Below are 230,074 nucleotides of genomic sequence, written 5' to 3' on the forward strand. Positions count from 1 at the left end.
GTATTACAGACAGGATATATAAATTACATGTTATAGACAGGATATATAAATTACATGTATTACAGACAGGATATATAAATTACATGTGTTATAGACAGGATATATAAATTACATGTGATATAGACAGGATATATAAAGTACATGTGTTATAGACAGGATATATAAATTACATGTATTACAGACAGGATATATAAATTACATGTATTACAGACAGGATATATCAATTACATGTGTTATAGACAGGATATATAAATTACATGTATTACAGACAGGATATATAAATTACATGTTATAGACAGGATATATAAATTACATGTTATAGACAGGATATATAAATTACATGTGTTATAGACAGGATATATAAATTACATGTTACAGACAGGATATATAAATTACATGTGTTATAGACAGGATATATAAATTACATGTGTTATAGACAGGATATATAAATTACATGTTATAGACAGGATATATAAATTACATGTTATAGACAGGATATATAAATTACATGTATTACAGACAGGATATATAAATTACATGTTACAGACAGGATATATAAATTACATGTGTTACAGACAGGATATATAAATTACATGTTATAGACAGGATATATAAATTACATGTGTTACAGACAGGATATATAAATTACATGTTACAGACAGGATATATAAATTACATGTTACAGACAGGATATATAAATTACATGTGTTATAGACAGGATATATAAATTACATGTTATAGACAGGATATATAAATTACATGTGTTACAGACAGGATATATAAATTACATGTTACAGACAGGATATATAAATTACATGTTACAGACAGGATATATAAATTACATGTTACAGACAGGATATATAAATTACATGTATTACAGACAGGATATATAAATTACATGTGTTACAGACAGGATATATAAATTACATGTGTTACAGACAGGATATATAAATTACATGTGTTATAGACAGGATATATAAATTACATGTGTTATAGACAGGATATATAAATTACATGTTATAGACAGGATATATAAATTACATGTTATAGACAGGATATATAAATTACATGTGTTATAGACAGGATATATAAATTACATGTTACAGACAGGATATATAAATTACATGTATTACAGACAGGATATATAAATTACATGTTACAGACAGGATATATTAATTAGATGTGTTACAGACAGGATATATAAATTACATGTATTATAGACAGGATATATAAATTACATGTATTATAGACAGGATATATAAATTGCATGTGTTACAGACAGGATATATAAATTACATGTGTTATAGACAGGATATATAAAGTACATGTGTTATAGACAGGATATATAAAGTACATGTGTTATAGACAGGATATATAAATTACCTGTTATAGACAGGCTATATAAATTACATGTATTACAGACAGGATATATAAATTACATGTGTTACAGACAGGATATATAAATTACATGTGTTACAGACAGGATATATAAATTACATGTGTTATAGACAGGATATATATATTACATGTATTATAGACAGGATATATAAATTACATGTGTTACAGACAGGATATATAAATTACATGTGTTATAGACAGGATATATAAATTACATGTTATAGACAGGATATATAAATTACATGTATTATAGACAGGATATATAAATTACATGTGTTATAGACAGGATATATAAATTACATGTGTTATAGACAGGATATATAAATTACATGTTACAGACAGGATATATAAATTACATGTGTTACAGACAGGATATATAAATTACATGTATTACAGACAGGATATATAAATTACATGTTATAGACAGGATATATAAATTACATGTATTACAGACAGGATATATAAATTACATGTGTTATAGACAGGATATATAAATTACATGTGATATAGACAGGATATATAAAGTACATGTGTTATAGACAGGATATATAAATTACATGTATTACAGACAGGATATATAAATTACATGTATTACAGACAGGATATATCAATTACATGTGTTATAGACAGGATATATAAATTACATGTATTACAGACAGGATATATAAATTACATGTTATAGACAGGATATATAAATTACATGTTATAGACAGGATATATAAATTACATGTGTTATAGACAGGATATATAAATTACATGTTACAGACAGGATATATAAATTACATGTGTTATAGACAGGATATATAAATTACATGTGTTATAGACAGGATATATAAATTACATGTTATAGACAGGATATATAAATTACATGTTATAGACAGGATATATAAATTACATGTATTACAGACAGGATATATAAATTACATGTTACAGACAGGATATATAAATTACATGTGTTACAGACAGGATATATAAATTACATGTTATAGACAGGATATATAAATTACATGTGTTACAGACAGGATATATAAATTACATGTTACAGACAGGATATATAAATTACATGTTACAGACAGGATATATAAATTACATGTGTTATAGACAGGATATATAAATTACATGTTATAGACAGGATATATAAATTACATGTGTTACAGACAGGATATATAAATTACATGTTACAGACAGGATATATAAATTACATGTTACAGACAGGATATATAAATTACATGTTACAGACAGGATATATAAATTACATGTATTACAGACAGGATATATAAATTACATGTGTTACAGACAGGATATATAAATTACATGTGTTACAGACAGGATATATAAATTACATGTGTTATAGACAGGATATATAAATTACATGTGTTATAGACAGGATATATAAATTACATGTTATAGACAGGATATATAAATTACATGTTATAGACAGGATATATAAATTACATGTGTTATAGACAGGATATATAAATTACATGTTACAGACAGGATATATAAATTACATGTATTACAGACAGGATATATAAATTACATGTTACAGACAGGATATATTAATTAGATGTGTTACAGACAGGATATATAAATTACATGTATTATAGACAGGATATATAAATTACATGTATTATAGACAGGATATATAAATTGCATGTGTTACAGACAGGATATATAAATTACATGTGTTATAGACAGGATATATAAAGTACATGTGTTATAGACAGGATATATAAAGTACATGTGTTATAGACAGGATATATAAATTACCTGTTATAGACAGGCTATATAAATTACATGTATTACAGACAGGATATATAAATTACATGTGTTACAGACAGGATATATAAATTACATGTGTTACAGACAGGATATATAAATTACATGTGTTATAGACAGGATATATATATTACATGTATTATAGACAGGATATATAAATTACATGTGTTACAGACAGGATATATAAATTACATGTGTTATAGACAGGATATATAAATTACATGTTATAGACAGGATATATAAATTACATGTATTATAGACAGGATATATAAATTACATGTGTTATAGACAGGATATATAAATTACATGTGTTATAGACAGGATATATAAATTACATGTTACAGACAGGATATATAAATTACATGTGTTACAGACAGGATATATAAATTACATGTATTACAGACAGGATATATAAATTACATGTATTACAGACAGGATATATAAATTACATGTGTTACAGACAGGATATATAAATTACATGTATTATAGACAGGATATATAAATTACATGTATTACAGACAGGATATATAAATTACATGTATTACAGACAGGATATATAAATTACATGTATTACAGACAGGATATATAAATTACATGTGTTACAGACAGGATATATAAATTACATGTTATAGACAAGATATATAAATTACATGTTATAGACAGGATATATAAATTACATGTGTTACAGACAGGATATATAAATTACATGTGTTACAGACAGGATATATAAACTACATGTGATAGACAGGATATATAAATTACATGTGTTACAGACAGGATATATAAATTACATGTATTACAGACAGGATATATAAATTACATGTGTTACAGACAGGATATATAAATTACATGTGTTACAGACAGGATATATAAATTACATGTATTACAGACAGGATATATAAATTACATGTGTTACAGACAGGATATATCAATTACATGTATTATAGACAGGATATATAAATTACATGTATTACAGACAGGATATATAAATTACATGTATTACAGACAGGATATATAAATTACATGTTATAGACAGGATATATAAATTACATGTGATATAGACAGGATATATAAATTACATGTTACAGACAGGATATATAAATTACATGTGTTATAGACAGGATATATAAATTACATGTTATAGACAGGATATATAAATTACATGTATTACAGACAGGATATATAAATTACATGTATTACAGACAGGATATATAAATTACATGTTATAGACAGGATATATAAATTACATGTGATATAGACAGGATATATAAATTACATGTGATATAGACAGGATATATAAATTACATGTTACAGACAGGATATATAAATTACATGTATTACAGACAGGATATATAAATTACATGTTATAGACAGGATATATAAATTACATGTATTACAGACAGGATATATAAATTACATGTTACAGACAGGATATATAAATTACATGTATTACAGACAGGATATATAAATTACATGTTATAGACAGGATATATAAATTACATGTATTACAGACAGGATATATAAATTACATGTGTTATAGACAGGATATATAAATTACATGTGATATAGACAGGATATATAAATTACATGTGTTAGACAGGATATATAAATTACATGTTACAGACAGGATATATAAATTACATGTTACAGACAGGATATATAAATTACATGTTACAGACAGGATATATAAATTACATGTGTTACAGACAGGATATATAAATTACATGTTATAGACAGGATATATAAATTACATGTGTTAGACAGGATACATAAATTACAGGTGTTACAGACAGGATATATAAATTACATGTGTTACAGACAGGATATATAAATTACATGTGTTACAGACAGGATATATAAATTACATGTTATAGACAGGATATATAAATTACATGTTACAGACAGGATATATAAATTACATGTATTACAGACAAGATATATAAATTACATGTGTTACAGACAGGATATATAAATTACATGTTATAGACAGGATACATAAATTACATGTTATAGACAGGATATATAAATTACATGTTATAGACAGGATATATCAATTACATGTTATAGACAGGATATATCAATTACATGTTATAGACAGGATATATCAATTACATGTTATAGACAGGATATATCAATTACATGTTATAGACAGGATATATAAATTACATGTTACAGACAGGATATATAAATTACATGCATTACAGACAAGATATATAAATTACATGTATTATAGACAGGATATATAAATTACATGTGTTATAGACAGGATGTATAAATTACATGTGTTATAGACAGGATATATCAATTACATGTATTACAGACAGGATATATAAATTACATGTATTATAGACAGGATATATAAATTACCTGTATTATAGACAGGATAAATAAATTACATGTGTTACAGACAGGATATATAAATTACATGTATTATAGACAGGATATATAAATTACATGTATTACAGACAGGATATATAAATTACATGTTATAGACAGGATATATAAATTACATGTGATATAGACAGGATATATAAATTACATGTGATATAGACAGGATATATAAATTACATGTTACAGACAGGATATATAAATTACATGTGTTATAGACAGGATATATGAATTACATGTTATAGACAGGATATATAAATTACATGTATTACAGACAGGATATATAAATTACATGTATTACAGACAGGATATATAAATTACATGTTATAGACAGGATATTTAAATTACATGTGATATAGACAGGATATATCAATTACATGTGATATAGACAGGATATATAAATTACATGTTACAGACAGGATATATAAATTACATGTATTACAGACAGGATATATAAATTACATGTTATAGACAGGATATATAAATTACATGTATTACAGACAGGATATATAAATTACATGTGTTATAGACAGGATATATAAATTACATGTGATATAGACAGGATATATAAAGTACATGTGTTATAGACAGGATATATAAATTACATGTATTACAGACAGGATATATAAATTACATGTATTACAGACAGGATATATAAATTACATGTTACAGACAGGATATATAAATTACATGTTACAGACAGGATATATAAATTACATGTTACAGACAGGATATATAAATTACATGTATTATAGACAGGATATATAAATTACATGTGTTACAGACAGGATATATAAATTACATGTTATAGACAGGATATATAAATTACATGTGTTAGACAGGATATATAAATTACATGTTACAGACAGGATATATAAATTACATGTTACAGACAGGATATATAAATTACATGTTACAGACAGGATATATAAATTACATGTTACAGACAGGATATATAAATTACATGTGTTACAGACAGGATATATAAATTACATGTTATAGACAGGATATATAAATTACATGTGTTAGACAGGATATATAAATTACAGGTGTTACAGACAGGATATATAAATTACATGTGTTACAGACAGGATATATAAATTACATGTGTTACAGACAGGATATATAAATTACATGTTATAGACAGGATATATAAATTACATGTTACAGACAGGATATATAAATTACATGTATTACAGACAAGATATATAAATTACATGTGTTACAGACAGGATATATAAATTACATGTTATAGACAGGATACATAAATTACATGTTATAGACAGGATATATAAATTACATGTTATAGACAGGATATATCAATTACATGTTATAGACAGGATTATTCAATTACATGTTATAGACAGGATATATCAATTACATGTTATAGACAGGATATATCAATTACATGTTATAGACAGGATATATAAATTACATGTTACAGACAGGATATATAAATTACATGTATTACAGACAAGATATATAAATTACATGTATTATAGACAGGATATATAAATTACATGTGTTATAGACAGGATGTATAAATTACATGTGTTATAGACAGGATATATCAATTACATGTATTACAGACAGGATATATAAATTACATGTATTATAGACAGGATATATAAATTACCTGTATTATAGACAGGATAAATAAATTACATGTGTTACAGACAGGATATATAAATTACATGTATTATAGACAGGATATATAAATAACATGTTATAGACAGGATATATAAATTACATGTTACAGACAGGATATATAAATTACATGTTTCAGACAAGATATATAAATTACATGTGTGATAGACAGGATATATAAATTACATGTGTTACAGACAGGATATATAAATTACATGTGTTATAGACAGGATATATAAATTACATGTGTTATAGACAGGATATATAAATTACATGTGTTACAGACAGGATATATAAATTACATGTTACAGACAGGATAAATAAATTACATGTGTTACAGACAGGATATATAAATTACATGTGTTACAGACAGGATATATAAATTACATGTTATAGACAGGATATATAAATTACATGTGTTACAGACAGGATATATAAAGTACATGTTATAGACAGGATATATAAATTACATGTGTTACAGACAGGATATATAAAGTACATGTTATAGACAGGATATATAAATTACATGTGTTATAGACAGGATATATAAATTACATGTGTTATAGACAGGATATATAAATTACATGTTACAGACAGGATATATAAATTACATGTTACAGACAGGATATATAAATTACATGTTATAGACAGGATATATAAATTACATGTTACAGACAGGATATATAAATTACATGTGTTACAGACAGGATATATAAATTACATGTGTTACAGACAGGATATATAAATTACATGTATTATAGACAGGATATATAAAGTACATGTTATAGACAGGATATATAAATTACATGTGTTATAGACAGGATATATAAATTACATGTGTTACAGACAGGATATATAAATTACATGTGTTACAGAAAGGATATATAAATTACATGTATTATAGACAGGATATATAAATTACATGTTATAGACAGGATATATAAATTACATGTGTTACAGACAGGATATATAAAGTACATGTTATAGACAGGATATATAAATTACATATGTTATAGACAGGATATATAAATTACATGTTACAGACAGGATATATAAATTACATGTTACAGACAGGATATATAAATTACATGTGTTACAGACAGGATATATAAATTACATGTTATAGACAGGATATATAAATTACATGTTACAGACAGGATATATAAATTACATGTGTTACAGACAGGATATATAAATTACATGTGTTACAGACAGGATATATAAATTACATGTATTATAGACAGGATATATAAATTACATGTGTTATAAACAGGATATATAAATTACATGTGTTATAGACAGGATATATAAATTACATGTTACAGACAGGATATATAAATTACATGTGTTACAGACAGGATATATAAATTACATGTTATAGACAGGATATATAAATTACATGTTACAGACAGGATATATAAATTACATGTGTTACAGACAGGATATATAAATTACATGTGTTACAGACAGGATATATAAATTACATGTTACAGACAGGATATATAAATTACATGTATTATAGACAGGATATATAAATTACATGTGTTATAGACAGGATATATAAATTACATGTTACAGACAGGATATATAAATTACATGTGTTATAGACAGGATATATAAATTACATGTTACAGACAGGATATATAAATTACATGTATTATAGACAGGATATATAAATTACATGTGTTATAGACAGGATATATAAATTACATGTTACAGACAGGATATATAAATTACATGTATTATAGACAGGATATATAAATTACATGTGTTACAGACAAGATATATAAATTACATGTTACAGACAGGATATATAAATTACATGTATTATAGACAGGATATATAAATTACATGTGTTATAGACAGGATATATAAATTACATGTGTTACAGACAGGATATATAAATTACATGTGTTATAGACAGGATATATAAATTACATGTATTATAGACAGGATATATAAATTACATGTGTTACAGACAGGATATATAAATTACATGTGTTACAGACAGGATATATAAATTACATGTATTACAGACAGGATATATAAATTACATGTATTATAGACAGGATATATAAATTACATGTGTTATAGACAGGATATATAAATTGCATGTGTTACAGACAGGATATATAAATAACATGTGTTACAGACAGGATATATAAATTACACGTTATAGACAGGATATATAATTACATGTGTTATAGACAGGATATATAAATTACATGTGTTACAGACAGGATATGTAAATAGCATGTGTTATAGACAGGATACATAAATAACATGCAAAATTATGAAAAATGATATCATATTCCTATTGCAGAAAATATTCCGGTAAATCAATTTAACTACAACTTGAAAATAAAATATCTGTATTACAGAAAAAATGTAATTGTTAACTTTTCTTCGTCATGACCAAACGTTTTTTTTTTATTATTTATGTCTTTTTTTTATTTATATATTTTTATTTATTCATTTATTCATTGATTTAATTATCTATTTACTTTACGAAATACCACACGTTAAGCATTTTCATAATTCATCGACCTGTCTCCGAATAGTGAACTACTGTAAAACGCTATATTTTCATTACTTGAACAGATGAATCTTTCTGGAATTTAAGTTTTCCTCGGGTATTATATTCCAGATATAATTACTTGACATTAAAAAGCATTATCTCGTTTCTAAATCCATGATAATTTGTGTAAAAACACACGGACAGAATATCTTTAGTTCCTGCAGGAAATATATATCAGAAATGCCTTGGATGAGCGTTGACTTTTAATTTTTTGGCATCATTAAACCCTCAATGTTTAAAGAGTACAGAAATTATGTTTCAATGATCGATATTGTCTAGGCGAACTCATGTACTACATGTACTGTGTACCACATCTGCACGTAAAATATTGTATTTCTAAATACTCTAATTAAAATAAGAACACAAGACTCTAATTCTTTTATATACTATAATTAGAATTCCGGGATTGATACAAGAATGAAATAAGTCGACAAAGTATAACTGGAAATCGCTCTTATCGGTCCATATGGAAGCGCGCGAGAACTCTTACCCGGAGAAAACCCACGTGGTCGGGCAGGTGACTACACACCTTTCCATATCCGATCGGAGAATCGAACCCTAGCCGCCTAGGTTAAATGCGAGCGTGCTATCATTGTTGCACCCGACCAAACATAAAAAAAACCCCAAAAAACCAACAGATTAATAAATGCTAATAACAGCAGAATTACTTTTAACGTGGTGACTTAAGATGACCATCAATGTTTTTATTTTCAATCATTAAAACCAAGGCAAAAACAACAAACGTACTGCACATGACTATCAAAAAAAATATAAACAGGAATATGTTTTTAATTTTTTTTAAAGGTATAATTATAGTAAGACCAGGCGTTCCGGAAAGACAAGCAACGTTCCATACATCCGCCATTCACCTCCAGGTCCAAGTCAGAATGAGTGACAACTAAACACTAGACATGCTATTGAGCATGTAGGAGTCCATATCACACAGGGAAATATAATGTCTCCTAAAAAGTTATAAGTTCCCAGTCTTCATCAACCTTCAACTCTTGAAAGTTTTAATCTTGTCAGTCATCAGAAATTGTGATTTTGGGAATAAGCCTTTGTATATTGAATTAATTACATTTTATGTTTCGTAGGTTGGTGAATCAACGATGTTACTATCTAGAAATGGAAAATGCATGATAGTGGACATGATGTCATCATAATTATGCAAAGAAACAGGGGTATGGGAAATAAGCATGGTGTAATTTAACATATCTTTATATTCCTTGCTATGTCCGTTTTTATCTATAGATGTTAAGATACTATCATTATGACCTAAAATAGATCCATATAAGTTTTACAAAACTGTATCTACTCTTTGTTATACTTATATAAAAATGGAATGAAATAAAGTTTACATTAAGTCATAAAACACCGTACAAGTATGATATCCGTAATGTTAAGTTGACTTGTATTTACTGTAAAGAGGGGTAATTATAGTTTTCAGTTCAATTTTGACCCAATTCTCAAATCCCTGTGGTATTATAGCACTAGTATCTAAACAACTTATAAAAAGCTACGTTGTCTAGTTCGTTTGGTAGTGAAACACCAGGATCCATCGGAAACAGAAGTCTGCTAGTTCAAATTAGATTGTTCAGTTAAATCAGTACTTATGTAATCAAAATGTTATTCATTCAAATCCAATCGCCTTTTTGAATTAAGTACACTGAAGATCCAAATTGAATCTTGAACTTAGCTCTTACTTGGAATGTTTAATTAGAGCGCTGTATCGATTTTATCCATGCAATCTATGGTTTACGATCTCTCGTGAGCGGAAAGGTAATAGAAAAGTCAATCAAAGACGCTTAGCCAGAAATCTAATTTCAAGGGAAGTACTAGAGCCCCGTTTAATTAAAAATACCACGATATCTTGTTAGTGGCTTTACTTGATGACTGGGATATTTAGCAAACAAAACGTTACTTTTAAAACTAGGAGTTTTATTTAAGTCAAATAGTGTGTCTTTAAGGATTGACTTAGTATGAAGGGTTTTATATATTGTTACGTTCCCTTAGCCAGTTGATGATGTTGTAAATATACCGTAACTGTTATCTACCTAGCGACATTCGCTGTTTGGAATTGAGTAACCGTGTATTATCTGGAATGGGGTCATTTTCCTCCTCCCACTTTCACTAAGTTACCGTGTCATCATCCCCATTTTATATATATATATCTTTTTATTATTTCTTTTTTTTTATCTTGCCCATTTCCGTATGATATATTATTTGTATTTAAACAACGTTTTCTCAGGGGAACAAAACCTATTTTGTCCACCAAATACTAAATTGTTTCCCTTACCGGTGGCATTTCACTTTTCAGAATGTTTCAGAACTTTAAGAAGTTTGTTGATCACCAGGTAGAAAACCCTGGCTGAGTAGTTTATTGGTTAACAGGTAGAAAACCCTGACTGAGTAGTTTATTGTTCAACAGGTAGAACCCCTGGCTCCATAGTTTGCTGGCCCACAAGTAGAAAATCGTGGCTACATAGTTTGCTGGCCTACAAGTAGAAAACCCTGGCTACATAATTTGTTGGCCCACAAGTAGACAATCCTGACTACGTAGTTTGCTGACCCACAGGTAGAAAACCCTGGCTACGTAGTTTGCTGGCCCACAAGTAGAAAACCCTGGCTGAGTAGTTTATTGGTTGACAGGTAGAAAACCCTGGCTACGTAGTGTGCTGGCCCACAAGTAGAAAACCCTGGCTACGTAGTGTGCTGGCCCACAAGTAGAAAACCCTGGCTACATAGTGTGCTGGCCCACAAGTAGAAACCCTGGCTACGTAGTGTGCTGGCCCACAAGTAGAAAACCCTTGCTACATAGTGTGCTGGCCCACAAGTAGAAAACCCTGGCTACGTAGTTTGCTGGCCCACAAGTAGGAAACCCTGGCTACATAGTGTGCTGGCCCACAAGAAGAAAACCCTGGCTACATAGTGTGCTGGCCCACAAGTAGGAAACCCTGGCTACGTAGTTTGCTGGCCCACAAGTAGGAAACCTTGGCTACGTAGTTTGCTGGCCCACAAGTAGAAAACCCTGGCTACATAGTGTGCTGGTCCACAAGTAGAAAACCCTGGCTACGTAGTTTGCTGGCCCACAAGTAGGAAACCCTGGCTACGTATTTTGCTGGCCCACAAGTAGAAAACCCTGGCTACATAGTGTGCTGGCCCACAAGTAGAAAACCCTGGCTACGTAGTTTGCTGGCCCACAAGTAGAAAACCCTGGCTACGTAGTTTGCTGGCCCACAAGTAGAAAACCCTGGCTACATAGTGTGCTGGCCCACAAGTAGAAAACCCTGGCTACGTAGTTTGCTGGCCCACAAGTAGGAAACCCTGGCTACATAGTGTGCTGGCCCACAAGTAGGAAACCCTGGCTACGTAGTTTAGAAAAAAAAATGTTGAAAGTCATCTAAATGGCTACACTGTATCGATAAGAAATGTAGGCTTACTTTGGTATGTTACACTTATAATTGTAATCAATAGTTCATCATGCCCAAGCTCGCTTGTCTGATATCAATGAAAGAAGCTCTGATAAACTATAAAGGTACATCATAACTGATTATTTAGTATCAACTTTATTTCCTTTCGTACAGACAAGGTAACAAATATGGCTGCAAGACTGAACAGGATATGGAAACAAGCTGTAAAACTGATGTTAAACCACTTCCCTTACTAAGTATTTAAGTATGTATTATTAAAAATACAAAGAAAAGGTAAGAAAAAGTGACTATATATCAAGCCTTTAACAAAGGTTGTGAGTTAATTTTGCTCATTTAAATGTGTACAGGTTCAAATTAGTTATAGATAGTAGCATATTCTAAAATAAAAAAAAAAACCTGGTGCTATGGAAACGCCCTTTCCTTTCACCTTACTGACCAGGGTTTGACTCTACGAATGGACATGAAAAGGTATGGGTAATTGTACCTGCTCGACCACGGAGGGTTAAATTGGTTTCCTTTGGGTACTCCGATTTCCTCTCGGAGTAAGATTCCTCGTGGGCTATATCCGGGCCAACAAAGTGATTGACACCATGTTTTACAACTGGTGTAAAATAAAAAAAGTTTATGCTAGTGTATAATTAATAGATATAAAAATCTTTCTTCGGCTTTTATTTAAATGATTATGGAGAAGATCTGTTGTAACAAATCTGATTTAATTTCACACCCTGTTAAATCATTACATAGCTATACAATTGCCTCTGATGGTTTCTGTAATTAATAGAAGAAAGTGATATGTGTATTTTAATTAAGTTTCTCTTCTGTGAGAGCGTTTGGTAGGCATTCGATATGTGACAGAACTGCTGTGGACATAAATCCTCAAATGTGATCAATCATGGCTGCACACTTCCTATACTTAATTATCTCCAATAAAAACCCAATATTTCTAAATACAATTTACAAGAAACCTTGAACTTCTCATTAAAATTCGATCTTTTTAATTTTCCTTTGATAATTACTTGCTGGTATTGATTTCCATGACAAAGTACAAAATATAAGGTATTGTATATTGTCCATATTTTTTCGGAATTGATGCATCCAAATGTGAAGGAAACATTTTGTCTGGGTATTACTAAAACAAAACATAAATGGATTCAGTGTTTTCGTTTAAAATTAATCAGGAATCACTTGAAGTATAGGATAGATACAAGATCTCCAACTAAGAGGCATTGTAAAACAAAAACTTAAAAAGGGAAATTGTGTTCGACCAGTTTACTAAAACAAGAGGCCTATGGGCCTAAACGGTCACCTGAGTTTTGATATACAAAATGTATTTTGGCAAATTTGATTCCTGTGACTTGAATTTGAGGCCAATGCCTCAGCATGCTAAAGGGCCAATATCAAGTCCCTGGGCCTCTTGCTTAGAGAGATTTTGTTTACGATGTTAACATATTTGACCCATGTGGCTTAGATTGAAGGTCAAGGTCATTTATTTGAACAATATTGATAGTTCTTCACTCTAGTATGTTACAGGTCCAATATCAGATCTCTGGACCTATTGCTTAGTTAAAAGAAGTTGTCTGAAGATTTTAGCCTGTTTGACCCCTGTGACCTTGATTGAAGGTCAAGGTCATTCATTCATCTTGATAGCCCTTTGCCCAAGCATGCTATATGCCTAATATCAGGTATTTAGGCCTTTCGGTTAGGGACAGGAAGTTGTTTATAAAGACTTTTGCATATTTGACCTCTGTGACCTTGAATGAAGGTCATTCATTTGAAAAATATTTTCATAGCCCTTCAACCCAGCATGCTACAGGCCCAATATCAGGTCTCTTGGTTAGTGAGTAGGGGTTGTTTACAGATTTTATCATATTTGACCCCTGTGACCTTGATATCAGGCCTCTAGGCCTCTTGGGTATTGAGAAGATGTTGAAAATGGTTCATGAACGTTTACCTTTTAGTACAACCAGCTGATTTCTGACAACAAAATCTCTCTTAACTTTTTTGTAACATAATTTACCAACTATTGGGTTCCTCATTATAAAATAAAATAACATAACACTTATAATAAAAATGTATCAGCATAAATGAATAGTATATCATATATAGTGGGAGTTACATTGCCTTTCTATGATGTTCATAGTCGTTATAAATGACAAGAGCTTTGAAGGCAAATGCACATTACATTCTACCCTGTAGTGCTGATCATTCTGTCATCCTTCTAGTTAGTCAAGACTGTAGTTAGATAGCTTGATAAAACAAGGTCTTATTTTATAATGATTTCATTTCAAATCAGCAGGCTTAGTGACAGTGTCAAGATTCCCATGTGATACTCATGTAAAAGGAAGGGTCGGTGTGTCTTGTACATAGTGTTAAATACGATCTGTCACTCAGCTGACGGACTGGGTCGGTGTGGCTTGTATATAGCGTTAAATACGATCTTTGTTACTCAGCAAACGGAGTGGGTTGGTGTGTCTTGTACATAGCATTAAATACGATCTTTGTTACTCAGCTGACGGAGTGGGTTGGTGTGTCTTGTATATAGTGTTAAATACGATCTTTGTTATTCAGCTGATGGAGTGTGTCAGTGTGACTTGTACATAGTGTTAAATACGATCTGTCACTCAGCTGACGGAGTGGGTTGGTGTGTCTTGTACATAGTGTTAAATACGATCTGTCACTCAGCTGACGGACTGGGTTGGTGTGTCTTGTACATAGTGTTAAATACGATCTGTCACTCAGCTGACGGAGTGGGTTGGTGTGTCTTGTACATAGTGTTAAATACGATCTGTCACTCAGCTGACGGAGTGGGTTGGTGTGTCTTGTACATAGCGTTAAATACGATCTTTGTTACTCAGCTGACGGAGTGGGTTGGTGTGTCTTGTACATAGCATTAAATACGATCTTTGTTACTCAGAAGACGGAGTGGGTTGGTGTGTCTTGTACATAGTGTTAAATACGATCTTTGTTATTCAGCTGATGGAGTGTGTCAGTGTGACTTGTACATAGTGTTAAATACGATCTGTCACTCAGCTGACGGAGTGGGTTGGTGTGTCTTGTACATAATGTTAAATACGATCTGTCACTCAGCTGACGGAGTGGGTTGGTGTGTCTTGTACATAGCGTTAAATACGATCTGTCACTCAGCTGATGGACTGGGTTGGTTTGTCTTGTACATAGCGTTAAATACGATCTTTGTCACCCAGCTGACGGAGTGGGTTGGTGCGTCTTGTACATAGCGTTAAATACGATCTGTCACTCAGCTGATGGACTGGGTTGGTGTGTCTTGTACATAGCGTTATATACGATCTTTGTTACTCAGCTGATGGACTGGGTTGGTGCGTCTTGTACATAGCGTTAAATACGATCTGTCACTCAGCTGATGGACTGGGTTGGTGTGTCTTGTACATAGCGTTAAATACGATCTTTGTCACTCAGCTGACGGAGTGGGTTGGTGTGTCTTGTACATAGCGTTAAATACGATCTTTGTTACTCAGCTGATGGAGTGGGTTGGTGTGTCTTGTACATAGCGTTAAATACGATCTTTGTTACTCAGCTGATGGAGTGGGTTGGTGTGTCTTGTACATAGCGTTAAATACGATCTTTGTTACTCAGCTGATGGAGTGGGTTGGTGTGTCTTGTACATAGCGTTAAATACGATCTTTGTCACTCAGCTGATGGAGTGGGTTGGTGTGTCTTGTACATTGTTAAATACGATATTTGTTACTCAGCTGATGGAGCAGGCTTCTTCGGTTCTTATCACGTCGGAGATCTGGGTTAAATTCCTGTCAGGCACTCAGCAGGAATGTGTTTTCCCCTGTTCTATCACACACATAAACAAGTGCAATCAATGATTGCGAAAGCTCACCGGCGGCAGCAATCACACTATGCATTCATTTTTTATGTATGTATAAGCATTTAATTTTGAAATTGTACGTCACATAATATCGCTCCTGGACCTCAAATGGATGTATAAACCAAATAAGAAGGGTATGGACTTACAAACTTTCCAAAACTTACCCCCAAAATCTTTAAAGTGGGTTTTGGTGCCAAAAAAATTAAGTCCACTAGACTCTAAATGGTAAAATGCGAAAAAATCACATATTTTTTCTACACGATTTTGCCATAACATCACTCCTAGACCTCTAATGAATGTATAACCCAAATTAGAAGGATGTAAGGTGTATGCTTTAGGACTTAAAAGCTTTCCAAAAACTGATCCCAAAAACTTTAACGTGGGGTGGGACGCGGACACAGACGCCAGGGGTACACCACTAGCTCAGGGTTACTTGTAACAGGTGAGCTAAAAATGAAATAAAACACAATTTCAATTATCTTGTTTCTTTTATTTTTCTGATGTTTATAAATCAATATTACACTGTCATTTTCGCCATTTTGTATATACATATGTATTCCATCAATAATGACTGATTTCAGCTAAATTAGGACAAATGACAATTATGTAATAAAAGATATAGCACTAAGCATCAAAGAGCTACCAAAAGGAGATAACTCTAATAGGATAATGTAAAACACTGATAATTTGGAAATTGGAAAATTGTGGTGAAAGGGAGGAAACTTAACAAATGCATGTTTCAGTAAAAATATGCCAAGAATTTTAGTGGAAATAAGACACAGCACAATTTAATCACATTTCGTTTTAAAGGAGAGAGCCTCACCATCGTCTAAATTAGTAAAGACTTGGAAAGTATTTTTTATGAATTTGTCTTTTTTGCTTTTAATTAAAAGTTAATTATAGTTTGTGGGTCTTTTTAAAGAAATCAAATATTTGAACATATAACCGATATCATTACCAGCAGTGCAGTTGATAAATTCACTGTTATTGTAATAAAGTGGTTTGGGGATTGAAAAACCCTTTTGATGGTGATACAACTTTAAAAAAAGAAACTTACACCAAAAATTCTTTGCTATAAATCATTCCAAGTCAGAAAATAAAAAAGAGATCCCATATGACATGATGGAATTCTCTACCTATTTATATTATACATTGTATAATGTGTTAATACCATATTAATATTTTTATCCACTTAACACATATTTATATTCAGAATATATACATAGTATATATTTACGTGTCAAAATAAATAAAAATGTATTTCCTCAGGGACAAACACAAGCACATAATAATACTCCATTTAATATGTACATGGTTACCAGAACTCATTTACAATTATCTAACAATATCAATATCATATCTTTTTTCCAACAAAAATGTTCTCGATATAGATATTAAATAATTATCTTTTTTAAACCAAATGCCCTTTTAGTATTTCATATAAATTTCTGTCAGTTTAATCAGTAAAGACAAGATTTCCCTGACGAAATGATAGTACTCCTAGTAGATACTTGTGACAGTAAATATGTGTAATCTCTCCGTTATCTTGGGGACAGCTGATTTTATTGTTGTTGGAAATGTTGGACTAATGACAGGATATCACAGAGAAAATATGTCATAAAGAAAAGTAATTTACATTTGTGTAAAAACACAGAGGCAATCTGATCAATTACTGCCCAAAAAGGAGTTTTCATGGATGTAGGATGTCTAGGACACCAAAAGTGTTAAAAAAAAAAAGAAAAAAAAGGACAGATACGTCTAAGACACATAAAATACAGACAATGAGAAAAGAATAAGAAATATTGACCTATGGTCAAGAAGAGTATGTCAGTGTTACAAAACTGAAGAGATCAAATATATACTCAAATAAATTAGAACCCGACACCCTAATCTGAAACCAAGGATGAAAAGGGTGTTTTAAAGGATCACCAAGTAAAAAGGCATCACATTGGCACACATTTCTGTGTTACTCTATACAATCTTCACATTTCAAACTTTTTCATTTCTGCCCAAATATGATGAAATTAGTGTTTTCTATGACTTGAAGTCACAATAAGGCCAATATTAAACTGACCGGTCAAAATCAGCCACGAACACTGCAGTGTGTGGACATAAGAAATATGGAGAAAGAGAAAGTTGTCAGTTTTTCCCTATAAAGACAATAATAAAGTATAAAGACAATTTGGTTGGGTTGGGGGTTGGGGTGCATGCATTCCTTTCACATTAAAAAAAAAATTATTTAATATTCAGACTTTCAAATATCTGAATCTTTGACTTATTACCTGGCAGCTTGTCAAAAAGACTTAATCGTGCAGTCTCCCTGAGGAGGAAAATTCAAAACAGTTGGAACATGTAACACAGCAAAATGTTAAAAAGGGAAAGCCAACAGTTTCAATTCATTCCTACAGCTTTCACTTATTAATACAAGACTAAGCGTAAAAAAAGGCATGAATTCCCAACCCATGGTCCATATACATGTATGACTCATATACGTATTTATGAACCATGGGTTAGGAATTCATGCCAAGTCCCTGTGAGTGTATACACTTCATGGTATCCCCTCCCATTCTTTAGAAGAAGGAAATACAAAATTGGTGTAACCCTATCATAATCAATTGTGAGCAGACAAGCGGTCATAGATTACTACCAAATACTCAAGATTGAGGTATAAAGTGTTCATTTTGTGTACTCGTGTTCTTTATGAGGTTTTCCTTGTTATTTACACAATCTTATTAACATGTATCAACCTTTTAATGGTAGACAACACTCAATAATTATAAACCACCCGAGAACGGAGACAACATGAAATCATGTTTTCTTTATTTCATGTTTTCTAAGTAAAGCTTCCAGTGTAAAGTTTAGCAGAGTTTTAACCCTGTATTATAGTAATAAGTTGTATCTAAGTAGCGGTTTATGATAAATGTTCAAATTAAGCTCTCAGAAACTAAAATTTTGACTCCTTTAAGCGTATCTCTTTTCAAATGTGATGGAAAGAAAAAACTTCACTTCAGATACTATCAATTAAAAATAAACCTTGACTCCAAGTAGAAAAAATACATAAAACCACCATAACTTTTATAAGCTGTTTATCACACAGGCTTTTTTCAAATTTAAGTAGAATTGAGGCTTACAAAGCTCTCCAGTAAGATCAATATCAAAATATTTCTATTTCAATGTATCTGAATGTAATTTCCAAAATATCTTGAGAAATTGATATATGTGACATGCAAATTAGGATGGCATACACCTAGCCTCTTAATCAATTACATTTGAGGCTTCAATGTGTCGGCCGAGCCCACAAAGTCAACAAGATCACAGCAGGACAATATAAGCCCCTCCCAGAAAGAAATGCATTCTTTTTTCAAGTGTCAAATACAAATATTGAAATTCAAAAAAGATTAATTATCTAATCAAAATGCCACTGAGAATGTACAATTTAATCTTATGACAAAGTCTACAAAGTTTGAAAGCAATTGGTTGAAAAATTCAGGTTTCAGATTGGTTGAAAAATGTAGATTTCAAGAAAAAAAACCTTAAATTAACTAAGGGGGATAACTCTTGCAATAACCATTTACATAGAATAACATACCGTATTTGAATTTTTTTCGTTCCGAGTACACTTCAACTTACTGGTCATTATATCACCCATGAACCCCAAACAGATACCAAGCAGAAAGTGTAGATACCAAGCAGAAAGTGTGTGGAAGCACATTTATAGAGATAGAAGCAGTTCAGGAACTTAACAAGTCAAAGCGGGACACAAACAAGGACATTTAGAAGTAAACAATACCAGGTAAAGTCTACATATAAGAATCTCTAGACATTTCAGTCTATACTGTCATTGTAATATCAATACTCTGTTTACAAATATTTTAACTCTTACCAGAAACATAATACACGAGGCACAAAGTACTGCAATTTATGGATTTTATCACATGTGAAGCATTTCAGGATAAAACGTCTTTGTGACGTTTAACCTTTGACATTAAACTTTCTGTGTATTTAAGCATAGGTCCTATTTCTTACACAAAATTATCACAATCTTTATATATATAGCTTAATAAGAAAGAAACTTCAACATATTTCCTTCAATAAATGCACCACGCCATTTGATAAGCATGTAAATGTATATCTGAACACTATAACAAGCTAGCATGACATAACATTTCTTTCAAATCATTCTTCAGATTATGAGATACATGTCCATTTGATGATTTTAATGAATTTCCCATCACATATTTTGATGGTTCTAGTGAATTCAGATTCTTATTCTACATATAGCACAAAACTAGATACAGGGTACATGTATCTAAACATGCTCAGACTTTCAAGAGATTTTTCAAGAATATTTCTTGAGGAAACTACGACTTTACAATCACTAATTTTTTTTCCATTTTTTTGCAAAAATTACTGAGAAATTTCACTGGAGATAACTCGAGAATTCTTGGTAAAGAATGATTACATGGATTGTTTATTTGTGTATATACTTTTTACCTAAAATATACCAAAACATTAATCTAACTACACTTAGCTTGGGATATAAAAACACTGCTTAAAATCATGAAAAAGCAAACCCTGTTATGATGGAATTTCAGATTATTTTGTCACCTGAAGTCTATACAGATGAATGCTGATGCTTGTTTCAAAGTTACCTAAACCTGAATTTTGTGTCAGTGTATTGAATATTCACCTTAAGCTGATACAATGCATTGTTGATGTTTGTAAACTACGCCAAAAAGCTACACAGAACAATTACACTAAATTTTAAGCACACTCATATGCTAATGGTATCAACGCATTCCATGAACTTTTCTTATAACATTAAACTTAACACATTTGCTTGGCTTGCTATATAACTATAAATGCTAATTACAATTTGAATGCTGAAAAGGACCTGACCAATTGATAATCTTCTCCGTGAAAACTTCAGATTTCATCTTAGATCCTTAGATATGACACCTTTTTTTTGTCTTGAATCTTGACAAAAGAATTTTTGTCTTGAAATCTGATCTCAGATTTTACATTTGCTTTTTTATTGTCGAAACTTGACCTCAGATTTATATTATGCTTTGAAACTTGATCGTAAATCTTGCATTTGATTTTTGAGATTTTCTCCCAGATTTTATTTTTTTGACTTGAAACTTAATCACAACTCTTAAGCTTACTAATAGCTGAAATGAAAAAATAAGACTGATATTTTACTTCAGGTAATATTTCCTGAAACGATCTTCCTTTCTAAACAAGCACAAGCCATTCTTGGCCATGCAGAAGTTCATACAGAACACATAGTTAACACTGGTTATTATAGTTTCAGATTCTTAGTGAAAAGCACTACCACATGTCTATTGCTAAATCAAGCACATCTGTCAATTTACCTTTCTTACCACACAAATACACATGTACATGTATATAATGTTCTATACTTCAGACTTACACTTTATATATATATTCTTTTGAAATATATTTCTATAATTTTCAATTTCAACATGAATAATATCTGACATGATGGATGTATTGATATAAATAGTAAAATCTTGAAAAAAAATCCCTGTTATAGAAATATTTGTACTTAACGTTACAAACATGAGATCCATACTATATATATATCTCTTGACTTAACATATTATACAAAATTATACACAGCTGAACAAAGATAATGACTTAGTATCGAGTTATCCAAGACCTGGTACATGTACCCAGAGTAATTCTGACCATACATCCTCACAGGCTTCTTGTTTCCCTGTATATACGGTATGTTTAAATTATTGTGATGGATAGCTCTCATATTCTTCATGCTTTTTTCATGATAGATAAGATGTCCGTTATCTTCAATGGTTTGATTGGCTGCCTGCCTCTGGACTTGCCATTGTCATTTTTGCATGCTTTAAGATTAGCTGTCTTCAGTCTTCCTTTTGATTGGCTGTATCCATGGCCTTCACCTTCATGCACTATCCTGAGGTCTTTGTTGATTGGCTGACTGTAAGACAAACTATCTTACAGGCAGCAGTGAGACGCGTCTACATATTTACCAGCCAGGACTAAAATCAAAAAGAACATATTTTATTTTTATATAAAATGATTCTGGTTTCCAGTAATTTTTCTATAATGAAATTTGGAGGTCCATTGAGATAATATTATTAACCTAGAACATGTATGTGGCAAGCCAATGAGGAAACAGTCCATAATTAAGGATATCAATAATTCACTAAATGACATCATTCTGAGTAATTCATCTGTTAATACTTTCAATTTGCTTTTTTCAGATGTAAAAAAAATTAAAAAAACTCAACAAAACCAAAGAATTTATAGCTTAGTCAATATGAAGAGAGTTTGTAATTTTTATCCAAGACGTGAACACTTGCCTCAACCACTGGCTTCCTGTTGTTTACAGACTTCTTCGTCTTGTTGTTTCTTTTGTTTCTCCTGTTTTTCCTTTGCTTTCTCTTCCTCCTCAATCATAGATTCCTTCTTGAGCAGGTCAATGACATCGGTCACCTGGGTGGGACTCAGTTTAACATTCTCTCTGGCCAGCAGTTCTATCACCTGTAGTTGGTTTTATGACAAAGAATGAAAATGTTGACAGAATACACTGTAGTTTTTGAAATTTTTATGTGAAAGAATGTAGATGTTTTGTGTGTTTCTACATAACTTTTTTCATACATTTCATGCCAAAACTTTTTTTTATATGACATCATACATAAGAGTTTTTCTATCCTTTTACAGTTGAAGTATTTTATCAACATATTTTTTATCGTGATATACAAGATAATAAATTGTCTATCCATACCACCACTGAAAATATCCCTCAAGGAATTATGCCGATAGAAGGCTGACAAACTTTGTACATACGTACAAGATGGACGGAGAGAAAACCTAAACCCAAACACAGTAATTAAATTGCAACAGAAAAAAATAAACCAATGAAAATTGAATTATCCAAAAAATATTTTATGAATATTTGAAGCTTTTGAAGTTTTGAAGTTGGCTTTGAAGTCGGCACTAGTTTAAACACTTACATATGGCTATCCTGAAATAAAGGGTATTTATGACGTTAAATCATGCATCCGACATGAATATTTGGCAGGTTTAGAGCAGGTCAAGTCTAGAAAAGTGATCCAATTTGACTGTTCAGAATCTAGAGAAAACTGATCACAGAGGATGTATAGTATTGTACATTACAATATTATCACCTGGTTTACTGGTCTGACAAAAATTGCTCTCCAGCATCATCAGCCAAAAAAATACTGATCATCGCGCTGAGATTTTAACAAATTTCATTATGAGATAAACTGACTGTACATAAATGTAACATACTGCTTCTAGTTTATGATTCTGTATACTGAACAGGTAAAACAATACTGACCTTGAGCACATGTCCAACATCAATATTTCCATCCTTGTCCTCGTCTAGAACTTCTGCGATCCTCTGGAGCCTCGTCTCATTTGGCACCTTCTGCAGTCTCTTCAGGGCAAGTAACAGTTCGTTGATGCTGATTAAATTCCTCCTGCAAGGTAAACAATTTGTTTTTTTACGTTCTGTTTATAAGGAATTTCTAAATACTTCAATTTTGACAATTAATTAAAACTTAAATAACACAGTATTCAAAAATAACCATTTTGAGGAAAACTTTCCTTATCAGAGTCGATAAACAAATTTAAATACACATCAAAATCTGTGATGTTTAATTGTCAGAATGGTTTTATTTAAAGGTAATTATTTGTTTTTAATAAAACTAAACACTATCTTATCATCAACTTAAATCTGTAAGAACTTTGATAACTTACGTTTCCTCTGCCATTTTCTGCAAAAATTCGTCCCTCTTTTTCTCGTCCTCTTTGAACTCGGCACTGCGGCGGATCTTGACTTCTCCCATTTCTAAGGCTTCCTGGATTTCTTCCTTCTTTGAATGGAGCTTAGAGAACTCTGTGTCCATGGTATCAATCAGTTTGTTGACCTGTTTGGCCAGACGCTTAGCACCCTTGGATTCAACGAGATCTTCCTCTAGACCTTTATCCAGTATTACAGCCTTCAAGTCCTCCAAGTCCTAGGTAACAAAAAGTACCGTTATCAGTATATCGCCTCACATTGTAGATCACTATACCTAACAATAGCATTAGGAGGTAAGTTAACTCAAATCTTTATTGCAATATACTAATATTTCAACAAACTAGAAAAAGTCTGTAAGACGTATATGCCCATGCTGCCACTTAACACCCAGAAACGCAGTTTGGTGAAGATAGCAGCAGCAGTTCCTGTGATTAACTAGCAACATTACATTGGGATGGGACAGGATAGAAATAGAGCTGTGTATCGCAAGGTGGGTAGCGATAAGATTCTTATCGTGATACAGGGGATGGGACGGGATAGGACACGGCGGTGCTGACGTGACAGGATGGGAGGGGATGGAACACGACGGTGCTGACGTGACAGGATGGAAGGGGATGGAACACGACGGTGCTGACATGACGGGATGGGAGGGGATGGAACACGACGGTGCTGACGTGACAGGATGGGAGGGGATGGAACACGGCGGTGCTGACGTGACAGGATGGAAGGGGATGGATGAGGGAAACACTATATGCCTCTCCATTTATTGGGAGGGGAATAAAAATAGTGCAATATTTAAAGGTAAAATAGACATAGTATAAAATTAGTTTTCCATTACAGTAAGCATTGAAATTATCATTATTATGAAAATGTTACACCTCCTGTAGATAATAGTTAACTCCAACAGCAACCCTCAAACTAAATATTAGAACTCTTTTACAATTATAAAGGAGCCTACTGATGCTTTCAACACTTGAACCAAACATTTAATATTTAGAAAAATCCTCGCAATGGCTGATGGTTAACTCATATTACTTTATGGTGTAAGAAAACTCGGAAGGATTGTTATTTCAGAAATGACATGGATTGAATGTCAGAAGATATCACAGCAGTGGAGTACACACCAACATGTGTTTGTCCTTTATACAAGAGAAATCAACATGTCCTTTATACAAGAGAAATCAGACAAACCACCCAACCCTCCAGGACATATTCTTTCCTAGAACAATCAGGATCTCATTTGCATGTCAAGTATCCCCTCTCTTAGTCTTTCTGAGCACAGACAACATTATCCTGATGGTATCCCATCACTCTCTCCCTAGTCTCATAATCACAACAGTCTTTCTTAAAGTTATAATAAAATTTAAATTTACTTAACATGTGCTTTACCTAACTGATGTTCCTATTGGTCATCTACATGGGTGGGACTTACCTTCAGGAAATTGACAGCCATCATGTAATCAATTGTCCATTACTCACAAAAGCTATTCCATAATCATTAACCATTCATTGACATATATTAAAGTTGTTCTAGGAACCAATGTGACCTTTGACCTTACCTCTTTGTATTCCTCTACATCCTCCTTCAGGTCCTTGATTTTCTCCTCATCAATGTTAATTGCCTTCTCATTGGCGATCTCTCCGAGAGCAGCCTCAATATCCTCCAGTTCTTTGGGAGTTATCTCCTCCTCTTTCACTTCCTCTTCAGTTAAAGAGGGTGCTGAATCCACAATAGCTTGAAACAGAAATTCATAACACTTATATTTTCTGCAGGCTGTTTCCCAGGGACAAAGACAGATACAATTCACAATTTTTAAAAGGCCCCTTATTAAGGCCCTTTCATATCTATAAATCAAAGATATCTAGGTCTGAAAAATAAGATTGTTAAAATTACGGCCAATTTGACCACTTCTGACCCTACCCCTCAGGTCCCATGGGGATGGAGACCATAACATTATCTTTCCCAAGAAAAGTTTCTCAAAATTTTAATCACATTAAGGGCAGTTGATTAATTTTCTGTCACATCAGCCTATCATTCAGGTTCAACATTATTTCTTTAAATATGTAAATGAAACCAGACATCAGACTAGGCCTATTGACATCAGGTTAGGCATATTGACATCAGGTTAGGCCTATTGACATCAGGCTAGGCCTATTGACATCAGGTTAGGCCTATTGATATCAGGCTAGGCCTATTGACATCAGTATAGGCCTATTGACATCAGGTTAGACCTATTGACATCAGGCTTGGCCTATTGACACCAGGTTAGACCTATTGACATCAGGCTAGGCCTATTGACATCAGGTTAGGCCTATTGACATTATCAGGTTAGACCTATTGACATCAGGCTAGGCCTATTGACATCAGGTTAGGCCTATTGACATCAGGTTAGGACTATTGACATCAGGTTAGGCCTATTGACATCAGGTTAGACCTATTGACATCAGGTTAGGCCTATTGACATCAGGTTAGACCTATTGACATCAGGTTAGGACTATTGACATCAGGCTAGGCCTATTGACATCAGTATAGGCCTATTGACATCAGGTTAGACCTATTGACATCAGACTAGGCCTATTGACATCAGGTTAGGCCTATTGACATCAGGTTAGGCCTATTGACATCAAGCTAGACCTAATTAAATACTTTCTTAATCAATAACAAACATATAGCGTCCATTACAATACACATAATACATAAATTCTGCAGTATCTAACAGACTTTTCCTGTCAGAGACAGCAAGATGTAATAGTGAACTTAGACTGGCCACCAGCCCCTAAGTTTTTTGTTAGAACTGCTCTAAATTTTAATACTAGATTATCTCCCCCTAGTTTGAAACTAGAATCAGACATATCCTAGTGACCAAAATCATAAAGGTCAATTTTATTTATGATTTTAATATTCTAGAGACAGGGAGCCAGTCTATAGTGAACTATATATGTCACACTCTCACTGATAGAGTATGGACCACGACATAAAATTAATGATGTTTTTGATTGTACTAGATTTGTGATGCTTTAATGATAACCTCATCAAAATGTGATTTTTTAGAATGAAAGTACATTTACCTGGTAAATCGTCTTTTGTCTAGGTAGACAGAGTTATAGACTGCATTGTTCCGTGTCGAAATGGGAAATTTACTTATAAAGAGTGGTAGAAACCCCCGATTCAAATATTGCATCTGATCTTTGTTGTGTGTTATACCTAACTCTTTCTATCCTTCTGGTTCTTTCCAGATTCCATACCTGATGTAGCCATATGGTTTGCCCCAAAAAGTTTTAACAAAATGTTGGACTACATGTGCATTTTTGGAATGTTATGTTTTGATATGGAAAATGACGGTTAGTGTAATCATCTAGTGTTAATGTGAAATAATTTATTGAATTATTTTTAAACATAGCACTTAATACAATGCAGTGTTGTAGACAGTGTTATCAAAATGGGAAGTGGAGTAGGCCGCTTTATTGTTAACACTAGCAAACTTTGTTCAGAATATCACCTATTACTCTGATGGAAAATAGACCACATGGCCAAAACAAAAAACAAAACAAAATTTGTAATCAAAATTGTATCGTAAATCTTGAGTATCTCTTATGAATGATTGTACGTGTCGTCAGCTGTTTCCCCTAAATCAATAATTAACATCAACATAGATTGTTGTCTATAGTTGACAACGGGGAAGAGACAGCATAGAATTTTGTCAACTTTTGTCAACAATTGTACTGAAGGAGTTCAAGTATTTATTACAGAGAGTTTTGGATACATAATCTGTGGACTAAAACTATCTTACTTTCTGCAGGCTTGGCCTCCACAATAGGTGCTTTGTCTTCCATCACTGGTTCCACAACTTCTTCCTTTTCTTTCGGATCTGTTTCTAACTCCTCTTCTTTCGCCTGCTATCATAAATGAACGAAAACTTACTTCATGTATTTTTTGTTGAGATTTAGTTTTATTTTAGTAACTGTAACTGGTTGATTTGCTTGATGATTTGTTTGTTTGTTTAGTTTATTGCCCCATGAACAGCCAGGGTCAATTTGAGGTGGGTTTCCTTGTAGTAGTTGGTGGCTACTTCACTGAACAACATACAGAAGGCCCATCGCATGCTATCAAGAATAATTAGGGTCAAAGTGTCCTGCCCATGGACACAACTATGAAAGCACAGACCAATCTGTTTCTCAGATATGGGTAAGGAGAGTCACACAGCGGATCCTCATCTGAGGTTACGTGGCGGGCCCTCTAACGGACGGAACTATCACGGCCTACGGCCCCCAGTTTAATGATGGACAGATAGTACATTGTTTAGTTTCGACATTGATTTACAGTTGTTATGGTCCCTCCATTGAGCTGAAATGCAGTTTATTTTTTTAACAATATCATTCATTAGGCCACAGGTTTAGAAACTAAGAATTTCAATTTTAAGTTATCTTGATTCTGAATAAATTAAGTACAAACTTAAGTAATGGGTCTTGAAAAAGTTATTTCAATTTAATTTCAAAACTAATTTCTAGATTAGTTAATATCTTGTTTCTGGAGAGTTCTTACAGCACATTCATATGGTAATCACTTTTTTCAAGCCTCCACACTTACCCAATAAGGAAATTTTTATTGATAAATCAAAATTGACATTTCATAGTAAAAGCTAATTTAGTCAAGTCTAGGTACAAACAGTGACCACCAACAGGAGTCTAGGTACAAACAGTGACCACTAACAGGAGGACTCTAGGTACAAACAGTGACCACCAACAGGAGGAGTCTAGGTACAAACAGTGACCACCAACAGGAGGACTCTAGGTACAAACAGTGACCACCAACAGGAGTCTAGGTACAAACAGTGACCACCAACAGGAGGACTCTAGGTACAAAAAGTGACCACCAACAGGAGGAGTCTAGGTACAAACAGTGACCACTAACAGGAGGAGTCTAGGTACAAACAGTGACCACTAACAGGAGGAGTCTAGGTACAAACAGTGACCACTAACAGGAGTCTAGGTACAAACAGTGACCACCAACAGAAGGAGTCTAGGTACAAACAGTGACCACCAACAGGAGTCTAGGTACAAACAGTGACCACTAACAGGAGGAGTCTAGGTACAAACCGTGACCACCAACAGGAGTCTAGGTACAAACAGTGACCACCAACAGGAGGAGTCTAGGTACAAACAGTGACCACCAACAGGAGGACTCTAGGTACAAACAGTGACCACTAACAGGAGGAGTCTAGGTACAAACAGTGACCACCAACAGGAGGAGTCTAGGTACAAACAGTGACCACCAACAGGAGGACTCTAGGTACAAACAGTGACCAGCAACAGGAGTCTAGGTACAAACAGTGACCACCAACAGGAGGACTATAGGTACAAACAGTGACCACCAACAGGAGGAGTCTAGGTACAAACAGTGACCACCAACAGGAGTCTAGGTACACACAGTGACCACTAACAGGAGTCTAGGTACAAACAGTGACCACCAACAGAAGGAGTCTAGGTACAAACAGTGACCACCAACAGGAGTCTAGGTTCAAATACAGACAATCAAACAGGGACTACCAAATATAAAGCAGTACCATATAATAGACATGTAGAATTTCTTTTATCTGGAGTCATCCTAAAGGAAATATAACTCATTGAGATATCCTCAAGTAATGACTGTACTTCCAACTAAATACATTTTAAACACTGACCTCCTGCTTCGTTTTCTCGAGTTCCTCTTTCTTTGCCTTGCGCTCTGTCTCGATGACTTCTTCCTGTTGTTTGATCAGCTCCAACTTAGCCTTGTTGTCCACCTTTTCTCCATGGATCTCAGCCACCTTGATCTTAGCTTCTGTTGTCTACAAACAGATATGTCGAGAAATCAGAGTGAAATATATACAAATATATTATGTGTACATTTTGCTCAACTTCAAACTCAGACTAAGCATTAGGTTTTTACACATGCTTATCACATGTTTATCAAGAGTGATTGGCTGTCACAATGGAAAATATTCATATCAGGAGAGTGTCATCAAAATTTTGATAGCCAAATAAAAATTTACCTGAAAATATTTCAGACATATAAATTTGCAATCAAGAGATGTATTTGAAATGATATATTGTACTCATTTAATTTTGAAACAAAATAAAGAACTGTTCAGTACCTACAGGCTAATTTATGTTAATCTGTCATAAATTCTCAATACTTATTCAACATATGGCATCTGTTAACATATGTTGTAATTTTTTATATCACGAAAATCTACATGTGTAGTACACACGCTGCAGTTGACAATTATTTACACCCATTTATAAGCTCCTTAGCCTGCTAGCTATCTAGACATATATACCGTAGACTCTGGCAGGGCAGAGATGGTGGCCTTCAGCTGCTCAGATGTAGAAAGAGTTTCAGGGAGGTACAATGCCCTCGAGAGAAGGAGGAGAGATGTGGGAATCTTCTGTGTCAGATGCAGATCTAGCCACTGTTGTAATTGTAGCTTCAGTCGTTCCTCTGACACACCTAAAGCTCTCATTCCTCGGGCACGCACGGCTGACTGCAGCTCCCAGGTTGTCAGACTGTCTATGCCTTCCTTTTCTATCATCTATCAGAGCAAAAATATTTCTATTGCTGGTAGCCACTACATGATATGTTATATCTATAATATTATACAATTATTGACTTTTGATGAGGTTTATTGCAGGATTTATCAACCCAAATGTAATTATCAGTATATTATACAATTATTCACTTAGGATGATGTTTACTCCAGGATTTATCAACCTAAATTTGATTATCAGATTTCTCGAGTTGATAAATCCTTGTGTTAACTTATATATGCAAAGTCAACATTGTTTTATTAGATGAATTTTCTTATATGACTAATGAAGAAATAGCAGTGAATATGTCGTTTTATCTTGATTTTTCACAACAGGATGTTTTACCCCGGTTTCTATTCAAAGAAATGAGGCAACTGAATTAAAAAGACATGTTAACCTTACACTTATTATTGTCAGCATTGCATTTGAACAATACCTGTAGGGCAGATCTCAACCAATAAGAGAACACAAAAATCAGTCATATAACATATTGAAATTTAAACATATCTAAAACATCACTGAAGGTTTCCTCCAATACAGGTGCAAAACGTTCAATTGTTTCTTGTTCTGTATTAGGGGAGACAACTCCTCATTATTCTATCTTTAGATGAGATTCCTTATTTTGCATCATCACTGCTGAATTTTCACTTATATCTTGCATTTTCCTTAGATTCAATTAGCTTACTATCAGAAAAGCTCATAATTTTTCTTACTGGTATTTTTTTTACTGGTAAAAAGTGGTAGTTTTAAACTTTGTCATTTCGATTCTTCTCTTTGAAAAATTTTGAAGTGTCAGTATATTTTCGATTTAATAAAAAACTTCATCTTAATGAAATATTACATCAATTTCCAATTTTTAATCTTAGACATATATTTGATTGAAAAGAAAGTACCTTATCATCTGTGAGCAGTTGTCGCAGTTTCATTCTCAGTTGAAATCGTAACATGTTGTCGGGGGCATATGAGTTAGGGATATTCAACACATGGTTTAGGGCCTGAAGTTGTGCTCTAGTCAAGTTCTCTAGAGTGATTTCATCCTCAAACAATTTACTGTACCGCAGAATCTCCTCATTCTCTGGTACGTATCCTTTCTCGCGAACCTGCTCAGAGAAATTTAGTACAGGAGTCAATTAATCCACATTTTCTACTACCAGGTAATTTTGTTGATTTTTTTTCCTGTTTTGAATGTAAACTCTCAAATCAAATATTATTAATAACTACATACAGAATGCATTACATGCACAAAGCTTAAGTAAGTTTCCAAAAACAGATTCTTTTTTTTCTCAGTCTGAGTCAATAGCATGTTATGATCATGTTCATACAGTTTATTAAGAAATCCTATCATCAGCTTACTTCAAGAAAGGATAACCTTGGTTTTCTTTTTATAATGACTACAACTTACTGTAGACACTGGCCCCAAAAAGATATAATGTGATTATTGCTGGACCAATGTAAATCGGTACCGACAGTACCATAAACAGAACATTAACAAATATTACCTTTTGTATGAATTCTGAGAACTCCCCAACCATCTTGCTTTCCTTTTTGCCTTTCTTTGACTGTAGGGAGCTTTCTTCAATGGTGTCCTGTAGGAACTTGGCCATCTCCAGTTTAACTTTCAGCTTCTTTTTACTCATTTCAAGCTGCAAACAAATGCCTTGGGTTAAATAGTGTCACAAATGCAAAGAATAATTTCTCCTTTAAAGACTGTCCTTCAGTTTCAATACAGCATGTTTTGTCTATAGCAACTTTGGTGAGTTATAGTTTAATTTAAACAGGATATCAATATGAACTACTGTACAGCCTGCTATATAGATCAACCAAGAGTTCAGATTTCCTACACTTAAAATGTACCGTTGTTATTGAGCTGACAATGTTTGATGTTTTAGGCTTATATATCTCTTAACCTTATAACATTTAATAAATTCTTGAATTCAATACAAAGTTACAAAGTGAAACAATAATGTTAGTAACATATAAAACTAATCAGGGAAATCAAAACAGATTTACAGCAAACTTCATACCTCCTTCTTACTGCCAGGTTTGTCATCTTGGAAAGTACTTGGTAACATGTTGGGAAAGAGTTTCAGGGCCACGGGCAGAAGAAACTCCATGAACGGGATTACAAGAAAAACCATGAAAGGCACCAGTCGGAACAGGTCAGCAGATGTTCTTACCAGCTGAAATAAAAAAAATTAACTTCCATAAATATCATAAAGGCAAACCTTATTTTTCTAACTGTGTAATTTCCTACATATTGAGTATTTTGTATCACATAGACACGTATTAGTTGATTTTGTCCCCTACATGCTTTTATTGTGTTTCCTTCATATTGAATATCTTGTCCCATACATGTTGGGTATTTTGTCCCTACATGTTAAATATTTTGTCCTCTGTATGTTGGGTATTTTGTCTTCCTACATGTTGAATATCATGTCCCTGAAATGCTTAGTATTTGTCCCCTACATGTTGTGTATTTTGTCCCCTACATGTTGGGTATTTTGTCCCTAAATGTTGGGTATTTTGTCCCCTACATGTTGGGTATTTTGTCCTCTACATGTTGGGTATTTTGTCGCTACATGTTCAGAATTTTGTCCTCTACATGTTGGGTATTTTGTCCCTAAATGTTGAATATTTTGTCCCCTACATGTTGGGTATTTTGTCCCTACATGTTGAATATTTTGTCCTCTACATGTTGGGTATTTTGTCTTCATTTAAGTTGAATATCATGTCCCTGAAATGCTTAGTATTTGTCCCCTACATGTTGAATATTTTGTCCTCTACATGTTGGGTATTTTGTCCTCTACATGTATGTTATTTTGTCTTCCTACATGTATGTTATTTTGTCCCCTTCATGTTGGTTATTTTGTCCCCATTCATGTTGGTTATTTTGTCCCCTTCATGTTATTTATTTTGTCTCCTATATATACCTACATGTTGAATATTTCCCCCCTACATGCTGGTTATTCTGTCTTCCTAAATGTTGAATTTTTGTCCTCTACATGTATGCTATTTTGTCCCCTACATGTTGTTCCAAACATCGATAAGTTATTACTATAAGTTTAATATTGAGAGTTTGAACAGTAATTTTACCTGTTTGTTTTCCCTCCTTGTCAGCTGTTTGCCCATCAGCAGTGCCCACACAAGCCTTCTGCACACCTTGACATCCAGCCACAGCAGTCGAAATCCATGATAGTAGTGCTTCAACTCGTCTACAAAACGTTGCCATAATGTCTTTTTCACAGCTACCTGAGTTTCAGGTGCACTTACAGGTGCTGCTTTAGTTCCCGCATCAGGAGACTTTTCTTGTAAAGCTTTCACAGTTTTTTCAACAGTTGATTCCTCTTTTCGAAATAATGTGGAATTATGAAAATGACGATTGACTGATAGCACGGGTTGATATAATATTCTGGAGTTTACAGATTTACTTACACTAGAACTACCCAAACATATATGTTTAGGCTGGTTATCTCTGAACCAGTCATCAACTGTTTGTGATAGATTATTTGACGAGGAGGTAAGATATTTGACAGGTGTGAAGCCTTTGTGTGGTGAGGAATACCTGCTTTTTAAAATTGTGGATCCTGAACTCCTTGAATACCTGTAAATAGAAAATAAAGAAACATAGCATGGAAACTAGTCACTAAGAAATGTTTGTAAAATTTCTTCATTAACATATATATGACAAATAATTATGAAATATGTTTTACTTACCATTGCTGACCTGTTCCCACACAACCTCTACAGGGGCCTAGAACTCCTTGGAGAGGTGCTATCAAAACAAAAATAGCACTGAGTGTGAAACCTTACCATGTTTGTACAATTCAAGTGTATATCAGATTTTGATCTTTGGAGATCATCAACATTTTTTGAACAGATCTGGATATTGCATTTGTATCTTGTCATGATCATGAAGCTCATGACAGGGAAACTTTCTATGTGTGCTTCATCTTGAAGAAATATTCAATACTTTTGTTGATGTCTGGTACTCTATTAACCAGGTTAAATTTTTGAAGCTCATAACCTTGTAGTTCAATTCCTTTCTCTGTTCTATGTGCTTATACATATAGTTTATTGTTACAAACATACTGAAATGACATGCACTTTTCTTAAAGGTAATGAAGATGTGAATTGATTAGCAAACACATATTGTAATTATTTAAGCACTGCTTTCAGTTGGAAGTTATGGGCTGATGAATGCCAACTGGACAAAGTCAAATTTATAAATGAAGTGCACTAGCACTTAAGTTGAATTTGCCTCTGTCCAGTTGGCATTCATCAGCCTATAACTTTCAACTGAAAGCAGTTCAATGCTTATATTTACATTTGACAACGATTTCTAAAGACTATATCCAGGAATTTTGCTTCTGCGATGAATCAACAAATTATTATCGTCAAAGGCGGAAAGGCATTTTCAACAGTCATCGATCTCTTGTTATCCCTGATGACATGACAATTATGATGTCACAATTGTAATGATGTCATAATAAAGATTTTGAAGGATGTAAATATGAGTTGAAAATCACACTAGCTTACAAAATGTATACAACCAAAATACCCATTGTACATATGTTAACTGCCAGTAAGAGCCCAAAAAAGAAACTAATCTATTGCTTATAATTACAAATTGAAATATCTATATTTGAGTTGCTGCTAAAAGAAAAAAAACATCAGAGAAAACCAACCTACCATCTAAGTGATGAAACAACTTTAACAGTGACATTATCTCGTTAATTATTCCCCTACCACCAGAGCATAAACTCATGTTTTAGGGCAGTGATCTGACACTACCACTTGACGTATCATTAATAGCCAACCTTAGTTATTAATTTGGCTAACATCTTTTTTCACTCTATCAGTCCATCATGTTTAAAATTCAGTCTGTGCAGTACCTTGGCATGACTCGTTTCTGATTTTCCCTTTCCTTTATCACTGGTCAGTGTGTGTCAAGTCGTCACTGTCGTAATGTGCTGTCCTGCAGCAGGAGACTGTCCAGTCCCAATTGTATTTTAATATTACTTTACGTGACATGTACTTTTATTCATTTATTTTACTTTAATTTTGTTTGCATTATGAGCAGATGTAGATATTGACTTAGAATTACAGGAATTGAATCTCAAAGTTTTTTCCAACATTGGTTAAAGTATGAATGGCCGACAGGGAAAATTTGCAAGTACTATTGTAAGCAATTTACACTTTCATTATCAGCTGATTATTAGTCTAGTCAGAAAAGTTCAGATTCATTCCTGGTTTTACAATGGTGTTTATCAGGTCGGGGAGAAGTCCTGATTTCACTATTATAGTGGTATTCCACTATAATAGCGATATATAGCTATATAAACGGTAGCAAATTGAAGCATTTCCGCCAGAAAATGCATACCTGACAAAAGCGAGAGTTATGGTCGGTAGGTACATAATCCATGTCCTTGGTTGCTACGATAACTGTGTTAAAATTGAAATTTCATCTGTGCATTTTTTTCTGTAAAATCTTCTTTTTTGTAACGGGAAATTGCAATTTCTGTTTCATTTGCTTATTTCTTGATATACAATTCATCTGAACGTCACAACAATCTGTATATACTTCCCCGTGATTTTCCCAATCCAAACAGAGCCGCTGCAACCGGAAGTGGAGTAACGCAACATTTTTTCTTGTTTTTTTACCGACTCTGGAGATGACAACCATCATTCTGATCTATTAGAGTTACTTCCCTTCTCCCATTCGGTTAGTATAGAGTATAGAGATTGAAAAACGGCGATTTCACATAAAAATGCACATGTGAAATTTTAATTTTATTGCCGTTATTGTAACAACCAAGCACATGGATCATGCACGTACAAACCATAACTCTCGCTTTTTGTCAGATATGCCTTTTCTGGCGGAAATGCTTCAATTTGCTACTGTTTATATAGCTTAGTCAGTGGAATACCACTATAATGAAATCAGGACTTCTCCCCGACCTGTTTATATCAAAATAAGAAATCATTAGTTGTCTCTTGTCAATAGTCCATCGTCTATGTGTGCATTTAAATAAAAACAGTTTGTGTATAAAAACAAGTTTGTTTACATATGATAGTAATTTTCATGTTTTGAAGGTCAGTATCATGCTTCGATCAGCTGGGTATTTATTCGGTCGGTGTTTTGTAACCTCCTGTGCCGGTGGCAGGTCAGGAATATTACGAAACATAAATATGCGCAACGCGTATTTTACCCACCTCTAGTTGGAAGGCAAATCAAATATCGATGAGCCATGTTGAAGTGGAATCAATATAAGACAGAAACCGGTCGCAGAATGTAAATAATCACACATCACCGGTTAGTCAGTTTTCATCTGAGGCGAAGTACGAAGAACAATGTTAGTTAAGCGCTTCGTAATTTAGACGTTTGCTCGTCTACGTAAAACATTCAATTGATCGGGATCGTACAGGGTTCAGGGCCAAACAATATTAAGGTGAATAGCCTCAACGCTGTGTTAATTATCCAGAAAGAAGAGATCCGCCCTGGAAAAAGTTCACGAGATAAAAAAAAAATCTATTCTTAACCAGGGACGTACATAATCTGATTTAATGGAAAAGATTAAATTCCACTTATGAATTTCTTGGGAAACTAAAACTTAAATAAAGAATTCAACTTTTTTTTCAACATCCCGATCCTTTGTCGCCTCGTCGCTAGATGAGTCCATGTTTGAATCTTTACAATTGACATCCAGCTCCACTAAGATGATCTACAACGAGGCATGTGTCAGCCTACGCACAAAAGGAAAAGTAAATAGCCATAAGATGACAACATGATTGAATCTAGAAAGTGTAACTATTCAGTATTTGATTTTTAGCCGGAGGTCTCCTCCATTTTTTCTTTGAAACTTGAAAGATATTTTAACCATGATATGAAGTTGTGATTCCTCAATAGAATTTTGATTCGACTATGTTTGAAAAAAGTGATTTCCCTGAGTAGTTTGTTTCAGCATTTTTTTTTCAGGAGATCTCCTAGATAGCTCCTGCATTTTGGCGACCGATTTCTCTGAAACTTGATATGTTGTTGTGCCACGATTTGACATATATGATTATATGTTGTTGTGTTTACATCAAAAGAATTTTGATTTGATAAATTTTGCAGAAATATTGCCGTTTTTGTTCATTTTGGTATTTGGTTTTTGTCTGGCATCCAAAGGGTGTATATTGTTCCACACCGCAGTACTCTAGTTAAAAATTGGACCAGTCGGAATGATTTCAATTAATACACTATATTACCTTAAAGCTATATGATCTACGTACATAATAAGTCTACAGCGACTTAAAAAAAATCAGTTTATCAATAAAATACAACAATAATGTTACAATGTCAATGTATATTACAGCAGATGTTTATATCCATATCTCCCCTTAGTTTGAAACTTAGAATCAAAGGAGCCAAAATCACAAAGCTCAATTTTATTTATAATTTTATTATTCTAGAGACAGGGGGCCAGTCTATGTATCCCTGTACATATGATAAATTACTTATATCTATAGGTTGTTAACTCTAGATTCCCCGATGATATCATCGTAGTTTAGATACAATTGTTATGCAAGTTCCTTCGGTGAAGCATCGGATATAGGGGATTTATTTATTTATTTATTTATTTATTTATTTATTTATTTATTTATTTTCATTTATGTATTCCTTTATTTATTTATTTCCTGTGAAAATTACTGATGGGTGAACATAAAAGTGGTACGTGTATACATATGTTCCCTGAGTGAATCACTGCACATGTACATTTAGATTTTAGATGTAAGGTACATACTTCCCTCAGAGAATCTATCTACACATATTCTACATTCAGAGATTCCTTAGAAACATACACATTACTACTTATTCGATGATTCATTCAGGAAACCTACACTTATGCAATATTTTTTTTCTCTGGTGAAATTAGTTCGTCACATAGCCCTCTGTTATTAATGAGTCCGCGTAGCTTGAATTGACGCGTGTTTACTCTTATTTATTTACTTTATATTTAAAAGATAAAAAGATAAGCGCACACTTTTGGAGGGCGGTAATATGAAGTTTGTAACGTTTGGAGGGCGGTAATATGAAGTTTGTAACGTTTTGAGGGCGGTAATATTAAGTATGTAACCTTTGGAGGGCGGTAATATTAAGTATGGAACCTTTGGAGGGCGGTAATATCACTAAGTATGTAACTTTTGGAGGGCGGTAATATGAAGTTTGTAACGTTTGGAGGGCGGTAATATTAAGTTTGTAACGTTTTGAGGGCGGTAATATGAAGTTTGTAACGTTTGGAGGGCGGTAATATCACTAAGTATGTAACCTTTGGAGGGCGGTAATATTAAGTATGTAACCTTTGGAGGGCGGTAATATTAAGTATGTAACCTTTGGAGGGCGGTAATATTAAGTATGTAACCTTTGGAGGGCGGTAATATTAAGTACATTTTTTATGTAACCTTTGGAGAGCGGTAATATTAAGTATGGAACCTTTGGAGGGCGGTAATATCACTAAGTATGTAACTTTTGGAGGGCGGTAATATTAAGTATGTAACCTTTGGAGGGCGGTAATATTAAGTATGTAACCTTTGGAGGGCGGTAATATTAAGTATGTAACCTTTGGAGAGCGGTAATATCACTAAGTATGTAACCTTTGGAGGGCGGTAATATTAAGTATGTAACCTTTGGAGGGCGGTAATATCACTAAGTATGGAACCTTTGGAGAGCGGTAATATCACTAAGTATGGAACCTTTGGAGGGCGGTAATATCACTAAGTATGGAACCTTTGGAGGGCGGTAATATTAAGTATGTAACCTATGGAGAGCGGTAATATTAAGTATGTACCCTTTGGAGGGCGTTAATATTAAGTATGGAACCTTTGGAGGGCGGTAATATCACTAAGTATGTAACTTTTGGAGGGTGGTAATATTAAGTATGGAACCTTTGGAGGGCGGTAATATTAAGTATGTAACCTTTGGAGGGCGGTAATATTAAGTATGTACCCTTTGGAGGGCGTTAATATTAAGTATGGAACCTTTGGAGGGCGGTAATATCACTAAGTATGGAACCTTTGGAGGGCGGTAATATTAAGTATGTAACCTTTGGAGGGCGGTAATATTAAGTACATTTTTTATGTAACCTTTGGAGATCGGTAATATTAAGTATGGAACCTTTGGAGGGCGGTAATATTAAGTATGGAACCTTTGGAGTTATTGTATATATGGAGCTATTGTACATGGCCAGTTTTTATTTTCAGTTGATGATAATTACTATTTTTTGTCGGTGATATTTACCTGCCTACTATTTCATATGTACTTATTCTGTACCGAATGTTTTGTTTCTGTATTAGCGTGATCCTGTTGTCTATCATATCTTATCCCAAACTCAGACAGCGGTGTGTCGCCTGACTGAACGGAGACAATGATCCACTACAGTGTGTATTTAATTACTATTAAAAGAACCGACAAACACACGCGGTATTGTCAAATGTTTCACAGGTAATACACAAGCCTGGACTGGACTTCAATGCATTTGTCTAATATTGAGATCCAAAATCCTAGGACGTTTCAAATTATCCCGCTGGTAAGAGTGTCTGGTTGACACAACGGTATGTACTGTATCCTGTACTTGATCATTTACGTCGGCTCCCCGGATGATTTCTTGGACATGCTTACGCCGGAATGAATATTAACGATAGATCACATTGATACGTGTGGATTGTCAGCAACACAGTTCAACAAACAGAAAGGAATCTACTGATCACTGGCGCCAAGTTCGAACTTTTTGCTGAGCAAACCGTTGATCTCCTTTTATGTTTGGACTATTACTGCATTAAATGGGGACAATCTGACTGTTGACATTATCCAGGACAATCTGACTGTTGACATTATCCAGGACAATCCGACTGTTGACATTATCCAGGACAATCTGACTGTTGACATTATCCAGGACAATCTGACTGTTGACATTATCCAGGACAATCCGACTGTTGACATTATCCAGGACAATCTGACTGTTGACATTATCCAGTATGATGCCGAAGGAGATGTTGGAATCACTACTGAAAGGATGCTTCCGTCTTTCGAAATTCTGTCAAACGACAGTCCTGCCACACAGTCGGATGAACAGACTTGGCCCATGGCTGTTTCTCTTGGAGATGTTCTGTCTGTGTTATATTGGAAGTGTGGAGATTATCCCCAAATTGTGGACGAGGTACGGACCTAACCTGGTCCTCATGAACCAGGCGTTTACATGGTTCCTTGGCATGGAGATTCTGATGAACTGGCTGTGTGTGAGGTTTGTGACGTCATCGTATCAGCCCGACCTAGCCCAGATACAGCTGCTGAAGCTGGATGACAGATCCCAGCAGGTAAGGCCGATCGAGGGCGAAGTAGAATGCATTTCCAGATGAAGCACCGAGTTAGTTATCCATCACGAAATGTATTCTTTGTGTGTAAATTATAGTAACTAATGCAGGTATTCTGTCTGCTTGTTGAAACCCGTTTCCAACCTTTTCGTCAGAAACATTTTATACATTGTCAATTAGTGAATCTCGGGTACTCGTGACATGATGTACATTGTAGTGAGATACATGAAATGGTTAATAGAAAAATACAGCCGGATCAACGCGAATCTAACTCATCACAAGACACAGATATCCATTTAATGTGTGTAATTTTCGTCTCTTTCACAGTACACTGATTACACGAAGTCCTTTGTCGAAGAAAACTTGAGACACAGGAAGCCTGCAGAAAACAACCGGAGTGCGTCCAGAGGTTATTTCACTTGGAGCACATGCAAATCCTGCAAGAAAGTGCGACCCGCTAGGTGTCACCACTGTAGCATTTGTAAGACATGCGTTCTTGCAAGAGACCATCATTGCTTCTTTTCAGGGAATTGCGTCGGATACAAAAACCTCCGCCACTTCTTTGTATTTCTGTTTTACAGTATGTATGCTACTGTGTATGCATTTATCCACGCGACGGCGTTCTACTATTTAGAGCTATGGCCCCGGACAATTGTCCTGGAGATCATACCGTTTGTTACATTCCTGAGAAACTTGTTTGGCCAAGGTGAGTACCATACAGGAGTACTCATCTTAGTCTGGTGGGCGCTTGGCATATTCTTGATAATTGGCGCCTTCCAGTTTATTGACCTTTTGCTAGAGATCCCGGAAGGTGTGACGTCATACGAATTCAACTGTGGAATAGAGTTGGAAGACTCGCGTTCGTTGACGGAGAAGATTAGAGCAGTGTTTGGAAAGTACTGGCTTCTGAACTTTTTAGTTCCAGTTCACTTTATATTTCCGCCTATTGTTGATCCAGTCAATTGGCCTACTATTTCCGGAATAAAACGAGCACCTGACGAGTTTTTGTAGAGTGAATGCTGGAATTTTACGAATAGGTTTTATTTGATATAAAGACAATACAAGGAGTACAAAGCTGTCTTTTTGTCTTTTGATTTAAATAATTGTACCGAGATTGTCAAGGGACAGATACATAGATTTAATTTGACAGTTAGCTCTATATAATAAAACATTAATTTGTGATGAAGTCGACATGAAAACATTGACGTTTTTTTAGATAAATAATCAAAGATCGCGGAGGGCAAAAGTCGTGTTTAAGTCATATACTTAACAGAATTGCGGACTGGACGGGCGGACATCTGTCGGTCCTGCAACTACGACAGCGATCCGTTTTCAACGTTGAAAAATAGACATGCGTGGAAAACTTACTCTCTCTCGTCGGAAACGAAGGAGGTTCCATTGCCCACATCTAGCTCGTTGGAAATTGAAATTTGAAAAGGGACCCTTTCTTCCGTTTAGATGCCGAATTATAAACCTAAGTATAATCCTTTAGTATTGAAGTTCCACTCCACACATCGCCATCCCAACCCCCATCGGAGTATGGGGAATATGCCAGGGTGTATATGCAGTTGAATTATATACCTTTGCTGAGAATAAGAATATCAATGCCCATATTACGATTACCGTCGAGGGGTGCTATATCGCCACTTCTGCAAATACATTCTAATCACAGAATAACAGTTGAGACATCCTCTTAAGGTATATAATAATGCTCAATTTAGCGATGAATTCACATGTTGTCAATAATGACCCTGGTGTCCAACGGTTGACTTCCCGACAATATATTTATATACAATTGCTGGATGTAATGCTTTCATGATGCAATGTAATAATAGCCTGTGGGTCTGGTCCTCCCCTTGGGATTTTGGGACTCAATCTAAAATATCTTAAACTATTCTGAAGTTCGTCCCCAAAGAGAAAATTTTACGCAGCCGGAACGCATTACGATACATTAAGGTTTAATTTCACCAGTCAACAATAATATAATTGTACAATTATACAAATAATATCTCTCATAACGTACATCTATAACGTAATGTGGTGATATGTCCATAACGTAGTAATGAAATATCTAAAACGTGGTGTAATGATAACGTAATGTAATGAGATATATAACGTAGTGTCATGAGAGATATATAACGTAATATTTACCATTGTATGGCACTGCAACTATATAACCCTACCAATTCAGTTGCGAGTTCACCAGCTTATGAACTGCCAACTGAAATTTGAATTTGAAAATTTCAACAAAAAAATCGCACGACAAATAAAAAATCGCAGATGGTAAATATAAGCATTGAACGGCTTTAACTTAGCATTCATAGTCAAGATGAATGCCAACTGGAGAGAAGCAAATTCAACATGAAGCGCTAGTGCGCTTCATGGAATTTGCCTCTGTCCAGTTGGCATTCACATTGACTATGAATGCCAACTGAAAGCCGTTCAATGCTTAAATGTAATGAGAGATATATAACGTAGTGTCATGAGAGATCTATAACGTAATGTAATGAGAGATCTATAACGTAATGTAATAAGAGATATATAACGTAATGTAATGAGAGATATATAACGTAGTGTCATGAGAGATCTATAACGTAATGTAATGAGAGAGATATAACGTAATGTAATGAGAGATCTATAACGTAGTGTCATGAGAGATCTATAACGTAATGTAATGAGAGATATATAACGTAATGTAATGAGAGATCTATTACGTAGTGTAATGAGAGATCTATAACGTAATAATATAATGGGAGATCTATAATGTAGTGCAATGAGAGATCTACACCGTGGTGTAATGAGAGATCTATACCGTGGTGTAATGAGAGATCTATAACGTAATAATATAATGGGAGATCTATAATGTAGTGTAATGAGAGATCTATACCGTGGTGTAATGAGAGATCTATACCGTGGTGTAATGAGAGATCTATAACGTAGTGTAATGAGATATCTATAATGTAGTGTAATGAGGGATCTATAACGTGGTGTAATGATAACGTAATATAATGAGAGATCTATAATGTAGTGTAATGAGAGATCTATAATGTAGTGTAATGAGGGATCTATAACGTGGTGTAATGATAACGTAATATAATGAGAGATCTATAACGTAGTGTAGTGAGTGATCTATTACGTAGTGTAATGAGAGATCTATAACGTAATATAATGAGAGATCTATAACGTAATGTAATGAGAGATCTATAATGCAGTGTAATGAGGGATATATAACGTAATGTAATAAGAGATCTATTACGTAATGTAATGAGAGATCTATAACGTAATGTAATGAGAGATCTATAACGTAGTGTAATGAGAGATTTATAATTTGGTGTAATGATTATGAGAGATCTATAACGTAGTGTAATGAGAGAGCTATAACGTAATGTAATGAGAGATCTATAACGTAATGTAATGAGATATATATATAGCGTAGTGTAATGAAAGATATATTACGTAGTGAAATGAGAGTTCTATAATTTGGTGTAATGAGAGATCTATAACGTGGTGTAATGAGAGATCTATAACGTAATGTAATGATAGTTCTATAACGTGGTGTAATGATAACGTAATATAATGAGAGATCTATAACTTAGTGTAAAGAGAGATCTATAACTTAGTGTAAAGAGAGATCTATAACTTAGTGTAAAGAGAGATCTATAACTTAGTGTAATGAGTGATATATTACGTAGTGAAATGAGAGATCTATAACGTAATATAATGAGAGATCTATAACGTAATATAATGAGAGATCTATAACGTAATATAATGAGAGATCTATAACGTGGTGTAATGATAACGTAATATAATGAGAGATCTATAACGTAGTGTAGTGAGTGATCTATTACGTAGTGTAATGAGAGATCTATAACGTAATATAATGAGAGATCTATAACGTAATGTAATGAGAGATCTATAATGCAGTGTAATGAGGGATATATAACGTAATGTAATAAGAGATCTATTACGTAATGTAATGAGAGATCTATAACGTAATGTAATGAGAGATCTATAACGTAGTGTAATGAGAGATTTATAATTTGGTGTAATGATTATGAGAGATCTATAACGTAGTGTAATGAGAGAGCTATAACGTAATGTAATGAGAGATCTATAACGTAATGTAATGAGATATATATAGCGTAGTGTAATGAAAGATATATTACGTAGTGAAGTGAGAGTTCTATAATTTGGTGTAATGAGAGATCTATAACGTAATATAATGAGAGATCTATAACGTGGTGTAATGATAACGTAATATAATGAGAGATCTATAACGTAGTGTAGTGAGTGATCTATTACGTAGTGTAATGAGAGATCTATAACGTAATATAATGAGAGATCTATAACGTAATGTAATGAGAGATCTATAATGCAGTGTAATGAGGGATATATAACGTAATGTAATAAGAGATCTATTACGCAATGTAATGAGAGATCTATAACGTAATGTAATGAGAGATCTATAACGTAGTGTAATGAGAGATTTATAATTTGGTGTAATGATTATGAGAGATCTATAACGTAGTGTAATGAGAGAGCTATAACGTAATGTAATGAGAGATCTATAACGTAATGTAATGAGATATATATATAGCGTAGTGTAATGAAAGATATATTACGTAGTGAAATGAGAGTTCTATAATTTGGTGTAATGAGAGATCTATAATGTAGTGTAATGAGGGATCTATAACGTGGTGTAATGATAACGTAATATAATGAGAGATCTATAACTTAGTGTAAAGAGAGATCTATAACTTAGTGTAAAGAGAGATCTATAACTTAGTGTAAAGAGAGATCTATAACTTAGTGTAATGAGTGATATATTACGTAGTGAAATGAGAGATCTATAACGTAATATAATGAGAGATCTATAACGTGGTGTAATGAGAGATCTATAACGTAATGTAATGATAGTTCTATAACGTGGTGTAATGATAACGTAATATAATGAGAGATCTATAACTTAGTGTAAAGAGAGATCTATAACTTAGTGTAAAGAGAGATCTATAACTTAGTGTAAAGAGAGATCTATAACTTAGTGTAATGAGTGATATATTACGTAGTGAAATGAGAGATCTATAACGTAATATAATGAGAGATCTATAACGTAATATAATGAGAGATCTATAACGTAATATAATGAGAGATCTATAACGTGGTGTAATGATAACGTAATATAATGAGAGATCTATAACGTAGTGTAGTGAGTGATCTATTACGTAGTGTAATGAGAGATCTATAACGTAATATAATGAGAGATCTATAACGTAATGTAATGAGAGATCTATAATGCAGTGTAATGAGGGATATATAACGTAATGTAATAAGAGATCTATTACGTAATGTAATGAGAGATCTATAACGTAATGTAATGAGAGATCTATAACGTAGTGTAATGAGAGATTTATAATTTGGTGTAATGATTATGAGAGATCTATAACGTAGTGTAATGAGAGAGCTATAACGTAATGTAATGAGAGATCTATAACGTAATGTAATGAGATATATATATAGCGTAGTGTAATGAAAGATATATTACGTAGTGAAATGAGAGTTCTATAATTTGGTGTAATGAGAGATCTATAACGTAATATAATGAGAGATCTATAACGTGGTGTAATGATAACGTAATATAATGAGAGATCTATAACGTAGTGTAGTGAGTGATCTATTACGTAGTGTAATGAGAGATCTATAACGTAATATAATGAGAGATCTATAACGTAATGTAATGAGAGATCTATAATGCAGTGTAATGAGGGATATATAACGTAATGTAATAAGAGATCTATTACGTAATGTAATGAGAGATCTATAACGTAATGTAATGAGAGATCTATAACGTAGTGTAATGAGAGATTTATAATTTGGTGTAATGATTATGAGAGATCTATAACGTAGTGTAATGAGAGAGCTATAACGTAATGTAATGAGAGATCTATAACGTAATGTAATGAGATATATATATAGCGTAGTGTAATGAAAGATATATTACGTAGTGAAATGAGAGTTCTATAATTTGGTGTAATGAGAGATCTATAATGTAGTGTAATGAGGGATCTATAACGTGGTGTAATGATAACGTAATATAATGAGAGATCTATAACTTAGTGTAAAGAGAGATCTATAACTTAGTGTAAAGAGAGATCTATAACTTAGTGTAATGAGTGATATATTACGTAGTGAAATGAGAGATCTATAACGTAATATAATGAGAGATCTATAACGTAATATAATGAGAGATCTATAACGTAATATAATGAGAGATCTATAACGTAATGTAATGAGAGATATATAATGTAGTGTAATGAGGGATCTATAACGTAGTGTAATGAGTGATCTATTACGTAGTGTAATGAGAGATCTATAACGTAATATAATGAGAGATCTATAACGTAATGTAATGAGAGATCTATAATGTAGTGTAATGAGGGATATATAACGTAATGTAATGAGAGATCTATTACGTAGTGTAATGAGAGATCTATAACGTAATATAATGAGAGATCTATAACGCAATATAATGAGATATCTATAACGTAATGTAATGAGAGATATGTAGCGTAGTGAAACGAGAGAGATATAACGTGATGTAATGATAACGTAATATAATGTGAGATCTATAACCTAGTGTAATGAGAGATATATAACGTAATGTTATGAGAGATCTCATTTTAATTAGACTGTTGACTAATAAGATACGAGATAAGTTTGACTAACTTTTATTCTTAGATATACTTACATCCTCCAAAAGTATTTTTGGGGTCATTTTCAGCGTTGAATATCAAACGGAGTATAATATGAATAATTGGGAGGAAACGTTGAATAATGAAGCGAAATAATGAGTAACATATAGGGTTTCATAACATATCTGGCGTTCATTTTTTTCATATACATGCATATATATATTTTTCAAATCATATTAAACATATATAAATGCATGTACAGAAAATGGACATTATTGCAAAGTAATGTTAATTATTTTTCTGTTTATTCGCCCTGTGTGCAAATTTATCAAATGAATATAGAAAGAAAAGTTGTACATTATCATAAAGTAAACGTATATTTTCTCGTCTGATAAGTAGCGATTATTCCGTGTATATACATTCTTTTTTTGTATATAAGAAATACGGGTGTATAGACACACTATATAAGTCCAAATACACCCTGAACTGTAATAGATTATCTTGTCCGGTGGTAAAATTGTTCAATGTTGAATAAGGAGCAGAGACCGATACAATTTCCCCCTGTACAGCATTCTGATTTATCTTAGTATATAACTATGATATTTATCAAAACATAAAGGTCACGTTATAAATGTGATGAATGCTTGACGTCAATTTTCAACGGTTAGTAGCATTTAGAAGTCCATTGGTATCGTTCTGTGTGGAAAACGAGAGATCTTAATATGTTGAGAATCTAAATTAGTGTTCTGAGTTTTTAAAATAAAATGTCATCAGCAACGAAGGGAAGTAACTCTGATAAATCATAGTGTGTGGGAAATATAATGGAGAGTTACCTCCCGTGTATGCGCTCTTTATGGTCGTCACTGATTGGCTAACTTCAAATGAGAGGTGGCAGGTTTGAAAACATTCAGACAAGGCAAGGCAAGGTTCAGCTAGCGTGCACAATATAAACATGAAGCCGAAGACAGTAGATAAAAATCAAAACATTAAGGTCTCGCTAAGATGCAGGTATGTAAGGTCTATCTTATAATAGAAACCATACTTTGTATCTATGAAATCAATAATGCGATTCATGGACGGAATATATACAATAACGTTACCGTCCGTCATCTAAAGACAGCTGACAGGCTGATAGATGAAAATCGGTAACCTAATACATGTTTAAAAACATACAATTACAAGAAATGATTAGTAATTTAGCATAGATTATATATATACAGAGACATATATGTCTCTGATATATACGATAACTTGTAAGATTCCTGCTATTTTGAGATATTGTCAATTTGATAGGAAATGTTTATTTTCAATACATAAAACCAGAGACATATGATAGACATATATATATGTCTCTGATAAAACCCCCAAAAAAGGTCCCGTCAGATAGCCTACTGTATACAACGACTTTTTCAAGTTCTAATTCTATTTCATGCTTTGACCATAGTGGACTGGAAAACTTACCCTTCTTGCTGAGAAACTCTTTAAATCACTGGTTTAAAACATAATATTTCAGGTCTAGAATCTATTTATTTAATTATAAATATATAATATAACTTCTATTTCAGGTCTATTTATATAATTATTAATATATAATATAACTTCTATCTGTATGTATTTTGATTTTCATTTTAGGCCCATTAATTCAATAGAAAAGAAACAAGGCTCATTTTCTGTGCTGGAGTGCAATGGTGAGAAAAAGGAGGTCATTGTCAAAGAACGTCTTGGTATCAACCCTAACACTAAAACATTCTTCTTTGATAATGTTTTCCCACCATCATCCAAACAGATGGATGTCTATCAGTCTGTTGTCACTCCGATCATTGATGAGGTTCTCTCCGGATATAACTGTACTATTTTTGCGTAAGTATGATTTATTTATTAAGAACAAAACTACAGAAGAAATTGGTATATCAATGTATAGACCAAAAATCAAAGTGCACTAAGACTAAGCTGCAAAGTAGCTTGTGTAAAAAATGTACTTTTATTTTTCTGACTACACATCGATAGATCAATTTATTTTGTATATTGATCCTTATGATTAAACTAAAATAATAAGCAAATTAAACTTTCAAAGGTAAAATAATGACTTCGGAACATTAGTGTCTTTTATGTTTGATATATTCAACATCAGATGACATGTTAAATTGGTTAATGGTCAACAATTCATTATATCATAAGATAGCAGGGCTCAAAGAGGATGTTTTTACCAGGTGGCCTATTTGACTACCAATTTATAAAATCTAGGCACCATTTGGAAAAGTTAGTCACCTGGTCTAGTTGTCTTGAATTTATAAAAAAAAAAAACTTTTCATTCTTTTGATCAGTATTTAACATCTCTGTATTACTGTAACATTTTCTTATGTGAACGTCATTTTAGCATTGACTTCAGCTTTTGAAAGATTACCCAAATCACAATTTTTTTAGTGACCATGCAGCCGCCTCATCGGTCAATTACAGGTTTCCAATGGTGAATATAAGGCACCATGGCCACTAAAATAGGCACCACTTTGAGCCCTGGATAGTGGTTGACAATCCTCAGAAAAGTGATCACCAAAAGCATAGATTTCTGTTAGAAACTATAGATATAACATTAGCCAAACATCTGCTAGTTTTTGTTATCATTTTATAGAATGGAAAAGAATAAATAAACAAATTAAAAAATACAGGCCTGTACATGAATGTAGCACATGAAAATCAGTTAGCCCAGGAGCCATACAGCAATACTATGTTGTTATAAATTACTTTTCTTACCGTGTCGGTGCACGTGGCAACAATGTCTGAGACGTCATTGTCAGAGTTTAACTTTTAAGTTGTGTGTTTAGATCCTTTACTTAAAAGTTGTTAGTCAGAACCAAACTTCATATATATTGTTATATCACATAGTCGACATATCTCAGAACCAAACTTCATATATATTGTTATATCACATAGTCGACATATCTCAACACAGCCTTCATTTATGAAATATCACCAGGAATTTATGTCCAGTGACTTTGGAAATTAGGGATGCTGGGAATCAAGACTTTTAAAGTTTGGTGTTTAGTTCAGTTTCTCAAGAAATGTCAGTGTTATTTTCAACAAATCTGGCTGCATTGTATTCATGGACATCTTAACACACCCTACAGATTACATGAATTTTATTTATACTTTTGCAGTGTTTTTCGATTACAAATTAAACTTGATGAAATTGATGTAAAATACATGTTTCTCCAATTGATTTACAAATAAGTTTGATTTCATAGCCAAATTGGAATGAATTCTATAATAAATCAAATGTATTTTCTTCTCACTTAGGAAGAGCGATTTTTGGAGAAAATGACATATTTAATTAATTTTGAGAATTATTAACTGTTTTTTTACGAAATTTGATTTTTGTTTTACAATTTTGATTTTGGTTTTATTTGTTTAACATCCTATCAAGAGCTAAGGTCATTAAGGATGGCCTCTCGTGCGTGTGATATATGCATGCATGTGGTGGGTGTGTATGTGTGTTTTGGGAGGCTGCAGTATTTTTGTGTTAAGTCTCCTTGTGATAGGCCGGAACTTTTGCCGATTTATAGTGCTACCTCACTGAACTTGAAGCATAGTGCCGTAGACACCCAGCAGGACACCCCACCTGGTCACATTATACTGACAACGGGTGAACCAGTCGTCCCACTCCTAATATGCTGAGCGCTAAGCAGGAGTAGCAACTACCATTTTTAAAGACTCTGATATGTCTCTGCCAGGGAATAGAACCCAAAGCCTTCCTCACAGGGGTGAAAGCTCAACTGAAAATGAGGCATTGTCAAGCGAGACATTAGGAAATTTGTTAAGAAAGAGAAAAGAGAATATCCCAAATTTAGTCGCCTCTTACGATCATGAAATGGGGGACAGCAGGTACGATTCTTACTCCCTACCTGCAGGGCAGTGTTTTGCAATGCATCAATATTTACACATGCCTTTAATGTATAAATTAATTAAAACTTACTATTCTGACAAAGAGGGACAGACAAGAGGCCTAGGTATAAGTACCTGTAACTCTCTGATTTAAATATGATTAATGACATAAATGTTACATTGTAGAAACTGGTTATGGTAGTTTGATGATCAGACAATACATGTACAGTACATTAGAATTTACAGAATTCGACGTAACTAATAGTGCAATTCAATGATGATTTCTATAGGTACGGACAGACCGGTTCCGGGAAGACCTTTACTATGGAAGGCGATCGTACAGATGATCCAGACATGTCCTGGGAGGACGATCCATTAGCTGGTATCATCCCCAGGGCAATGAACCATATATTTGAGCAACTGAAAACTCAGGTAAAGAAACTTATACTGTCCTGTCTGTAAAGGCCTTATAAAATAAAACCACAGGAGATTGGTGTTTGTAGTCATACAATGTCTGGCTGGTAATTTTTGTTTTAACTCTATAACTGTTTATTTAAAAGTTATTTGGGTTTAGATGACAAACTGCTTCAATCAAATGAATCATCTGTAGATGGTCATGTCATGAGCTTGTTTCACATTTATTAGTTATAAACTTATTCAGTTTTATTTGATAATAACAATCTTAATTTTATTTTAAGGATGTGGAGTTTTCTGTGAGGGTCTCATTTTTAGAGCTTTACAATGAAGAATTATTTGACCTTTTGGGATCTGGTGAGGATGCTTTGAGACTCAGGATATATGAGGACAGTGCAAAAAAGGTAACTGACACACCAAATCTGCTATTATTATGTAACTAAGGACTCTATTTAAAATAAAAATGATGGAATGATGTACCGGCAGATATCATTTAACTGAAGACGAAATAGGGTTGCCTTGTAGAATCTTTTACTTGTTCTTTTATAATGCTAGTAAAAAAGAAAGAAATGAGAAAAAAAAAAGTTTTACCGGATTGAAATTCTTATTTCAACGTGCACGTGGATACACCAAGACTGGCGTTTTTCCTACAACTTGCTTATAGACATTAAGTACAGACCAGTCTGTAAGTGGTGGGTGAGGAGTATCTCATGTAGACACTGGTTCAGTAGAAGCCAGACAAACAGGGCTGCATTTACTAATTGTAGATAGCTGATCTCATATGTTTTAGTTTTGTACTTTTGGTAAAGTCATTGAACACTTTGAGTTCAAAATGAAAAGTTTTTTGTCTAGAAACATATACATATGACTGTTGTTAGCTTCCTATGACAGTGGTCTATTATCTGGATTGAATCAGAAAGAAATTAGTTTTCAATTCCTAATGATTATTGAGATGATAGATGATGCATGAGTCGTTAATAGTGATTATATTACATTGGGATTTTCAGGGCTCTGTAATCATAAATGGTCTGGAAGAAGTAGTGGTCCGTACCAAGAATGAAGTTTTTGAGATCTTGGAACGAGGAACAGCTCGTAGACAAACTGCTGCAACATTGATGAATGCCCATTCAAGGTATGATTAAATATTGTAGCATTATAGATTCATCTCAACTTTCAGGAAAAAATTCTGAATGTCTTGCCCCAGATGAAGCCTTGTGACTGATAAGTATTTAAGAATTTCATCACTTTAGTTTGTACTTCGTTTGAACTGTAAATTGAGTTTTTGGATGCTCTCTTCATGTACATGTATTTGTCATGTTTAACATAACATAAATAAGTGATAAAATGTAAATTTAATAATGGAATAACATTACTATTTGAGTTAACGAAGTTCCACTGTATACAATGAATATATTTAATACAAAGGAGTACATTTATCTATTGCAGTCGTTCACACACAGTGTTTTCAGTAACAGTTCATATCAAAGAGAGCAACATTGATGGAGAGGAGCTCTTGAAGACTGGAAAACTGTATTTAGTATGTATACCTGGAAATTGAATAGTGCATGAATAATGTAATGTTTATCTTCCATTTTAAAAGTAATTATTTATTTGACTATTTAAACATATAGATATCTTAACTATACTGTGAAACAAAAACCTAGAGATGGTCATGCTGAAGCAAATTTTCTGATTGAATTGAACAAAGTGCATTTTGAATGAAATTCAAATTTTCTATAAAATTAAATGAAAAAAATGAGTTTGATAAAGCAATTGTTGAAATTTAAAATTAAGTTAAGTCTGGGTACTTGTAAGTTAAGTCTGATTACTGGAAACTTGCCTGGAACTGGTGTAAACATTTTCACCCAACAAATTATGTTACTGCTGCCCTCACTTATGTTCAAGTGGCACATGTGGTAACAAATTCGTCTGGTTTGATCCTTATTTAAACCTCTCACATACTTCTAACTTTACCTACAAGTGTCATTAATAGACTAAGTTTTTTTTTTTTTTGTCGCAAGTTTTGTAAAGTCAGTAGTTTGCATTCTATACAATAGTTATCTGTTTATATAGGTAGATTTAGCTGGCAGTGAAAATATTGGTCGTTCTGGAGCAGTAGACAAACGGGCCAGAGAGGCGGGCAGTATAAACCAGAGTCTACTAACCCTTGGTCGAGTGATCACTTCCCTGGTGGAACATGCCCCTCATATACCATACAGGTAAGTCTGTATACCAGGTACATATACCATACAGGTAAGTCTGTATACCAGGTACATATACCATACAGGTAAGTCTGTATACCAGGTACATATATACCATACAGGTAAGTCTGTATACCAGGTACATATACCATACAGGTTAGTCTGTATACCAGGCACACATACACCATACAGGTAAGTCTGTATACCAGGTACATATACCATACAGGTAAGTCTGTATACCAGGAACACATATACCATACAGGTAAGTCTGTATACCAGGTACACATATACCATACAGGTAAGTCTGTATACCAGGTACACATATACCATACAGGTAAGTCTGTATACCAGGTAAACATATACCATACAGGTAAGTCTGTATACCAGGTAAACATATACCATACAGGTTAGTCTATATACCAGGTAAACATATAACATACAGGTTAGTCTATATACCAGGTAAACATATAACATACAGGTTAGTCTGTATACCAGGTACACATATACCATACAGGTAAGTCTGTATACCAGGTAAACATATACCATACAGGTAAGTCTGTATACCAGGTAAACATATACCATACAGGTAAGTCTGTATACCAGGTACATATACCATACAGGTAAGTCTGTATACCAGGTACATATACCATACAGGTAATTCTCTATACCAGGTACACATATACCATACAAGTAAGTCTGTATACCAGGTAGATATATACCATACAGGTAAGTCTGTATACCAGGTAGATATATACCATACAGTTTAGTCTGTATACCAGGTACATATATACCATACAGGTTAGTCTGTATACCAAGTACATATACCATACAGGTTAGTCTGTATACCAGGTACACATATACCATACAGGTAAGTCTGTATACCAGGTAAACATATACCATACAGGTTAGTCTGTATACCAGGTAAACATACCATACAGGTAAGTTTTTATAGTATACCAGGTAAACATATACCATACAGGTTAGTCTGTATAGTATACCAGGTAAACATATACCATACAGGTAAGTCTGTATACCAGGTAAACATATACCATACAGGTTAGTCTGTATAGTATACCAGGTAAACATATACCATACAGGTAAGTCTGTATAGTATACCAGGTACACATATACCATACAGGTTAGTCTGTATAGTATACCAGGTAAGTCTATACCAGGTAAACATATACCATACAGATAAGTTTGTATAGTATACCAGGTAAACATATACCATACAGGTAAGTCTGTATAGTATACCAGGTACATATACCATACAGGTAAGTCTGTATACCAGGTACATATACCATACAGGTAAGTCTGTATACCAGGTAAACATATACCATACAGGTAAGCCTGTATAGTATACCAGGTAAACATATACCATACAGTTTGTATTTGGTCTGCCCAATAATAGCATTACATTGACTTTTTGTAAATAAGAAGGACATATGCATTGAATTTGATGTAGAAAATGGTATAGAAAAAATTGTCATACCATTTGTGAGAAAAATGATGTGCTGTTGCAAAATCAGTTTTACTTTGACATGTTTTATGTAGGGAGAGCAAGCTGACCCGTTTACTACAAGACTCCCTTGGGGGCCGTACCAAGACTTCTATCATCGCTACAATCTCACCCGCAGCCTGTAATCTGGATGTAAGTGATATTTAGAAGTATGATCATGCATTAAATTATCGATAGATTATGATTGTTTCCATCGGGATTCAGCTGACAATTTGGTGGCCTACAAGTTAAAAACATGAAACTAAAGGTTGCTTAGTAGAAACATTTTAGATTCTTTAAAACTAGGAGATGATAAAGACAAGACAACAGCATTTATTGGACAAAGGGGGCAGATATGGGGGAAATAGAGCTTAGAGGTAAATCCTTTAATTGGTACTAGTGTTTTCTGATTATCACTGCAACATCCAGATTGATTATGGAGGCCCCTTTGGCCTCTTGTTTTACACACGTTGAAATTCATCTTGCATATTATGGTATAGTGTCTGCATCCATCTGATTGTCCTCCAGTTAAAAGTTTTGGTTTCTTCAGTGGTTCTACAGTTGGGTCAGATCACATGTTATTGTTTTGGTTTCTTCAGTGGTTCTACAGTTGGGTCAGATCACATGTTATTGTTTTGGTTTCTTCAGTGGTTCTACAGTTCCGTCAGTTGGGTCAGATCACATGTTATTGTTTTGGTTTCTTCAGTGGTTCTACAGTTGGGTCAGATCACATGTTATTGTTTTGGCATGGATGTTCTTTTGGGGTGAAACATTAATAATATGGATTTGATTTAAAAAAAAAATGATTTTCACCTATTCGGAACATTTGTAACTAAGTCCAAAATATTTTGGCCAGTCTTTTACATGGATCTGATAATCAAGGTTGCAGATGCTGAATTTGTCCTTCATTTCCCATGAACTGGAGGTGAAATATTGGATAGGGTCAGACAGGTTTATTATGCATGATCTGTTGTTCTTATGTTTAATTAACTATTCAGTGGACTATTTTAGTTGCCCATAGTAATGTTTGATTCTCTGTTTTCTCTATCAGGAGACCTTGAGTACATTGGATTATGCTCATCGGGCCAAGAACATCCAGAACCGTCCTGAGATAAACCAGAAACTGACCAAGAAGGCTCTCATTAAGGTATTGTTATCTTTACACTATTCCATTATAATGCTTGTGTATGGCAAAGTAAATCATAGATGTTACTATCTATCGTGTCCCTGTACACCTTAGCTGGGGACATACTGTTTTACCCTGATTCCATCTGTCTGCCTGCTGTCACAGTATAGGTTAAAGCTTTTAAGAATATTTTAGACCATTTGTGAGGGTCAAAATAAAGCGGGGAACAGGAGCACTCATGATGCACCAACGTGTTTCTAGTTCACTAAGATTTTCACAACCTGATCGAACCTGTTTATTCTTGTTCGGACGAATAGAACCTGTTTTAACGATGTACATGTGTTACAGGAATATACTGAGGAGATCGAGAGACTAAGGAGAGACCTGCAGGCTGTTCGTGAGAAAAACGGAATTTACCTGGCAGAGGAAAATTATGTGTAAGCATTTTTAAAATTGTTCTTGTATGATTTATAATGTATAAATATAATACTTGTAAGATAATCGACATGATACCTATCTTCTTTATTTTAAAAAAATGAAAAAGTAACATGCCATGCAAATTCTGTGTCTTAATAGGAGTGTCATGGTTACCTGAAATAACTGTTGACCATGATTCAAAAGATTATGGTTCGGTTTCCAGGTTTCGTATTTTGGTTATACCCTGAATAAGCTGGTAGTAGTTTTTGGTGGCAGCAAAGATGTGTATTTTTGTGTCAAATATTACATGCCTTTGCTACATACTACATATTTCAGCAATCACAATAAGTATGACTATATTGTTTCTGATTATATGACATGGCAGCTTTGTGCAAATTATTTTCTCATGGCGGAGGGTGTTATGAACAAGACAGTAGCTGTATGTAGAAAATATGTATAATACAAATTAAACATTCCATGAGATCTACCTGCATGTCCGCTGATACCTTTAGGGGACCAAGCAACCTGGAAACCAGATTTAAGTCACATGGTGGGCCCCAGTAAGATAAACAAAAAAACACAGCATGTGTACAGTATTGACAACGCAGTCTTTGTAATGAAGATTTTTTGCACATTACCAAAGCAGTAGGTTCCCTTGCGTTTAAAGATATTCTGCATCTCCTAGTTATGTGAGTGGACATTGATGAGGTTGATTCTGTAGAGTAAACTATTTTGATTAATTAGGCGAATTCTTTTACGTTTTCACTAGTCAGATTGTTAGAACATACAATACATGTACATGAGCAGCATACATAATAGACAATAGGTAGCAATGGCAAGTTAAATCATTAACATGGAGACTGATATGTTTGCATGCCATGATAGGATGAAAGTACATAGGTTTTCCTGTAAGAACATAAGTCAACCTATGTGGGACAATTGTTGATTTTGTTAGTATCTTGATACTCAACACCTTAAGAAGAGGACCAGTAGACAATTATCTATGTTAACTGTTTTATCATCTTTATTACTGATTCGTCTGTTTACATTATAGTGATGTGTTATTTTTTTATTCGAGTTAAAGAATTCATTTGGGGCTTATTTATCACATGTAATATACATAGATTGCAGAGTTGCCACAACTGTGAGAAGCGAAATAACCAAAAACTGTCAATATGAATCATAACTGAAGTTTCTGGACCAGAACAATTCTGAACTGTGACACTCCTGCTTTATAATTATAAGGAATTAATATTCTTATTTGATCATTTTTTGAGTGGCTAATTTTACTATACAATATTTATTCACTTGGCTGTATATTTTATTCAGCTTGGCACTACACTAATGTAGAAATAGGTTTATAGGGGAAGCATCTAGCTTTCATAATCTACTTGCAAAAAAACAATTGTAGGTAGTTCCACTAGAATTTACTTGCCAGAACCTGGAAAATTGGTCTATATGATATGTTGATATTCTAAAATATGTACTGTTTATAATTTGTACAGAGCCATGCAGAATAAAATCACACAGCAATTTGAAAGTATCAAGGATATGGAGGAAAACATTGCTGCATTAACAGGAGAAATGAACAAGGTAGGATTTTATCGAGCCTCTCAGAACTAGCTTTCCTTCCTTTGTCTTTTATAAAGTTAAATCATGAATAGGTCCACAAATTAAATGGTGTCAGTGCGAGAAGATGAGCATGTGTGCAAATATCTAGGTGTGTACATCAATGACATAGGTTCTAACTTCAGAAGGTTGAGATACCTGTATGTGGCAGTTATTAGCTCACCTGCCCCAAGGTCAAGTGACCTTATGCTGTAGTGCACCGTCCTTTGCCAGACTGTTGTCCCGCTGAACAGTTGGCAAGCATCAATATTTTCTTAAAACAACTTCTTAATAACCAAGATGCCCAGACATTTGATATTGGCTCTGTAGCATGCTTGGGTGAAGGGATACCAAGTTTGTTCAAATGAATGACCTTGATCTACATTCAAGGTTACAGAGATCAAATATGTGATAAACAATGATTCCAAGATGACCAAGAGACCTAGAGATCTCATATTGGGCCAGTTGTATGCTGGATAGAGAGCTACAAAATGTATTTAAATGAATAAACCTAGCCAGCTCTGATATATGAATAAAGTGGTAATCAGCTTGATATCTCCATACCAAATGAACTAGATCAACTCAAGTTGCATTAGAAGCAAGTGAGCGATACAGGCCCATTGGGCCCCTTGTATTTCTGAAAGCAGAGTGAGTTGTCTTTGTCAGTCTAGTAATGAGATATCATTAGATAGTTATCATTTCTGTCCATCTGTCTGGAATAAATCTGAATCCCGAAGTCTAATATTCCTTTTTTTTCATGGCTATAAGGGGTTTGGCTAGTTTCTAAGGTCAAGGTCAGTATTTTTGTAATTGAACAGAGGACTTACTGTTATATCTGGTGATATTTACAGGTTTCACTTGATGTTTTAGTATTCGATAGTTTGGTGTAAGATGGTGTAAGCTGTAGCACCAATAAAAATCATTCTGGTCAAGTTCATCTTAATCATTGTTGTTTTAACGCATCATATAGTTTCGATGAGTAATCAAGAAGTTTTATTTTTGCTGATTTACAGCTGACAGAGATTTACACAGAAACTGAACTCCGACTTGAGGAGACAACCAAAAACTTGACTGTCACCACTGATAATCTCATTAAGACGACAGAGAACTTACAGGAAACAAAACAGGAGCTGAAAGCAACCGTACAGGACCGTGATGAGCAGAAATATCTGGTGTCAGAACATGTGTCCACAGAAACCTGTCTGTATGGGGAGGCCAAAGAGGTATGCTTCTGACTCCACTGTCTCTTAATGAATGTTGACTTAACAAAAGATCAGTGTATTGTTCTTAGTAGATTGTTATTGCATTTTTTTTTTTTTTTTTTTTGTTACTATGCTTAATTGGAAATTTTATATAGGGGATTATCTATGTCCACTTTTGGGGTAGGGGTTTGGACCACGTTTGTGTAAAAGTTTTCCTTTACAAAATCTTGTTTTGTTATGAAAACAATTTATACTATCAATAGCCTATTTATGAGTCAATTTAAGCAATTTTATCTTAACATAAGAACAACTATTGCCTTTGGTCAATATTTTTTCTAAGGTTTGTAAAACTGTATCGATTGAAATGAAAACGTAATGATTTTATTATAAAAATAGAGATTTTAAAATTGCAATGATAGTAACACAACAATTGAAATGAAATCCTGAAGCATTTATGTACACAATACATAACAATAAAATTATGTATCTTAATATCTTTATGCTTTCAAATTAATAATGATATATATATTTTGCTATTCAAAATTCACGTTAATTACCTGTCTGATTGCAATTTGGAGATTTGTGAAGGTCAAGGAGAGATGATTTTGAATGTTTTTTAAGACACATCTGGTCATGCAGGTTTTTTACACTGCTGATTTAGATCTTTTACTAGGATTAACACAGCAGTTTCAGGTTTCTTATAAATGATATACTGGTCATATATAAACCATTAACTGTCTTCCTCCTTGCAGTTACTTGCGACTGTAGACTCTGCCTTATTAGATATTGATGGCCTTCACTGCAAACTGGACAGGAAGAAGGAGGTGGAGGCGAGTAATGAGGAATGTCAGTCACAGTTCAAGGAACGCTTCCAACGGCAGATCACACAGATGAAGGATGGTGTTGATAGCTTTTTAACAACAACAAAGCAATATCAGTGTAATCTGACGGACAAAACAGGTAAAATCATGTCTGAAACAATGTGTAACAAAGATTGTGATAACAGTATTTAAACACTCCTGGAGTTTATAAGTTTATACATTTTAATACAGTTAATCTGGAATGTAGCGGTTAGGTTAGAGGGGTGCCTAATAGGAAGTATTTGTTATCGGAATACAATATATAATTTTAATATTTCAGTTAAATAGTTGTGCTAGGTATCTGTGTCAGTAATATAAAACAGGTGTATATGTCTCATCCTATATTTACTGGACTGATCTGTATGTTTCAATAGAAAATTCTGACAAAATCTGGAATCAACTATTATCCTTGGATTTAAACTTTCTGCAATATGCTATCACTTCAATCATAGCTATTAACTAGAATAAATATGTGAGCCGCTTTGGGAAAAACTTCTTGGTTGAACAAATTAAAATATTTTCTTGTTGAATGAAATTCCAAAATAAAATTGGTTTGATAAGGAATTACAGTCAAATAGACTAAATATGAAATAAAAAAAATGCTTTAAATGAGAGTCGTATGTTAATGATTTACAGTGAGTCTGCTACAACAGCAGCAGGACCAGGTATCTGTCACTTGTCAGGCTGTAACTGACCATCAACAAAGGCTGAATGACCAGGCTGGGGAGATCAATCAGCACAGCAATGACCAGACTGAACTCCATTCAGCTTGGCTGGACAGTGTCCAGGCAGCTACAACTGCTACACAGGTAAGTATTGAGACTGTCCTGTGTTTGTGAAGATTAGAAATCAGACATCCAGTCCTATAATGCTTTATATGTACATATTTAAGTTGTAATGTATTTTAGCAAAGAAAGCATTCCTCTAAGTTATGATTGGTATAGTTGCAGTTTCTCTATAATATTTTCTATGTCAAGTTTTGTGTAATATCTTCTGTGACAAATATTGTGATTGCCTTAATTCCTCATTGTGCTAAACTTTGAGTGGTCCAAATAAAGATAGAGTTCATCCTTTCATTGGAAGTCTGGTTTCTAATGTTTGATATTTGGTGAAAACCTGTCTATGCATATGGATATTAAGAAATTATGGCATCTATAACTTTGATTACCAATAGTTACAAAGGCTTGTTCATACATTTCAGTCAGAGCAAAGTAAAGCGCTATCTGAGTTCCAGAGTAATATATTGGAGCCTGCTGTACAACAAGCTGTGGATTCCAACAATCTGTCTTCCACTATACTTCAGAGGCAAATAGAGCTACTTCAGGCCCAGGTTTGTTGTAGAATCTAACATTACTTCTCATGTCAACCATCAATTTAGAGTCACACGGCTATAATTTTTTGATACAGTGGTGTGATCATATATGTAAACATAGGTTTAGTAATGCTGATGCTATTTTGTTTCAGAAAACTGAGCAGGAACTGATGGTAAACAAATTTATGACAACAATTGCAAATGGTCTTGACAGTTTGACAGCGTTAACCACCGATTTCTTCACACTAATGACAGCTGACCTTGACGAGTCCGAGAAACAGATGGCGGAGGAAGAAAGATTGGATAAGGTGAAATATTTCTCCTGAGGTTTCATTACACTTTTGGCAATAATAGCTATAAAGCAAAAAATTGTTTATTACCAACATTAAAAAATGTAAGGTTTGATTAAAGATGTTATATTACCTAGGGATTGATGGAAAGTTTGAATAGGTAATTAACCATAAACTGTACAGTTATTAACTTGTTTAGGTCTGCATCTGTACAGGCTCCGTATCAATCAGGATGTCATCCATTGGCTATCTGTCTGTCCAAACTTATTTCCAGAGTGTGTCTGCTATTATAAATCCAGAAGTCAAAATTTCTAGATATTTCATATACAAATACACTGTTCTGTAATAGCTTGTTATAATAGCATGTTCCTAAGGTTAAGGTCACTGGTTCTAAATACAGAACAGGGATACTGTCATGTGATCCACACAATCAGATAATTGTTTTAGTCTGACACAAGTGCCCAGTTTTTCAAAAGGTGATTAGCGTAATCACTTGATTAGTGAAAATCTCATTTCTCCATTACTTCAAAATCTATGTCTGTATATTCCTTGAAATAGGCAGGTAGGCAGAGACTGACAAGTGTTGTATTTTTTTTTTTAAATTTTGTCAAGTTAGTTTTACCAGAAATGATTTTATCAGGATTTTAAAATTGTTGTTAAACCACGATTAGCCTAATCACATTTTGAACAACTTGGCACTGATGATCGATTTATTTAATTACAACAGACCATCTGTTGTTTCGGAGACTTGTTGTGTCTAATTCACATGGAGATGTCACACTTTTCTTTACACTAGTTACTATAGATCTTGACAAGGGTTGATATGTAGTGAACTTTCCCCAACTTCATACTTGGTTTTTATGAAGCTGCGGCTTCAATTAACACATTTTTTTGTTCATTTAGGAACTAGAAGAAAAAATACTTCAGCACCAACAGAAGCGCTTGGAACTGCTCCAACAGGTGAGTACTGTACTATATCAGAATTCTATTGTCATACCCTGTAACAAAGTTAGGGGTATACTGGAGTAGGCTTGTCTGTCTGTTTGTCCAACAGGTGAGTACTGGGTATCGTTTCACAAAGCTTCGTAACTTACAACGTTCGTAAATATTTAAGAAAAAGTTACGCAAAACTTACGAATTTCGTAAGTGCGTTTCACAAAGGTGTTCGTAACTTTTTCGAATCTTACGTCAAAATCGTACGTTCTCCCGGTAAAAATATGCGCTCTCTAACTTAGAGGTAAAAAAGGACGACACTTTTGAAGTGAAAATTGTACGCCGGTTCTATTCCCGAGTCACTTACACAGACTAGGAACTTTATTTTATTCTATCAAAACAACCGTATTATTGATAGAAGATCAATTTTTTTTTTTTAAATTCCAATTCAATATTGTTTATCATGCGGCAACAGTAACAACGCAATTTTCACGGATTTTGCTCAATGTCCATCGATACACCTAATGTTCTTAAAATAGACTAACTATTGGCACAGTCTACGAATATGCGTACAATTAGTTTCATGACAAAGTGTATTTTGCCGGCATCCCTCATCGACATTCAAAACCCGGTTTCACCTCGAAACAATCGCTCACAAGGCATAATCATTCTCTTATGCTAATTTGTGTTCGTAAGTTATGACAGGGTGTATATGGCGTAAAGTTACGCAAGGTTTTTGCAAAAAAGAATTGTACAATTTTTCCAAAATAACTTGTCATTTTGTTGCCATGGTAAACAAAAAAAGCCCTACATTTGAATGAATTTAGTGCAGACAGCTCCTATTTTGAACCAAATAAAAATGAAACTACACAGAATGTTGAAGGTCACTAGAGGCCATATGAAATAAATTTGGAAGTAGCATTGAATAAAAAATGAGAGATACAGGCACACTCGGCATCATGTTAAATTTATACTCTATGCACAGAGTAAGTACTTATTGGAGTTGTTAGAAAGTATTGTTTGGCATATTTCATTGATAACGATGGTTTTATGTCCTTATAGGCAAGGAATCGTAAACAATCCCGACAGCAGGCAGTACAGCAATTCAACGACAATTTATTGGGGTGAGTGTAATATTCATATGGTTATTGAAGAGTTTCAGTATAGAAATTTAATATAATTAATTCATAGTGTGATGGTTGATTTGAGATATAGACAATGGTTTTTGCTCACTTGGAAAGAGGTACTTGTGACCTTAGACCATTTTGTGTGTTGTGGAACCAATTTGAATTCCAATTTTGTTTGAATCTTTCACGGTAAAAGATAAACCAAACGAATATGGTTCCCAGTTGCAAATGGTCTGATTTCACACCTTTAACCATCAGATAAGTCAATTTATGATTTTCTATCAGAGCTAAAGGTTGCTTCAACGTCTTGTGTACAATTAGTAAGATTAAAATACTGTACAATCCCAGTCTTGGTGCTGATGATATACCAGGTGAGGACATTCACACAACAGATAAGAACAGCTGAAGAAGCAATAATACTTATAAATTTGTCTTTCATAGAAATCTACAGGAGGTACGGACAGGAACAGAACAGACCAAGCCAGAACTGATGGGGACTGTAGCCTCAAACTGTACAAACAACCAGAGAGATCTCTCACAGGTAAAGATGGACAGTTGTGCTGTACTTTTCTGGCCTTGATTTCTATTAAAATAAATGAATTCTCAAACATTTATCTGTTGAAAGTGGAAGGACTAGATACTACAAAACAGGATCAGAATTCATTCTGAACTTTTTCACAGAAACTTTTCAAAATTTTCTTGCCTAAAATGTGTTGTTTGTTATAAACCAGGTGCTGACAGAGGTGGAAAAGTGTACAGGGACATGTGAGGACATCAAACAAAAACACAATGAGATGAACAGCAACACCCAACAGGTAAATCCCATATATATATCTAAACCTAACAGCACCTCGGGCTATTCCATTTAATGATGTGAGGGAAGTGAAGCATTTAAATCAGATATATGTAATACACATGGTTGTCATCAAAGATATTATTGAATCTTTTCTTTCCCCCTGATTTTAGGATGGAACAAGCATCAAAGAAACAATGCTTAGGAAATAAGAGGTCACAGTTGTCACAATAATGTCAGATGATAAATAGACCGACCGGTGACACTTATGTTATATGCTTCTGCTAGACTCAAGCATATCTGTATGGGGTCAGGTCATCTGTTAAAATCTATGTACTTGTGACAATCTTAGAAACAATTCTGTCTACCAAAATCTTTGTAATAAAATTACCATTTGTGTATATATGTACAGGTTTGGACACAACATCTTTCATCAATCACAGAGAAAATAACCGAGCATAGAGAAACAATACAATTGGGACAAGAACGTCACAGGACATTGACACAGGTATAGTGTACAGACATAGGTGACAGTGGTGTCTGGAGCTGGTAAATACTGAGACGTCTAACTATTATACAAGTCTCTCATTCCTTTGGTCCAGTTTATTGTTAAGGACTGTTAAGTTGTTAAATTTCAATGAGATACTATTTAGTAGGTAGATTGGTTTTATTAATCCTAATTTTTGAAGGTCTTAAAGTCTCAGGAATACTTAAATTCAAGTGGTAGTATCTAGAATTTATCATTTCAAAATGTTTTCCAGGTTAATTTTATATCTAAAGGATTATTGAATCAACATCCATGTATTTGAAAGTTTTCACTTCTGCATCCAGACTCTGGTCAGCGAAAGCCAAAGTCACACAGATAGCCTAGTGTCCCAAATAAAGGGAAATATCCAAGAGTGGACCACCCAGACTCAGGACAGGCAGACAGACATTGAAACACAGGCACAATTCACAGCTGATTGGTCAAATAACTTGTCAGCTGATCTACAGAAGCATTCAGGAGATGTTGAGAGTTTTCTGTATGAAGAACTAAGGAAGGATATTCCTACAGGTATGGATAAGACAATGATATTTTGAAGCAAGTCTTGTTTTCTGATAATAAGCACTGGGGGTATAACAACAATTTGGAAATATTTGGAGAAAGAAATTTTGCCCTAAAGTATTTTTTTCTGTTCTAAAGACTTTAGACATTACCATAATTATCTGTAGGAGGGGTGGTAGGCATGTGTATTAATGTTTATGAGTGGTATTTGTAAATCCACAAGAGAGGCTTAGATATCTGATATTGGACTGGTAGCATGCTGGGGTGAATGACCTTGACCTCCATTCATGGTCATAGGGGTCAAATATACTAAAATCTTTAAATGACTTTTCAATAGCCAGGAGGCCCAAAGACCTGTTATTGACCCTTACCCCTGCCACACTGGGGGCCGCGGTGGCCGAGTGGTTAAGGTGTCCCGACACTTTAACACTAGCCCTCCACCTCTGGGTTGCGAGTTCGAAACCTACGTGGGGCAGTTGCCAGGTACTGACCGTAGGCCGGTGGTTTTCCTCCAAGTACTCCGGCTTTCCTCCACCGCCAAAACCTGGCACATCCTTAAATTACCCTGGCTGTTAATAAGACGTTAAACAAAAACTAACAAACTGCCACACTGATAATATTGGAACAGGCCTAAATGAAAAAAATTATCAAACCATATCAAAGCATATACAAGACAGCACAATATAAAAAGAAATATTTGCCTGTTTAAACCAAAGTGAACAAAACAATCAGTCTTTAGATGAAATTAATATAAATCTTTTTAATCCTATGAATGGTTAGAAGCAAATGAATGACAATATGCTATTTTATCCATTTATGATAAAATTCTTTCTACAGAGCCCATCGAATGCATTGAGTCTTGTCAATCCATGCTTGCAGTCCATATGTCAAGTTGTCTTCACTTTATTTTCAGGCAAAACTCCACAGAGGAGAAACATTTCCTACCCACTACAGCTCACAAAGACTTCTGAACATGACCTGCTACTCAACGACTTCAGAGCTAACTATGACACTGATCCACTGGCTACCAACCTCAGCAGCTCTCTAGATGCAGTGGCTGAGACTAGTCGTGTTAGTAAGGTAAATCAACTCTATCAGACATTAAACCAGTAGTATTTGACTGGATACCTATCCACCCACCCATCCACCCATCCATCCACCCACCTATCCATCCACCCATCCATCCACCCATCAGGGTTTTAAGGGTTACTGTGTTGGCTTGTCTGCCGTTAATTGTGCTTAGAAGGTGACAGGTAAAATGCTTTTTATGCCCCTGCGATGAAAGGTGTATAGTGTTACCCATGTCCGTTGTGTGACATCCCATCCCAATCTAACTAGCTAATCACAGGAACTGCTGATGCGATCCTCACCAAACTGTGTTTTAGGGTGTCAAGAGGCAGTGGGAGCATTTATGTCTAGCAGACATTTTCTAGTTTACTGATTTAAATCATTTTCATTTACAGGCGAGTGAGACAGAAGAGGTCGAGTCCGCCCCTAGTGAGGTCGGCAGTGAGTCATCCCATACATCAGGAGTATCCAGCTTAAGCCAAGTCAGTAGCAAGGTAGAGGTCCCAAAACATTAGTTATGTCTAATAGAATCTTACATGGGTCTGTTCCATGGACAGGGATATCTCATCCTGAGTGTAAGAGTCTTGGTGGTCCACACGAGGCTTGCCAACCTCTTACACAAGAGTTTAGAGTAATAGAAGGGGTGAAACAAGGGGATCTCCACCCGGGGGTAATATATATATATATTTAATTATTTCTTCTCAGATGATAACTCAGGCAGGTTTTTAGAGAGTGTCACAAATATAGCATGTAATGACATGAAGCTAATACAGACATTCTTCTAGATATACAGGTAGATGTATTTCAAAAATTAAGAAGAGCGAAATGTATGTTTTCAGCTATACTTCTATCTGCCTAGTCGTACTGCATCACCCTGTTTCTCTGTATTGAGAAGCTGTTGTCTTCAGAGAAGGTGAAACAAACTTTATATTATTTTTGTAGATGTCAAGTAAAGAAAACAGACAGAAGAAGCCAAAGATACTTTCTAAATCAAAACAAAAGAATGTCAACACAACACCCAGGGGCAAGAGTCGCCTCCCTTTGAAAGCCCAAAACCAAACTGAGTCATGAGGGAACAAGTTGAACAAGTGGACATTTCTGTAAAACAATAATTCAAAATTCAAAGATGTTTTTAAAATCTAGAATGATTTTTGTACTTTCTTTGATGTTTTCCTATGAGTGAAGGGAAATCTGTTGATATGTACTGTCTTCCTGTGCTGATAATTACGGCCTCTGACTTCGACGACGATAATGATAAACAGCATACCTGCTCATTTGCAATATGTGTTAAACCTGTGAGCAGATATAACTGATGTTTTAGTATTTTATATGTACAGGAGTGAGAGTTTGTGTCAATGGCTGAGATTGTGTGTGTGTCAGTGACGGAGACAGAGAGTGTCGGTGACAGAGACAGAGTGTGTCGGTGACGGAGACAGAGTGTGTCGGTGAGGGAGACAGAGTGTGTCGGTGAGGGAGACAGAGTGTGTCGGTGACGGAGACAGAGAGTGTCGGTGACGGAGACGGAGTGTGTCAGTAACGGAGACGGAGTGTGTCAGTAACGGAGACAGAGAGTGTCGGTGACGGAGACAGAGTGTGTCAGTAACGGAGACGGAGTGTGTCGGTAACGGAGACAGAGAGTGTCGGTGACAGAGAGTCGGTGACGGAGACAGAGAGTGTCGGTGACGGAGACAGAGTGTGTCGGTGACGGAGACAGAGAGTGTCAGTGACAGAGTGTGTTGGTGACGGAGACAGAGTGTGTCGGTGACGGAGACGGTGTGTGTCGATGACGGAGACAGAGTGTCAGTGACAGAGACAGAGAGAGTCCGTGACCGAGATGGTGTGTGTCCGTGACCGAGACGGTGTGTGTCGGTGACTGGGACGGTGTGTGTCCGTGACCGAGAAGGTGTGTCCGTGACCGAGAAGGTGTGTGTCAGTGACCGGGATGGTGTGTGTCCCTGACTGAGATGGTGTGTGTCCGTGACCGAGATGGTGGGAGTCCGTGACCGAGACAGTGTGTGTCAGGGTGGGTGTGCAAATGTGTGTGTGGGAGGGGGTGTTGATTTTATTATGTTTCTCATTTCACCTCTCTGAACATTTCTAGCCTCATGATGTGACATTTCATATCATAATGGTTTTTTACCAATCATCATCACATCTCCACATACCATGCTACTGGTATATCATTATTAGTTTTCTATCCAATTTAACTGAACTCTTCTGAACCACCAACTTTCCATCTTCATTAATCATTTTGTGAATTCTTCCTCTTTTACCATCATATGTACTATATTATCATTGCCTATTACACTTTCATTTTAGTTCATTATCTAATCTTTTGAATTTTTTCCTTTCTGTCCTTTCTTAAAGGTGCTCAATGTTGATAATGTGAATATGATTTATCATGAAATGAAAACAAGAATAGTTTGTATCTTATGATACAATACCAAAGCAACATTACAACCCTCCAAAGTTCTAATGGTATCTTTTGAATTTAAAATAAATACACCCCAGAAAAAATTATATTGTACTCTGCCTCTACAAGCAAACAATATGATGCTGTTATTACTTTTTTCTATTGTTTGTGTTAAACAGATACATTTCTATACTATGGATGTCATTTCATGCATTTTTGTGACAAGTACTGTCTGTGTCATCCGTGATAAAGCATCTTTAAATTTCCTTTCTTCCTGTCTGTACTTTCTTTGTATTGTTGCTCTATATGTGTATCCTTGATACCATCCTCATATAATCCTGACTGTTGTGAGGATTTTAAACATTGTACACTTGAAAATAAATTGTAAGAATAAAACTGTACACATACAACAAATTGTACACATAAAAAAATTTACTCATAAAACAACATTTACACATACAAACAAAATTATTATCTAGTCGCATCATATCCAGAGTAGCATTCCTGTTGCTTCCTTTCATACTCATTATATAATCAAGTGGACAGGTTTAGCATTTCTGTCATGTTTTATGTATCTGTACAAGTAGTAAGTATGTAAGAACCCATAATCCTGTATCATATCAGTTTGTCCATGGTGAGAATGTGCTATTTCAAATACAAAAAAAATGCCACTTAACATCACCTGCCATTTGCTGTAAATGTTATGTTTTTTTTTTTTTTTAGTTTTCAAAGTTCCAGAAATTTGAAGCAAAAGATATTTTTTTCCTGTTGATTATTAATGATTCATCAATTATAAATTATAAAATTATCTTCTCTCTTTTTTTGTGATTTTGTTGTATCATGAAAAATATAATGCATTAAAATTTGATGATATATGTATTTAGTTTGATTAAGCTACACTTGGCCTTGTATGTATGGACCATTTAAGTATTTTATTTTGTATTGTCTAGGTGTTTCAAATACACTGATTGTATACATATATTTATTATAATGTGCTTTTAACTATGATATACACTTTGTATGTATATAAAATTTACTTTTATATTTCAAAATAATACTATTTTAAAATATCCCTGTCACTTCACTCATTGTAGTTTATAGAAAGTAATTAATCATGACAAACATTTAGGTTTGATACCAAAATTCAACATTAAGGGTGGATGGGTCAGAAACAAGGCCTGGCAAGGCTGCAACCTCCATGGATCAAGAAATTCCATCGGTTTTCAAATTAGGTAAGACACATAATTTTGTGGAGGGTTTGTCCCATTTTATAAACTGTGATGTTGGGATTTCCTCTTTCTACACCTCACAGACACCAAAGAAATCTCATCATTTGAATCCCTAATAAGCAGAAGTCAGTGATGTTCAGCCTACCCAATTTTATTGAGTATTCAAACTTACCGCACTATATACAATGTATACAGTGTAATACTATAATATCAAGTGTTATCATGTTAACAGTTTCCACCCATCTTTGCATCAGAATGTTCTTTTTCAATCAGATGTGTAAGAAAAATGTCCTACTTGCCTTTCTTGCCATGGACTGTTGCATGCCAGTTCTGTCATCATCATGCAGAAATGAGGGAAATCAATGTTGATACTATTGAAGTGACAGAAAATTTTGAAATGCAAAATTGGCATAATATATACTTGAACCATCTTGTTTCATTTAATCAAGATAAGATGTTCATTATCCTCTCCATACACTCCATATGATAGAGTGGATAGGAATATCTGATTTTAATTAGATGGATTTCATCATTATCAAAAAGATTTCACACTTATATATGTAATCATTTTATTATTTTAGCTTTTGCTATATATTCAGGGCTTCAAAATGTTAAATGTTTTCGAGACAGATCTTGATTTATAAATAACTTAAAACATTGTGTAGAAATAAAACAACTCTTTAAAAACTAATACTGACTCTTATTTGTTTATATATGTGGAAGTTATTGTACCCTACTTGTTTTTGTTTGCCATACTTTGATAGATGGGCATCACTCATACATCTATAAACATCAGCTACTTTTGTATGTACATACAGCAGTAATCCAAGTTTCAGCAATTCCTTTGAAATTTATGATTAGGTTTTGTACATGGTTTCTATGGAAAGCATTGGCACCAATATTCTTCATATCTTATCCATTTTTATACAGCTATGTGCTAAAATTTTCACTGCATTAAAAAAGTACATCGACAGTATTTCTGCACCATATTCACTATCATGACTGGACATCAATCAGTTGTCAATTATAGCCCACATTGTATTTTCCACAAATCTTCTTGCAGCTTATTTCTCAGGAACTAAGGATCTTCTGCATTCCACATTTGAATTTCACATGGTTATTTGTGGTGTGAATGTTATACCTACACTTGTCTGAATGACCCTAGACCAAAATGAAGGTTTTGGTATTGACGTCCATAGCTCAGATCAATTTTGGTGTATAAGGTTGATATTGATTCATTCATTTTGATATCATTTGATGTGTACATATTGTACATATTATAATTGGTATCTTGACTCGGCTCGACATGGTCTTACATGAAAGTGTATCATGCAAATGATTGGCCTAGCGGGGGCATGAGCCACAGGGCTTAAAAGTTTTAGTTAGTGAAAGTTTTCTCTTCTTACAAGTGGAAATGACAACCATTTATCTGTAAACAAAACTTGTGTTTCTCTTTCCATTCCAGATAGTAGCCATCTTGAATATCATGGATATGCATTTCTTTGACCAATCAAGAACAATGCACTATTCATTCAGGAGGAGTAGCTATCACAGATTTGTTTACAGACAAGAGAAACATTTTATCGCAACAAAACATAACTGGTCAAACTAGTTATAAGCAACATGAAATTGGAGATTTAAATGAAGATTTTTTATTGCTTCAAAATATAGTATACAATCAATGACTTTCAGCATACATAAAAATCAACAACCTCGAAGTTACAGATGAATATTGTATTGATTAATTGATAAATAACTTTATCAAATGTGAATTAGTGCAGGTTTGGTTATGCTTCTTACGATCTATCAGAGTTATTTCCCTTTGTTTCACTCTGTCAGATGGTATATCGGTAGCTTGACAGCCGATAGGGGCCAAGAAAGGGTTATACCTGAAACCATCTCTTCTGAGTTGCATTCGAAGATTCTTGATCCTAAGAGACACTGTTACTAGAGACTTTACATTTTTTCAATGATCACAATAATTGTACAAAACTAAATTCTATTGTTAAACTCTCCTATTCTTTCATTGTTGAAATGATCTCAACAGAAATGTTCTGTTTCAAACAATTTTAGTATGTAGGTATCTGTAATTTATATGAAAATTATACATTAAGCTTTAGCAGGTTTACATCACATTCTTTAAATCCATGGCAACTTCAGCTAATATTAATTGTTTTCAACAAAGGTAAATAAAAACCACCAATAGCGTGTGTTCAATGATGGATAAACATGAAATACATAGAAAAGACAGTGTGACAGATGTCTAGTTATATACCCTACAATGACAACCTCAGATGCTGTACAAATCTGCCAAAATCATGACACAATAATTTTTTTCAACCCATGCTCAAAACGTTTTCATTCACCAAATATTTCTTTCAAACATTACTGTCAATAGTTCTCTGAAAAATAAGTTAAACAAAATCTTGGCAGATTTCTTAAAGCAATAGAATTAAAATGACCCTGTCATTTATTCAAATACTGATAAACAACCATTCAAGCTTTATATTTACATACAAATTGATATCAGAATTCATGAGCAAGTACAATGAATCTTCTCAAATGCAAACAATATTACTACAACTGCCTAACATCAACTATGTATATGTTTGCTTCTTACAATTATGCCCTGTGTATAATAAAGCATCAAAATGACACTGAATCCATTGCATTCATATCCATGTTAACCCAATTCTACTGCAGTGGTTACCTGGGATACATTAAAGGGACTTCTTGTGAAAATGCAACTAAAAATAAATTCATGAAAATAAGATCACCGGACCAGCTATTAAAATCACAATCGGATAAAACTAACAGTCTATTTCTATTTTACTGAGGTAGATAAGCTTTGTACTAGAGCACCATATCATATAAAAACCTTTTTTTCCCTAGAATTAAAGACATTAAGGGACTATCAAAAGATGACAAATTCATGCTAAAATGAACCAAGCTACCTTTAAATGCATTAGGCTTGTGTACCAAACTGTCTAATTCCTAACTAACCTTCTGGATTCATTACGATATGTAATGGACCTTGATTGTAACCTAGGGTGCTCTCAAAGCATGTTATCAGTAGGACCAGCATCACTATAGATAAAACTTCAGCCTCTTAGGTTTTTTACCTTTTTTTCTGGAGATATATCATACACTTGTAAAACAATGATGAAATACAGGATTCATTATCTCCTGAAAAAGGGAGATATTTAATGACATTATAATTCAGAACACTGAACATACTTATATAATAAACTTCATATATGAAAAATATATTTTGTAAAGCAGATCCTATACAAGAGGTCCAATGGGCCCGTATCTCTGGCCTGCTTCTAATGCAAGTTTGAGGTTTATCTAGGTCATTTATGCAGATACCAAACTGATTACCACTTTATTCAAATTGTTTTAAAGATTTTAACACATTTGACCTGGTGACCTTGAATGTAGGTCAAAGACATTCATTTGATCAAACCTTGATGCCAGATACTGCACCATGGCATAAACTCACTTGACCTTCAGGCAGATGAGTCAAAAAGAAAAATTTGAATACCACCTGAAGTGTAAATCTGGTAAATGTCTTTAAATAAATGTAATTGACAAACCTATCCAGTAATATATTCGGATAAGCCAATATGAGTTCTAAACAGCCATAGCTATATATTCAACTAACAAAACTGTAATTCATCATAACAACATGCCATTGTGATGTCACAGTGTATATACAATGTAAATGTTTCATTCAATTATCTGTTGACTTCTAAAAATCAACTCTCTCTCCAGACAACATCAAGCCAACCATTATCACCTTCCATAATGTAACAACAACCACCATTCCTATCAGAACATCACATCCACCTTGTACTGAACACATCCTCCACCATCCCCCACAAAACACTGGACATATATCCACCTTGTACTGAACACATCCTCCACCATCCCCCACAAAACACTGGACAGATATTGACCTACTGAACACATCCTCCACCATCCCCCCCACAAAACACTGGACATATATTGACTTACTGAACACATCCTCCACCATCCCCCCAAAAACACAGGACATATATTGACCTTGTACTGAACACATCCTCCACCATCCCCCCCACAAAACACTGGACATATATTGACTTACTGAACACATCCTCCACCATCCCCCCCAAAACACTGGATATTTCCACCTTGTACTGAACACATCCTCCACCATCCCCCACAAAACACTGGACATATTTCCACCTTGTACTGAACAGATCCACCACCATCTCCACAAAACACTGGACAGATATCAACCTTGTACTGAACACATCCTCCACCATCCCCCACAAAACACTGAACAGATATCAACCTTGTACTGAACACATCCTCCACCACCCCCCACAAAACACTGGACAGATATTGACCTACTGAACACATCCTCCACCATCCCCCACAAAACACTGGACATATATCAACCTTGTACTGAACACATCCTCCACCATCTCCACAAAAACACTGGACATATATCAACCTTGTACTGAACACATCCTCCACCATCCATCACAAAACACTGGACATATATCAACCTTGTACTGAACACATCCTCCACCATCCCCCACAAAACACTGGACATATATCAACCTTGTACTGAACACATCCTCCACCATCCCCCACAAAAACTGGATATTTCCACCTTGTACTGAACACATCCTCCACCATCCATCACAAAACACTGGACAGATATCAACCTTGTACTGAACACATCCTCCACCATCCCCACAAAAACACTGGATATTTCCACCTTGTACTGAACACATCCTCCACCATCCCCCACAAAACACTGGACATATATCAACCTTGTACTGAACACATCCTCCACCATCCATCACAAAACACTGGACAGATATCAACCTTGTACTGAACACATCCTCCACCATCCCCACAAAAACACTGGATATTTCCACCTTGTACTGAACACATCCTCCACCATCCCCCACAAAACACTGGACATATATCAACCTTGTACTGAACACATCCTCCACCATCCCCCACAAAACACTGAACATATATTGACCTTGTACTGAACACATCCTCCCCCATCCCCCACAAAAACTGGATATTTCCACCTTGTACTGAACACATCCTCCACCATCCATCACAAAACACTGGACATATATCAACCTTGTACTGAACACATCCTCCACCATCCCCCACAAAACACTGGACATATATCCACTTTGTACTGAACACATCCTCCACCATCCCCCACACAACACTGAACAGATATTGACCTACTGAACACATCCATCACCACCCTCATTACTGGCAGTAATACAACATATATATCCATCATCATGTATACATATCCTAGTATTGCACTGTGTATCATAGACATTTTTATTATAAACATGTATATATAATCATCTGTTATATATGTTTTCACAGAAAACATGTATACGGTTTGTTTTCATAGAAAACACACTATGTGAACTCTGCCAATCCCCAAATATATACTTGGATCAGGCTGGTGGAATGATGCAGCCATGTAACTTCAGGATAAACTCTCAGGCCCCAAATTCAATCAATATTCCTCCACTTATTTTTCATATGAAAGCACTACAATATTTCAGGAAGTTACTTACCCAAGATTTTTCCTGAAATTTGATAGTGTTTGTCTATCAAAAATGTTAAAATAAGGACTTTCCTTAAGTTAAGAAATGTTGAAACCGAAACCTGATCACCGAAATAGTAAGACATAATGAAATACCCTTCGTAGGAAACACATTCATCATTCATCAGCGGTTCTAATAAATCTATATTCTTACATGTACCTTGAATCTTTAATCTATACCACATGCAAAAAAGACAAACTCTTAATTTAAGTCACCTTAAACAAGATCAGTCACCTGAGTTCTGAAGTATACAGATAGATGTTTAACTTTTATACTAAAATTTAACACATTTCAGCTCTGTGATCTTGAAAGTAGATCAAGTTCTGCTGATTTGAACAGATCAGGGGCCAGCATGCTACTGGCCCAATATCATGATACTGGGGCTTTTGGTTATTGAGAAGTCAAAAAAGTAAATTGATTACAGACACTTGAAGGACAAAAGGAGATTAGAATAGGTCATTTCAGACTTCATTTTGAAAAAAATCGGAATAAAATTTCTATTACAACATTAATTCGTGTAAAATCTCACTTTGCTGTCATTTCATCACATTTATTTCACCTCTAAAATATCTGATAAAACCATTGGCTAGAGTAGTCATGTGACAAGATTTTCTACAAAATGTCAGTGATATTTTACAGAGGCCTTCAAATTGATTTATATTTAAGTTGCAAAAAAAGGTATCACCAGCATGGACTGTAAACTCATCTCACAGTTAATGTTGTAACTTTATAAACATTTATCTAAAATTTAATTAAAATGACGATGACTGGATTTATATAACTTGTATATTTTATAGCAAATATTAAGCATGGAATGTTTCACAATACAATGAAGTGTAAGTAGACAATGACTAAATTCCCGAATTGTCATCCAAGTCTTGCCCTGATGAGTTGAAATATAAACAATGGAAAATGACCCGTTGTTTTGGTAGTATATATCTAAAACTGTTATGTACATCTATAGAACATGATCAGTCATGATGTGCTATCAAACACTTAAGGTTTTTTAAGCTGTATGAAGTGTCATTAAATACAATACTGGCTTAAAACACTACCTAAAACACATTCATCATTATGAATCATACACAGTGTAGATGATGAAGTATGTTTGGGACCGAGTGATTCTTTAGCAGAGATGCATCTCGAGAAAGTTGCTTCGGTTCTGGAGCACAGGTCCCCAAGGATTCCTGGCTGGCACCTGTGTTGGTACGTCACTCCTAACTGGTGGTGTTGTCTCGGACGTGGGGCGCTGTTCCTTGGGGGGAGACAGCAGGGAGAATTGATGGCGACGAGGCCCATCTTTCCTTACACAACATCTGTAAAGAGTGTACAATCAAATGTTTAATATTTGTTAATTTTAGTGTTCTGTTATAATACAATATGTCTTTCCTATCAAATACCTTGTAAGTGAATGTGTTATCCAGCATGTCACATTTAACGTTTTAGGAATTGTGACACCAGTAATGTTAGAAATTATTCAATATCCAAAGCTTGGCTATTTTGATTTTAGTTAATGCTCCCCTTTTATATTGAATCATTGGTTCTGGCACCTTTTGATTTTTCAGACTTCTCTGTTAGATTTCCATAACTTTTGCCTCTAATATTACTTATGAATTTTAGAAGGACAAAACAACTCTACGATGCCCATAGCATCACAGACGAGTCCTAGAAGGACGAAACAGCTGTATGATATCCCTAGCATGACAGACAAGTTCTAGAAGGAGAAAATAGATGTATGATGTCCCTAGCATCACAGACAAATCCTAGAAGGACGAAACAGCTGTATGTTGTCTCTAGCATCACAGATGAGTCCTAGAAGGACGAAACAGCTGTATGATGTCCCTAGCATGACAGACAAGTTCTAGAAGGAGAAAATAGATGTATGATGTCCCTAGCATGACAGACAAGTTCTAGAAGGAGAAAATAGATGTATGATGTCCCTAGCATCACAGACAAATCCTAGAAGGACGAAACAGCTGTATGTTGTCTCTAGCATCACAGATGAGTCCTAGAAGGACGAAACAGCTGTATGATGTCCCTAGCATGACAGACAAGTTCTAGAAGGAGAAAATAGATGTATGATGTCCCTAGCATCACAGACAAATCCTAGAAGGACGAAACAGCTGGTTAATTCTCATAGCATCACAGACGAGTCATAGAATGATGAAAAAGCTGTATAATATCCCTAGCATCACAGACAAGCTTTGAAGGACGAAACAGCTGTATGTTGTCTCTAGCATCACAGACAAGTTCTAGAAGGAGAAAACAGCTGTATGATGTCCCTAGCATCACAGACAAATCCTAGAAGGACAAAACTGCTGTTAATGCTCATAGCATCACAGACGAGTCCTAGAATGATGAAGCAGCTATGTGATGTCCCTAGCAACAGCTGTATGTTGTCCTTAGATTCATAGACGAGTCATAGAATGATGAAACAGCTGTATGTCCCTAGCAACAGCTGTATGGTGTCCCGAAAATCACAGACAAATCTTGGGATGAAACAACATGTATGAAGCATTTTTATATTCATTATTTCCCATTTACATCATCTGTTACTAAATTCAATGGTGCTAATCACTGATGTGTTTACAATCCTGTCAGGTTATCTGTATCGGACCATTAACATAGAAAACAGTTAGCTTTGAAGCTTGGTGCAACCCCATGAGCAAGATGTAAATACAAATGAAATATATATACATTGTATATATACAATTCTTTAAAATTAATAAACATGTACACTAAAGTGTCTTTATTTTATTTTACAACAATTGCAAAGCAAGTTGCATTCCCTTATATTAATCTGAATACATTAATACCTCAGATTTTTAGTTATTTTTATTATCATTATTTTTCCTTTTTTTTTAGAATGTGTATGAACATTGGATTATGCATGTGTTGTAGTTACTACACTGTCAGGTCAAAAGTCTTTCCGCACATTCTAATTTTGCTATATAATCGTACCATTTAAACATATTTTCAAAGAGTTTTCCTGGATTTGTTTATGGCAGAGTTTAGCGAAAGTTTGTATCCTGAAAGAGTTTGACTTAAATTTCATTTGATAATATTTTCATTATTTTCCCTTGTCATTTATATGAGAAATTCAAATTTATTTTACAATTTGAATTTTTGTAATGCCATTTTGATGATAACTTGGTAAGTTAATGAATAATGACAGTGCCACAGAAATTTGGTTCTGTTACGTTGTTACTTTTAACTTCTACCTACATATGAGGTATTATTATGTATCAAAAGTTTACATAAAGAATGTCTAGATATTTTTTTCAACACACAAAATTTCAATAAAATACAATCATGAATGAAGGCAAGACAAGTGATTGAAAAAATTTGAAAATACAAAGAAATTGTAGCAGAATTAGGTCGTGCAGAAAGACTTTTGACCCGAAACTGTAGTTACTAACTGATGCCATTTATATACATTATAATGTACATTACTCAAAATCCTGAAACCAAGTCCCTGTGAATACATGTACATGAACTCACATAATTAAAGTTGACATTTTAACAGATGATTCAGCGTACATATACTCTACCTTTCTGGTGACACACCGCCACATTCTTTACACATGTCTTTGACCATTGTGACGTAGGATTCCAGAGGGAAGTTTGTCCAAGGTAGCTGGTTTGAATCTTTTGATACCACCATAAACTGGAAGCTATTTCACACTTGATTTCGACAAGATAGGACCTTATCTTAATGCTTCAGTATGAGAGCCAAAATGGTATGGGCTGATAATGGGAGCACAGACGGACACTGGCAAATTCTGGCACCTGATTCTCTCAGATAGTTTCCTGGCTTCTGTAAAAGGAAATATATGTCATAAATAACGTCCTTACAAGTATGTTACAAGACACAGGGCTTTTTCTCACTGGTTTGGGAAAGGGCCTTTTTTGTCTCATTTTGGGAAGAAAATTGGTGAATTGGGAAAGATTTTTTCAGGAGTACACTGCAAATTTTGGGAATTTGGCTTAAATATGAAATAATTTCAACTAGGAAAGGGACCCATTAACGGCCCCAAACAGCCCCCAGAAAAAGCCCCTGAGACATACTGAACAGAATAATGCAGTTGAACATCTTAGTAAAATTATTGATTGTTTCTCATCCTAAGATTCAAGTGGCCAGCTCATTTAAAGTGTCGGTTTCTAAGAGTTATTGGCTCAAGTTCTGGTCTTTTTGTATCATTTTTCCACATATAAAAGTGTACTATATATCGATGGAATATTTCAGCTTCTAAATTCCTGTATTATTATTATTTTAGTCCAACTTTCCTCTGGCCCTGACACCAGACATGGCGTCCGGGCCAGAGGAAGCTCAGACTAGCCATCGCAATTAGGATAAAGTGTGATACCAATAGGACACAACTACGACAGCACTGACCGGCGTATTTCTCAGCTTCCTGAGAATTTGGTTTGGTTGTTTTTGTTTAACGTCCTATTAACAGCCAGGGTCATATAAGGACGTGCCAAGTTTTGGAGGTGGAGGAAAGCCGGAGTACCCGGAGAAAAACCACCGGCCTACGGTCAGCACCTGGCAACTGCCCCACGTAGGTTTCGAACTCGCAACCCAGAGGTGGAGGGCTAGTGTTAAAGTGTCGGGACACCGCTTCCTGAGAATCACAAAATCTTATATTTTTCTTACACGCATTTAATATATTCACGAATATGCGTCAGATAATTTTTGAACACAAATCAAATTTGAAGAATTGATATTTATTTCACAAATTGACATTTTAAGAAAATATATTTTTTCAATATAGTATATAACTTGTTTTAATAAATTTTGAAAACGAATTGATATTTTTTGAACACATTTGAATAGATATTATGATTACAAAGTGATATTTTTTAATACAAATGTATACATATGTATTACGAATACAAATTGATACTTTTTAATACGAATACAAATTGTAGGAATATTTATAATTTTTACAATGTTTGACATACCACATAAGCATACATCAGCTGTACATGATACAATTGTTATTTAATAATGAAATTTTGACATTCCACATATAGGTATTTGCACGCGTACGTGTGCCGTTAGGTGCAGGAAATGTCTTATCATTCTGATAACATATATTATCTCTGAAGATAGCATGTTGAGCAGCATGTTCAGCAAGTCAAAACAAATTAAAAACGTAAACAAAGAGCTCGACTCGAGGGGTCCAAGGTTCAAAGCGGATTTTCGCGATTGAAAATGAGAGTTTGAACAGTGTCACAATTACTACTGTATCAGTAACTTACTGCAACGCTTGTTTGCACCTCTTTCGTCTCTGCAGACGTTCAGCTTCGTTATGATTAGAGTCTATTCGCATTATCACAAAACGATGTGTATTCTACAGTTCGGTGTCCAAAATGGATTATGTCCTAGTTCTGCAGTTCACGTGAAAGCTAAATTAGCTAACTTCCATATTTGGCACATAACACGAGGTAAGCACAGTCTGATTGGTCTGTTATGTAGGTCAAAACTGAATACTCGGAAAGTTTCTAGCTTTACCGGAACTGAACAGTAAAACTTAAGAGAACAGCTGAAGGTGTAAACAAAACAAGATTTTGACTTCAAAATTGACTGATTCTCAACAAAGCAGAGCATTCTTGTCATCGTTGATTTTAGTTCACGATATATATTATATATATGTATATATATCTACCAGGCGAGTGTTTTTGGATGTGTTTCTATTTTCCCCATCGGCTATATTAAAGGCCTTTGACAAAGTGAAACGAAGGGAGATAACTCTGATAGATCAGAATGATCAGTGCAGTTTATGGCGCCAGTTAATAAAATAATTTGTTGTCTATTGTCATAACTTGAAATAGTTGTATATTTTCGATGAATTTATATAGAAAAAATTGAAAGCTTCAGTGACTTAGTCTGTACGGACCAACTAAGTCTCTTAAAACAAATGTATAGCCCAGTAACCACACATTCCAACAATATGCATGTAGCAAACATAGAGTGGGGTACGTAATTTCGCACACTTTCGGTATGTATTTAAATACATTTCCATCAAATCAAGAAAAATACCTCACATTGTTTGATGTACAAATGCTTCGTAACATACCAGTGTGCATCCTGATATGCTCAATTATGGGTTTGAAGACGATCGGGAACTTAATTTTGCAAATTTACATGCCAATCAACAACTGGGATTATTTTAAATCAAATATTTAGTCATCCGGTATCAATTCTATCGGAAGAGAGTCGTGTCAGTTAAAGTTTGTTTTCAAAACGAACTTAATCTGAAAAGATGTACTTAAAATGGCAAATGTTCCACTAAAGGTTGGCATTAGTCAACATATAAAAAAAAAAAAGCACAGTCCTCGACCACTTGGAGGAAAAAAGCAAAAAATCCTCAGGTGTGCGAGATTACGTACCCTTGCTCTACGTTACCAGTATTAACAAAACTCAATCTACACAAACTACGAATAGCTCAAAAATCGAACGATAGTTTGTGACTTATATGCTGGGTCCAGGCCATCATTTATTGTCATGTTTCGAGATATGAGTATGCATATATGTGAATACATATATCCATAGTTTATATGCATGTAGTTTAATTGATGCTTTAAGATTTGAAATGTCAACAAACATGAACAGATTATCGAATAACATTTGCACACCAAATTAAAAACATAATTGTACGTTACCAACAGAAGCACATGTTACGACAGCGTATGTTACAAGTGTAGTAGGAGTGGGAAAATCCCAGACCGGGATTTGGTGAGGATGCAGCAGCAATTATTAAACACAAACATGGTACTGCAATTATTGTATTCTTCTAAAAATAGACCTTCCCACATTTTGACGTTTAGATGACAAACCTTACGGTTCCCGATTTTTCTGAAATTTTAAATAGTTTGGCTCTTAATATTGATCTATAGCTGTACATTTTTGGAGACGAATCTCTGCCCTTAGTTGATAATAAAATAATGTTCTTAGCCGTGCAGAATCATACTCAAAACTGGTAAATTTTCTTGTAATGTAGACTAATATGGCTTGAAAATGTATACCATGTCTATCTACCACTCTACAACTTTAATAAGTTTTAATTAATTTTGTGTTAGCGAGTGCTGGTGTATTAATTGTAATGAAATTGTATTTCATTGTGTTTCTTATAAATTATTAAATTACATACATTGTAAAGATACTTATCTTGGATAGAAGATAGTGTCATTTGTTGTTAAAATTAGGGAAAAGACGTGTTCTTGTTTCCCGGTAAAATTTGTCAGTTGACTGTGTTGACATTATGACGTCAACTTCCGGTTTGTTTACGTAAGCTATTTTTAGCATCAGTGAGTGCTTTGAGTGCAAACTTTGAGTGTGAGTGTTATATGTAAAATGATTAAAAGTTAAATGTAAACTTCGATATATCAAATGCAAATAAAGTTTGTATCTATCGTGTCTCTATGGATGCACGTGAATAACAAGTTCCGGACTATAAAAGCCGGTGAACCGGAATATTTGAGGATTCGAGATTCCAGCATCGAAGACAGCAGTAGACAGTCAAAGAGAGGTAACTCTTGTTTGTGGTTGGGTAATCCGGGGAGATTTTATAACCCTTGTTTATTGCGTAATGCAATAACAAGGAAAATAATTATGTAGGCTAGGGTTTTTCTTAAATATTGTTTTTATAACCTTGTTTATTGCGAAATGCAATAACTGGGAAAGTAACTTTGTAAATGTGCTAGTCGCGTAAAACTATTTGGATTTTATAACCTCGTTTATTGCGAAATGCAATAACTGGGAAAATAATTGTGAATTAGTATTTTAGATAAAACTATCTTTGTATATAACTCTGTTTATCACGGAATGTGATAACAGGGAAACTAATTGTTGCTAAGGGTAGATAAATATTTGTATACCCTGTGCACGTCTCGAATGAGATGGTCAGGAAAATAACTGCTTTGTAGGGATTTTTGTAATTAAGCTTTAAGCGTATTACGGGTCGGGATAAACGGATGTATAGTGTTATAGGATTTTTGTAGTTGTAGAGCTGCTGGAGTCTGATACTTTTTGACTTTATATGGTCCATGCTCTATTTATTGTATGCTAAATTATTCTTGTATATTGTACATGCAATAGGCTTTTTATGTAAGTGTATGTACGCATTTGTATTTGTTTTGTCAAATATAATAAAATACATCCTCGAAATTTATATTGGTCTCATATCATCATTCTGGTACAAGCTAGGATATTTTAAGTGTGTTCACACGCACGCATTCTTTACCATGTACCGAAGTTTTAGGTTACTGTTTAGTAATGGCGATAGGTTGACATAAGTGTCTGTGACACGAGTCCTATTTCCAATATTATCGTCTTATTTATTTATATATCGAATCATCTTCGCTAGCCAAGGCTTCTGATCACGTTCGTATAGAGTGTAGCGTAATCAGAAACCTTGGCAAGGGAAGATGTTATTGAATATGCTTGAAATTAAATGAAAGAAAGTTTAAACTCAATTTTAACCATCATTACTCAACAAAATATGCTTAATAAGAACCTAAACTCAAAGTGGGTGTATCACTTCCGTAAAATACTGACTAAGCTAAAAAGGCACCTCAAAATTTGTGTTACATATTCGTTGTATTTACCTACAAATTTGGGCTAATCATTTAAAGCAAATTATACTCTTGAGAATATATATATATGGACCACCGAGATCAATCATCTTGGAAGAGCAATATAGTATATATATATCTAACATCCCGGTTCTACGATTTATTGATGTAGCTCTAATTGTCAATAGCATATATATTTTAATAATGTATATTTATCATCAGGCCACAATGCACAAAGATAGAATAGAATCACGAGTCAAGGTCAATGTTATCAAACGGGTCATGAAAATAATAAAATATCGAAGGAACTCCAAATCAAAGATGTGATCAAAACGGCATTATCACAAAAAACAATGACGTCACTCCCACAAATTTAATCCCAATATCGGGATTCTTCGGGATTCTTTTCATTGCAACGATTCTGTAATAAAAATGAATAACATCATCAACATCATCATCGTCATCGTCATCGTCATCGTCATCGTCGTTTGATGATGATATCACACAATTTTACATACCTAGCAAGAGACGGGATACCAATACTTGATTTCCTTTTAGAGTGGAACAGTGGAAAAAGAACCATATGTTTCTTCTCAAATCGGTGACAGAATTTACTCTGCCAGTAACGGTGTTAAAAAATCAAAATGACCGGTAGGTAGCTATCTTGGATTTTGATATTTGAAATGGGTTATTGATATAATTATATCAGAAAGTATTCATGGTATTTAGACCAAATCTTAGACTTCATGCGTAATTTCCCATGTTATCAAAGGATTTCTTCGGGATGAAGTTAATAATTTTTCCTCTTTATGTTGAAAAGATACAATTAGAGGTTCAAACATTCAGAGGGTGGTAATACTTCGGGTAAAGTATATACGATATCCAAGAGGGATGTTGGCGCCTACTTTTGAATTATTTTGATATTGGTTCTATATGTAAGTCTGATCCTTTCTCCACAGTTTAATGATTTGATAACCTACATATGAAATACAAGAGATCATCTAAGTAGAACATTCTGTGAATTAGATACTAAACTTCAACAGTCAGCCATTTTATTTTCTGGATCAGACTTAAGATCAAATCGGCACAACTATAAGAACCAAAGGAAATATACATGATGGTGAGCTTAAAAAATTTACAACAGCCTATTCTCGTTTGAAATAGATCATAATTACTGTAGCAATATGAATATTAATATTCCGAAAAATGCTTCAAATCAAATGGTTAAAAAAATCAATGCTATGAAGCGTATTGAAGATATTTATTTTGATCATATTGTTAAAAAATATACGCTATGTGAATAATTCAATATTAATATTAACAAAAGATGCTTAAAAATCAAATTGTTAAAAAAACTTCAACTAATCCAAGCCCACCAGTTAGAACAGGTGCAATTATAAAGGGCCACTCTTGAGTGACAAGATCATTGACTGGTTGACATAAAACAAACATGTTTTCGCAGTTTTCTGCAATAAAACCGGTTTATAGTAAACACTAATGGCGCTACCATTGTGTTAACGTGTCTTTGTGTACGTGTCGGTTCTGTGACAGTATATGGTGTAGTGCGCCCTCGAGGTAATACATTTATTGTGTCACCGCTAGAGGGCGCTCTCGTTGAGAAATTAATGAGGTCACAAACCAAAACAACAGGCAAGCTCAGCCAACGGGAAAAATGGCTACACCAATACGAAAACGGAAGCGGGAGATTCAAGATGTCGAATCTACGGAAACACGGTTTTGTGTGGAAACTCCATTTATAACGAAACTTACCAAGAGACGAAGAAAAACCATGCATCCACCACTCCAAACGGTAAGTGGATTGTACAAAATATCTTTGAATCCAGCAGCCCCAGCAGGCTGGCAGGTGCTTGCATTTTGGACCATCTATGAATCGTTCAGTCATTTTAGTAAAATGTAATCGAAGCGTTTTGACATGTTGCAGAATCGGACATATGCACACAGTGTCGAGTTTTCATATTTTACTTATCCTCTCTGTGTTTCAGTACTCGTGCCCAAATGGCATAATAGGCTATTATCAGGCTGATTATGATCATGATCATTCATTACAAAACCCCTGTGATATTTCCCCTTCGACAACTTTGTCTCTGCGTAGACTTTTATAAATTTATTTCAGTGTTGTATACTTCAGTGGTACATATATTATACAAGAAAATTTTACAAAGTACTGATGTAAATCTGTCTCCTCTGATCATGAGCCCCATCCGCCCAACAGTCCCTCCCCCCCTAGAAAAATAGTATAATTTAATATTGTTAAACATAGCCCTATTATCAGATTGTTACAAAATGTGTACCGGGTAATATCAGCAAAGGTAATGTATGCATGCATGCATCAAGGGTTAATAATGAAATGACAGGATTGCCAGAAACATCTAGCAAAACATTATCAATGGTTTTAAAATAGTTAAAAAAATTTTTTAAGAAATGTTGTAATCTAGAATTAAGAAAGAATTTCTTCAGTAACAGAATAATAGATGTATGGAATAATTTGCCGCAACATATTATAGATGCAGTTACTGTATACAACTTTGAAGTAATGCTAGATAAACACTGGAAAAATATGCATTTTAAAGTTTAACATTTTAGATATATTGAGGAAACATAGCCATTGATATACTGGAAATCAATCATTTATTTATTTTATGTACATATATTGTTGATATGGATAGAGAGGCTTCCAGCCTGCATCCATTAATTATCCTAATAAAATCCTAATAAATCTATTAGGGAGAGATAAGTAACATTGCTATTTTCCCGTACAGCTGGTGGCTCCCTTTATTCGTAACCAGTCAAAACGTCATATTCGACATGTCCTAGTTTTGTAATATATGCCGCCATTATGTCGGACCAAAACATTGTCAATTTTAAACACAAACAAAAAGCACATTGTTTTATGTAGTATAGGCCACAATCTTAATTAAAATCTAGATGGTCATTCTCACTACGTTACATGAACATCTAACAACATCCCATAAGGGGTCACGTTCTGATGACCTCGGAGATGTGTGTGTTTCTCTTTCAGGGCGAATTGTCATTTTGTCGATGTCATCGAAGCAAAACATTTCGTCACAGCATGCATCTGAAGCAAACCATTTCTGCACAGTATATAGCTATATGCTTTATGGGACGAAATGACTTGAAACAAATTGAAAGATTATACAAGCTATGCACTCTAGTCATGCTAATTCGGACATATAAAATTCACTTCCAAGATTCTGGAAGTAGTCATTTGATTGGCTAATCTAAAAGGTCACCCTGACGTGACCCCTTATGGGATGTTGTTAGATGTTCATGTAACATAGTGATAATGACCATCTAGATTTTAATTAGATTGTATATAGGCCACTACAAAAGTTACTTCATCATCCCAAAACTATCATACTTATGGAATATGGTCTTGTTAATCATGCACATTATTATCATATATTCATATTTTCGAAAATACATTGGGTCATATTCGACATGTCCTAGTTTTGTAATTTCGCCGCCATTATGTCAGACCAAAACATCGTCAATTTTAAATGCACACAAAAAGCACATCGTTTTATGTAGGCCACTACAAAAGTTACTTCATCATCCAAAAACTATCATACTTATGGTATAAAGTCTTGTTAATCCTTCACATTGTTGTCATTTATCCGTATTTTTGAAAATCCATTGGGCCCTTGCACAACACTTTGAATATGTTGTCGAATGGATCGAATGAAAATGTTCATCATTTCGTATCGCAATGAGATTTTCTAAAAACAGTATAACCTAAATTAATGTTACCCCATTATCCACAAAGTAACTTTCTAACGATATTCGAAACTAAACAAAACAAATATTTATTCATAACATTTGATATTTTCAAAAAACCCACAGTGTCTGGTTTTCAAGTTTTCTCCAATATGGCGACAAGTGAAGCTTGAACCAGGCGACCACTAAGGATTGTGGGAAGGTCAGGGGCCATCACTTAGACTATAGGGGCAAATAGAGAGTTACTTATCTCTGTATGTTTCTGGGATTACTTAATATTTTCTTGTGTATGAAGACATATGTAAAGGTTTCATCCAATGTGCGCGTGCACGCCCTATGTTGAAATTCCTTACATGGAAATATCCTCCTGTGAAATATGTGCGATCTATATCTTTGAATTGCGTGAACAATTACATAACCATCCTGTGCGAGACGTACAGGTGTTGACCTTTGTTCTCAGATACTTCAAATTCCGAGCCAGTCATATATAGCTGTATCATTTTGCTAGGTAAATGTATTCTTGGGTAATTATTTTGATACTTTAATATTACAATACAGTATACATAAAATTGTACTACAATACAGTATACATAAAATTGTACTATGTGATCCATATCTAGTAGGTATATTGTCCGAAGATATTTATCGTATACATCTTGTTCCATAATAACCAGTGTGTAAAGTTAATGTTGGAACAAATATAGGTTGAAATCAAGAATATTTATGTGTATCCCTTGTTAATATTTCCATATCTGGGAAATAGGTAGAATACTGATGCTGGACCCTTAATGTAGACGATTTTATTATCAGGTAATTTCATTACTGGTTTTAAAATTATATCTAAGGATTTTGATTTACTTTGTCCATTAATATAAGTAAATTTAGATATGTGGTATTCTGTGGTCCATGGTAGATCAACTTGTAAATTAAACCCTGATTAAATGTTCAATATGAATGAAAGCAATTCACATTGATAGTGGCATAAACATCTAAAAAAAACAAGTTAAATACTCATGTGTAGCTTAACTGGAATGCGTCGATCATCGGTTAGCTTGGTTGGTAAATTGTTCGTCTAGATGTCGCAGCGTTCCTGTTTTGAACCCTGGTCTGGCCGCTACATTTTCTCTTTCTACTGTTACAGGTATACAGGTAGTTAATACATAGATTAATAGGTTACAGGGATTATTAAGGGACAGATACATGAAGTCACGGATTTGGGCTTTTCCTTTGTTTTGCTCAAGTATTGGGATTTTTTCAAAACTTTGGAAATGTTATAGAAATTACAAATAAGAATTGCTGATTAAATTTCCATTTAGAATTTTGAAATAGGTGATCTGACTGAATATTATGAATAGGGAATGTCTTATCTTTTTATATCATTAATACAGATGGCTCTCCTGTTACAACTTTTATCTCTTTCATATTAAGGATTTGGATCTTGTAATTGGCTAATTAATATTGCTTCAAGTCAATTAGATTGCTAGTCATACACATACCCTATAGAAGGTGGGCAATGGTCATTATATACAGTAATATTTTGACAATATATCTAACAGACTCCGAGTATTAATGTCATTATCAGTGTATGGAAACTCAACGTTTTATTAAAGGGAGGTAACTCCTTTGGTCTTAAGTATTTCAGATTAACAAAATTATAGAGAATCAATAAATCATACAGATATGCATGTTCAGCTTGACAATTCATCATTGCACATTAATGCAACATTAATGATGTGTTAAAATTTGACTGTACTATATATGAGTGCATAAAACATCTTACATAAATATTACATCACTGTTTGTTTCTTAAATAGTGTACAGTGTATATGCATGTATGGTTTTAATGCCTCCTATAGGCTATAGCCCTGCACACAGATCTGTGTAAAACCTTACATTTAACTAATTTTTCAACATGAAGTACAAGTTATATTGTTTCAAAATTATAAAACCATGCATGAAGATATCATACAAAAACTATATATATATACAGTGTATATAATATGATCCATGATCTTGGTAGTGGTTAGCAGTTAGTGTTAGGAATCATTAGTTCGAGATTTATGATGGATCATCACTATTTCTTGAAAGGTATCATTTTGATATAAAAAAATTTAAGTTGTTTGTAAATCTCAAAAACTGAAAATTTTCATGTTATACTTTATATTATATATACTATGTTTTAAAACTATGATCAATCACAAAAAAATCATGATTGATAAGTCATAGTCAGAGGTAAAATGACTATCATCAATTAAATTGATTGATCAGAGCAATAGTAGCCATATAAAAAAATGGTTCACTTTAACTTATTTTTCAGATCAATTTTTATCCCTTTAATCTCAATATTGTGTCATCTAGCTAATAGCTATATAGTCTGTATAAATATTCAGAAATGTTTTACCAACTGTAACATGTAACCCCAAGCATACACTAGCTCATTGTCTTTTTAGAAGAAATTGGAAAGAACAATACCTTTGTAAATAGCTAATTTTTTCTTACTTTCTTTTCTTTAATTACAATTAAATTATGGAGATAAAAAATAACAACCAGCTTTAAATTATATACTCAGGAGCTGCTTGATAAGGAGAACATGCGCCTTGGTACCGAATCTCAGGGCCAGGACTTCACACCTTGGAAGCCACCGTCAGGATTAAATAAGCCAGATTTTACCCCACAGCCTCTCAAGCGTAATGCCACCCTCCGAGGCACACTTCGTCGACGGGTTTCGATGAGTGTGATGAAAAAGAAGATGAGAAGGTTTCAGGATTATTCTCTAATGGACTCCAACTTCCAGTACCTAGAAAGTCTGGGCAGGGGATCGAACCGTATCTGTCATACTGCTTCAACAACAATCTTCAAGGTAACCTTCAGTTTGTTATAATTTAGTAAAAATGACAAGTGTAGAAAGTGAGAATGTAGCCATGTGTAGAAAGTGAGAATGTTGCCATGTGTAGAAAGTGAGAATGTTGCCATGTGTAGAAAGTGAGAATGTTGCCATGTGAAGAAAGTGAGAATGTAGCCATGTGTACAAAGTGAGAATGTAGCCATGTGTAGAAAGTGAGAATGTTGCCATGTGTAGAAAGTGAGAATGTCGCCATGTGTAGAAAGTGAGAATGTCACCATGTGTTGAAAGTGAGTATGTCACCATGTTGAGAAAGTGTGAATGTAGCCATGTGTAGAAAGTGAGAATGTAGCCATGTGTAGAATGTGAGAATGTAGCCATGTGTAGAAAGTGAGAATGTAGCCATGTGTAGAAAGTGAGAATGTAGCCATGTGTAGAAAGTGAGAATGTAGCCATGTGTACAAAGTGAGAATGTAGCCATGTATAGAAAGTGAGAATGTCACCATGTATAGAAAGTGAGAATGTCACCATGTGTAGAAAGTGAGATTGTAGCCATGTGTAGAAAGTGAGATTGTAGCCATGTGTAGAAAGTGAGAATGTCGCCATGTGTGGTAAGTGAGAATGTCACCATGTGTAGAAAGTGAGAATGTCACCATGTGTAGAAAGTGAGATTGTCGCCATGTGTAGAAAGTGAGAATGTTGCCATGTGTAGAAAGTGAGATTGTCACCATGTGTAGAAAGTGAGAATGTCACCATGTGTGGTAAGTGAGAATGTCACCATGTGTAGAAAGTGAGAATGTCACCATGTGTAGAAAGTGAGATTGTCGCCATGTGTAGAAAGTGAGAATGTCACCATGTGTAGAAGTAGAAAGTGAGAATGTAGCCATGTGTAGAAGTAGAAAGTGAGAATGTAGCCATGTGTAGAAAGTGAGAATGTCACCATGTGTAGAAAGTGAGAATGTAGCCATGTATAGAAAGTGAGAATGTCACCATGTGTAGAAAGTGAGAATGTCGCCACGTGTAGAAAGTGAGAATGTCGCCATGTGTAGAAAGTGAGAATGTAGCCATGTGTAGAAAGTGAGAATGTCACCATGTGTAGAAAGTGAGAATGTCGCCACGTGTAGAAAGTGAGAATGTCGCCATGTGTAGAAAGTGAGAATGTAGCCATGTGTAGAAAGTGAGAATGTAGCCATATGTAGAAAGTGAGAATGTCGCCATGTGTAGAAAGTGAGAATGTAGCCATGTGTAGAAAGTGAGAATGTAGCCATGTGTAGAAAGTGAGAATGTCGCCATGTGTAGAAAGTGAGAATGTCGCCATGTGTAGAAAGTGAGAATGTCACCATGTGTAGAAAGTGAGAATGTAGCCATGTGTAGAAAGTGAGAATGTAGCCATGTGTAGAAAGTGAGAATGTCGCCATGTGTAGAAAGTGAGAATGTCACCATGTGTAGAAAGTGAGAATGTCGCAATGTGTAGAAAGTGAGATTGTCGCCATGTGTAGAAAGTGAGAATGTAGCCATGTGTAGAAAGTGAGAATGTCACCATGTGTAGAAAGTGAGAATGTCGCCATGTGTAGAAAGTGAGAATGTCGCCATGTGTAGAAAGTGAGAATGTCGCCATGTGTAGAAAGTGAGAATGTCACCATGTGTAGAAAGTGAGATTGTAGCATTGTGTAGAAAGTGAAAATGTCGCCATGTGTAGAAAGTGAGAATGTCACCATGTGTAGAAAGTGAGAATGTCGCCATGTGTAGAAAGTGAGAATGTCGCCATGTGTAGAAAGTGAGAATGTCACCATGTGTAGAAAGTGAGATTGTAGCCATGTGTAGAAAGTGAGAATGTAGCCATGTGTAGAAAGTGAGAATGTCACCATGTGTAGAAATTGAGAATGTAGCCATGTGTAGAAAGTGAGAATGTCACCATGTGTAGAAAGTGAGAATGTCGCCATGTGTAGAAAGTGAGAATGTCGCCATGTTTAGAAAGTGAGAATGTCGCCATGTGTAGAAAGTGAGAATGTCGCCATGTGTAGAAAGTGAAAATGTCGCCATGTGTAGAAAGTGAGAATGTCGCCATGTGTAGAAAGTGAGAATGTCACCATGTGTAGAAAGTGAGAATGTCGCCATGTGTAGAAAGTGAGAATGTCGCCATGTGTAGAAAGTGAGAATGTCGCCATGTGTAGAAAGTGAGAATGTCGCCATTGTGTAGAAAGTGAGAATGTCGCCATGTGTAGAAAGTGAGAATGTAGCCATGTGTAGAAAGTCAGAATGTAGCCATGTGTAGAAAGTGAGAATGTCACCATGTGTAGAAATTGAGAATGTAGCCATATGTAGAAAGTGAGAATGTCACCATGTGTAGAAAGTGAGAATGTCGCCATGTGTAGAAAGTGAGAATGTCGCCATGTGTAGAAAGTGAGAATGTCGCCATGTTTAGAAAGTGAGAATGTCGCCATGTGTAGAAAGTGAGAATGTCGCCATGTGTAGAAAGTGAAAATGTCGCCATGTGTAGAAAGTGAGAATGTCGCCATGTGTAGAAAGTGAGAATGTCACCATGTGTAGAAAGTGAGAATGTCGCCATGTGTAGAAAGTGAGAATGTAGCATTGTGTAGAAAGTGAGAATGTCGCCATGTGTAGAAAGTGAGAATGTCGCCATTGTGTAGAAAGTGAGAATGTCGCCATGTGTAGAAAGTGAGAATGTAGCCATGTGTAGAAAGTCAGAATGTAGCCATGTGTAGAAAGTCAGAATGTCGCCATGTGTAGAAAGTCAGAATGTCGCCATGTGTAGAAAGTCAGAATGTAGCCATGTGTAGAAAGTGAGAATGTAGCCATGTGTAGAAAGTGAGAATGTCACCATGTGTAGAACGTGAGAATGTAGCCATGTGTAGAAAGTCAGAATGTAGCCATGTGTAGAAAGTCAGAATGTAGCATTGTGTAGAAAGTGAGAATGTCGCCATGTGTAGAAAGTGAGAATGTAGCCATGTGTAGAAAGTGAGAATGTAGCCATGTGTAGAAAGTGAGAATGTCACCATGTGTAGAAAGTGAGAATGTAGCCATGTATAGAAAGTGAGAATGTCACCATGTGTAGAAAGTGAGAATGTCGCCATGTGTAGAAAGTGAGAATGTAGCCATGTGTAGAAAGTGAGAATGTCGCCATGTGTAGAAAGTGAGAATGTCGCCATGTGTAGAAAGTGAGAATGTAGCCATGTGTAGAAAGTGAGAATGTCGCCATGTGTAGAAAGTGAGAATGTAGCCATGTGTAGAAAGTGAGAATGTCGCCATGTGTAGAAAGTGAAAATGTCGCCATGTGTAGAAAGTGAGAATGTCCCATGTGTAGAAAGTGAGAATGTCACCATGTGTAGAAAGTGAGAATGTCGCCATGTGTAGAAAGTGAGAATGTAGCATTGTGTAGAAAGTGAGAATGTCGCCATGTGTAGAAAGTGAGAATGTCGCCATTGTGTAGAAAGTCAGAATGTCGCCATGTGTAGAAAGTCAGAATGTAGCCATGTGTAGAAAGTCAGAATGTCGCCATGTGTAGAAAGTCAGAATGTCGCCATGTGTAGAAAGTCAGAATGTAGCCATGTGTAGAAAGTCAGAATGTAGCCATGTGTAGAAAGTGAGAATGTCACCATGTGTAGAACGTGAGAATGTAGCCATGTGTAGAAAGTCAGAATGTAGCCATGTGTAGAAAGTCAGAATGTAGCATTGTGTAGAAAGTGAGAATGTCGCCATGTGTAGAAAGTGAGAATGTAGCCATGTGTAGAAAGTGAGAATGTAGCCATGTGTAGAAAGTGAGAATGTCACCATGTGTAGAAAGTGAGAATGTAGCCATGTATAGAAAGTGAGAATGTCACCATGTGTAGAAAGTGAGAATGTCGCCATGTGTAGAAAGTGAGAATGTCGCCATGTGTAGAAAGTGAGAATGTCGCCATGTGTAGAAAGTGAGAATGTCGCCATGTGTAGAAAGTGAGAATGTCGCCATGTGTAGAAAGTGAGAATGTCGCCATGTGTAGAAAGTGAGAATGTCGCCATTGTGTAGAAAGTGAGAATGTCGCCATGTGTAGAAAGTGAGAATGTAGCCATGTGTAGAAAGTCAGAATGTAGCCATGTGTAGAAAGTGAGAATGTCACCATGTGTAGAAATTGAGAATGTAGCCATGTGTAGAAAGTGAGAATGTCACCATGTGTAGAAAGTGAGAATGTCGCCATGTGTAGAAAGTGAGAATGTCGCCATGTGTAGAAAGTGAGAATGTCGCCATGTTTAGAAAGTGAGAATGTCGCCATGTGTAGAAAGTGAGAATGTCGCCATGTGTAGAAAGTGAAAATGTCGCCATGTGTAGAAAGTGAGAATGTCGCCATGTGTAGAAAGTGAGAATGTCACCATGTGTAGAAAGTGAGAATGTCGCCATGTGTAGAAAGTGAGAATGTAGCATTGTGTAGAAAGTGAGAATGTCGCCATGTGTAGAAAGTGAGAATGTCGCCATTGTGTAGAAAGTGAGAATGTCGCCATGTGTAGAAAGTGAGAATGTAGCCATGTGTAGAAAGTCAGAATGTAGCCATGTGTAGAAAGTCAGAATGTCGCCATGTGTAGAAAGTCAGAATGTCGCCATGTGTAGAAAGTCAGAATGTAGCCATGTGTAGAAAGTGAGAATGTAGCCATGTGTAGAAAGTGAGAATGTCACCATGTGTAGAACGTGAGAATGTAGCCATGTGTAGAAAGTCAGAATGTAGCCATGTGTAGAAAGTCAGAATGTAGCATTGTGTAGAAAGTGAGAATGTCGCCATGTGTAGAAAGTGAGAATGTAGCCATGTGTAGAAAGTGAGAATGTAGCCATGTGTAGAAAGTGAGAATGTCACCATGTGTAGAAAGTGAGAATGTAGCCATGTATAGAAAGTGAGAATGTCACCATGTGTAGAAAGTGAGAATGTCGCCATGTGTAGAAAGTGAGAATGTAGCCATGTGTAGAAAGTGAGAATGTCGCCATGTGTAGAAAGTGAGAATGTCGCCATGTGTAGAAAGTGAGAATGTAGCCATGTGTAGAAAGTGAGAATGTCGCCATGTGTAGAAAGTGAGAATGTAGCCATGTGTAGAAAGTGAGAATGTCGCCATGTGTAGAAAGTGAAAATGTCGCCATGTGTAGAAAGTGAGAATGTAGCATTGTGTAGAAAGTGAGAATGTCGCCATGTGTAGAAAGTGAGAATGTCGCCATTGTGTAGAAAGTCAGAATGTCGCCATGTGTAGAAAGTGAGAATGTAGCCATGTGTAGAAAGTCAGAATGTCGCCATGTGTAGAAAGTCAGAATGTCGCCATGTGTAGAAAGTCAGAATGTAGCCATGTGTAGAAAGTCAGAATGTAGCCATGTGTAGAAAGTGAGAATGTCACCATGTGTAGAACGTGAGAATGTAGCCATGTGTAGAAAGTCAGAATGTAGCCATGTGTAGAAAGTCAGAATGTAGCATTGTGTAGAAAGTGAGAATGTCGCCATGTGTAGAAAGTGAGAATGTAGCCATGTGTAGAAAGTGAGAATGTAGCCATGTGTAGAAAGTGAGAATGTCACCATGTGTAGAAAGTGAGAATGTAGCCATGTATAGAAAGTGAGAATGTCACCATGTGTAGAAAGTGAGAATGTCGCCATGTGTAGAAAGTGAGAATGTAGCCATGTGTAGAAAGTGAGAATGTCACCATGTGTAGAAAGTGAGAATGTCGCCATGTGTAGAAAGTGAGAATGTAGCCATGTGTAGAAAGTGAGAATGTCGCCATGTGTAGAAAGTGAGAATGTAGCCATGTGTAGAAAGTGAGAATGTCGCCATGTGTAGAAAGTGAGAATGTAGCCATGTGTAGAAAGTGAGAATGTCGCCATGTGTAGAAAGTGAGAATGTAGCCATGTATAGAAAGTGAGAATGTCACCATGTGTAGAAAGTGAGAATGTCGCCATGTGTAGAAAGTGAGAATGTCGCCATGTGTAGAAAGTGAGAATGTAGCCATGTGTAGAAAGTGAGAATGTCGCCATGTGTAGAAAGTGAGAATGTAGCCATGTGTAGAAAGTGAGAATGTCGCCATGTGTAGAAAGTGAGAATGTAGCCATGTGTAGAAAGTGAGAATGTCACCATGTGTAGAAAGTGAGAATGTCGCCATGTGTAGAAAGTGAGAATGTCACCGTGTGTAGAAAGTGAGAATGTCACCGTGTGTATAAAGTGAGAATGTCACCATGTGTAGAAAGTGAGAATGAAGCCATGTATAGAAAGTGAGAATGAAGCCATGTGTAGAAAGTGAGAATGTAGATGACTAAATCAAACTTTTTTTAATACATTGCTGTCTCTAAATGAAACTTTTTTTCTTCTAATTTTTGAAATTTATTTAAAATTCATATTTTATTTGAATGAACAAATTCAGCTGTCCAGATTTTAATTTCCATTTACCTGGTAAGTTAATACTTCACATATATGGTATGTCATTTTACATGTAGTGTAGTGTGGTATGTTTGTTTGATCGTTTAAGTTGATTTCTACCACAATACCCTGTGTTATTCAACTCCCAGACCATCAGTTAATCATTACAGCTGTTGATTAACAATCTGTTTATACCACACGTGGTATAAACTCTGTACGCATTTTGATTGGCTAACACGGTGAACTTTGACCCAAGCTGCAATTGTTATTGACGTCATCAATAATCTAATGACGTCACATCACCAGGTCCCGGTCGTCACCGGTACACTTTATTTGCATACGCGAAATTATACTTGGCCACGTTTCCCTTTGATTCAAGCCGATATTATTGTGGTAGAAACAGGTCACACGACTCGAAATTGTTGGATATGGAATTTATTTCACACTCGTAAGTTATTTTTCAAAAGTTGCAAAAAACACTCGCTAAAGCTCGTGTCTTTTAATTTTGTAACTTTTAAAAAATAACTTACGAGTGTGAAATAAATTCCATATCCAACAACCACTCGTTGTGTAACCTCTATGTAACTGATTAACGATTGATTAAAGGAATTATTAAGGAAAATAAAACAACAGACAACTTTGATTTTTTTTTTCAGCTACTGTAAAAGCATAAGATTTTGTTATTTCATCGTTTTGGAAAGTCCACAAAACAAAGTTCTGATGAAGTAATTTGACATGAAATAAAACATACACAAATATAATTTAAAACAAGTTGTGGATTTTATCTGAAAATCTGTTCTGGTGTGGTACATAATTTGTTAAATGTAGGTAATTACCCGGTATTGTAGATTTGACGAGTGAATTTACAATCTATAGCGGTAATCAGTCGTATCAGTATTTAATTATGATGGGTACAGTACATTATATATTGTCATGCCTCTGTGATCCTGGTATACTTGTCACTAGCTGTTGTGGGGTTGACCATACTGTCAGCTAGTTGCAAGTTTCGTACAAAGAGTACCTACATACATGTTATTATTGTTTATCACTATGTAACGTGAGCAGTTTATCAATCCCCCTCAAGTGAAACATCTCACCTGACTGACAGTGTTTTCATTCCAATTCTGGGACTGAAATTTGGTCCCAATGATCCAAATTTCTCAATTCGAAAGTGAAAAAGGATTTTCACAGTGTGGTTTTACTTAGAAACAAATAAACATGTAAGAAATACAGTAACAAAGTTATGCAGCAATCGATAAACTGCTGGTCCCTGTTGTATTGTGCTACCACTAAATTGATATCTTAGCAATATAGGTAAGGGGAGGAAACCCATACTTCACTTTAGCCAGCTGGCATGCTCTTGTGTAACATAAAAATACATGTTTGTTTATTGTTTAAGATATTTATCCCATAGAATATGATACCTTTGTAACAATATATATGTAAGGTCTTTGGAAATATGAAACAAAGAATCCATGAAAAACATACAATTTTAACCAATAGTTTCAAAGCATAAAACACAAAATTTAACCCCAATGAAAATGAAAATAAATGCTATAATGGATTTTAGGTCACCAGAGACCAGGTACGTCGTTAGTAGTCTGTCATGCGTCGTCGTGTATCAACAATTTGCATTTTCGATTTCTCTTCAATAATCAGTAGGCCTAGAGGCCTGATATATATTGGTCTATAGCATACTGGGGTGAATGGCTATCAAAACTGGTCAAATGAATGACCGTGGCCTTCATTCAAGGCCACATGTGTCAAATTTGCAAAATTCTTTAAAACAACTTCTTCTCACTAACCAATAGGCCCAGAGACCTGATATTATAATATAGCATGCTGGGGTGAAAGGGCTATCAAGATTGTTCAAATGAATGACCTTGACCTTCATTCAATGTCAGAGGGGTCAAATATGCTAAAATCTTTAAACGACTTCTCACTAAGCAAGAGGCCTAGAGACCTGATACAGGGCCTTTAGCATGCTGAGATGAATGACCTTGACTTCAAATTCTGGGTCACATGATCATGAAAATCTATAGAAAATATATCAAAACTCATGGGCCCCTTGTTAACGTTCTCCAGTAAGTATTTTTATAACTTGAACATGTATGAAAGGCAATTCATCTGTAGATCCATCATCCATAAACAGATTATTTGATAAATATTGAAATACTGAAATGTATATAGTGTAATGTATTGTATATTTTAGCCCCCTCACGTTTATAATTTGATGAAATATTTTCAACACCATAAGTGCCAAATTAAGATTACCTGGTTATATTAATTGCCACACGTTTAAAACCAGTGCACTTTTTAAGTGAGATTGGATGGTTTTATCTTACATCAAATACAAAGTGCTATAATCATACTTACATAAGGGTTTGTCTTGTGGTTGATCACAAAAGGGTTAAGTGATAGTTTAAGTACTTTTTCCTGATATGACAAGGAAAGCACAGGATAACAAGAAGTTATGTACTTCATATTACGGGTATAAGTAGGTGAAGGAATTTGAACTAAATCAACTTAACGCTTACTTACAAAAGACTAATGGATTGATTGGAAAGCTCTAATCTTTCTTTTTTTTTTTTTTTTAAAAGATTTGAGTTCAAATGTACAAGGGAGAGGAAAATTCTTCAATAGTTTTTTGTTGAAAATGAATATTTCAGTTTATAATATTTGCATAAAACTTTAGATACATTTTTTGAAATGTGAGTATAAAAGTGAACATTGCTGAAGAGTTAAGCTGCACAGGCAGGGGAACAAGCCACTTGCAATTTCTTATTGTTGTAATAAGTTATAAAGCTCATATTACCTCCCCTCATCCAGATGGGGACATGTGCACCACTAGTACTAATTACACAAAGGGCAACCAATCTGTGTTTAAAGAATATCATTGCACATGATCCAGTACAGTCCAAGCTAAATCCTTTTGAAATGTTCCCCCTTTTTCATCAAAGAAAGGATATTATATACATGTATATATATATATATATATATATTTTTAAAGTTAAAAGTTGATAAATACCCTCTTGGGTGCCTCAAAGAAGTATACATATGGTGGGCTGCTGCTACAGGAAACTGGGAAGTTAGAGGCTGACTCAAAACATTTTTTTTTCGAGTCATATATAGACCTCTTAAACTTTTCAGATTTTGTCTGACCATTTAGCACTCATCGGTATACATAGTGACTTATTGTGCGGCATTAGTGGAATTTATAGGGAAGTTAGTTTATCTGTTTTAGAAAAAAAGCAATGGTCCATTGGTAAAAGTATTTTGACACATCCCCTTTCGGTTAGAAATAGTGTGGGAAAGAGGATAAGTTCAGGAAGGCCTATTTTGTTTATATTTATGAGACAGGATGACACCTCAATTTAAGGACTGAATCAGTCAAGGAAATATCTTGTGTCCAGTTTCCATACATTCACACTTGGGGATTTTAACTGACAGCTGACCATAGTGTTGTAAAAGTTAAAAGCTACTGCCCCAAATTACAGACTACTACAGAGCATGTGTAATTATACCATGTGGAGCTAGGAGTGTGTGATATTTTTAAGTACTGTACAATATCCCAGCTCCATCAGGATGGAGGAGTCCCCTGTTTTCATGATTGTAAGTATTGACATGGATTTTCTTTAAATGTATCAGTATGCTTAAATATATTTCAAAAGCAAAAGGATATACCCAATATGAAAATATTGTATATAAATGTCTTGATCTATATACAAATAGTGTAAACAAATATTTTTACATTATATACATATATGCTAGCCACAGAATGCGCACTTTGGCCAGATGTTCTAAAATCTGTATTTTATACCAGAACAAAATAGGGTTTGCTTGTCAAGCTGCATGATTGTTCCAAATTCAGATGACTGATCAATTTATTGGATGGTTGCATTGAGTTGGTAGTACATTCCCCGACAGTCAAAATGAATTTTATAAAACTTGCTGCTTTGCAATTAAGTTGTTGCTTTTATGTATGAACATGTCAAGGTTTATTTCCTTCGCTAGTGCATGCTGATGAATTTAAAGCTCCCAGAATATCATATTTAAGCATGATATTTTTTATGTATACTTAACATTAAAACAAAGAGCTCTGTCATATTCTGGCTGATGTAATGGGATATAGTCATGATGGGGGAAATGTTTTTTGCTCTTGGTATTTTTCACACTGATTTTTATCTTCTAATCTTTCCGAAGAACAATAAAATCTGACTTAATTGTTGGCGAAATGTCAGATGACAAAAGCTTTCAGTTTATGACAATACATACAGGGTGTCCGTGAGGCTGTGGAATGTTCTACAGTTTTAACCAGGACAGTGTGCACATGTTGTGGAGTGCATAAAGCTTCAAGTATCATTATATAACACCGTATAAATAGGCACACACAGCAATGTCGGGTCAAGCTTTCCATGGAAGGAATATAATTCTCATAACAAAACCATCAAAAGCATTTTATTTTCTCTGTAATTTTGACAGATTTCTGAAAAATTTCTTAAATGCAAAAGTATTTTTGGAGTTATATTTCATTTCATGAAGGTTTTTTAAAAGAATGCATGCTTTCTTATGGAAGAAATCAAAATCTAGACCTTGTTTTCACTAAAAACTTTTGTAAACAGGATGACTTAATTGGATCTAGTTAAAGATGTTCCAATCGATCGTCAGATTTACGTTGGAGTACAACACACATGTTGTCACCCAGTGTGTGGTCTCCTGATTAAGAAACCATAAATTGTACCAGTAAACCATTTTGATGTACACTTAAATTTGGTTCATTGTTAAGGCATGACTGAAAGATAGACTTTGCTGTTTTCAACTTAATTGGGGGCCACGATGGCCGAGTGGTTAAGGTGTCCCGACACTTTATCACCTCTGGATTGGAGTTTGAAACCCACGTGGGGCAATTGCCTGGTACTGACCATAGGCCGGTGGTTTTTTCTCGGGGTACTCCCTCATTCCTCCACCTCCAAAACCTGGCACGTCCTTAAATGACCCTGGCTGTTAATAGGACGTTTAACAAAAACAAACCAAACCTTAAATGACCCTGGCTGTTAATAGGATGTTAAACAAAATAAACTAAACCAAACCAATCACCTGAAATGAAATATAGGTAACACTGTTATCATTATAACATTAAGACAACTATATACAGATCAACCTTAAACAAGGTCATTACTTATGTAGCGAAGATATACTGAAACAGGAAGGTTTGTGGATCGGCATTAATAACACTAATATCAGTCATTCCAATAATCAGCCGTCTGCTAATGTTGGGTGGGTAACTACAAAGTAGTAGCACTAATAAGAAACAAAATGTGAGAAGTAGAACACAAGTCCCACACATTACAATATGGGTACCACATGTTTACTATGGTTACATTCATGTCTCCATTTAAAAATCAAATGGTTAAGAAGTCAAACAGTTATGTTTGTTTGTTGTAAGTCCTGATCTGGAGGTCTAGATCTAGAGTTGCATGGAAAAATCTTTTTAAGTGTCCTAACAGAAAGTGTAGGATAAAGAGTTTATTGCTACACATTTATTGAGTCATTGCCATCTCGACAGGAAATAAATCTAATGAAGGCTCTCTGAGATTATGCAGAAGAAAATAATGTTTGTAGTGTATTCATCTACTCCTATTACATATTTTATCGTGTCTTAATTGCCAAAGGGCAAGGGATTCAACCAACTCATATGCATACATACTGTACCATTCTTCAGAATCTTCATTATCTATATAGATTTGGGTTAAATGTACATATAACTGATGTTAACAGTTTGTCATATGGTCTTTTCCTCAAATTCTTTATTCAACATAAGTAAATTTACTGATTTCACAGATATACCCGGCCCCTTTTCTGTAGTGTGCCCATGAATTATGATTGATGTAAGGGAGGTAACTCTTGTTGCCTTTCTTTGTTCCCTTTGTTAAGAGTGGAGTACAGGGACTATTGATTTTTGAGTTGGAGGTCTCTGTATCTGTTCAGCAGCCATTGTCAAAGACTGCCAGCCCCAGCAATTAACAGCCAACCAGACTAACCAGACTCCTGGCTTAACATTGGTAGCAACAGCTCCTCGGGAGTATTTTCATTACAAAAGGTTACATCTGCAACATGGTTAAAGCAACATGCTAAATGCTAAAAGGATGGTTGATGTTTTAATTCAGAGGAATTCAGATTACTGACCACATGGATTGGTAAGAATTGTTCATCGCTGGTGAAGAAATGTGTTGAAATTCTGCTTACTGGGATAAAATGTTAATGTGATGAAAAGAAGTGACAACACAGGTGTTTGGGGCCAGACTCGTGGCTGTGTTTACATTACCAGTACTAGTGTTGCTGCTGCTGCTGCTGCTAGGGCTATTTTAAGACATGGTCATTGTGACCATAACTCACCTTTGACCGTTGGTCAACAATGACAGACATTGAAGGGATACCCAGTCCGATTCCTGACCTCCTCCTGGGAGGAGCAGCCAGGACAAAGGTATTTCTGTTTTTATAAATGTTCATTGTCGGACTTTTAATGGACATTATCATAAAGACAATAAGTCCATTTCTGTGTGAACTGATACAGATTTAAATTTAAATGTAAGAAAAAAAAAATTAAAAGGAAACACCCCTTGGATTTGTATTACAAAAAATACTTACCAGTATCTGAGGCTTTATAAACATATGATAAAACATGATCTTTGTAAAAAAAAAAAAAAAAAAATTATTTATATTCCAGTTTTCTTAAAATAGTTTATCTTCATTCAGTTATTAAATGCCTTTTAATGTTTTATGAGTCTTTGCATATAAGTGGATTTGTTTATTTGTAGTATCTATAAATATCTTTTTATAAATGTAGTTGGAGACAAATCTGATGTCTATCAATATACATTATTATTATTATATACATGTATAATTACTTAGAAACCCCAGCATTCTTGTGTCAGATAAGTATCAGATCTCCCCTTTTGTATGTATAGGTCACCAGAAGGTGATGGTACTAGGTAGGTTTTCCTCCGTGTTGAATCATCACACACATAATGAATTAGTATTCAGCCAACCATTGATCATGATTTGAAACATAAACATTTGGAACCAAGCCAATTAAAATCGTATTCTGTTATAACACATAATAATAATGAAATAATTAATTATCCTTTTTAAAACATTTCATTTAGAGCACGATACCTTCCCTGCATTTCTCACTGATCAACCCTTGTTATGATGGCATCATATACTGAGAAATAAATGTGACCTTGACCTTTAATCACCAAACAACACTTTAATATGTTCCAGCTGTAGTGCACTGAAAACCTACGAAACAGTAAAGGGGGATTGCATGGAGGGATAAAACATGAAAGAAATTTAAAAAAATGGATCGTAAAACAAGGGTTATCTTCTGATATAAGATAAGACAAGAATTAATTGGTGGGGAAGAAAAAAAGCCCATTCAAAGACTTGGGATGGTCCATATATTTTGTTGATGTATGATGCTTAATGTAATATTTCAGCCCTGACTGTGTATGCAGACACTACGTAATATTAACTTGCCTGGTCCAGGTGCACGTGGCAGTCATCTGTCTGTGTGTCCTGTGCACGATGCTCTCTACATTTCAGAGATTAGGGCAACTCCAATATTGGTTTATATTTGCTCAAATTACCATTACAAATCTCTTTTTTTATGTTGGCCTCATTGATTTTATGGTCGACATGGCTGCAGCGAGGAGATGTCTGTCAATAAAACACACAACATGGAGGAAAACTTGCTCTTTTTTCAGTGACAGAGCTTGTAGAAAACTTAAAAGAACACAGTTGTCTTTTAGTTTGTTTTTAGCTTACCTGGTTCAAAGGACATGGTGCAGCATATCCATCGGTCTGTCCCTCTGTCATCTGTCACCTTTTCCTTAATAGCTGCTAACTGCTACTAGTCATGATCAAAACTCAATGAATTTTGACCATTTGGTCAGAAGTATCCCATCCATGGGAGAAGGGAAACAAATTTTGAGTTAATGGTGGATCTGGCCCCTCAGGGTCCAGAGGGGTGTGACCCAATAGAGGAAATATTGCAAAAACTTCCTCTTCTGTAGGAATGAAAGGATTTGGTCTGAAGCATCCTTGGTGTAGGGGAACCAAAATTGTATATTTTTTGGGTGTAATCCCTAGGGGCAGGGCCTACTAGGGGAAATATAGCAAATTCTTTAAAATCTTTTTGTAGGAATGACAGGATTAGACTATGTTTGGTCTGAAGCTTCCATGAGTGATGGGGAACCAATTTTGTATATTTGGAGGGTTTGATCCCCCAGGGGTCTGAGTGGCAGGGCCCGATAATTGGAAGTATTAACTAGCAAATACTTCCTTTTCTGTAGAAATGTAGTGATACAGGCCCTTTGGGCTTCTTCTTGATATCAGCATTTTGAAATGATGATTTAATGATGGAAATTATTTTCCTCTGTATAACAATTGTTCCATAACTGAAATAAGGGCAATATATATTGGCTCATTGACCTGTATATTATATCAGTAGTTCTAAATTGTGAAGAATGAAGAAACAAGACTGGATAGGGCGAGAGAAGATTGTATACATATGAGCACAATTAGCCCCTGGCCCTGGGGTGGGGCAGGAGAAGAGATCATACACAGTCAGTCCCTGGGGTGGGGCAGAATAAGAGATCATAAATGGCAATAGCTATAATGTGTGAACACAATCAGCTCCTGGGGGTAGGGCAAGAGAGGTAGATCATATAGCTAGAACATACAAGTATAATAAGTCCCAGGGGTAGGGCCGAGGAGAAGGCATATCTGGTAGTGTGAGGTGTGTACATGAAGTCAAAATTAGAATGACCTTTTGATTTACATAAAAGAATGTGTAAATGCAACGTACACAAATAAAGTTTCTTGAGTATATTGTTTACATGTTCATATATATGTTTGGATTTCAGCAGATTTTTAAATTAACTGTCCACCTAGTATAATGGTCATGTGATGTTTCATACTATCAATAACTAATCGGTCCAAAACAGGCATTTACATGTACCAGCTGGTGAAAAGAACAGGGGCTACCCTGTTGTATATTCAACTTATTTATGTGACAGCTTTATTCTTCAAAATTACATGGGTAAACTGTGGTACCTGTTGATTTGTCACATATACTTGTCAGTCCATCTATTAATGTTCAAGTTTAACCTTTCTGAACTTTTAACCTGAATAGTTAATGATCTGACTCCAGTATATTTGACATAATCAGTTTTAAATCAAACTTATGCATACGATTGACAATGACTACCAATTCACAATTAGTAAAAGAGTAGTACCTTGTGAAATCAGAATAGTAGAACCTTGTCTCGACACTTTGTTTTTATGCGCACTACCAGTGTTCTCAGTATGTTTTAGAACAGGTGGTTGAAAAATAATTATAGGGGGTTGGGGGCTGCAGGCCCAATTGGTAGCCATAGGCTATAGGCCATGGCATCGAGGCTGCAGGCCAAGACAGTGGGAGAGCACGAGAGGGAGGGAGGGGGCCCGGGGAGGGAGAGGGGCAAAGCCCCCTTCTTGCTATGGGGGATCGATGGGGTCTCCTCCAGAATTTTTTTTGAATTATAAATGCCTGTAGCTAGCATTTGGGCACTTAAGTGTTGTTATTAACTATTTTTTACCAAATCAGTATGTTTTTTAATAATTTTGAAAATATGCTAAATTTGCTGTATCTATTGTTTGCTCAAATTCAATGATAAATCATACATTAAATCTTGAGATTGATATAGTTTAAAGTGTTGTCGCTTTAAGTTGTTTAGTAAACAATGTTTTGAAATAAAAAAAAAAATAAATGAGTAGATTTTGTTCATTCACTATCTATTTTTTGCTGATCTCATTCGATTCTGTGTCCGACATTTGTCAGTTGGTTGCCATAGTGCTTTGGTTTGGTTTATTTTGTTTAACGTCCTATTAACAGTGCAATCGTATAGTAAAAGACAGACGAGGATTTTCTATAGATTCACGCCATACTAGCGAAGAAAAAAAGTGTTGTTTGCCGATATAGACCAAATCAATAATATATATTATTGAAATGTCAATTCTGTGGAAAGTTTAGTGTTTCTATAAGAATAGGCGGTTGTTCTAGGACATAGAAATAGCCGACGGTTTTCGTTGTAACCGGCTTTTAACAAGAACCCTGTCTACATTAGAACCTTGCTAGTTTCTGTGTACAGTAGAACCTTGTTAATCTGGACACTCAGGTTTCTGTGTACAGTAGAACCTTGTTAATATGGACACTCTAGTTTCTGTGTACAGTAGAACCTTGTTAATATGGACACTCTTGTTTCTGTGTACAGTAGAACCTTGTTAATCTGGACACTCAGGTTTCTGTGTACAGTAGAACCTTGTTAATCTGGACACTCAGGTTTCTTTGTAAAGTAGAACCTTGTTAATATGGACACTCAGGTTTCTGTGTACTGTAGAACCTTGTTAATATGGACACTCAGGTTTCTGTGTACTGTAGAACCTTGTTAATATGGACACTCAAGTTTCTTTGTAAAGTAGAACCTTGTTAATATGGACACTCAGGTTTCTGTGTACTGTAGAACCTTGTTAATATGGACACTCAAGTTTCTTTGTAAAGTAGAACCTTGTTAATCTGGACACTCAGGTTTCTGTGTACAGTAGAACCTTGTTAATCTGGACACTTTTGTTTCTTTGTAAAGTAGAACCTTGTTAATCTGGACACTGATTTCTATGTACAGTAGAACCTTGTTAATGTGGACAGGTTTCTGTGTACAGTAGAACCTTGTTAATCTGGACACTCTAATTTCAGTGTACAGTAGAACCTTGTTAATCTGGACACTCTGATTTCTGTATATAGTAGAGTCTTACATTAGGGAGTATAGGTTGTTTGTGTGGTGTCGGTTGAAGGATGTTCCAGTGTGAGGTAATTACGCGTGTCGTCATCATCATCATTACACTGAAAGACACCAGAGGGGTCACTGCCTGATCGGCAGATCCACAGTGGCCTGTCTGTCTCAGTGTCTCGCCTGTCTAATAGATCAAAGTGTGATGGACAAGTAAAACATAAAACTAATTAATTTATATACAATGTACATATCATAAATCATGCAAATGTAAATCAGATGTTGGAGAATTTTTATCATAAAATGTTAAAGAGCTGTCCAACATTCTTATATTTTCTGCTCATTTTGTGATTAAACTTCTTTTATTTCTGAGGTAAAAATTGAGATTTTGGTATACTGATGGACATCGTTTACGGTTTTTATTGTTGGTATGTATGGTCATACCTCTATACTGTTGGATATAATGTAATTAGTATTGCTGGAGTTCTTGAATACTGATCGGTAGCTGGGTTACCAGCTGGTAGCACAAGAAATAATTAGAATGAAGTGTGCTATAAAGGTGTTTCTAGTTCTCTATACCTGTATTAAATATATATATCACATATAGATTGAGTAAGACTGCAGCAGCTGGGGGATGTGATTATATATATAAACTGGTACCTGGAGATACCACACAGATATCAGGTACGGGCTGTAGTACCTGTTGATTGCAATTGGTGCGTTATTGCTCTAGGTGTACATGTCTGGAAAGGTTGATTAAAGACAATTATTTGGAGATTTATTTGGTTTGTTGACCGGTTAATTAATATGGTAGACACAAGATATATATTATCAGAATTATAAACAGGTATAATATATTATAGTATTATAGACAATGCTATCGCCCGATCGGTAATTCATATATAATGCCTAGGTCTGTGTGTTGTTATCATTTATTTTGGTATAATATATATTGTTCATTGTTTTCCCTAATCAGAAATTATAATCAATGTATTTATATATGAGCTTGTCACAGGAAGTAGATATACCTGTATCCTGATCTAATTGGTGACTGTTAGTGCTAATTGATGTATCACCTGTACTTACTGGTATATTAAATGGGCCCTATTCATTGAGTCATACACTCGGAAGCTAATTTGACAGTTCCTTTTCAGCCCACAGGTAGAAATTGACATTTCTCCAGGGCACTTTACAAATTTAGATGAAATTGAATAGAAAAGGTGGAAATTTTGGAAACACCGACCAAGTGTTAGTCTGTTTTAGAGGGGACATTATTTACATACAAGCAACAGGTGAAACACTACAGTTAGCCGAATTATATTTGTGAAGTGAAACTTTAAACTCGTGTTTATAATGAATGCAGTTCATTGTGGATAATGAATGTATAGAGGAAAGACATTTAGTTTAAAAAGTGTCCTGTAGGTGTGTCGTGAAAGTGATATAGCTTTATATATACCTGATGGAAATTTGGCCCAGGTGTAATAATAACACAGTGATATCTAGATCTACAGACATAGGGACAGCTAGCTACTACTGCACACAGAAACCTGAATGGATTTATAGGCTTATTGAGGGTACGGCCATAGTGTTGATTCAAAGCTGGACAGCTTATCTTTTGTGGACTTTTTATGGGTCATAGGCTCAGGTAAACATTCAGTACAAGGTAGTGTGGGTGTGGAAAGTCAGAAGAGGTTACAAGGGGCCAGGACAGCACAAAGGGGCCGCAAACGACACAAAAGGGTCGAACATACAGGGCCCGAGTGTTGAAGGGCCGTCAAACGCTCTCATCATTACCTCATATCCTGTGTACCTGGACACCGATTAGTGGATAAACACAGTGATGTCAGAATGTCATCCCATCGAAAGTTGTGTTATTGAAATTGAAAACAATATATTGGTATCAGCGCTGTCTGGGGTTGGACTATATATAACTACAGATTGTGTGTCAGGACAGATAGGAACTGTGGATCGAAAGGGAAACTGTTAGCTCCTTTTTACTAGTGTTGACAAAGGTGGGTGTTGGATATCTTTATCTCAAATAGAGATGACAAGCTACATTAAGACATTGATGAAATTATCTTGTCATTCGGAGGTGAAGGAATGCCTTTAACTCATATGAAAAGTTTGTCCAACGTTCCCCGCTACACATATAAGATTTCTCTTATCTGGGACAGATGTTAACAGGTTTTTATAGATCAGATGAAAGACTGAGAGGAGCAGATTGTTGAATGACACACAAAGAGTTTATTCTGTGTCAATGAAGGTTTTTCTCTGGCCTTCAGCTAAACTGCTCCATAAAGTATTGTATTGAACATAGATAGGACCACGTTAGAAATTGATCTGGAGGTTTGTCGCAGTGGTATGTCGGCATGGAAAGACAGCTATATTAATACATCTGCATTGAATAGGATTCTGGACCGATAATTATATTTCACCTTTTCGAACTTGGAGCCTGGACTTCATGTTTTAATCTATTGTCTTCAAGGAGATCTGTTGCCATCAGGAGGGACTACCCCACAGTCAATTGTTTTACACCTGTATTAGTGATCTATTGTCTCCAGTGAGGAATCCTATCACAATATACACCTGTTTTGATCCAGAGGCTGGGCCTATATGATATGTATACGGAAGGATCACTATGTATCCAAACACATATCCACCTGAGTAATTAGACAATTGTCTGGGTCTTACGCACAGAGGAGGGTTAAATAGCCGAACAATTGGCCCAAAGTGGAAACAGTGTTATCTCGGAACAATTAACACACAGGGGGATATCGGCAGTACAGTAGTTACATGTGGAGGAGATTATGGACCCGGAGATATAAGGTCTGTGCCTGGTGTACTACCTCGGATAACACACGTTGATAACATACCTGTTTTACCTACGTGGGTCAGACTGTCACCTGTTTTTGCTCACATCAAAGATGGAGGAGTGTGTGGGATGACCTGTACCTGGTTTGACTTAAGTACGTATAATATATCAGATAATTTATAGACTTATAAACGTGTATCAGAATGGGGAGAGTATAGATTGTGTATTTAAACAGGTGTTTATATGGTACAGGCTTGATCAGTGTAATACCTCATTTTGTGGTTTGAAAAAGAATTTGTAGAAAAAAATACAGATGTGTAATGTGCTTTTATGATTTTATGTTCTAGAGGTTGTAAATGATCCAGGTTATTTCGTTACGGCCAGATAATGTAGGTGATGTGTTATTTACTCATGGTTTTATTTAGGGCCAGTGTGTATCAACAAACTTCTGTAAATAGGAGATTTACGAATGTAATAATGCTGATCTAGCTATTGAATTGATTGTTTATTGACGTTGGGTGTGTGTCATTTGGGTCAAAGGTCGAATCTCATGTTATGATAACCTGTTATAAATTCTGTCTCTGCATGATGTTTCAAGTTTTATCAGTATTTTATCAGGGGTGTGTATTTGATTAATTAATACTTATTAAGATGAATCTGCCATTGATTATTTGTTAATTTTCCAAATTAGGTAAGGTTTTAGGCTCTCATTTTTTCGAATTTCGTAGTTGGTGGGTATGATAAATTTTATAAATTTGTCTTATCATAAACCATACTTTGTAGACGGAACAAGTTGTTTGATAGAATTATTCATCGGTGTAAGAAACATTATCCTTGTGGTTTAGCTGAACAGGATATATATTGTTGACAATGTGGTAGTATTAGTCAGACTTCCGACTGATGGGTTCATACTGATGTCAACAGTTGATAAGGGAAAAGACAGTCTCCATCTTTTCATTGATTCACTCGAGTAGGTGAATATAGGTCCTGTCCCCCATATACAAGTAAATATACAGGTAATTACCATAACTTGACTACCAGCAACATATGTTTGGGATTTTGCCCACAGGAGAGAAGTTGTAGGATATGATCATGATCTTTAAGACCTTTTTTTAAAACTGTCTGGGAGAAAGGTATTTAGATTTCCCAGATATCATGGTGCCATTACCTATAGTCTGCCCCAGATTCTCATTTGGTAACCTGCCCACTGAAAAAGTGGCTTTATTAATGTATTAATTGTGATAATAATTCATTAAAATCCAACCAGAAGCCCTATTTTGTTAGATAAAGTATGTAATGGTACATTCTCCAAGAACTAATTAATCTGCCCTGTAACTCCAGTAAGTGGGATAATTACTGTTGATTGACAGATCATGAATTTCATTCCGATTTTGCTGTAGGCCATATGTAGTTCCCAGAGGCTTACCTTTTGTTAATAACAGTTGGAGATAGCTTCTGAGTTTTTATCACAAATGTTAATCAGAGATTTTTTAAAAATGGGTGCAGATAGATAGGTGATGCAGGAAACTAATTAAATTTTATCTTGTGGCTTATTTTGAGGAATTTAGCTGAAGTTTTATCAGGTGAGAGGGAAGTTTGAGTCTGTTGAGAAGGAAGATGTCTATATTTTAAATTTTGGTGAAGTAATTGATCTGGACAGTGAGATCTCTACGTATATACTGTGATGTGTTGATAGTTTTGGGTATCGTCCAAAGCTGTGTATTCCCAGACAGTGGGTTCCATATTGTTGAACAAGCCTGATGTTTCACAAAGAATGCATGGGTATAGTACGGTATGTGTGTTTACATATAGTGAGTTGTAAGGTACAACACGATAGGAATGAGAAGACATTGATGAACGTTTTCTGTTTTAGCCATCAATAGGAAGGTATAGAGTGATCTGGGAATTGTACCTGATCTGCGTCTGCTACTTGATCGAGAAGTTACAAACTTTTTGGTTTTGCTGGAGATTTCCTGATAAGATGGAAGCTTTGTGTGTTCTGTCGACACTGAGATCATTACATAACAGTTCGGTACCAGAAACTGCGTGATATATATTTACGTGATAACTGCTGGGATATTGACAATATAATTTTTGGAGGCTGAAGATAATAGGTTTAATTTTGGATGTTTACGCTGTGTCATGGAAGTGACTAGATAGTGTAAAAATTTCAGTGGATTCGTATTAGATCTGTAACTATAACCATGGATAAATGTTTGCCTATTGGGGCCTTGGCACATTCGTCCAATTCGTCAAAACCTAGCCCTGAGGATGAGGTTACCTCCCCTATCATCCTAGAGGACCTCAGCCTTTTCTACCTCCGCCAGTTAGTGGCCAGTCTCAAGGTGAGTACTCAGACTGATCCAATGTGAGTAAATCACACAATATGTTGTTCCTCAAAATAAATTCAACTTGCTGCGTTCAGTACATTTACATAATGCGTGTTGGGCCTGTACAATTTGCCTCACTGTATATGTTATATACACAGTTGTATATACAATTCATGGATAGTTTACAAAATTTTAATTTGTTTCTAAAGACAAAAAATTCTTACTGGACAAGTCAACATTCAATTTCATTTTTATGCATATTGCTTGCCTCGATATGATCTAACTGATTGTTCAAAGCTAGTATCAAGTCATGATCATAGTTGTTGACTGGTGTTTGTATACAGAAGATATATGGGACTGTTAATATACCATTGGATACTACAATCCTGATGGTCATGGTGAGGTATGCTTCAGCTCAAAAACAAGATGATATTGGGTAGCTGTTTGTGTCCCTGTTCAAGAGAGCTTATGATCTTGTCTTCACAAATTTTTATTTCAAAATTGTTGGAATGTGCCATGCATGTATCCAAGTTTTCATTGAAACGGCACAGTGATTCTGACTGGAGGTATTTTATACTGTTCTGGGGGACACACAAAGTAGCTACTAGATTCATACACATGTCCATGGTAACTTATATATTTTGATTGTCATTCTTGAGTAAACCAGCATTTTTTTTTTTTTGTAATTTATATTTTATTCAGTTAAACATATATTATCAACAAACACAAGACATCTACATTTTATGGTCATTCACACCTTTCAGCACTGATGTGTATTTCTATTATAATTTACTACGCACAAGCTTACACACACACATACACACCAACACACCCCCATTCTCGCCCCCCAGAGTCTGCTAAGTTACACCACCGTACTGACCGAGTGACATATGAAACGAAGGGAAGTAACTCTGATGAATGAGAATGACACACCCCACGCAAACACCTTCCCACACACATGAATGTTCTAGTACATATACATACATGTACACAACACTATACACATATACATGTTCATACGTACTACATATAGTCATATACTAACTATTGCATATGACAATGAGCACACATGCTTTACTACACATACATGTACTATTTTGATATCCATCCATTGGCAGTAAACCAGCATTTTAACCACAGCCAGACTGTCCCCAATGTCAGGCTGTTTATGAAAGGCCCAGTGTTTGGGGTTATCGACAGGAACAGTTCAGTACCAGGCCTGTAGCTGACAAACTGTTACAAGCTGACACTGTCTGTGACATTCTCAAAAATTTATGTGCTGCAAACAACACAACGACAGCTCTCTAACAACTTAAATGCTTGTTCGTAATTTGCTTAATTAACGTCAAAATGTCACAAGTGTCCTCAAGGACATTTCAGTACACAACTTTGACCGTTCACTGATAATTTTCTGTTTCTGATTCAAATCTTGTATTGTAAGACAATTATGGAATAGCATCTTTCTTGTGTTCTCAATGGCTTTAGCTAGGTTAAGAGGGAAGTTTTTGTATGTTTTCAATGATTTGTATCTTAGGTTGTTACAAAAGAGAGTTCTCGAAAAATAAGGGTGCAGACCATGACCTATATTCAAGGTCACATGGCCTGGGTCAAATTTGTTAAAAACATTCAAATGACTTAATCAAACAAACCAATAGTTCTGTAATCATGATATTTGACTGGTATGTACCTGAGATGAATCCCTGCAAAGTTTTTGAAAAGAAATTACCTTCACCCATATTCAAGGTCACGGTTAAATTCGTTAAAACTTTCAAATGACCTCTTTGATTTACTAAAGTCAAGTTGTGAGAATTATCAAAGAAGTGAATACACCAGGTGTCAGAGCAATGTAGGCCTATTAGGCCTCTTGTACCGCTGTTTAATGTTCTGACTGGCATGCATATTATAAGCACACCATCAAATTTTGACAGATCAGCACATTTTAGAGTTTGTGTTTATATAGGTGCCAGTGCAGGCTAGCACTGATATAAGATTATAGAAATTACCACTAAAACATATGTACATTTATGGAACGCATATATCTTAGTGATGCTTAATTAATTTCAGAATTTGTTTAAAGGAATAAAATTTTCACAGGATTTGAAATTGTAGAATGTGTACACCCAGATACACAAGTAAAAGGTACACGACTCATCTGAGTACTTGTTGTGTGTATGACCCAGAGAATAGTCATTAGTATATTTACTGGTTTGTGTATGTACCAGGGATTAACCTGATAACAGGCGCCTGAACTGTAGTGAATTATTGATGCCAAATGAAGTCATACGTTGTACTTAGCATCGCCATTCTCATATTTTACCTGTTGGTGAAGGGAATTTAAATTTTTCCGTGCAATAAATAAATGGATCTTAATCTACCTACAAAAAGAAATGGTTTTGAAGCAGCTGGTACCAAAATCAACTGACAAGCATTACAAAGGGACTTGAACGCCAATAGCTATAGGCTGAATGGCTATATAAAAACATTTAACAGGGGTTTAAGGCTTGGAGGAGCTTGTGTTGTGTGATGTTGACTGGCTGTAATATTATTATACAGGCACTTGAGTGGAAAACACAGAAATAAGTACAACAGGGCAAGTTACATCTGAAACAGATCTCGCATTAAAATCCTATTAAAATCCATTTTTCCACTGAAAAGCTGTAGCAGAAATTTAAGTCTGCAGAAATAAATAATTTTGTTTAGTATGTCTCATTTCCATTAGAAATATATTTTTGTCATATTGCTTACTTTATTTACCATAGGACTACAAGCTTCAAGCATTCCGAGAATTTGTGAATAATAAATGTGGTATGTGTGCATAAAGTAGCATGCATCCTTAAGTCTCCATGTCACAGTAAGGTAACAAATTATATATATATTTATTTTATATAAGACATTTAGCAATGTTCATAATATATTACATTAAAAATCAGATTTGAGTTTAATACTAACTTTATCAGCTACCTTGAACACTTTTATCAGACACTATTGCAGGCAAGATTGATTAGGAATATAAATACACAATCGACAGTACACTTCAACATATGCACAATGTTAGAAAACTTTGTTTTATACTGCCTTTACATTTTATAGATATGAATGTTTCTAATCACTCCAAACTATTTATTGCATACAAGAAGTGGTTGCAGAATATCTAATTGGTTTATAATCATATGCGTATGTCGGTATCATAAACTTACTGTTTTATTAGCATGTGGTGTGATAAATAGGTGTAAAACAGGTTTCACTAAATCCTAGAGGATAGACTCGGCTGGACTGGCCTAGATAGGGAAAGCCCAATATAGTACAGATGTGTAGACTTGATGACCTCTTCTCTAGAGCAGCTGATCACAACCTGATCTGTATTTGTTTATAGGAAATCAACAGCAACCTAGATATATAGCAACCGTTCCCATCATGTCAAAATTCTGACATTTTAAAACTGTTCACATCAATAGTCTCCAGTCAGAACATGTAAGTGTATGCTGGCTGTGTGGGGGATGGAAACGATTGGAGGGGGTATTCAAGGAATGCTTAGGGAAATTAAGGTGTTGAAGGAAATTAAATATGGCATTTTATCCTTTCTAAATGCTTTTATTAAACTTTGGGGAACTTTCCCTGCCCTTGTAGGGGTTGTGTGTATACCATAGCTAAAGCAGGAAATGGAAATATTACATAACTTTCAGCCTCCCGCACGCTATATTGATTTAGTTTAAACTGCAATAAGGCTGACAAAGCAGACTCGACCATTGCTTATTTTTACGTGCCATATCTCCTGGTGGGTTATAAATTCTGTCTTTAACTAAAATATTCTATCCTGTCTATTCTGTTACAAATGTTTACGATCTGTAACTGACATATAGGCTTATGTCAAAGCTTCATTATCATTCAGAGCCTTGTCAGACCTTAGAATCAATATTCAAGTTGATATCAAACGTGTGTGCCATCAGTGAGAGTGGAATTATATCTTATCGTTTATTTTTGCAAAACTAGCACATCTGTTGGTGGTATTGGGACATGAAATGGTATTCATTCATATTTAAACTGCATTCTCCTGTGATAGAGACGACAATATACTTAAGTTTATGATAAGATTTAATGAAGTGGATCAAGAATCTGTAACTACAAACATCTTCATTGTGTTCTAATGACTTACGCTTGGAACAGTTTTAGATCTAAATGGTCAATCAGAAAGGAATTCATGGACATTCTATTACAATCTTACAACCTATTCAACGTTAACTTACAAAGATGAACTTTCCAGTTTTAAGGAAATTTAAAATTCAAAACCAATCTGATTGTGTTCTCCAGCTACAGGTAGCCTTCAAATGCTTTTAGGAAATTTACAAAAAGCTGCAAAACTATTTTTTGTTACACAAAGATGATTTGATATGTTAAAATGTAATTTCTGATTCTGTATTGTTAAGTAAACATACTGCCCTCACACCTTTCCATCCCAGTATTATAAACATACTGACCTCACACCTTCCAATCCCAGTATTATAAACATACTGCCCTCACACCTTCCCATCCCAGTATTATAAACATACTGCACTCACACCTTCCCATCCCAGTGTCATAAACATACTGCCCTCACACCTTCCAATCCCAGTATTATAAACATACTGCCCTCACATCCCATCCCAGTATCATAGACATACTGCCCTCACATCCCATCCCAGTATCATAAACATACTGCCCTCACACCTTCCCATCCCAGTATTATAAACATACTGCTGTCACACCTTCCCATCCCAGTGTCATAAACATACTGCCCTCACACCTTCCCATCTGCCCTGCAGGTAGGGCGTAAGAATTGTACCTGCTGCCCCCATTGCATGATCGTAAGAGGCGACTAAACTTGGGATCTTATCTTTTCTCTTCTTTCTGAACAACTTTCTTCTTCCTACTGTCTCCCTTGACAATGCCTTACTTTTGGCATTTAGTTGTGCGTTCGCCGCTGTGAGGAAGGTTTTGGGTTCTGTCCCCTAGCCGAGACATACCAGAGTCTTTAAAAATGGTAGTTGCTACTCCTGCTTAGCGCTCAGCATATTTGGAGTGGGACGACTGGTTGGCCTGTTGTCAGTATAATGTGACCGGGTGGGGTGTGCTGCTGGGTGTCTTCGGCAGTATGCTTCTGTGAGGTAGCACTCTAAATCGGCAAAAGATCCGGCCTATCACAAGGAGACTTAACACAAACATACCACAGCCTCCCAAAACACACATACGCACTCATCACACGCATACATTTCGCACGCACGGGAGGCCGTCCTTAAATGACCTTAGCTGTTAATAGGACGTTAAACAAAATAAACCAAACCATCCCAGTGTCATAAACATACTGCCCTCACACCTTCCTATCCCAATATTATAAACATACTGCCCTCACACCTTCCCATCTCAGTATTATAAACATACTACCCTCACACCTTCTCATCCCAGTATTATAAACATACTGCCCTCACACCTTCCTATCCCAGTATTATAAACATACTGCCCTCACACATTCCGATCTCAGTATTATAAACATACTGCCCTCACACCTTCCCATCCCAGTGTTATAAACATACTGGCCTCACACCTTCCCATCCCAGTGTTATAAACATACTGCCCTCACACCTTCCCATCCCAGTATTATAAACATACTGCCCTCACACCTTCCCATCCCAGTATTATAAACATATACTGCCCTCACACCTTCCCATCCCAGTATTATAAATATACTGCCCTCACACCTTCTCATCCCAGTATTATAAACATACTGCCGTCACACATTCCCTTCCCAGTATTATAAACATACTGCCCTCACACCTTCCCATCCCAGTATTATTAGACATACTGCCCTCACATCTTCCCATCCCAGTATTATAAACATGCTGCCCTCACACCTTCCCATCCCAGTGTCATAAACATACTGCCCTCACACCTTCCCATCCCAGTATTATAAATATACTGCCCTCACATCTTCCCTTCCCAGTATTATAAACATACTGCCCTCACATCTTCCCATCCCAGTATTATAAACATGCTGCCCTCTCACCTTCCCATCCCAGTATTATAAATATACTGCCCTCACACCTTCCCATCCCAGTATTATAAACATACTGCCCTCACACCTTCTCATCCCAGTATTATAAACATACTGCTGTAACACATTCCCATCCCAGTATTATTAGACATACTGCCCTCACACCTTCCCATCCCAGTATTATAAACATACTGCTGTCACACATTCCCTTCCCAGTATTATAAACATACTGCCCTCACACCTTCCCATCCCAGTATTATTAGACATACTGCCCTCACACCTTCCCATCCCAGTATTATAAACATACTGCCCTCACACCTTCCCATCCCAGTATTATAAACATACTGCCCTCACACCTTCCCATCCCAGTATTATAAACATACTGCCGTCACACATTCCCTTCCCAGTATTATAAACATACTGCCCTCACACCTTCCCATCCCAGTTTTATTAGACATACTGCCCTCACATCTTCCCATCCCAGTATTATAAACATATACTGCCCTCACACCTTCCCATCCCAGTATTATAAACATATACTGCCCTCACACCTTCCCATCCCAGTATTATAAACATACTGCCCTCACACCTTCCAATCCTAGTATCTTGTTATATATTTATATAAAGGGAACAATTCCATAGTTCTTATTAATACTGTGTTAAAGTGTGGAATACCATTATCTCATTATAAACTTGGCGCGATGAAACATGTCCCAGTGTTCCCTGATTATACTGTAATGAGGAAGACCAACTTAACAGCTGATCCCCACACAATACTGGGACAGATGGTTCTGTTCCGGGTTTGATGGCGACTAATAGAAAAACATAGGGGAGACAAAAGTATAAGATGTTTAGGGATGATAGTTGTGTTCAGTGGTGCGAGGAATAGCCGTGTGTCTTGTTCCGGTAGGCCAGACTCTGTATCAGGATGGGAGTGGACAAGTCGGGGAAGGATATCTGGGTAAATATTGACAAAGATTTTGTCCTGGGGAGTAATATATATATAAAGCATGTTTTGTGTGTCGCAGCATGTTTTGGATATATACACCATCATGGCTATTCTCTCCATATCATGCATATACTGTGCTTTATTACGATTCTTTGTCGATGATCCTGAGGTCTCACCTTATGGCTGCTCTACATGCAATTTTACTGTTCCTGTGGTACAAGCTACTTAGTTAAATTAAATTTGCATGTTATTTACATGTGATATCATTGGACGTGTTAAAGATAGCTCTATAAATAGACTCAGAAGAGTATGAGTAATCTTCCAAGCCTTTCTGAAGGTTGATTTGTATTGTCCTTAGATGGTTTTGTATGTGAGGAATTCATAAAGGACAAAACTGATTTCTCAATATGATGTTATCTCTTTGACCTGGGTTGACAAGGGAAATATGAGATTTTACACTGCACAGGTATTGTAGAGCTATCATTTGTTATTCTGGATAATAAATGTTTATATCATTTATATCAACAAAATCAAACCTGTCAATTATGTTACTATTTTGCTATTGTAACTAGAATATGGGAATGTTTTGTGTTTCAGGACACTGATCTTCAGCAGAAGATCGACCATGAGGTTAAGATGCGAGAGGGGACAGCCAAACTGCTGGCTGCGACCAAACACCCCGCCCAGATGTTGGAGGCCTCCCGAAACCTTCTTACATCTAACACTAGAATCATTGCCTACATGACAGAGCTTCAGAAACGAAAAACCGCTGAGGTCCTCGGCAAAAACATGTAGGTCTCAAAAATGGTGTCTGTAAAACACAACTCCTTTCACCTGTGTCTAAACTTTATTTATGATATATGACAGCAATTAATGTCAAATCTGTTTTGGGATAAAAGCGAAAGGCACTTGTAGTTGAGTTGAGGCTGTTTACTCTGGCAAATATACATGTAGTTCGAGGTATCTACCTTTTGTATGGATGCAAATTTTTTATTTTTATTGGTTTACTTTAGATTTTCACATTCTTCTTTTTAGCCCACCATTTGATGATGGTGGGCTATTCAAATCGCCCTGCGTCCGTGGTCCGTCGTCCGTCCGTCCGTCCGTCCCTCCCTCCGTCCGTAAACAATTCTTGTTATCGCTAATCCTCAGAAAGTACTGAAGGGATCTTTCTCAAATTTCATATGTAGGTTCCCCTTGGTGCCTAGTTATGCATATTGCATTTTGGGACCGATCGGAAAACAACATGGCCGACAGGCAGCCATCTTGGATTTTGACCATTGAAGTTTGTTATCGCTATTTCTGAGAAAGTACTGAAGGGATCTTTCTCAAATTTCATATGTAGGTTCCCCTTGGTGCCTAGTTATGCATATTGGATTTTGGGACAGATCGGAAAACAACATGGCCGACAGGCAGCCATCTTGGATTTTGACCATTGAAGTTTGTTATCGCTATTTCTGAGAAAGTACTGAAGGGATCTTTCTCAAATTTCATATGTAGGTTCCCCTTGGTGCCTAGTTATGCATATTGCATTTTGGGACCGATCGGAAAACAACATGGCCGACAGGCAGCCATCTTGGATTTTGACCATTGAAGTTTGTTATCGCTATTTCTGAGAAAGTACTGAAGGGATCTTTCTCAAATTTCATATGTAGGTTCCCCTTGGTGCCTTGTTATGCATATTGCATTTTGGGACCGATCGGAAAACAACCTAGCCGACAGGCAGCCATCTTGGATTTTGACAATTGAAGTTTGTTATCGCTATTTCTGAGAAAGTACTGAAGGGATCTTTCTCAAATTTCATATGTAGGTTCCCCTTGGTGCCTAGTTATGCATATTGCATTTTGAGACCAATCAGAAAACAACATGGCCGACAGGCAGCCATCTTGGATTTTGACAATTGAAGTTTGTTATCGCTAATTCTCAGAAAGCACTGAAGGGATCTTCCTGAAATTTTTATATGTAGGTTCCCCTTCGTGCCTAGTTATGCATATTGCATTTTGAGACCAATCGGAAAACAACATGGCCGACAGGCAGCCATCTTGGATTTTGACAATTGAAGTTTGTTATCGCTATTTCTCAGAAAGTACTGAAGGAATCTTTCTCAAATTCCATATATAGGTTCCCCTTGGTGCCTAAATCTTAAATTTTATATATAGGTTTCCCTTGTTTGAAAAGTACTAGAGGTTTCTTCTGAATTTACACAGATTAGTAAGACTTAGAAGAAGAGAAAAGTAGAGAAAAGATCAATCTGACATGGAACCTATGAAGAACATTCAATGGTGGGCGCCAAGATCCCTGTGGGATCTCTTGTTTCTATTAAAATTTACAACATGTGAATTCTATCAAAAAGTGTTCTGTCGATTGCTATATTTTATATTTTTGGGATTTAGAAGTAAAGCTGAAAAAACTAATACAGTGTAGCCTTAAAGTGCAAAAGTTTTACAAATCAGGATTAATTGACATTTTGGATGGTAACCAAGGTGACGTGAGACCTTTGTTGATGGTCCTCGCTGTACAAAGTGTGCCAGTACATTATCAGCAGTTTAACAACCCTGTAATTGTGTGTAGGGCACGCCTGAGACACGATACCACACCCAGTAATTTGTGTAACTCTTAGTAGGATGCTCGAAATGGATCACATACATTTTTTTGCTGTTTACGAAATACAGAAGCTTTTCATCGCTGTACATTTCAACTAAAGCTATCTGTAGCAAAATGCTATGAAGTGTTAATTCAGGCTAATGAAATCTGTCGTTATTTTACTGTGTGGGCTGGGCGGATTTTCAGGACTTGTCTGGGCTTCTTATATCCAAATGTAAAAATCACTGATGATTTGGTAGGCATGCATTTTCCTGTGATATGATTTATTCCGAATTAAATTGAAGCTACAACTTTACCATGGTCTAGGACTACCAGCAATATACACCACCATATACAACTTTACCATGGTCTAGGACTACCAGCAATATACACCACCATATACAACTTTACCATGGTCTAGGACTACCAGCAATATACACCACCATATACAACTTTACCATGGTCTAGGACTACCAGCAATATACACCACCATATACAACTTTACCATGGTCTAGGACTACCAGCAATATACAACTTTACCATGGTCTAGGACTACCAGCAATATACACCACCATATACAACTTTACCATGGTCTAGGACTACCAGCAATATACACCACCATATACAACTTTACCATGGTCTAGGACTACCAGCAATGTACACCACCATATCACCACACAGACAAACATCAAACAGTGATTAATTAACAAATAACAACTATCACTAAGGTTTCAAAAACATCTACATCGTTAGCAAACCCTCTCACGACTCTTTTGTTTCTGGAGGAGAAAGCAATCATTAGACCTGTGTAATTTAACTTGGCAGTGTTATAATTATCTCCTCAGAGGTGTCGGTTTTATGTTAGACTGCAGCTGTTCCTCGTGATCCACATTTGATTGTTTTTGTCTTTTCAGGTCTATGGATGGTAACCAAGTGCCATGCAAGTCGAGTCTTTGTGTGTCAGGTAGGTGTTAGCATTAACCCTCCGCAGTAAAACCTTGGTCAGAGGGACCCTGTGTAACGTTTACCTGTACATATTTTAGTGTCCAGTAAACAGTCTCCGCAGTAAAACCTCATAAAAAAATGTTGTAATGGACTCTAATTATCTGTATGTCATATGTAGTATTGGGAGGTGGGCTTCGTTTGTTGAATTATATATCTTGTACTATATGCATAGATTATATTATATACAATTAAAAGCGGTCAAAACAACGCGGTGGCCGAGTGGTTAAGGTGTCCTGACACTTTAACACTAGCCCTACACCTCCGGGCTACGAGTTTGAAACCTATGTGGGACAGTTGCCAGGTACTGACCGTAGGCCGGTGATTTTTCTTCCTCCACCTCCAAAACCTGGCACGCCCTTAAATGGCCCTGGATCCGGATGTTAATAGGACGTTAAACAAAAATAAACCAAAACAACATATTACAAAGTAAAATAGAATAAAATGGCTACACATGAGAAAAAGATTGCTATCTAAGCAAAGACAGAAAAAAAAATCAGGGAGACATTGTAATTGGGGCTAAGTGAAAGACAGAACCATGGAGAAAACAGTTGAAACTCTGTGTTTATTTCAAGGCCCATTTAACTACCATGTTGTCCGTCCAATTCATTCTTGATCAGTTAGTCACAAAAATCGCTATAAAGTTGGGTCAAGCAAACATATACAACAGGAAATGCACACTACACACCTTAGATAGCTACAAAAACGAAATCGACAAAATCAAAATATGTGAAACAGAGAAAAGTACCTATTCTGGTATTCATACAAGCACTAGCACCACAGTATTCTGCCTAGGGTGATATATATAGCTCATCAATGAGCTAATCAATGCAGCAGTGAGGTCTGATTATCACAGATCGCTCTCCCATTAGATAAACCATATCGAGCTGACTGCTCGCTTTTTCATGAAGTAAGCTACATATATGACCATCAAATACCCAGATCTGTTCTCTATCAACTGAAGTACGGCAAAAACTAGTATGTTACATGCCTACAATGTCAGTCAGACCGAGAGATGGATTTAATTGCTCAGTAAACCTATAGGGATGGCTAGTAGAGGAATTGAATCCAAAAATATAATTGACAATCAGAGCTTTCACCACGAGAAGGAAGGAGGCAGCATGACTCCAGTCTGAACATTGGACTAGAGGGGTTTGTGGAAATCTCCCATCATGGTTTTTGACTCAATAGCAGCCAACACTTTGTAATTAAGTAATAAAATACTGGTAATCAAATGGTGTTTCTTCTCTTAGGCTTGGCACAGAGATAAAACCAAGTACATTTCCTTGTTTCTGTTCGACCCTTATTTATCTGACGTAACAAGGACAATAACATGTCGGGGGGGGGGGGGGGATTGTATACTTGGCATGGCCCTGGCTGATATAAGGCGAGTCACCGAGATGGGTGATAACTGGCCCCCACTCCAGGAATCAAAATAATGTTATCTTAATGATCATCAACTAAATAAATATCTTGTTTACAGACATCAGGATACCGTTGATGTGGAAGGATACTGATCACTTCAAAAACAAGGGAGGTAAGTACGTGGAAAGTCTATTTTTATCTCGATCAATGAAGCACATACGCTATAATTGGTTACATTGAAGACCAAGAATTGATTTCTCATAAAGGCTGTGTATAAAGCTGTCAAATACATTAAAGAGATCAGCACATAGTTGGGATTGTATCTGTGCTGTTTGCTTTTTATTAGGCTGCCTTTTAAAGTATGGAATTTTCTTGTCAGAGCTCATTAAAATGACTAAAAACATGAAATTCATGAGTAATATACTGGTAATAAAAGGAGATACAGTCTGTTTCGCAATATAACACTCTACTATGGTCCCTGTTTAATCTGAATCCAAGCTGTCTTGTCTGATCTAGAAATTTTGATCCAGTAATTGATTTCCAACACTGTAGAGTATTTATCAGCTGTTTTAATCTTGATCCTAACTGACGTGATTTTACCTACCTTGATATATTGATACAGCTGCAAATTTTCTTGATTGACAATTCCCTGCAAACATGAACAATTTACAAGTACGTAGTCGTATGGTAATACATCTTATACAAAATATGCTGCTTATGTTGTGTACAAAATTAAAAACTGAATAGCTTATCTGTATTATGATTCAACTTAAATATTTTTTTCTTGCAGATTATCGTCGCTTTGCAGTATTTTGTTTGTTGCGAATCGGCACCGACTTGTATGATACATCACTCATCAGTAACGTGGACAGGAGTATGACTGACCTCTCTTTTGATGATGCCATCAGTTTGTGAGTACTTCATGATGTCATTGATTGTTGTGGTCTTTTGTTTTGAGTACCTTATAGATGTTTTGTATGTGGATCATGTATATGATAATTAATTAATCCTTGGGTAAGTTGGGAGATGATTCACTTGTCAGAGGTAAAATCTTTATAGTGGTTCTGCTATGTTGTAATGGTAACTCATGCTATGTGATTTTTGGTATACTGGGAATTTAGTTTTGTTGGTAAGAGGTAGGGCTTCCCCTCCAAAGTCTTTCCTCTAATTGACAGAGTCTGTAGAAGACAACCAGCTTTGCAAGAACGAGTTTCATGTCATTTTGAAGATGTGTAAAAAGGAACAAACTGACATTGTTAATGTGAAACTAGTGACAAGTTTTCAGTACACTTTGGGAAAATACCACTTACTTTAGTACAGCTTCTTTATATTTCAGCTGACATTAAAAAAGAAAAAAAAAAAGATACAAAAAAAAACACACACAAAAAGACAACAACAAAAGTTAAATTTTATAAACTTTAGTAATTTTTATGAGAAGGCAAATTTCGGAATTTTTACTAAAACATAAAAAAAAGGGATATTGATGACATAATATCTGGATAATAGAGGTACCATTAAATTAGAATCTTAAAAGAAATTACAACTGTTGTAATGAGCTATTTCTGTTCAGTTGTAGTCAATGATGTGTATAAATAGTACTCTTAAGTTCAACAGGAAATGTTTTATTTTTAAAGTGATATTTGAGCTCATATCATTCATTTGGTTGGTTTTATCATAACACTATGTGCTATAGGATAATATATACATTGATATTAGGGCTTCAGTCCTGTCAGCAGAATAGTTCAGTGACAGGAGTTTTCTTAAGGACGTGATCATCATATCATAGTACACTTGTCAATGGACGGTGGCCTGGATTAGACCGATTTACATTTCTCGTTGAAATTGACACAGGAAATGGGTTGATCGCATGTGGAAATCCAATTCAGAGTTGTTTCTTCAATCCTCAATAGGTTGTTTTATGATATGCCTGGTAAACAGTTTCTGGTACTGTAGGGAAAATGAAATAGAATTTCAATTTACACTAAAGAATTTATTTCTTCAGTGTGTGATTACTGTATTACATTTACATATATATTTGTCAACTTTTCCTATTTTAAAGGATACCCTTTATTTTAACACTAATTACCGTACAGACATATTAGTAAAACTTACTCATTTTTCCTTATTTTAAAAGTTTGATTAGTCTTCCAGAAAAGAACTAACTCATTTTTCCTTATTTTAAAAATCTTATTAGTCTTCAAGAAAATAAAAAAATATTAATGTATTAGCTTGTTCGAGGTACTACACATTTTAAACTACTTAGAATGTAGGATGAGATTGGTCTAGATGCTTTTATTTAAGACAACATTTACTTATAATGTTGTCCTTGTATGTGATATTGATTTCCTCAAATTCTTATCTCCAGCTTGTACAAGTCCCAGGATTTATGTTCAATTAAATGTGGGGTTATGTAGTTTTTGTTTACAGTGGAGGTGTTAAGGACCATTCTGAGCAGGAAATTGAAAAACAGAGCCTGTAAAAACTGAAATAAATGCCAGTTACATTTTCTTCCGCCTGGCTTTATTTAAAACTTGAGAGCTGTGACTAAGAGTCCAGATGTCAAATTTAATACCTAAAGCTAAGCAGGTTACATTTATTGTCAAACTGATATATCTGTGGCAGTTGTTATTCAGCTCTGAGCTGACATGTCTGTTGGACTTTCATTATAGTGGTGAGGCACATGATTCACAGTGAAAAATAATTAGATGTGCATTCAGTAGAATCACCCTATGGTGTGTAAAACAATGCTGCCACTGATATGGTCACTAGGTCAAAGGTCATTGATAAGGTTACTAGGTCAAAGGTCAATGATTGGGTCACAAGGTTAATGATCAATGATTAGAGCACTAGAACATCGGATGGTGATTGAGTTACCAGGTCAAAGGTCATTGATTAGGTCATTATGTCAAAGGTCATTGATAAGGTCACTACACCAATGGTCATTAATTGCATCGCTAGACCATCAATTGGATGATTGGGTTACTAGGTCAAAGGTCATTGATTAGGTAATTATGTCAAAGGTCATTGATTAGGTCACTACACCAATGGTCATTAATTGGGTCACATGGTTAATAGTCAAAGATTGGATGACCAGACTAGACCATCTGTTTGTAATTGGGCTACTTGGTCAAAGGTCTTTGATTAAGTCACTTCACCAATGGTCAGTTTTTACATCACCAAATGTCGCTGTTACAGAGATACTGCATTATTTAAAAAAAAAAAAAAAAAAAAAAACTTTTCTCAGTGTCAAATAGACTATCCATGTCCAGATAGCATGCACAGTTTGTTAGAGTTTCTATCGTTTTGAGATTCAGAGTTTTGTTTCACTGTTTGTAGACTTCGGAATGTTTAATGTACATGTATAAGTTTGCTGAGGGGATATCCAACCTGGGGAGATAGATCACATGTGCTGGGTCCAAATTCCATGCCGATGTATTTTTCCTTGGTACATTTGTCCTGTCATTTTACACAAAAAGACAATACACAGATTGAGGTTGCCACGGTTATAAAATAAATAACCAGATGTTAGGGTTCTGGGGTCTGTCAGGGCCTACATGATGACTAACATACGGCTCTCATTATTTTGAGGGAAAAAAACCTGCTATGATTACTGATGATTTTGAATTTGAATGCATAGATCTCTGGAATAAATTAACTAAAACCTCATTTCATTGGAGTTAATTGGTTTGATATAATTAAATGTATTGATAAGGGGACATAACCCTGACAAGAAGTGGTTAATTTGCTTGGTAAAGAATATACAATTTGACTATAGGCTAGATGTTACATTTGAAGATGATGAATGGTGTTTTTTTCTGCCTTTATAACTGGGTGTGTGACCCCATTCCCAATTCATTTTAGCCTTATTTTCCCCTAAAAGGAATTAAAATTTCCAAAATGTGTCCATAGATTAAAACTTCTGAAAAAAAACACAGAAATATATGACAGAAAATATGCAAAATAGATCAGAAAAAAGGACAGTTAAGGTTTAAAATTGATGTGTGCCATCATGTAAAGCTAGAATGTACACTGCTTATAAAACTGGTAAACATATGACACTCATGAAACAATTTCATGTAAGTTTTACAAAAATTCCCCAGTTCTGTCAGTTCTGTCAGGTCGATGATCCCAAAAAATACCCAGGAAAACACTGATATAATTTGTGTAACATTCTGATTACATGCAACATATGAATATTGCATATACCTCATCGTCTTTCCACTTTATATGAGGAAAACGATAGATTTATTACCAAATTATGCTATATATTAACGTGTCTTTGTAACTTTTTCAGGCAGTGATTCTTAATGCAAATTTGGTTTAATCTTTCTTTTATTTAGGCATTTCAAAACATATATAGTTACACAATTGAATGTACAGAATAGGAAATAGAAACAAGTGTCTCAGACACTTATGTAAATCTATCACCTTATCATAAACAGCAAATATAATGAGGATGGACAACATATTATTGGCATATAAGACCATATATTAACATTGAATAACAAAAGTTTAAGCAAGGAGAAGAAAAGGAAAATGGTGCAAATTTACAGGTTCATGTATAATACAATCATTTTGTCTTTCTACATGAGACTGATTTCAAAATGAGGTATTAATGTTGGATCTAATACAACAATTGAAATTAGTTCCAGAGCTTTGCCTTCATTGTGATTTAGAAAAAGTTCTGTTTTACAGAAGACATTAGAATTATAACATTATTTTCAGTGATAATGTTCCTCACAACTTTGAGTGTAAGTTACACACATTATTTTCTGTTTCAGTGGTAACGTTCCTCACAACTTTGAGTGTAAATTAGAAGTGTATTGTCACAAACTCCATGAAGATCTCACCATAGCCAGTACACCAAAGAAACTCCGCAAAAAAATCAACGATATTTCCGGATCTGTGGGGCGAAGCGTTGGCAAGCGATTGTCAGGACTGGTATGATAGATATTAATAGAAATAAGAAAAAATGTAGGAAAAATTTGGTATTTATAATAATCCTAAAGAATTTAGAAATAAGAAAAAAAAATGTAGGAAAAATTTGGTGTTTATAATTATCCCAGAAAAAGCTCATTAGTAGAAATTGACATGATTATAATAATATTATTATTTTATAAGAAATTGACTGTATCTGGCTTGTATTTCATAACAATATGATGTTTTCTTTCCAGAATGATGCTGATATCATAGGGAACATGGTTCTGTAAGTACTGCAGTTTATCAGATAAATATCAACTGATTACATTTTTTTAGTCTGTAAAATTTTAATTGAAGAGAGGTTGAGATAAGTTTAATTTTGCAAATTCCAATTTCTTTGTAGGTTTGAAATTCTTATCTAGGAGAGATTTGATGCTGTAAAAAATAATTGTGTTTGGTTGTGAAAGTTGAAGTTTATACTTGTATAAACTGTACATGTATATAAATTTGTTGGTCCTTAAGTGGGCTTGGTTGTTTCCTTTTCTAAATTATTTATGTATTACAACTTTGTGCTCAGGGGGCCGAGGTTTGAGTTGGTCGCGGAAGGAACGATGGAACTGAAGGATGTGGATGATTCTGTGAGGACGTTTGACCTCCAGTTAGTGTCAACAAATCAAGCTTCAGGTAAAGTCTCTCAAAGATAAGGAGTGTCTCAGTAGTGGAAGGGACATAACTCTTAAACTTTACACAGGCAATACATGACCTGTAAAATGGAAGCCCATCTTTTAAATTTGCATTTGGAAAAAAATGTGTTTTAAGATTTTAAGATGTTGAAATAGTTTTACCAGTAGAATTTAACTTAGAAAAAAAATCAGTAAACATGGTAATTATTAATAGTATTGATTTGTTGAAATCAATTTTGAGTTTATAAAAGAAAAGAATTTGCATTTCATCTAATGATATTTTCAATAGGGTTACATGTATAATTATAAAACAAACATCTTGTACAGTGAAAGGTTAGTTTGACTGTCTGTATGTCACTGCTTCCTGTTAGTTGTGGTTTTTGTTCATCCCAGATATTAATACTTACTTTAAATTGACCTTTTCAGAGTCTGGATGTGAAATTCCGTTGTTTGGGCATTACTGTTGTCGACTGGCCGCTCAGCCCGATTGTCTCATGTCACCAGAAGTCACTGGCTATCTCAACATACAGGTAAGTCTAGAATGATAACTAGTATTTACCAAGGAGAAAATAATGCTTGACAATAAGCCCACCCCTTGTCAAACTCAAACTGTATTAGGGAGCTGCCACTCTGTGAAACATTTATATTGGTAAATTCAAATACCGTGATTTTACAGTCAAATGATTAATACTACAGTAAGCCATGTTTTGTTATAAAACAGACCTGGATGTTTTAAAATGCCTTCTAACTTTTATTTATAGGAGGACGATGATCTAGCTAAGTGGCGACGGTATTGGTGTATTCTTAAAAACCTACAGCTGTCCTGTTGGTTGTCTCCTAGTGACACGGAGGTCACTGATCCGCAGGTCACTGTACCTGTCACAAAGGTAGGTCAAGGTCACAGAGCCTGTCACAATGTTAGTTCAAGTTCATTGTACCTGTAACATAGGTAGATCAAGGTCACTATCGGTAACATAGGTAGATCAAGGTCACTCCTGTAACATCAGTTAGGTCAAGGTCACTCTACCTGTAACATAAGTAGGTCTAGGTCAGTTCATGTCCTAAAAGTTGGTCAAGGTTACTGTTTTTGTCACAAATCGCCAATCACCTGCTTGTTCAGATTGTTCTTTACTTGCATGAGGGTAAAGTTTATTTTTTGAACACTATAAAACTTGACGACATACTACAAATATTTGTTCCTATTTGAAATGAAAGTATCCCCATCATGTGTTGTAGAATACTCAGATAAGTGATGCTGATCCCAGAACGAGTGAGCGGTCGCACACATTCCACATAAAGACTGTCCAGCGACGGGGGACGTTTCAGCACACCCTGGCAGCTGATTCTGCCGAGGACCTCAGTAAATGGTGGGACGGTTTACAGCAGCATCTCCTCGACCAAGGTTGGTTTTGTTAACTTTTCTCCGACATCTTACATTAACCAGACAGGAGTGCTGATGGTTTGGAGTTGGTATCTATAGATGTCAGTTTTATTTCCTCAACATTTTTGGGAAAATTGACTTTTTTGAAATTGAAAATTTTTTTATGTAGCAAAAGTGTGAATTCAATGGGGGATATAGGTTGGTGAATTCCTTGTTCTCTCATGGAAAATTTGATGTCCTCATTGGAAAAAAGAACAACTTAACAGTTGGGAATGATGCTGAAAATCTTACGAAAGTATAAAAAGCATGAAAACTACTGAAATGAGACTGGGGACATACCTCTGTGATCAGTTCACCTATATGTGGCCGATTTATATATTGTCCTTGCCTCCCCCATCTTTTTTATCGTGACAAAACTGAAATAATAATACTACCCATGTATTGCTGATATTTTTTTTTCGTGTAATTGAAATAATAACATGTATGGAACATTCTGTTTTAGCATTGAAGCATGTGAATCGTAAGCACTGAAGAAGGCTTCCCCCAGAAAGAAGCCCGCCTTCCTCAGAAAAGGTTCCCTTTACGAGGACACCCCAATAGAAGGTACATAGGTATATCTTACTGAAGGGTCGAAGGTCATCAGTCAAGGTTAAAAAGCCAAAGGTCACACTGGACTGCTTTTGGTGTTAATATATCTACTGCATAACTTGCAAACCCCTTAACAGATAGAGTACATAGTTATAGGGATGAAATGGTTCAAATATTACTCATCTTTCTGACTGCCTGTGGAATTCGAGTGTTGTTTAAATAAAAAAAATTAAACATTCGGCCCATTGCCAAATAGTGAACATTCGTCAAGTCCCTGTCATTTGAACATGCAAAAAAAAGGAAGAAGTTTTGAAAGCTCACAAACACGTCACTGTTTGTGTTCTAAGATAAACATCTTATCCAAATAACACCTTATACCAAAGTGATTGTTTTGTAAAATCCTAATGTTATTATGTGTTGTGGGAGACAAACTTTGAAATTAGAATATGGTATATTTGATTTAAGTTACAAGATGATTATGATAATCTTTTAGACTTTGAGATGCTGAAACATTTGAAATACTGTTTATTGGAAATAAGCTCGACAGTATTGGAAAAAAATATTTACAAGCACCCCTATAATGAGGGGTTAGAGCCAGAAGGTCCTAAGTGCACTTTTTGTCAAAATACGTTTTTCACTTTTTTGATCAGAAATTGGCTTTTCTAAATCCTGTCAAATTATTGGAACTGTATCTTAATGCAAAGTATATAGATACAATAAAGCCAAAAGGTTACAAGTGCACCCGAAACTTTGTGGCATTGGAAATTATAGTCTTAATTCATAATTCCATAAGGTCCCAAGTACACTTGTTTCATTTGATTTTAAAATTTGGAAGATTTAAGAAGATTTTTCATATTTGATTTAAGTTATATCCTTGGACTTTGACATTGTGACTAACTTATAGTTACTCATTTTGTAGTTCATAGAGGATTTTTGTTGATGAATATGACGTTGTGGATAAAATTACTAGTTTAATTAGAGTTAGATTAGCTTTTAGCTAATTAATTGCCTCTTGGAACATTTGTTTTATTCAAATGATATGTTTTGATGACAATTCTTCAATACCAAATTAATTTTACTGTCAGTTTCTGAAAAGAATGACCCATGTGCCATTGTTTTAGCATAAAAACTTGTTGCGCTTCATTCAACCAAAAATCAACACATTTTGTGCTTAAAATCATGAATTTTGTTTAAAACTAAAAAGTCATAAGAGCACTAGAGATGAATTTACTTTGAAATACTACTATTAAAACTGAAAGTCATAAGGTGGTAGCAAGTGAACTTATGACTTTTTAGATCCCATTTTCTAAACAATAATGCAATGAAGTCTGTATGCCAGAAGGTTATAATTGATAGAATTAGTCATAACTAATTAACGATCAATGTATATAGGAAAGTTTGTTACATGTCATGTGTATATAGCTGATGTTAAACATAGTTCAATGATGAAGTTATCGATAGTAAGTTAAATATTGTGTCGGGCCTTGAAATCTTTAAATGCGTTTTTCTCAAAAAGTGAAAATTATGTACTTATAACCTTCTGGCTCTAACCCCTCGATAGTACAATGTTTGATTATTTTTGATTAGTGTATATTTTATTTGGTTTATTTTACAGAAACGACTCCTGCCAAGACAACTCATGTAATTCGGGACTTGGGGATGGAGGACGATCAACTCAGCAAAATGTTACACACACTCATGGGCGAGGCCAAACAGATCAGGGGAGACGACTCTCGAAAATCATCGTCAGCCAGTGTTAGCTAGTTGTGGCTAAACTTTATCATCATAACATTTCAAAAGTGCTATCAGATGGGAAAACCTAGATTTCCAGAGTCCGAACTCTGTGTTTTACATGTAGGTAGAATAAAGTCACTGGAAGTATATAGCCTTGGACTAGAATCACCTTAACGTGTCACATTGGAACAGCTCAATCATGCAAATATTTATATGGAGTAACATGGACCCTGTGAGATACCAAGAAGGAAAAATTATGGTATCCAATTATGTGTACAATACATCTATATGTCCCCCAGGGATCTAGATACACATACATGTACCATACGTATATATGCCCCCCAGGGATCTAGACAACACATACATGTACCATACATCTAGATGTCCCCCAGGGATCTAGATACACATACATGTACCATACATCTGTATGTCCCCCAGGGATCTAGACATACATACATGTACCATACATCTAGATGTCCCCCAGGGATCTAGATACACATACATGTACCATACATCTGTATGTCCCCCCCAGGGATCTAGACAACACATACATGTACCATACATCTATATGTCCCCCAGGGATCTAGACATACATACATGTACCATACATCTAGATGTCCCCCAGGGATCTAGACATACATACATGTACCATACATCTGTATGTCCCCCCAGGGATCTAGACAACACATACATGTACCATACATCTAGATGTCCCCCAGGGATCTAGACAACACATACATGTACCATACATCCCCCCAGGGATCTAGACAACACATACATGTACCATACATCTTTATGTCCCCCCAGGGACCTAGACAACACATACATGTACATTACATCTACTTGGTATATGTAAATAATCCCCTGGGGAAGAAGGTGTATGTTTTACCCCACTTGTATGTGTAGTTAGACATCGTATATTGTGTTATGATGTTTTGTTGTGAGGTTGTTATGACAACCCATGTGATAGTTTGTATGGTGATGTTAATAAGTGTCTGTCATTTCCCACCCTGAAGCAGCATTGTAAGTGTCTTACCAGCCAAACCTCTAAAGATGTCCAAAGATTTTAAGTTTCAAATTTTACAAACTACTCAGCATTTCTAAAAGCTCTTTTGCTTTCGACTAATTTTATATTTTTGGTATTCTGATATCAGTACATTTTGAATACCTGTATTCTAATTATTTTATGTTAGAAAAAATAACATTAGTGTTGTTATTTGTATTTAGATTCTGATACATCTTAATTGTACATTCTTATTGTAGTAGATATTATTTGTTTTACACATATAATAACAGTACCGTGGTGATTTTAACATAAAATTTTTATGATGGCTGTTCTGAGGGAAATCGGTTGATACATGTACATATATGGATGCTTACTGACATGATGAGTGCAATATGGGAGTACTATGAACTTCAAACTGCCATGAATTGCCAAATAATTTTTGTCAGCTGTCTGCCGATTTAAATTGTCCCTCAAAAGACTAATGGGATCACTGGGATTCTCAGAAATGGGTTCCACTTTGATAAATCTGGCTATGATAGATGAGGGAAATATGTATTTATGGCAGTAATGAAAACAGAACTCAATTATGAATATGTTCTTGTGTAACACATGATAGTACTATTATATATGTAATAAAACCTCACTTGTGTGTCCACATTCTGATTTAGTGTTTCTCTACACAAATACTCAGTTCACATCTTAAATGATGAATGATCGAAAAAAAAAATCACCCATGGACATGATGGTATTGGTCATTCCATTTATGAATGCTTAAGTTGTAAATGATATTAAAAATCAACCCATTCATGAAAGAAAAATCAAGTCTGTAAAAATTTACACAGTAATTAAGAAATTTAAAAAAAAAAAGAAGATTTATCAGATATTAAAAAATTCAAAAAATAATACATAGTCATATATTTTATCTGTTGTTGACATATACTCGGAGATGGTCTAGTGCTGACAGAGAGGATGGATGTATTTATTTACTTTTACCAAAGTTTATGTCTACTGTATTATTTGTCTTGATTTTTTTATAAGGATGTTGATATGTTGAGTTTGATCTTTCATCAACGGTACATAAGCATATACAGTGTAGAGGGAAAATGTCTCGTTCTTATGTTTTACTCGGACAGCTCAAACTCATATGGAACTTCATGTTCCCAGCCTTTGACATATAGCAGCAACTGAAGTTTACCAACTGAGTTGAAAGTAAAGTTTGAAATAAGTAATTATTATTAAAGGAAGGAGAAATATTTGAGGAGGAAACTCAGTCCCACAATCGTGAGCTGTGACTTTTGATAAATATTATAGGGTGTGTTTTTAACAGGCAAGATTTTTTAGGGTAACATTATGTAAAGTTGATTACAAAACATGACTCATATTCTCTGTAACGTTGAAGACAGAATCAATGATAGCTGATATGTCGCTAGTTTGTTCTTTCCTTTGGGAAGGAATGACAAGAGACATAATACATCCTTAGGAATATGATTAATGTGGGGAAAAAAAAAAATTGACAGCATTTGAACTCAATATATTGTGAACAACTACATGTAGTTTGAAATATTTTTTTCATAAGAATATATTGTATTCAATATACCTACAACTAAGCCTTTCTTGTTCACTGTGCTTACCCTCTCTGGAAAATTTCAATGGGGTGTAATGAATATTTATTGTAGTAGCCCAAACACCTTCCTACAGATGTTGTAGGGATATCCGTTGACAAGGTATTATAATGATCTGTAACTGGTGATGTGGTTAGCTTTACATAATGTATGTGTAATAGTTAGCTTGCTGTTTTAATGCAAGTTTACCTTCTTAACTCCAGTTCTCCGAACACGACAAAACCACTTATAGACATCTATACACTTCAATATTTATAAGACGTGATTTAAAGTGTGTCCTTGAATTAATGTTTGTGACATACATACCTACATAAAGGTCACTCCTAACATATTTTTGTTTGATCATACCCTGGCTTTATCAGTTGAATAGCTTTTAAATGATTGATGTATTTTTTTTTTATTTATGTAATTTTTTTATTTTTATTTTTTTTTGTCGGATACTATGGTCTTGTAGTGATAACTGTCAAAGAAATTTGTTCGTTTTATTAAATTCAATTTTGTTTTTTACCTTGATTTATTTTATACAATTGATTTACAAAGAATTATGGGACCACCACATGTTTGATATTATATCACAAGAAACTGTGTTGTACATACTCACAGTAGAGAGTCCCACAGCTGTCTGATGTACACAGGTATGGACTAGTTTTCCTGTTTTGATGTTCCGGTACAATGACTATTACAGGTTGTATCCCTCTGACATTTTAAAGTAATTGAACACTACAGGTGCTATGACCTGTAGAGGAACATATACATTCCTTGATTTATAATCAAGATGTCTGGGGATCAAATCTACATAGCTAATAATCTTTTACTTTGATAAATATGACTTCAAAAATCGAAAAATGCCACACAAATTAAATTGGAACTCTTTAGTTTGAGGAGGTAGAATTCAGTGCTGAGACTCTCTACCTTAATACATGTATAATAAATCACAAACACCAATCATATACATATAAAGTTAAGTGTTGTTAATGTTCTTAAATACTTCCATTGTTTTGCATGTTACTGGTAAATGTAGCATGACCGCAACGAATCTTCATTTGAATTATATGATTAGGTTTGTATTTGTGTACTTGTAGGTGTGATGGTATGACCAAATATATGTGTGAGCTGTATATATACATATGTGTGTATGAATGTTTGTGTGAGGTTGTATATTAGCCAGAATGGTTTTTGTTTTTGAAATAATTACTTAAGTTAAAAACCCTGAAAACGCTGTCTCATAATTTCATATATTATTTTTGTCATTTTTCTTTGCTTCAGATATTCTTTCTTCTATACTTTACACTGTATACACATGTAAACTTGAACCCTAAGGTACAGCTACCTGCATATATATTAAATAGCCATTAATGTCATTGAACACCCAATTAAGGAATAAATATTGATGCCATTGAAAAACTCTTTAACAACTTAATGTCATTAAAAACACACTCAACAATGTCCTTAACTTAATTGATGTCATTAAAAACCCATTCAACGATGTTCTTAACTTAGCATTCAATTTGTGATAAAGGTTTCATATGGCCGATATTATTAAAATTTCTTATATCATGCAACCTACCAAATCTGTGCCCTTAGGCGATTAACCTTTCTTGAAGTCTGTGAACTGACCCAGGTAACCCCTGCATGATTTCTGTGCAGTTCAAACAGACAAATTGAAATGGATCTCTGATATATAATCTTCATAGTGGGGTTTTAAAAATGTGTCTTTTTATTTTTGTATAGAGAATTCCAGTAAAAAGTAATTAAGGTTGATAAATATCCTGTTGTAATTTATTATGCTCAGTTTGGATGTAGATTTGACAGGTGCTCTTCCTAAATCTGAAAACACTTTTCTTAGATTTATAACACTTTTATGATCACTAATATGTATTGGTGTATTTTGACTCCCAAGACAACGTAAGGTATTATGACATGTGCTCTACTAAATCTTAACATTTCTAAAGATTTATAGCACATTTGTAAATCAAGGGGTTTTGGTGTATAAATGCATTACTTCAGACAGTTCCCGGATTACACTGAGAGAGTTCTGTTTTAACAACAGGTCGGTATATGTGTATTAATTAAATACCTAGACTTTTACAATAGCATCAATGATAAACCTACATTAATGGATAAAGAGATAAACCCACTTTGATGGGTCAAGACATACTTAGTACATCGTATGTATCCTTTGTTGTGTCCAGTTGCCAGGTAACTAAGCATTATATATGTGTACATGTATATTCTGTTCCATATAGACTTTGATATTTTTGCCACTCAGTCCTATGTTACATTGATATTTTTTTTAATTTTTTTTTGATCTCCTGAAATCATAGCTGGCTTCCTATGAAACTGTTTTGTTTATTTATGTGATTAAGAAATCATATTCTGACCGTGATATCACCTTGATGGAAAACCACGTGGTCTGTATACCCAATCACCTGTCAGCAAACTTCATTAAAACATCAAATTGTCAACATGTTCTTGTTTATTTCATAGATGTTCTTGCAATAATCTACCATGTTTGTGTCGCCTTCAAAAAGCAGCAACAATTCCATCACGGGTTACCAATATAATGTATGTGACAGCATTCAATAATGGAAAAGGTGAAAAAGAAATAGCGCAGTATGACCGAAAGATGTATTCCTGATACGGTTTGGACAGTATGGTCAAAAGATACGTACCTGATACGGTTTGGGCAGTATGGCCGAAATATCTATACCTGATACGGTTTGGGCAGTGAGGCCGAAAGATATCGACCTAATATGGTTTTTGTAGTATGGTCAAAAGATGTATACCTGATACGGTTTGGGCAGTATGGCCGAAAGATATATACCTGATACAGTTTGGGCAGTATGGCCGAAATATGTATACCTGATACAGTTTGGGCAGTATGGCCAAAAGATGTATACCTGGTACGGTTTGGGCAGTATGACCGAAAGATATATACCTGATACAGTTTGGGCAGTATGGCCGAAAGATGTATACCTGATACGGTTTGGGCAGTATGGCCGAAATATGTATACCTGATACGGTTTGGGCAGTATGGCCGAAATATGTATACCTGATACGGTTTGGACAGTATGGCCGAAATATGTATACCTGATACGGTTTGGGCAGTATGGCAGAAATATGTATACCTGATACAGTTTGGGCAGTATGACCGAAATATGTATACCTGGTACGGTTTGGGCAGTATGACCGAAAGATATATACCTGATACGGTTTGGGCAGTATGGCCGAAATATGTATACCTGATACAGTTTTGGCAGTATGGCCGAAATATGTATACCTGATACGGTTTGGGCAGTATGGCCGAAATATGTATACCTGATATGGTTTGGGCAGTATGGCCGAAAGATGTATACCTGATACGTTTTGGGCAGTATGACCGAGATATGTATACCTGATACAGTTTGGGCAATTTGGCCGAAAGATGTATAGCTGATACGGTTTGGGCAGTATGGCCGAAATATGTATACCTGATACAGTTTGGGCAATTTGGCCGAAAGATGTATAGCTGATACGTTTTGGGCAGTATGACCGAAATATGTATACCTGATACAGTTTGGGTAATTTGGCCGAAAGATGTATAGCTGATACGTTTTGGGCAGTATGACCGAAATATGTATACCTGATTCAGTTTGGGCAATTTGGCCGAAAGATGTATAGCTGATACGGTTTGGGCAGTATGGCCGAAAGATATATACCTGATACAGTTTGGGCAGTATGGCTGAAAGATGTATACCTGATACAGTTTGGGCAGTATGGCCGAAAGATATATACCTGATACGGTTTGGGCAGTATGGCCGAAAGATGTATACCTGATACAGTTTGGGCAGTATGGCCGAAAGATATATACCTGATACGGTTTGGGCAGTATGGCCGAAAGATGTATACCTGATACAGTTTGGGCAGTATGGCCGAAAGATATATACCTGATATGGTTTGGGCAGTATGACCGAAATATACGTACCGGATACGGTTTGGGCAGTTTGGCTGTCGCAAAGAAAACGTGATAATTGTCTCTTTCGCCAAATGTCTATCTTCCCCAGTTTTTAGCCCACCATCATCAGATGGTGGGCTATTCAAATCGCCCTGCGTCCGTGGTCCGTGGTCCGTCCGTCCGTCCGTCCGTCCCTCCCTCCGTCCGTAAACAATTCTTGTTATCGCTATTTCTCAGAAAGTACTGAAAGGTGCTTTCTCAAATTTCATATGTAGGTTCCCCTTGGTGCCTAGTTATGCATATTGCATTTTGAGACCAATCGGAAAACAAAATGGCCGACAGGCAGCCATCTTGGATTTTGACAATTGAAGTTTGTTATCGCTATTTCTCAGAAAGTACTGAAAGGATCTTTCTCAAATTTCATATGTAGGTTCCCCTTGGTGCCTAGTTATGCATATTGTATTTTTAGACCAATCGGAAAACAAAATGGCCGACAGGCAGCCATCTTGGATTTTGACAATTGAAATTTGTTATCTCTATTTCTGAGAAAGTACTGAAGGGATCTTTCTCAAATTTCATATGAAGGTTCCCCTTGGTGCCTAGTTATGCATATTGCGTTTTTAGACCAATCGGATAACAACATGGCCGACAGGCAGCCATCTTGGATTTTGACAATTGAAGTTTGTTATCGCTATTTTTGAGAAAGTACTGAAGGGATCTTTCTCAAATTTCATATGTAGGTTCCTCTTGGTGCCTAGCTATGCATATTGCATTTTGAGACCAATCGGCAAACAAAATGGCCGACAGGCAGCCATCTTGGATTTTGACAATTGAAGTTTGTTATCGCTATTTCTGAGAAAGTACTGAATGGATCTTTCTGAAATTTCATATGAAGGTTCCCCTTGGTGCCTAGTTATGCATATTGCGTTTTGAGACCAATCGGATAACAACATGGCCGACAGGCAGCCATCTTGGATTTTGACAATTGAAGTTTGTTATCTCTGTTTTTGAGAAAGTACTGAAGGGATCTTTCTCAAATTTCATATGTAGGTTCCCCTTGGTGCCTAGTTATGCATATTGCGATTTGAGACCAATCGGATAACAACATGGCCGACAGGCAGCCATCTTGGATTTTGACAATTGAAGTTTGTTATCTCTGTTTTTGAGAAAGTACTGAAGGGATCTTTCTCAAATTTCATATGTAGGTTCCCCTTGGTGCTTAGTTATGCATATTGCGTTTTGAGACCAATCGGATAACAACATGGCCGACAGGCAGCCATCTTGGATTTTGACAATTGAAGTTTGTTATCTCTGTTTTTGAGAAAGTACTGAAGGGATCTTTCTCAACTTTCATATGTAGGTTCCCCTTGGTGCCTAGTTATGCATATTGCGATTTGAGACCAATCTGAAAACAACATGGCCGACAGGCAGCCATCTTGGATTTTGACAATTGAAGTTTGTTATCACTATTTCTGAGAAAGTACTGAAGGGATCTTTCTGAAATTTCATATGTAGGTTTCCCTTGGTGCCTAGTTATGCATATTGCGTTTTGAGACCAATCTGAAAACAACATGGCCGACAGGCAGCCATCTTGGATTTTGACAATTGAAGTTTGTTATCACTATTTCTGAGAAAGTACTGAATGGATCTTTCTGAAATTTCATATGTAAGTTTACTTGGTGCCTAGTTATGCATATTGCGTTTTGAAACCAATCTGAAAACAACATGGCCGACAGGCAGCCATCTTGGATTTTGACAATTGAAGTTTATTATCGCTATTTCTGAGAAAGTACTGAAGGGATCTTTCTGAAATTTCATATGTAAGTTTCCCTTGGTGCCTAGTTATGCATATTGCGTTTTGAAACCAATCTGAAAACAACATGGCCGACAGGCAGCCATCTTGGATTTTGACAATTGAAGTTTATTATCGCTATTTCTGAGAAAGTACTGAATGGATCTTTCTCAAATTTCATAAGTAGGTTCCCCTTGGTCACTTGCATTGCATTTTTGGACCAGTCTGTCCGGAAAACAACCTGGCAAACAAACAGCCATTATCGTTAAATCTCAAATTTCTTATATAGCTAGGATTCCCTTGTTTGAAAAGTACTGGAGGGATGTCTAAATTTGCACAGATTAGTAAAATGAAGGGAAAAGTAGAGAAAAGATCAATATGACATGGAACCTATGAAGATCATTCAATGGTGGGCGCCAAGATCCCTCTGGGATCTCTTGTTTAATATCTGATTATTTTCTAATGAATTTTGATTAACCTTGGTTAGAAGAATCTTCTGGGGGGAAAAGAGAGAGAAAATTGTATAAATGGATAACTGCACCATTCCTCTGAGGCCCGGATTTGAACAAATATAGGGAGATATTTAACAAAATCTTAGGCATGAATGGATTTGGTTCATATTTGGTTAGAAGCAATATATCATAGAGACGTATTAGTGGACGGGAAGGAATAGCTAAAATATTCTTCTGTAGGGTCTGGTGCTGGAGAGATTGTGCCCAATATGAGAACTGGAGCAAGCCCAGCAGTATCAGTCCAACATCAGTAGAAAGCCATTCATGGTTTATAAATATGTATCAATATATTAACATTATTGATGTATATTTACATTTTGGAATGTTATCTACATTATTCAATTATTATGTTATATAATGGACCACAAACCTATACTCCCCTCCAAAGGTACGGGTGGGGACAGCTATTATTGAATTATATTTACAATAAATAATAAAAGTACCATAGGTATGGGTGTGCTTTTAAAATCGAGACCTTTAAGATATCTTTTGAAACAATTTATTTTAAATTTGGTGTGAAACATCCAAGGGTGAAGGGTAGAAACGGCGTGTCCCTAACACACATAGAGCTTATCTAGGGCGCTACTGGACATGGCAATTGTGCAGTGAATGGTTTCAAAATGTTCCAACTCCCTAAACGACCACTCAATTTATTGACTGGCGACCTTACGGCCGATGAGTACATATTACATACAATACATAATACGGATTTAAAACGGCGAGACAAAAAGACCTTACGGCCGATGAGTACATATTACATACAATATATTATAAGTATTTAAAACAGCGAGACAAAAGTGGAATACGACTTACAGAAATACAACTCTTATCTTATTTGCTTCAAAACACATTTGCCGTGATGACTTAACTCCTTGTTAATGATACACAATGACACGAGGCAGACTGATATTTGTACTGTAGTCATGGCGTATTTCTGATGTTAAACGTGCCGTATCCTGGACACCCGTTCCTATAACCTGTAACGAGGTCTACATGTAAACCCTGTTAACGATCAATAATAATTGATTCTAAAAAGTTTTGTACCCAGATTTTACACCATCAGATTCATAATGTCAACTTGAATCAGCGATAATTTATTTGAAACATGGAAATTATTACAAAACATTTATGTTCCTGGATTTCAAATTATCTCATAGAGAAAAAATATATATACAAACGTATTCATACTCCTTGAGAATAGATTTGATATGCACTATTTAAAGCTGATGAAATGTAATCTGTTGTACCTGAACAGCGGACTGTTAGGGTGTATATAGATACTGTTACCACTGACTGCATTTGGTTTAATTATTAACTGACGTTTAAATGCAGGTCATCAGATAGTAAATCAGGGTTTTCAAAAGAACTTTCACAACAGTTATATGATGTAACGAAACTCCACAGAACTCTCGAGACCAGGGCTTGTATATCAACAATGGTTCATTATCGATAACATCTCTCTGGAGTCTCCGCATGAACAAAGAATCAGACGGCCATTTGCTGATAATTAAAGTCTATGTATCGAACGGAAACTTTTTACTAGAAAGGTATATTAATATTTCACTGAAAGTCATATGTATCATATTTAAACTGTGTCGAAAGACTAATTACAGGAGTCGTATCAGTCCGAGTATTATATATCTACGGAAGGCAATAAGTGATTAGCTATGTAACTACATATCTACGGAAGGCAATAAGTGATAAGCTATGTAACATTACATATCTACGGAAGGCAATAAGTGATTAGCTATGTAACATTACATATCTACGGAAGGCAATAAGTGATTAGCTATGTAACATTACATATCTACGGAAGGCAATAAGTGATAAGCTATGTAACATTACATATTCTACGGAAGGCAATAAGTGATTAGCTATGTAACATTACATATCTACGGAAGGCAATAAGTGATTAGCTATGTAACATTACATATCTACGGAAGGCAATAAGTGATTAGCTATGTAACATTACATATCTACGGAAGGCAATAAGTGATTAGCTATGTAATTACATATCTACGGAAGGCAATAAGTGATTAGCTATGTAACATTACATATCTACGGAAGGCAATAAGTGATTAGCAATGTAACATTACATTTCGACAGAAGGCAATAAGTGATTAGCTATGTAACATTACATATCTACGGAAGGCAATAAGTGATTAGCTATGTTACATTACATATCTACGGAAGGCAATAAGTGATTAGCTATGTAACATTACATATCGACAGCAGGCAATAAGTGATTAGCTATGTAACATTACATATCTACGGAAGGCAATAAGTGATTAGCTATGTAACATTACATATCGACAGCAGGCAATAAGTGATCAGCTATGTAACATTACATATCTACAGAAGGCAATAAGTGATTAGCTATGTAACATTGCATATCTACGGAAGGCAATAAGTGATTAGCTATGTAACATTACATATCTACGGAAGGCAATAAGTGGATCAACATGTAACATTACATATCAACAGAAGGCAATTAGTGATTCGATATGTCATACTGGGGGTATGTCTTACTGGGGTATGTCATACTGGGGGTATGTCACACTGGGTTATGTCTTACTGGGGTATGTCATACTGGGGGTATTCATACTGGGGTGTGCCATACTGGGGTATGTCTTACTGGGTGTATGTCATACTGGGGTATGTCATACTGGGGTATGTCATACTGGGGGTATTCATACTGGGGGTATGTCACACTGGGGTATGTCTTACTGGGGTATGTCTTACTGGGGTATGTCTTACTGGGGGTATGTCATACTGGGGTATGTCTTACTGGGGTATGTCTTACTGGGGGTATGTCATACTGGGGTATGTCATACTGGGGTATGTCATACTGGGGTATGTCATACTGGGGTATGTCATACTGGATGTATGTCATACTGGGGTATGTCATACTGGAGGTATGTCATACTGGGGGTATGTCATACTGGGGTATGTCTTACTGGGGGTATGTCATACTGGGGTATGTCATACTGGGGTATGTCATACCCCAGTATGTCATACTGGGGTATGTCATACTGGGGTATGTCATACTGGAGGTATGTCATACTGGGGGTATGTCATACTAGGGGTATGTCTTACTGGGGTATGTCTTACTGGAGTTTGTCATGCTGTGGGTATGTCTTACTGGGGGTATGTCTTACTGGGGGTATGTCAAACTGGGATGTGCCATACTGGGGTATGTCTTACTGGGGGTATGTCATACTGGGGTATGTCATACTGGGAGTATGTCTTACTGGGGTATGTCTTACTGGGGGTATGTCATACTGGGGGTATGTCATGCTGGGGGTATGTCTTACTGGGGTATGTCATACTGGGGGTATTCATACTGGGGTGTGCCATACTGGGGTATGTCATACTGGAGTTTGTCATGCTGTGGGTATGTCATACTGGGGTATGTCTTACTGGGGTATGTCTTACTGGGGGTATGTCATACTGGGGAGTATGTCATACTGGGGTATGTCATACTGGAGGTATGTCTTACTGGGGGTATGTCATACTAGGGGTATGTCTTACTGGGGTATGTCTTACTGGGGTATGTCATACTGGGGGTATGTCATACTGGAGTTTGTCATGCTGTGGGTATGTCATACTAGGGTATGCCATACTGTGATGGTATGTCATACTGTGGGTATGTCATACTGGGGTATGTCTTACTGGGGTATGTCATACTGGGGGTATGTCTTACTGGAGTATGTCATACTGGGTTATGTCTTACTGGGGTATGTCTTACTGGGGGTATGTCTTACTGTGGTATGTCATACTGGGAATATGTCTTACTGTGGTATGTCATACTGGGGGTATGTCTTACTGGGGTATGTCATACTGGGGGTATGTCTTACTGGAGTATGTCATACTGGGGGTATATGAACTATAGATGTAGATACACTGGGACAGTCTATATGGTGATAATGTTCGTAGACTGTGTTGTGTATTTGTGAGCGTTGTGTTTACTATGTAATACCTGTAGTACAAACGTTTACTTTGGACGACTCCGTTATAGATATCGTTAAACATATTAGACCCGATTTGAGATGAAGCCACTAGCTATCGTCGCCCTTACTTACCTGTAAGGTATAAGTACCTTATTGCCGACTGTTTGTCGTTAAAATTCGGCGATCCTTTGTAATACTCCGATATATAATGAACACAGCTATCATTATACTGTCATACACATCAAAACTTTATTGAATTTAAGGATCTTCGCTAGATTTAATTTTCGCTGTTGACAGTTAATACCTGTAATTGGAATAGTAAACAGTGTTATACCGAAAGGAGTAAATTATTTGGATATGGTTTAAACTGCCGAATAACATTCTATTATTAGTATCAACTAAATGGCATTTTTCTTTCTTAACTTTGCCAGATTTCGAGTTTATCATTCTTTTGTAGAAGCAAATATAAAGTAACTTTGTTCTCGGTTAATATTTTTGTCGGATTAATACAATCATGTATTGACCTTAACTAAGGACTGTACATGTTATTCTATAATAACATGATTTATTTATATAATTACAATTAAATAATAATAAAAACACATTCGTACAGTGTTTTTGTTAGGTAATCACGTGGCGCAGTGGTAGACGAATGTGGTTCACTTCATTGACCGGATGTATGAAAAGGTCTGGAGGTCACTCTCCGGACACTCTGGTTCTCTCCTACAGTAAAACCTTTTTCGCGCTGCCTTCCGGACCAGCAACAGTTATCCATTTATGTTGATATAACCATTTTCGCGGTTGTTGTAATATAAACAAAGTTGATAGTTGATTATTTTCATATATTTAACATTGTATGGCACTGCCACTATATAACCCTACCAATTCAGTTGCGAGTTCACCAGCTTATGAACTGCCAACTGAAATTTGAATTTGAAAATTTCAAAAAAAAATCGCACGACAAATAAAAAATCGCAGATGGTAAATATAAGCATTGAACGGCTTTCAGTTGGCATTCATAGTCAATATGAATGCCAACTGAAAGTCGTTCAATGCTTAAGTGATCTAATGTTTATTTCTGGATTATGATCTACATCAGTCTTATATCCCCTAAATCCTGCCAAGGCTGATCTACACAGATCGAAAACTAAGGTGTGTATACATCAACATTAGATAAGGAATATTAAATTATCGACCGATGTGTGGCGATCCTCCTTAATGTACTCTTTAAATATGCTCTATTCACAGGCGCTACTCTCAACTACCCTACGGTACCGTGGACATCAGTATGAATTATACAGCTCCCCTGGCAGGTTTGTTGAGGTGTCCTTTTAAACAGATTTACATGTTTACTTACTATGGAGTAAACATTGACAGGTAGAAGGTGGCGAGGATTGTTCAAACTGTAATTTATTTGGTGTTTATGCCAGGCTGATAACCGTCCGTGTTATAGTCATCATAGTTAGACCGGATTTAATATGTCGGAAGTGTTAGTTGATCAAACACCATCAATGAAGGGATTGTAACTAGGATAAACACAATAATAGATTACCTGTATCGACGAGAGTCCGAAATCAAACGGAATGCAACATGAGGAAACCGACAAAGACCAATATCAAAGGTAGTGTTTCCTACAGTAAATAATCTATCAAAATCACGCAGACATCCATTTTCTTTTCATAATATTACAATATCTGATATCTAGAATCAAATTTGCAGCTTTTGCCACAAATGGATCAAGTGGACAAAGAGTATGGAAACCAGCAGGCAGTAACAACAGCAGAGAAAGCTGCAATTGGAGTCAGCGTTACACTTTAGACTGGACTATACAACAAGGAAAATGACGTTCAACGGGCAAACCAACTTTAAGATGTTTAGTTAAAACGCCTTTAAGATGTAAACTTAAAACGTCTTTAAGATGTATAGTTAAAACGTCTTTAAGATGTATAGTTAAAAAGTCGTCAAGGTGTATAGTTAAAACGTCTTTAAGATGAATAGTTAAAACGTTTTTAAGATGAATATAGTTAAAACGTTTTTAAGATGTATAGTTAAAACGTCGTTAAGATGTATAGTTAAAACGTCGTTAAGATTTATAGTTAAAGCGTCTTTAAGATGAATAGTTAAAACGTCTTTAATATGTATATAGTTAAAACGTCTTTAAGATGTATAGTTAAAACGTCTTTAAGATAAATAGTTAAAACGTTTTTAAGATGTATAGTTAAAACGTCATTAAGATGAATAGTTAAAACGTCTTTAAAATGACTAGTTAAAACGTCATTAAGATGTATAGTTAAAACGTCATTAAGATGTATAGTTAAAACGTCATTAAGATGTATAGTTAAAACGTCATTAAGATGTATAGTTAAAACGTTAAGATGTATAGTTAAAACGTCATTAAGATGTATAGTTAAAACGTTAAGATGTATAGTTAAAACGTCATTAAGATGTATAGTTAAAACGTCTTTAAGATGTATAGTTAAAACGTTAAGATGTATAGTTAAAACGTCTTTAAGATGTATAGTTAAAACGTCATTAAGATGTATAGTTAAAACGTCTTTAAGTTGTATAGTTAAAACGTCATTAAGATGTATAGTTAAAACGTCATTAAGATGTATAGTTAAAACGTCGTTAAGATGTATAGTTAAAACGTCGTTAAGATTTATAGTTAAAGCGTCTTTAAGATGAATAGTTAAAACGTCTTTAATATGTATATAGTTAAAACGTCTTTAAGATGTATAGTTAAAACGTCTTTAAGATAAATAGTTAAAACGTTTTTAAGATGTATAGTTAAAACGTCATTAAGATGAATAGTTAAAACGTCTTTAAAATGACTAGTTAAAACGTCATTAAGATGTATAGTTAAAACGTCATTAAGATGTATAGTTAAAACGTCATTAAGATGTATAGTTAAAACGTCATTAAGATGTATAGTTAAAACGTTAAGATGTATAGTTAAAACGTCATTAAGATGTATAGTTAAAACGTTAAGATGTATAGTTAAAACGTCATTAAGATGTATAGTTAAAACGTCTTTAAGTTGTATAGTTAAAACGTCATTAAGATGTATAGTTAAAACGTCGTTAAGATGTATAGTTAAAACGTCGTTAAGATTTATAGTTAAAGCGTCTTTAAGATGAATAGTTAAAACGTCTTTAATATGTATATAGTTAAAACGTCTTTAAGATGTATAGTTAAAACGTCTTTAAGATAAATAGTTAAAACGTTTTTAAGATGTATAGTTAAAACGTCATTAAGATGAATAGTTAAAAACGTCTTTAAGATATTGATATTATAAAAACGTCATTAAGATGTATAGTTAAAACGTCATTAAGATGTATAGTTAAAACGTCTTTAAGATGTATAGTTAAAACGTTAAGATGTATAGTTAAAACGTCTTTAAGATGTATAGTTAAAACGTTAAGATGTATAGTTAAAACGTCTTTAAGATGTATAGTTAAACGTCATTAAGATGTATAGTTAAAACGTCTTTAAGATGTATAGTTAAAACGTCATTAAGATGTTAAGTTAAAACGTCTTAAGATGTATAGTTAAAACGTTTTAAGATGTATAGTTAAAACGTCTTAAGATGTATAGTTAAAACGTTAAGATGGTACTAGTATATAATTTAAGTGTAGTAAACGTTAAGATGTATAGTTAAACGTCTTAAGATATGTATAAGTTAGTAAACGTCTTTAAGATGTATAGTTAAAACGTCATTAAGATGTATAGTTAAAACGTCATTAAGATGTATAGTTAAAACGTCATTAAGATGAATAGTTTAAACGTCTTTAAGATGTATAGTTAAAACGTCATTAAGATGTATAGTTAAAACGCCTTTAAGATGAATAGTTTAAACGTCTTTAAGATGTATAGTTAAAACGTCTTTAAGATGTATAGTTAAAACGCCTTTAAGATGTAGAGTTAAAACGTCATTAAGATGTATAGTTAAAACGTCTTTAAGATGTATAGTTAAAATGTCGTTAAGATGTATAATTAAAACGTCTTTAAGATGAGTAGTTAAAACGTTAAGATGTATAGTTAAAACGTATTTAAGATGTATAGTTAAAACGTCATTAAGATGTATAGTTAAAACGTCATTAAGATGTATAGTTAAAACGTCTTTAAGATGTATAGTTAAAACGTCATTAAGATGTATAGTTAAAACGTCGTTAAGATTTATAGTTAAAGCGTCTTTAAGATGAATAGTTAAAACGTCTTTAATATGTATATAGTTAAAACGTCATTAAGATGTATAGTTAAAACGTCATTAAGATGTATTATAAAAACGTCTTTAAGTTGTATAGTTAAAACGTCTTTAAGATGTATAGTTAAAACGTTAAGATGTATAGTTAAAACGTCTTTAAGATGTATAGTTAAAACGTCATTAAGATGTATAGTTAAAACGTCTTTAAGATGTATATTTAAAACGTCATTAAGATGTATAGTCAAAACGTCTTTAAGATGTATAGTTAAAACGTTAAGATGTATAGTTAAAACGTCTTTAAGATGTATAGTTAAAACGTCATTAAGATGTATAGTTAAAACGTTAAGATGTATAGTTAAAACGTCATTAAGATGTATAGTTAAAACGTCTTTAAGATGTATAGTTAAAACGTTAAGATGTATAGTTAAAACGTCGTTAAGATGTATAGTTAAAACGTCGTTAAGATTTATAGTTAAAACGTCGTTAAGATGTATAGTTAAAACGTCGTTAAGATGTATAGTTAAAACGTTAAGATGTATAGTTAAAACGTCATTAAGATGTATAGTTAAAACGTCATTAAGATGTATAGTTAAAACGTTAAGATGTATAGTTAAAACGTCATTAAGATGTATAGTTAAAACGTCTTTAAGATGTATAGTTAAAACGTTAAGATGTATAGTTAAAACGTCATTAAGATGTATAATTAAAACGTCTTTAAGATGTTTATTTAAAACGTCATTAAGATGTATATTTAAAACGTCATTAAGATGTATAGTTAAAACGTCATTAAGGTGTATATTTAAAACGTCTTTGTATAGTTACAGGGCATCCAGTAGACCCTTGAGAGTATGTTTTTGACTCCCCAAATTGAGATCTGACTCGTGTGTTTGAAGGGACATGTCTATTTGACATATGTTTTGACCCTTCAGATTTCTCAGAAATAGTGATTTTACGTTTGAAATTGCTTAAAGTCAAGGGTCAACTAGATGCCCTGAGTTAAAACGTCTTTAAGGTGTATAGCTAAAACGTCCAAAACATCTTCAATACGTTTTAACTGTATTTGGAGCATAAAACAGGGGACACTACAACTAAAATATGCCATTCGGTGACACTACAACTAAAATATAAGAGAAAATTAAATATTGAGCCAACTGGAGGGAAAACAAAACGTTTCACCGGTTTCACCTAACATCGGAAAAAAGTCCCATACGAACTATAAGACTGGCGCCAACACAAACCATTAAGAGCTTTTGGGAAGCTTCACCTGAATCAAAGGCTGGAAATTTTAGAGTACAGCAAAGTGACAGAGCCGATGAGACACGTATAGCTTAATCAATATAAATATACACTATACATTTACTGTGCATTGTCAGCTTGCTAACGCCGATTCGAATCCTCCCGTGGCGGACCTCGCTCACGTACACACCAATCTATTTCTAATAAAAATGATTGCCTACGTTTGATTAGTTTTTCTTAATAAGTCGATATGAAAGCGAGCTAGTGAAACACCGATACCAGTTTATAGACGCTATGTAGAAACGTTTGATATATTGTAGCCTTATATCGAGGTGTTGACCGAGATTGGTGTTTCTAACACACCTTGGCACACTCGCCAGCCATGATTATCTGGACGATGATAAGGTTTAGGTATTCAATAATATCATGGCAACCCCGTATCGGTAGGTATGGGTCAGCTGCCCGTTTAAATCGTATCATATACTTAAGAGTCACATACAAGCTTGGCAATAACGCCGGACTTACCCGGTCTTTGAATATCTCGGACTATCAGAAACCCAAGGCCACTGCATTGGTACCTAGAAACACACCTCTTGTTTATACACTAAAATCAGCATTCTTAGATAATTATGTTTGGAATGAAAACAACCGACCACCATTTCAACATCTCTCGGAGAATGTGAACAAGGCAAAATCAAACAAATTAAAGTGTTAGTATACAATAGAGAAGGACCATATCTTATCCTACACTGATCACTGATTCTAGTCATTGAAATCCAGTGAACGACCGACTTAATTACACCAGTCTGTAATGTGTATCATTAATAGAACAATTTAAGGGGTCATATTATCAGCTGATACATTTCAATAAACTTCATACTTATTGGAAATATTTTCCGTCCGAACTCTAGGTAAAAGTAAAAGCTCTCTTTACCCAGACGAAGTAACACCAGAATTTATCAGCTTATTTGTAATGAAGAATATCACATGTACACCTCCGAAATACTATTTTATCCAAGTATCACAAATACTTACTAATGATAATTTTGAATCCCAGAATATCAAATGCATTTTTCTTTATTCAGAGTTCCTAATTCCAAATGGAGGTTAAAAATATAAGATTTTTCACCAATCGAACGAATATATATTTAAAAGCTAAGAGTAATTGATAAATAAATCTCAATAAGATTTTAGTTTTTGTCCAAAGCGAGGATCTATTGCTAACTGGATGCTCAAAAATATTTTCCTTAATTTTGAGGTTTCCCCTTTATATCCAGTAGGTGTGGTTGATCTTGTTAATGTCACTTTGACACACCTGTACGTAAAGTAATGTTTACGTATTGTTTACGTAAAACACGTGCATATTGTCTAAGGGTTAGACTTATTTCGTTGGCAAGACTTAGTCCAACTGTGGCGATTCTTGATAAACGTCCATATATTGCACTCATATATTATAACATTAAACATACACGAGCTGGGTATATATCTATATATTATAACATTAAACATTCACGAGCTGGGTGTATATCTATATTATAACATACACGAGCTGGGTGTATATCTGTATATTATAACATTAAACATACACGAGCTGGGTGTATATCTGTATATTATAACATTAAACATACACGGGCTGGGTGTATATCTGTATATCATAACATACACGGGCTGGGTGTATATCTGTATATTATATCATTAAACATTCACGAGCTGGGTGTATACATGTATATTATAACATACACGTGCTGGGTGTATATCTGTATATTATAACATTAAACATACACGTGCTGGGTATATATCTATATATTATAACATTAAACATTCACGAGCTGGGTGTATATCTATATTATAACATACACGAGCTGGGTGTATATCTGTATATTATAACATAAACATACACGTGCTGGGTGCATATCTGTATATTATAACATTAAACATACACGAGCTGGGTGTATATCTGTATATTATAACATTAAACATACACGAGCTGGGTGTATATCTGTGTGTTATAACATTAAACATTCACGAGCTGGGTGTATATCTGTATATCATAACATACACGAGCTGGGTGTATATCTGTATATTATAACATTAAACATTCACGAGCTGGGTGTATATCTGTGTGTTATAACATTAAACATACACGAGCTGGGTGTATATCTGTATATTATAACATTAAACATTCACGAGCTGGGTGTATATCTGTGTGTTATAACATTAAACATACACGAGCTGGGTGTATATCTGTATATTATAACATTAAACATACACGAGCTGGGTGTATATCTGTATATTATAACATTAAACATACACGAGCTGGGTGTATATCTGTATATCATAACATACACGAGCTGGGTGTATATCTGTATATTATAACATTAAACATACACGAGCTGGGTGTATATCTGTGTGTTATAACATTAAACATACACGAGCTGGGTGTATATCTGTATATTATAACATTAAACATACACGAGCTGGGTGTATATCTGTATATTATAACATACACGAGCTGGGTGTATATCTGTATATTATAACATTAAACATTAACGAGCTGGGTGTATACATGTATATTATAACATTAAACATTCACGAGCTGGGTGTATATCTGTATATCATAACATACACGAGCTGGGTGTATATCTATATGTTATAACATACACGAGCTGGGTATATATCTTTATATTATAGCATTAAACATACACGAGCTGGGTGTATATCTGTATATTATAACATTAAACATACACGAGCTGGGTGTATATCTGTATATTATAACATCAAACATACACGAGCTGGGTGTATATTTGTATATTATAACATACACGAGCTGGGTGTATATCTGTATATTATAACATACACGAGCTGGGTGTATAGCTGTATATTATAACATTAAACATACACGAGCTGGGTGTATATATGTATATTATAACATACACGTGCTGGGTGTATATCTATATAATATAACATTAAACATTCACGAGCTGGGTGTATACATGTATATTATAACATACACGTGCTGGGTGTATATCTGTGTGTTATAACATTAAACATACACGTGCTGGGTGTATATCTGTGTGTTATAACATTAAACATACACGAGCTGGGTGTATAGCTGTATATTATAACATTAAACATACACGAGCTGGGTGTATATATGTATATTATAACATGCACGTGCTGGGTGTATATCTGTATATTATAACATTAAACATTCACGAGCTGGGTGTATACATGTATATTATAACATACACGTGCTGGGTGTATATCTGTGTGTTATAACATTAAACATACACGTGCTGGGTGTATATCTGTATGTTATAACATTAAACATACACGAGCTGGGTGTATATCTGTATATTATAACATTAAACATACACGAGCTGGGTGTATATCTGTATATTATAACACACACGTGCTGGGTGTATATCTGTATATCATAACATTAAATATTCACGAGCTGGGTGTATATCTGTATATTATAACATTGAAAATACACGAGCTGTGTGTATATCTGTATATTATAACATTAAACATTCACGAGCTGGGTGTATATCTGTATATTATAACATTAAACATTCACGAGCTGAGTGTATATCTGTATATTATAACATACACGAGCTGTGTGTATATCTGTATATTATAACATTAAACATTCACGAGCTGGGTGTATATCTGTATATTATAACATTAAACATACACGTGCTGGGTGTATATCTGTATATTATAACATTAAACATACACGTGCTGGGTGTATATCTGTATATTATAACATTAAACATACACGTGCTGGGTGTATATCTGTATATTATAACATTAAACATACACGAGCTGAGTGTATATCTGTATATTATAACATACACGAGCTGGGTGTATATCTGTACATTATAACATTAAACATACACGAGCTGGATGCATATCTGTATATTATAACATTAAACACACACGAGCTGGGTGTATATCTGTATATTATAACATACACGAGCTGGGTGTATATCTGTATATTATAACATTAAATATTCACGAGCTGGGTGTATATCTGTATATTATAACATTTAAAATACACGAGCTGGGTGTATATCTATATATCATAACATTAAACACACACGTGCTGGGTGTATATCTGTATATTATAACATTAAACATACACGTGCTGGGTGTATATCTGTATATTATAACATTAAACATACACGTGCTGGGTGTATATCTGTATACTATAACATTAAACACACACGTGCTGGGTGTATATCTGTATACTATAACATTAAACATACACGTGCTGGGTGTATATCTGTATCATACACGAGCTGGGTGTATATCTGTACATTATAACATTAAACATTCACGAGCTGGGTGTATATCTGTATATTATAACATTAAATTAAACATTCACGAGCTGGGTGTATATCTGTATATTATAACATTAAACATTCACGAGCTGGGTGTATATCTGTATATTATAACATTAAACATTCACGAGCTGGGTGTATATCTGTATATTATAACATTAAACATACACGAGTTGGGTGTATATCTGTATATTATAACATTAAACATTCACGAGCTGGGTGTATATCTGTATATTATAACATTAAATTAACATTCACGAACTGGGTGTATATCTGTATATTATAACATTAAACATTCACGAGCTGGGTGTATATCTGTATATTATAACATACACGAGCTGGGTGTTATATCTTGCATCACCTGACATGACAGAAGAACAAGGACAGTGATATCTATATGATATTGATATCTTATTTTTTTTACATTAATTCTCCCACTAAGAGCCCACAGTTTTAGACAGTATGGCTTTCTGAAACTGCTCACCTCTGTTAATGCAATTAGGAATAGATTGAAATAGCTTACATAAACTTAACACTGTAATAACTGATAAAGACACATTCATTGAAGGGCTCTTACAAGGGACATGGGTTTATTGCTTTATATATATTTCAGTAAACCACTGATAGTCGTGTCAATCCTATTACAGAGAAGGATATACACTTTCTTTACATGTCTTACTGGAATGTTTATTAGATGTTGAATATCAACTTCACTGACACACTGTGAGAGATTTCAATCATTGCGAATATACTGCTTGGAACAAAATAGAAAGAACAAATTTTGTGTAAAAAAGGTGATTTATAATTGTGTTATCAATATAAATGTTGTTACTGTTTGAAATTTTAAGATACTAATAACCTCATTTACATTATAATCTTTTATATAATTGTCAAAAAATCGCTACATTTTGTGACGCTGATCATGCTACTTTTTAATCCAATAGAAGCCATGTTAGAGGTGATGAATTCACCAGTGATAATTCAAATCCATTAATGCGTAGTCACGTGAACACCTTAAATCTCGGACTAGGCGAGATATCGTGCACTGATGTTCACACAAGACGAGATCTCATATAGATATACCATACCAGAGACCTATATTTAGTATATAGGTCTCTGGCCATACCTAGTATAACGTTGGTTGATGCTTGGTATCTCCTGCTATTGAAATTCAAGCTGCTGTATGTGATGTCACGTACAAGATCGGTGCACATAGGAAGAAATCCCGTACATGAATGTTTCAAACTAGTTTATATCCGGTACAAGAATGGTTCAAACTAGATGATATCCCGTACAAGAATGGTTCAAACTTGATATCTCGTAAATGAATGGTTCACACGGGACAATATATTTCAAACACTCGAACACTAAGTTGCTGTATAAATCCATTCCTTTTCTTTGGGTGAATGTTCTGACGGTTCCGTGAGATTGTCGTCTGCTTCTGAATATGCAGCCCGATAATCCAATGGCAGTGTCTTTACCCATTGTTCTGTACGTATCTTGGATGATAGTCTTAGTTTATTCAACTTTTCTATAACACCCGGTGTAATTGGCCGGTATTTTACTGATTTTGACTTTACAGGACTAGACGGTTTCATTTCCATGCTGCGTATTAATTCTAACGGTCCTTTTTGTGCACTGTTGGCATCTTCTCCGTCCGAGTCACCAGGTGAGTGAAGTCTCGAGGACATATTTATGTCGTTTATAAGTTCAGGAAGGCTGATTTGATGACTCCCAGGACGTGTACCGTTTGTGGTTTTCTGATTTTTACCTGCCGGTGATTGAACAACTCCATTTTGTTTTCCTGTATTTTTATCAGCCTGCCATTGTTTTAAGTCCCGTTTATTTACAGTTCGACCAGGCTTCGTATATTTCTCGGAATTAAAACTAATGGCAGAATGTTTTTCTCTTCTGTGAAGCTGTGGAAGAAGTGTTTCTGTGGCAGGACGTTCACCGGCAACAAACGAGTAACTACGTTTTAACACAGGCTGTCGTGTGTACAAATGGCCCATTAAATTCCGTCTCGCAGTATCCCTCCGCGAGACAAAGTCGTATACCATTCTATCACCCATCATACCTTTCCGGTCATATTCTCCTCCCGATACCATCATGTTGTTTAGAGGGGGTGAGGGATGACTTCTCGACGGGCGAATAACCGAGAATCCGTTCACATTAGACAATCCCTTACGGGCAGTGCCCTCCTCGCCTTTTAAATGTCTCCGTAAATCGTCTGTTGCTTCCGTTCCGAATTTATCCGTAGAATGGTTCTCACTAGGATATTTACCTGTCGATATTCGCTGGTGATCATTAAACATCTGAAGAGTCGGTTAATGACATTCACATTATTCAAATAACCCATACCACTTTCAATTAAGTCTATTCCTGTTCCTGTGCCTGTTCAACTTATCATCCTACTTACACTTACTGCGATCTACGCTCCAATGTTTGACCATCCTCTTCACCTTCCAAATGATCAATCGTGTTTTCAATTATGTCTTTATTCCGTCGAGTTATTTTTGGAATCTGCCCAGCACAAAGAAATCACGTCAATATGTTCTGTATAATGAGTGTAACTCCTTTCACCTGTCAGAACACGAGAGTTTACACATACGGTTCTATCGTATCATACCTGTATGGCTTCGCATCCTCATACCTGTATGACTTCACCTGCTCACCTGTATGACTTCACATCCTCACACCTGTATGACTTCACCTGCTCACCTGTATGACTTCACATCCTCACACCTGTATGACTTCACCTGCTCACCTGTATGACTTCACATCCTCAATCCTGTATGGCTAGGCACGGTATCAGTGACTACGACCAGTCAGTATCGACAGTTATACGTCAAGGACGCACCAATACACAAGCTGGATATGTAAATATTTCACCGATTATAATTGAACGCCGAGATCGATTGTTATTAAAGTCCTCGAATGGTACATGTACCTTATGATTCTCCGAGCTGTGTAAGCCTTGACCATGATCACGTCGCTAGTTCCTCACAATTCCCAAGTTAGAAGTCCAAGTGTATAAGAGAGTGTTACTGAGATGTACATAAGAGACCCGCTCAAGCACGAACTATCCCGCCAATACACACACGCCGGTTAAAGAACTTCGAAATAAAATATTGTCAATAAACTCCAGGTAATGCTCCTCTATTTCGTTCATTCCGATATCTGATATTGGTTTAAACTTGATATCAAACTGCGACGATATTTGGAAGCAAGGGTCGTAGTGACATCTGTAGGTATATTTCTGTGTGTTTGTAGTCGAGTCCGTACCGCGGCTTTAAATACCAGTACACATCACGCCTACATTGCCCCGCTCGGTCTAAGCTGGTTAGGTAGGCCTCTCTCATACCCTTTAAATGCAGACCTGGAAAATATCGAACGGAATAAAAAGGATTAAATCCGCTACGGCAGTATCACGGAATACCCTAGTCTCGAACAATGATTACATTGATTTTATATTTGAAATAGATTTCTCGTAAGATTACAATTATTTTCATAGTTACATTGTTCTCTTTAAAATACACCAAGAAAATTTCTGTAAACCTGTTTATGTACATGTATTTGTGATGAACACCAGCGAAATATCTTCAATCAAAACAACTTACATTCGTGTAGTTGTACACAATGACTGGTCGGGAACAACTTTTAATACACAATATAAGAATCCATTTACTCCTCTACGATAATACCCCATGCTGAACTTATCTGAACCTTAGTCTATTCCATTTCATACTATCTTGATATTCTGACGTGGTGTCAAAAAACCCCGCAAGTCTCGCATGTAAACTGTAAAGCCAACAACATTTGAAAACAATATATCTAAGAATCTGTCAATAGAAAATGATATTTGGACGAATTTTGTTCGATAACACTTTACAGAAAAGATAATTACATGTTTATGGATGAAGAAACCTGTAAATATGTTACCGATAACAGATTGCTTTCACTTCATTGATACTAGGGACTAAAAGTATAAAATCCAGAAAGACAGGGGATCTTAAAGGACATACACAAAAGTTAAAAATACGTTTCCTAAGAGTAGAATTAAATGAGGTAAAACAGAGAAATACCGTTATGTCAACAAACTTACAGTTCTATCAAAACCTAACTGAATCCTTTTATAAGAAACAAAACAATAAAGACCACGTGCTTCGGTAAGAAGAGCGCCCTTTTGCTTTCATCGACGGCATCTACTACCGTCAAGCTAGGTAAAAATAATGTCACGTTTCTAGAAAGAGATTCAGGTCAGAAATTACCGAAATGTCTGGCATACTAACAATGTAGCTCGACATTCGATACAGTAATCCACCCATAAGACGATGATTGCGGCCATTAAACCCAATTTTCGTCATCAGCCCTCATCTCTCGACAACATTTTTTAAGAAAATATCGAATCATCAGCTATATATATAATGCTCAAACACTACTGGACAAATTGACAGTATACAGTATTAATGTGTCAAGGACGATGATCGCATAACTACTCTCGTTCTAGAAAGAAATATTAGTGTTATAGGCGTATGGTTTGGTTTGGTTTGTTTTTGTTTAACGTCCTATCAACAGCCAGGGTCATTTAAGGATGTGCCAGGTTTTGGAGGTGGAGGAAAGCCGGAGTACCCGGAGAAAAACCACCGGCCTACGGTCAGTACCTGGCAACTGCCCCACGTAGGTTTCGAACTCGCAACCCAGAGGTGGAGGGCTAGTGTTAAAGTGTCGAGGATTAATAAGATAAAGAGAGCGTCATTCACCTCATTTCCAAGATGCACTCTTACATTGTTCACCACAAGTAGACAAAGTAATTTTAGTCGACAAAACTTATATGGCACTAATAGTAGATCGGTATTGAAGGCTGTATTGCATCTTTGGCCATATCAGTTACATACACGTACATTATGTATCCGTTATTGTCCAAATAGGCTATATCAGCAAGGAACTTACAACATTACACCTTATGCCGAATGATATAACATACATAGAGCTTCTGACTGACATTAACATTCTGTCTACCAACTAGTACACGCGGAGAAACATCTCCTTGAACTATTGACCCTCCCAATTAATGATGGGTAATTTATACATTTTTGCGCATCAAAATATGTTTAAAGGGCTTTTTAATCAAGATTTTAGCATCCTAGCTTTTTACAACATGTTCAGAAATACTAAAAACGTACCAGGAGAATAAGACCAGGCGTTCCAAAATGGTAAGCGTCTTCTGCTCCATTGCCAACACCCGCCATACAAACATTAACCCTGATTTGACCTAGATTTGTATGACGGGTGTCGTCGTGACCTAGATTTGTATGACGGGTGTCGTCGTGACCTAGATTTGTATGACGGGTGTCGTCGTGATCTAGATTTGTATGACGGGTGTCGTCGTGACCTAGATTTGTATGACGGGTGTCGTCGTGATCTAGATTTGTATGACGAGTGTCGTCGTGATCTAGATTTGTATAACGAATGTCGTTGATGAAGCAGAGGACGCTTACTCTGCCTGAGCACCTGGTCTTATTCGCTTTGTTTTCTTGTTCATGAGTCTCCATGCAGATCTATATAGTTTCGTCCATACTTTACCCTCGAATTTGAGTTTGAATTATGGTTTCGTTATCATGTCGGTATTCTTTGTTCTTTTTGGTCAATTTCATGTGGCAAACAACCTCCAGGCAAACTATTTCGCATTGCTTCACAGTCAACAACACAGGTCTGGTATATAGACATCCATTAGTCATGTTGGAGTAAACCGACAAATTCCATAATTAAAAGACATCAGAGGAACAGAAAGTTACATAATCCCATTCGTCTAACGAATAACTGAACCTATCTAAGTTATCTATTCAACTACCCGATGGAGAGGCCGATAATAATGAATATCTTCATTTCAAAAGTAGACAAAATCCCACGAAATATGACGTCAGTACACAGTTAATAAATCTCCGTTGCTGGTTACTGTTCCGGGAGGGTATTTTCCCCTTCATAAGGATATTTCCTGTTTACACAAGGTTCTGTGATGTCACAAGGTTCAATGAAGTGACGTCATAAAACCTTGTGTAAATAGGTAATGACGTTATCGAGGGGAGATGTTCTCCCAGAAACATAACCAGCAACTATGTATGTTTATACCAACAATATAATAGTGTTGTGAACCAAAAGACAACAAGATATCACAAGCCAGACATATAACAAAAGAAATGGTAGCATGATCCCAAAGAAACGGAAGTAAGTAATGCAGTTTCCGGTTAGCAGAATATCGGTCATAAACTTGAGCCATTTTTCTTTATAAACCTGTACGTACTTGCTAAGTTTACTTGGTATTTTACTTCGAGATAACAACCAGATCAAGTGTACTCGATATTAACTGTAATTGAAAAAGATTTCGTGTGGATTTTCACAATGACTTTGTATCTAAGAAAGTTTTGAGAACTACACCCTTCCGTTATCAATATATACTCCAGTTCATGTAGTGTACAAATAGTTAATGCGTACCTGTCACAGGTAACACTGTTTTACAGGCCAGGACCCAACCTTGTGGAGTAAAGAAGGCTTACAGACACATCTCGGTAGACAGCCGACATTGAAGAGCACCTCCGCGTGGGGTGCGTCACCCAGAATGAGACCTGTACGGAGATGTGTTGGCGCGATACCTTGGAATGGATATCCAGTGTAATGTCAAAACGCTTATTATCAAATTATCGCCAGCACTCATCTTTGAATAAACTGTAAAATGTTAATTATTTGTCTTCCGTGTTAAATATTTTCAATTTTGTTATCGAGAAGGGTCAATCGCGATTATTAAAACAATACAAATAATATATTCGTGATTACTTCATTGTATTGAAAATTAAAGTCTCGAGAGAAGTGTACCACAAGCTTCACAGAGAAAATATGATAAGTCGTTGTGGAATACAATGACGTATTTGTACAAGACAATGACGTATTTGTACAATACAATGACGTATTTGTACAAGACAATGACGTATTTGTACAGGGCGTAATGGCGTATTGTACAAGGCAATGCCGTATTTGTACAAGACAATGATGTATTTGTAGAAGACAATGACGTATTTGAACAAGACAATGACGTATTTGTACAAGACAATGACGTATTTGTACAAGACAATGAGGTATTTGTACAATACAATGACGTATTTGCACAAGACCTGGCTTTTTTAGTCTCCTGTTTCATATACCGGGTAAAATACATATATTCTGAAATAGTGTTAGTTTTTCTGTATTATTTATAAAAACAGAAAATATATAGGTCTCTTTACATAACATTAACCTGGTTAAGATAATCTTTAACTTTGATTTTTTTTTTAAATTACTAGACCAGAAATATTTTATAAACACGTTTCGAATAGCTAGCAAACGATTTATTCACTATCTTCAAATTTGAAACAAAGAATCTGACGGGATGTTTATTTTTTTTTTTCAACTGCTTCATACATTTAAAAAATAAAGGTAGGCTAAGTACAAGAGAAACGTACATTGTGTGAAGATTTGACAGCTTTAAGATATTTTGAACTGAATTCAAATCACTAAATAATAATCATTACCGATGCTTGATTTAAGAAATAAAGACATTCTTTGCATTGTAAGTGGTGACCAATAAAAGAATATATCAAATGGTGAAAAAAATATATTAATTTGGCATCCTGGAATATTTTATAATCAATCTAATACATATAGTTTATGTATTATAGGTATGAGCCTGTCTACTTGGTTTACCACAAGCCTATCAATGTAAACCACATTGATCCCGCGCCGAGGAATGAAATATGGAACATTCAATAAGAAATAAGTAGGCTTTGTATAAACACAACTGATTTAAAATAGAAAATAAGTTCAATTCATACAGGGTTTACCCTGCCAGCTCTACACACCCCGTGATCTATATATATATACAAACAAATCGTGCGGATAGAGTATTATATATGTAAGAAATGGTATCCTTGTTTAACATAAATAAATAAAAAACATGATATCTGAATGCCAGATTTCACTAGCTCTAACGCCTTAGAATGTTTTTGTTACACATATATATTAAATATCTATTTGTGAAATCGTGCGAGCTTTTTGAATGATTTGATGAAAGCCGTTCTTAATAGTTTTAGTTATGTTGATGTATAGAGTTTTTAAGTGTCATATTTAAAGACCTGCGTTCGTCCTAGGGAAACAGGCCCGAGGAGGGTAGTGAATACCGATCTAGAGAATTCATCGCTCTGGATATTTTGTTCATATTTAAACAATTGTTCAAAACACATGCCAATGTTGTCAAAGATAATTGAAAAACTTGTAGTCATACATGTCGGCATATCAAATTTTTATATTGACAGACACGATAAATTGTTTGGTTATAAGTAAACATTTGGTAGGTATGATAGATATTGTTAGATGAGTGTGTATTTGACGAAGACACGTAAATAGAATATGTATTTGTTCCGTGGGAACATCCCGAGTCATATTACTTTAAATAATTACATTGCTAGATTTCGTCTCGTCGACTATATACTGTAGACGTAGGTACAGTTTTAGCGGTAATTTTATTTTAGCGGTTTTTCGCTCCGGAAACATTTCGCTAAATTATGATTGAGCTTAATGTAGTTTATCTACATTGGTTTCTATGACGATCATTGTTGGTGCCTAATTAACCATTCCACTAATCTGTTTTTAATTTGGTTTTGGCTAAAGTACAGTTGCCGTAGTTCATTGCTCTGTTGGCGGATACAAGAGTGTTATAGGGGCTAACATGGCCGAGATTCCAGGTCAGACTGTGTGGTATAGACGATGTATCGACATTTGTTTAGGTTCTCAATTATCAAATAAGGACCAAAGCTTGATATTTGGTTTCTGGAACAAATAAAGTGAAACCTTCAAGAGAATATTTTTCCAGAAAATAATAATAATAATAATAATAAAATAAAGAAAATTTTGCAAGCCTAAAGAGTACCTAAAAGGTATCCAAACAAAAATAAAATATGGGTTCGTACGAATAAGTCTTTACACTTCAACCGGTTCAGTAAGCTTAATCTTCGTAAAAACAGTCTTGTTCATAAAAAAACTGGAACAGTACGCCAGATATTTGTTTAAAACAGTCTTGTTCATAAACGCAAAACAGTTAATATGTGCACCATACTGGTACTTCTAACCAAGAATATGAATTATTTCAAATGGCAACTGAACAAATGATGCTCAAAATGGGAAACGACTGCCCCAAGTGTCATAAAATTCACAATTTTGATAAACAGCGTTAAGGCCCTTCGATATATGAAGAGTATTTGATTCTGCCATATTTGTGTTTTGAGGAGATTTTTGAAACTTCAGTTAATTTGACCCCTTTTGCCCTACCCCTCAGGGCCCCTGTGATGGGGACCATATACAGGTAATTCACAATATTGGTTGGCATTTGGCTATGGAAGGTTTCTGTAAAATTCCATACAACTTGTTTCGCAATTGTTGTAAAACAAGAGATCCAGGAGGGATCTTAGTGCCAACCACCGAATGATCTGTATTGGTTATGACTGATCTCTCCTCTACTTTAATGATTTGACAACAAGAAGAACCTACATTTAAAATCTAAGAAGAAATTTCTGTGAATTAAAAATAGTAATGCTTACCTTCAAGGATAAGCCATTTTGTTTTCAGGGTCAGACTAAAAATCAAATGGGCACAACTAGGGACCAAGGGGAACCCACAGAAGAGGTCTAAGAAAAATTCTTCCAGTACTTCTCAAGAAATAGCGATATTAAGGAGTGTTTACGGACGGGCGGATGAAAGACCACGGACGGACCACGGACGGACCACACGGACGGACCACGGTCAGACTATGGACGGACCACGGACCGACCACGGACGGACCACGGACGCAGGGCGATTGGAATAACCCACCATCTGTTCTGATAACGGTTAGCTAATAAATGAAGAACTTTTCCTCAGAACTTCCACAATTTTTGCCTCTTTCATCATTAAAGAGGTAATTATTCAACACGTCGAGCACTAATGATTACGGTAAGTGGTACCGGACAGAATATATTAGACTCCATTAACTTTGTACACGTTGGGCGATACATCACTTAAGTCTCCTATAACAGGACAATATAGCTACCCGGGGTTGACGCAGTTTTGTTTTCGTTATAATACTTTGTTTATTATAAAACCCTAACGATGCTATTCGTATTGTGTTTTTGTTTCATTCCTTACACATGGAAACCGAGTATCAACTCGTCTTGTACATCAAAGTGGAATATAGGATCGTATTTAACATGTCGGATGTAAAAACCAAAAGTTAGGGGCTATGGTACCATTGGAACCAATCCCAATGCGTTCCGTTGATCTATCCAGACACACGAATTAGATGCGTTGAGGAATTCGTCTTTCATTAAACAAAACATGCATGTTTGCTTTTCCTCGAGCAACATTTCAAAAGAAGAAGACGTTCACCATGTTCGTTGAAGTACAGGTGTATGAGCCGAAACAAAAAGACAACAGCGTTCTCAACTGATACCAGATGGTCTGTACCGGGGATTAAAGCTTAACGATTCTTATATTTCTCTACTCAAGTCTTCACGTTTTTGAAATTTCTACCTTTAAACTACAGGAAGAAAACGGAAATTTAATTAGGGATTGGATCATGTATCAGATGAGTACAGAGGTAATTATAAAATGATTATCTATGAGGTCTACTTTGGTTAATATTACTAATTACCTATAATGAACTTTCGCCTGGAATGTTATAGCATAATTGCAAGGCGACTATCGTAACGACAGACAGAGGTTGCTCATTATACATGTAGTCAGATACCTGGGTTTATATATTTATTTCATGTAAATTTGAATCTCAACCAAATAACTTGATCACGTCATGCTTAAAGTGTAAATTCGATACGGACAAACACGTTATGACATATAGGTTTTAATATGTCACGTGACAAAACTACATGTGCTAGTTAGAACACGTGTAATACGATATTATATACATTTAAGCGCCATCTATCACAGGTAGCATAGAGGGCAAACACGTCATAAACGATGCAACATATGCACGCACTTTGTCACGTGATTAAATCATCGTATCATAACAGAAGCCTCGCGTGAAATAGCGTTTGCTACGGGTTATACGATTTACACTATAGCAAATTAAGATTGCCTCGTTCCCAGTTATGTAGTGTCACGTGACGAAATTGCAAGTGACCAAATCACGTGCTTTAAGAAACAGTGCATCTATGGGGCATATCAAAAGACAGTTCCTGGTGTTTTGTACACACGCATCTTCGTCATGCGAAACGTGCCCATTTATTACACGTGCGAGAAGGACTTAAGAACATGATATCTAGTGATGTTGTAGAGATGTCGCGTGTGGGAAAAGAACATGCATATCAGCTAGGGACATTTTATCAGCTGTCTATACAAAACGCTCCTATTCTGGTATGAATTGGTGATTTTAAAGAGCATACAGAAATTGAGCTGTTTAATTCTTATTAACGATTTATCAATGTCATTCATGCTCACGACCGCTTAAAAATGAGGAGATTTTAATGAATACGATACGAGATTAAATATAATGCGTCTAAATTGATGTGCACTTACTGCAAAATTTAATAGAAAAGTTTAACTCGTTTAAATCACACTATTATACAGCGACCCTGAACTCGCCGTTGTCGGGTAAGACTTGTTCAATTTACGCGCGTGTAATCCACCAGGGAAACGCATGTTTACTGATTATCTTTGAATATGACAGCGAGATTAAATTTCAATTTAAAAGGAATGATATTTCTCCGTATACTATCAATACCTTTACAGGACAACGTACCTTCCAGTGTGTGTTTAAAAAAACCCATCGATTCTACTTTGAAGAGAAGCGATAGAAACCTTACGAACTTTCTTAAATTGATTAAGTTTGCGTGAGATCTTTACACAATTTATTAGACACAGTTGTTGATAAATGACCGAGACAATGACGACAATGTTCCGTTGCGGTTTTAACAATTCAATATGTTCGGAACATTAATCGAAAAGTTATGTAGGAACCTCATTTCACTGCTGAAGTAGTAGGTCTAGTGTCGATTTTCAGTTGAGGTTTGTTATTTCGACAAATTATAACGCCATTCAATATTGTAAAGACGCGAATATGTAAGTAATCTTTTTTCATAAGCACGGTCAGTTCGGGTCGACTGAGGATAGATGAGTGAGGAAATGGTAGATGTGCATTTGATTTTATCTTTTATCTGCGGGTGGCGAGAGGGTGTGGATTTTTCTCTCTTCTTTTACTTCTTTTATGTATTTATTTATTTATATATATATATATTTTTTGGGGGGGGGGGGGGGGGGGGGGGGTTCAAACATTCTCAGAAAGCTGTTTAACGTCACAGAGAAAGAAACAGAAAAGAAAGATTAACATGCATCCGGACAAAGTTTCGGAAATGTGGAGTGAGTATCGAGGAGACAGCTTTAGTAGGATTTGATCACGTGTCAGTATAGCCTCGTAATGACGACTCCATACCGTAAATTATCCGCTCTGTGTATTGTATATATAGTCTACCCATTAGGACTGGCCCCCATGTCATATGTATGTTTACCTATCACAGAGAGAACAAGAATACCTTAGTGATGTCACCCTACTCCATTAATGCTTTTAGTTGTCATACATGAACATGATTTAATGGGCAGACACTCCATTGATCTTCCCTCTATATTAGGAATGAGTCGGAAGCTTGTTACTTATATTTACTTTAAAAACTTGTTTATTGACTTTCTATGTGTCGCTGTTACTGTAACATAGGGATGTGGGGTCAAAGGTCGGAAGTCAGTGCTACACGTCTCTGGTTTAACCAGTATGTCAATATTGTTCCTCATTACTGGGAAAATAGTGATTTCTACCTCTGTTACAAAGTAGGTTTGTTAAAACTTGTATTTAGTTATCGTACATAGTTAACGGTCGATAATCCCATCACTATCCTGTCTACAAGCCTTTATTAACTCTATACAAGACGATCACGAGTTGTGGGCCTTTTATGGAGTTTCGATTTTATTGAAACTATTTGCAGTAATTTAGATCATAAAATGGTAACAAAAGCGATATAATTACAGGAAAACTCAATCACATAACAGGGGATACAATACCGTTACAGGAAAACAGAATGCCATTACAGGGGACACAATACCATTACAGGAAACACATTACTATTACAGGAAACACAATACTATTACAGGGGACACAATACTATCACAGGGGACACAATACTATTACAGGGGACACAATACCATTACAGGGGACACAATACTATTACAGGAAACACAATACTATTACAGGGGACACAATACTATCACAGGGGACACAATACTATTACAGGAAACACAATACCATGACAGGAAACATAATACTATTACAGGAAACATAATACTATTACAGGAAACACAATACTATTACAGGAAACACAATACTATTACAGGGGACACAATACTATTACAGGGGACACAATACCATTACAGGGGACACAATACTATCACAGGGGACACAATACTATTACAGGGGACACAATACTATTACAGGGGACACAATACCATTACAGGGGACACAATACCATTACAGGGGACACAATACCATTACAGGGGACACAATACCATTACAGGGGACACAATACTATTACAGGGGACACAATACCGTTACAGGGGACACAATAACATTACAGGAAACACAATACCATTACAGGGGACACAATACAATTACAGGGGACACAATACCATTATAGGAAACACAATACTATTACAGGAAACACAATACCATGACAGGAAACACAATAACATTACAGGAAACACAATATAATTACAGGGGACACAGTAGGCGTTCTAGTTTACAATACCACGACAGTATCAAATTTCTATGACTTTTGATTTTCATTTATGTGTTTTGTTTTTGTTTGTTTTAAATATGAACGTAAAATATCATTTGTGATTCTGTTGTAAACATTTATCTTATAGCTACGGTTTAATTAGAACTCCTGTTCGGTGGAGAACATGTAGGCCATTTTGAGCGCTGTACAATATTAAAATTCAGTTAATGAATACAACCCTTTAAACTTTTACGTAATACAGCCGTATATTGTGTCTGTTAAGGTAGATAATAATTTATGCTAAACCAGTTCAGGTATTTAATGATGCACTTGAAAGTTACATAAGTATATCTAAACCTTTAATTAAAAATGAATTTATATTACATTGTACATGTAAATTCAGTCTGAAAATGACTGACATACACAGCAATATTGCTGCCCAAATACAGGCTATGCCGTAACACGAACACCCAAAGCGAGGAAGATAATTTTACAATACATATGTATTGTCAGTTTACCGCGATGTTGTTCAGGTTTTTATGACGAACTCGTTGTCACATCTGGATATTCTGTTGTTTTGTGCTATATGACATATTAAATACAACATAAGTATAATGATTTTCTGCTGAATAACAGTATTAATATCAAACAAACCACCAAAATATTTCTTGTGACGCTTGTTGCGACGCGACAGGTGTGATGAGTCCCCACAAGACTAATTAAGCACACGTTTCTGTTTACCAAACCTCTAAGAAAACAGAACTCCGGCTTCGATTTATGCCCTCGTGAGGCTAAAGCTAACACTGTAAATTAAATTTGTCTACCTGGGTTTACTCGAACGTGATCTTATCTATAAAGCCTATCTGACTTGTCTCCCCTGACGTGATGACGGGTAGAAGATAGGTAAGTCTGCCAGGTATATAAGATATTCAGACGTGATAAACAGTTAGAGATTCAATCACACCGTGTATTATTAAATTATTTAACTACTCAACCAGGTGTGTAAATCAGGTGTTCAACTGATAATTAAAACGCCGAGGTGTAGAAATGTATGCTTCAGAAAATAGCCAGGTGTAGAAATGTATACTTCAGAATACCCAGATGTAGAAATGTATACTTCAGAATACCCAGGTGTAGAAATGTATGCTTCAGAAAATAGCCAGGTGTAGAAATGTATACTTCAGAATGCCCAAGTGTTGAAATGTATACTTCAGATATACCCAAGTGTTGAAATGTATACTTCAGAATACCCAGGTGTAGAAATGTATACTTCAGAAATACCCAGGTGTAGAAATGTATACTTCAGAATACCCAGGTGTAGAAATGTATACTTCAGAATACCCAGGTGTAGAAATGTATACTTCAGAATGCCCAAGTATTGAAATGTATACTTCAGAAATACCCAGGTGTAGAAATGTATACTTCAGAAATACCCAGGTGTAGAAATGTATACTTCAGAATGCCCAAGTGTTGAAATGTATACTTCAGAATGCCCAAGTGTTGAAATGTACACTTTAGAAATACCCAGGTGTAGAAATGTATACTTCAGAATGCCCAAGTGTTGAAATGTATACTTCAGAATGCCCAAGTGTTGAAATGTACACTTTAGAAATACCCAGGTGTAGAAATGTATACTTCAGAATGCCCAAGTGTTGAAATGTATACTTCAGAATGCCCAAGTGTTGAAATGTACACTTTAGAAATACCCAGGTGTAGAAATGTATACTTCAGAATGCCCAAGTGTTGAAATGTATACTTCAGAATGCCCAAGTATTGAAATGTATACTTCAGAAATACCCAGATGTAGAAATGTATACTTCAGATATACCCAAGTGTTGAAATGTATACTTCAGAATACCCAGGTGTAGAAATGTATACTTCAGAAATACCCAGGTGTAGAAATGTATACTTCAGAATACCCAGGTGTAGAAATGTATACTTCAGAATACCCAGGTGTAGAAATGTATACTTCAGAATGCCCAAGTATTGAAATGTATACTTCAGAAATACCCAGGTGTAGAAATGTATACTTCAGAAATACCCAGGTGTAGAAATGTATACTTCAGAATGCCCAAGTGTTGAAATGTATACTTCAGAATGCCCAAGTGTTGAAATGTACACTTTAGAAATACCCAGGTGTAGAAATGTATACTTCAGAATGCCCAAGTGTTGAAATGTATACTTCAGAATGCCCAAGTGTTGAAATGTATACTTCAGAAATACCCAGGTGTAGAAATGTATACTTCAGATATAACCAGGTGCACAAATGTACAATTCAGAAATGCCCAGGTATGGAAATGCTAACTTCAGAAAAACCCAAGTCACTATGTAAAAGTGTATACTTCAGAAATACCCAGATGGTATAACGTAAATTAATTAGAGGCCTGTATGAAAATAGATTTGTTAATAATACAACTGTATTATGATTATTTTTGTAGCTTTGGACTGAACGATCTTCCAAGACAATCCTAGTTCGAATAGAACCAATACGTTTGACTTTACAACCTACATTTGTACGTGTATCAAAGGGAAATATGTATAGGCATAATTCCTACTCGTATATACGAGCTCTCTCTTTATAAATGATTCAATAAAAACGCGCCGTCTGCAAAGTTGGGAACATAAACTGTAGAGTTCAATGACTTTGAAAGACATTTATGTAACTTACTGTAATACGAGTTCCTCCTGTCTGTGACGCCGGGTAACAGAGGCGTTAAGGTCTAGCTTAACATTACACCAATATCAATAATCAATAGACATATTATATTTACCCGTCCAAGTCCAGAGAAGTAAGACCCGTGTCCGTTTGTCCACTTTATAAGGAACTTGAACTGGTCAACCACACACTTGATGGCACTCTTTGGTGCCCTTCAGTTACACCTAATTCGTGGTCAGTTTACGTAGATCTATATAGTGGTCACTCGACAGAAATCAACAAATCCGGCGTAATAATGTCACACTGGTACCTCGCCTGTATATATACAGGTATACTCTATACTCTTACCAATCCGTTACCTAAATATGACTGTTTTAAAAATAGCACACGGTTAAGCTTAATACGTAAACATACAAACACTGTTATTTTCTGTACTTGGTATTTAAATGTTACGGAGGTTTGTACAGATTTCGGTAGCGGATTTCGCTTTAACTGTCCGGATTGTATATTAGTAACGTCATCGGCGTAAAACACACGCTTGAATTTTAAGAAGAGGCGTAAGATATAGGATTTAGTGTCGTATCTTCTATACGTGTCGGGAGATATTCAGTTAGAATCTTAGGCTATTTATACCGACATTAATATTCATTCCCCCGATAATTTTAGTCAATGACCGAAATACAGCTGTCGTAACACCCTACCAAGTTCTGTTTGAAACTTGTAAATTATATTTTTTAGTGAACAGTAAGTCTCATTAGAAGAACCCCATTGGGGTTTGAATTAACAACCGAAAATTCAGCGAATTGACTACTGGTATTATCTATGATGTAAATTTTCTTACGAGCAAAATAATTTCAAATATATTTTCTTAATTATTTTCACTATAGTTTGAAACAATGAAATTATCCACGCTCTTTGTCTACGTTTTAAAAAAGTCCTTGATAACTTTATAAAAGACTCCATTGCGGCTTAAATCTTGGGCGCTCTTGTAGGACAGCGGTTTACGGACCACGTCATGACACGGGGCCCTAACGGCAAGTTTGATGGAATTGTTATACAAAAAGGAAAATGGATGATTATTTAATCACAGGCGCTTGCTTCTAATTAGTATTCATAGGGGGAAAATTACCCCTACTCCTTTAGATCGAACGATGCATCGACTGTGAAACGGAAGTAGGCTATTCATACTAGAGCTGATTTAAAACGGACAGTCTGATTGGTCGACAGTTATGGTTAGTATCGTTTACAGAGCTGTCGACCAATCAGATTGCCCCTTGCAAAACTGCTCTAAAATATATAGCCTACTTTCGTTCCACAGTCGATGTAGCTAACACGACCGCTTTGGGTCCATTATCTCATCTTTAAATCATTGTCACACAACAAAAGATTAACATAGATTGATATTTAATAGTTCTAAACGAAGATCGTTAATGAAGTTTGTGTGCAATTGATATTTTAGTCGACTTGAACTTAAATTCAAAGTAAATGAAGTTCATCCCTCACTGACATGACAACATTTCAAGTGTGACACCTTGTTGTTATAGTAGGACTATGGGATCATATTTGTTCTATAAGTATTTAGTATATTCTATTTCACATTTCAATCAAGATGTGTAATATCTATACTGTATATATTTATTCAAGACCAACTCTTTAATTATAAGATTAGAGTAGGTATTGTTATATAGATATATGATACACATGCATATTCTACAATTATGGTCTAAATTAATTCTAAAAAATCTACACTGTTCTGCTGTCCATCTTGCCATGTGTTGTTTCATGATGTAATCCATGTTACACATATCAATGTGCCTGGGTGACTAAAAATAAAATCTGAAAAAAATATATAAACAATAACCAGAATGATACGCCTGTGAATTAGTTGTCTCGTACTTCAACATGACGTCAACATGACTTTGCGTATACATCCCTCTATAATAGATAATGAGTGGATAACGGACATCAAAGACAAATACATTGTAAAACCATTTTAACTACATCTTCCCCTGTCACTCGAGGTTATCCAAGATCCCATAAAAATTATCAGCATAATATAATCATCTGTCTCTAACACAACCACAGATACACCGATGTTAATGACGTCATTCGATTGTCTTAATGACGTAAATAACGCCATTGTGCACGGTAGAAGTATTGTGTGTATTACATATATGTCATGTTTTTGATGGTGTTGTTTTGAATATTAAATGTTACAACAAACAATGGAAACACATATTTGTATATTTCATTGGGGTTTTCGAGCACTGGTCCCATCTTACGTCAATATTCACCATTACACTGAAGTCAGGCGACCGGCTACAGGAAGCGTGAGATGTCCACATTAGTTTAACATTTTCGGATAAAAAGAATCAACGTTAGTCTGTCCTGAGTAGACACAACAAAGCTAGCCATTCTCGTCTATCCAGATTAACTATAGTGTCTTACTTAACCGACTGACAGTTTTCAAGTCAATAAAATCTCGGATATCTATTATTTTAAAAGCATGCACCATCGCATTTCTAGGGGGCGGTGTTGGTAAAGAAAAAAAAAGGATAACTTAAGTCTTCCTTTTAGTGGAGTATCGAAAGATTCTAACCTGTTACAGGCAACGCCGTTTATTTTGACGATTGTCTGTATCATGATCTGCCGTACCGAATCGTTTACTCATACTTTTTCTCAGTGGATCGAGATAGGAAGTGCTAATTTGTGGAATGAGAATCTAAAATAGAAACAGTGTTCGGGCACTGGTCAGGTAAGTCTACATCATGTACCTATTGTATACAGATATATTTGCGAACACGGCCGCAGTCATTAGGTTTATTCCATACCGTGTCGTGATAGATTTCAAATGTATCGGGCATTAGTTTACGGTTAAGAATTGTTGACATGCTAGTTTTTCAGGCTTGATTGAACATAGTTTATAAATATTTCATTGCAAACAACGGTGATTGCATGGTGACCACCCTCTCTCCTGTCTTGATGATCCAGATCATATGTCTTTATTTGCATTAGGCAATAATGCCTATGAGCAGATACATAGAGGATATCTAACAGTATCTTCAGTAATACCAAATATATTTCACGAGTGGGGCTAATATTTTGATATTTTTCACGAGTGCGCAGCACGAAAAACCTACCCCGTATGCTAACTAGGCCTACAGCGATAATTTGTAAACAAAAAAAGTAGTTCCCCCTGTCCAGGTGCTGACATATATGTCGGGCTTTCTGATTGGTCAATTATTTTGGTATTTTCTAATCATTAATTTGATTGGTCAAATCACCAAAAGTGATATTTTTCACTAGTGAATAATATGATATTTTTCACTAGTGAAAAATATCACTTTTATAGAATGAATAATTTTTGATATTTCACTGGTAAAAATGTAATAAAAAACAATTACAATTTATGGTGGAAATTTGATATAACAATTGAATAGTGATACTTAAATAAGTACACTAAGGAACAGTAATAATTTAGTTAGCCTGTGCATATAACTAACCAACATAACCAATTTAGTAAGCGAAGGGTATTCGAACATTACATAAAGAATTAGTTAAATAATCTTTCATTTCTTATTTCATTAGCTTTGTAAATGTACATAGCCAAATTTTGAACAATGTTTGTATCTTCTGACGACATGAGATCAATAAACTTAAATACATTTGGTCTAACACAGTATTTCTTTTCAAAAACTTTGATCTTATCTCTGTGTATAATGGACATTCCAAAACAAAGTGATATTCATTTTCAATTATAGTAGTACACACAATACAATATCGATTTTCTGAAAGAATTGGGTTTGGACGATTCCACCTACCCGCTTCTATGTTTAATGTATGTGATGATACACGCAACTTTGCGAGAGATTTCTGAATTTTTTTAATATTCACAATATCTAAATATTTCTTATAACCAAATTCACGTGAAAAAGTAATATAACATCAGGCTCTTGGGGAATTAACAAGAGCCGTGTGCCAATCCTGGATGAATATGTCCCGAACTCTTGTTTGGAATAAATTCAAAAAAACATTGACATCTCCAACTCCCTGTTCCAGCCAGACATGACCAAAGCCAAGAGTACACAACAACACTTTACTAGCTTTGTCCAATGTGTGGTTCTAGAATGTTCAGCTTGAGATCAGTACCAGATAGAAATCGCCCTGGCGATCCGCAGTACTAAACAAATTCATTTAGACGCTTGATTATCCACGCTTTGGGATCCGTAGCAGTATCCTTTACTAGATAACACAAATTCATAAAGTTGATATAAAATGCTTTCTTATAGCTTAGAACGTTTGTAATTTTGTACTTTTAAATCCACTGTGAAGTAGATTTGTAGTTCTTGGAGTGGTTTCATATCCATTAATATTTCTGTTTTCTATTTTCTGAGAAATCAATGTTTTATTGCCGTGCAACGTTTTGGGTCACGCCATTTTTGTTGCGACAAATCAGAAAATGACGTCAAAACGACATTACAAAACGTTCGCAGTGCAGAAATGAAAATGAAACAGTGGAAAATGATGCCAATATCATCAGCTGGAAGACAATGCTCTACAAATGTTCAAAATTTTGTAAAACATGTTGAAAAAATAAAATCAGGAATGCATGAAAGAAAAAGAAACAATACAAGTGTTGACAATTTTTTGCACGAGTAGATATGTTCTTTATTACAATGTCTTGAAAATGTCAAAGACCTTTACAAATATGCCCTAATACACCGCCTCTGAACTGAAAACAACCCCCTAAAGATAAGAAAATATTAATTATTGAAATTTTCTTTAAATTGCCATCTCGCTACATTAAACACCGAATGGTATATCGATTATTCTATAAGAATACACACAGACACCAGGCGTACGTTTTTCCAGTAGGCGTCCGGAATAGTGCTTAGGGTATCAGGATAAGGTTTGCCTTCTTGGAGAAGAAACCAGATTGTAGGTTAGCTCTGTTTGGTAGTTATGACGCACGATGAACAGATATTACTGTATTTCTAAACGTGTTTATTTATGAACAGATAAGAATTGATTTTCATGTATCACGAAAACAAAGTACTGTCACCTATTTTGACATCTCTGCGGACAATTGCTTACGAGTAATACTCTCCATGGTGTGTTTGTTATCGGAATAAGTACATGGATTTAATAACAAAACTTATCAGAAATACATGGTATAACAATAAATTGATTCATGATATATAAAAAATCAGTTACAAGGAAAAGGATCGCGGTAAAATTCACCTGTGCCTGCATGACATAACACCGATATTAAACATCGAACATGAAGATATAAAAGTGGGGACAGCAAAGACAGAAATGAAAGCTAAGCCACACGATTGTATGATCAAATTGAATACCATCTCTAGTTATATGAGATATTGAAATACTGAAGTCTCTCTGAGCAAATTGAAATTGGAATTATCTAAATACTTACCGTGTTATTCCGGACACAATGGAGCGTTTTTAGACCGAACATAATATAATATTGTTATTCCGGACGCAATGGAAAGTTAGACTTCGCTAGGAGACTTCGCTAGGGGACACAATTTTTTACCTCTCAAGAAGGGACACATTTAGACCCCATCTGAAACAGGCGTGTCTCGCGATCTAGGAGGAACAGAGTTTTACCTTTCAAGAAGGGACACATTTGGACCTCGTTAGAAACAGTTGAACTTCGCTAAGACGGACAAAGTTTTATCTCTCTATAGGAAGGGCACATTCAGACCCTCTAAAAGTAGTTGAACCTCGCTAGGAGGGACACAGTCGGACCTCGCTAAAAGGAACGTAAACTCTTCTACTTTTGGTCAAAAAAAAAAAAAAAAAAATCGCGACACTTACCTCTCCATATGTAGGTAGAGAAGGGGTTGTATTTCCTTAAAAACGAAGGAGTCTCTACAGTGAAAAGTTTATAACGTGAATCATTGCAATGATTATGTTAAACACGTTTGTTTCGACCAGATCTTTCAGAACAATGATGGAAATGTACCGGAAGCGTATCATTGCGTCCTACATTATAATGTTTGGTATAAATGTCGTAAGCATTCAATCCAGTAGTGTGATGATGCCCGCCGCCCCGCTTGCAGCTGTCAATCCGATTTTACATATGACCACCATTCCAATCACACACAACAAACGACTGCAGATAAATACAGGCCAATATCTGACCGATGGCGTATTTGACGATATCGAAAATGCTGGCTTACAAATGTGCGCCAAGATGTGCTTTCTGAGGAACAAATGTAAGGTTATTGGATATAACATGGCTAGCCGTTTGTGTGAGCTTGGAGAGAAACCAAATTCCACGGCACAAATTGATGACGTCCGAGCAGTGGTCAGCTACCGCTCCGAATGGGATGACGTGGGGGTATGTATTCATGTTGACCACCTATGTTGACATTAATATCAGGACTTCACGGCCTTTAAACGATTAATGTTTAACTGGACTATTTTTTAGTAATTTTATTGACACTTTCGTTTTTTAAATCAAAATACGGAAGAAGAAGAAGAAGAAGAAGAAGAAGAAAAAAAAAAAAGCAATTCCGAAAATGTGTGAAGGAATTCTTTCCAGTTTAATATGAACACACGGTAAACTATACATTTGCTTCGTGTGAAATAAAGGTGATTAATTTATTACATTTTTACCAGTGAAATATAAAAAATTATTCATTCTATAAAAGTGATATTTTTCATTAGTGAAAAATATCACTTTTGCTGATTTGACCAACCAAATTAATGATTAGAAAATACCAAAATAATTGACCAGTCAGAAAGCCCGACATATATGTCAGCACCTGGACAGGGGAAACTACTGTTTTTGTTTACAAATTATCGCTGTAGTCCTAGTTAGCATACGGGGTAGGGTTTTCGTTGATAAAAAATGTAATAAACAGAATATCTAACAGTATCTTCAGTAATTCCAAATATATTTCACTCGTGTGGCTAATATTTTGATATTTTTCACTCTTGCTGCGCACTCGTGAAAAATATCAAAATATTAGCCCCACTCGTGAAATATATTTGGTATTACTGAAGACACTGTTAGATATCCTCTATATATCTAAAGCTGTATTTTAAAACTAGTCTATAAAGCAAAATTCATATTTATTTTATCAATAATTTTGAAAATCTAAGTGTGTCTTAGATTTCAATGTATTATTATTTACATTGGAATAACCTTTAACAAAATATATCTTATCTTTAATATGGCAACAAACAGAGGATACCGACCTTAATTAACACCCGTAATTCTATCTCAAAAACAGATACTATTAGTTCAAGATATGAATGAAACATAGATTTGCATGGGGAGCCTTAAAATTTAGAAGGAAATTAAACCGGGGTGTTCTTCTGTTCTATCGACGACACCGAGTATTCTGATATATATGTCCATGTAATCCAGGCCATTTTAAATCCTCAGAAAGAGAATTCGGACGGTGATAATAGATCTACCAAACATATGAACGAGTATCAAACAGTTTTATTTCATTAAAATGAATAAAGTGTTTCCCATTTTGATCGTACTTTTCCCGTCATTCATAGATTTTTCTCTCGTCATTCAAAGATCTTTCTTTCATTATTCACAGAGTTTCCTCCTGTCATTCACAGAGTTCCCTCATGTCATTCACAGATTTCCCCCGTTTTACCTGTTAAAGATTTCTTTAGGATGATATCTCCCTGTCATCCCCTAGGGTGAGATTTGGGATCGTTTTTCTTTATAAATAACTTTATTTCTTTCTTCCTAACGTCCAAAGGCCGAAACACACTAGAGCCTACAAATATAGTAGTTACTACACCAGCTTAGCGCTCAGCATTTTTTGGGGTAGGAGGACTGGTTCGTCCGTTGTCAGAATAACGTGACCAGGTGGGATGTCCTGCTGGGTATCTTCGGGAGTATGCTTCAGTGGGTTGGCACTATGAACTCGAAATCAGTTCCTTGCTATCCCATGGAGATGAACACTAATATATCGCATCCTCCCAAAACATATACATTTAGAACGCACTCACCACACGCAGGGATATTGGATACAGAGAAGGCAATGGCCTTAGCTCCTGATATGACGTTAAACAATACGCAATACATGAAATCATTAATAATGTTTGATTTGATATGTTTAAATTCAGGATATGACCGGGAAATGCGCCAACCACAACTGTTCAGATGGTTCCACCTGCTTTGCTCCCGTCAATGTGGAAGAACGAGTTTGCATAATTACAGGTAAAACAATCCTTTTAATGTAGAAATATGTGCTTAAGTAATGGGGTTTCAGCTAACTATTTATGGTCTATTATTTGAGCAACCTGGAACTAGACGAGGGTACTAAACGTTCACAGGTGACAGTTTATCACACAACAGAGTGGTTTTCTATCTGCCAATCACACCATTATTACATCCTATAACATCTTTTTATTGCCCGTTGTAAACCAGGCAATTTCTAATGTTTTTGTTTTGTTTTTTGTTTTGCTTTTGTTTTTTTGTTTTGTTTTTGTTTTTGTTTTCTGTTTATCATCATGTTCGACGCCAAGTGACCGTCAAGTCATTTACACGCTTCGCAAACTACAGCTGAACGTACAAACTCAAATTTTCCAGTTGACTGTACAGATCGATTATACACTTTGCTAAATAGATTTCGTGACAATGTATTTACCTTTCAAATATAGTTCCATATCTGCTGCATAATTCATCATGTGGTAATTATCCATCAGATTCCATGTGAGTTGTTTTAATTGGAGAACTCCGTGTTGGGGTAATTAATATTAATAACTAAGTATGGTGCCTTAAGTATTGTCGTGAAGACATGTGAATAATGAAATACATAATAGAACTATGGCACCATATCGTCGGCCCCTAGCTATCTTTTTTTACGTTTCACTCGTTTAACTCATGGGAACACTTTTCGGCATTTTGTTTGCTGAGTTTACCGCCCCATGAGCGGTCAGTGTCATTTTGAGGTGGAGTCTCCTTGTAGTAGTTGGTGGCTACCTCACTGAACAACATACAGGAGGCCCGTTGCATGCCATTCAGGGCAATTATGGTAAAGTGTCTTCCCAAAGGACACAACCAAAACAGCACAGATCGGCCCCCGTTTCTAAGCTGCCCGAGAAACACAAACCGACACGGGTAGGGAGGGTCGAACAACACACCTCGGACCTTCACTTGAGGTAACGCCACATGTGGGGCCGTGTTGGTGAGCTATCGCGGCCCCGCATGTGGGGCACTGACTTGAAAACTTTCGGTTTTAATTGAATATTCATATTTTTATTAGCCAATCTAAATGCTTCTGTTGGGAATGAAGATTAAGGAACTCGCTTTACGTTACATCGTCAGTTCACACAAAATCACGAACATGTCTTTTCAGTTCCAAATCTTTTCTTTGAATCCCAAAATGTAGCTTACAAACAGGAAGATTTACAATCAAGGGGAATTACTCATTCATATGGAGAAAGGTTATCTCCCTTTCACCTTACAATTATGTAATAGCACCCATACAACCTGCATACACAACATTTCTAATTACAGAACATCTTCGGCTTGAAGAAGCGGTCTACCAATATTGCTGCGCCCATGTGTCTGCATTGTTTGTCTGACATATTGCCAAACAAATCAAAGAACACATTAAACGACTTTTCTGATTGGTCGGATTTTCCGTAGCCATTTTCTATGGAGCCAATCAAACTGCTAAATCTGGTTAATGAATAATTCATGAATACGTGACTTTTTGTGCCATAGCTCCTATGGGATCGTCAGGTCACGTGGGTAGGTACCGACAATGATATGGCACAGAAAATGCATGTAGTTCTGCAGTATAATTATGGTATTATAAAGACCAACTATTGTTAAATGAAGATAATATTGAAATATATAAAGTAACGAACTTCGATGTTTTCCGCAAGGTTTGGTTTATTTTTTTTAACGTCCTATTAACCGATAAGGTTATTTAAGGACGGCCTCCCGTGCGTGCGACATGCATGCGTGTGGCGAGTGCGTATGTATGTTTTGGGAGTCTGCAGTATGTGCGTGTTAAGTCTCCTTGTGATAGGCCGGAACTTTTGCCGAATTGAAGTGCTACCTTACTGGAGCATACTGCCGAAGACAACCAGCAGCACACCTAGCCCGGTCACATTATACTGACAACGGGCGAACCAGTCGTCCCACTCCTAATATGCTGAGCGCTAAGCAGGAGTAGCAACTACAATTTTAAAGACTCTGGTATGTCTCGGCCAGGGGACAGAACCCAAAGCCTTCCTCACAGGGGCGAACGCTCAACCAAAGGCCATAAGTGAGGCATTGTCAAGGGGCACATAAGGAAGAAGAAAGTTGTTAAGAAAAAAGAGAAAAGATAAGATCCCAAGTTTAGTCGCCTCTTACGATCATGCAATGGGGGCAGTGGGTACAAAGTCATTCGTGTGCTTGTAACATGTAAGAGTGTACGAGTTATCCCCCTTCCTGCGTTACACAACATACGGGTAATTCGCTATCTTTTGGATTAAACATATTTTTATTGCTTCAAATATAAGCATGAGGATTGGGTACACGTTATACAACTTATTAAAGCCCTCTACTCCAAACATAATTACAACAATGTGTCACAAGACAATAGACATTTACATTAATTTTACGATTGACAAATTAGAAAAGGAAGACTGAAGTGGGAAGACAGATAATCATACCATAATTAATTTATGTTAAACAAAAATATTTGATTTACACACAATAACATAATATCTGCCTAGAACAAACTAACTACATATGCACGCTCCTTCACCTTATCATTGTCCTTTTATGCTAATTCCTTAATCGTTCTCCTTTTGATAATCAAGCTCCTGCTAGGTAACGTTTCATTGTGCCAGGCAGAAATATATTTACAGGACATATCAAAATATTAGAGGACATTTTATGTATTAATGTCAATTCGTAACGTTCCAGAAAGGGTAGTGGTAGAATTGGGTATAGGGAATTAATAGAAAGACAGGAATATATGAGCTGGAATACTAAGAGTATTTGTATGATATAAAATATTTAAAATAGTTTCATAGTCTCACCTATTCTGCAGGGATATATTCAAAATCTGTTACTAGCATGAATGAATTCTTGGACGTTTCAAAAATAATTTTTCTTATGTTCCGGTTCAGATAGAAATGCGCATACAGGAGAGTATCCAGTTGTAATGGTTGATAATGATTCAACTTTATTAACATATCGTTCCTGATATTATTATACATAGGACATTCTAATAAAAATGATACGAGTTTTCACACGGATAACCACAGACACATGACGGTGAATCAGTTAAATTTACACGATATAGATAATTATTTAATGCACTGCAATTGTGTCTTAGTTTAGTAAGAAGAATATTCAGATAACGAGTTCTACAATTAAATTATAAGGGGGTGGGGGTTCGTTTTCTGTATGTATGTGTTTTTTTTGTTTTTTTTTTTAAAGTATTCAGAGATGGCTGGTTTCTGTCAGTTTCCGAGAGGTTGTTCCAAAGTCTAGTCGTAGCTGGTATAAACGATAATCGAGTATTTGTTAAACTCTAAAAGGTTATAATATAGTTGCTCAATGAATATGGGTTTCTTTCACCAACTAAGCCAGGTAATAAATTATAGAAGTATGGAGGAATCATTTTATTATACATTTTCTAAAATAAACTAAGTGTTCTTCTTTCTCGCCTACTTTTTAAAGTTTCCCAACCAGTTTCATAATAAAGATAAATAAATAGATTCGCTATCCATATTAAACATTGCATTGTAAACCTGTATTTTAAAAAGCAACGAAATGTAACTGTGAAGTATGGTCAGGTGTGTTCCGAAAACATGAACATTTTTTTAGTGAAATAACGAGACAGAAATTAAAAACAGCGGGTATAGCCACAAAACAATCATAGAACAGAATATGAAAAATCTGGAGGAAAGAACCTTAGTTTAATAGATAAATGTAGATTTAATCATTTTAAATACCAGATTAGAAAAGAACGTTTTAGTACAAGCGTACATTCTGAACAGTGTTACTATTCAAATAGATTCAAAACGTGATAATCAGGTTACAACAGACAGTACAGATCTCAAGGAATTTCACAAAAGCGCTCAGAATGAGGACCTAATTTTCATCCTTGTTTCAGAATGTGGTGACCCACCGTATCGCCGGAACACAGTTTCTCCGGCATTCAATTCGTCTAAAAGGACTGTGGGCTCCACTGTTAGCTATGGTGATTGCATTTCGGGGAAAACTAAGCACGGTCAACAGACCATGACTTGTCTAGCCAACGGACAGTGGTCACCGACAACTTACGGGTGTTGTGGTGAGTGCAGAGATCGATCGAACGATGTACAACAGAATAACGATCCCAAGTACATGAAATAATCTGTGTAAATGATTTTATAGGTTGTGTATTTTCACATACATTAACAAACTGCATGGTATCTTTTTATGTATTTTACGGCCAGTAATCAAAAGATTTTGCCCGAATTCACAGTTGAAATGCACTGTCTTTTCCACATAGTTTTCCAGCTGTATATTTCTAAATTTCAGATTGCTCTGCTGGTTACACGGCTATCGGTGACTGCGAATGTCTCATACAGAGGGTATACAAAACATATGGCGATGCGCAGTTGTCATGCCAATCAAACTCTGAACAACTTGCCGTCATAAAATCTGCCGAGCATCTGCAACGTCTGTCACGGTTAGATTGTAAGTATAAAGCATATCCCTTGTTCTTTAACAATAGATATATGTATTGTTCATTATAAAACATATTTATTGTTCATTGCAAAACATGTTTATTGTTCATTACGAAACATCTCTATTATTCATTGTAAAATATCCCTACTGTTATTATAAAAGATCTCTAATGTCCATCATGAAAATCTGTACTTTTAATTATAAACACATGTTAACACCTGTATTGTTCATTGTAAACACCTGTATTGTTCATTGCTAACACCTGTATTATTCATTGTTAACACCTGTATTGTTCATAGTTAACACCTGTATTATTTAATATAAACACCGTATTGTTCATTGTTTACACCTGTATTATTCATAGTTAACACCTGTATTGTTCATTGTTAACACCTGTATTATTCATTGTTAACACCTGTATTGTTCATTGTTAACACCGTATTGTTCATTGTTAACACCTGTATTATTCATTGTTAACACCTGTATTGTTCATTATAAACACCGTATTGTTCATTGTTAACACCTGTATTATTCATTGTTAACACCTGTATTATTCATTGTTAACATCTGTATTGTTCATTGTTAACACCGTATTGTTCATTGTAACACCTGTATTATTCATTGTTAACACCTGTATTGTTCATTGTAACACCTGTATTATTCATTGTTAACACCTGTATTATTCATTGCTAACATCTGTATTATGTTCATTGTTAACACCGTATTGTTCATTATAAACACCGTATTGTTCATTGTAACACCTGTATTATTCATTGTTAACACCTGTATTATTCATTGTTAACATCTGTATTATTCATTGTTAACACCGTATTGTTCATTATAAACACCGTATTGTTCATTGTAAACACATGTATTGTCTGTATTGTTCATTTAAAACATATTTATTGTTTATTATAAACATCTCTATTGCTCATCATTACCATCCATGTTGTTAATTATAAAACACCCCTTTGATATCATTATAAGCGAATGAGCGATGCACATTTTGATTAAATATCTACACTGCCTGAGATACCGTGTAATATTAAATATGGGCTCGGAACACTTCGAATATCACAATTTTGTTGCTGTTTTACTATTCTCTACGAAGAAATATTGCCCAGTTTCGGATTATCGGACCTTCGAAATGAACAAATGCTGTTATTTCCAGAATAACAAACATTTTCTAAATTCCCCTTTGATGGACCAACACAATTAAACGTGTAACGTTCGGTCAACTTGACCATAACTTATAACTCAATTTTAACTAGCTAACTGTGACGTAATCTGACCAGTTAACCTCCAGAACTATTTGCTATACATTCTGATTTTATGGATGATGAGTTTTAACTTGACTTTAGTTGTAACAATTTAACCTCCAGAATTATTTATGCATTTTGATTTCATGGAGCATACTTTCTACCCTGACTAAATTTGTAATCAATTAATTACTACACGAAGCAATACTGAAGTTATTGTCCAGATCTGTGTTATAAATGTTTACATCACGGTCACAAGACGATACCCTTGTTTAGTGGTCTTATAAAAATCAACAGTTACATTATATCAAGATCCTATGAAATGATACAAATGAGTTTTGAATTATATCTACTAGCTTAATGTGCGCGCTTTAACTTTAGTAATGTTGGTGATGATTATCTTTTTTGCAGTCTCTGGTGTCCTCAGAATTGACGGACAAAAAATAGACGGGGATTGGATATCTACGGACTCAACCATTATGGTCTGGGTCAAGTCGGTACCTGCTCGTCTCAAATCACTTTCTAGTTCAGGGGAAAGAGACACGTTGGTTATAGAAAAGATTGATGGTGAAATCAAACTGAACAGCAGAGAATCTGGTATATGGGTAGCTGTTCTTTGTCAGACACTATAAATCGTTTTTAAGACTTCAGAACGGTCTACGAGTGTACGATAGCCTTATCGTAGGAATGACACTGGATCAGTTCTTATTTTCAAAAAGAATTTTACAATAAGAAGATCCAAATCGTGAAGTTTTAATGTTTTACTGTATAGTTTTCCTTGTCGCTATCCATAGATTAATTATAGTTGTCTTGACCGTTAATTATGGATGTAGATGGTGTAGATATCTACTGGTATTTGTATAGATTGTGTAGATATCTACTGTTATTTGTATATATTGTGTAGATATCTACTGTTATTAATATATATTGTGTAGATATCTACTGTTATTTATATAGATTGTGTAGATATCTACTGTTATTTAATATAGATTGTGTAGATATTTACTGGTATTTATATAGATTGTGTAGATATCTACTGTTATTGATAAAGATTGTGTAGATATCTACTGGTATTCATATAGATTGTATAGATATCTACTGTTATTGATAAAGATTGTGTAGATATCTACTGTTATTTATATGGATTGTGTAGATATCTACTGGTATTTATATAGATTGTATAGATATCTACTGTTATTTATATAGATTGTGTAGATATCTACTGGTATTTATAGAGATTGTATAGATATCTACTGTTATTTATATGGATTGTGTAGATATCTACTGGTATTTATATAGATTGTGTAGATATCTACTGTAATTTATATAGATTGTGTAGATATCTACTGTTATTTATATAGATTGTATAGATATCTACTGTTATTTATATAGATTGTGTAGATATCTACTGTTATTTATATAGATTGTGTAGATATCTACTGTAATTTATATAGATTGTGTAGATATCTACTGTTATTTATATAGATTGTGTAGATATCTACTGTTATTTACATAGATTGTATAGCTATCTACTGTTATTTATATAGATTGTGTAGATATCTACTGTTATTTATATATATTGTATAGATATCTACTGTGTTTTACATAGATTGTGTAGATATCTACTTTTTTTTTATATAGATTGTGTAGATATATACTGTTATTTACATAGATTGTGTAGATATCTACTGTTATTTACATAGATTGTGTAGATATCTACTGTTATTTACATAGATTGTGTAGATATCTTCTAGTATTTATATAGATTGTGTAGATAATTACTGTTATTCATATGAATTGTGTAGATATCTATTGTTATTTATATAGATTGTGTAGATATCTACTGTTATTTATATATATTGTGTAGATATCTACTGTTATTTATATAGATTGTGTAGATATCAAGTGTTATTTATATCAATTGTGTAGATATCTACTGTTATTTTTATGTATTATGTAGATATCTACTGTTATTTATATAGATTGTATAAATATCTACTGTTATTTATATAGATTGTGTAGATATCTACTTTTATTTATATAGATTGTGTAGATATCTACTGTTATTTATATGGATTGTGTAGATGTCCACTGTTATTTATATATATTGTGTAGATATCTACTGTTATTTATATGGATTGTGTAGATGTCTACTGTTATTTATATATATTGTGTAGATACCTACTAGTATTTATATAGATTGTGTAGATATCTACTGTTATTTATATAGATTGTGTAGATATCTACTGTAATTTATATAGATTGTATAGATATCTACTGCTATTTACATAGATTGTGTAGATATCTACTGTAATTTATATAGATTGTGTAGATATCTACTGTTATTTACATAGATTGTATAGCTATCTACTGTTATTTACATAGATTGTATAGATATCTACTGTTATTTATATAGATTGTGTAGATATCTACTGTAATTTATATAGATTGTGTAGATATCTACTGTTATTTACATAGATTGTGTAGATATCTACTGTTATTTATATATATTGTGTAGATATCTACTGTTATTTATATGGATTGTGTAGATGTCTACTGTTATTTATATATATTGTGTAGATACCTACTAGTATTTATATAGATTGTGTAGATATCTACTGTTATTTACATAGATTGTATAGCTATCTACTGTTATTTACATAGATTGTATAGATATCTACTGTTATTTATATAGATTGTGTAGATATCTACTGTAATTTATATAGATTGTGTAGATATCTACTGTTATCTACATAGATTGTGTAGATATCTACTGTTATTTACATAGATTGTGTAGATATCTACTGTTATTTACATAGATTGTGTAGATATCTACTAGTATTTATATAGATTGTGTAGATAATTCCTGTTTTTGATATGAATTGTGTAGATATCTATTGTTATTTATATAGATTGTGTAGATATCTACTAGTATTTATATAGATTGTGTAGATATCTACTGTTATTTATATAGATTGTGTAGATATCTACTGTCATTTATATAGATTGTGTAGATATCTACTGTTATTTATATAGATTGTATAGATATCTACTGGTATTTATATAGATTGTGTAGATATATACTGTTATTTATATAGATTGTGTAGATATCTACTGTTATTGATGTAGATTGTGTAGATATCTACTGGTATTTGTATAGATTGTGTAGATATCTAATGGTATTTGTATAGAATGTGTAGATATCTACTGTTATTTATATAGATTGTGTAGATATCTACTGTTATTTATGCAGATTGTGTAGATATATACTGTTATTTATATAGATGGGTAGATATCTACAGTTATTTATATAAATTGTGTAGATATCAAGTGTTATTTATATAAATTGTGGAGATATCTACTGTTATTTTTATGTATTATGTAGATATCTACTGTTATTTATATAGATTGTATAGATATCTACTGTTATTTATATAGATTGTGTAGATATCAACTTTTATTGATATAGATTGTGTAGATATCTACTTTTATTTCTATAGATTGTGTAGATATCTACTGTTATTTATATAGATTGTGTAGATAATTACTGTTGTTCATATGAATTGTGTAGATATCTATTGTTATTTATATAGATTGTGTAGATATCTACTGTTATTTATATAGATTGTGTAGATATATACTGTTATTTATATAGATTGTGTAGATATCTACTGTTATTTATATAGATTGTATAGATATCTACTGCTATTTACATAGATTGTGTAGATATCTACTGTAATTTATATATATTGTGTAGATATCTACTGTTATTGATATGAATTGTGAAGATATCTACTGTTATTTATATAGATTGTGTAGATATCTACTGTAATTTATATAGATTGTGTAGATATCTACTGTTATTTATATAGATTGTGTAGATATCTACTGTAATTTACATAGATTGTGTAGATATCTACTGTTATTTACATAGATTGTGTAGATATCTACTGTAATTTACATAGATTGTGTAGATATCTACTAGTATTTATATAGATTGTGTAGATAATTACTGTTTTTGATATGAATTGTGTAGATATCTATTGTTATTTATATAGATTGTGTAGATATCTACTGTTATTTATATAGATTGTGTAGATATCTACTGTTATTTTATAGATTGTGTAGATATCTACTGTTATTTATATAGATTGTGTAGATATCTACTGTAATTTATTTAGATTGTGTAGATATCTACTGTTATTTATATAGATTGTGTAGATATCTACTGTAATTTACATAGATTGTGTAGATATCTTCTAGTATTTATATAGATTGTGTAGATAATTACTGTTATTGATATGAATTGTGTAGATATCTATTGTTATTTATATAGATTGTGTAGATATCTACTGTTATTTATATAGATTGTGTAGATATCAAGTGTTATTTATATAAATTGTGGAGATATCTACTGTTATTTTTATGTATTATGTAGATATCTACTGTTATTTATATAGATTGTATAGATATCTACTGTTATTTATATAGATTATGTAGATATCTACTTTTATCTCTATAGATTGTGTAGATATCTACTTTTATTTCTATAGATTGTGTAGATATCTACTGTTATTTATATAGATTGTGTAGATATCTACTGTAATTTATATAGATTGTATAGATATCTACTGTTATTTATATAGATTGTGTAGATATCTACTGTAATTTATATAGATTGTATAGATATCTACTGTTATTTATATAGATTGTGTAGATATCTACTTTTATTTATATAGATTGTGTAGATATCTACTTTTATTTCTATATATTGTGTAGATATCTACTGTTATTTATATAGATTGTGTAGATATCTACTGTAATTTATTTAGATTGTGTAGATATCTATTGTTATTTATATATATTGTGTAGATATCTACTGTTATTTATATATATTGTGTAGATATCTACTGTTATTTATATAGATTGTGTAGATATCAAGTGTTATTTATATAAATTGTTGAGATATCTACTGTTATTTTTATGTATTATGGAGATATCTACTGTTATTTATATAGATTGTATAGATATCTACTGTTATTTATATAGATTGTGTAGATATCTACTTTTATTTATATAGATTGTGTAGATATCTACTGTTATTTATATAGATTGTGTAGATATCAAGTGTTATTTATATAAATTGTGGAGATATCTACTGTTATTTTTATGTATTATGTAGATATCTCCTGTTATTTATATAGATTGTATAGATATCTACTGTTATTTATATAGATTGTGTAGATATCTACTTTTATTTATATAGATTGTGTAGATATCTACTGTTATTTATATATATTGTGTAGATATCTACTGTAATTTATTTAGATTGTGTCGATATCTACTGTTATTTATATAGATTGTGTAGATATCTACTGTAATTTACATAGATTGTGTAGATATCTTCTAGTATTTATATAGATTGTGTAGATAATTACTGTTATTCATATGAATTGTGTAGATATCTATTGTTATTTATATAGATTGTGTAGATATCTACTGTTATTTATATATATTGTGTAGATATCTACTGTTATTTATATAGATTGTGTAGATATCAAGTGTTATTTATATAAATTGTGGAGATATCTACTGTTATTTTTATGTATTATGTAGATATCTACTGTTATTTATATAGATTGTATAGATATCTACTGTTATTTATATAGATTGTGTAGATATCAACTTTTATTGATATAGATTGTGTAGATATCTACTTTTATTTCTATAGATTGTGTAGATATCTACTGTTATTTATATAGATTGTGTAGATAATTACTGTTATTCATATGAATTGTGTAGATATCTATTGTTATTTATATAGATTGTGTAGATATCTACTGTTATTTATATATATTGTGTAGATATCTACTGTTATTTATATAGATTGTGTAGATATCAAGTGTTATTTATATAAATTGTGGAGATATCTACTGTTATTTTTATGTATTATGTAGATATCTACTGTTATTTATATAGATTGTATAGATATCTACTGTTATTTATATAGATTGTGTAGATATCAACTTTTATTGATATAGATTGTGTAGATATCTACTTTTATTTCTATAGATTGTGTAGATATCTACTGTTATTGATATAGATTGTGTAGATATCTACTGTAATTTATTTAGATTGTGTAGATATCTACTGTAATTTATATATATTGTGTAGATAGCTACTGTTATTTATATAGATTGTGTATATATCTACTGTTATTATATAGATTGTGTAGATATCTACTGTTATTTATATAGATTGTGTAGATGTTTACTGTTGTTTATATAGATTGTGTAGATATCTACTGTTATTTATATAGATTGTATAGATATCTACTGTTATTTATATAGATTGTGTAGATATATACTGTTATTTATATAGATTGTGTAGATATATACCGTTATTGATATAGATTGTGTAGATACATACTGTTATTAATATAAATTGTGTAGATATCTACTGTTATTTATATAGATTGTGTAGATATCTACTGTTATTTATATAGATTGTGTAGATATCTACTGTTATTTATATAGATTGTGTAGATATCCATTGTTATTTATATAGATTGTGTAGATATCTACTGTTATTTATATAGATTGTGTAGATATCTACTGTTATTTATATAGATTGTGTAGATATCTACTGTTATTTATATAGATTGTGTAGATATATACTGGTATTTATATAGATTGTGTAGATATCTACTGGTATTTATATAGATTGTGTAGATATCTACTGTTATTTATATAGATTGTGTAGATATCTACTGTTATTTATATAGATTGTGTAGATATCTACTGTTATTTATATAGATTGTGTAGATATCTACTGTTATTTATATAGATTTGTAGATATCTACTGTTATTTATGTAGATTGTGTAGATATCTACTGTTATTTATATAGATTGTGTAGATATCTACTGTTATTTATATAGATTGTGAAGATATCTACTGCTATTTATACACTACGTAGTTGTCTTTACCACTATTTATAGATTATGCAGTTGTTTTTACCACTTTTTATAGATTATGTAGGTGTTTTTACCACTATTTATAGATTATGTAGTTGTCTTACCGCCATATATACATGATGTAGTTGTTTTTACCGCCATTTATAGATTATGTAGTTGTCTTTACCGCCAGTTATACATTATGTAGTTGTCTTTACCGCCAGTTATAAATTATGTAGTTGTTTTTACCACTATTTATAGATTATGTAGTTGTCTTTACCGCCATTTATACATTATGTAGTTGTCTTTACCGCCAGTTATACATTATGTAGTTGTTTTTACCGACATTTATACATTATGTAGTTGTCTTAACCGCCTTTTAGTTATTATGTAGTTGTCTTTTCCGCCATTTATACATTATGTAGTTGTCTTTACCGCCATTTATACATTATGTAGTTTTCTTTACCGGCATTTATACATTATGCAGTTGTTTTTACCACTATTTATAGATTATGTAGTTGTCTTTACCGCCGTTTATACATTATGTAGTTGTTTTTACCGCCATTTATACATTATGTAGTTGTTTTTACCGCCATTTATAGATTATGTGGTTGTTTTTACCACTATTTATAGATTATGTAGTTGTCTTTCCCGCCATTTATACATTATGTAGTTGTCTTTACCGCCATTTATTCATTATGTAGTTGTTTTTACCGCCATTTATACATTGTGTAGTTGTCTTTAATGCCATTTATAGATTATGTAGTTGTCTTTACCGCCATTTATAGATTATGTAGTTGTCTTTACCGCCATTTTTACATTATGTAGTTGTCTTTCCCGCCATTTATACATTATGTAGTTGTCTTTACCGCCATTTATTCATTATGTAGTTGTTTTTACCGCCATTTATACAATATGTAGTTGTCTTTACCGCCATTTATTCATTATGTAGTTGTTTTTCCCTCCATTTATACATTATGTAGTTTTCTTTACCGCCATTTATACATTATGTAGTTGTTTTTCCCGCCATTTATACATTATGTAGTTTTCTTTACCGGCATTTATACATTATGTAGTTGTTTTTACCGCCATTTATACATTATGTAGTTGTCTTTACCGCCATTTATAGATTATGTAGTTGTCTTTACTGTAATTTATAGATTATGTATTTGTTTTTACCGCCATTTATACATTATGTAGTTGTCTTTACCGCCATTTATACATTATGTAGTTGTCTTTACCGCCATTTATACATTATGTAGTTTTCTTTAACGCCATTTATACATTATGTAGTTGTCTTTACCGCCATTTATACATTATGTAGTTGTCTTTACCGCCATTGATACATTATGGAGTTGTCTTAACCGCCATTGATACATTATGTAGTTGTCTTTACCACCATTTATACATGTAGTTTTCTTTACCGCCATTTATACATTATGTAGTTGTTTTTCCCGCCATTTATACATTTTGTAGTTTTCTTTACCGGCATTTATACATTATGTAGTTGTTTTTACCGCCATTTATACATTATGTAGTTGTCTTTACCGCCATTTATACATTATGAAGTTTTCCTTTACTGTAATGATAATATTGTAAATTGTTCGATGCCCTAAATGTTATTAAAAGATTATGTAGATATTTTTTGTTATTTATAGATTGTGTAGTTGTCGTTACCGATAATTGTGTATTGTGTATTGTTTATACTGTTATTTATAGATTATGTAGCTGTAGATTGCGTGGCAGTCTTTCCCGTTATCTATAGATTGTGTAGTTGTCTTTTCTTTTATTTATAGATTGTGTAGTTGTCTTTTCCCATTATTTATAGATTATGTAGTTGTCTTTCCCGTTATATATAGATTATGTAGTTGTCTTTTCCGTTATTTATAGATTGTGTAGTTGTCTTTTCTTTTATTTATAGATTATGTAGTTGTCTTTTCCCATTTTTCATAGATGGTGTAGATGTATTTTCCTTTATTTATAGATTGTGTTGTTGTCTTGTCCTTTATTCATATATTGTGTGGTTGTCTTTGAAATTATGTATACATTGTGTAGTTGTCTTTTCCTTTATTTATTAATTGTGCAGGTGTCTTTTCCGTTATTAATAGATTGTGTAGTTGTCTTTTCCGTTATCTACATTTTGTGTTGTAGTATTTTCCGTTATCTATAGATTGTGTAGCTGTCTTTTCCTTTGTTAATAGACTGTGTAGATGTCTTTTCCGTTATCGACATATTGTGTAGTTGTATTTTCCTTTATTTATAGATTGTGAAGTTGTCTTTGAAGTTATTTATAGATTGTGTAGTTGTCTTTTCGGTTATTACCATAGATTGAGTTTGAAATTATTTATAGATTAATAATTAGTCGTCCTTTTTACCGTTATTTATAGTAATGTATAATTTTAGCGAAGTATCTCTTGAAACTTTATCATAAACTAGTTGAAGATCTCTGCAAACAGGAACTATCAGAGATATTGTTGTAAACTTGAAAAAGGTGTCATTATAACAAGATATCCTGAGATATCTCAAAGGCCGCAGGCTGACCCCTTCAACAATCAAATGTCATAGAATTTACAAGGGGATTCAGTTTGGCCGCAATGCTCCTTTGACAGATATTGTAAAATAAAACCCCATCCCAATAGTATGTGTGAATCTTAATGTACAAATACATGTAGGGGTTTTCTTATATGCATTGTTTTGCTTTTCAACATCTTCGAAGTCATCTCAATAAATTTCAAAAATAAATTTAGTTGTTGCTACAGTTACTGTTTCTTTTTTTTTAGATCAATCTGGCTTTCTTAAAAAGATGAAAAGTGAGAAAGAAAAGAATCCTAGTCAAATAGGAGTAGATGGATATGGGTATATATATCAAAGTAACTTAATCAGCTAATGGATATCGGTATATATATATCAAAGTAACTTAATCAGCTAATGGATATCGGTATATATATATCAAAGTAATTTAATCAGCTAATGGATATCGGTATATATATCAAAGTAACTTAATCAGCTAATGGATATCGGTATATATATCAAAGTAACTTAATCAGCTAATGGATATCGGTATATATATCAAAGAAGCTTAATCAGCTTATGGATATGGGTATATATATATCAAAGTAACTTAATCAGCTAATGGATATCGGTATATATATATCAAAGTAACTTAATCAGCTAATGGATATCGGTATATATATCAAAGTAACTTAATCAGCTAATGGATATCGGTATATATATCAAAGTAACTTAATCAGCTAATGGATATCGGTATATATATCAAAGTAACTTAATCAGCTAATGGATATCGGTATATATATCAAAGTAACTTAATCAGCTAATGGATATCGGTATATATATATCAAAGTAACTTAATTAGCTAATGGATATCGGTATATATATCAAAGTAACTTAATCAGCTAATGGATATCGGTATATATATCAAAGTAACTTAATCAGCTAATGGATATCGGTATATATATCAAAGTAACTTAATCAGCTAATGGATATCGGTATATATATATCAAAGTAACTTAATCAGCTAATGGATATCGGTATATATATATCAAAGTAACTTAATCAGCTAATGGATATCGGTATATATATATCAAAGTAACTTAATCAGCTAATGGATATCGGTATATATATCAAAGTAACTTAATCAGCTAATGGATATCGGTATATATATATCAAAGTAACTTAATCAGCTAATGGATATCGGTATATATATATCAAAGTAACTTAATCAGCTAATGGATATCGGTATATATATCAAAGTAACTTAATCAGCTAATGGATATCGGTATATATATATCAAAGTAACTTAATCAGCTAATGGATATCGGTATATATATCAAAGTAACTTAATCAGCTAATGGATATCGGTATATATATCAAAGTAACTTAATCAGCTAATGGATATCGGTATATATATCAAAGTAACTTAATCAGCTAATGGATATCGGTATATATATATCAAAGTAACTTAATTAGCTAATGGATATCGGTATATATATCAAAGTAACTTAATCAGCTAATGGATATCGGTATATATATCAAAGTAACTTAATCAGCTAATGGATATCGGTATATATATCAAAGTAACTTAATCAGCTAATGGATATCGGTATATATATCAAAGTAACTTAATCAGATAATGGATATCGGTATATATATATCAAAGTAATTTAATCAGCTAATGGATATCGGTATATATATCAAAGTAACTTAATCAGCTAATGGATATCGGTATATATATCAAAGTAACTTAATCAGCTAATGGATATCGGTATATATATCAAAGTAACTTAATCAGCTAATGGATATCGGTATATATATATCAAAGTAACTTAATTAGCTAATGGATATCGGTATATATATATCAAAGTAACTTAATTAGCTAATGGATATCGGTATATATATCAAAGTAACTTAATCAGCTAATGGATATCGGTATATATATCAAAGTAACTTAATCAGCTAATGGATATCGGTATATATATCAAAGTAACTTAATCAGCTAATGGATATCGGTATATATATCAAAGTAACTTAATCAGCTAATGGATATCGGTATATATATATCAAAGTAACTTAATCAGCTAATGGATATCGGTATATATATCAAAGTAACTTAAACAGCTAATGGATATCGGTATATATATATCAAAGTAACTTAATCAGCTAATGGATATCGGTATATATATCAAAGTAACTTAATCAGCTAATGGATATCGGTATATATATATCAAAGTAACCTAATCAGCTAATGGATATGGGTATATATATATCAAAGTAACTTAATCAGCTAATGGATATCGGTATATATATCAAAGTAACTTAATCAGCTAATGGATATCGGTATATATATATCAAAGTAACTTAATCAGCTAATGGATATCGGTATATATATCAAAGTAACTTAATCAGCTAATGGATATCGGTATATATATATCAAAGTAACTTAATCAGCTAATGGATATCGGTATATATATCAAAGTAACTTAATCAGCTAATGGATATCGGTATATATATCAACGTAACTTAATCAGCTAATGGATATCGGTATATATATATCAAAGTAACTTAATCAGCTAATGGATATCGGTATATATATCAAAGTAACTTAATCAGCTAATGGATATGGGTATATATATATCAAAGTAACTTAATCAGCTAATGGATATGGGTATATATATATATCAAAGTAACTTAATCAGCTAATGGATATCGGTATATATGTATCAAAGTAACTTAATCAGCTAATGGATATCGGTATATATATCAAAGTAACTTAATCAGCTAATGGATATCGGTATATATATATCAAAGTAACTTAATCAGCTAATGGATATCGGTATATATATCAAAGTAACTTAATCAGCTAATGGATATCGGTATAAATATCAACGTTACTTAATCAGCTAATGGATATCGGTATATATATATCAAAGTAACTTAATCAGCTAATGGATATCGGTATATATATCAAAGTAACTTAATCAGCTAATGGATATCGGTATATATATATCAAAGTAACTTAATCAGCTAATGGATATCGGTATATATATCAACGTAACTTAATCAGCTAATGGATATCGGTATATATATCAAAGTAACTTAATCAGCTAATGGATATCGGTATATATATATCAAAGTAACTTAATCAGCTAATGGATATCGGTATATATATATCAAAGTAACTTAATCAGCTAATGGATATCGGTATACATATATCAAAGTAACTTAATCAGCTAATGGATATCGGTATATATATCAACGTAACTTAATCAGCTAATGGATATCGGTATATATATATCAAAGTAACTTAATCAGCTAATGGATATCGGTATATATATATCAAAGTAACTTAATCAGCTTATGGATATCGGTATATATATCAAAGTAACTTAATCAGCTAATGGATATCGGTATATATATCAAAGTAACTTAATCAGCTAATGGATATCGGTATATATATCAAAGTAACTTAATCAGCTAATGGATATCGGTATATATATCAAAGTAACTTAATCAGCTAATAGATATCGGTATATATATATCAAAGTAACTTAATCAGCTAATGGATATCGGTATATATATATCAAAGTAACTTAATCAGCTAATGGATATCGGTATATATATCAAAGTAACTTAATCAGCTAATGGATATCGGTATATATATCAAAGTAACTTAATCAGCTAATGGATATCGGTATATATATCAAAGTAACTTAATCAGCTAATGGATATCGGTATATATATCAAAGTAACTTAATCAGCTAATGGATATCGGTATATATATCAAAGTAACTTAATCAGCTAATGGATATCGGTATATATATCAAAGTAACTTAATCAGCTAATGGATATCGGTATATATATATCAAAGTAACTTAATCAGCTAATGGATATGGGTATATATATATCAAAGTAACTTAATCAGCTAATGGATATGGGTATATATATATCAAAGTAACTTAATCAGCTAATGGATATCGGTATATATATCAAAGTAACTTAATCAGCTAATGGATATCGGTATATATATCAAAGTAACTTAATCAGCTAATGGATATCGGTATATATATCAAAGTAACTTAATCAGCTAATGGATATGGGTATATATATATCAAAGTAACTTAATCAGCTAATGGATATCGGTATATATATCAAAGTAACTTAATCAGCTAATGGATATCGGTATATATATCAAAGTAACTTAATCAGCTAATGGATATCGGTATATATATATCAAAGTAACTTAATCAGCTAATGGATATCGGTATATATATCAAAGTAACTTAATCAGCTAATGGATATCGGTATATATATATCAAAGTAACTTAATCAGCTAATGGATATCGGTATATATATATCAAAGTAACTTAATCAGCTAATAGATATCGGTATATATATCAAAGTAACTTAATCAGCTAATGGATATCGGTATATATATCAAAGTAACTTAATCAGCTAATGGATATCGGTATATATATCAAAGTAACTTAATCAGCTAATGGATATCGGTATATATATCAAAGTAACTTAATCAGCTAGACGTCGCGGAATGATCAACATAGACAATAAAATAGACATACGAAAGGGAATGAAGTAGTCATTCAAACATTTCTGGAAAAGAAGGAACAAGAGAAACAATGGAAAAGCGCCAAACCGAACACGAAAATGGAAGTCACTTATATAAAGGGAGGCAACCATCAAACAAAGGGAGGTAAGAATGAAAAGAACGAACTCCGAACAGAAACATGTGATAATGTACTGCAAGATATATCTGCTGCCGTATCACGATGCATATGTCATAGTGCATGACGTCATTTCAAACTATCGGACAACATACACTGTTTATTCAAAATAATCACAAGAAGATCACCTTTTATTTTCTCATAATTTTATTGAAAACAAGATTAAAATATTATAACAAAATAAAAACACATATCCAAAAAATATCAATATATTATTACACGAGTAATGTCAAAATCAAACAGATTTGATTTCAGATATCGGAGCGACTAGAGCACAAAGATTATGGTAACTTAGTTTAGAGTTGTTAAAACTTATGTGAAACAACTGTGTTTCTGCCACTAAAATGTTTTCAGTTTTCTAGCTGTAAAGGTCACTTGTGAACTACATATGGCGTTTTAAAGTGGATGAATCTCGACCTGCTGGTAGCCTCTTTGGACTTCTAGAGACGAGGGTCTTAAAAATCGTTGCATAAATTGTTTATCCACGAATAACTTATATAAAGGTAGTTGAGAATATATTAGGTATATTGCAGCTGCTTATAAAATAATGACAAAACAAAACTTACATATAATTATAATAAATATAACAATGGATTTCATTGGGTCTTGAGTGACATATGCAATGTACAAGGTTAAAGCAATAAATATATAGTACAAATTTAAAAGATTATCTCGATACCCAGATTACTATTCATAGCGGTTTCCGACAACTGCCATTGGAATGTGGAGTTCTATGACGAGTAGTCTCCCCTGTATCCTTCTATATTATACAATTCTGTATTAAGACACACAAAATACATACGTGGTATACTGATATAATTGTGTTATATATACATAGTAATATCTGACAATGGTTTGGTCCGTTTGGTCATATTTCTGAGAAATTATTAATTATTTTTTGTATAAAAGTAATTTAAGCCTAGTCAGCGTTCGTTGCCGTGTGTTAAATATCACCGCCTCTGATGTACAATACATCAGAAACTAAACTACAATGTTCCCGCTTATAAAGCGTTCGTTTGTTAAAATATTGAATCTTATTCACTAGAATGTTTGTCAACCATGTAAAGAAAATCGAGGTAACAGTTACAACTCGGTGAATATTAAATATGATCTATATGGTCCCAGTGACCGAAATATCGACTACAATACTCCAGAATGAGAAAAGGAATGAATCAAGCTTAAATAATTTAAATTCATACAGAGATTCACGATAAAGTTTTGACTGCGACACACACTTTTCTGGGTCTTATAGACGGCAATCTTGTGCTTCTTGTTAATACACCGAGGCAAATCAAGTAGTTCGAATCTGGACGTAAACCGGAAACGACGTAGTTTTTCAAAGATGGCGACAAATCGACAACCATATTTTCAGAGGTATGTCCAAGAAGTTGATATTCCAGTTTAGATCCCGAAACTACCCTGTCATCCATGACAGACCAATCAATTTCAACAGTATTTTGTGTCTCCACCAGCCGTGTGAATCTGAACAAAGCATTATCATCACTTTCTACTGTGGGAATAACGCTGGCAGTCGGTGCTTCCGTAGTTGTAATCACATCCGGTAATGTTTCGCATTTTGTGATCACGTGGTCTGTCTCACATGTCAGTTGGCTATTTTCAAGTTCCCAGAGCTCGCGGCCATTGATCGCAGACGGTGCTCGGCACATGGCGTCTACCATATACTGGAAAATGAAATTTTTACTTATCCTAGTTAAAATCCAGTCCTTTAACGCTATCATTTTACAGTCGCACCTGAGAGGGTTTTTACCAAGATACAACATCTCCAAATTTGTCATAGACGTTAACACGCATTTATCAATGGATTGGATGGAGTTACCTTGGAGATTAAGGGTTTTCAATGTTCCAGCTAATCCATGGAATGTCCTCTGTGACAAATCTGTGATTCCGTTTCTGTCAAGCATGAGGGTGACCATGTTGCGATTGTTGATGAACTGGAAGTCTGGAATGGCGGTGACCTTTGTTCCACCCAGTTTCAAAGTCTGCAGCCGACTAAGTGCCGACACAGCACGCCACATTGCGTGCTCGTAAACGGGGGTGTCGGTCAATATAAGGTCCTCCAATGTGTTTTCTAGTCCTTGGATCCCTTGTCGCGAGAGATTGAATATGAGCGTATCCTGTCCTCTAATATCGAGCTGGGTCAGTCTAGGTGTGTGAAGGAATGCGCCTGTGGAAATTGAAGGCAGCTTATTATAAGAAAGGTCCATATAGTCCAGAGATTGTAAACCCTGGAAAGTACTGGGCTTCAGTGAGGTTATCTGGTTAGAATCCAAGTTAAGATATTCAAGGGCATTCATGTTAAAAAATAACCCGACTGGCACACTTGTCAGTTTGTTGTGTCCTAGATTCAATTGTCTTAAATTCGTCCAGCTCGCCGCTGCCAAAGGTCCAACGTTCTTTTCATTCAGTTTGTTCAGATGAAGTCCGAGGTATTCCAAGGAGACTTCAATACCATCGAAGCATCCGGGCGTCATTATTCTGATTTCGTTGTGAGAGAGATCTAGTTCTTTAAGATTTTTGAAACTTGAAAATGCTCGGTAAGGAATTTCAGTTATATCTACGCTAATGGCACGCAAAACTTCCAATTTATTCAGGTGACGCAGACTCAAACTGGGCAGGGTTTCCAGTGGAAGGAATGCGAGCTGAAGGCGTTTTAGTTTTGGAAGACGATCTTTGAAAACATTTTCTGAAATATGCGAGATCTCCATGTTCTTGAGATTGAGTTCCTCCAGATTCAATAAATTTTGAAAATCGGTGTTCTCTCTGTTCATATACAGCTGGCTAAAGTTCTTCAGAGTAAGAGTTTGAAGATTTGTCAAAACAGACAGTTCTTGATACGGCGGTGGATGACGGCCGTCGCCTTCAATTGAGATCTCCCTCAGCATTGGAACTAGACGCTTAAACGCTTCTGAAGAGACATGACTAATTTTGTTTCCACTCAGATCAAGTATCTTGAATTTAAGTCCAGCAAAGGCTCCTGAAGGAATAACGGTGATGTTATTACACTCGGAACAGCCCACTGAGTTTGCAAGCGTAAGTTCGTAAAACATTTCGTCTGAAGGTTGAAACTGAGGAATCTGCGACAAGCCTCTCGCACGACAGTTGATGATGCGGCCTCTTGCGCTGGTTCCTTTTTCACAACGACATTGGTCACTAGGGCATGGCATCTGGTTGCTAAGCACCGACACGACACACATCAGAACAAACAGGATCACGTGATTTGTCAACATGGCGATGGATTTTTTCACTGCAAGCAAAATTAGAAATATCTTAAAATTGAAATTTCAAAATAAATATATACATCTATGTAAGGTGTGTGTATGTTAAAAGACATCGTAAATACACATAGAAGGATACAATAAAATTGATTTTATAAACCTTTAAACTTGTAAAGGCGGTAAATAACCACAATAGAATTTGACAACATTTTAGTTTAAATTAGTCCGTAAGTTTGAAGCTTGGCATGATACAGTAGCGATACCATAAGTTAGTAGTAAATAAACTGACAAACAAATAAAGACAAGTCCGCTTCGTCCTATGGAATCATCCAAATATAATAGTATACAGAGTATGATAGGTGATGTTAATATTATTAGGTTGCAACATATGCATTTAATCCGGAAAGCAGACAATGCTTGGCAGTAGTAAAATGTATTTTTACGGCGTTCATATTTTATCGCTCAAAAGCAAGCAAAACATTATTTGAAGCAAATTTCTCACGATAGGGGACCCACTTTGAAAAGATCCATGACTTTAATTTCGTGATAGCATATGGAGAGTAGGTCACACTAAAAGACCTCATGCTGGTTGTTAACACGAGTGTACGCGTCTATTTACTATTCAGGGCATGTTTTGGCGATAACATTTGGATTTTAAGTTCTCTATCTAAACTCGGGAACTGGAGTCGTGTGTTGATAGATTTATAAGCAACATAGAATATTATTTATGACAAGCAGTGGAGTTGTTAAAAAGTTATCATTTTTAGCGTTATTTAAATAAATTATGGCATTCATTTACTTACCTAAGGTTGTCAAGTTAAAGATCCAAGTTAAGGTAAAACTCCTTTCAAGATGTAATATCTTTCACACAAGATGTCACAAAATAATCTGTCAGGCTAGATCCTTGTCCGTCTGGTGTTTTGGTAAAACTGATTTGCTCTACGGAGCAGCACCTATTTATGTGTTTTCTGATCATTCTCCAGCATTTCCGGTTGAGTCACGTCACTGTTATATCAGGAACGCCCCCACGTGCTGTGAATTCCTCGCGCGCCTGATACTAATTTGCATAAATTGTTGGATTCCAGTTGGTTAATCATGTGTTTCAACAATTTCATGTTTAATTTACATAGATATAAAACTCTCGAAATAGATTGTTGGTTGGTATGAAAATGATTTTGTTTAGCTCTGTCTTGTTCCGAAGAATTTATGAAACGTGACTTCCATGCCCGCTAGATGATTTATAGATTATCAGACCGGTATAGATACACATTTCTTAACATTTGTTTGTTTAAAGTTATCTGATAAATACTTTGGTGCAGCTCATGTTGATAAAAATGTCTAAATTTATATCATTTGTACAGGCTTTTTTCACATTCATGGTCGAACAAGAGCTTACAAATCTCCAGTAGACGACAAGGTAAACACTCGATAATAAAACGTCCTGGTCCATTGTGGTCGAGTGTGCACGATAACGCAGGCATTAAAAGGACAGGGTTAAACGTGATGCTTATTAACATTTCAAATTCTCATGTTTTACCTGAAGGCACAGTTGTGTTAAGAAGCAGTTATCTGTTCGAATTATTTTGAAAATTGTATATACATGTATATATATCAGACAACACAGTTTACGTGTGTATCTTACGTCAGATGACGAATTTTGAAATCTATTTATATAAAGTAATGGATTTTCATAAGGAAATAGATAATGATAAACAAAAAAAAAAAACATGCTATTATCTGTATGTCAATATACATGCATAGAAAATACTGTATTACCTGTCAATTATCTCCAAATCCCTACTAACCATGACACATTCTATAAGAATAACTGAGACACCTCTATAAACAGACGATGTGTAATGATGACTTGTGATATTTCTATACATCACCAAATCTCTCGCGTGTACGTGTACTTGTTCTGGGTCGTGAATTATGTTTTAACCATCCAGGTATTACAAAAATTACTTAAAAAAAAAACAGGAAAACAAATTCTATTGATTTCCTGTCACTCTACGACCATCCGTGTCAGGATTTGTTTTCGTCAGCTAGATTTAGCAATCGAAATCGTTTTAAAATTTAAACCCAAATGTGTATTTGATTTATCGGATTAAACTTAAAACCAAAATGCGATTTAGTTACTCCGATTGATTGTATACTGTGAACTGTACACGGTCCCTAATTAGACGCTATGATATGTCAGTCTGGAAACGTCAGGACTTTACGTGATGTAAAAATAGTTACCATATTCCCTGATCAGTTGGCACCAGTTATTTAATTGAGACACAGAACCGATGTCGTACAGTTGTTAACACAGACATAACGAGCGGTCAGTCATTTAGGATCGAGACTACTACTTTATTTTTAGAAGTATATACATGTATATAAGTTACTGGTCTTTTTTTTTTCGTTTTGCTTTCACAGGTAATCTAAAATTCATATGATCACTCAAATATGTAACATGTATTTAATTATGAAATTTGTGATAATTGTAAACTACCTGTACCATTTTTTAACCTAAAAATATTACTATTATTAATCAATTAACTTTCTATAAAAAAATTGGTAAAGCTAAGAATATATTTTGGGACCAATTGTGTGTGACTTGTGAATGAACGAAGCGTTTAATGGCCTTAGAAATAAAAGAAATCTTATATATTAAGTGAATATCGTGGGTGACTATGACAGGGCAAAACACTTGAACAGGACAGAGGTCATGCAGGTTTGTCCATTAAATCTTCTTTTTGTGTACCTACAAGGGATTATAAATAAAAGGAATTATAAACCACAATTTCAGATTAGGAAGTACGCGTACGTTCTAGTCCCGAGGGTAAATGGAGCGAGGGACAACATACGATTTAGTTTAGGCCAACTGTGGCGTTTGATGTGGTATAAATACAAACATGGGCCAGTTGGGATGTCTTATGAACCTCAACATCTGTAATACATGATAAAAGATCGAATGAAAATTATCGGTATGAACACTTTTCAATTTAATTATTTTATGTTCGAATTTTTAAATGGATCATTTTGCGAAAACGTATCATGTTTGCCTAAATCAACGACTAGACACAAATTTGAAACCCATTGTCTCTATATATGTAATACACGGAATATGTGCAAAGTCACTGTGGCCCCAAATATTGAGAATCAACGAAGGAAGAGTTACAGAATAAATTTTCGCACTGACACAACCATTTAACTATTGATTATATATCTTTTTACAATTATTGTCTCGGATTTAATCAGATAGCTCGGGCCTTCTAATTATACATGTAAGCTGACGAGTACGAAACAGTTAAGATTACAGATAGGGAGTTTATAAGATCGATACGTGTAATTAGTGAGAAACTGAAGTCTTTACTTTGCGTAACAGTTAAAAAAGTAATTTATATAAACTTTTATTAATCTGTATTCTTCACTCCTGGTGGCCCGGATGTAGGAGGGAACTATTGAATTCCTGAACTAGGAGTTGAATACAAGGCTATACAAGTGTACCTATGGCTGAGAATGTATGAAATTTGGTCGACCCCTGTTATCTTACAAAACACAGGATAGTCTTGATATACAAACGTTGATAGCCCGAGTTTCCTCTGCTCCCCAACACCAGACGTTAGACATTTTGACTCACATCAGACATTTATCGAATTAAAATCTTCGTCAGTCATGTTCAAATATATGCTTCGCAAAATGACCTCATTTCAATAAGTATGAGTCGAAATGTCTAACTTCTGGCGTGTGTGCCACATGAATCTCAAATCAACTAAAATCACGTGAGAGGATTGATTTCCACGAGTGTATGAGTGAAAAACAAACAAACAAACAAACAAATAAACACAGTAGATGTCAAAGGACAATGTACAAAAATCAGAACATTCCCACAACAATTTTATCAAAATTCTAGATAAACGAATAACAATATGCTAGTGGACATGTTGAATTATTTTGTAATTTTCATCACACGTACGTCACAACATTGGAATTATAATTCTTTATTTTGTTTAACGTCTTATTAACAGCCAGGATCATTTAAGGACGCGTCAGGTTTTGGAGGTGGAGGAAAGCCGGAGTACCAGGAGAAAAAAACCCACTTGGGTTCGAACTCATGACCAAGAGGTTGAGGGCTAGATGAAGTGTCGGCACACCTGAACCACTCGGCCTCTGCGGCCCCTATCTATAATTCTCTTTAGATTTCCATGCGCAAGTTCAGAAAGGACTCTTCGGTAATCTACAATGATAAATAGCATCGCTGTAGTACAAATATGGAGGATTTAGATAAGAAAGGTAGGCCTGAATTATTTACAAAACTATCAACATCTCGTGATCGAGGACGGGATTTCGGGCAAAAATTTACAAAATTATACCGAGCGCATTTTAATAAAAACAACAATTTATTGATTACATGCTCCTAGAACAAGACTCATTAATCAGATTTTTTTTATCCTGTAGCTTCTAATGCCAATTGTTGGTTCATAATACCAATATGGGACTATATAACCGATACTAGGTGTTGGTTGGCAATACTACCGGATATCAACTACCCAGAAATATATCTAATATCTTTTTGACCTGTTACTTTCCCGTTGTAGACTTAGGTAAACATGAATTTGAATGAGGAAGTGACATTCTTCCTATGTACCCGGGGACACGAGAATGGGGATTTTTAAGGAAAAGACAGGTAAACGACTGTTTGTGTATTACATCGCGATCGAGTGACAACCGGAAGTTAAGGGAGAATGACAAATTATCAATACCATGGCACTCGTCACATCTCGGCCGATTCCGTACCTTAAGAAAATTCCATTTTCTAATTACAGAGGGCAATACTCCGTAACAAACTGTAAACAATCCTCGAAGGCGGCCATTTTGTTGTACTACGTTTTCCTGTATTTTTACATCTGAGTGAACAGGCAGCCGCATCACATCATGTAAGTATGGCGTAAGCGCATATCAAAACTCTGACACTGACGATGTTCATAAACCTTGTTGCATTTCAATGCAAACCACAGATGAAATCATTGGTGTGACACGTGACCCCCTGCCCACCGGATATCAAGCACATGACCACCTTCCCACCAGATACCAAGCACGTGACCACCTTCCCACCAGATATCAAGCACGTGACCACCTTCCCACCAGATATCAAGCACGTGACCACCTTCCCACCAGATATCAAGCACGTGACCACCTTCCCACCTGATATCGAGCACGTGACCACCTTCTCACAAGATATCGAGCACATGACTACCTCCCCACCTGATATCGAACACGTGACTACCTTCCCACATGATATCGAGCACATGACTACCTCCCCACCAAATATAGAACACATGACTACCTCCCCACCTGATATCGAGCACGTGACCACCTTCCCACCAGATATTGAGCACATGACTACCTCCCCACCTGATATCGAACACGTGACCACCTTCCCACCAGATATCGAACACGTGACCACATTCCAAGCAGATCTCTTCACAGGAGATCGACGTATACGTACGGAACAAACATCGAGATAACGTAAGACTGTTGTCACGGACAGTACAACAAATGAATAGTGTCAATATAGAAAATAATATGTTACAATAACCAATAACTAAATATTTCAGAATGAAAATAACTTTGTTTCCTTTTTAACATCCACGCAAATAAATTTGTTCATATCGACGTCAAAGATACATCTCTGTTATTTTTTCTGCTAGTGTTGTTGTTATTATAGTTGTAAGTTGTTCTTGTTATTGTTGTTGTTTCTGTTGTTTGTCGTTGTTGTTTCTGTCGTTGATGTTTCTGTTGTTTGTCGTTGATGTTTCTGTTGTTTGTTGTTGCAGTTTCTTTTGTTGTTGTTTATGCTGTTGTTATTGTGTTGTTGTTGTTGCTGTCGTTGTTGTTGTTTGTCGTTGTTGTTTCTGTTGTTTGTCGTTGATGTTTCTGTTGTTTCTCGTTGATGTTTATGTTCTTTGTTGTTGCAGTTTGTTGTTGTTGCAGTTTGTTGTTGTTGTTGTTGTTGTTTGGGCCCAGCAGGCTTCGAACATGGAATATCAGATTTGTTCATATCGACGTAAAAGATGAATCTCTGTTGTTGTTGTTGTTGTTGTTGTCATACACACCTGGGGAGTTTGCATCGTTTTATACCCAAGCTTAAAGTAATTATCACCGCCAGCATCAAGTCAGCTGTTAATTACACACAGTAGTCGGACAATAAAACGCAGCATTCCGGAAAACGTCTAGGAAGTGACGCTATAAGATAATTGAGTTGTTTAGTAGAAATCACCTGTCACGGTCTACTTAATATCCTTATAGGTTATTTGTTTACAAATACACCTTGTCGAGGGACTGTAAGAGTTGGTAGGTTCACTCAGAACACCCCGAACATTTCAAGCTCCATTATGTGATTATCATCTTACTCATGGTCACTTGTCCAACACATTATTATTCTCTCTCTTTTTTTTTTATTTATTTCAAACACATTTGTATGTATTTGGATTTCTACACATTTGTATGTATTTAGATTTTCTACATATCTGTAAGTACTTGGATCGCCACACATCTGTAGGTATGATTTCCAACACATCTGTACATATATAAACATGTGGATTTCCATCTTTATGTACAGTGTATGTTTCCCACATATTTTGTAATTTAGACTGTTTAGTGAAGGCCTCATAAAACAACGTGACCGATATTACCTATTTATCATAAATTTGTAATCACAGCACGTGCGAGAATTTGTCAGGTGTGATGCATCATTGCGACCGATAAGGTAACATATTGTGTATTGATACTAAGTCAGTTTACGTGGAGGTCTATACAGACATTTATATACAAAGCTTGTAAGACAGCTAACACTCGGCTCACTCTTGTTTATACAGAGACATTTATATACAAAGCTTGTAAGACGTTAACACTCGGCTCACTCTTGTTTATACAGAGACATTTATATACAAAGCTTGTAAGACAGCTGACACTCGGCTCACTCTTGTTTATACAGAGACATTTATATACAGACAAAGCTTGTAAGACAGCTAACACTCGGCTCACTCTTGTTTATACAGAGACATTTATATACAGACAAAGCTTGTAAGACAGCTAACACTCGGCTCACTCTTGTTTATACAGAGACATTTATATACAAAGCTTGTAAGACAGCTGACACTCGGCTCACTCTTGTTTATACAGACATTTATATACAGACAAAGCTTGTAAGACAGCTGACACTCGGCTCACTCTTGTTTATACAGACATTTATATACAGACAAAGCTTGTAAGACAGCTGACACTCGGCTCACTCTTGTTTATACAGACATTTATATACAAAGCTTGTAAGACAGCTAACACTCGGCTCACTCTTGTTTATACAGACATTTATATACAGACAAAGCTTGTAAGACAGCTAACACTCGGCTCACTCTTGTTTATACAAAGACATTTATATACAGACAAAGCTTGTAAGACAGCTAACACTCGGCTCACTCTTGTTTATACAGATATTTATATATAGACAAAGCTTGTAAGACAGCTGACACTCGGCTCACTCTTGTTTATACAGACATTTATATACAGACAAAGCTTGTAAGACAGCTGACACTCGGCTCACTCTTGTTTATACAGAGACATTTATATACAGACAAAGCTTGTAAGACAGTTAACACTCGGCTCACTCTTGTTTATACAGAGACATTTATATATAAAACTTGTAAGACAGCTGACACTCGGCTCACTCTTGTTTATACAAGAGACATTTATACAGACAAGCTTGTAAGACAGCTAACACTCGGCTCACTCTTGTTTATACAGAGACATTTATATATAAAGCTTGTAAGACAGCTGACACTCGGCTCACTCTTGTTTATACAGGGACATTTATATACAAAGCTTGTAAGACAGCTAACACTCGGCTCACTCTTGTTTAAACAGACATTTATATACAAAGCTTGTAAGACAGCTAACACTCGGCTCACTCTTGTTTAAACAGACATTTATATACAGACAAAGCTTGTAAGACGCTGACACTCGGCTCACTCTTGTTTAAACAAAGACATTTATATACAGACAAAGCTTGTAAGACGTTAACACTCGGCTCACTCTTGTTTATACAGAGACATTTATATATAAAGCTTCCAGGACAGCTATCCCACGGCTCACTCTTGTTTATATTTTTAGTTTATTGCGAAGTATTTGATACCGAAATGCCTGATCTAATCCCAAAGTATACATGTTATTTATTTTACAATATTTTGTTGATCACTCCTGTTTTAATTAGTAGTACGTCTACTGGGGAGAGGCTAGGGGGCACCTCGAGACTACTGTATAAACTGATACCTGTTTCATACATAAGCTTTGTTATACGTTTTTCAAATGAATGTGGATGAGTTACTTATGGGATATCCAATATTCTTCCGAATGTTAACCTTTATGGCTAAAACATGTTATTAAGTTAAGACTGTTATTGATTTTTAAGGATAACTGTCATTTTGAAGATAAGATTGATACCTTAAATGTGACAGAGCCACTTTTTGTAAATTTCGCACAACCAATCATAAATTCATAGTTGAAACTGGCAGATGGCACCGGATCAAGCATAATAAAAGAAAATACCCATATTGTAACAGTGAACAATCTGGTGGCGAATTTCATTATTTACTTGAATGTACAACATTGTCTGCTTATATAATTTCATATACAAACTAATATTATTGACAAGACTAAATATTATTAAGTTTAATGAACTGATGAATACAACTACATGTTATATCAAAACTCTAAAAATGTGTACTTTTATCAGAATAAATAACAACGTCATTTGTCCTCGATACAAATGTAATATTTTGAAACAGTTCTGTGTATCGACTACTAACACTACAAAATATCGTAGGTATGTCTTCTCTGTGTATCATCTTCTGAAAATAAAAATAAAATGAATTTGCATTTGTACATAAGAGGCGACCAAAGTTTGATGTCTCTTTCTCTTCTTTTTAATTTCTCCAACGAAACTGCCTCACTTTTGGATTTCATTACAATAAAATAGAATCTATTGTATTTACTTGTCACATGACAATATACAATATATATCTAACAAAATTTGCAAATTGTTATAAAATAGATTGATTATATTATTTGAGTTTTGTCCCATTTGAGGAAGGCTACGGGTTCCCTGTCACCAGGCCGCGGACTGTAACACAACGTGTCCGTTCCGGTGTCTTCAGAAATGTCGATGTGTCTGTATAACAAACGACCCAGGCGCCACAAGTAAAGGACCTTTTTGTGTGTATGGGAAATTAAACAAAAACAACTAATCATAACATAAATATTTACTTATCTTTTAATATGTATATGGTGATTAATGATTTGAAGAATTAACTTGTAGTTTGATTTCCTGACAATAATTAACAACACCCAAACAGGAATTTGGCAATCAGAAAATCCGGTTTTGCTACATTAGAATGTGATGTTTTAATGAAGAAATCGTATCTATCATCCAGATCGAGGGTAAACATATTATTAATGTTTATTTATTTTGCAATATTTGGTTTGACACTCCTGTTGTAATTAGTTGGAACTCTTCTGGTGGGAGGTTAGGTGCACCACGAGACTATTTGGCTCCTATTGTTCGTAATTATGGAGTATACGATTGAGTTATGAAATTTTGTGCCAAGCAACCGTGTGTATTAATACCTTGTTTCACTGGATATTCAAACATCCTCATAGTTGCACGATATATTTCAAGTAAAGGTATTATGCTAATGCCACTTTTAAGCAGTAAAATGTGATTTTATGGCGAAGGTTTAGGAGAGCATTGTGGTTTCGACACTATACATGTAAATGTGTTAAGTAGGCTTACAAGGGTATTTAATTATCTCACGAATACTGGTATATGTAATAGAATTATGTTTTGGTGCCTTGACGGCAATTTATGGATTAGAATATGTTAACAGATAATATCAATGTACTAGTTGGATTGCTATTTTTCATGGCGAAGTGTTCCCGTTCTTTACTGGTGTGAGATTCTTTTCCGTCTCAGCCAAGCGTGAGACAGTTTGTATGATTATTTTGACGTCACGATGAGAGGAATTGTGACGTCACTGCTAAAGTCCATTGAGTACGAGTACGATATTCATGTGGAACCATGACTTTACCTTCTTTGAGAGTTCTAAGATGTCTATATCTATAGGGTATTGTCCAACTTAAACAAATTGAAGATAATTGGCAAAGAGGGGAGCTAAAACGCTGGCTAAAAATTAATGAAATAAAAAAGGTTGGCCTTCCTAAGGAAAGATACATATTTTGATGTTTCTGGGCTTCCCACTTGAGATTTGACTGGATAGTTACTCCGAAGTGTTTTGCTTCTGTTACATGATTGAGTTCCTTTCCATGTAGTTTGTGAGAGAGCTGCACTGGGTTTTATTGTTGGAGATGGATAGGATGGAACATTTATCGGGATGTGGAATGACATATCTCAACGACTTTCCCAGAGTGCCAGCTTCTCTAGGTCTTTCTGTAGGCTATCTGCATCTGACTTAGAACTCACTGTCAGATACATGATGGCACCGTCAGCAAAAAGCCGAACAGTACAGGTGATGTTTTTGGGGTTGTCTTTTATATAGGGATGGGAAGACATGGGCCGATGAAAGATCCTTGAGGCACCCATGACGTTACTTTGACGGGTTCAGATTTTTGGCCACTCTCAAGCACACACTGTTCTCTGTCTGATCGTAAACTTCCGGAAAATCCTGTTTGGTACATTAAAATGAAATGTTTTAATGAAGAAATTTTATCTATCATCCTGATCAAGGAATCATACAATTCTGTAATAATGACACGCGGAATTTGCTCTTAAAATATATCTAATAAATCACCACTTTATTAAGAGCACGGTTCAGTTTTTCACCTTCAGGGAATATTGCTATCAAAATATGTTGATTTCGTTTCATACGACGATCTATTTTCGAAATGTATATTTCAATATTGACCTTCCGGTGGGTTATATATGTCCAGCTTAAAATGATTTCTGTTTGATAAAATAATGTTAAAACTTCAATATTCCTGCATAGTTCGCTATTGGTTAGATAGTTTTCGGAAGTAACGAAATTTGCAACATTTTTTTGTTCTCACAAATTCCATTCGATATCCAGCGCGGAATATAGGCCCAATTAAATCAACTTTCACACCGTTTGTAATCTGGAGTATTATAAGTTATTATCGGCGTATTCATTGAATTCAAAGGAAATCTACACGAACACTGAAATAGCCAACCTATAATATACAGCGTGGTATTTATCAGAAACAGAAATGTCCAGGACAAGTAATCGGCCTAAGTATACTACATAACCCCTACATCCGAACCTCTACCAACACTGCTTTAACGCGTCATAGGAGAAAATACAAAAAGGAAAGACGGAAAATTATGTATCCCAAAATGTCTTTTTTAATAAAATACCGAAACATATCAACACATACGGTAAGATGCAGTAATGATATAGTTCATGTACTCGACCGCCCCCCACCAAGCCCCGCTCGTCTGGTTTAAGTTGACTCTCCTGCGGAGACCAATTAAATGCCCAAATATGGTAAAGCAGCTGTGAGAATTTACATCATAATTACAGGTGAGGGTGGAGTAGCTGGGTGTTTACTCAGGTGTGACAAGCTAGGTCGTAACCTTAATGACTTTGTAATCGATTTACACACCTGTATAAAATACCTGTCTGTAACGATCATGGTAACGATACAAATAAAATCGATGCAATTGTGCAATAAATACAAGGAAAGAGTTTTATCAATACAAGGCGTTTAAATGACCGGAAATATGTCTTAAATCGTAACATGTAGGATTCACGTGAACTAAAATCTCCTGTGAGATATTTCCTAAGGATGACGCATACCTTGTAGTTGAAATCTGTTTAGAGAATTCATACTGCAGTGTGAGAAGGGTAGCCATTGTGAAAGTTACAATGAATGTTTGGACATGTCATGGTCCCTCCCGTGAAATCACCTGTCATAAATGTGTTCACATTCCTTATAAGGAAACGTGCATTAACATGTGGCCTAAATGGGCACAAATGTTAAAGCATTGTTAACTTGATGGCAAATTTTGAAATAAAAATTGTTTACCAAAAGGGGACGTTTGCTAGACCTATGCGGAAATTCAAAATAGTAATCTAAAGATAAGAAGCAGATTATTAATTGAAAAGAAAAAAAACTTTTACCAATACATAAAAAACGTAATATTTAAGACATTATTGCTGCTGCAGTAATAATTACTTGTCTTTCACCAAGGTTTGCTCGGCTACACAGGTTTCCTCCCACAGTAAGACCCCCCCGCGCCTTTCCATCCGGGCCAATAATAGTTATTAATATGAATTGTTTCGCTTTTGTTTAAAAAAAAGATAGATTTTAATTGGATTTTAAAATTACGAACAACATAAAGATTTCGGAACACCCTTTCTTATTCTCCTTGAACTTTTTAAAGGTCTCCGTGTAAATTTCGATTTTTTGTTGGTATTTTGCCCTCGTTTAATATAGTTTGAGCCATAATTACGGTTTTTATATCGGTATTCTCTGTAACAGAAGCAAGTTAACCTGGATGTACATGATGTGTTTGGTGATAATTTGAAAGAAACTAGTAAAATGTTTTTTTGGTAGCTTCGAAAGACTCCATATTCCTTACGGAAATTGGAAAATATGTAACGTTTTGGATTTTAGGAATCGGTTGATGACGGAGTGTTATTCAATGCAAAGAAATCAAAACATCGCTTATTTCACTTTATTATTTCTGAAATTGAACATATTTCCTTAATATAAAAATATTATGATCCACATTTTAGTTGCTATTTTCCCGTATAAAATTAGTTCTGAATTCTAGATTCGAGTTTCAGAATATTAGTTGCCTTGGGGTCTTGATTTTTTTTTTCTGGTTTTCTGTCATAAAATTACTTTTAGTCCTCCAGTGTAAAAACACTCATCTTATGAGAACAATTTGAAAATTTCACACAAAAAGGCGATTTAGATGAAAAAAATGGCCACGATTTTCATGTCGCTTTAAGAAAGAAATTAACAGCCGGTAATTTTTACAATGATGCTGTCCCGAATTTCCTAAACACTGTCAGCTAGAAATTAGAAATATGTAATGTATTAAAAGCTGATAATTAAATATTTCAAAATATTTCTTTCAAAGCAACTTTAAAATGTTGATGACATAATTTTTAGTTTCTCTATAACCAGATAACAAATCATAAGATAATGATGGTGGTGGGGGTGGAGATCGAGGTGAAACATACATTATTTCATTAACCGGCCGATTCGGCACCAGTAATGTGATATTTTCGTTCTGGTGACTTACTGAGATTTATGGGGAGGAGGTTTGTAGGGGAGGGGGAGTGCTGTAACACGTGTTCCCCAATCCTCTAAAAGCCACAAAATATGCGCGCGCAGTTCGTAATGCCACAAGCACGCGCGCGTCCTTTACGCTAGAATTCCATAGTATAGTCTAAGCAGTAATGATATACAGAAGATGCGGGAGACAGGAACTATTTTAAGGTGTGATTAACTATTTTTAGGGTTGAGGGGCCGGGATTTAATCACCAGAGAATATTTTGGGATATCAGAGTAGAGCTTGATTCATTGATATGTGATGTAGATAAAAATGCTTGAAGACTGACATAAGTCATATACATGTACACGACGACAGTACGCTGATACCGAACAGGAAACTTCTGTGTAGATATAAAACATTCCTTCATTTCCGTTTGTTAACACCGTCAAGGATTTAAAGAGAATTGTATGTTATCAAAAGCATGATTTCCAAAATGATAACGTGTTTGATTAAGCCATACCATCGAAACACTCCTTATAGATGCTGTTTTAATGCTAAAGAAACCATCTTCCTTTGAAATACAATTTACAACAATGGAGAAAATAGCACGCGCCTAATTATTACCTGTTTACCATTGCATTATTTAACTATGATGGGTTTGTTTGATGAGTGGAACAGAAATAATTAGCAGCTCGGGGAAACATATGTAAACGATTTATCTCTATATACTTTAGGGCCCCTGGTCTGTCTGTTACCGACAAACACACTGTACTTCATGTTCCCTTAGATTACTGTGACGATGAAGAGTATTATAAACAAGTTGTTCTTTGCCCAGCAGACTAGACAATTAAATATCATGCATAACAAACAGTGGCGTAAGAATGCGATAATTATATAGATGTTTTACTTTCTGTCTGTCCGTCTGTCTCTCTCTTTGTCTGTTTTTTTTCTTTACTATTTTTTTGTGTGGAAAAAATGTTGATGCTTTCGCATTCAATATACATGGTCACTAGGCGACACGAATTAGAAACTCTTTTACTAAACGTACTGTATAAAAGATAAGGTATGAAGTGTATAGGATACCATATGAAGTATATAAGATACTGTATGAAGTATATAAGATACTGTATCAAGTATATAAGATACTGTGTAAAGTACATATGATACTGTGTAAAGTATATAAGATACTGTATGAAGTATATATGATACTTTATGAAGTATATAAGATACTGTATAAAGTATATAAGATACTGTGTAAAGTATATAAGATACTGTGTAAAGTATATAAGATACTATGGGAGTTTATGGACTGGTCAGTCACCCAAATATATGTATATGGACCGAAGCGAAGCTGTGATTGCTGTTGCGCGTATGCAATGGTTACTATAGATGGTAGATAGCTGCGCTTTTTTCGACAGTTCTTGCATCATGTTTCCCAGTTTGTTTTTTCCAAGAGGCCTGTTTTCGTACCAAACAGCATCGTCATCAGTAAACGAATCACGTGGCATTTGAAACAAAGCTGGGCAGTTAGGGTTTCTTTTAGCGAGAAAAAGTTCAAAGCTAGCGACTGGACACAGTACTCCGCCCGTTTCATACATACGGACATTTTTGTCTTGAATTTGTGCAGACGTTTCACCCTGATGATTTTTAGAAATTTTCAGAGTCTACCTGACAAACATAACGTTGGCCTTTTCATCTGTTTTCACAGTGAACATAGAAGGTGTCAGATTCCGTTGATTTTCCCTACCGCGTCTGCAAAAATGCAGTACAAGTTCAAACCATACTTTGTTCAGCAATCCAGTAGGGGTTTTTGGCGAAAATACAATAGTTGTATAAAGTTTGTTCAGATCTTCTTTCTCTATAACTGATTTGTGAACAACGTTCCCCTTTCCTTTTTTGTACACATCCTTACATACTGAAGAAAACATTTCATTGCTAGATTTAAAATCAGAATTGTTAATTATATCAATAGAATGCTTGCTACATAAATACCGTTGCAGGCCTGAGCGAAGAGAAAGAAGGCTGGTACGTTTATAAAGTTCTCCACTTTTAGTCCTTAGTTCAGCGTAGAACTTCCTCAACTTGTTGTTTAGTTCCTCATTCGTAAAGTTTTCGAAATCCTCTGTTGTAGATTTTTCTTTTAAATAGGAACGGAAGGTGTTCACTGCGTATTTAGTTGCTTGTTTGGTATTGATGGAGTCCTTCGCATCGGTTATCGAAACAAGTTCGGTTTCGTCCAAGGACGCAAATCTATCACTGCCAGACGCCATTTCGCTCAGTGTCTGAAATGATGACGTCATAATATGACGACGTCAACTTGGTATTATGACGTCATTTCATATAGCGTCGGCCCGGAGTCAAGGACTTCGGCCCTTGACTCCGGGCCATATACTATATATGGACCGGAGCAACTACTAGACTCAAATATGCACTTAAATGAATGAGGTATAATATATAGTATTATATATACTTCAAAAAGTATCTTATATACTTCATACAGTATCTTATAGACTTCATACAGTAACTTATAGACTTCATATAGTATCTTATATACTTCATACAGTATCTTATATACTTCATAAAGTATCTTATATACTTCATACAGTATCTTATATACTTCATAAAGTATCTTATGTACTTCATATGGTATCTTATATACTTCATACAGTATCTTATATACTTCATATAGTATCTTATATACTTCATAAAGTATCTTATATACTTTATACAGTATCTTATATACTTCATACAGTATCTTATATACTTCATAAAGTATCATATATACTTCATACAGTATCTTATATACTTCATACAGTATCTTATATACTTTATATATTATATGAAGTCTATAAGATACTTTATAAAGTATATAAGTGGGACTATATGAAGTATATAAGATGCTGCATAAAGTATATTAGATGCTATATAAAGAATATAAGATATTATGTGAAGTAAATAAGATACTATATGAAGGATATAAGATACTGGATGAAGTACTGATACTATATATTTTACCAATACAGATTTTAGTTGAGGGCAATCCATTGTTTTACGGACCTGACCTGGGCACTATTCCATGAGGCCTAAGACCGAGTGTTATATAGTTCAGGGTAGACCCGTAAAACCATGGATTGCCCGAAACTTAAGTCTGTATTTACTTCATTATATGATTGATATTGATTAAAAAAAAGGTTCCTTTAAAATACCTCATCACATCACCGGGAGGTCAATATAACGTTTCGCCAGGCTCGTGGAATGTTATATTAACCTCTGCTAAAAATACATCTCAGCACACATGACATAATTTTTTATTTTTAGCAGGAGTCCATATGAGATTCCAGAGACCTGACAAAACCTTATATTGGCTCCTCGGTGATGTCATGGGGTATTTCCAAGGAAATAATTGTTGTGATATGATCTAGTTAGAACCCATGTGTGATAGTTTTACATACCAATCATATAATATGAAGTATATAAGATACTGTATGAAGTATATAAGATACTGTATAAAGTATATAAGATACTGTATGAAGTATATAGGATACTTTATGAAGTATATAAGATACTGTATAAAGTATATAAGATACTGTATGAAGTATATAAGATACTGTATAAAGTATATAAGATACTGTATAAAGTATATAAGATACTGTATGAAGTATATAGGATACTTTATGAAGTATATAAGATACTGTATAAAGTATATAAGATACTGTATAAAGTATATAAGATACTGTATGAAGTATATAAGATACTGTATAAAGTATATAAGATACTGTATGAAGTATATAGGATACTTTATGAAGTATATAAGATACTGTATAAAGTATATAAGATACTGTATAAAGTATATAGGATACTTTATGAAGTATATAAGATACTGTATGAAGTATATAAGATACTGTATAATGTATATAAGATACTGTATAAAGTATATAAGATACTGTATGAAGTATATAAGATACTTTATGAAGTATATAAGATACTTTATGAAGTATATAAGATACTTTATGAAGTATATAAGATACTGTATGAAGTATACAAGATACTGTATAAAGTATATAAGATACTATATAAAGTATATACGATACTATATGAAGTATATAAGATACTGTATGAAGTATATAAGATACTGTATGAAGTATATAAGATACCTTATGAAGTATGTAGGATACTATATTAAGTATATACAATACTATATGAAGCATATAAAATACCTTATGAAGTATATAGGATACAATATGAAGTTTATAAGAACTTAATGAAGTATATAGGATACAATATGAAGTTTATAAGAACTTAATGAAGTATATAGGATACTATATGAAGTATATAATATTCTTAATTGAGTATATAGGATACTGTATGAAGTTTATAAGATACCTTATGGAGTATATGAGATAGTATATGAAGTCCATAAGATACAATAATAGTATATAAGATACTATATGAAGTATATAAGATACTGGATGAAGTACTGATACTATATAATTTACCAATACAGATTTTAGTTGAGGGCAATCCATTGTTTTACGGACCTGACCTCGGCACTATTCCATGAGGCCTAAGACCGAGTGTTATATAGTTCAGGGTAGACCCGTAAAACCATGGATTGCCCGAAACTTAAGTCTGTATTTACTTCATTATATGATTGATATTGATTAAAAAAAGTTCCTTTAAAATACCTCATCACATCACCGGAAGGTCAATATAACGTTTCGACAGGCTCGTGGAATGTTATATTAACCTCTGCTAAAAATACATCTCGGCACACATGACATAATTTTTTATTTTTAGCAGGAGTCCATATGAGATTCCAGAGACCTGACAAAACCTTATATTGGCTCCTCGGTGATGTCATGGGGTATTTCCAAGGAAATAATTGTTGTGATATGATCTAGTTAGAACCCATGTGTGATAGTTTTACATACCAATCATATAATATGAAGTATATAATATACTGTATGAAGTATATAAGATATTGTATAAAGTATATAAGATACTTTATGAAGTATATAAGATACTGTATAAAGTATATAAGATACTTTATGAAGTATATAAGATATTGTATAAAGTATATAAGATACTGTATGAAGTATATAAGATACTGTATAAAGTATATAAGATACTTTATGAAGTATATAAGATACTGTATGAAGTATATAAGATACTGTATAAAGTATATAAGATACTGTATGAAGTATATAAGATACTGTATGAAGTATATAAGATACTATATGAAGTATATAAGATACTATATGAAGTATGTAAGATACTGTATGAAGTATATAAGATACTATATGAAGTATGTAAGATACTGTATAAAGTATATAAGATACTATATGAAGTATATAAGATACTATATGAAGTATGTAAGATACTGTATGAAGTACATAAGATACTATATGAAGTATGTAAGATACTGTATGAAGTATATAAGATAGTGGATGAAGTGTATAAGATAGTGTATGAAGTATATAAGATACCCTATGAAGTATATAAGATACTGTATGAAGCATATAAAATACCTTATGAAGTATATAATATACTATACGAAGTATATAAGATACTGAATGAAGTATATAAGATATTTTATGAAGTATATATACTATATGAACTATATAAGATACTATATGAAGTATTATATAATATACAGTATGAAGCTTATAAGGGACTGTATGAAGTAAATATGATAATTTTTGAAGTATATAAGATACTATATGAAGTATATAAAATACTTTATGAAGTATATAAGATACGGTATGAAGTATATAAGATACTTTATGAAGTATATAAGATACTATATGAAGTATATCAGATACTGTATTAAGTATATAAGATACCATATGAAGTATATAAGATACTGTATAATGTATATAAGATACTGTATGAAGTATATAAAATACCTTATGAAGTATATAAGATACTGTGTAAAGTATATAAGATACTGTATGAAGTATATAAGATACCGTATGAAGTATATAAGATACTGTATGAAGTATATAAGATACCATATGAAGTATATAAGATACTGTATGAAGTATATAAGATACTTTATGAAGTATATAAGATACTATATGAAGTATATAAGATACTGTATGAAGTATATAAGATACCATATGAAGTATATAAGATACTGTATGAAGTATATAAGATACTATATGAAGTATATAAGATACCGTATGAAGTATATGATACCATATGAAGTATATAAGATACTGTATGAAGTATATAAGATACTATATAAAGTATATAAGATACCATATGAAGTATATAAGATACTATATGAAGTATATAAGATAATATATGAAGTATATCAGATACGGTATGAAGTATATAAGATACCATATGAAGTATATAAGATACCATATGAAGTATATAAGATAATATATGAAGTATATAAGATACTATATGAAGTATATAAGATACCGTATGAAGTATATGATACCATATGAAGTATATAAGATACTGTATGAAGTATATAAGATACTATATAAAGTATATAAGATACCATATGAAGTATATAAGATACTATATGAAGTATATAAGATAATATATGAAGTATATCAGATACTGTATTAAGTATATAAGATACCATATGAAGTATATAAGATACCATATGAAGTATATAAGATAATATATGAAGTATATAAGATACTGTATGAAGTATATAAGATACTTTATGAAGTATATAAGATACTGTATGAAGTATATAAGATACTATATGAAGTATATAAGATACTATATGAAGTATGTAAGATACTGTATGAAGTATATAAGATACTATATGAAGTATGTAAGATACTGTATAAAGTATATAAGATACTATATGAAGTATATAAGATACTATATGAAGTATGTAAGATACTGTATGAAGTACATAAGATACTATATGAAGTATGTAAGATACTGTATGAAGTATATAAGATAGTGGATGAAGTGTATAAGATAGTGTATGAAGTATATAAGATACCCTATGAAGTATATAAGATACTGTATGAAGCATATAAAATACCTTATGAAGTATATAATATACTATACGAAGTATATAAGATACTGAATGAAGTATATAAGATATTTTATGAAGTATATATACTATATGAACTATATAAGATACTATATGAAGTATTATATAATATACAGTATGAAGCTTATAAGGGACTGTATGAAGTAAATATGATAATTTTTGAAGTATATAAGATACTATATGAAGTATATAAAATACTTTATGAAGTATATAAGATACGGTATGAAGTATATAAGATACTTTATGAAGTATATAAGATACTATATGAAGTATATCAGATACTGTATTAAGTATATAAGATACCATATGAAGTATATAAGATACTGTATAATGTATATAAGATACTGTATGAAGTATATAAAATACCTTATGAAGTATATAAGATACTGTGTAAAGTATATAAGATACTGTATGAAGTATATAAGATACCGTATGAAGTATATAAGATACTGTATGAAGTATATAAGATACCATATGAAGTATATAAGATACTGTATGAAGTATATAAGATACTTTATGAAGTATATAAGATACTATATGAAGTATATAAGATACTATATGAAGTATATAAGATACTGTATGAAGTATATAAGATACCATATGAAGTATATAAGATACTGTATGAAGTATATAAGATACTATATGAAGTATATAAGATACCGTATGAAGTATATGATACCATATGAAGTATATAAGATACTGTATGAAGTATATAAGATACTATATAAAGTATATAAGATACCATATGAAGTATATAAGATACTATATGAAGTATATAAGATAATATATGAAGTATATCAGATACGGTATGAAGTATATAAGATACCATATGAAGTATATAAGATACCATATGAAGTATATAAGATAATATATGAAGTATATAAGATACTATATGAAGTATATAAGATACCGTATGAAGTATATGATACCATATGAAGTATATAAGATACTGTATGAAGTATATAAGATACTATATAAAGTATATAAGATACCATATGAAGTATATAAGATACTATATGAAGTATATAAGATAATATATGAAGTATATCAGATACTGTATTAAGTATATAAGATACCATATGAAGTATATAAGATACCATATGAAGTATATAAGATAATATATGAAGTATATAAGATACTGTATGAAGTATATAAGATACTTTATGAAGTATATAAGATACTGTATGAAGTATATAAGATACTATATGAAGTATATAAGATACTATATAAAGTATATAAGATACCATATGAAGTATATAAAATACCTTATGAAGTATATAAGATACTGTGTAAAGTATATAAGATACAGTATAAAGTATTTAAGATACCTTATGAAGTATATTTTGTACTGCATGGATTCATGTTCCCAAGACATTATATGGTTTTAGCATTATTCATGTAAATCGACATCACGTGATATAGTTTTCGTAATGTTATTTGATGTTTAGGTCATTTTGAGGCGGGGTCTTCTTGTAGTAGGTGGTTACTACCTCAATCAACAACATGCAGGGGCCCGTTTCTCAGTTACCCGAGACATACAAAGCGACACATTGTTTTTTGTTGTTTAAAAAAAAAAACTTTATGATAGGCTACCGGCTTTACGTTTTCAATTTTATCGTTGTATAGGTCAATTTTACCAATATATTTGTAAATCATTTTTCATAGTTTACCTTTATCACCACAGAGGTGTCACTCACAGTTAATCTTTATCACAAAATATGTGTCACCCACAGTTTACCTTTATCACCACAGAGGTGTCACTCACAGTTAATCTTTATCACAAAATATGTGTCACCCACAGTTTACCTTTATCACCACAGAGGTGTCACCCACAGTTTACCTTTATCACCACAGAGGTGTCACCCACAGTTTACCTTTATCACCACAAAGGTGTCACTCATTACCTTTATCACCACAGAGGTGTCACTCATTACCTTTATCACCACAGAGGTGTCACTCATTACCTTTATCACCACAGAGGTGTCACCCACAGTTTACCTTTATCACCACAGAGGTGTCACCCACAGTTTACCTTTATCACCACAGAGGTGTCACTCATTACCTTTATCACCACAGAGGTGTCACTCATTACCTTTATCACCACAGAGATGTCACTCATTACCTTTATCACCACAGAGGTGTCACTCACAGTTTACCTTTATCACCACAGAGGTGTCACCCACAGTTTACCTTTATCACCACAGAGGTGTCACCCACAGTTTACCTTTATCACCACAGAGGTGTCACCCACAGTATACCTTTATCACCACAGAGGTGTCACTCATTACCTTTATCACCACAGAGGTGTCACCCACAGTTTACCTTTATCAACACAGAGGTGTCACTCATTACCTTTATCACCACAGAGGTGTCACTCATTACCTTTATCACCACAGAGATGTCACCCACATTTTACCTTTATCACCACAGAGGTGTCACCCATAGTTTACCTATATCATTCTTTTGTAAAATATCAACAAAAAAAACCCCAAACAAACATGACTTACCATTGTATTTGAATTACAGCAGTACTTTTAAGCTTGGAATCTAAAATCTATCTAAGATAGAAACTAAATCAGAATGAAATTAAATTGTTTTTGTGGATATTCACCATTAAGATAAGATGGAATACACAAGGGTATTTTTAAAACACGTCATTGACAAAAAATATGTTAAACACTTAAAATACAATTAAAATAGATTTTGAATTAAGAAAAAAATATCAACATCAAATACAAACCACATTAAACATCACAGAGAACTGATATCACATAAGTATGTACTTGTGTATAAACAGATACAAAGTGGCGGTTTAAGTCGAGCTGATACGGGCGTCGGGCTCAGTGTTGTAACACCTGCACAAGTTTCTAGATTGTAGAAATTTGATATACAAGGTTGAGTGGTCTTTGTGACATCAAATCATAAATTTAAAGTGATTCCGACC

General features: G+C 34.5%; 6 protein-coding genes and 2 long non-coding RNA genes across 9 annotated transcripts; 3 read left to right on the plus strand and 5 right to left on the minus strand.

The window, feature by feature from the left end:
• Window positions 1-17,620: 17,620 nt before the first annotated feature.
• On the minus strand, window positions 17,621-37,797 carry LOC117339668 (mitochondrial proton/calcium exchanger protein-like). Of its 2 annotated transcripts, none has more exons than XM_033901383.1 (14): window positions 37,683-37,797; window positions 35,184-35,241; window positions 34,563-35,070; window positions 33,494-33,649; window positions 32,969-33,112; window positions 32,363-32,569; window positions 31,223-31,474; window positions 30,584-30,730; window positions 28,694-28,796; window positions 26,462-26,637; window positions 24,860-25,119; window positions 24,438-24,579; window positions 23,437-23,617; window positions 17,621-23,112 (listed from the first exon to the last, which is right to left on the minus strand). In XM_033901383.1, exons 1-13 carry the CDS (start codon window positions 37,717-37,719, stop codon window positions 23,438-23,440), a joined length of 2,370 nt encoding a protein of 789 aa, XP_033757274.1. In that variant the 5' UTR covers window positions 37,720-37,797; the 3' UTR covers window positions 17,621-23,112; window position 23,437. The 2 variants fall into 2 exon arrangements, with proteins under 2 accessions (XP_033757274.1, XP_033757273.1); XM_033901382.1 differs by having other exon boundaries at window positions 28,694-28,799.
• A 3,569-nt stretch (window positions 37,798-41,366) lies between these two features.
• LOC117339670 (probable protein S-acyltransferase 20) lies at window positions 41,367-42,887 on the plus strand. Its single transcript, XM_033901384.1, has 2 exons — window positions 41,367-41,822; window positions 42,147-42,887. Exons 1-2 carry the CDS (start codon window positions 41,484-41,486, stop codon window positions 42,828-42,830), a joined length of 1,023 nt encoding a protein of 340 aa, XP_033757275.1. The 5' UTR covers window positions 41,367-41,483; the 3' UTR covers window positions 42,831-42,887.
• Window positions 42,888-49,389: 6,502 nt separating this feature from the next.
• On the plus strand, window positions 49,390-72,614 carry LOC117339671 (kinesin-like protein KIF11-A). The gene is made up of 25 exons (XM_033901385.1): window positions 49,390-49,516; window positions 50,141-50,368; window positions 52,678-52,819; window positions 53,086-53,205; window positions 53,809-53,933; window positions 54,248-54,338; window positions 54,875-55,020; window positions 56,557-56,653; window positions 57,552-57,647; window positions 57,975-58,063; window positions 59,549-59,636; window positions 60,665-60,874; window positions 61,606-61,813; window positions 62,350-62,522; window positions 62,915-63,043; window positions 63,178-63,333; window positions 64,219-64,275; window positions 65,311-65,372; window positions 65,817-65,916; window positions 66,107-66,190; window positions 66,581-66,676; window positions 67,000-67,222; window positions 68,127-68,293; window positions 68,677-68,775; window positions 69,224-72,614. Exons 1-25 carry the CDS (start codon window positions 49,461-49,463, stop codon window positions 69,350-69,352), a joined length of 3,171 nt encoding a protein of 1,056 aa, XP_033757276.1. The 5' UTR covers window positions 49,390-49,460; the 3' UTR covers window positions 69,353-72,614.
• Window positions 72,615-73,557: 943 nt separating this feature from the next.
• On the minus strand, window positions 73,558-78,271 carry LOC117339672. The gene is made up of 2 exons (XR_004535288.1): window positions 76,622-78,271; window positions 73,558-76,569 (listed from the first exon to the last, which is right to left on the minus strand). It is a non-coding gene; the product is annotated as an uncharacterized LOC117339672 (long non-coding RNA).
• An 11-nt stretch (window positions 78,272-78,282) lies between these two features.
• LOC117339673 lies at window positions 78,283-82,989 on the minus strand. The gene is made up of 3 exons (XR_004535289.1): window positions 82,828-82,989; window positions 81,114-81,379; window positions 78,283-78,878 (listed from the first exon to the last, which is right to left on the minus strand). It is a non-coding gene; the product is annotated as an uncharacterized LOC117339673 (long non-coding RNA).
• Window positions 82,990-87,786: 4,797 nt separating this feature from the next.
• LOC117338934 (rhotekin-like) lies at window positions 87,787-141,411 on the plus strand. Its single transcript, XM_033900298.1, has 14 exons — window positions 87,787-87,952; window positions 92,468-92,758; window positions 122,660-122,853; window positions 125,560-125,609; window positions 127,131-127,184; window positions 127,803-127,923; window positions 131,794-131,953; window positions 132,187-132,218; window positions 132,510-132,616; window positions 133,042-133,145; window positions 133,377-133,502; window positions 133,852-134,017; window positions 134,522-134,599; window positions 136,200-141,411. The coding sequence occupies exons 1-14, from the start codon at window positions 87,815-87,817 to the stop codon at window positions 136,346-136,348; spliced, it is 1,770 nt and encodes a 589-aa protein (XP_033756189.1). The 5' UTR covers window positions 87,787-87,814; the 3' UTR covers window positions 136,349-141,411.
• Window positions 141,412-159,699: 18,288 nt separating this feature from the next.
• Window positions 159,700-175,650, minus strand: LOC117339601. Its single transcript, XM_033901292.1, has 2 exons — window positions 175,530-175,650; window positions 159,700-162,299 (listed from the first exon to the last, which is right to left on the minus strand). The coding sequence occupies exon 2, from the start codon at window positions 161,233-161,235 to the stop codon at window positions 160,288-160,290; it is 948 nt and encodes a 315-aa protein (XP_033757183.1). The 5' UTR covers window positions 161,236-162,299; window positions 175,530-175,650; the 3' UTR covers window positions 159,700-160,287.
• Window positions 175,651-203,690: 28,040 nt separating this feature from the next.
• Window positions 203,691-207,742, minus strand: LOC117339411 (leucine-rich repeat-containing protein 15-like). The gene is made up of 2 exons (XM_033900980.1): window positions 207,604-207,742; window positions 203,691-206,829 (listed from the first exon to the last, which is right to left on the minus strand). Exon 2 carries the CDS (start codon window positions 206,810-206,812, stop codon window positions 204,770-204,772), a length of 2,043 nt encoding a protein of 680 aa, XP_033756871.1. The 5' UTR covers window positions 206,813-206,829; window positions 207,604-207,742; the 3' UTR covers window positions 203,691-204,769.
• Between the last annotated feature and the right edge of the window lie 22,332 nt (window positions 207,743-230,074).

This window comes from Pecten maximus, chromosome 12 (assembly GCF_902652985.1).
Source record: "Pecten maximus chromosome 12, xPecMax1.1, whole genome shotgun sequence".
Lineage (NCBI taxonomy): Eukaryota > Metazoa > Mollusca > Bivalvia > Pectinida > Pectinidae > Pecten > Pecten maximus.

Coding starts and splice junctions, on each gene's coding strand:
- LOC117339671 (XM_033901385.1), top strand. CDS start 49,461: ATGAAGCCGAAGACAGTAGATAAAAATCAAAACATTAAGGTCTCGCTA. Junction 53,206..53,808: donor ATGAGGACAGTGCAAAAAAG/GTAACTGACACA, acceptor TGGGATTTTCAG/GGCTCTGTAATCATAAATGG. Junction 68,294..68,676: donor AGACTAGTCGTGTTAGTAAG/GTAAATCAACTC, acceptor TTTCATTTACAG/GCGAGTGAGACAGAAGAGGT.
- LOC117339668 (XM_033901382.1), bottom strand. CDS start 37,719: ATGGCTCATCGATATTTGATTTGCCTTCCAACTAGAG. Junction 31,475..32,362: donor AACTGCTCACAGATGATAAG/GTACTTTCTTTT, acceptor TTGCTCTGATAG/ATGATAGAAAAGGAAGGCAT. Junction 24,580..24,859: donor CAGAAAATGGCAGAGGAAAC/GTAAGTTATCAA, acceptor TTTACCTTGCAG/GAGGAATTTAATCAGCATCA.
- LOC117339601 (XM_033901292.1), bottom strand. CDS start 161,235: ATGTTTAATGATCACCAGCGAATATCGACAGGTAAATATCCTAGTGAG.
- LOC117338934 (XM_033900298.1), top strand. CDS start 87,815: ATGGCTACACCAATACGAAAACGGAAGCGGGAGATTCAAGATGTCGAA. Junction 127,185..127,802: donor TCACTTCAAAAACAAGGGAG/GTAAGTACGTGG, acceptor TTTTTCTTGCAG/ATTATCGTCGCTTTGCAGTA. Junction 133,503..133,851: donor TCACTGTACCTGTCACAAAG/GTAGGTCAAGGT, acceptor CATGTGTTGTAG/AATACTCAGATAAGTGATGC.
- LOC117339670 (XM_033901384.1), top strand. CDS start 41,484: ATGATGCCGAAGGAGATGTTGGAATCACTACTGAAAGGATGCTTCCGT. Junction 41,823..42,146: donor TGGATGACAGATCCCAGCAG/GTAAGGCCGATC, acceptor TCTCTTTCACAG/TACACTGATTACACGAAGTC.
- LOC117339411 (XM_033900980.1), bottom strand. CDS start 206,812: ATGTTGACAAATCACGTGATCCTGTTTGTTCTGATGTGTGTCGTGTCG.